The sequence below is a fragment of the Nomascus leucogenys genome, chromosome 16 (genome assembly GCF_006542625.1).
Source record: "Nomascus leucogenys isolate Asia chromosome 16, Asia_NLE_v1, whole genome shotgun sequence".
In the NCBI taxonomy this organism is placed as follows: domain Eukaryota; kingdom Metazoa; phylum Chordata; class Mammalia; order Primates; family Hylobatidae; genus Nomascus; species Nomascus leucogenys.
The window spans coordinates 28,811,574-29,020,366 of record NC_044396.1 but is presented as its reverse complement, the minus strand read 5'-3'; the positions used below and the strand labels follow the sequence as shown (position 1 = coordinate 29,020,366).

At 35.6% G+C, this 208,793-nt stretch overlaps 2 protein-coding genes and 1 pseudogene across 6 annotated transcripts; 1 reads left to right on the top strand and 2 right to left on the bottom strand.

Moving 5' to 3' along the window:
- Positions 1-57,708: 57,708 nt before the first annotated feature.
- ZC2HC1A (zinc finger C2HC-type containing 1A) lies at positions 57,709-111,297 on the top strand. 2 transcript variants are annotated; one of them, XM_030795136.1, is made up of 10 exons: positions 57,709-57,826; positions 67,439-67,515; positions 70,214-70,330; positions 78,276-78,417; positions 80,489-80,637; positions 88,381-88,480; positions 89,391-89,490; positions 102,306-102,422; positions 105,545-105,652; positions 109,961-111,297. In XM_030795136.1, exons 1-10 carry the CDS (start codon positions 57,811-57,813, stop codon positions 110,124-110,126), a joined length of 1,092 nt encoding a protein of 363 aa, XP_030650996.1. In that variant the 5' UTR covers positions 57,709-57,810; the 3' UTR covers positions 110,127-111,297. The 2 variants fall into 2 exon arrangements, with proteins under 2 accessions (XP_030650996.1, XP_030650997.1); XM_030795137.1 differs by lacking the exon at positions 102,306-102,422.
- A 5,535-nt stretch (positions 111,298-116,832) lies between these two features.
- On the bottom strand, positions 116,833-117,172 carry LOC105737657 (annotated as a pseudogene).
- An 8,610-nt stretch (positions 117,173-125,782) lies between these two features.
- On the bottom strand, positions 125,783-190,701 carry IL7 (interleukin 7). 4 transcript variants are annotated; one of them, XM_003269467.4, is made up of 6 exons: positions 190,091-190,701; positions 183,270-183,406; positions 132,739-132,819; positions 131,241-131,372; positions 129,237-129,290; positions 125,783-126,831 (listed from the first exon to the last, which is right to left on the bottom strand). In XM_003269467.4, exons 1-6 carry the CDS (start codon positions 190,098-190,100, stop codon positions 126,712-126,714), a joined length of 534 nt encoding a protein of 177 aa, XP_003269515.1. In that variant the 5' UTR covers positions 190,101-190,701; the 3' UTR covers positions 125,783-126,711. The 4 variants fall into 4 exon arrangements, with proteins under 4 accessions (XP_003269515.1, XP_003269518.1, XP_003269517.1 ...); XM_003269470.4 differs by lacking the exon at positions 129,237-129,290; XM_003269469.4 differs by lacking the exon at positions 131,241-131,372.
- Positions 190,702-208,793: the final 18,092 nt, after the last annotated feature.

The window sequence follows — 208,793 nt, the reverse complement described above, 5'->3', positions numbered from 1 at the left end:
AGAACCATCCCACCTCCTAGATCTTAACCCCCAATACCATGCCTATGGTTCTTACTTGCTCATCTGTAGGGAGATGACTTTCAGTCAGGAGAAAGACAGGTGTTTATCAGAATTCTTGGAAAGTTTTTACAGCACCCACCCTACCCACCCCCCACATAGATACATTCATACACAAGCACTCTTTCTCTTAAAATAACTTTCTACATGACTCTGATACCTTTCTTCCACCCACCTGCACCCCCACCATTTTAGAACCACTGATCTAGAAGTTCAATGCTTCCTGATGCACCCACCCTGCCCACTCCACTGCAAGGCTTTGAAATGAGTCAGGAACAAAATGCAATCCTCACATGGTTTTACTGCATTAAGGGTAATTTTTTAGGGTAAAGAAGCAAAGAGAGCTCTTCTTTTATCCTAGTGTTTCTCTCTTTCCATCATTTTATTTTTATCACACACAGGCAGTAATGACCAAACAGAGACCAAGGTGGAGCTTAGGAGAAAGTAGGCATCAAACAGCACTCAGCCTGAATCCAGGCAAGTTCTTCAGTCCAAAGAGCAAAGGGGATGTAAATACTTAAGTTCATCTTACTCAGATCGCAAGGATAGAACACCACATAGGGACTTGGGACCAACAAAATGCTAGCCAGTGAAATAAGTTGTAGAGCCTCTAGTGTCTCTACTCATTGTATAGTTCTTGTATCTATCTAATTTAGGTGTGGGGATTCGGAATCCTTTTCATCTTTAATACTAAAGTCAAAATTAACAAAATTATATGACTATAACCTATTAGCTTTCTAAATTTGCACCACATCTTCTTTCTGATTGGGTTAATATGGATGCTTCCTCAGCAACCTTCCTGCTAGTCTGGACTCCATTCTTCATCTTTCTCCTAGGTGCTCCTCAGGTTCCACATTTTCTTGCCTTTCTGCCATCTCTGCCCCATCAAAGTCAATTAGGCCATCTCACTTCTCTTTACTTGTCTTCTGGATGACCGTAAAAAGTTTAAAACAATGCTTATTCATTGTCTGCAACCTCAGTCTAGACATAAGTGCTGCACAGCTCTCTCTTTTCATGTCCCTGGGGACAGAGGAATCTTTCCACTTTCAGGCTAAGATTTATTCCTTCATTTGATGTTTTTAAACCATTTTATTCTGACTTTAACAGGATGTGTTAATTATCCTTTTTCTTTACTGACTTTACCCTTTTTCCCAAATGTGCTCAAGTTTTCAATTTCCCATTTGCTTCATTACTTATGTTTCTCAAAATAGTAATGTATACTCCCTATTTTCATGCTTCTTCTCCTCCTTATTTCTTATTCTTTTGCAATTTGGCTTCCAATAAAATTTTTCTCATTATCAATGACATCTTTAGTAGCTCACCGTCTCTGTCATTGTCACTGAATCTCTGACCAATGTGGAAATTAAAAGGTGATGATGATTCAGAGGACTCAGATTAACCTAAAATAAAATTTAACGTTTTTATATTTTTAATTGATACTAATATGACAGGGTATCACTGAATAATAAAGTATTTTTCAACTATATAGAATCGACATATATCAAGAAAACGTCAGCTTTCTCTCTAGGATAGAACTTCCATAATGTATGGATATGTCCTTACTCTATGACCACAATCTCCCCGTAATGTTTGCTTGCTATGTACTCAGATCCTATAGTGCTCATTTTTTTTATAGGAGTGGTTGTCACATATCTGGGCACCAACACGGAGCCTAGACATTCACAGATGGGCAAGATTATCTTGTGATGTTGTAAAGTTCTGTGTTCCATTCTACTCTTGGATAAACGCTCGTGATATCACTTGTTCCTCTCAACAGCAGCCATATATGTGTAAAATCCCAGTCTTGCTCTACTTCTCTGAATTATACCTAAACAAATATATCTACCCGAAATAGAGTGGATCATTTTTGTATATTTTATTAGCTTACTCAATGACATTTAATCTGGTTCACCATGGAATCTTTTTGATATGCTTCATTTGCCTTCCTTTTTCTTCCAGGTGTTTTTATTTAGTGATTTCTTGTTTGTTTCTCTCTGACACCTCCTCACTAATCTAAGACTGGTTCCTCCTTGTCTACCTCTCCACTAAATTTCACGGTTCCCTGGGTTTTCATTCTCATTCCTCTCCTCTAATCTCTCTCTCCAGATGACTTCCTCCACTCCCACATCAGCAACTGTATTCCTATGGTGAATCTCATATCTTGATCTCTAGCCCAGGAGTCACTCCTCATTATCTGACCTATTGGATAGTTGAACATGGATTGCTCAAAGAATCTTAAAATTCAATGTTCTAATACTAAATCCAATGCATAATCCCATTTTCAACGTGCTTTTCCTTACATGCTACAGATTTCAGATCATGGTAGCACTGATTTTGCACTGACCTTAAATCAAAATTCTTGGAGCCCTTTTAGCTGTTACCTCTTCCTCTGATTTGTGTGTTTGTTTGTTTTTTGGTCAATCATTCCAATTCTTCACTATTGAAACTGCCCACTTCTTTTTATCTGCACTCAACCCTTAAATCATTACTTATCTATTATTATGCAATGGCCTGCTCAGCATGACCCGCCTCATCCAGCACTCTTTCTAGTCATCTTGCCACCAGATGTATTGCTCTGATACATGATTTTGATCATGTATCTCTCCTAATTAAAAAAATCCTTAAGTTTAGCCAGACAAACTTTACTGTATAAGTACCACATTGTATTTGTGTATAACTCCTTGCTCTGTGTTAGCTTTTATCCTGTTCCTAAAATGTGCTTCATGCTTGTGGGCAAAGTCTCATTGATCCTTTCAGACTAAGCCTCATTTCATCCTTTTCGGTAGAGTCTTTCAGACTCATCTCCATTCCCGAGCCCTACCCTAGGAAATCAGCTGTTCTATACTCCTTGCTCTCTAACAATTTATCCACAAATGGATCTCTATATCATAGCTATTTATTTGCATGCATATCTCTCCACCTTGATTGTGAGCTTTTTGAGGGCATCAACTCCGTTTTATTCATCTTTGTATACTCATTGTTTATCTATGTAGGTTATTGCTAATCAGTACAAACATCAGTAGATATTTGTAAATAAATAATATCTGCCCTCTTGAAGCTCATAATGAAGTTAAGAGACAGAATCTACACATAGAAAGATTAGGGAAAATGCAATTCAGAGATAAAATTCATGGTTGAAAATAGTGACGTCTCAAGAATATTGCATTGCAGAGGATAAAAACTTAATTCCTATCACCTTTTTTTTTAGTTTATACAAGAGTAACTATTTTAAAATTTGTATCACAAACTGGTGTGCTGCATTTGTGTACACACACACACACACACACGCACAAAGATTTGATAAGACATAGAGAAATGAGATGTCCAATAGGACAACACATAACTAGATGGGCAAATTAAGGTAAGCCATCCAGCTAAATAAGGCTTTGGTAAAGGTATTTCTGGGAATTCTGTAGCAGGAATTATCTTCAGTTTGCTGGAATTAAGATGAGCCAAAAGGGGGTTATATCTTACTCTTTTGGCCTAAGTGATACATTGTTCAGAGAGGAAGATCTCCAGGAAGGATCTTGCAGGCCTTGAACAAAAGTTTACTGGAGTTTCTGAGAATATGCCTTACAGAAATGCACTCAAACAGCCTAAAGAAATGAGAGTTCTAATAACAATAGAATAAACCTCAGTGTCAGGAATTCACAGAAAAAAGGGGGAAAAATAGTAGAAAGGGATTAAGAAACACATTTTTATATACTCAAGAAAGAAAGCTCACTAATATACATGTAAAGAACCTTAAAGACTTTTTCCTGAATAGTGTTATCTTTTAAAAAAACACTGGTAATAAAATTAACTTTGGAGATCTAACAAGACTAAAGAAGTACTGTGAACTTTTGGAGTCTGAAACTAAGAAAAAGACTGACAAAGGTGATGATGTAGGTTACTGCTAATAGAACATGTTTAAATTTTGGCTGCCATGATTCATTTTACACATTGCTTGAGTAGGATGGTGTGACTATTATGACTGTCCTGTTGAATTTCTAAGTTTTCTTTTATCCCACATCCTCTTTGAAATTCACAAGCCAAGATATAATCATGAAGTTTTAAGGGTAAAAAAATAGCTATAGTTAAAGAAAGACAACTTAAACCGATTCTGCCTTCTCAGATAGTCCTAAATACAATTCAACAAATCAAATTTGTCTAGGAAATAAAATTTGAGCATTTATTAAGTTCAAGTCTTTTTTTATTAGGTGTAATAAAAGTGAAATTTTTAAAAGACCACAGAATCCAATAGACCAATAAAAACTGAAATAATAATGGGGACCATAGTTTTTCTATCAGTATTTCCAGTCTTTTCCCATCACCACTCCATCTTCCTTTTAAGAACCTATTATTCAATTCTACCATCTAATGAGAATTTAGTTTTTTCTCAGCTGATTCCTAGGCCTTTAGCAACAGAGAATTGGGAGAACAGATATACAAGTTAGAGAGATAAGAGGAAAAAGAAGATTCTCAGATAAATAATGCTAGAGGTTTCCTTCGTTGAGAATAAACCAGGTAATGATTGAAACAGATTTTTAAAAAGTTGTTTAACATGTTTAAGTCAACATGTGTAATTTAGAATAAAGAATTACGAGGAGGATTTTTAAAGCAGTGATATGGGTTTTTAAAATAAGTTTGAGAAGTTTGACAAGTAAGACATTTAAATGAAAATACAGAATGAAACAAAATTGGGAAGGAGAGAAAAGGGCCTTTTATAGGTTCTGAATTAGATCTTCTTTAATATCCTAAAAGGTATATAAGTAAATATTGGGAATTCTCTTCAATTATTTCTGGTTTTCAGATGAAACTTCTTTGAATTAGGCTCCATACAAAGAGGAGGCCACAGGGGACCTGATGGTTTATTAAAGGATATTCATTTAATAGAAACGGTAACAGAAGCACATACATATCTATGATAAATGTCTGAAACTGCTAAATAGTAGCAAATGAACATGGAACATCCTATACAGATTCTGGGAAAGAAACCTCACTTGACAGGATATATTATGAAAAATGAATCACTGAAATTATTTATTGGAATAAGTATTTCACTGAAGAAAGAAAAATTAGGCATTCTGTGTAGAAAAACTGACATAAACTAAGGTACACAGGTAGGAAAACAAGATCATATAATTTAAAAATAATCCCTGTTAGCCAGAGCACGGTGTGTAGATGCTAAGTCTGAGGAGAGACACTAGGCTAGGTGGAGAAGAAATCTGAGACTCTATGGAGAAGGACCTGGAAGCCCCCAAAGCTGATGAAAGTCAGTGAGGATTTGAGGGTGTGCCTGAAATAGTTCAGAAGTGGCTGGCAGGCCAGCTCCCAGACCAGTCAGAGAGAAAAGTGTAAACATCAAGGCATGTCCCACACACAAGGACCCTGAGCTGCAGATAAGGCTCGTGCTGAGGAGCCTAACACAGAAATGAAAGAATTCTGAAAGTGAGAGTTAAATTTTTGAAAGTTGGCTAATGGCTAGAGATGGAAGTAGACACAGGACTTATTCAAAGGTTAATAATTTAGTAGCTGGAAAAGCCGAAGAGATGTCAGAGGGTAAATGAGAAGCAGCAGAGGTGCATACAATGAGGCACAGATAGGGTTCTTTCTGGTAAAGCAGCTGCTGCTGTCCTTTATCCATATCCTACTCATGCCCTTGCCCTGATTCACTCCTCAGTTTTTAGAGGCACCCTCTGTCTACACTCACAAGATGTGGTTCAAGTATAAGAGAAAGATGTATTTTTATATCACACTGTAGGAAGGGGCTAGAAGACTTTTCTCAGAGTAATAGTAACTATTATGTTCTGAATATGTTTCAGATGCTTGATTATATTACCTTTCTCACAGTTACTCTGAAATATGAATATATTTATTTGCTTATAAATGAGCAATCTTAGACTCAGAGAACTTAAGAGCCTTGTCCTAGGCCATGTAGGTTTTATGTTGCAAAGGCAGGACTGAAAATTAGGTCTATCTTCTCAGGTGACAATTCTCACCCTCTTTCAACTACAAGCGAGCTACCCAACAGAACAATAATATGAGCTGAACACGTAGTTTTACATTTTCCAGTAGCCACATTAAAAAATTAGAAAGAAAGCGGTAAAATAACTCAATATATCCAAAATATGGTTGTTCAATACCTAACCAACATAAAAATTATTGATACATTCTTTATTTCGTACAAATTCTTTAAAGTCCAGTATCTGTTTTGGCTGATCTCAATCCAGACCAGCCAAATTTCAAATGTCTTGCCTACCATATTATACAGCACAGAACTGTACACCGTATTCTGCTTTCTGACAATTAAACAAGGAGAGGATTCACTTTTGCTGGATGGAGGTGTACAGTGTGCATGTATGTGTATAGTTCTTTCTCAGTGTTGCTCAACCTTGGCTTCCTGTCCAAATCAGCTGGAAAACTTTTTAAAGATTAACAACTCAGCCAAATTTCTGTAGATTTTGATTTTATTGTAAGGAGAGGTTCAGGCATAGGTATTTTTTAGCTTTGTATTAAAGTATAATAAATATTTTAAAGTACCCATAAATGTTCAATGTGATGGATTTTTCTAAAATGAACACTCAGGTAACCAACATCCAGATCAAGGATCCAAATATCATAACATACTGGAAGCTCCTGTCATGTTCCTTTCTAGTCATCACTCACTAGAAAGAACTGTATCCTCTGAGACTGGTGAATGCTAAATCCTCATCTGTCCCTCCAGAGTAGGCTCCGAAGTTCGGCCCAGAATGGTCACCTAATGCATTTATGAAGGCTCATTGCAAGTCACCCTTCTGTAGAGTTCTATTGTCATGTTTCTCAGGTCAACCTGAAGCTCCCAAAATCGTAACTCACCTGCAAACCTATTCATATTTTAGAAGTGTTTACCCAAGGAAGTACAGGTCCCTCAAACCACTATATCCCCTTGTCCATGCAGGTCCCATCTCCATTCAGTTCTGAACCATCAAGCTGGCTCCACCTCTGTTCAGCTCTTCTTAGCTGCATGATCCCAGGGATTTGGTCCTGTGCTTGCCTTTCCTGAACTATCCATCTATTTTTTCCCCTGAGTTTCCTCTCCCTCATTATCAAAAGATCAGATGGATGACAATTTTGTGAAGCCAGTATCACAGATTGCAGTTCCCTGCTGAACAGGTTATAAGTCCCAGGCTTACTCCCCTTTCCTTGGTACATAATTTCCCAACATTTTGCTCTAGCCCATCTCATTACTACACAGATCATCTGGTCCCATAAGCTAATTTCTGTAGAAACAGCATTTGTTCTTCCTGTTGGTCATTTACCTCCTTCAGATTTAAGTAATTTAAAATATATTTACTATGAAAACTCAAAATTGTTGCCTTTAATACAACAGCATTCCCTCACTGACATAATCAGAAAGTTATCGTCAATCAAAATATTTCCTAACTCTAGCCAATCTGAAAAGCATAAAAGTGGACTGAATCCTTAGGCTTTATGATTTAATAAGTCCTGAGTAAGCAGCTTCTAGATGTATTAAACACCCAGCAACATTTGGCCTGTCATTTACTGGAATTACAATTGCTTCATAGTGTCGCTTTTTTCTCTGCTCTCAGAACAATGCCTTGTTGTACTTCCAGCCCATACAAGAATATTTTGAATGAGTCTGACTTTGCAAAGACAGCACTTGCAATTGAGAAAGGGAAAACATGACCATCTGTTCTCTCCCTTCATGGATCAATCTGACAATATCCTAATACAGCTGTCTTCCTTCTTGACTCCATCCTACTCAGCCCACCTGCCTGCTTCTGCCAGTTTCCTACTTGAGCTTCCTCACTTACATTGTGTCTCTCCACATTCCTCTCCTCCTACTCACATATCACTATTCTTCATTTTATCTCTTCATGATTTTTATAATTCTCAAGAATGCCTAATCAGTTGCTCTCCATTCTGCATCCTCCCAGCCTCAACTTTCTTCCTCAATCTCTCTACCCGGCACTTCTTGCACACCTCTCAGCCACTACCCACCTTTATGTGGGAGGAAGAGAAAAAAAAGAAATGAGCTCCAGGCTCAAGCTGCTAGATATGATTAAGTCCAAAGTTTGTTGGAAGTATGGAGCCCCTCGGTATTGGCGAGGAACAGGTGGTACAAGGCAAAGTAGGAGAGGAGGGATGCATAAATAACACTGGTGGTAAGAGTAGTCTTCACCTCTATTATTCATCAACTGAATGACACCTCTGAGTCATTCATCAACTAGGAGAGAGGTGGTGGGTGGTACCCAGTTCCACTAACTGCTGCCACCACGAGAATCAGAAATTTTACGAGTTCCCCAAATATCAGAGAAACACCTTGATTTGTCATCTATCTATCCAGTGGAATTCCAAATGACTGACAATTTTAGAAAACACTTGGAAAAAATATATATGAAAAGCTTATTTTAATCGCCATAGCCTCAGAATCTATACTCCTTACTCAAGAAATGTATGATTTGGGACAATTTACTTAGCCAATCCCAGTCTCAGTTTCCTATCTGTAAAAGGAAATAATATAGCATCTCTTAGGAATGTTGACTGATCGCTCCTAAGAAGAATGTTAAAAGGTTGAGATTAATCAATAAATGTAAAGTATTGGGAACAGCGCCTGGCACTTCGTGTAAATAAATATTAGCTTCTAATATGGTTGTTGTTTTGTCATTATATGGGATATGTTGATTATAGTCTTAAATGACTCAGAGAGCAGTCAAATGGCTTTTAGCTCTCATAAATTAGTGCCCTCATCTGCACAGAGATTTTATTCATTAATTTACTGAACAGATATGAAGGAGTTCCCACCTAATATGTGTCAGATATTTTTCAAGATGCTTGCTATCCAATGACTTAACCACAGTCATAAAACTCAGTTTAATTGCATCCCAGCAAACCAAATATTTATATTAGAGGGTTTCCTCTAGTTGAGTGTAGAAAACCCAAATTTGGTGGAGCAAAGTGTTATTAACTATTTGAATCAAGAGTTATGAAATGAAGAGAGAGAAATGCAGAGACAGAGACAAAGAGAAAAACAGGGAGAGAGAGAGAGACTACTTCAGGACTATCTTCAAGTCAACATAAGAAATTCAGTCCTAACTTTTTCTTAACAGCTGTTACCTTTGCAGTTTCACAATGTCATTAGACAGTAGAAGGGGGCATAAATTCTCTTAATTATATAAAATATAAAGCCATCAGAGATTGGCACTGGAAGGACAGTAAGAAGCATCGGACAGACTTAGTCATTTGATGACATTTCCTTTGGCACCTCTGACAGCTGCTTTCTTGATAATTTTCTGATTTAAGTGCAGATAAAATCCCATTCTCTTGGCTTCCTTAGTAAAACTGAGACCAGGCAGAGTCTGGTAAACATTGAGGAAGAACAAAAGAAAGAAAAACAGAAAGTATAGATTGACCAGCTGACTAAAGGAAGATTTCTCTTTTTAATTTTTTTAAATTTTTATAGTCTAGTTAACCTCAGCCCAGGATCTCCAGGCCTTTGTATTGTGCATGGGATCCTCCAAAGAAAACTTAGGTACTGTCTAGAAAATTTCCCCTTTTTAGCTGTAGGCTCTTCCTCCCATTCCAGTTTCCGGCCTAAGAGAGACTCCTCTTCTGCTAGTTAGATATATCATGAAAGCTATCTTTAAATAAATACCTACTTTGACATATAGTATTAATTATGTGATTAACGTAACACTGACATGTTATTCATGACACTGATGAAGTATTTTCTGGCTGATTTAAAAAAAGATAGTCCTGAAACTCACATCTTCTTAACAAGATATATGGGGGCTATGATGATTGTCAATCTATTTACTCAACTAGAAAAGCTAACTTTTAAAATTATTTATACAATAGGAGAATAAAAAGTATTTTCCTCCCAGACCTAAGAAAACTCCACATAACAGACATTCTGGGTAATCAAATATTTACTATAAGTGTCTTTGAATAAATACCTGTGTTTAATAAAGCATATTTCTCAATCAGATAGGAAAGCCAGGTTACTTAATAATTAAACCAGTCTTTCATATATCACAAGTAAAAAATAAAAGTATATCTTTGTATATTTCTGTGTTTTTCTATGTTTCTATATTTCTATTTTATAATCTTTATTTCTATAAATATGACAAATAATAAGTAATAGATATCTGCCTCCTGGTGGCCATATGCAGTTCTAAAAGGGAAAAAAAAGTACCCTGTGTCTCTCAAAGCACAACAAAAAGATTTTGTTTTAGAAAACTGCTTATTCAGAAAAACAATGTAGGTTGGCTTGATACCAATCAGGGAACAAGTCAACAGTGGTAGCCAATATGACTGTCTTCCAAGAACACTGTGGAACACAACAGGTCCCCTTTTCACTCAATCAACTTGTGAGCCATTAATATATGCACATAAGCTTCAAAATATTCTTAGGAAAATCAATTTAAAATGAATTAAAATGTTTGCCTGGCAATTCTAATATATTTATCAAGAATATCTTCCCAACAACTCCGAGATCTTACAGTACAGTTTGCCTTTGTTATCTTTAGCTAACCAGAATATGCTTCATGTAAATTTTCCTGATCTAAAATCTCCTTGGTCAATCAGATATGGCCAGAAAAATACACTCTTTTTTGTTTGCTTGTGTCTTTACTTGGCAACAGAATAAACCTCTTGGGAAGTACCAAACATGCCTTGACAGAAACAGCACTGGAACTACCTGCTAGAAATGAAGGAGGCTTTGCCAAAACAATAATTAACTGAAGCAACTTTTTAAACTATGAATTATCAAAAATCTTAATTTTTGAAGCATTGCCTTAGTAGAAAAAAAGGTGAAATATATTGCATTTCAAGTAAGTAATAAATATTTGACTTAAATACTTGTAAACTTTACTATACAGAATATTTTGAATACAAGAAACACATTTCAACAGACAATAAAAGCAGCTAAATTATCACATAAATTTTAAATGATTAGATAAATTAACCCAAGACTAATTAAGTACTTAAATCACTTTCTTTGGAATATAAAGATGCCATTGGGAAAGTGATAGAGAACATATTTATGTTTTATTCCAAACATGTCAGTGATTAGCGCTGGTCTGCAGATGAGAGAGGATTGAATGGTTATTATTTTAACACAAGTAACAAACATAACAAACAAGTTAACTGAGCCCATGCCACTGAACATACAGGTATACAAGATATTTCTTTAAAGTCTATCAGAAATATTTTTTTCTCCCTTTTTTAAATTATTTTTTGAGAAATACAGCACAGTTATATTATCACAGATGAACGCTTGCTTAAACAACTGAGGAAACAATTCACAAGAAGAAATAATATATTTGATTACTAAGGACAAATGCTCACTCATTATAGCTCTCTAATATGAATTATAATTTTTAAAAATATTGATAGAAAATGTTAAGCATATATCAAGTAAAAAGTAGTTTAATGAACCTCTATGTAGCCATTACCCAGCTCCAACATTCTTGGAAAATCTTTTTTTGTCTATATCCCACAGGAAGTATAACCCACTGGATTACTTTGAGGATGATCCAAACATCCTATCATTTTAGTTTTAAATACTTCGGTTTGCATCTCTGAAATAGTGTTTTGCCCATAATCATAATAGCATTATTATAACTTAAAGAAAGAGTAATGCCTTATTATCAAACAGTCACCCTTCCAGTTTACAATTGTCTCATAAATGACTATATAGTTAGTTGGTTTAAATGTGGGTTCATCATAGATCCATATACTGTAATTATTATTAAGTCCCTGGAAACTCTTTTTATTATTAGGTTGGTGCAAAAGTAATTGCAGCTTTTGGCCTTAAAATTAATGGCAAGAACCACATTACTTTTGCACCAGCCTAATAATAGGTTTTATTATTTAGAACAGTTTTAGATTTGCAGATTGATTGAGCATACATTACAGAAAGTTCCCATATAAACCTTGCACACAATTCCCCCAATTATTAACATCTTACATTAGTATGGTAAATTTATTAGAACTAATGAACCACGCCTGTAATCCCAGCACTTTGAGAGGCTGAGGCGGATGGACCACTTGAGGCCAGGAGTTTGAGACCAGCCTGGCCAACATGGTGAAACCCTGTCTCTACTAAAAATACAAAAATTAGCCAGGTGTGGTTAGGGGCACCTGTAATCCCAGCTACTCAGGAGGCTGAGGCAGGAGAATAACTTGAACCCGGGAGGCAGACGCTGCAGTGAGCTGAGACGGCACCACTGCACTCCAGCCTGGGCCACAGAGCAAGACTCTGTCTCAATAGATAGATAGATAGATAGATAGATAGATAGATAGATAGATAGATAGATAGATAATTATTCACTCAAGTTCGTATGTTATTCAGATTTTCTTGTTTTCACCTAATGTCTTTTCTCTATTCTAGGATCTTACTCAGGTTACCACATTGTGTATACATCTTGTCATAGCTCTTTAGGCTCTTGTTGCCTGTGGCAATTTTTCAGACTTTCCTTCTTTTTAATTACTTGATGGTTTTGATGAGTATTGAGTCAGACGTTTTGTAGGTTGTCCCTCAATTTAAATGTTTGATGTTTTTCTCATGATTAGACTGAGGTTATGGGTTTGGGGGAAGAAGATTGTGAAGGCAAAGGGCCATTTTCATTATGTCATATTAAGGATACGTATTATCACCCTGACTCATCACTGTTGATGTTGACCTTAACTACCTAGTAGAAGGCATTTTTGTCAGGTTTCTCCCTTGTAAAGCAATTCTTTTAATTTCTCTCTTTGCTATACTGTACCTTTGATAAAGAAGACATGATCTGAAGCTCAAACTAAGTTGTGGAGACTCATGCAATTTCATTTGGGGTGGAGTTTCTGCATAATTTCTTTGGGGTTCTTCTGCATGGGAGATTTATCTCTTCTCTCCCATTAACTTATTTATTCCGTTCTTATAGATTCAGATATTTATGTTATGTTTTAGATTATAATACAGTGCTTCTTTATTTATTACTCAAATAGTTTCAGCTTTGGTCATTGGAAACTCTTTCAGTGAGCTCCTGTGCCCCTTTGACATACCCCAATCACAAAGCAGTGTAAGATATTTTGGGGGTTTCGTTTTGGTTTTGGTTTTGGTAATTTAATACTTTCTTACTTTCTGGCATGACAAGATGATCTAGGCTCATCTTAAATATTTCTGCCCAGTTCTAGAATCAGCCATTTTTTCCAAGGAGCCCTGATTCCTTAATTGGAGAACGATATTAGAATTCAAGATCTGGGTACTAGATGCACACATTGCTATTGAGGTCTCATTTCTTTTAGGCTGTCTCATCTGACACAACAAATAAAGGTATGTATGTGTACCAAGCTATGTATATATGCACAGAAGTTGGGCATCCCTTATCTGAAAGTCTTGGGACTGAAAGAGTTTTGAATTTTGGAATTTTGGGGGGATTTTGGAATATTCGTATTTAGAAAAATAGATATCTCTGGGATGTGACCTAATTCCAAACATGAAATTTATGTTTCATGTATACCTTATACACATAGCCTGAAGATAACTTTGTATAATTTTTTTTCTTTTTGAGACGGAGTCTCGCTTTGTTGCCAAGCTGGAGTGCAGTTGCAGGATCTCCACTCACTGCAACCTCCGCCTCCTGAGTTAAAGCGATTCTCTTTCCTCAGCCTGTCTAGTAGCTGGGACTGCAGGCGCGTGCCACCAGGCCCAGCTAATTTTTTGTATTTTTAGCAGAGACAGGGTTTCACCGTATTGGCCAGGATGGTCTCAATCTCCTGACCTCGTGATCCGCCCTCCTCAGCCTCCCAAAGTGCTGGGATTACAGGCATGAGCCACCGTGCCCAGCCTTCATATAATATTTTCAAATATTTTTGTGTATGAGACAAAGTGTTAACTGTGTTTTGACTGTGACCTGTCACATGAGGTCAAGTGGGGAATTTTCTACTTGTGGCATTACGTTGGTGCTCAGAAACTTTTGGTTTTCAGAGCAGCTTGGGTTTTAGATTTTCAGGAGATGGATGCTCAACTTGTACCTATAAATATTTCTAGATGTTATTATCTGTATCTATATTACATTAGACATAAGTTCATACTAATGTGTCCAACTCTAATCCATTATGACTTGAATTGTTTTAGCCTTTTCCCCTTATTTATATGAAAATTCCCATTCCAGCAATGAGAAATTGGCTCCCACTATCCAACATCCATTTATTTATTGCCCCATTCCAATTTACATGTGTAACTATGTCACAGTTGCTAGCCTATACCTACATGGGACACAAATTTATCAACTAGAATACAACACTTATGCATGCTGTTCTTTTTGCCTTTAATCATACAAACTCCATTTATTTCTAAAGTTACTAAAGTAGATACCACTACACTAAGTGAGATTGTCTTGTGCATTTTTAATTCAGTTAGATTGTCTTGCAACAGCCCGCATTCTTTCCTGGGATCCTCTGACTCCCTAAATATATATATATACATATATATGAATATATATGTATATATGTATATGTATATGTATATAAATACATATATACATATGTGTGTGTATATATATACACACACATATATTTATGTGTACATATATATATGTAACATACATTTCATGTATTAAAACTAAATCTTTGGGCTGTAAACTCTTGTGGATTTTAACAAATGCATAATGGCATGTATGTATAATGGCATGTATGTATAATGGCATGTATGCATCATTACGGTATAATAAAGAATTGTTTTACCAGCCTAAACATCATCTATGCATCACCTATTTACAAAGTCCCCCTACGCTAAGCTCCAGGCAACCACTGATATTTTATTGCCTCTATAATTTTCCCTTTTCCAGAATGACATATTTTTAAGCAGACTATGTAGCCTTTTCAAACTGGCTTCTTTCGCTTAGCAATATTCATTTAAGTAATATGCATGTGTCCATGTCTTTTATGATTTGATAACTTTTTATAGCTGAATAATATTTCCTGGTATAGATGTTCAACAGTTTGTTTATACATTCACCTATTGAAGGACATCTTGCTTGCTTCCAGTTTGGGGCAATTAAAAATAAGAGACCAGTAAACATTTGCATGAAGGTTTTTGTGTGGACAAAAGTTTTCAGCTCAATTGGGTAAATACCTAAGGGCATGCTCGCTAGAGTAAGTGATTAAAGTATGTTTACCTTTCAAAACAATCGCCAAACTTTCTCCAAAGTAATTGTACCATTTTGCCTTCCTACCAATAAAGAATGAGAATATCTGATGCTCTGTACCTTCACCAGCATTTGGCATATTTTTTAATTTTAGTCATTATCATAGGTGTGTAGTGATGTCATTATTGTTTTACATTGTGAAGTTTCAATTTTCTCCTCTTTTTTTTTATTTGAGACAGTCTCACTTTGTCCCCCAACTGGAGCACAGTGGTGCAATCATAGATCACTGTAGCATCGAATTCCTGGACTCAAGCGCTCCTCCCACCCTTGGCTGACATTTTTATTTTTTGTAGAGGTGGGATCATGCTTTGTTGCCCAGGCTGATCTTGAACTCCTGGCATCAAGGGATCCTCCTACCTCGGCATCCCAAAATACTAGGATTACAGGCATAAGCTACTGTGCCCAGCTTTAAGTTGTAATTTCTTAATGACAGATGATTTTGTGTATATTTTTATGAGCTAAATTACCGTCTGCATATCCTCCTGGTGAGGAGCCTGTTCAAATCCATTACCCATTTTTTAGTTGGGTTGTTTTCTTACTGAGTTTTGAGAGCTCTTGCTATCATTGTGATACATGTCCTTTATCAGATAGGAGTTTTTTAAAATAAATTTTCCCAGTATATGGCTTCTTTTCCTTCTCTTTACAGTATCTTTTACACAGCAGAAATTATTAATTTTAATAAAGTTCAACTTATCTATAATTGAGTATTTCCAATTCTTCCCTCCCTTCCCTTTAACACTGCTGTCATCCATTTCACTTATCCATGTGCTGTAATAACCCAATGCATTGTTACAATTATTCTTTTGAGCATTTTTCTGTTAAATCAGTTTAGAATAAGGAAAGTAAAAGATTTTATTTTACCTTCATTAATTCCTTCTTTGACCCCCTTTTTTTCTTTATATAGATCCAAGTTTCTGACCTCTATAATTTTTCTTTTATGAATTTTTTTAACATTTCTGGTAGGACAGATTTGCCAGCAATGACATTCCTCAGCTTTCATTTGTCTGAGAAAGCCTTTATTTCTCATTCACTTTTGAAGGACAATCTTACTGGATATAGAATTCTAAGTTGGGTTTTTTTCTTTTAATACTTTAGCTATTTCACAGTACTCTCTTGTTTGCATAGTTTCCTCTATAGCTAAGGTCATAAGGTATTTTGCTGTTTGTTTTTTTCCCTCCTCCTTCTTTCAAAAATTTTCTTCTTGTTTTTGGTTTTCTACAGCTTGAATATGACAGACCTAGGTACAGATTTTTTTGGTATGTATCCTGTCTGGTGTTCTCTGAGATTCCTAGATCTGTGGTTTGATGTCTGGATGTCTGTCATTAATTTTTAAAATTCCCAGCCATTGTTATTTCAAATATTTCTTCTGTTCCTTTCTCTCTTCTTCTAGTCTTCCCACTATGCTTACATTTAATTTTTTCTAAATGTTCTAGTTCCAGGATATTCTGTGCCATTTTTCATACTTTTATCATACTTTTTTGAATTTCATTAGGGAAGTTTCTGCTGTCATATGGAAGCTCATCAACTCTTTCCCCTGCCATGTAGGTATTCCTAATTTCTGTCACAGCGCTTTTGATTTCTAGCATTTCCTTTCGTTCTTCCTTGGAGTTTATATCTCTATATTTACATTATCCATCGAGTTTTGCATATTATCAACAACTTTCGCTATTAGTAACTTTGGCATATTAATCATAGTTGGTTTTTTTTTTGTTTGTTTTTGAGACAGAGTCTTGCTCTGTCGCCCAGGCTGGAGTGCAGTCGCACGATCTCGGCTCACTGCAAGCTCCGTCTCCCAGGTTCTCGCCATTCTCCTGCCTCAGCCTCCCGAGTAGCTGGGACTACAGGCGCCCGCCACCATGCCTGGCTATTTTTTGTATTTTTAGTAGAGACGGAGTTTCACCGTGTTAGCCAGGATGGTCTCGATCTCCTGACCTTGTGATCTGCCTGCCTCCGCCTCCCAAACTGCTGGGATTACAGGCGTTAGCCACCACGCCCGGCCTAATCATAGTTATTTTAAGTTTCCTATATAAGATTTCTGAAATCTTGTCACATATAAGCCTAGTTCTAATGTTTGCTTTGTCTCTTCAAACTTTTTTCTTGCTTTTCAACACGCCTTGTAACTATTTGTTGAAAGGCTGATGTGAAGGGTCAGGTTCTTGAAACTCTTTTGATGCACATGTTTTTTTCTGACTCTGTTTTTCTATCTCTGTTTTTCTCTTTATGACATTTCATATATAATATGTCAAAGAATACAATGTACTATGTTATTTATATATTTAGAATATATTCAGGCATGTATGTATGCACACACACACAAAAAACATACCAACATAATATGTGCAAGTCTTTCTAGCCTCAGAATATAGCCTACTCTGTACCATTAAATTAAGGTCTTACAAAATCACTTGAAATTATTCCTGTGTAGTTATGAATTCACATCCATACAAAATTAGGGTCATATATTTATTTATTATTCATTTATCTATTTTGCTTTAATTTTAATATAGTTGTTTATTGAATTTTGTTAATGTTTCCAAAACAAATTACAGTCCTCCCTGTAATTTGGGGGGAGGATTGTAATGGGGGGATTATTTTGAGTACCACTGTGCATACTAAAATCCACAGACACTCAAGTCTCTTGTAGCATAGTGTGTATATTTAGAGAAATCAAGTTTCTATCTTTGTGCCTGTATACAATTTCCTCTCTTCCTCATAAGTAGCCATTATATTTTTCATATTTTTTTCAATTTTTACTCTAAATAAATGCACATATGCATTGGGATTCTTGGGATGCACATCTTTTTTTCCCACCTGGCTATTTTTGATCTACAATACTTGCTGGAGTTCACTCCATAGCACCACATAGAGATAGCCATCATTTCTTTTTACATCTCAGAGTCTCTCTTGTCTGAATATATCATCACAGTTCACTATTGATGGACACCTGAATTATTTCCTATGTTTTGCTCCTACAGATAATACAGTAACAGATATCATTGGGAATAATTTTGTGTGTGTGTGCATTTAGTAATAGGAGCTATGAATCTGAGTGAAAATGCATATATACTCTTGCTAGATATTGACAAATTCCCCTCAATAGGGATGAAGTATTTCACATTTCAATTGGCAATGTAGAAAAGTTCAATTTCTACAGAGGTCACTAAGAGAGTATTTTAATTTTTATTTTATTTATTTAAATTTTTTAAGAAACAGGATCTCACTCTGTTGCCCAGACTGGAGTGAAGTAGTGCAATTAAGGTTCACTGCAACCTAAAACTCCTGGGCCCAGGAAATTCTCCCCCTCAGTCTTCTGAGTAGCTAGAACCACAGACACATGGCACCATGGTCAGTCCAGCTTTTCTTTTTCTTTTCTTTTCTTTTTTTTTTTTTTTTTGAGACAGGGTCTCGCTATTTGGTCCAGGCTGGTCTTGAAATCCTGGCCTCAAGGGATCCTCCCACCTCTGCCTCACACAGTGCTGAGATTACGGACTGGGCCATAATGCGTGGCCAACCAACACAGTATTTTAAGTCAGAAAAGGTATGACAGTACAGTTAGAATTTGTGTTTAATTAGTTATACCCCATTTGCATTTGCTTTTATTAGAACTGTCCAGATACATTGTCCATTTTTCTACAGTACCATTAGTCTTTTACTTTAGTCTTTTGAGAAGATAGATAGAAAGATGATAGATAGATCGATAGATAGATAGATAGATAGATAGATAGATAATAGATAGATATTTTGTTAGTGATCTAAGTTGCAAATCTTTTTTATTTCCGGGTTATGCTTTAAAAAAATTAATTTTGGCATTTTTGTAAAATGTAAAAATGCTTTTTATGTAGTCAAATGTGTCCATGTTTTTCAGTATTACTTTTGGGTGTTGAGTCATAGGAGAATTTTTCTATTTCCCAATTTATAGAAGAATTCACTAATGTTTCCTCTGGTTCTTTTATAATCTTACTTTTTACATTTAAGTTTCTGATTAATTTGGAACTTGTCATGACAGAACAGATGCAACTTATCTTATTTTATATGGATTTCTAATACTATTTATTAAAATGTCTGTCTTGACTTCATATATTTGAAAAGCCACCACTGTCTTATTTTAAATATTCATATGGAGTTGGGTCTATTTCTGGAGTTTGTTTTCTGTTCTATTTTTGGTGTGCCCAGTCAAGCAAGCACACCATACCCTTTTAATGATAGAGAAAAAATATAAGATGCTTTAATATCTGCTAAGGACAATAGTTGATCACCTACGCTATTGTACCCCTTCCCCAAGGTTTTTCTTAACCATTTGTTGTTTATTTATTCTTTCAAATGAACTTTATAATCAAATTTTCATCTCCAGAAAAAAAATTATAGTTGTATGGTTATTGGAATTATTTAAAATTTTTAAATTAACCTAAAAGGGATTGACATTACTTTGAATCTGTTTTTCTCTTCAGCAATATAAGTTGTTTTCTATTTATTTACTTCAACTTTTGCACCTTACAGGAGTATTTTATAGTTTTTGTCACATAGGTTTGGGACATTTCTTTTTATGCTTATGCCAAGTTTGGAAATTTTTTTGTATTTTTGTTCAGCTGACTATGTTTTGTTTTTTGCTACATAAGTGGGATTTCTTTTTATTCCATTAAATATTCTAACTGGTTTTATTTACCTGTGTGAAGATTATTTATTGTTATATATTGACCAATTATTTGTTGTATTTTTGCATTGACACTTTTTTAGTTTTTCTGATACATGATTGTATAATCTGTAAATAAAAATAGTATTAACTCTTCAAAACTGTTGTCACTAAGTGCTTTTGTTCTCTATTTTATTAGCTACTATTTACAACTTAGTGTGAAATAACAGCGAAGCTAATAGGCATCCCTGTACAGCTCATTTTACTAGAGAGTCTCTGCTACTTTATCATTAAGTAAGATACTTGTTCTTGAGTTACTGTATCTGTAAAGTATGATGTTAAATAGGAGTTCATCAATTTCTATTTATTTGGGTTTTTAAACATGAATTGGCATTTTAGGCCTTTCTATACCTAAGAAGAGGCTAGTATTATTTTTTTACTATACCCTTTTGAATTGATAGGCTTCAATTTACAGTTTTCTAATATTGAATATCCCTTAGATTCCTATAATAAATATCACTTTGTCATGGTTTTTTCTCATTCATTTTTTTACTTTTAATTTTTGTGAATATCTAACACTTAAATATTTGTGGGTACATGTGACATTTTGATGCAAGCATATAATGTGTAATGATCCAATCAAGATAATTCAGATAACTATCACCTCATGCATTTATTATTTCTTTATGTTAGAAATATTCCAATTCCACTCTTCTAGTTATTTTGAAATGTACAATAAATTATTGTTAACTATAGTCCTCGCACTGTACTACTAAATGCTTAAGCTTATTGCTTCTATTTAGAGGTTTTGTGCCCACTAATCATTCCGCCTTTACCCTCCCTCCCCACTACCCTTCCAAGCCTCTGATAACCATTATTCTACTCTCTATCTCCTGAGTTCTAATATTTTAGCTTCCACATATGAAGGAGAACACATATCTCTCTTTATCTACCTGGTTTATTTCACTAAACATAATGTCCTCCAGTTTCATTCATGTTGTTGGAAATGACAGAATTTCACTTTTGTGGCTGAATAATATTCCATTGTGTAAATATACCATATCTTTATCCATTCTTCCACTGAAAGATACTTAGGTTGATTCTGTATCTTGGCTATTGCAAAAAGTGCTGCAATAAACATGGAAGTGGAGCTATATCTTTGATATACTGATTTTCTTTTTGGGGACATATATCCAGCAGTAGGATTGCTGGATTATATGGTAGTTCTGTTTTTAGGATTTTGAGAAACCTTCGTATTGTTCTCCGTAGTTGCTGTACTACTTTACATTCTCACCCACAGTGTACAATGATTCCCCTTTCCCTGCATCCTTGCCAGTGTCAGTTATGGTCTGTCTTCTTAAGAAAAAGCCACTTTAATTGGGATGAAGTGATATCTCATTGTAGTTTTGATATGTATTTCTCTGATGGCTGATAATGTCAAGTATTCTTTTTCATATACATTTTGGCCATTTGTAGGTCTTATTTTGAAAAATGTCTAATCAGATATTTCCCCTATTTTTGCTATTGAGTTGTGCGAGCTCCTTATATATTTTGGATATTAATCTCTTGTCAAATGAGCAATTTACAAGTATTTTCCTCCAATACCTAGAAATAAATTTAATCAAAGAAGTGAAAGATTTCCGCAAGGAATACTATAAAACATTGATAAAATAAATTTAAGAGGACACAATAAAATGAAAAGATATTCCATGTTCATATATTGGAAGAATCAATATTATTAAAAAGTCAATACTATCAAAAGCAATCTATAGATTCATTGCAATACTATCAAAATGCCAATGACATTATTCACAGAAATGGGAAAAAGGCTTAAAATTTGTATAGAACCACAAAAGATCCAGAATAGCTAAAGCAATATTAAGCAAAAAGAACATCACATTACCTGACTTCAAATTATATCACAAAGCTATAGTGGCTACAGTAGCTGAAACAGCATGGTACTGGTATAAAAATAGACACATAAACCAGTGGAACAGGGTAGAGAACTCAGAAATAAGTCCATGCATTTACAGTCAACTCATTTTTGGCAAAGTCATCAAGAATATATATTGGGAAAAGGACAGGCTAATAAATGGTACTGGGAAAATTGGTATTCATATACAGAAGAATGAAGCTAGATCCCTATCTCTTGTCACATGCAAAAATCAACTCAAAATGGATTAAAGACAAATTTAGGACCTGAAACCCTAAAACTTCTAAAAGAAAACATTGGAGAAGCACTCTAGGACATTGGACTGGGCAAAGATTTCCTGAATAAGACCTCAAAAGTCCAGGCAACCAAAACAAAAATAGACAAATGGGATCACATCAAGCTGAAAACCTTCTGCATAGCAAGGGATGCACTCCACAAAATGATGAGACAACCTACAGAATGCTTTATTATTTTTAAATGTGGTGATAGATTTTGTTTGCTAATATTTCACTTATTATTTTTTGAATTAATATATGTGAGATTGGTCTCTTGTAAAATTTTCTTATTTTTCTACCAAGTCTGGCAAGGTTTTTATTAAATTTTAGAAAATCCACATTTCTCCATGTGTTAGCCTACAGAAGTTATCTGAAGAACATTTTTTGCCTCCTTCAGCTGGACCTGGAACATGTCTCAATGGAGAAGTGGCAAACCTCCTACTCTGAGGTGGAGAAAGAAGCCAATGTCCAGTCTCTGCTTCCGGGAGTCCTGGTTTTGGATGACTGTAAGTCCCATTTCAAACTCTAAAGAATATTGGTATTTCACATTTCAGGAAGTATAAATAAGAATACATTGTGATTCAGCGTTTGATAAAGTCTTCCTTGGAAAAATAAGTTGGATGAGAGATGCAGCTTTATGAACTCACTGAAATAGTACCTCCTTGTGATCTAAAATCTTCGGCTCTTGGTGAGATTAAATGCTCAATATGTAATACACTTGAACCACATTATTAAAATCCCCCATTTCAAAAATGCCTTCTCAGTGTTAAGATTGTCTTTCAACTCGGCCAGGAGCGGTGGCTCACGCCTGTAATCCCAGCACTTTGGGAGGCCAAGGCAGGCGGATCACAAGGTCAGGAGATCGAGACCATCTTGGCTAACACAGCGAAACCCCATCTCTACGAAAAATACAAAAAAAAAATTAGCCGGGCGCGGTGGCGGGCACCTGTAGTCCCAGCTACTTAGGAGGCTGAGGCAGGAGAATGGCGTGAACCCGGGAGGCGGAGCTTGCAGTGAGCCGACATCGCGCCAGTGCAGTCCGGCCTGGGCAAAAGAGCGAGACTCCATCTCAAAAAAAAAAAAAAGAAGATTGTCTTTCAACTCTCAGCATTGATGAAAGTATAAAAATCATCCACTATAAAAATGTTTCTGCATTTTTACTGAAAGTCATAGTTGAAAATATTAAGCAATGTCCCTGGCCTATAGAAAAAATGTATCCTAAAGTTAATGTAAGGTCAGAAAGAATGCATCTTTTAAAGACATTAAATATGGCATATGCTTCCTAGAAAATCCAGCCTGAGAGATATGTGAGACATATAAGTTTTGAATAAAACAAAACAAACAAACCAGGGATTCATCCAGAACTAAAGAAAATTATGGAACTCAAGGGACCTCTCTGACAAGCGGCACCTCACTGACTCCAACATTGAAACAACTTCTTTCCCTAATAGGGTTCCACAGCACAATGTTATAATTAGCGACTACCATTAACCTTAACCCTAACCAAACTGAGTTTAAGTTGCTTGGCACATCTTAGGCACTCAGCAAACAGTTATCTTATCTTTACTGCCAATTATACCTCCATATTCCACTTGATTTTTCACTGGGCAACATTTTTGCTCATGCAGACAACATATATATATAGCTCACAGCCACAGCCCTTGAATGACCAAAGTATTTCCACAGTCACAGACTTGGAAAGGTTCACATTTGTGGAGAACTAGTGACCTGTATGAAGAATTTTAATCTAAAATTCATAAGTTATCTACATTCTAGTGTTTTAATAGAAGGGATAGTACTTCTTGATTGTTCTCTTCTACTATTTCTGCTGAGTTTAAGAAAAATAACAGGTAATCATGATTTCTCTTCTCTACATCTACCATACTACAGTTTTGCTCACTTGAAAATGGACACTGCAGTACTACTGAACTAGTTTCCTCTTTACAAGTGCCAGGGTAAACTCTGGCTGATCTGAATTCTCAAGCATTGCACATGTCAGCATTCCAGTGAAAAACAAGCACAGAAGGGAGTTATTTCCATTCACCCAAAACATCCACAGGCTTGAGTTGACTTGTCTTGTATGCCTAAGGAAACCACAAGTGGTGTCATACTGCTGTAAGCTAAAATATTTCCTGCTATTATTAACAGGATATAAATCTGTCTTTTGGCTGCCCTGCAGTTGTCTTTGTCTGTTAAACAAGACACCAAATGGCCCCTTTATGTCCCAGGTTGCCTAATAGGACTGTGTATTTGCTTTTGGGATGGAAAGCAGCTTAATTTAAAGAGAAACATAATTATTATGCTTTCATAACTTTGGTTGAGAATGCCACATTTATTTCATAAAAAAAAACATGTCATTGAGAATAAGTGGAGTTTAGTAAGGAAGATTTTATTATAAATGCCACAGAGAACATTCCCCCATAGGAAATAAACTAGTGTCTACAGTTGCCTTAAAAGATTTACTATTCTGAGGATATGGGAAAAAAATAATACATCTCTGTGGTAATTATTTTGATTTCAATTATGGTTGAATCTACTCCGTCACATTGCTCTGAAATTGTCATAGACTAAATATTTTGCATGTTTTATGGACTACAAAATTTGACTATAAGAAGAGTCATCTACTCGTGTTTCTGGACAAACTATGTTATATATTCTCCTTTTTAGTCCCTAAAATTGTGCAGATAAAATTAGTCTAAAAATAAATATCATGGACAACCTTAAGAGAATAAGTGTGTTACAAATGGATAATTTAGAAAATCAGGAAGCAGGGGAGGGGTCAATATGTGTTAAAAGGTCTTCTTTGCACCTGGTCCTCATAGCAGCCTTGGATGTTGAATGCTTGTATCCCCTTTTATATAAGAGGATATGCAGATGTAAAGAAATTAGTTCATTTTCCCAAAGCTATCAACTATGAATGGCCTATTACATATTCAAATTCGACTATGAATGTCCTATTGCATATGCAAATAGAAAGAATCTTCCATGCTCCAGAGAAATGAATTAAACAGCTACCTTTACTTTTGGTATAATGGTTGTATAAGCATCAGGTTTATATTTAGAAGCTACTGTTACCATCATCTCTCCAACTCAATTCCAACTCCATCCCTCCAAAACAGGCACTGGTCCTGTAACAAAGGACAGAAGAGGACACTTAAATATGCTATAATAAAACAACAATTTTTGCAATCAGATACTATTATGAAATCCAATTTGTAATCTCTCTCTAATTCATAAAGGATTCAGATATTTGTAGTAGACATGTCTTGCTTTAACAATCTAAAGCATATTCAGACCCCTCTACTTCCCACTGTCAGTCTGTGTTTATTGCTTTTTGCACTTGTGTATACATTCATCTTCCAAATTATAAGTTCCTTTGAGGGCAGCTATTGTAATATCAAATTCTATTTTCCTTCTGCTGCAAAAATCATCTCTTAACATACTATTTGACACACATATATATACACACACATACATGATATATTTAACATTAATTGTTCTAATTGTATTAAATAAGACTATAGTAGGAGCCCTCTTGTAAGAAGCTAATAGGATTTAGTTATTTTAATTCCTGTTACTTCAAAAGTTCTAATATTCAGCTTTATATGTGCTTTGTTGGGTATAACATGTGTGCTGAAGTAAGAAGGTTTTTTACTAATTTTGATGTCCTCTCTGGTCTCTGGCCAATTTGTGACACCACGTTTATTTTTAAGATCTGACAGAGGAGGGCTGAACATTTTTGTTTGTGTAAATGAGAATCTAAATACAATCCTTGGCCTGTATTCACCACTAATGAGTGATTAACCCAGAAGGAGGTTGTATTCTAGGGGTGCAGCTATTTCTGCCTAAAGAGTTTGAGAGAGGACATGGCTGGAGAAAATAGAGCATAAATATATACTATAAAACTAAAAACAGTTAATTTAACATGAACAGAAAGTGGATATGGTTAACATTTTCTGCATATTTTGAGTTAGTCTGGAATTTGTAGTATGATCAATGAAGCATAGTGACACACTTTGAGAGAGATATTGGAAGCCAATATTCATTCATGGGTAGAATGATAAATGAGGCAGCATTATGAATAAACACATTACCAGATTTTTTCAATCGTATTTGGAAAGCATAGTGGCAGCAAGATCTTTTTTCAGTTGTTTGAAAATTGAAACAGTTTTCAAAGAGGCATGGCATTGTAGTAACAGCTACCTTTTTATTGTGATGGGAGGTATGACTTTAATCAAGCATGACACATTTGACAATAAAGAACATGAAGACATTGTTCTGTAGCATGAACAGGAAGAGATGGGGGACTGGATACTGCAAAGGATATTCACATGCAATAACTGTACCTTAAACACACAAATGAGGGCACCTTCATTACCTATTATTCTAAATCTAAATAAATAAATCTCTATCACATGGACCCATGAAATTTGTTATATAGTTTTTTAAAATCTGTTGTTAACATAGACCTCATTTTTGACTAGGGTAGAGGAAGCAACAGGAACTAGATTAATCCTCATATTTTGTACATAATGACAAAATATACTAGCTATTTTTATCTAAGAATATTATAGATAGAACAAAATATAAAGATATACACAATTGAATACTATTTGGCATTATCACCCTTATCCCACTCTCCTCTCCTACAAGGCATACTCTGTTCTCTTTTGCTTTCCATGGCAACATAACCCTCATTTTTTGTTTCTTTCTCTTGCTTAGGCTTTTCAGTGTCAAACCTTTCAGACTCACTCAATTCTTCTGATATCTTTCAGAATTAGAGTTCCTGAAAGTATCCGCACAGCTATGCTTATGGCATGTATGATTAAGAGTGGAAAAACTCCAGGAGGTAGGAGAAGCTCTACATCTTTCATGTCATTCTAAAAGATACTGTCTCCTGGTTTTCTTCCATGTGTCAGAAAAAAGAAATTCTGAAAGTATTATTAGGATTGTTATGTTTCAACTTTTAACACAAAACTTTGGCTATCCGTATATCAAGCTATTTTCCTCTCTGAATGCAAATATTACTGCTGGTTACAGTGTTTCCTAAATATTCGGATTAACTTGCTTTTCTTAGAAACCTTTGGATTATTCCAGAAACAATCTTACACATAAGCTCAGCTATCCTTGTTTTCAGAGATAGAAATGGCCTTCTTGTTATACATTTCTATCAAGTAGAACTCTTAAAATATATAATCAAAATGCTTAACAGATTCAAAGTTTGATTTTCAAAATAACTTTACCACAAAGAAAAAAATAAACATAGATGGAAGTTAATTATGCTTTCTAGTTCTGTAGAGTGGTACTAACCATAGGTAGAAACTGGAGAAGCTCAGAAGGGAGATTTTGGGGTGAATTGTGATGCATTTAATTTTAAATATATTTTCTTTAGGATTATGAAAAGGTATTAAAGAGAAAATATCCTCCAGATTATGGGAAATGGGAATGCCAGAGTTCTGTTATCTTGGTAACTATGTTGGCATTATTGCTACTCTTTACCTAATCCCAAGAACTGGGCATATGCCACTGCAGAAGTTTTAAAGATTACACTCCTTAAATGGTTTCTGTACTATGAATAAAGTACAGAAATATACTTCTAAGATTGATCTAGATTCTTTTTAGTCACAGGTTCCTGTTTTCTTGCTCTAAAGTAAACAATAATGAACAAAATAATGTTCTACCTATGGCATCTACATGACTTTCCCACTTTCCTTCTCTTACTAGAACTGTTGGCAAAGGTGACAAACTACAGTATTTCTAATGCCCTCTCCAAACATCTACAATATTTCATCCTTCCTTTAAATACTATTTTTTACCAATTTATATTTTACACAAAATCGTCATATTTTAGAGTAACAGAGTATTTTTACAAACCTTGGAAACTGTAAATCATGGCAGATGGAACACAAGTTGTCCACTTTATACGTATATTTCATAACTCTTTATAAGCATAGGTTAAACAATGCTAATTTAAAAATAAATATAAAAAATTAAATAATTCTAAAGAACAAAACAAATTCCTTTCTTTGAAAATAGAACAAAAACCCTAAACTCATGCTAATGTGAATAGAAATGCATTCAGGAAAAAATCCTAAAATTATCTTTTCTCACTTGGTAAGAGATATGTTATACTATTTGCTTCTCAGAAGATATACATTTCTGTCTTACAGATGAGAATGCAGGTATAGATAAATATATTATTGTTATTTGCTTCAAATCGTAGTAAGTAGCCAAAACAGGATTCAATAACCAGAATTAGAGTTTTTACTTAATTTCCAAATTTTAAGAATTTATTTTAGCCATGCTTTATACCTTGATCAGAATCAAACAAAATTTAGGAAATGTGAAATTTAAATATACATATGTAAAATGGCACTGACAATTATGTATTCATGAAAAACACTATTTTTAAGATCTAGAAAATAACACTATGAACTCTGGTTACATTATTAAAATATAAACACATAATTCCTAAATGTTAATTTTAATAAGAAAAATAAAATAAAATGAACTGAACATTCTCTAATGATCATAAGTATAGAGTAAGATTATCCCTTCTCCACGAGCAGCTGTTAAACATGTTTTCTTTCCTTTATTTAAAAGAAAAAACAAGTTAACTTTTGACAAAACAGTGTAAAGTTATTAACTATTTCTACAGTGGTTTACTTACATCCTAGAAAGTGATGAAGTTTAAATGTAATCAACTAAGCCCCAATAACTATAACTATTTTAATAAAAGAAATTTTGCAGATGTTTTCTTTTTGTGTGATTCTCATACTGCTGCAGTTTCCCCTATTTAATTCCTAATGAAAAGCCACTAGAGGGTGACCAAGCATCATTTCCTTTTCTTCTCTTGCCCTGGTTACTAATATTATTTAGGTTATATTAACATTGTATATATATCTTCATATGAATTATTTCATATGTATTCTTGAAGATTTTTCATTACTAGAATTGTTTCAGTAAAACTAAATTCAATACCAATTAGTCACAAGAAGTTTATTTCTAACACTCTCATTTCACTTGGTCTTAAATAAAAGGTATGACGAAGCATTTGCAATCCTTTTAAAGTTTAAATAAAGGTCAAATGAGAATTATGAAATTTTTACTCCACAAGAAGTGTATTACTCAGAATTCTCCAGAGAAACAGAACCAAAGGATATACATTTTGGAAGAAATTTATTATAAGAAATTGGTTCATGCTAACTCTCATATTAATAGAGGCAATTAGGGAAGTTGAGCACTTCTACAATCCGCCCTCTGGAACCTGGAGATCCAGGAGAGCTGGTGGTATAATTCAGTCCAAGTCCAAAGTCCTGAGAACAAGGAGTGCCAATGCCAAGGCTGGTGAATATAGATGTTCCAGCTCAAACAATCAGGCAGAAGGGAAAAGTGAATTCCTTCTTCTGCTGCTTTTTTTTTTTTTTTTTTTCATTCTTTTCAGGTACTCAGCGAAGTGGAGTATGCCCAGGCACACGGAGGAGTACCATCTACTTTACTTTACTGGGTCCACCTACTCAATACTAATCTTATTTGGAAACATCCTCACAGACAGACCAAAAAAACGTTTAATCTGGGCACCCCTTGGCACAGTCAAATTGAAACATAAAATTAATCACTGCAAGAAGTAAATTTTTATTCCCTCTGGACTATATACATTATATAATTAACCACAATTTTGAAAATAAAATATATAATTCTGAAAACAATGTCTTAGCATTTCTTAGCCTTTGAAAAATTATTGGATAACATAATAATTATAAGCAGCAGGTATATTTTGAGAAAATCAATCAATTTCTTGGCATACGATTAAATTCTTGTTTTATTCTATTTTTTTCCTGAAGTATATCCTGAGAAATCTTACTAAAATATATATTAATAATTACAAATAAAAATAATAGTATAATTTTATAGTATAATTATATAAATATAATTTTAAAAGATTTAAAAAGAAGTCGTTTTAATCCCAAGGGTCTGAAGTGTATTAAGAAACTTGAGAACATACAAATTATGGACTGACATTTCTAGAACAATGATCAACTATACAATAAATAAATATTTTATTTACAAAAATTAAATGAATATTTATTATTTAAATCAATGACAACAGAAAGAGAAGTAGTTAAAAAATAAGTATTTACCTGTCAATTCTCCCGGTCTTTAGACCATGAAGCAGACTATTATTAACACAGAAGTCAATACTTTATTCTTGTTTTTCAGACAGTGTGATCTGGAGTTGAACTACTGAGCTTTGTTTGAATCTGAGCTGTCATTTGCTAATTATGTGACCTTGAGAAAACTAGTTAACCTCTTTAAGCCACAGTTATCTCACCCCTAAAATTGGAAGAATAAATAGTTCCTATCTCAGGGGATTGCTCAGTGGATTCGCTAAGATAATGTTTCTGATGCATGATGCAGCATGTCTGGCACAGAACTCCTACTCAATAAATGTAAATTATATTAATGATGAGCTTTGCATCTTCATGAATAGGTTGGGCAAAAGATATCATCTTTATAGTACTTCTAGCCTTGGTTTGCAGACAGATTAGTTACTGCTATAAACTATTCCTTCCTCTCTTAGCTTTCAAATTCTCCTTCACGGTTCCTCAAATTACCCATTTAAGGATTTTGCATACCTAATTTAATTTAACAAATATTTATGAAATCATATATAATAATTGCAATGCTTATAAACCCTTGCTTAGGGCCTGGCACTATGGTAGATTCAATGAGAGATTGAAACAAAATATAAAACAGTAGTCTATCATAAAAGGTGAGAGGAGAGTGAGCTGGAGTAGTTGAGGGAAGGGGAAGGGAGAGAAATGAAGGGAGGATGAGAGAGATTGAGAGAGGAGTGGAGGGGAGGGGATGGGGGGGCGGGGAACCAAGTTTCCTCACTCAGGCAATGCAAAGAGGCCTTAAGATTATAACCATGTTCAACATATGATAGCACTACCTATCATAGCACTCCATATTATATTTAGTCACCTGCTTAATGGCTATGTTCACTAAGGGACCTGAGGTCTATTAAGGTAAGATCCCTGACTATTCCTTACCTCTGTATCCTTGGTCTTTGCCTGGCTCCTGCCACTTGGAAAGGATACAAAAATATTTATTAAACTAATAAATAAAAACTATCTTATCTCCTGCGGGTGATATTTTTGATAAATTTTATTTTTAGCACAGTTCAAATTTGCAAAACATTTGGGAAGATAGTACAGAATGTTGCCATATACCCCCTAATGTTTCCCCTATTACTAACATCTTTCATTAATATGTTACATTTGTTACAATTAATGAACCAATATTAATACATTATTTTTAACTAAAGACTACTTTTTTCAGATTTATTTAGTTTTTACCTAATGTCCTTTCTCTGTTCCAGAATTTCATCCAGGAAACCATATACCAGTTAGTCACTCTGTCTTTTTTTAGCTCTCTTTCATGTGACACTTTCTCAGATTTTCCTTGTTTTTGACAATCATGAAACTTTTGAGAAATACAGGTCAGGTATTTTATAGAATGTCTCTCAATTGGAATTTCTTTGATGTTTTTCTTGATGAATTTTTTGATGATTGGTCCTGGGCTATGGGTTACGCCTTCGGGGAAAGAATACCACAGAGGTATTCCATTTTCATTACATCATATTAAAGGTATCCACGACTGATCACTGTTGATGTTGACCTTAACACTAATCTTGGCTGAGGTAGTGTTCATCAAGTTTCTTCACTGTAAAATTATTATTTTTCTAGATCTCCTGGGCTCCAGTGATCCTCCTGCCTCAGCCTCCCAAAGTGCTGGGATTACAGGTGTGTGAGACACTGCACCTGGCCAACTTACTCTTTTTTATCAAGTGATTTATGTTCAGATCCAGTTTATGTTGATCTATCATTTCACTACTCAAGAAAAATCTTAGTTCTTTAACTTCTACATTGTCTGGAGCACACTAACATAAACCTCTTCATAGTTGCAGGATGATTAAAATCAATAAAGAGAAATAGTTGGACTAGTGACCAAGGCCTTCACCATCATTTTTTTTAGACTACAGTTGCTTACCTTAGCTTTTGAAAAACTGGTAAATCCTACTCAGTCATTCACTTAAATTTTCTATCAGGCATGATAATTGATGGTGGTAAAGAAAAGAGAGGAAGTTGGAGGAGAACATGAGAAATAAAGGAATAGAGATTAAAGGAAAGACCCTATAGCTGAAAGACTATCAGAAACATGTAATTTTCAGGGTATTGGAGCTGAACTGTGACACTCAAAAATATATGACTATGTACTAAACCTTGGAAGCCTGTGGGTGTTAGTTTACTTGGAAAAATAATCTATACAGATGTAATTATGTTAAGAGTCTTGAAATAAGAAGATCGTCCTGGGTTGTCCACCTGGGCCCTAAATCCAATGTTAAATGTCCTTATAAGAGACAAACAGAGGGGAGACACACAGAGGAGAAAGCCATGGGAAGACAGAGGCAGAGATTTGAGCAATGCAAGAAATGGAATCTCCCTAGTGCACTCCAAGGGAGCATGACCCTGAAGAATTATACACTTTTGTCCTCCAGAACTGTGAGAAAATAAATTTCTGTTGTTTAAGCCACCATGTTTATGGTTATTTTTAATGGCCCCTTAGGAAATTAGTACAGGAGGACTTCTTTACAAATCATCACAGTTATCTATAAAGAATACATAAATGATTATAGCTAAAAACTGGAAGATTTATTTATGAAATGTGTGTGCTGAGCAATGCAAAGTTTTGCAGTGGAATAGGATGGCCTAATTAAAGTATCAGTGACTTTTAGTTTTTCAAAATGCTCCTAGATCTTCTTTGGTTTTATTTTTATATTCATTGTCACGGCCATTATTGGTACTACAGAACAGGTGAAACTGACTTAAGTTTCTCAGTTTAAGGAATTGATTTATTTTCTTTTTTTTTTCTTTCACAGTTTCAGCATATTTCTGACAAATACACTTTTCCTGGCCCCCTTCTCCCACAAATGTAGAGGTGGCAGTATGTGTGGTTTTGGATGAACCTCTGATGTTGTGCTTATCATTACTGTGTATTGAAAATACATACTGTTCAGTGCTCAGTTATTTTATATCAAGAAAAAGCAGAAATTAGAGTTTATAAGACTCTAATAAGAGTAAATTATTATGCATGAAGCAGTCTGTTAAGTATATTCATGTACTGTTTGATCTATTCTTCACAACACCCTTATTAGGGGCTACTGCTGTGTCTTGTAGATGGAGAAATTTAAACCAATGAGCTTGTTAAAAGTCATACAGCTGAGAGGAGATAGGATTACAATTCTGACATGGATTTGTCATTGTCCAGAAATATATCATTTAATCAAAATACCCTTTATAAGCAGATAATCACCCTATTTTAACAGTTTGGCAGAGTCAGTGTTTAATAGTACTTGAAATTAACTTTATATTGCCTAATGGGGCAATAAATAAGGCAATGAAGAGGTAGGCTTTCAAGAACATGTCTTTCTTAGAGGAAAAAACTGCCCAAAGCTATCCCTCCAAAATAAGCTGCAGAATACTACTAGGATCACAAAGTGTGGATGTTTTTAGATAAAATGTGTCCTGGAGTTAGTGTAAAACTCTTGTTTTATGAATGACGAAAATGAAGGCAGAGGTGTTTATTGACTTGCTCAGGGATTACATAGTTAGTGATAGAACTGGGACTAGAAGTACTGGCATTCAGAAGGACTAAGGTTATTAATGTTGCACCTTTTGGCATACATTAAAACAGTCAAGTCCAAACTACTACGGAAGAAACTTTATTTATAAAAAACTTTTTACTAAAAATTTTTGTAATGGAATATTTGAATTACAGTGGAAAAGCATATGCACCAAGAGACTCCAGATGTGACCATTAAAGAGAAGAATTTTATCAAGTAGAAGTAATTTATATGGTTTTGGCTCATTATTAGTTATATTACAACCATTTAAAAATGCACACTTACTTCCAATATTTTGTAAAAGGGTCAACCAAGTAGGTCTGTTATGCTGCCTGAAGAAATAATAAGTTCATCTTTGACCTAGTCTCTGCCTGCTTCTAGTTTTTTCCCTATTCTAATTAATAAAGCAAGTAAGCTAAATTAAGAAATCAGGCCAGTGTGGTGGCTAACGCCTGTAATCCCAGCACTTTGGGAGGCCGAGGAGGGCAGATCACGAGGTCAGGAGATCAAGACTATCCTGGTTAACACAGTGAAACCCCGTCTGTATTAAAAATACAAAATATTAGCCGGGCGTGGTGGCGGGTGCTGAGGCAGGAGAATGGCATGAACCCGGGAGACGGAGCTTGCAGTGAGCTGAGATAGTGCCACTGCACTCCAGCCTGGGTGACAGAGTGAGACTCCGTCTCAAAAAAAAAAAAAGAAAAAAGAAAAAAAGAAATCACAAACTGGTAATTTGTTTTGCCACCATAATTTTTAAAAATTTATATGCAATAAAACGATTTGGTTTTTGGTGTACAGTTTTTTAATTTTCAGTACATGCATAGATTCATGTCATCACCATAATAATCAAGATACAGAACATTTCCATCACCACAAAATATTCCTTGTACCATCCCTTTATAGTCATACTCTTTCTCCTCTGCCACCCTTACTCCCTGGCAACGACTGATCTGTTCCCCGTCTCTGTAGACTTGCGTTTTCTGTCATATAAATGAATTAACAGAGAATGAAACCTTTTGAGACTAGCTTCTTTCCCTCTGCGTAATACCTTTGAGATTTGTTCATGTCGTTGAGGGTATCAATAGTTTTTTTTCTTTTTTTTTTTTTTATTGCTGACTAGTTTTTCACTGTATGGATGTGCCAGAGACGATCTATTCAACTATTGCATGGGATTAGAGTTGGTTCCAGTTTTGGGCAATTATGAATAAAACTACTGTAAACATTCATATACATGGTTTTGTTTAAACCTAAGTTTTCATTTATCTAGGATGAGTACTTAGGACCATCATTGCTAGGTCAAACAGTTAAGTGTATATTCAACATTATAAGAGACCTCTAAACTATTTTCCTGAGTAGATGTCACATTTTGCATTCACAACAGCAAAATATTAGACTTCAAATGGCTCTGTATTTTTACCAATCCTTAGTACTGTCAATATGTTTTTATTTTAGCCATTCTAAGAGGTGTCTAATGGTATGAAGTTATATCTCAGTGTGATTTTAGTTTGCTTTTGCCCGGTGGGCTATTCAGAAACATGTTTGATTTCCAACTATGCCTGGGTATGTACGTGTGTTGGGGGGATTTTCCATACATCTTTTTAAATGATTTATATTTAATCCCACTATGTGTAGATAATGCATGGATTTTTTAAATTATTTTAATTTGTTTTAGCATTATGGCTTATTTTGGTGAATTTTCCATGTGCCCTTGAAAATTATTTGCATTTCTTCTACTGTTGAGTATAGTGTCCATAAATGCCAATTAGTTCCAGTTGATAGATAGTGTTGTTTAATTTTTAAAACATTTTTTATTGTTGCTTTGTCTATTTGTTCTAATTTTCATTTAATTTTTAATTTTTATGGATACATAATAGTTGTATATTTGTTCTATTCATTATCCAGAAAAGATAGTTTAAATCTCCAACTCTAATTTTTAATTTCTCCATTTCTCCTTTCAGTTCTATTGGTATTTCCATCATGCATTTTTGAAGCTCTATTGTTTGGTACATAATCTAATTGATATGACTTCTTGGTAAATTGATGCTTTTAATCATTGTATAAGGTCACTCTTAATCTCTCACAGTTTTCCTTGCTGCAAAGTCTACTTTACTTGTTGTTGATACAGCACTCAAAGTTTCTTAAAATTTGTGTTTCATGGTTTATATTTCTCTACCCTTTTGCTTTTAAACTACAAATCATTATATTTAAAGTGAATTTCTGGCTGGTTGTGGTGGCTCATGCCTGTAATCCCAGCACTTTGGGAGGCTGAGTCAGGTGGATCACTTGAGGTCAGGAGTTTGAGACCAACCTGACCAACATGGTGAAACCCTATCTCTACTAAAAATACAAAATCAGCTGGGTGTGGTGGCACATGCCTGTAATCCCAGCTACTTCGAAGGCTGGGGCAGGAGAATCGCTTGAATCCAAGAGGCAGAGGTTGCAGTGAGCTGAGACCCTGCCACTGCACTCCAGCCTAGGCAACAAGAGCAAAACTCTGTCTCAAAAAGAGAAAAAAAAAGTGAATTTCTTGTAAACAGCATATAGTTGCTTCTTTTTGTTGTAATGATTTTATAGTCTGCCTTTTAAGTGATCTATTGAAACTATTTACATTTAATGTAATTTTTGATAGATTTGGAGACACAACAAACATTTTACTATTTGCTTTATCTTGATATCTTCTGTGTTCTTATTTCTCTGTTTCCTATTTCCTACTTTCTTTTGGATTGCTTGAATATTTTTTAGTAATCCATTTAAATTTATTTACTGAGTTTTAGCTTTAACTATTTCTATAGTTAGTTGTTGTTGTTCTTCTTCGACTTATATTGTGACTATTTTAGGCATTATAGGCCATGCAATGTCTGTTGTAAATACTCAGCTTTGCCGCAGCCATTTATAAATTAATGTGGATGACAGTGTTCCAATAACATTTTACTGGCAGCTGGTCTATGGGCTGTAGTTTGCCAAACCCTGCTCTAGAGACCAAAGGCCTAGCCACCATTCCCTGCTTCTCCATGAGAACCACTTTTTCTCATCCAGCCCTATGAAATTGACCTTGCTTTCCATTGTTATAAGTGACAAGAGTCAGTTATGATTATATTATTATTTTATCAGAAATGCATGTACTTATTAGAATTTAAATATTTATTTAAATTGACAAGTAAAAATTGTATATATTTATAGTATACAATATGATATTTTGAAATATGTATACATTGTAGAATGAGTAAATCAAGCTATTTAACATATACCTTACCTCCCATAATTATCATTTTTTTTTGCAGTGAGAATATTTACAATCTACTGTTTCAGCAATTTTCAAATACACAATATATTATTATAATCTGTAGTCACTATGATATACAACAGCTCTCTTGGACTTATTCATCCTAATTTAAATGTTGTCCTTCGACCAATATCTCCCTATTTCCCCCCTGCCCCTCAGCCTTTGATAACCATGATTTTACTATTTCACTGAGTTCAACATGTTTACACTCCAAATATGTGAAATCATTAGGTATTTGTGTTTCTGTGCCTGGCTTATTTCACTTAACATAATGTCCTCCTGATTCATCCATGCTGTCATAAATGACAAAATTTCCTGTTTTTTAAGGCTTAATCATATTCCTTTGTGTATATATGCGACATTTTAAAAATTCATTCATCTGTTGTTGGAAACAATGTCCATTTCTTGGCTATTTTGAATATTGCTGCAATGAACATGGGGATGCAAATATCTCTTTGACATATCTATTTCATATCCTCTGGATCAGATGGTCGCAGTTGTTCTATTTTTAATTTTTTGAAGAGTCACTATACTATTTTTTATATGGCTGTACTAATTTACATTCCCACCAACAGTATACAAGGACTCCCTTTTCTCTACATCCTCACTTGCTTTCTTTTGTCTTTTTAATAATGCTGTAGAATGGACTTTAAAAAAAAATAGGATCTTGCTCTGTAGCCCAGGCTAGAGTGCAGTGGTGCCATCATGGCTTAATGCAGCCTCAACTTCCTAGGATCAAGTGATCCTCCCACCTCAGCCAACTAGCTGGGACTACAGGTATGTGCCACCATACCCAGTTATTTTTTTTTTCTGTAGAGGCAGGGTCTCACTATGTTGTCCAGGCTAGTCTTGAACTCCTGGGCTCAAGTGATCCTCTTGCCACGGCCTCCCAAAGTTCTGGGACTACAGGTATAAGCCACTGTGTCTGGCTGAGAATGGGCTTTTTAAATTTGAGATTTCTGCCATTGTTTTTGTTTTTGCTGTTTATTTTTATTATATCAATTCCCTTTAATTTACTGAATATCCAGCTAACCACCTTTGTAGTAAAACACAGCCAGCCAGATAATATTTCCAGGAGTGGTTGCTGACTTTATTGCCTTCTGACATTTCAGACAATGCTTATTAATATCAGTACAAAGTTACATTAAAGGCTGATGTTAAGCAAACAGCTAATTCGAATTTTTGCCTTGAGAAATTGAGAAATGGTAAAGAGAATGAGGGATTGAGAAAAGGTAAAGACAAGTCAGATAAGAGAAAATAAAAGTGAATTCAACATTTCTTAAAGAAAGTAACATGAAACATTATTAGCCTCAATCTTTTCATTAGTTTTTCTAAAAATCAACTCAAGATGGATTAAAGATTGTAAAACCCAAAACTATAAAAACCCTAGAAGAAAATCTAGGCAATACCATTCAGGACATAGGCACTGGCAAAGATGTGATGATGAAGATACCAAAAACCATTCTAACAAAAGCAAAAATTGACAAATGGGATCTAATCTGACAAAGGTCTAATACCCAGCTCTATGAGAAAATTAAACAAGTTTACAAGAGAAAAACAAAAAATCTCATTAAAAAGTGGGCAACAGACATGAACAGACACTTCTCAAAAGAAAAGACACTTCTCATACTTTCGGCCAAAAATCACATTAAAAAAGCCCAATGTCACTGATTATTAGAGAAATGCAAATCAAAACCACGATGAGATACCATCTCACACTAATCAGAGTGGCTATTTGTTGAGGGTGTATGACAACACATTCAAGCTTATGTGCAAGGCATTTGAGGTTGAGGCATGGAAAAATGCTGAGGCACTGTGTGCATATTGTTTGTGCATGAGACTGTAACTCCTTGACTCTCAAAACAGGAGAAGGCACAGGATGGGTGATAAGGAGTGCTGAATACAACACCTAAGAATGTGGTTTGAGTGTTTTTTGATGTAATAAACAAGGCCATTTGCGTCTCATGACCCGAGCACAAATAGCCACCTGGTAGATATTTCTTGTTTGCCTGAATTGTAGTTCAACAAACCTTCTCAATAAATACTTGGCAGACAGATCTTTTTAGATCCATCTTTGTAGATGCTTTAGCTCAGGCTCAGGTGGATGGCCGTCTTTTTCCTCAATGCTCGCAGCACTCCCTTGGAGGAGTTGCTCCCTATCCCATTCAGCTGTAATTGTCTGAATACTTATTTCTCGGTGTTCACTGCAGAGCAACCTGCAAGTGGTGACCCTGACATGATTGCCTTGAAGTTACACGTGGAGTAGGAAGACTCACCAGTCTTCGGGGAATACCGGTAAGGGACAGTCCCAACCCGTTTTCAGGACAGGACCAACCCGTATAATACTAGGGGTTGGGTTACCATGGGCTAGGAGTTGACCAAAAAGCAGAAAGTATTTTTTAAAACAGTGCAACAATTACTTAAGGCTATCCAGTTCACGGTAGAGTCTGGAGCTTTGCATAAGCTTATGCTTTTAATTTGGCAGGAATGCCCTTGGTTCCCTGATCAAGGAACATTAGAGTTATGGGAGCAGGTGGGATGCTGCTTGAAAAGAGGATTCGAGCGGGGCAATTTTACCAGACCACCTGGAGTCTGGTACGCTCTGCGTTGTACCCTCTTTATATTCCAGATTGTAGTCAGTCAGATCGCCCATTTTCTTCACCTGAAGGGCATTCAGAAGATTTACAGGGAAAGGAAACACAGGAACCAGAACAACAGGGAGGGGATCCTCCCCCCACTTTATTCCCTTCAGTGCGGCATAAAGAAGAGACTTTTTCTAGCGATGATGAGGACGGACCGGAGCCTTTTCCTCCCCCAATAGAAAAGCCATTGCCTGGCCGGGCACGGTGGCTCTGGCCTGTAATCCCAGCACTTTGGGAGGCCGAGATGGGCGGATCACGAGGTCAGGAGATCGAGACCACCTGGCTAACACGGTGAAACCCTGTCTCTACTAAAAAAAAAAAAAAATACAAAAAAAAAAAATTAGCCGGGTGCAGTGGCGGGCGCCTGTAGTCCCAGCCACTCGGGAGGCTGAGGCAGGAGAATGGCGTGAACCCGGGAGGCAGAGCTTGCAGTGAGCCGAGATCGCGCCACTGCACTCCAGCCTGGGTGAAAGAGCGAGACTCCGTCTCAAAACAAAAAAAAAATGAAAAGCCATTGCCCTCTTTTCCTCCACCCTTAAGAAGACCTTCATCCATTGGCCCCGTTCAGGCAACAGCACCTCCCACCCTCCTTGAGGAGATTGGAGGCCACCCAAGAGACGATTCTTGGATAAGACCTCCAGTCAGCGAACATCTATGACTGGGTGGCCGCATCCCCTCGACAAACTTCCCTACTAGAGGGATGCCTCCAGGAGGGACTTAGGGAGACCCTGAGGCACTTTTTGGTGCGTTACCTGTCATTGTTCAAAATAACAGGAGACATCATGAGAGCTTGCCTGTCGCTGTCTTTAAGGAGTCAAAAAAAGTATCCGCGAAAATGGTGTACATTCATCCTTTACTCGGGATGGTTGAGGCTCTGGGAAGTGGTTATGAGATTATTCTGCATGATTGGAAAACTCTGGTAAAAGTTTTGGTCTCAGCTGCTGAATATACTGTGTGGTGGAGTGAGTATAGTGATCTAGCCATGCAGCAATCTTTGCAAAATTTGGATAATTATATCCCAGTACAGCTTGATATGCTATTGGGAACGGGGCCTTTTGCTTTAGCTCAGGCTCAGGTGCACGGCCGTCTATTTCCTCAATGCTCGCAGCTGATGATACAGGCATGGAAGAGAATACCCATGGGACAATCCCAGGGTTCCTCTGTGATGGTTAGACAGGGTCCCACAAAAACATACATTGAATTTATCATCCGATTGCTGGCTGCAATAGAAAGACGGGTACCCCATCCTGAAGCCACCAAACTTCTTATGCTGCAATTGGCTTTTGAAAATTCAAATAAGGATTGTCAGGCAGCAACAACCCCAGTCCGAGGCACTGCCACTGCCACTGAAATTGGTGTGTTTACTAAACTGTGCCAGGATGTAGGCACTACAACTCATCTGGCTCAGACTTTTCTTGCAATGGTGACCAGGGCCACATGTTATAGCTGTGGTCGAACTAGGCATATGGCCAAAGAATGCCGACAAAAGGGAGTCCTGCAGAAATCAAAGGCCCCTAAAATACCCTCTAAAGAATGCCAGTGATGCAATAAATGTAAACACTGGGCTAACAATCAAAATTTGATAAGGAAGGAAACCCAATATCGGGAAATGGGAAAAAGGGCGAGACCTTCAGCGCCCAGAAAAGTCCATGGAGCAACACCAATCTCCAAACTTGGGGAATGGCTTTCCCTCCCGAGTCAGGACCAGAAATAGCATCCATGACCTCTCTTCCACTACCTCTGGCAGCGCAGGGCTGGACCTCGCAGTCATAATGGACGTGGTGCTTAAAGAGCAAGATGGGGTCCAGCTGATTTCAACTGGGATCTATGGCCCATTACCCAGAGGGACATTTGGATTGATTATTGGAAGGTCTTCTAGTACACTTAAAGGCATTCAAATTTTCCCTGGAGTTACAGATTCAGATTATTTAGGAGAACTAAAACTTATGGCACAGGTGTCAGGGGTCCACACCATCTCTAAAGGAACTCACCTTGCTCAGATTATTCTTATTCCTGATCTTCAAGGTAATGCTCAACAGAGACCATAGGGCTTCAGGATTCGGCCACTCAGGCATGAAAGTTTTTTGGAGTAGTTTAGTGTCATCTTATAGTCCATACTTGAAAGTAACAATTAATGGAGTTATTTTTATGGGAATTATTGACACAGGGCCTATCAAACTATTATAGCTAAAAAACAGTGGCCTTCAGATTGGTCTTCCTCTCCTTCCTTATATTCTGTCATGTGTGTTGGAGGGTATCAACAGCAGTTAAAAAGTAGGCATATCCTTCCACTTTTGGGTCGGGAAGGCAAGGTCGCCCATCTTCAGCCCTTTATCTTAGAAATTCCATTTTCTCTGTGGGGACAAGATGCCCTAGAAAAGGGGGACTTAAACCTCTCTGTCCCACCGCCCTTTTGGTAGGAGCCACTGCTCCTTTGAAAATTATCAAAATCAAGTGGAAAACTACCAGTCCGGTATGGGTGGAGTAGTGGCCCATTAAGAAGGAAAAACTGAAGCATATTCAACGTCTAGTACAAGAACAACTAGATGCTGGCCACATTGGGCCTACTACCAGTCCCTGGAACACTCCTATTTTTACTATTCCAAAAAGGTCTGGAAAATGGAGGTTATTGTATGACCTCCATGCTATTAATGCTGTGATGTTTCCTATGGGACCTTTGCAACCAGGATTGCCTTCTCCGGTTATGATCCCCAAAGACTGGCCTCTTATTGTAATTGATCTAAAGGATTGTCTTTTTTTTTTTTCACCATACCCTTGCATGCTGAGGATTGAGAAAAATTTGCTTTTACCATTCCCACTTATAATAATCAGCAGCCAGTTGAACGCTATCAATGGACAGTTCTACCCCAAGGGATGATGAATAGCCCTACTACATGTCAGCTTTACGTACATGAAGCTTTACTTCCTGTGTGTCAATCCTTCCCCCAGGCAAAAATCTTCCACTATATGGATGATATTTTGATAGCTGCTCAGCAACAGTCATTACTGCATCAACTTTATGCAATGGTAGTACAGCATATGTCACAGTACGGTCTTGTTATTGCACAAGAAAAGATTCAGCTGATGGCTCCGTGGCTCTATTTAGGAAGTCTTATTTTGTCTACTACTCTTAGGTCGCAACTTACAAAAATAATTCTCCCACAGCACTTAAGCCTTAATATGTTACAGCAAGTCCTAGGACAGATTAATTGGATACACCCTTATTCAGGCATTCCCACAAATTCTTTGACTAATCTTTTGACACCTTAAAAGGTGGCCCTGCTTTAAATTCACTGTGAGACCTCTCTCCGCTAGCACAGGCAGAGCTTAACACTGTGGAGCAAGCTTTGGCCCAACAGTGAGTCTCACATTTAGATTCTGACAGACCTATAGATCTTTTTATCTTTAATATCTATCATAGCCCTACGGGGATGGTTGGGCAAGTTGGAACAGATGCCTCTCCTTTGGAATGGCTTTACCTGTCTCATAACCCTTATAAACATATGCAAAAGACTACAGATTTAATAGCTTCTCTTCTCATAAAGGGTCACCGACGTTGCTTCCAATTGTCAGGATATGACTCTGCTACTCTTTTCCTACCTTTAAGCAAGGAACAATTTCATACTCTCTTAGCTTGTGATCTTGATTGCCAAGTCGCAATGGCTGACTTTATTGGTAATATCAGTTTCCATTTACCACCCTCTAAGCTCCTGAACTTTTTACAAACTGTGCCTGTTAAATTGCATCTATTATTGTCTCTGAGCCCTGCTTCATGCTACTACTGTCTTTACAGATGCTTCAGGAAAAACGGGAAAGGCAGCTATAGTGTGGCAAGATGCCATGCAAACTGGCAGAAAAAAAATCCACAAACATTTCACAACTACACAACAGGCAGAGTTAGGTGTCCTAATATTGGCCTTACAAACTTTTCCTCACCAAGACATAAATATAGTGATTCCGAGTATGCGGTGTATAGTATTATTCATTTAGATCTCACACATCTGAAAGGTATTACTAATGAACCCCTACTAACCCTATTTCTCAAAGTGTAGATGCTCCTCTCTGCCCATCATCACCCTCTTTACATCACACATATTCATTCTCATTCTGGGCTACCTAGTCCCTTATCACAAGAGAATGCTTGAGCTGATGCTCTGGTACGACCACAGATGTGGTTTGCAGACTCTCCTGCATTTTTGCGAGCTCAAGCTGATCATTCCTTTTTTTCATCAGAATGTACACAGTCTTAAACAGCAGTTTCTTTGACACTTGCTCAAGCTCGCATGATTATTTAAACTTGTCCTGATTGCCAACAGCATTCTCTCTCCTGTTTTTCATTGGGACTTGGGGCCAACCCACGAGGTTTGGTACCTAATGCTATCTGGCAAACTGATATTACTCAGCATTCACCCTTTGGACGCTTCAAATTTCTCCACGTTACCGTGGACACTTATACGAGCCTGACACATGCTACTCCCTGAACTGGAGAAAAAACTAAAGATGCAATTGCTCATCTTTTTAAACTATTATGACCTTAGGTCTTCCACAAACTATAAAAACTGATAATGGTCCTTGCTATCTTAGCACTCAATTTGGATATGCATCTCAACTTTGGCACAAACAACACAAAACTGGTATTCCTTATAACTCAACTGGTCAGACCACTGTTGAACGAGCTCATCGAACTTTTAAAGAATATCTTATATAAACAAAAAAGGGGAATATGGGGATCTCTCCTCGAGAACAGATAGCAATGGTCTTATTTACTCTCAATATTTTGAATATCGGACAAGATGCCTGGACGGCCATTGATCGCAGGATGAAGCCAGTTGAAGTCACAAAAAGAAAGGTGTTAATTTGAGACATTTGTACAGGGAATTGGGAGAAACCTTATGAGGCATTGCAACGGAGTCAAGGTGCGGTTTGTGTTTCACAAACTACAGGATTAGAGTGAATCCCCATAAAATGGGTGAAGCCATATTATTAGTTGGAGACCACCAAACAACCCCCTCCTGATCATGAAGGAGCTGTCATTGGAGAATAGACCAACAATGATGATGATGCGTCGGAAGGCACCTGACATCACCTGGGGACAGCTAAAGAAATTGGATCAACAGGCAACTATCCAGCTCGCAGCCATGGGAGCCCCTGCAACTGCAGAGAACTGGTTTCTTATGTATCTGGCAGTAATTGGGGAAGCTTCTGAGAAAGTACATGGCTGGTAATTCTTGTTCTTTGCCAGGTGGGCTCAGCTTAAGAATATGTTTATTGGAGTCATGTTCTGAATCCCCCTTTTCAATGTTATTACATGGTGGGATGCTGACCCGCCTTTGTCATCTAATGATACTTCTTGGGCGGGAGGTTGATGGATGCCCCTGTCTTACCCCCTCACTGAAAATTTGGGATGGATCAAACTTAATGACTCCTTGATTTTATTGTCTAGCAATTCTCCTCTCTGTATTTCCACATTGGCCCAAGACAAGTGTATTACTCTCATTCTTCAGGAGTATCTTTACTATCAGCCTAAAAGGGATGCTAAGCTCGCAAACTTGACTTTTATTTCTGCGGTTACTACTAATCTTACTGAGATTTCTAATGAAACGATCTTCCTATATGCTGTCCAAGAAGGGACTGTCGATATGTTTGAGGCCGTCCAGTGGTCCCCATGCAGATAACCTGCACCACATCAAGGACCTCTGCTCGATAATGGCACCTTACTTGATTGAGGTCCTCATGGGTATGTCATGTCTGAAAACCAGACTATTGGATTTGGGAGTCCCTCCAATAGTTCCATTACCCTTCAATAGTTCCATTAGCTGCTCCCCACCCTGTTCAGCTGTAATTGTCTGAATACTTATTTCTTGGTGTTCACTGCAGAGTAACCTGCAGCTATTATTAAAAAGTCAATAAAACAATAAATGCTAGTGAGGTTGTGGAAGAAAAGGAAGACTTTTACACTGCTGATGGGAGTGTAAATAAGTTCAACCATTGTGGAAAGATAGAGTGGCGATTCCTCAAAGACCTAAAGGCAGAAATACCATTCAACCCAGCAATCCCATTACTGGGTATACACCCAAAGGAATATAAATCATTCTATTATAAAGACACATGCACACATATGCTCACTGCAGCACTATTCACAATAGCAAAGACATGGAATCAACCCAAATGCCCATCAATGATAGACTGGATAAAGAAAATGTGGTACATATACACCATGGAATACTATATAGCCATATAAAAGAATGAGGTCATATCCTTTGCAGGGACATGGATGGAACTGGAGGCCAATATTCTTAGCAAACTAATGCAGAAACAGAAAACCAAGTACCACATGTTCTTACTTATAAGTGAGAGGTAACTAAATGATGAGAACACATGGACATGTAGAGGGGAACAAAGCACACTGGGCATGAGACGAGGGAGAGGATCAGGAAAATAACAAATGGATACTAGGCTTAATACCTGGGTGATGAAAAAAAATCTATGCAACAAATCCCCTTGACACACATTTACCTATGTAACAAACCTGCACATCCTGGACTTGTACCTTTGAACTTAAAATAAATGTTAAAATTTTTTTTTCTAAATCCTATTAATTTCAATATGATGTTCATATCTAATCAATTTATAGAATGCCGGTTTTCTAAAATTTACAACATGTATTAAACTTTATCACATTAGTCTGTATTCTGTGTTTTAGTCTATTTTATCCTATGTTTACTCTCTGAGTTAGAAAACATGTAATATTAAGTGTCATTCAATTTTATATATTACATTCCTACAAATCAGGATACGATGGCCTAGATGACTCTCAGCTGTGTAAGAGTGAACTATTGGACTAAGATGTGGAAAGTTCTGTGACTCACTTGAATATTGTAAATGATCTACATGAAAATACATCTAAAGCAACAAAGGAGACATACTTTTTTCATTTTTATCCGTATTTTTAAAAATTCAAAGATGTGATTTAATTTAAAATATAACTTTCTAATGATAACGAATGCTATTGATTTCTGAGTTGGCTTTAGTACATGCTTTTAATTTCACTGTGTAATGAGTTTGTTAAAAAACTTGTTATTTAAAATCAAGACTTAATAGTTGTTTTGTATCAAATTATTAAGGCTTCTACTAGAGTCTTCAACTATGTCTTTAACATTTTAGTTTTGAAGTATCATGATCGGAACTTGCATTTTCAGTATATTATTCTTGAGATGCAGTTTTTACAAATCTACTCTACATACAGATGCTTATGGAAACAGTATTTAGGGAATATAAAAAAAGAGTCTGACTCCCACATTGAAATTACCATGAAGCATGGGGAAGAGACCAAGCATCAGAGGTAAAGTTGATATTTCAGCAGGACTGTGTCTTTGGAGTCAGATATGACAAGTTGAGTCTAAAATCTGTAAACTGCAAAAATATTGTACTTCTCACAGCAGAGTGTTTAATTTAAACAATAACTCTCAAAGAACAGGTTGACCTCAGATGCCTAATAGCCTGGGAAAAAATTCACGACCCTGGTACTACTTATCCTTCTTTTAATTCAGTTCAACAGGGTCCAAGGGAGGCTTATCCAGATTTTATCGCCATTTGCAAGACGCAGCTCAAAAGGCTATTTCGGATTCTCATGCCAGGAAAGTGATCATTCAGCTGCTTGCTTATGAAAATGCTAATACAGAATGTCAGGCAGCAATTAGACCTATTAAGGGAGAGGCAGATCAAAATTACACTTATTGGGCCTGCATTCCATTCCCACCACTGATTAGGCCTGTTACATGGTTAGAACCCCAGGTGGAGGTTAATGTTAATGACAGCATCTGGATGCCTGGACCAACAGATAACCACAGTCCTACTCATCCAGAGGATGAAGGAATGTTAATGAACGTTTCCATTGGTTATCGCTTTCCTCCCATCTGCCTGGGGCTGGCAGCAGGATGTTTAAATTACGATAAACAAAGTTGGATGGTTTATGTCCCTGCACATAATGGATCAAAAGCCTCTATTCATGCAATCAGTGGAAGAATATTTCAATCTTTGGACACTATTAAATACCTCGAGCATGGCTATGTTATGACACATTGCCAGATTAATAAACTTAAACCTAATAAGAAGCTCTGCCCTAGGCAGGCCACTAAATGGTCTGGAAAGCTAGAGGTGCTAACCTGGGAAGATTGTATTGCAAACAGTGCTGCTGTACTGCAAAATAATTCCTATGGAATCATCATTGATTGGACCCCCTAGGGAACACTTTGCAGTAAATTGTACTGGACAGCGTGAAGATTGTAAAGGGACTCCTTTTGCAACTGACTCCCCAGATAATGCACCAAAATTATACAGAAGAATTGAAACAAATTACCCTATTAAGTGGGAGGAGGATGGCATGGTTCCTCCAAGCCCCAAAATGATTGATACAATTATAAGTCCAGAACATCCAGAATTGTGGAAATTAATGATGGCTCAAACCCCAATTCGGATTTGGAAAGGAGAATATAAAACAGAGATCCATAGTAAAAAACTTCCATTTGTTGTAGTCATGACCCCTAATCGGACTGTCCCATTGCAGAGTTGTGTTAAATCTCCTTTTATGTTGGCAGTGGGAAAAATTAATATCCTACCTGACTCTCAAACCATATCATGCCTCAACTGTCATCTTTTTACCTGCATTAATTCTACCTTTAATAAAGATAACAGTATTTTACTGGTTAAGGCCCGAGAAGGAGTTTGGATACCTGTTTCCCTCAATGGACGTTGGGAGGCCTCTCCTTTCATACATATTATCACTGAGGTACTAAAAAGGAATACTTAATAGATCAAAGAAGTGCCAAGATATTCATGTAAGTGATAATAGGAGAGACTTCTTCTTCATCTTTAGTATAAATCCTCTGATGTCATCGTTAACGTTACATAATATTTATTTGTAAACCTTAGTTTCTACAACATAAAAATGGAAAGAATAACACCTACTTCACAAGTAGTTTATCACATGAGTCTATATGGGAAATGGTGTGCATAATAACATATTAACCATAACCATTAGGAGCTAAATAAAACCTCTCTGCTTACCTAAATTAGCTGTTTTGAAGACCATACCCATTCACTCATATTTATCCAGTCATTTAGCAAATATTTATCGAATATCATTGACTGAAGTATTAAACTAAGCTTTTAAAAACAATAATGTTCTATGAAAATGCAGAGAATTATTGTCAAAGGTACTAAATAGATAGTTGATGATCTGTTTATTTACTATGAGCTCTTTGACATCTCCAGGGGTAAAATGCAGTCTGTTTACATATCACCATCAGTATTTTACATTCTTGGTTTCAAGAATGTAATTCAGGAGAGCAGTGAAAGTCAGGGCAAATCTTTTCATCTCAGACCAAAAGTATAGCTGGTCATGGGATCGAGTAACATTTAATAGTAGCAGTAGGCCATTAAATTGGTGCTATTATCACTTTGTAAAGGAGTCTTAGGTCAGTTTTCTCAGAAGCTGAGGGGATTCTTGTGGAAGTTATTTATTTAAAAATAGCCCCCTTTGAGTGAGGACAGCAAGTTAGGGCCTAAGGGCAGGAGAAGAAAGGTAAGCAAGAATGTAGTCTTACGTGAAGACCAACTTCAGGCAAGCCTAAATCAATGGAGTCCGCCTGTTAGTCATTGGCTGTGAGCTTCCCGTCAGAGAGGAGGATCTTAACCTCTCAGATATGGCAGTACCCTTTATGAGAAGGGCAATTCTTTGCAGAAGAAGTAGTTATAGATCATCAGCCAACATTCTCAATAGTAGGGGTGAACATCCCTTCCAGAACAGGAGATTTTGGAAAGGCAACAACAACCTTCACTTCTGAATGGCCATTAATATTCATAATAACAACAGAGGCACTGCAAATGTTTAAGAGCTCTCTTACTTTTAAAGAAATTTCAAAGAAGTTTCAAAGAAAAACTGACTGATAACCACTATAGTCTTTTATAACATTCAAATTGTTTGAAGATTAGTGTTCCTTTAAATTATATTTAAATTCATTTTCTATAAGTTCATATAAACAATTTACATATAATTTAAGGAACACTAATGTTTTTAGATAATATTTTGTACCTAGAATTTATTTTCTTATGAAAGCATAAACTTTATTTTGTTTTGAAAACAGAGCCAGAGGAAATTCTTATTTCTGTTTTGTTGATTATCCATTAGCTGCTAAGAAACATAAACGTACATAGGCTTAAAAAACTCTGCCTCTTAGAAACATCAAGCAGACAATTGTTAGATTCATGTGATAAAATTAGATAGACAATATGCCAGGTGCATACTTTTGATATACATTCTAAGTAAGAAATCAATATATAAATGAATAAAATGGTATATTTTCAATGTAAAAAATGCAAGCAAGCAACTTTTCTAGAATGTTACGTTTGCAAACATGGCATTTGTATAAATAGCTAATAACACATAACTTTAATTACATGTGTATGTACGATAAAAACTAGAGATTTTTCTTAAAGTAAAACCAAGTAACCAATTATATTATTAATTAGCATATGTTTATAGGGTGAATTCTCATATTGCTCTTTCCATTAAAAGGCAGCTGCAGAAACCAAAGAATCTGGTTGTTTTATTAATATGGTTCTTTAAGAAGAACCATAAGGGTTTTGAAACCATGAATAAGTGTCAAAACATTTATTTAGGTGATTGATAATAGGATAATTTTTCTTTGTCTTTAATATAAATACCCTGACATCATCATCAACATTATATAATATTTGTAATATTTTATAGCATTTTAAAGCAAGTTTTCAAGGCCCTAGGAAGCTGCTATGATTAATAATGAAGTAAGAGGGAAAGGACTTTTGATAGTTTTCTCTCGTTGTTGTTTCTTTTCCTCCAAAAGAAAAGGTGCATCCGAAAACACTTGGCTGTCCTGGAGACAACAGGCAAAATTGGACAAAGCTGAAGTGCACAACTTCTCAAAACAGTTCTGGGTATCGATACCTATGCAAATTTTTAGAGTTACCCAGCAACACAAAATAAACTAGGAAAAACAGTTTTTGTTGTCTTCTTACCTCTGTATCTAAATCTCTGTTTTATGAGGATTAAGTTTGGCTATAAATGTAGAACAATCCCCCTTACCTCTTCTTTTCTCTCAAAAAATTGCTTAATATAAAATTATTTCTATCCCTTGTATAAATTTAGAGATTGATGGTCTAGATGCAAGAGATCCATGCTTCCTCAGTCTGTTACCTCTTCTATGAGTGGACTCTATTCCCAAAGTCACCTTATGGTCCAAGATGGCTATTCCAGCCTCAGGTATCATGCCCAAATGCCAGCCAACGGAGGAGAAGAAAAAGAAGGAGAATGGCTCACCCTCTCTTTTTTAAAGATGCTTAAAAATTATGCACATAGAAGTTATGAATTCTTTGTCACCTGGACTACTTAGCTGCAAGAAAGACTGGGGAGTAGAGTTTTTATTCCACAACCATATGCTCAGGTATATATCAGTAATACTCTTCTGAGAACAACAGAACAGCTAGTGGCCTCTGCAAGTCCTCCCATCTCTGTTCTGTGTTCACTACCATTCAGGCCTCCAGTGGATTCATGCTGTGTTCTGGTCTTGTAAATCAGAGCCCTTCTCCCACATCAGTCTATCTGTATCCCTTTCTCCAGGCCTAATGCCAATCTTCTGCTGCAGCGTCAGATGCAGCACAAAGCTAGTTACAAGGTAAATGTGTTTCACATTAAGATATGAATGCCTAAATATGTAGAATCATCCAAGAGGGAATTTTGTCTTTAAAACTAGAAATACATTTTTATCTTTTGCCTATCCATTACCCACCCAAACTGGTTGTTTTTTAGAAGCAGTACAATTAATAAAATAACATTACTACGAATTATCTAGACATCAACCACATTTCCTTGTCAATACCAAAATTCTTTTTTCCACCATCATTAATCATATATATACCTATCTTTGGTGAATTCAGCAATACAAAGAATAACAAAACTTGTCACTGGAATGTATCATAAATATTTCAAATGCAGAATTCATTGCTTGTCAATGGTTCTTATTGATTAAACAGAAAATAGACGAAAAAAGCTAAAATTTTACAGATGTCTTTTCTGATATTAAACTATACTTTCATTCTTGGTATAGACTTTATTTAATAATAATTTGGTTGAATATGGTTTGCTAACATCTTTTTTATGACTTCTGTATATATAATATAGAGACAATCCTATAATTTTTCATATATTGCTTTTATAGTGCTTGGAGTCAGAATTACGCTAATGTTAAAAAATTAATTATAAGCTTTTATAAGCTTTCCCTCTTTTTAAATTTTATTGAAAATGTGGACACAATATAAATTATCTTTGTCTTAAAGTTTGGTAAAACTCACCTGTAAATCTTTCTCCACCTAGGGCATTAAAGTGAAGAGATGTCTTTACCATTTTGATTTATTAACAGTTTTCATTCTACTCAAGTTTCTTGTCACAATTTTTAATTTTATCCAGAATGATATTCATTTCCTCTGAGTTTTTACATTTATAGAAACAAAGCTGTTCATAATATCTTTGTATTTGTAATTCTGTGATGTCTATATTTACTTTTTCTGTTTAGAGATAGTTTTGGAAAAATGGACACATTATATGCAGAATACAGTTGATTCCTAACACATATAATATACAAAAGTGACTCCTGATGGGTTGAAAACCTCATTAAGAAAGATAAAAAGGATAGCATTAATACAAAAACATGTGAGCAAATACCCTCAATAATCTAGAAGTGAAGAAAACTTTAATTAAAAATGCACAATTCATAAAGAAAATATATTGACAGATTTTATAGAATAACTTTATGGGTTTCTGTTCAGTGAAAAGTATCACAGACAAAATTATCAAGTATTTGGCAAACTGGAAAAAGATTTTTTAAATAATTGAAATTAGCAGGGGTCGACATCTAGAATACACAAGGAATTTACATACCATAAGAAAAAGATGAGAATTTCAATATACAAAACCAGGCAATTCATTGAAAGTCAAATCTGAATTAGCAAGTATATGAAGAAAAGACCAACTCTTGATTCAAAAATTAGAGCTAAGTCAGCTATTACTGAGCCATAGAAAGATGGGCCCTCTGCACTGCTGATGGGAATGTACACTGGTACAGCTATTGTAGAGAGAAATCTAGGTGTACTTAGTGGAAGTGAATATGATCCAGTAAACTATTCCAAGGATGCATCCCAGAGAAATTTGAGCCCAGGTTCATAAGGGGACAAGCACAAAGATGTTCATTGTAGCAGCAGTTAGAACCAACTCAGTGCCCATCACTACAGAAATGAGTAAGTAAGATGTGGTGGTGTATGCATACAGTAAAATGCTATTATCCAACATCCAGAAGCAATAAACTTGTATTTCATACAGTGGCATGGATGAATCTCTGAATGAATGACAAAAAACATTAAATTAAAAAATTAAATAATTAAAATTAATTAAAAATTAAAATTACAAACAGAATGAAAGCCATAGAATAATGCCATTTATGTAAATTAAAAACAGATGCATATATAAAACAGCACCATACGGGTTTCAAAGAATCACACCTATCCAAAGACATCTATATGTAATAGAATTGTGCCTATAGTGAGGAAGCTGGTAAATTGCATGAAAATGGGGGATGAATGAAAAATAACAAAAAGAAAATAAAAGAGATACCTTGGTATGGATAGTTGAAGTATGTGCTGTGTGTTAGCGAGTATCATTAACTCAACACCTTGCCCCTAAGATTAAAAAGATATAAATTATATCGCCATAATGCTTGTGCTGTATAATGTAAAGAGGAACAAATGTTACACATGAACCAAAATAGATACAAATATTCTCCTTGCTTCTTTAGATTGTCCCAAAACATGCCAGGCTTGCATCATTTTCTTCAGGAGGATTATGCCATTGTTCTCTCATCCTCAGTGATCTCTACCTATGCTATGACACTCTTCAAGACACAATTTAAGTTCTACTTCTAAAAAACCTTTAAAATTGTTCCATTCTTGTAAATGACTTCCTGTAACCAATTGCTTTTATAAGCTGTACCACAACATCTAAAACTTAATACTATTAACCACTCTTTTGCCCTGTATTATGTCTTGCTCAGGGTTTCCTTTACTAGATGTTAACTTTCTAGAGATCATAGAGATTTCTTTGAAGCTTTCTGTTGTGCCTAGAGCAGTGTTGTACTCAAGGTTGAAAGATCTCAATTTCTTATTGGTCTATGAATGTTATTTTCAGTTAAAAAGATCACATGGCAGGTAAAAAAATATGTATGGACAAATACTTAAAAACGTAAGAGAAGAAGCTGAGCTTCATTCATTTTAGTAACTGGCTAGTGATATAATAGACTTGAAGCACAGAAGGTACTCAACAAATATTTGTTGAAAGAATGCATCAGAAAAATGGGCTAGTCTAGAGAGGACCTCAATAAACATTTTGGTTAATAGATTTTTAGTTAAGATTTGAAATTGTGATGCAAAGGGATGGATAGGCAAGATCATAGCCGAAAGCTGAAAAAAAAAACTGACTTTTTGCAGCTGAAAATTAGTTTGAAAGTAGGGAAGCATAGAGCTAGAATAATTGCTATCACACTATGAATGGAATAGCCCTTCAATCAATGTAGTAGGTAAAGTTTGCTTTAAGTTCCTCACTTTTCTAAAGCCCCTTCTTTCTTTTCTTGATGTTTCTTGACTAGGACATTTTTCCTTCAATAAATCTTCACCTGTGACAGCCTACCTATATGCTTTCTGATTATTCCAGGCCATCAGAAACTATCACTATTTTCCCCCTGAGCACTTAGAAAATTTTATTTTTGGCCGGGTGCGGTGGCTCACGCTTGTAATCCCAGCACTTTGGGAGGCCGAGGCGGGCGGATCACGAGGTCAGGAGATCGAGACCACGGTGAAACCCCGTCTCTACTAAAAATACAAAAAAAATTAGCCGGGCGTGGTGGCGGGCGCTTGTAGTCCCAGCTACTCGGAGAGGCTGAGGCAGGAGAATGGCGTGAACCCGGGAGGCGGAGCTTGCAGTGAGCCGAGATTGCGCCACTGCACTCCAGCCTGGGCGACAGAGCGAGACTCCGTCTCAAAAAAAAAAAAAAGAAAATTTTATTTTTACTTCAAATAAAACTAGCAAGAGCCAACTCAGAAAATGCTTCCTCCCTCTAGAACACTTTTAAGGGAAATATTTTCTTACGTTTTTGATGAAAATTATCATTTTCTTATGATTACCAAATGTACGCATTATTTTTATATGCTAAATTGTGGTAGGTTATTCTTCTGGTCATGGAAGGAAGAAATGTCCTACATAGTGGAGGTGATAAACTGAGTTCTCACCAAGACTCAGAATCTCATTTAGTTGTGCTCTGCAAATGATCTGAATGAGAACCTGGCTTTCTCTAAAAGGGGACTTGAACTTCCTGTGGGATTCAAGAGACTGGAGCTTTGAAACAAGAAGCTATATGCAGCTTGCTCAGCTTTTTGGAATGTGCAGAATAGATGTGGATCTGCTTAAGGGAATGGTGGTTGAAAGCAATATAATGCAAAGTGGAAAGAATCAAGGTATGATGTAATAAAACACAGATAGAATATCTATTTCAATTAAGTACTAGTTTTGTGATCTTGACCAAGTCAGAAACATCTCTGAAAGTTTGTTTTCCTTTTTGTATAATAAGGAGGTCGGAAGATCTCGAATTCTTATTGATCTATAAATGTTATTTTCAGTTAACAAGATCACATGGCAGGTAAAAAAATTATGTACAGGTAAGTGCTTAAAAACATGAGAAGAAGCTGAGTTTCATTCATTTTAATAACTGGCTAGTGATAAAATGGACTTGAAGCATAGAAGGTACTCAATACACTTTTGTTGAATGAATGCATCCCAAAAAATGGACTAGACTGGAGAGGAAGTAATGTCATGATACACAGTGCCAAGACAAGACTCTCAGGCTAGGTATGTAGGCGGCAGAGGAAAGAACTTATTGAAGGCAGATAGGAAGAAGTCCTCTTTACTCAGGGGTCAGAATCAGGGAAAAGCTGCAGGAGCCAGGGTAGCTGTAGCGTAAAAGTTACGAAGAGACCAATACTTGTAGGGAAGACTAGCAATCACGTTTTAGAGAATTAAGATTCACAATAGAAATGCCTACTCAAATATATGTTAAACATGTCTGAACGCTTGGGTTTACACTTGAGGCAGCTATAATAAAAGGCAAGGCAAGGAAGGGGAGTGAGGAACCCAATTAAATCACCATGGGCTTTAGAATTTAACAGACAAGAGTGTAGCCAAGCTCTACCATTCACTAATAATACAAATATTGACAAACTATTAATTGCTCTGAGACATCTAGAAAATGAACATTTTAATTCTGATAAATGAAGATTGTAGTATCTACTTTGTAGATTTCTTTTGAAGATTCGTGAATATATGAAAAGGGCCTAAAACATGCCTCACATGATTTATTCTTTAATGCTATTGTTATTATTTTTAATGTTACTGTAGATTTTATGCCGAATAAGGTATTAGCCAACTCAATATTCGTCTTGCCTTCAGTGAAAGAACTTGTAATTTGTAAAATAATGGCTTCTTTATTTTTGTATTTTCTTCTGTGTGCTTTTTTTTCTCCTTAATGCTCTTTTAAAAGGCCTTCCCTCCCCACCAAAAATTCTACCTTTGCCTTAGCAGCACTAAGGAAGAAAAAGGACCTTTCCACAGCACCCAGTCTAGAGTAGCTATTGCCTGCAAGGCTATGGGTTGGCCAAGTAGGCCCAGGATCTCAGAGGAGCAGAAGAGCCAGGGGAATCGGGGAAGGGCTGACGGAGTCATTGAGGCATGGTTCAAGTGGTCTTTACATGGCTCCACAGAACAGATGGACTCTACCACATTCAAATGCACTTGGAGCACCTTCTCAGTAAGAGATGATGCCCCCTCAAGTGTTTGCTTGTTTAAACAATACTTTAATGTGAGTGGAGAGTAGGATGAATCTTGCTTCCTGAAGGTAACTGATTTCATAGTAGATAAAGTTAGATATGAAGTTAAACTCTTCAATTAAACAGATTAACAAAATTAATCCAAGGTTTGTTAGGGACAACACATTAATACTGGTAACTTGCCAGTAGATACGCCATAGTCAGCAAACAATACAGCTTGTTTACGATTGTTAAATCAAATTTTCAAAGAAATGTAGTTCTGGTAATTGTAAGCAAAACCATTAAAATGGTCTGAGTTAGTTTTGAACTTACTTTCATCTTCAGGAGGTTTTGAACTCTGTTAGAGACGGACGGGCCTCATTCTGTCAGGTTGTAGGTTAATTCCCCAACTCAAACTTCCCCGATCAAACATTGTCAGGCCAGGCGACTGTTTTGGTTTATGGATGATAAAGTACAGGGTCAGGGTAGGCCAAGAGTAGAAGACAGAGGGAGGGCTGGGTTTCACTTCTAATTTTTGGCCCAAGCTTTCACGGTGAGGAAACTGTTTTCAAGGGCTTAGAGCAACCGCAGTTCCACAATCGCTGATAGAAAGTATGATTTCTCTAGAAAAAAAGTGTCTTAACCTATGAAGCTATGTGTGAAGATCAAGTCTAGGGGATACGCTGAGGTCAAGTCATGCGACCAAAGACCGGAAAACGGAGACTGCTGCATGCAAGCGTGCTGGGCGTTTGTTTGGTTTGCTTGCCTGCTTAAAGTATCCACTAGGAGGGATGGCGGCCACAAGTCAGAGGCATTGACTGATTGAGGAATGGTGAAGCGGAGCCCATGAGGTGCTGAGGTACTCCAAATAGGAGGATCAGGTATGAGGGAAAACAAGGCTGGAGTCAAACAAAGGCGCCGTTGCGTCGCAGACTGCAACCTGAAGCGGCTCCCGGCTCCCTGGAGGGTAACCCGGAGAGACGGAGCGGGGTGGCAGCTAGGAGGAGACCGCAGGAACCTCGCCTCCGCCGCGGCCCCGCCCCCACGGATCCCCGCCCCCGCAGCTGCGGAGCCAATTGGAGCCCGGAATGTTAGCGGGTGGGAGGTGCGGCTGGGTTGCTACAGCCAGAGCTGGGCGGTGGCGGGCGCTGCTGGGCGAGTCTTGCTGAGCTCGTGGAGGTGGCGCAATGGAGGGACTGGAAGGTGAGGCGATGAAGGGATGCGGGCAGGACGGCTAGAGCGGGCCCAGAACAGCTGGGGACCCTGGACACCAGTAGCAGGAAGGCGTGGGCTGGTTCGGAGCGGCGGACCTCGCCGCGTCCCCGCCCGCGCCTCCGGAGGCTGGGGCCGAAGGGAGCCGGACAGTCCCCGATGCGGTGGAGCGAACGCTCCCAGGCTGCCACGCCTCAGACGGTCTTCACCTGGGCTTGCCCACCCGGAGCCAGATCCTACCCCTGGCAAGACGCTTGCACGTCTCTTCCTACCATTTTCTGGTCTTGCTTGACTCCTGAGTGCCCTTTTAGTGATTCCAGTCTCTGGCCAGATTTTGTCTTCCTTGTACTGGACTCTCTCCATTATTGTCCACGGCCTTAACACCACCAGGCCAGTTTGTGCTGCAGCCCCGGGGTGTGTCTCCAGCCTCGAGCTCCTTACATTCTTTGGTCGATTTCACTAGGTAACCGGTTTTTTACATTTCGGCAGCATCTTCTGTCGGAGGGATGTCAGAGCATCTCCTAAGGAAGTGTCACTGGCCAGCTTTAGAGCCGGTACAATAGATTACCCGGCGGATTTGATGACTTATTCACGGCGGCTATGTGAGGAAGAGCCTGTATTGGTTCCTTATCTTTGGGTTTATCTTTGTACTGTAACCATGACTCCAGATTTTGCTTTGTTCCCAGTTCTTTCACTTTTTCTCTATTCTGTTTACCCATTTTATCCTGTGTAAGGAAAGCATTCACCTAAAAACAAAGGAAGGAAAAAACCACAATAACTAGCATTGGCAACAGTGCTAGTTTCAAGATTTTTTAATTTGTTATGATAAAGAACAAACCTTCAGAATTGAAAGATCCTCTTGTCTTGATTTAGCTCCTTTTCCCCCGTCTTCTGGTTTACACGGATTCACTTGGAATTAAGAATGAGCAGAAGCTTTGAGTCTTGTGTATTGTTGCATGCCAGGGAGTAAAATATTGTACATTGTGTGATGAAGTGAAAAGTGGTAGCCGGTAACTTTTTCAGTCACCTAAGTTCGCCAAAAAGCAGATGTAATAACATGAGTAGGAGTTTATTTCGTGCTTTTGCTCTGATAAATAATTCTGATAATTTTCCATTTGTGGACAGCTGCAGTATGCTGGCCTAATGAAGGTCTTGTTTTTTGCTTATGTGTTTTTGGAGGATAGTTCAAATTTCCATGAAATAAGGAATTGTAATGATAGTACAGTATATTTTACTTTCAAGATACTTTTGTATCTTGGTGGGATTAAAGCATGGGTTATGGAATTCTCATAAGATTATCATATATAATATGATAAGGTTTTATTACATATTATCTATAAAGTGTTTTTGAACAGTTTGCAGATTTTTATTATTTTATTCAACATTTATTATTAAGACAAAGATCGTCATCTGATTTTTCACTTACGTATCCTAGCCACCTAAAACAATGTCTGACACAAAGTAGGCACTAAATAAATATTTGTTGTTAAATAAATGTCTATTATAGGCATCTTTTTAGGTTCTAGGTTGCAGCAAAGAATAAAAATGATTAAGTAATTACTCTCATTGAACCTACATTTTAGTGGACCTTACATTTTAACAGTGATAAGATACTGCTATTGAAACTTTACTACGAATGTTTTTAAAATATAATGGAAACCTATTATGATACTCAGTTGCATAGGTAGACAAATAGGTAGGATTCTGTATTTATAGGCATGTTTTATGGGCCCAGCTTATGATGTTAATAGTGCTTGCGCTTTACTTTCAGATTTTTTTTTTTTTTTTTTTTTTTAACAGAATTAGGTGCCATCATTAACTATAATGTGTTTAATTGTGGTAAACTGGGTCTAAATATGTGAAGTTGCCTTAAATTATGTAGGGCAAAACAGTTGAATTCTGGTAATTTCTAGCAATCCAATCTAATAAAAGCTCTGAGAATTTTCTGTTGAAGTTAGGATGGTGCCTTTCTCCCCTTTCTCCTTCTCCCCTCTCCCTCCCCTAAGAGATCACACTTTGCAAATATCAAACTCTGAGTCTTAAGCTTACCGTTCATTAATTCATCCATTCTTTCATTCTAGAAACATTGATACAGTGATAGATTAGTTTCTTACCTCCATTGGAAGTTAAAGTCTAGTACTTTGAAGGTGTCTAATAAATATTATATTGCAGTATCCAGTAAGAAATATTCAAAAGTTTGCTTAATGTGTCAGAGTAATTGAGTAAATATTGTACTCTGGCATTAGACATATGTTTCTAGTTGAAACCAGTTACCAGACATTAATCTTGGCTATAAAACCAGAAAATATATGGACTCTTGAAAATTTCTATTAAAGATAATCTTACTCTTTCTTATAACTTACGTTATTTGCATGTAATCGTATACCATTTGTTTTACTTTTGGTCTTCTGGGTCTTTATGCTTCTTGAATAGTCAGTAGATGAGGTATTAGCCTCAAACATTATACTTTGAAACCAAATATAAGTTATCTATGTTTTTGTAGAATCAATATCTGAGCACTTCTACATTCTGTGGATAATTATAGCAAAACCTTTTAATTCCTTTCCATCTAATAAAATTTGTGCCCTACAAAATCTATCTAAGGATAATAGAAGTAGTTCTAGACTTGGGAGAGTTCCAATCTCTTATAAGCTTTTTTGTTTGTAAAATGAAGAGATGGTAAAATCTAAGCAGATTTTATCCTTATATAGAGTATTGTCATTCCCTTCATATCCCTGATAAATGGTTATAAAAATTGTGGCAGTGATCAGACTGTCCGTTCCTCTTGTGGATTGTTGAAATTATTAGATCTTAGTACTGCCCTCTAAAACTTGATTAGAAGACTGATTGCTCTTCAGTGTAGCCCTTGGTTTAAAGACAGTCATGTCTCATCAAAATTTCTGTTTTGTTTTATTTTTTCGTAGTATAAATGTGTACTAGTTTACTGAATAATTCTTTATCTTTATTAATTTATCTAGCATTTATTGCTTTTTGGTACTGAGTTGGATGCCAGATATTTTAATAGACAGTGTATTGGAGAGGACTGTGTTTGAATCCTTGCTTTGTTTCTTTTTAGCTCTATGATTTGGGCAATTTATTTAATCTGAACCCTTATTTTCTCTGCTATGAAAAAAATGGAGCTATTAAATATGTAACTACCTAAATTATATTAAGTATTAAATAATGTAATATATGTAAAACATTTAGCTAAGTGCCTAGTGCATAGGAGGCCCTCTCAGTGTGTGTTTGTTAGATGGTGAAAATCACAAAAAGCATGTTAGCAGGTCCAGTATAGGTAAAACATAGCATGCTTGGGAGGAGAGAAGGAAATATTGAAGCCAAGAGAGAAAGGACTTTAAAGGTGAAAGGGATTTGTCAGCAGTGGCTCAGACTGTAGAAAGGCCCAGTAGGATGGGGATTCAAAAGAGGGCTTCAGATTTGACAATTAGTAAATTAATAGTAATCCATTACCTTCCTTTTTAATGTCATTATTGTCTCCTTATTAAACAAACTTTCCCTGATTATCCATACTTCTCCAAGACAGCATTATGACCATCTCTTCTCCCCTTACTTTGTTCTACGTTCATTGTGGTTATCACCATGTAGCATTTTATATATTAGTTTTCATTTATTTTTTCCCTGTTAGATCAGTGAAAGCTCTATAAGATCAGAGTCTTTGTTTTTTATCATCCTTATACTCCTACCTCCTAGAACAGTTTCTGCCTCATGCTAGGTGCTCAACAAATACTTATTGAATCAAGGAATGGATGTGTTTCTTTCTTTCTTTCATCCTTTTTCTTTTTCTTTTTTTTTTTGAGACAGAGTTTCGCTTTTGTTGCCCAGGCTGGAGTGCAATGGCGTGATCTCGGCTCACCACAACCTCTGCCTCCCGGGTTCAAGCGATTCTCCTGCCTCAGCCTCTGGAGTAGCTGGGATTACAGGCATGTGCCACCACGCCCAGTTAATTTTGTATTTTTAGTAGAGATGGGGTTTCTGCATGTTGGTCAGGCTGATCTTGAACTCCCGACCTCAGGTGGTCCGCCTGCCTCAACCTCCCAAAGTGCTGGGATTACAGGTGTGAGCCAACGCGCCCGGCAGAATGGATGTATTTCAATACAGTGCTTGGCCTGATAATGTCTCCCTGCAATTCAGACAGTGAGTGAATGAGAGGCAGAGAAGGACTAAGCAGAAAATGTAAGTTAGTGTTTCAAAAAACGTGCTCCTCAGGACATTGGCGGAAAACATTAGTCTTGGGAGTACAAAGGATTTCTGATAAAATAAATGTGGGCAAATAACAACATACTAAGCCTCTTTTTTTAAGACTAAGGGAGTTCTGCTCTAAGAGAACCCATTTAACTTAGGTTAATGTACCATTTTCCAAACTTTTGGCCATGAAGCAAGGGATTCGTGGATAATTCCTAGTATAAATGATGGGTCATGTTCAGACTGGGTAGGAAGGGACGTGCAGCCAGGCATGAGCTTATTAAGAAAAGCAAGTCACTCTGAGATCAAGATAGTAACTTAGAGAAAGGTAAGAGGTAGAATTCTGTGGTTAAAGAGGAAACTTGAGTGTTTTAAAGTCGAGAATTGTTTGTTTTGGCAGTAGTTTTGCTGAACTAGTGTATGTGACTAAAATGCTGTGAAAGATGAAGGTTGTGTGTTGAGTCGGGTAGGCATTGACTAGGTTAAGACAAAAACTCTTCTAGGATGAGCTGAAAAGGGTAAATCTTCTGAGACACTGGATAATATTGATCTGAAAGAAATTCAATTTTGGAAAGGATTGGGAAGAAAGTGGTATAACATATTTTGTGCTTCAAAAGAAAGGTTTGTTGAGCATTAAAGGAGTCAAATGAACGGTGATAGAATATAAGACTTACCAGCAGTGAGGAGATGGACATGCCACAGGGGAGGCCAGAACTGTTCTTAATTTCCAAGATTTCTTTGAAAATGTTCTCTCATAGTTCTTAAATGTATGCATTTTAAAATGTCACAACTATTTGAAATGAAATCATTATTTCTCATCACTTACAGTGTTAGATAAAGATACCATTTCAAGTCTTATCATCATGCAGGTTTTGAAGTTGCAAAACATAAGCAACTTATAACAGAATCAACAGTGTGTGCCAGATAAATTTTGTAAGGAGAGATTGGCTGCTTAAAAGTTCTAGAATATTAAAGTACTTTATTGACTTGGTTCTATCCATCACCTTGAGTACTTATTTCAACAGTATTTGCTCTCTGGTATAATATTCACCCCTCTGAATATCATCTTTCTCTTGTATTTTTATAAGCTGCAAAATTTGCTAGTTTTTGTCACTTAAGAAAGGTTAGTGGAGTTTGCCTGCATGCCTTGGAAAGTAATATTTTTTATTTCTGTAGGTTATGAAACATTTTTATATGTAATAATTGATCCTCTGAAATTTTAAAGTAAATTGAGCAGATATTAGCCTCATTTAACGGATGTTAAACTGAGTCTGCCTATATGATTAGTCATATATTTCTTTTCTAATTCATGTCTTAAAGGCTTTTCTAACAAGGAGTTCTTTGCTGTAGGTCCTTTCAGGTTCTCAGTTCTCTGTGTAGATAAGTGGAAGTTATTTCCTCAATGTGGTGTACACTACCTGAAGCATTCATTCTACCATCTGCAATTGGTTTAATCATTCTTATATATAAACTTTATTTAAAAAATCAGTAAGAAAGATGTCTTCCATGTACTTTTCTTGCTAATGTGGTCTTAAGGTAGATTTTGTTAAATACAGTATGTTCCAGATAAAAAGGGACCATATGTCATTTAACTTAACTTCCTTGTTTTATATCAGAAAATCTAAACCTTAGAGAGCTTAAATATCTTCCCTGGGGACTTGTAGTTCTCAGTGACAGAGCTGGGGACTTGAAGTTAGATAATACAAGACAAATTCCAGTGCTTTTTCAACTGTAATGTCATGTCTTTTAATGAATTTAATTAGAGCAAAATGTGGCTTTCGACTCTGAGGCCTAAGGTATTTATCATGATCTGGGTAGAAGGTTCCATTAATATATTTTTTAAAAATTATTTTAGTAATAAAATTTATATCCAGGCACATGATGATTATTTTAATTGAGCAAAAGATACAGCCACTTTATTATTTAATTAGTTGTGTGTGTGAGGTCAGAATATTTTAACCCCTTGGTCCAATTAATCTTAATATAAGTATTATATGTATAAAATAACAATTCAAATAATACATGCAGTTTGCATAACTAGGTGATCTTAACCTTATAGCAGTATACTTTCTATTATCTTGTGATAAAGAGAAAACGATTTTTTTTTACCCTAGACTCTTCAGATCAACTCAGTATGTCACTTAACTGATCACCAGCAGTATTTCTTCATGCCTTGGAGATTAATAAGATAAATTTTGTTTTTAAGGTTTAGTAATTTACTGTAGAGATAACCTTTAAGATAAAAGAACATGACAAATTGATTTGCTTAAAATAATTACAAGAAAACTACATATTTCCAACTAATCAGCTTGGTTATCCTTAAATTATGACTTTTCTGTGTTTATTCTGGTCTTTTTGCCCACTGGTAACTCTTAAGCCCATTTTAATTGATAATTTTTCTTACTTCAAATTACAGTAAGAAGTTTTTTTTACAGGAACTGACAACTTACCAATGAAACTAAAGAAAACATTACAATGTGAAGTTTCACAATTTAAACTACATAAATTATTTTTAATTGTTTTTTGAATTTTACTTTAAGTTCTGGGATACATGTGCAGAACGTGTGGGTTTGTTACATAGGTATACATGTGCCATGGTGGTTTGCTGCACCCATCAACCTGTCATCTAAGTTTTAAGCCCCACATGCATTGGGCATTTGTCCTAATGCTCTCCCTCCTCTTGCCTCCCACCCCGACAGGCCCTGGTGTGTGATTTTCCCCTCCCTGTGTCCATGTGTTCTCATTCTTCAGCTCCCACTTATGAATAAGAACATGCGGTGTTTCATTTTCTCTTCCTGTGTTAGTTTGCTGAGAGTGATGGTTTCCAACTTCATCCATGCCCCTGCAAAGGACATGAACTCATTCTTTTTTATGGCTGCATACTATTCCATGGTAGACATGTGCCACATTTTGTTTATCCAGTCTATCATTGATGGGCATTTGGGTTGGTTCTAAATCTTTGCTATTGTAAACAGTGCTGCAGTAAGCATACGTGTGCATGTGTCTTTATAGTAGAATGATTTGTGATACTTTGGGTACATACCCAGTAATGGGATTGCTGGGTCAAATGGTATTTTTGGTTCTAGATCTTTGAGGAATCGCCACACTGACTTCCGCAATGGTTGAATTAATTTACACTCCCATCAACAGCGTAAAAGTGTTCCTATTTCTCCACATCCTCTCCAATATCTGTTGTTTCCTGACTTTTTAATGATCGCCATTCTAACTGGCGTGAGATGGTATTCTGTTTTAGAGAATGAACGCGTTGTCCAAATTGGAGAATTGTTACCTTGCTACCGGGTAGAAGTTCCCTCCGTAGGTCTTGACATAACACACATGCATATGCCGTATTTTGTCAATTATAGTGCTATGCTCTATGACCAGCTAATATTAGAGGACATTATAAATTTATATATATGTTTTATATATATCTTTATTTTGGGTGAATGACATTCTTCTCTAAAAAAGATTTCTTTGGGGGATAATTGCTTTTAAATTATCCCCAAATAGCATTATTTTAAAATGGTATTGTATCTGTTTATGCCTTATAGTGATAATAATTTTCTTTTTTTAAAAAAACATTTTAAACATGTTTGATAACATGTGGAAATTAATGTCAAGAACTGGATTTTATTATATGGTAATATTCTGGTTGCTGTTATGTTTTAATTTTTTGTATAAAAAATAGGAGTTGATTTGGTTCTTAGATCTATTTAATAAGTAAATAATATAGATTGTTAGCTTTATGAGAGCAATAATTGTGTTATTCTGTCCTTGTGTTAATATTACTTAGTGCATGCTTGGTACGTAGTTTTTCTATGTGCTGATTTCATTTTTCTCAATCGTTAATTTTTATAAGATTTTGCTTTGTCATCTATTTAAGAAGTAGATAAGCAAATACACTTTTAAGCAAGTATAATATGTGGTGCTTTTTAATATTTTTTATTGATGAATTTTAAAATCATTGCTTAGTATTTAAAGGAATACATGAAAACTATAAGCAAGCTTAATAGATTAGTTGGCATGTGATGTTACTGAGACCATCATTTTGAAGACTGTCTTATCTAAATGAACCTAATGGTTTCCATTTAGTAACTCTGGATTGTTAGTGGACTTAAGTGATCCAGATAAATGAGATTGCCCTCCCTAAATAACTTAGCTCCTGCTATTGGAGAAGGACAAGTCAGGCAAATCTTAGCTTTGCTTTTGTAGTGTTGACTGCTTAACTGCCACTACACAACATTGCCTCCATCTGAGATGACAAGTAATCACTATCCACCAGTTAAATAGGGCAGTGGAGTTATAGGAAAATGAGAAAACAAAACGGTTCTTCTGTTACTGTATTTGAATGCATTCTTACCAAAATCTATTTTGGTTTGCCTGTTTAGTTCTCTGTGAACTCACTAAATGTCTTGGACCAGGTTATATGGAGTTATATAATTGTACTTTTAAAAATTAGTTTGTTACTTCTAAAGAAAAATGTTTTTCTATTTGTCTTTCATATGATAAAAGAATTTTAGCGTCTCTAAAATATTCAGCAGAAACTATGGGGAAAATGTTACAAGTTTAAGTATCATTTTTAGGAAATTATAAGTATGAAAACAAGTTTATGTTTGATATTTGGAAATAAAATGACAAAACGAATTATGCAGAATCACAAAGAATGTAGTTTCTTTTTTTGTAGTTTCCTTTTTTCTCTTTTTAGTAATAACATTTGTTGTATTCAGTTACATGATAGTTATATTAATTTTATTAATAATTGAGTGAAAGTTGTAGCTACCTCTTTATTTAATTTTGTTTGTAAGGTCAGAATATCTCCATTTACTAGTCCACTGACTCTTAATATAAGTATTATATGTATAAAATAATTATTTTACATAATACGTGTAATTTGCATAACTAGGTGATCTTAATCTTATAGCATTGTACTTTCTGTTGTTTGGTGATAAACAGAATAAGATTCGTTTTATTCTAGATTCTTCAAATCATCTCAGGAAGTCACTGAACTGATCACTAATGGTATTTCTTCATGCCTTGGAAATTAATAAGATAAATTTTGTTCTTAAAATGTAGTAATTTACCATAGAGATACCCTGTAAGTTAAGAGAATATGACAAATTGATTTGCTTAAAATAATTACAAGAAAACTAGATATTTCCAACGGTAACAGTTTGGATATCTTTAAATCATGACTCTTTCATATTTATCCTGACCTTTTTCACCAGTGATAACAAAGTATTATGCTCCTTTTCATAGATAATTTTGCTTATTTCAAAATGCAGTAAAACATTTTTCACAAAAACTGATAACTTACCTATAAAACTAAGAGAAAACATTAAAATGTGAAGTTTCACAATTTTAAGTTATAGAAATTATTTATTAAATTCCTTCCTGTTTTAGAGAATGGAGGTGTTGTCCAAGTTGGAGAATTGTTACCTTGCAAGATTTGTGGAAGAACATTCTTTCCAGTAGCATTAGTGAGTAGACTGATTTTGTACCTTTATGGTTTTACAGATCTGTAATTGTTCAATAATTCTGGTCAATTCTCATGGGAAGAACTTACGTGGAATAGTTTTTGAAGAGTTAATGGGTAATATTCTTTGTTCAAGGGTCTTGATTTCAGCTATGCCATTCTTCCAGAATGCTTTCTTTCCTTCAGAGTTTGGTCTTCAGAACTCTTCTATTAAAGGTTAAAGTTATTCCTCGTTTTATGAGACTCTTACCAAAAACAAACAAAATAAAAAAAAAAAACCAGATACCTTAGAAATAAGTAATTATTTACAGATACAAAATAATATAATGTCTGGAATTTGCTTTATAGTACTTCAGGAAAAAATCAGGGATAGATGAAACAAAATGGCTAAAATGTTGGTAGTTGTTGAAGCTGGGTGATGAGTAGTAAATGGGAGTTAATTGTCCTTTTCTGTCAGCTCTTATTTATGTTTGAAATGTTTCAAAGAAAAAGATTTTTTCAATGTAAAAGTACACCTAAAATTTATTATGCATTCTTAAGATATGTTAGCTACTTAGTAAGTACAAATAAAAATGCTTTTAACTAATCTTAATAAAATTAGCTAACTAAATAGGGAATAATAAAAATTATGCCTATGTACCTTACATATTTTAACTTCAAACACAAATACACATTTATTAATCCTTTGATGTAAGACAGAATTTTTCTGTGAATGTAGATCTACTGATTAAAGTTCTGCCACAATCCACTGTGCATCCTCTTACTATTTCTAGTTTGTTTCTTTAAAGCAAAGTGAGGAATTAATGATCCAAAGTGTCCTTCTGACTGTAGGCACCTTTTAAATAATGATGGCTTTTTTGTAATCTTTTAAAAACATCTTGCTCACACATTCAATGATTTTTTTTCTTATCAATTTATTATTTTTCAGAGTGTCCAGCTAAATTACACAGCAAAAAAAAAATGCCTTTTTTGGCTCTCATTTATGTGGTATTTAACTTAATGATGTTATTATAACACCTGAAACTTGAGTTATGTTGGGAAACAAGCACCACATACACTTGACATGTATAACTTAATAAGGAACATATGTACATGGGTCCACTAGATAGTCATCTGCTATCCTCATTTTTTTAAAATACTTAAGAGCTGTAATTACAGTGCTTGTTTGTTGAAATGAAAACTGAAAATAAGTATGTAAAACAGTTGATTGCTAATTGTGTACTGAAAGCCTAAGAGGCTGCAATACACCAAATAATCCAGTTTTGAGGTTTTGTTTTTTCCCAAAGTTTGACAGTTCTTCCTCCTTCAGTGTTTATCAAAATACAAGAGAGAAAAGAGTATTTAGTATACCGATGTCATCAATCATCATGCTTAATATAGTGGAGGGAGAATGTTTATCCAGTTGATTTATTGGAGGTCATTTAAGACAGCTTCCATCCTAATGTCCCTAAACTGAATAACTGAATAAATGAATGAAAGGACAACTCCCAAAAAAAAAAAAAAACAAAAAAAAAAACTGTAGGAGTAGTAGAACACTAGATAAGCTCAAGAAAAATCCTAGGCGAAGAAAACTGCAAAATTTGAGTTCTAGAAGGGAGGCAAAGAATTAGTGTGGGAGAAGGACACAAATCAGACCACCTGTCCTATTATTTTGTGTTAACTTTATATTAGCATACTATTATGTTAACTATAGTAATCCAAACTACTACTCTTACATTAACTTTTGTAATCGTAAAACTAATGTATTCTTTGTATTTTCTTTTTCTAGTATCTATGTTCAGGTATTTAGTGGAGACTTCTTTTTTTTTCCAGTGTAGTAACTTTGACTTTGTTACTTTTTCTTATTCTTAATGTTACAGGACAGATAAATATTTTACAAGAAAAGGGTCACAATCCAGACCCTAAGAGAGAGTTTTTGGATTTTGCACAGGAAACAATTTAGGGCAAGTTCACAGTGCAAAGTAAAAGCAAGTTTATTAAGAAAGTAAAGGAATGAAAGAACGGGTACTCCATAGACAGCAGCCCTGAAGGCTGCTGGTTGCCCATTTTTAGGGTTATTTCTTGATGATATGCTAAACAAGGGGTGGATTATTCATGCCTCATCTTTTTAAACCATATAGGGTAACTTCCTGATGTTGCCATGGCATTTGTAAACTACCATGGCGCTGGTGGGAGTGTAGCAGTGAGAATGACCAGAGGTCACTCTCGTCACCATTTTTGTTTTGGTGGGTTTTGTCCAGCTTCTCTAGTGCAACCTGTTTTATTAGAAAGGTCTTTATGATCTGTATTTTGTGCTGATCTCCTATCTTATCCTGTGACTTAGAATGCCTTAACTATCTGAGAATGCAGCCCAGTAGGTTTCAGCCTCATTTTACTCAGCTCCTGTTTAAGATAGAGTTGCTCTGGTTCACACACTTCTGACATTAGTAATGTACAAACTAGGAGAAGAGAAATAACTTAATGACATGTTAGAAAAGTGTTTATAATTTTTTTTTAGTGAGAAAGATAACTTAGAGCATGCATTACATATACATTTTACAACTTAACTTTTGGTTAAGGCAAGGTGTATCTTATTTATTATTTTGTATTCAGGTTTTTCATTTGGTCTCAGATTTTTAAACTGGTCTCAGTGTAAATAAAGTTCTGTAGTCTTACCTTCTCTAGAAAAGAAAATGATAGGCTGCATTTCTTTATCTTAACAGAAAAAACATGGACCCATTTGCCAGAAAACTGCAACTAAAAAACGGAAGACTTTTGATTCAAGCAGACAGAGAGCTGAAGGAACTGATATTCCAACAGTAAAACCTCTCAAACCGAGGGTAACTATATAACCTTTTGAACAGTATGAACCTTTGTGTTATGTATGTTGAAAAATATTATATTGTCTGTTACATTAAGGTTAAGAATAAACACAATTATCTGCTACATTAAGATTAAAGAATAAATACAATTCTGTGTTATATGTGCAGTTTAGAAATCATCCGAAGCTTATAAAACAAATTTTCTTTTACAAAATAAGCTTTTAAACTTCAAAGAAGAGACCAAGGTGCTGTTTCAAACTCCATCAATTACAGTGAGATTTTTATAGCATTGGAGAGCCAATTGCTGTCCCACATTCTTTTCAAGTCATTATTAAAAACTTCCGATATAACTTAAGTTTTGATTTATTACATCTTCTACCATTGTGATAATCTCTACATCCAAAAAGTTAAGCAATTATTTACAGACATTTTAGCATAATAGATACTGCTTATTTTGACATGTTGACTGCCAGGATTTGCAATCTATATTATGTTTCTAAGGAAAAGTTTTATCAGTTGTTCAGTGTCCAGATATAGTTGTTGTCAGCTTATTTTCTTTCTTGAAACCAAAGCAATGAACCTATTGTGATAATCTCTCCTTAATATCTGTTATATATTATCGTAATCCGTTGGTATCTGTGGGAGATTGGTTCCAGGGACCCACCTCTGATATCAGTATCTGTGGATACTCAAACTCCTTATGGCATAGTATTTGCATATAGCTTATGCACATCTCCCATGTACTTTATGTCTAGATTACTTATAATTTAATGCTATGTAAATAGTTGTTGAATTGTGTCTTTAATTTATGTTACTTTTTATTGTTATGTGGTTACTTATTTTTTTCCTGAATGTTTCTGATTCATGGTTTGTTGAATCCATGGATGCGCAAGCCACAAATATGGAACCCATGGGTAGTAAGGGCCGACTGTGTATTGCTAAGAATAAATTACTTAAGTACTTATTCAGCATAGTTGTAAAGCATCATTTCAGTGAAGTGGTCTAAGCTAAGCACCTGACTGAATAGTTTTTTTAAACAAAATCCTACTGTTAATGGTAATAACTTCTTCCAGTGGTATAAGAACATTTTTCTAGGGGGAAATTAATCTTACTAATAAAAAATCATTTGATGATAGAAAAATTAGGTGTACATTTTTGTGTTTTACTGTGAGCATTTAAAGTAAGGATGGTGAGGTTTGAATAAGCTATATAAATCAATATATGACGTTTTTCTTAGTTACCTGCTGCCTATATTAGCTTTAATTTGCTTTGGTAGATAAAATTGCCAAATCTTTGGAAGCAGTATAATATAGTGGGTGTTAAAATTGGCTCAAGAGTCAGACTGTCTGAATTTAACTTTCACTTTGCTACATACTGTATTATTCTGGGCAAGTTATTTAATGTAATTATGCTTCTGTTCACTGTAAAATGGTGATAGTAGTAGTATTTATCTTGTGTGGTTATTGTAGGGATTACATAAGATTATCCATGGTGATTTCAATGAATATTAGTCATCCTGTTTCTTTTATAAGGAATTGGGGTTGTGAACTTAAAAATTGAATTTTAGAAAAAAGCAAAGTAAAAACCATTGCTTTGTATTAAGTGGTTTATTGCCTTGTTACCTAAAACTGTGGCCCACAGAGCAGTGATAGTGGCAGTATTTGGAAACTTGTTAGACATACAGAATCTCAGCCTTCTCCCAAACATACTGAATTAGAATCATTTTAAGAACATCCTTGGGTGAGTCATATGCACATTAAAGTTTGAGAAGCAGTGTCTTAGAAGATTTGAATGTTGTAAGTGTAGTTCTTAATATATTTACCTGTATCAAGAAAATCCTACAAAATCGTAAGCAGAGTGGGGCAAAGCAACTACAAACTTCATTTTTGGAAAAACAAAAGGTAGGCATAATTCATAGATTATCAAATATACGTAAGGACTGCCCCAAAGCAGTTGAAATCCAGGAGAAATTACCCATAAGAGGAGGTATAGGAAATTGCTTGGGGGTCTGTGGCTGGATTCTGGAAATCTGCTACCTTAAAGTTGAGGGGTTTCCTCATCTTAAAAATGATTCCTTAAAGGTGAGAGATCTTATCAGATAGTATCTTCATCTCTTGTTTAGTATAGCCAAGGCAGAAACTGGGAGGAGCTGTAGGAATTTGGATAGCTACCAGCTGGAATGAGCAGGGCTGAAATTGTATAAAAGCCAGGAGGGAGAGAATGGTGGGAGTAGGAACAGAGAGTTGAGGAGGCCTAGTGGCAGAGGCCTTTAGAGAACATTAGTGAAAATGCCTTTCCTGAAGATGAGGGGCCTAACCTAAAAGACTGTGACCTTTTTTTTTTTGAAGTGGTTCTCATAGGATCTGAGGGAAGCAGGGTGTAATTACACAGAGAGGCCTTATTTGTAGCAACTAGTCTGAATCTGTTGCAACAGAGAGGAGAGCTGCTGGTTTGTATAGCTACCGTGGGCCTCTCCTCCCTAAAACTTCTTGCAAATAGCTGTACCAGGAATTTTATGCTGAATAGTAGAAATGAATAAAAGTGATGAATAATAGAAAATATATTAGCTCAGCATTGATAAAAGATACTATGAGAAAAAAGGTAGAAAAGAACAGCAAAACTTATCAGTAGATGAATAATAATCATAGAGCAGATGAATGTTGTGATCAGATATTTTGCTATAAAATAAGAAACTTTAAAGAGTCAGTAATCTCAAACATCTAAATTTGCTGACATTTAAGATTTTTGCATTTATATTAATCAGAGAAGTAGGTATGTAATTCTTTTTGTCAAGAGTTTTGCTGCTCTCAGAACACTGTTTGGAAAATTGTTTCATTGTTTTCTATTCTCTGAAAGAGTTTGTGTAATATTGATGCTAGATTTTTCTTATATGTCTACAAAAATTAAAAATTAAAGTTAGCTGAGCCAGGAGGTTTCTTTGTGGGAAGGAAAATATTTTCTAAAATAAGTGACATTTTGATTTTATATTTGTTCTGGTATCTGTTTTGTTGTGTTTTCCAAGGACATTGCCCATTTTGTCATAATTATTAAATTTATTGGCATACAGTTTCTTTATAATATCTTCTTGTCTTTCTCATATTTGTGTATTATTTTTCATTCCTTCATAATTTGAGTTCTCTTTTTTCCTTTTTGTTTCTTTTTCTTTTTCTTTTTTTTTTTTTTTTCAAGGATCTTACTATGTTGACCAGGCTGGTCTTGAACTCCTGGCCTCAGGTGATTTCTCCCACTTTCACCTCCCAAAATGTTGAGATTACAGGCATGAGCCATCATACCCAGCCATCTTTTAAGGTTCCATCTTTTGACTTTGTGGATTCAACACCTAATTCTTGATTTTAAAAATATAGACATAATAGGAATAGTTGGGTATCTCAATAATATTACAAAATAAATCTCTGTAGCATGTGAGCCAGCATCATGTTTAGTGGAGGACACTAGAGGCAGTTCCAATTAAAATCAAAGAGAAGGTTAAACTGTAACAATACCATAAGTGCCAGCCAATACAGTTAGATAAGAAGAAGGAATTAGATGCATAGATGTATTAGTCCATTTTCCTACTGCTATTAAGAAATACTGGAGACTGGGTAATTTACAAAGAAAAAGAAGTTTAATGGACTCACAGTTCCATGTGGCTGGGGAGGCCTCACATCATGGTGGAAGGTGAAGAAGGAACAAAGTCACATCTCACATGGCAGCAGACAAGAGCAGGGGAACTTCCCTTTTTAATGAAACCATCAGATCTTGCAAGACTTATTCACTAGCACGAGAACAACACAGGAAAAACCTGCCCTCGTGATTCAATTACCTCCCAATGGGTTCCTCCCACAACCTGTGGGGATTATGAGAACTACAATTCAAGATGAGATTTGTATGGGGACACAGCCAAACCGTATCATTCCATCACTGGCCACTCCCAAATTTCATGTCCTCACATTTCAAAACCAATCATGCCTTCCCAACAGTCCCCCAAAGTCTTAACTCATTTCAGCATTAACTCTAAAGTCCACAGTTCAAAGTCTCATCTGAGACAAGGCAAGTTTCTTCTGCCTGTGAGTCTCTAAAATCAAAAACAAGTTAGTTACTTCCTAGGTACAATAGGGATACAGGCATTGGGTAAATACACCCATTCTAAGTTGGAGAAATTGGCCAAAACAAAGGGGCCACAGGTTCCATGCAAGCCTGAAATCCATGAGGGCAGTCATTAAACCTTAAAGCTCTGAAACGATTTCCTTTGACTCCATGTCTCACATCCAGGTCATGCTGGTTCAAAAAGTGGGCTCCCATGGCCTTGGGCAGATCTGCCCCTTTGTCTTTGCAAGGTACAGCCCCCGCCCCCCCTCCTGGCTGCTTTCTTGGGCTGGCAGGTTTCTGGTGGAAGAAATTTCTGGGGAGCAAAGCATTCAAGAGGAAGCAGAACATATAAGTTTGGAAAATTTGCAGCCTAACGATGTAACAGAAAAGAAAAATCCATTTTCTGGGGAGAAATTCATGGCTGCTGCAAAAATTTGCATAAGTAACAAGTAATGGAATGGTAATCACCAAGACAAAAGGAAAAATGCCTCCAGGGCATTTTTAGATACCCAACTATTCCTATTATAGTGTCTGCAACTTTTCCAGGCACACAGTGCAAGCTGTTGGTGGATCTACCATTCTGGGGTCTGGAGGATGGTGGCCCTCTTCTCACAGCAACACTAGGCATGCCCCAGTGGGGCCTCTGTGTGGGGACTCCAATCTCTTATTTCCCTTCTGCAGTGCCCTAACAGAGGTTCTCCATGAGGGCCCCACCCCTGGAGCAAACTTATTCGTGGACATCCAGGTGTTTCCATACATTCTCTGAAATCTAGACAGAGGCTCCCAAAACTCAACTCTTGATTTCTATGCACCTGCAGGCTCAACACCATGTGGAAGCTGCCATGGCCTGGGGCTTGCACCTCTGAAGCCATGGCTCAACTTGTACCTTGGCCCATTTTAGCCATGCCTGGAGCAGCTGGGACGCAGGGCACCAAGTTGCTAGGCTGCACACCGTAGGGGGGCCCTGGACCTGGCCTAGGAAACCATTTTTCCCTTCTAGGCCTCTGAACCTGTGATGGGAGGGGCTGCCATGAAGGTCTCTGATGTGCCCTGGAGGCATTTTTCCTTTTGTCTTGGTGATTACCATTCCATTACTTGTTACTTATGCAAATTTTTGCAGCAGCCATGAATTTCTCCCCAGAAAATGGATTTTTCTTTTCTGTTACATCGTTAGGCTGCAAATTTTCCAAACTTATATGTTCTGCTTCCTCTTGAATGCTTTGCTCCCCAGAAATTTCTTCCACCAGAAACCTTAAATCATCTTTCCCAAGTTTAAAGCCACAGATCTCTATGGCAAGAGCAAAATGCTGCCAGTCTCTTTGCTAAAGCATAACAAGAATCACCTTTGCTCCATTTCCCAACAAGTTCTTCATCTCCATCTGAGACCACCTTAGCCTGGACTTTGTTGTCCATATCGCTATTAACATTTTGGTCAAAGCCATTCAACAAGTTTCTAGGAAGTTCCAAACTTTCCCACATTTTTCTGTCTTCTGAGCCCTCCAAACTGTTTCAGCCTCTGCTTGTTACCCAGTTCCAAAGTTGCTTACACATTTTGGGGTATCTTAATAGCAGTACCCCACTCCACCAGTACCAACTTACTGTATTAGTCTATTTTCATACTGCTATGAAGAAATACCTGAGACTGGGCAATTTATAAAGAAAAAGAGGTTTAACAGACTCAGTTTCACATGTCTGGGGAGGCCTCACAATCATGGTGAAGGTGAGGGAGAATCAAAGGCACATCTTACATGATGGCAGGCAAGAGCGTGTGTGCAAGGGAACTGCCCTTTGTAAAACCATCAGATCTCATGAGACTTATTCACTGTCATGAGAACGGCATGGGAGAAACCTGTCCCCATGATTCAATTACCTCCCACCGAGTATCCCCCATAACAGGGGTAGATTATGGGAGCTACAATTCAAGATGAGATTTGGTTGGGAACACAGCCAAACTATGTCAATAGATATTTGAAAAGACTGGGTAAAGTCATCTTTTTTTAGAAGATATGATATACCTGGAAAACCCAAGAGAATTAAGTAGGAAATTACTACAAACAATAGGAGTAAAGGGAAGTAATGTGGTAGGTTACTATGCAAAAATAACTAAGCTTCATATACTCAGCAAACAGGCTCTTGAGACATAACAATGAGGAAAGGACCCTCTGCAAAAGAACAACACAAAGTGTGAAATATTTAGGAATAAACTTTATAATAAGGATACAAGACTTCCACAAAGAAAAAAAAATACTACTGAAAGATAAAAATGAACTGTTTTTCAAATGGAAATATATCCCATATTCTTGTATAGGTAGACTCAACCTAATAAAGATTTTAAGTTTCTCAACTTGTTTATAAATGTGATTCTTAATTTTTAAAAATTAGGCAAGTTGATTCAAAAGTTTGCATTGAAAAATTTATATACATGAACAACTAGGAAAAGATTTAAAAAGCTTAATAAAATATTACCCTATCAGATATTAAAATATAACGTCTCAATATTGAAAATACTGGTGCTAACACAGGATAGTCAGAACCGTGGAATGGAAGAGAAGTTCAGAAATAGGCCCAAATTCAGAAAGGAATTTAGTGTATTATACAGGTGTTACTTCAATTCTGTTGGGGGAGGGGCAGGGAAGGGAGAGTCACTAAAGGATAGGACAACTGCATAGCCATGTTAAAAAAAAAAAGCAAAATTTGATTCAATTTGTCACTCCACACAGCAGGATAAATTCCACATGAATAAAATACTTAAGAAATTTTAATTGAAACTGGAAGTTGTAGAAGTAAACATGGGAAAATTTTATTTTTCCTTGGTATGAGGTTGAACCTGGCTAATGCAGATCCAGAGGCCATAAAAGATCAGTAAATTAAACTGTAATTAAAAAATAATTATGCATAGTAAAAGACGACCCATAGACAAAGTCAAAAGACAGATTATTGGTGGGAGGGAGGGAATAGTTTCCTATAAAAAATTACTAGAAATACTACATTAAAGGCCAATAACTCAACAAATAAGCTGACCAGGAGTATAAATAGTCTACAGTAAAGGCAATACATTAAATGATTCTTAATAATTTAAAAAGGTGCCCAGTCTCAATCATTATAAGAGAAAATCCAATTAAATCCACAAAGTGAGGACTATTTTTCATATTTCTAATCGGTTCAAAACCCAAATGATAGATAATATACTCTGTTAGAGGATCTGTGGGAAAACAGGGAAATACACTGTCTTAGTCTCTTTTCTGCTGCTATAATAGAATACCACAAACTGGGTAATTTATAAAGAAATGTATCTTTCAACAGTTCTGGGGGTTGGGAAGTCCAGGAGCATAGTGCTAGCATCTGGCGAGGGCCTTCTTGCTGCATAATCCCATGACGGAAGGGCAGGTGTGCATGTGAAACAGAAAAAGTGGGGTCCAAACTTACTCTTTTATCAGGAACCCACTCCCTCAATAACTAATCTGCTACTGGGATAATGGCATTAATCCATCATGAGGGTGGAACTGTAATGGACTTAATAACCTTTCAGATGTCCCCACTTGGTAATACTGTTATAATAGCAATTACATTTTAACATGAGTTTTGGAGGGAACATTCAACCACAGCAACAGTCTTAGTGGGAGGATAAATAGATGTAACACCCACAGAAGGCAGTTTACTAGTGTCTTTCGCAGTGAGACTTGCATTAAGAAATTGAATATAAAATTGCAATGTAGCTGCATAGAGTTTCTCTTTAAAATTATAAATTTGAGAAGGATATCATTTAAGGACTTCTGATAAGAGAACATTTAAAATGATACGGAATTATCTGATGTTTTATTTCAATATACTAAAAAGATACTGTTTGTTTATTTGTTTGTTTATTTTTTTGTAGCCAGAACCACCAAAGAAACCATCTAATTGGAGAAGGAAACATGAAGAATTCATTGCTACCATAAGAGCAGCTAAAGGCCTTGATCAGGCTCTCAAAGAGGGTGGCAAACTTCCTCCTCCTCCTCCACCTTCTTATGATCCTGGTATTTGGAATATTGTTGACAGAAATGTTCATGTGAAAAGAAAATAATGATAGAGTTTTTATAAATTTTAACTTGTTAAGCTTAACTTATAATCATGGAGTCTTATGAGGCATAACCTTTAAATGCTTTGGTGTAAAATGGTGGTGGTAATCTAGTCATGTAGGCTTATAAAGACATTAATTTGGAACATAGAAGTGTGAAGTGTATTATGTTTTTATTTTAATACTTTTATTTAAACATAAGGCATCATAATATCATTTAAAAATTATTATAGTAACTATTAAATGTGAGTATTCCAGGAAATATTTTAACCATGCTCACTGCGGATTGAAATGTAGTCATTCAGTAGGAGTCGTATAATTATGTTGCCTGGTTCCTTGGTGTCTTCTCATCTGAGATTGATAAAAAAAAATCATAATTTTCCTAAAATGTATAATTCATGTGGCTCGACTACATTTATGCCTTAAATTTGTATATTGTTAAATTTTTTTTCATTGAGCAGATAAAAGTTGCTTGATTCATTGTTATTAAAAGCAAAGCAAGATTTTTGCAACCCTGTATGAGTTACTGAGATACTGAAAGACTTAAAGTGACAAAGTTGACATTTTGACATTCCTTATTAGAGCAGCCTAAAGAGGTTGTTAATGTAACAGGGTAGCCACATTAATACTATGTTAGTACTCTAGATTGGGATTTATTTTCTAACAAAGAGAAAGTTCTTTAGCAAATCTAGATATGATCGTTTTTGACATTTTATTGTAGAGGAGAGATATAGTATATCTATAGATATAGTAAATATCTTAGATTTTATATGCCACAAGGTTTCTGTTGCAACAAATAAGCTGTAGACAATATGTAAATGAATGAGCATGGCTGTGTTTCCTTAACACTTCATTTACAAAGACAGGCAACAGGCAGGCTGGATTTGGCCCATGGGCCATACTTTGGGAAACCCTGTTCTAGAGTATTAATAATTAACTTACATGAATGAATGTTTCTGGTATGCTTCAACTGATCCTGGGTCTCTTTTAATACTACCTTTATTTTCTTCATGAACTTGAGTTTTCTCTCTGCTTTGAAGATATTTAGATATTGTGTCTTAACTCTACATAGCTACATTTCTCATGTCTAATATAAGAGAGTGAGAGGGTACCAGTTCTTCAGGATCATTTGGGCTTTAGAAGTTTTTTTAATCTTTTGGGGCTGACAAAAACAGCTTATTTCTTTGTTATGAGAGGTTTAAGACCTACTCCAGTAGTAAGCAGGACAAATTTTTGAGCTGCAGATGAATATAAATTGAAAAGGGCAAACTCTCTATCAAAAAGTAAACCTGTTAAAGTAAATTGTAAACCTGTTAAATTAAGATTCTTTTTTGACACTACTAAATTTTTACATTTATTCCCAGTGTCTCATTTAGTTATTTTACAATGCTACAAAATATGGTTCTGGAATAATTTCAAAAGAAGTTTAATTTACAGTATGCTTTGCATTTTGGGGAGATATTTTATCTTGGAAACATTTGATGTTTCTTAAATTTGAATTATGTCAGTGAGATATATTTTAATCACTTCTTCCATCTGTTGGGACTTTTAAGAGAAAATAGCACTTTAAAGATAAGTAAACTATTTCTTGACAGTTTTCCATTTGATAAAATAAAAAATTTTAATAGATGAGCCTGTATTTTAAAATATATTTTAATGTCACATATTATTACTTCCTAACTAGTCTGCTATATAAAGTATGTATCCATTATAAATGAAAACATAAAGGCAAAAAAGAAATAATGTCTCTCCTCTGCTTACTCTTTTGTACTAAGGATTTATCTTTTGTTCTTTTTCCTTCACACATTTGATTCAAAGCTAGGAGAAAATTGGAATTCATGTACCAGCAGACTTTTTTTTTTAAGTCTTTACTAAGTTTAGACAAGTCAAACTGGGTAGTTATAAGGATATGGGAGTTTTTGCTTATCAGATGTTATTACTTACATTTTTTGATTGACTCTGCATAAGATTTTTTAATGTCTGTTTCAAGTACTATGCTATTAATCTGTATCTGTTTTTATCTGTTATAGATTATATTCAATGTCCATATTGTCAGAGGAGATTCAATGAAAATGCAGCTGATAGACATATAAATTTCTGTAAAGAACAGGCAGCACGCATTAGTAATAAAGGGAAATTTTCTACAGATACCAAAGGAAAACCAGCTTCTCGGACACAGGTGATAATTTCAGTTTTAATAATTGCTATTAATGAGAAAATGGCTCATGGACATTCATAGTTTATTGTTTATGCTTTTCATGACATTAGACTATATTTTTCTCACCTGCATATATATATATATATAGTTTTATATATATCGTTTTATATATCTATAAAAGTTGTATGCTTTTAGCTCTTATATCTGTAAATCATTTCAAGCTAATTGTGTATAGTGTGAAGTAAGGGGCAATTGTTCCTTTTTTTCTATGTGGATATCCTATTGTCTTAGCATGTTTTATGTATATAAAATATATAAAAAACACTATATATATGTGTACATGTTTTTAGATTATCGAGTGAAAGACCTTGTTATATATTCTTGGTCTTTTCTCAGATATATATTAAGAATATTTTCTCCCATCATGTGACTGGGCTTTTCATTTTCTTAAGGATGTCTTTTGAAGAGCAAAAATTTTAAAATGTGATTAAGTCCAATTTATTAATTCTTTATGATTTATGCTCCTTATGTTGTATCAAAGAAATCTTTGCCTATACTAAGATTGCAAAGATTTTTCTCCCATGTCTTCTATAAGTTTTATGCTTTTAGTAAATCATTTCAGGCTAGTATTTGTGTATAGTGTGAAGTAAGGGGCAGTTTTTCCTTTTGTTTTCTATGTGGACATTCTATTGTTTTAGCATGATTTGCTTAAAGGGCTTTTCTTTCCCTGATGAATTGCTGAGGCACCTTGGTTGGAAATCAGTTGAATATAAATGTATGGGTTTATTTCAGGACATGCTGTTCTGTTCCACTGATTTATATCCCTGTCCTTTAGTCAATACTGCATTATCACTATACTGAATAGTGAACCTTAATAAGTCTTAAAATCAAGTAGTCTAAATTTTCCTACTTGAATTCCCTTTAGAATTTTCTTTGGCAGCCGAGTGCGGTGGTTCACACCTGTAATCCCAGCACTTTGGGAGGCCGAGGTGGGCAGATCACGATGTCAGGAGATCAAGACCATCCTGGCTAACACAGTGAAACCCCATCTCTAATAAAAATACAAAAAATTAGTCAGACATGGTGGCAGGCGCCTGTAGTCCCAGCTACTTGGGAGGCTGAGGCAGGAGAATGGCATGAACCCGGGAGGAGGAGCTTGCAGTGAGCCTAGATCACGCCACTGCACTCCAGCCTGGGTGACAGAGTGAGAGACTGTCTCAAAAAAAAACAAAAAAACAAACAAAAAAAAAACTTTGGCTATTCTTTATTTACATTTGTATATACATTTTATAATTGACTTGTCAACATCTACAAAAAATGACTTCTAGCATTTGACTGAGATTATATTAAATTCATAAATCAATTTGAGGAGAATTGACATTTTAACAATATTGAATTGTTCAGTTCATGAACCTGTTATATTTTCTGATCATTTAGGTTTTATTTTAGCAGTGTTTTGTAGTTTATATTGTATAGGTCATACACATATTTTGTTAGATTTTTCCAAGTATATCATGTATTTGGATGATCTTATAAATGGAATTTTATTTTATTTCATTTTTAGTTGTTTTTTGCTCATTTAGAAAAACTGAATTTTTGTATATTAATCTTATGCCCTGCTATTTTCCGAAATTCATTTACTAATAATAGTCTTCTTGTAGATTTCTTAGGACTTTTCTATGTATACAGTCATGTCACCTGTAAATAAGGACAGTTTTATTTTCTTCCCTCCAACCTTTTGGCTTTTATTTCTTTTTTTGTGATTTACTACATGGGCTAGACTAATGTTGAGTAGAGGTGATGAGAGTGGACCTCCTTGCCTTGTTTTTCTGTTCTTAGGTGAAAAGCATTGTTTTTCACCATTGTGTATGATGTTCCATCAGTTACTGAGGGAAATATGTTAAAATTATGACTTTTCTTACATTTCTTTTTAGTTTTGCCAGCTTTCGATTCAAAATTTTGAATTTCTCTTATTGTTAGCATATGCATTTATAAATTGTTACGTCTTCCCCATTTATGGACGCTTTTATCGTTATAAAGTGTTCCTTTTTGTCTGTGGCAATATTCGTTGTGTTGCAGTATGTTTCATATGATAAGAATATAGCCATTTTAACATAATTATGCTCACTTCTTTTCTCTCTATTCCTTAACTTATATATGTGTTTTGTCATTGCTATAATTGGTTTTTGTATTTCTTTTTTTAAAATCAAATCTAGTAACTACATATTGTTGGTCAAATTGCCTGTCATTTACATTTGATGCAGTTATTGATTTGGTTATGTTTAGGTCTGCCATCTGTTTTCTCCTTTTGCAATTTTTTTAAAATTTATCATTTCTTTTCCCTTTTGTCTTCATAAGATTTCATTTTCTTTTTTGGCTTTCCAGCTGTAACTCTTTGCATTTTTTAAAAGTGATTGCTCTAGGAATAAAAAATGCATCTTTAACTTACCCATATCTATGGATATTTTCATTTACCTCTGACGGGTTTGTGCTATTGTTTCATTATGTAACTCTAGACATTATAAGCCTATCAGTACTCTTGATGTGTATTGTTATACTTACTGCCTTATTTATATATTTATTGAAATTGTAAATGTGCAGATTATAGTTGTATATATTTATGGGGTACAAAGTGATATTATGATTCATGGATATAATGTGGAATGATTAAATCAAGCTAATTAACATACTTACCATTTTTTGTGGTAAGAGCATTTGAAAATTTTTTCTCTTTGCAATTTTGAAAGGTATAATATATTATCATTTACTTTATTTACCATGCTGTGCAGTATATCTCAAAATAAAAACCACAACAAAAACTTACCCCTTTGACCATCATCATCTCCTTGTTCTTTCCCCCCTTTCCCCCTCCCTTTAGCCTCTGGTAACTACCATTCAGTTCTCTGCTGCTTAGAGTTCCATTGTTTTAGATTCTACATGTAAGTGAGTACATGTGGTATTCATATGCCTGTGCCTGGCTTAATTTCTCCAATTCCAATCCCTATAGTTCAGTCTTATTTATTATTACTATTTTTTAATCCTTAACTATTAAATCTTCCACCTGTGTTCATTTGCAGTTAGTTTCTGTTGACTTGACATTTTTGCTAAATATGGATCATGTTTTCTCTTTCTTTGCTAGTAATGTTTGGTTGAAAACTAGACATGACATGGTAGGTAATATATATCAATTTCTGTTTTATTCTTTTGCAAAGTGTTTTTATTTTCTTTCCTTTTTTGGGCGGGGAGCAGTAAGGACGTCTAAGTGTAGGTGGTTAAATCCAGGGTGTACAGTGTAGGTTTTCCAGTAGTTTCCGGTAGTCTCTTTCGTTGTAATTGCTGCTGCCTGTAGAATGGTTATATACCCACTTCACTCCAACATTGAGCTTGTAATTCTTTTTTTTTATTATACTTTAAGTTTTAGGGTACATGTGTACAATGTGCAGATTTGTTACACATGTATACATAAGCCATGTTGGTGTGCTGTACCCATTAACTCGTCATTTACATTAGGTATATCTCCTAATGCTATCCCTTCCCCCTCCCCCCACCCCACAACAGGCCCCGGTGTGTGATGTTCCCCTTCCTGTGTCCAAGTTTTCTCATTGTTCAATTCCCACCTATGAGTGAGAACATGCAGTGTTTGGTTTTTTGTCTTTGCGATAGTTTGCTGAGAATGAAGGTTTCCAGCTTCATCCATGTCCCTACAAAGGACATGAACTCATCATTTTTTATGGCTGCGTAGTATTCCATGGTGTATATGTGCCACATTTTCTTAATCCAGTCTATCATTGTTGGGCATTTGGGTTGGTTCCAAGTCTTTGCTATTGTGATTAGTGCTGCAATAAACATACATGTGCATGTGTCTTTATAGCAGAATGATTTATGCTCCTTTGGGTATATACCCAGTAATGGGATGGCTGGGTCAAATGGTATTTCTAGTTCTAGATCACTGAGGAATCACCACACTGACTTCCACAATGGTTGAACTAGTTTACAGTCCCACCAACACTGTAAAAGTGTTCCTATTTCTCCACATCCTCTCCAGTACCTGTTGTTTCCTGGCTTTTTAGTGATCGCCATTCGAACTGGTGTGAGATGGTATCTCATTGTGGTTTTGATTTGCATTTCTCTCATGGCCAGTAATGAGCATGTTTTCGTGTGTCTTTTGGCTGCATTAATGTCTTCTTTTGAGAAGTGTCTGTTCATATCCTTCACCCACTTTGTGATGGGGTTGTTTGTTTTTTTCTTGTAAATTTGTTTGAGTTCTTTATAGATTCTGGATATTAGCCCTTTGTCAGATGAGTAGATTGCAAAAATTTTCTCTCATTCTGTAGGTTGCCTGTTCACTCTGATGGTAGTTTCTTTTGCTGTGCAGAAGCTCTTTAGTTTAATTAGATCCCATTTGTCAATTTTGGCTTTTGTTGCCATTGCTTTTGGTGTTTTAGACATGAAATCCTTGCCCATGCCTATGTCCTGAATGTTATTGCCTAGGTTTTCTTCTAGGGTTTTTATGGTTTTGGGTCTAACATGTAAGTCTTTAATCCATCTTGAATTAATTTTTGTATAAGGCGTAAGGAAGGGGTCCAGTTTCAGCTTTCTACATATGGCTAGCCAGTTTTCCCAGCACCATTTATTAAATAGGGAATCCTTTCCCCATTTCTTGTTTTTGTCAGGTTTGTCAAAGATCAGATAGTTGTAGATATGTGGCATTATTTCTGAGGGCTCTGTTCTGTTCCATTGGTCTATATCTCTGTTTTGTGTTTTTAATTTCTTGCAGTTGGCTGGCTATTTTTCTAATTTACTATTTTTTATAGTTTGTAATTTTCCATTAATATTTTCATAGTTGTCTCCTATTTCTTTAAATGTAGTACTCATAATTGTTTGTAATGTGTGTCTGATAATTATAGCAGTATCAGGTGACTTGTATGGATACGTTCCTTGTTTTTTTTCTCATTCAGTTTCCTTATATCCTTATTTCCCTGACTATTACTGACCTTTGCTGCTTGTTACAAGTAAAAAGATATTCATGATTATCATTCATGCCTTCTTCCAGAGAAGATGTGTGCTTATTCCTTTTAGGTATCTATGAGTTGTATCAGTCTGGAAACATCTGAAATTAAATTATTGGCTTAGTTTGCTTGACCAGCCTAATAAAGCAAATTAATACAGCAAATCCATGTGATGTTCAGGTCATTACAATCTCATATGGTTTGGCCTGGAAATTTCTTCTTTTCCTCTCATTTGACATTCAGTGCTATTACAATGATTTTTTATTCTTTCCTGAGCATTTTTAGTTGTTAATTGAAAGGTTGGTCTAAATAGTAAATTCTACCATTTTGTCAGAAATGGATGTCCTACAAGTTCTTTAGACTTTTTCCAATTTCATTAGTCATTAGTCTTTGTATAAATATTTTTGTAAGGAAATGTATGAGATTTGTGAGCAGCATAAAAACACAAAATAATAATTACTAAATAATAATGAATGAAAGAAATATGTTGAATGTAATTGTATAAAATCATTTCATTCTCCTGGTCATTAAAATGGGTTTATACAAAATTATTGGTTGATAGAGTCATTCTGAAAGTCTTCATAATAGCACACAAAACTGTTGATTGATAGAGTCATTCTGAAAGTCTTTATATACCAGTAGACTTTCAGCTTAATGTTGTAGAATAGATAGAATATAGCTCAGAAAGGAAGGAGTCAGATTATCTAGGTCAGGGAAACAGCAAGATACTGAGGGGGAGGTGAATGATGTTTTAAACAAGCAGTATTCAGAAAGGAAACTAACCTGACTGGTTCTTGTTGAAAGTAATGGGAAATATTATAGGATATAGATAAGGTTGTTCTAGGTTCTGAATTTTCTCAGAAAACTTAACAATAAAATTTAGTAAAATAGTGGGAAGTCTTATATAGAGAGAGAAAAAGCAAAACATTTTTTGGAGACATGTTCTGCCTAAGTATTTGTAAGCCATTAAGTTGTTAATAATTTCCATTATATACATAAAAATCTTTAGTCTCCATTATGTAATGCTACCAGGGAGCTTTCTGCCTGTGTCCTGCCTAAAGACTTGACCTCTCAATATGTAATAGGCCACATTGGCGCACTTGGTTTATGCTAATCATTTTGCTCTTTTTTGATTGTGTGCACAATTTGAGTGGGTCAACAGTCTTGTTTCCTAATCTGATTTTATTAACTCTGTTTTTATAAACATACCTTTCATAGTTTAACAAATCTTTGTTAGAACTTGTTTTCCCTATTGCTAAAATTTTAAGTCTTTTCTAATGTCTGTCTTTCTCTGTCTGTATGTATATAGTGGCCCAGATGCCCTTTTAAACCAGAAGCACCTCTAAGGTTTTAAAAAATCAGTATCATTATATGGTTCATCTCCCAAAGTCTCATAGACATTTGTTAATTTGAAAGACATTTACTGAAGGTTTTGATTTTCTATTTTTCAGGTGCTGGCATAATACTGCAAAATGTGAATGTTACTTTTTTTGTGGGACCCTTTATCAAGATTTAACTTTTTAAAAATTCACATTTACAGAGTTAGAAGGATATAATGTTTGACTTCAAAATTTGTGTTAGCTAGCTATTTTTGGTAGTAGTGCATATTAAATTTTATATTGATTATTGGTTATAAAATATTTGATTTTTGAAAATGATATTTAAAACCAATTTTTCACATGAAATCTTGATACTGTATTGGGCTACATTCCAAGCACATATGCAAGTATGATTTTCACCTTATGGTTGAAGCATTGGGCTAGAACCAGCATGAGTGTAAATTCCGGCTCTTTTGTGAAGTTGGGGCATAACCGTGGGCAAGTTCATTTCTTGCTATTCAAGCGGGTGATCAGTAAGATACTTTTATATTCAGGTAACTGAGCAAAATTTGGCTCAAAAAGAGAAAGTAAAATAAAATTAATAAAGATGTCTCTTTAGAGGAGTAGAGAAGTATTAAAATCCAAGATAAGCTGAAATATCTTAGGTCGATGCATACTCCATTAATTTAAGATGGTCTGGTGAGAATAGTGAAACAGAATTAGCTCTTTCTCTTCATATCGGGGAAATCCATAAGGCAGCTGTTGTAAAACTTGTTCAGGTAATAGGTCATCTTATGGTTTTTATCAGTAGGAAATATGGCTGAATTATATATATGGAATATAAAACCACATCCAGGAACATATAAAAATCTTGACCTTTAAAGCTGCACCACCAAGTGAGCATCACTAGCTGTTTCTAAGTTTTTCTACTAACGTTACTAATGTTTGTTTGGTGTTTAAAATCTTAACTTTGAGGAAGTATTTTCCATTAGACCTTTTTTCTTTTTCCTGTGAACTGGAAAAGTTGCTGTTAGTTTGTTTTAGCAGTGGAACATCTGAGAGGGAGTCTGTTTTGGAAAACCTTTGAGGTGACATATTTTAATTTATACTTCCTCAATTTGTATAATTCAGTAGCTAATAAAAAGACTGTTCATTTAAGGGAATGTGAGCTGTTTCTTTCCAATTTTTTTTTACTGTAGTGTAATACACGTAGCATAAACTTTACCATCTTAATCGTTTTTAAGAATACAATTCAGTGTATACTTACAAGTGTGTTAATACATTAATGATGTGCAACCATCATCACCATTCATCTCCATAACTCTTTTCATCTTGTAAGACTGAAATCCTAAACCCAAAGAATGTTAAGTTTTGAACCACTGGTTTACAATCCATAATCAAAAAGTGATGTTAATAATTTTTTTTCATTATTTTAGTATAAGCCACCTGTACTTAAAAAGTCAAATTCTCCTGGAACTGCATCATCAGGATCTTCACGATTACCGCAGCCAAGTGGCACTGGCAAAACTGTTGTAGGTAATGATAGCCATAAAGCAACTTGATTTGTTTTTAAAATCATGTTGGCAGAGCAGGAAATAAAGATAGTGGTCTATTCTGGAATATTAAGATAGATTTATAATTAAGAAGAGATGTAGAGGATAAGTAATTGTTTCTGAAAATAAAATAACTTTGAGTAGTTTCTACTTTCAACTTTTTTTTTTTTTTTTTGAGACGTAGTCTTGCTCTGTCACCCAGGTTTGAGTGCAGTGGTGGAATCTCGGCTCACTGCAGCCTCTGCCTCCCGGGTTCAAGTGATTCTCCTGCCTTAGCCTCCCGAGTACCTGGGACTATAGGCGGGTGCCACGATGCCCACCTAATTTTTTGTGTTAATAGAGATGGGGTTTCACCAAGTTAGCCAGGATAGTCTCTATCTCCTGAATATCTCCTGATCCCCCAGCCTGAGCCTCCTAAAGTGCTGAGATTACTGGCGTGAGCCACCGTGGTGCCCAGCCACTTTTTTGTTGTTTTTTTCAGCTTAAATTTTGGCCCCAGATGTTGTTTTTGATGTGTCATCTGTTCAGAATAGTCAGCCCAGTACTTTCTTGATTCTTTGATCCAGCATTTTCCTCTCATTTTACGCTAGCTCTTCATCGCTTTCTGAACTGGGCAATTGTTCATAGTAGACAAATACTTAATAGTTAGAAGAAGATATTGACCACTGACATGTACCTTTATTTATATATAAATTATAAGAAGGAAATTTAGAAATTAGAAATGAAGGATGCTATATGTCATCCTCTGGAAATGCCGTTTAAAAATGTCTTCAGTGAAAACTTGATTTATAGTTAGAAAGATTATTACTAAAGCATTGTTTTCTTTGTTAGATGCTCTGTTTTATGTAACCTTTTTTAGAGTATTGTTAAAAATAATGCTTTTTTATTATAAGGTGTTCCTTCAGGTAAAGTGTCTTCAAGTAGCAGCTCTTTGGGAAACAAACTTCAGACCTTATCTCCCTCTCATAAAGGGATAGCAGCCCCTCATGCAGGGTAAGTCTACATTGGATATAATTATTGGTGGTATATAATTAAATGATATTAAGGTTTTATTATGTTTTGATAATTGCTTTTTCATTAATCTTCATTTCCTAAGTTCATTTGTCCTTTAACATTTTGCTGGTCAGGAGCACACTCACTGCTGTTGAGTATCTAAATTTGTATAACCATTTTAGAAAATAATCTGGTATTAAAAGCCTTAGAAATCGTAGCTTAAATTGAATAATTAAACTTCTGGGAATTTAGTCTAAGGAGATAATTTGAAATGTCGAAGATTTTTATACCAACTATAATTTCCTAAGCACTATGTATCAGGCACTGTGCTAGACATTTTGCATATATTTTTGTTAAAACCACTTCATAATCAAGAGAAAAGAAGATCAGAGAAGCTCAGTTTGCTCAAAGCCACATAGCTGTTAAAGTTAGAAGCAATATATAAATTGGGATCTCTTTGACTGTAAACATTGGACTCTTTTCACGTTTTTATTATAATGTTAGAAATAAATAAAATCACCAAAATGTCTAGCTTTGTTTGAATAGTAAAATATGAAAATCTATAAAGGAATATTTTGCAACTATACTATGTATATAAATTTGAATAAGGTGATTCTGTTAAGAGGAAAACGTTAGCTACTGAACTTCATGTATAGTATGATAGAAACAGTGGGGTGATTCTCTTAATTTAATACTTTTTTATATTTTTCTACAGTTATATTTACATGGCTTTTAGTGAAGTATATAATTAAACTTTCAATAGTTACAGGAAAAATTGTAACAGTGGAGATATTAATATAAAGCCATATATTTTTAGAAATTTACTTATTTTGTATTTTGATAAATCAGAAAATTAAGGGATTGCCACAGGACCATTAGAATGAAGGTGTATGTCTTTACATATACTGGTACAGTTGATTAATGAAATACAGCACACATTATTTTCTTTTTTTAATTTTAACTTTTAAGTTCAGGGATACAAGTGCAGGTTTGTTACATAGGTAAACTTGTGTCATTGGGAGTTTGTTGTATGGATTATTTCATCATCCATGTATTAAGCCTAGTACCCATCAGTTATTTTTTGAAAGGTGTCTGTTCATGTCTGTTGTCCACTTTTTAATGAGATATTTGTTTTTTTCTCATTAAGTTTCTTTTTTTCTTGTATGTTTGTTTTTTCCTTGTAAGTTTGTTTGTTAAATTACAGATCCTGGATATTAGACCTTTGTTGGAGGCATAATTTGCAAATATTTTCTCCCATTCTGTAGGTTGTCTGTTTACTCTGTTGATAGTTTCTTTTGCTGTGCGGAAACTCTTTAGTTTAATTTGAGCCCATTTGTCGATTTGTGTTTTTGTTGCAATTGCTTTTGGCATCTTCATTATAAAATCTTTGCTGCTGCCTATGCCCTGAATGGTATTGGCTGGGTTGTCTTCCAGGGTTTTTATAGTTTTGGGTTTTACATTAGTCTTTAATCCATCTTGTGTTAATTTTTGCATATGGTGGAAGGAAGGGATCCAGTTTCAGTCTTCTGCATATTGCTAGCCAATTATCCCAGCACCTTTTATTAAATAGGGAATCCTTTTTCCATTGCTTATTTTTGTCAGGTTTGTCAAATATTGGATAGTAGTAGGTGTGTGGTCTTACTTCTGGGCTCGCTATTCTGTTCCACTGGTCTGTGTTCCAGCACCATGCTGTTTCGGTTACTGTAGCCCTGTAGTATAGCTTGAAGTCAAGCAGCATGATGCCTCCAGCATTGTTCTTTTTGCTTAGAATTGCCTTGGCTAGTTTGACTCATTTTTTATTCTGTATTAATGTTGAAAGAGTTTTCTCTGGTTCTGTGAAGAATGTCACTGATAGTTTAATGGGAATAGCATTGAATCTATAAATTGCTTTAGGCAGTATTGCCATTTTAACAATATTGATTCTCCCTATCCATGAGCATGGAATATTTTTTCATTTATTTGTATCATCTTTAATTTCTTTGAGCATTGGCTTGTAGTCTTCCTTGTATAGATCTTTCACCTCCCCAGTTACCTGTATTTTTAGGTATTTTATTCTTTTTGTGGCAGTTGTGAATGGGAGTTTGTTCCTGATTTGGCTCTCTGCTTAACTGTTATTAGTGTAGAGGAAGGCTAGTGATTTTTGCACATTGATTTTAGAATCCTGAGACTTTGCTAAAGTTGCTTATCAGGTTAAGAAGTTTTTGGGCTGATAGAGTGGGGTTTTCTAGATACAGGATCATGTCATCTGCCAGCAGGGATAGTTTGACTTCCTCTCTTCCTATTTGGATGCCCCTTTATTTCTTTCTCTTGCCTGATTGCACTGGCCAGAACTTCTAAAACTATGCTGAATAGGAGTGGTGAGAGAGGGCATCTTTGTCTTGTGCCAGTTTTCAAGGGGAATGCTTCCAGCTTTTGCCCATTCAGTATGATGTTGGCTGTGGGTTCGTCATAAATGGCTCTTATTATTTTGAGGTATGTTCCTGCAATATGTAGTTTATTGAGAGTTTTTAATGTGAAGGGATGTTGAATTTTATTGAAAACCTTTTCTTCATCTATTAAGATAATCATGTGGTTTTTGTCTTTAGTTCTGTTGTGATGAATAGCATTTATTGATTTGCATATGCAGAGTCAACCTTGCATCCCAAGGATAAAGCCTGCTTGATCCTGGTGGATAAGCTTTTTGATGTGCTGCTGGATTTGATTTGCTAGTATTTTGTTGAGGATTTTTGCATTGATGTTTATCAAGGTTATTGGCCTGAAGTTTCCTTTTTTGTTGTGTCTCTGCCAGGTTTTGGTATCAGGGTGATGCTGGCCTCATAGAATGAGCTAGAGTTGAGTCCCTCCTCAATTTTTTGGAATAGTATCAGTAGGAATTGTACCAGTTCTTTGTACATCTAGTAGAATTCAGCTGTGAATCCATCTGATCCTGGGCTTTTTTTGGTTGGTAGGCTATTTATTACTGCCTCGGTTTTAGAAGAAATATCCATTTCTTCTAGATTTTCTAGTTTATGTGTATTGAGGTATTCATAATATTCTCTGATGACTTGTATTTCTATGGGGTCAAGTGATAATATCCCTCTTGTCATTTCTGATTGTGTTTATTTGAATGATTTTGTCATTTCTGATTGTGTGTTATTTGTTTATTTACACTAAAAAGAATAAAATAGAGATTTTAGTAGCTAGCAGCCTATATATTTTATCAAATTTTTAAAAAACAGCTCCTAGATTCGTTGATCTTTTGAATGGTTTTTCATGTATCTTCTTCAGTTTAGCTCTGATTTTGACTATTTCTTGTCTTCTGCTAGCTTTGGGATTTGTTCTTGGTTTTCTAGTTCTGTTAGTTGTGATCTTTGGTTGTTAACTTGAGATCTTTCTAACTTTTGATGTGGACATTTAGTCCTATAAATTTCCCTTTCACACTGCCTTAGCTGTGTTCTAGAGATTCTGGTATGTTGTTTCTTTGTACTCTGTAGTTTCAAAGAACTTCCCGATTTCTGCCTTAATTTCATTATTTATCCAAAAATCATTCAGGAGAAGGTTATTCAATATCTATGTAGTTGTAGGGTTTTGAGTTAATTTCTTAATCTTGATTTGTAATATAATTGTTCTGTGGTTTGAGAGAATATTTGTTATGATTTCAGTTCTTTTGCTTTTACTGAGATGTTTTACATTCAATTATGTGATCTATTTTATTTTATTTTATTTTATTATTTTATTTTATTTTAATTTTTATTTTATATTTTATTTTATTTTATTTTATTTTATTTTATTTTATTTTACTTATTTTTGAGATGGAGTTTCACTCTGTTGCCCAGGCTGTAGTGCCGTGGCATGATCTTGGCTCACTGCAACCTCTGCCTCCTGGGTTCAAGCGATTCTCCTGCCTCAGCCTCTCAAGCAGCTGGGATTACAGGGATGTGCCACTACACCTGGCTAATTTTTGTATTTTTGGTAGAGATGGGGTTTCCCCATGTTGGCCAGGCCAGGCTTGAACCCCCAACCTCAGGTCATCTGCCTGTCTCATCCTCCCAAAGTGTTAGGATTACTGGTGTGAGCCACCGCACCCAGCCCATGTGATCAATACAGAACAACTGTATTCTGTTTTTTTAGGGTGGAGAATTCTGTAAATATCTATCAGGTCCATTTGATCCAGTGCTGAGTTCAGGTCCTAAATATATATTTGTTAATTTTCTGTCTTGATAATCTGTCTAATATTGTCAGTGAGGTGTTAAAGTCTCCCACTATTATTGTGTAAGAGTCTAAGTCTCATTGATGGTCACTAAGAACTTGGTTTATGAATCCAAGTGCTCCTGTGTTGGGTACATTTGTATTTAGGATAATTAACTTTTCTTGTTAAATTGAACCCTTTACCATTATGTAATACCTTTTGGTTTTTTTTTTTTTTTAAATCTTTGTTGGTTTAAAGTCTGTTTTGTCAGAAATTAGGATTACAACCCCTGCTTTTTTCTGTTTTCCATTTGCTTGGTAAATTTTTCTCCATCCCTTTATTTTGATCCCATATGTGTCATTGCATGAGATGGGTCTCTTGAAGACAGCATACCAATGGGTCGTGGTTCTTTATCAAAATACTTGCCACTCTGTGTCTTTTAATTGGGTCATTTAGCCCATTTACATTTAAGACTAGTACTGATGTGTGTGGATTTGATCCTGTCATAATGATGCTACCTGGTTGTTTTGCAGACTTGTCTATGTAACTAACTGTTTTATAGTATTACTGGTCTGTGTACTTCATTGTGTTTTTGTAGTGGCTCATAATTGTCTTTTCTTTCCATATTTAGTGCTTCCTTCAGAGCTATTGTAAGGCAGGTCTGGTGGTAACAAATTCCCATAGCAATTGCTGGTCTGAAAAAGGTTTTATTTCTCCTTCACTTATGAAGCTTAGTTTGGCCTGATATGAAATTTTGAGTTGGAATTTCTTTTCTTTAAGAATATTAGCCAGGTATGGTGGCTCACGCCTGTAATCCCAGCGCTTTGGGAGACCGAGGTGAGTGGATCACCTGAGGTCAGGAGTTTGAGACCAGCCTGACCAATGTGGTGAAACCGTGTCTCTATTTAAAAAAAAAATACAAAAATTAGCCAGGTGTGGTTGTGTGCACCTGTAGTCCCAGCTACTTGGGAGGCTGAGGCAGGAGAATTGCTCGAACCCAGGAGGCAGAGGTTGCAGTGAGCCAAGATCACACCATTGTACTCCAGCCTGGGTGACAGAGTGAGATTCCATCTCAAAAAAAAAAAAAAAAAAAAAAGAATGTGAAATATTGGTCCCCAATATCTTCTGGCTTGTAGGGTTTCCACTGAGAGGTCTGCTGTTAGTCTGATGGGCTTTCCTTTGTAGGTGACTTGGCCTTTCTCTCTAGCTGCCTTTAACATTTCTTCTTTCATTTCAGTCTTGGAGAATCTGATGATTATGTGTCTTGTGGATGATCATCTCACGAGTGTCTTACTGGGGTTCTCTACATTTCCTGAATTTGAATGTTGGCCTATCTAGCTAGGTTAGGAAAGTTCTCATGGATGACATCCTGAAATATGTTTTTCAAATTGGTGCCATTCTCCTCATCTCTTTCAGATATACCAGTCAGTCATAGATTTGGTCTCTTTATATAATGTCACACTTCTTGGAGCTTTTGTTCATTCCTTTTCATTCTTTTTTTCTCTATTCTTGTCAGCGTGTCTTATTTCAGAAAGCCAGTCTTCAAGCTCTGAGATTCCTTCTTCGCTTGGCCTCTTCTATTAATACTTGTGATTCCATTATGAAATTCTTGTAGTGTGTTTTTCAGCTTTATCAGGTTAGTTATGTTCTTTTCTATACTGGCTATTTCATCTGTCCACCCCTGCAGTGTTTTATCATGATTTTTAGCTTCCTTTCATTGGATTACAATGTATTGCTTTAGCTCAGTGAACTTCGTTCCTGTCCGTATCCTGAATTCTGCTTCTTTCATTTCAGCTGTCTCAGCCTCAGCCTGATTCTGAGGAGATTCTCAGCCTGATTCCTGTTGGAGAGGTGATACGGTCACTTGGAGGAAAAGAGGGCACTCTGGCTTTTTAAGTTTTCAGCATTCTTATGCTGATTCTTTCTCATCTTTGTGAGCTTACCTAACTTCAGTCTTTGAGGCTGCTTACCTTTGCATGGGTTTGTTTTTTGAACAACTCTGGCCACTTTTCCATAGGGCTGCTTGTGTATGCTGGGTGTCCACTCCAGTCACTAGTCACCTTGGATTTTTCAGTAGCTGGAGGTGTCACCAGTGAAGGTACAAATTAGCAGTGGTAGCAGCCTGCCTCTCCTCCTGGGAGCTTCATTTTAGGGAGGCCTCAAACCTTTGTCAGCCGAAGAACACCTGTGGGTGTGGCTGGAGACTCCAGTTGGGAGGCTCCACCTGGTGATGAGGAGTGGGATTGGGAACCTGCTTAATAAAGCAGTCTGGCCACATTTTCACGGACCACTGTGGTGTGCTGTTGTACCACTTCCACCCCTGGGTCAGCATGGGCTCTCCAAACCCCAGAGACTGAAACTGCTAAGTTGTCCAAACAGCAAAGATAATGGCCTGCACACTCTGTGGGAGTTCTATCCCAGGGACTTTGCAAATCTCTGTAGGCCAGAGAACACCCGCAGGGCTGGCTGGAGGTCCCAGTTGGGAGGTTCTTTCCAGAGAAGAGGGGCAGTATTGGGGATCTACTTAAAGAAGTAGTATGGCCACACTTTCCTAGAGCAGCTGTGCTGTGCTGGGTTACCACTTTTGTCCCATTTGGCTTTCGCTGTCTGTGGGCCAGAGAATACCAGCAGGGATGGTTGGAGGTCCCAGTTGTGAGGTCCTGCTCAGTGATGAGGGAGGGATTGGGAACCTGCTTAACCAGCAGTCTGACCACATTTTGGTAAAGCAGTTGTGCTGTGCTGAGGGATCCTCTCTGCCTCTGGTTGGTTTGTACTCTCCAAAGCCTGCAGAACAGCTGAGTCACCCAAACAGCAAAGATGGCAGGCTGTCCCTTCCCAGGTAGGCTCAAAACTGCTACTGGTGGCTGGCTGGAATTCCAAGCCAGTGGGTCTTATCCTGTGAGGTGTTATGAAAGTGAGACCTGCAGACCATCCCTACTTGGTCCCCTTGATTCAGCCTTTTTCCTAAGGGTATGTATGGGGGTCTAACATCCTGCTTTGCTGGAGTTGCAGTTACTTTTGCTGGGAAGTTTGGAGTTCCTGGGTCTTTGCCTGTGCCCGAGCAGCTGCTTTGCCAAGACTCCCCATATCTGTATGTCAGACTGAAGGCCCTAGTGGAGTGGCTTCACAAGGGCATCTCTTGACCTAAGGGTTGCAAAGATCCATTGGAGAAGCGTGGTTTCCCAGGGTCACATGTTCACTCACCGCGTCCCTGGGCCAGGGAGGTTCCCCTTGCTCTGTGTCACTCCAAGGTGGGCTGTCATCCTGCCTCTCTTTTCTTTGTTCTCCGTGGGTCGAGTTGTTTCCTTGATTAGTCCCAATGCAAGTACATGGATGTTTCAGGTGAAGGTGCTGTATTTACTCGCCCCTTTTCATGTTATTTTCAAGTATAAGTTATATGTGGCTCACATTCATTTTGGTTTTTATGTGGGAAATATATACAAAAATATCTGTCAAATGACAGTAACTACATTTTGCTTCTCAATTCAGACTACACTGAAAATGGAAGACCTAAAGGAATATAATGTAATTATCATTATAGAAAAGGAAAAAAATCAACCAACAATATCTTATGAGTTAAGTGATTTTCCTTATTGTTGTGCTTCCAAAAACAAGAGACAGGCTATCCATAAGAAAGAGACAGATTATCAGTAGATCAGGTAGTTGAAAAGTAAAAAAAAATTATCTTTTAGTGGTAAGAAACTGATCTGATTTATTTTCTTCTCCAATGAGTTGACTCATTGGATGATTAAGTGAAGTATAGACATAGCAATATGTGCTTTAATTTTACAAAGTCATTTTACTGTATCACAGAGAATTGGCCTCCGTGTTAGGTAACAATGTTTGTTCATAGTGTTGTTTATAGTTTCACTTACAGTTGATCATAGATTAAAAGGTGATGTTTTTCAGTATTACTATAGTACTGGCAATTTTATCGGTTAGCAATATTAAATTGTACTGACACAGTATTCCTAGATAGGGTGTGTAAAGTTGGCTGGTATAATGAAGAGAGCTGCTGACCTTGGAGTTAGAAGACTAGGTTTCTGCATCATACTCTGCCGCTAAATAGCTTTGGGCATGTATCTCTTTGTCATGCTGTGACATGTTGTCTGACTGTGACAACATCTGTGACTCTGTTTAGACCTTGACAACTGATCCAAGAAAATCTGACCAACATACCTGATTACTAATGGAAAATACGCTTTTGCTAACAAGCAGAGATTTTGAGTACAATAATTTTGTCAGTTGTGCATTGCTTATAATGCCATGAAGAATACTTATTTTTTGGCTATCCCACATCATATATAACTGTCAATCATATCTGTTCAAATTCTGATTGTCCATTCTGTATAAGATCCTTACAGATTAAAGCAAGGTTTCCAACTACTAGAAAGAGAGCGGTGGAGCTCATTTCTACCAATATATTACTATATTAACTGGAACATTATGTTACTGTATTAAATTAGAACCATTCATAGCTGTCTGTTTAGTGACAGAGTTCCTTCCTTTTTTTTCTTTTTTTTTTTTTTTAAGAATTAGTGAAGTAATGATTTGTTTCTCTTGCTAGATTGTAAGCTCCATGATGACAAAGACTATGTCTGCCTTGCTTCCATTTGTAACTAAAATCTAGCAGAATGCCTAGGCTAACAAAAAAATTTTTGGTTAAGTAAAAAAAGATAATAAATTAATTCCCTCATCTGTTATCTGTTGGCATGTCATAGAATTATCATCTGGTACAAGTGAAAGAATTACTTGAAATTTGTATGACAACTGTTATTTTGATTTTTACAGATGATTCAGGATTGGGTAAAGGTTGAATTAAGACATTTGGTCAGGTGTAATGCTCAGTAAATTGAACATTCGCTGAGATTAGTAAATGCTGTTATTTCAGTGGATTGCAATTGTTTAAAGTCTGGTGTGTGTAATCTTTATTGTGGTCCACTGTAATCAGGCATACCAGTGATCTGTAATAGAATCATGCCACAAAGAAATTTATTTTTGCACTCAGAAAAATTCTCATATGTTTGGTTGTTTGCTTCTAGACAATTTGTGGATTAGGCCAGGTGCAGTGGCTTACACCTGTAATCCCAACACTTTGGGAGAGTGAGGTGGGAGAGTCGCTTGAACCTAGGAGTTTGAGACTTGCCTGGGCAACATAGCAAGACCTCATCTCCATTAAAAAAACAAAAACAAAAACAAAAAACCTTTTTTTAAATATTAAAAAAAAGCAAATCAATTTTTAGGTCAATTTTAACAGATTTGTTTAAAAAACAACAAAACACACCCAAGTGGAAAGTTTTTCCCTTCCTCTAAAAGATAATTGTCTTTTTTTTTTTTTTGAGATGGAGTTTCGCTCTTATTGCCCAGGCTGGAGTGCAATGGTGCGATATTGGCTCACTGTAACCTCTTCCTCCTGGGTTCAAGTGATTCTCCTGCCTCAGCCTCCCCATTAGCTGGGACAAGTGTGTGCCACCATGTCTGGCTAATTTTGTATTTTTACAACAGATGGGTTTTCACCATGTTAGGCTGGTCTCAAACTTCCGACCTCAAGTGATCCACCCACCTCGGTTTCCCAAATTGTTGGGATTACAGGCATGAGCCACCACGCCCGGCCAAAAGATGATTATCTTTAATCCCAGGAAATTTTAGAAGTATAATGAAACACAGATCTTTTAAATAAATATTTCCCCATTTGAATTGTTTCCTAGAGTTTACACAATTGTACCTTATTACCAGTTTGAATGGATAGCTCAGCTAATAATTTTCAGTAGTGAAACTATCAAATATCAGAGATTTACTTCCTTTTAGTTACTATGAAAAACACGTTTACTTTGGAGATCAACTGTAATATGCATAAAATTAGAGCAATCAAAGGCATGTATGGAGCATTTTTTAATTTAAAAAATTGCATTTTTTTTCTCATACCTTATTGAAAACATTAAGAAGTAAATGTCTTTAGTTTTTGAGTACATTTTTATATGAATAGGAAACATACTGTTTTCATAATCCAGTCTTTTGATGTATGTGAATTGAATTTGTGTGGAGTGTTATGTAAATTTTTATGAACTTATCTTTTATTGCTGATCTAGAAATGCTTGTGATAACCTAGAATTCCAGAGCTTGGCTTCTTATGTAGATAACAATGATTGAAGATTTTGGATAGGGAGCTAACTTTGCCATGGAATTGAGATACTAATTATTTGTGTAGGATTGATGAATTTAGGATGAAAAGTAGAGGTATGACACATTTCAAAACTGCCTTAGAGCAGGGGGTTGTTCAATCTTTTGGCTTCCCTGGGCCACACTGAAAGAAGAATTGTCTTGGACCACATATAAAATACACGAGCGCTAATAATAGCTGATGAACTAAAAAAAAAAAGCAAAAATTTCATAATGTTTTAAGAAAGTTTACGAATTTGTATGGGCCCCATTCAAAGCCATTTTGGGTGGCATGTGGCCTGTGAGCTGCTGGTTGGACAAGATTGCCTTATAGCATCATAACAACAGAGGTGTACAAAGATACAAAATACCATTCAGTAAATTATTTTCCCAATATTATTTCAGAAATCATCTTTTTGTTATATCTCAATCTACAGTACTTGCTACACTCCTACAAGGTACCTAGTAAGCCACACTAAAATTACTTATTTCCTAAGTGAATTCACTGTCCTGGTATCAACAGTAAATGACTTTTCCTATGTTAAAGTTTATTTCAAATCAGGGATAGGTTGATATCGTCACCATACTCATTCAGCTATGAGTATTTTGAAGGCCTGCAAAAGTATTATATGTATAAAATCTTGATTGTTATTGAGATTTATAGATTTTGTTTTTGATAGCCTAATGGCAACTTAGAATATAAGTTATTAAGTGATTTTAGCCTAAAAATAGCATTCATTAACTTTTAGGCTAAGTAAATTTGAGTTGTGAATGTACGTGTGTATATATATATATGCACACATATAAATCGAGTTGAATGTTATAATACAAGTATGGTTCAAATCATTATTGGAACCTGTCCTTCAATTAGGTTTTCAAAATCTGAAAATATTGGCAATCTTTTTATATATGTAATATTTCCATTAGATAATTACCTTTAGGTTTTTGTTATATTTTACACATCTTTCTTGAACTGAACTTTGTTGTATCACATGTAGGATCTGACCATTTCTTATCATATAAGAGGAATATGTTTTTAAAATATAGTTAAAAATTTTCTAAATTTTAAATTCAGTAACTTTTTTCTGAGAAAGAAAAATTTTAATCCTTATTTCCAGAATTATGTAAGATAACCACTGTTGGGACAAAAATGTTTTGATAATTAAGGATTTAGAATAAAATCTGAATGTTTAATTAAAATTCCAATAGATGGCTTTCTTTGTACTTTAACAAATTAAAAACAAATTTTAATTTAAAATATTTTAGAAATTTTACTTAATACATTTATTTAATGAAGGCTGCTTTTAAGAACTTTAAATCCTCACATAAACACCACCACCTGCAAAGTATTAATATCAACTTTTTCAGCAAAATGCCTGCTATGTATAAGCTACTGAAAGAAGACAAAAATTAATAAAATGTGTCCCTCCTATTAGATATCTATAATCTAGGAAAATGAACACATTCTTTTCAGACACTAAACTCCATAAGAACAAGTATCAGATCTATCTTATTTACCACCACATCCTCAGAATGTAGCACAGTGCCTGACACATAATAGATGCTCAGTGTTTATAGTCAGTGAATAAGTGAAGAAATGAGTGAGCAAATATCTCTTAAAAAGAATAAACTTTTAAAGTTAACAAGCAGTGATGTGTTATTCAGTAGGCAAATAAGATTGTTTCCTGATTTCGTAATTCAATTTTCCCTGCTTCCTACTATGACTAGATGTTGGTTGGTGATAGTTTATATGATTCAGTTATTTGGCTGGTTGATTTAAAACAGTGAAATATCCTACAAACCTGCAGTTTTTCCTGTATCCTCTAGATGGAGATCCTTTATAATTTTGGTCAAAATGTGTGTATGTGTATATATATTTGGATGGAATGGCCCCTTACCATTATTACATGTGATTTTTAGAATTGTCATCCATGTTTTTTTTTCCATGCCGAGTCCTGTTTTGCTTTGGATACATTTCAGAAATAAAGTCACTTTTTTGTTAGAAGTCAGTGGAGTTAGAAAGTCAGATGGGGTACATGTTATTTATTCAATTCCTCATTTTTGGAATTTTGAAAAGCATGGAAATAAATAATATGAAGAGTAGAGAAAGTTTCTATGAATTCAGGGAGGAAGAAAAATTATTTGTGAATAACAGCATTCAGTTCACTTATAGCTTCATGATTTTTTTTTTGAAATAGTTGTCCTTCCTAAGTTTCTTCATTGATTCCATTGCCCTGCTGTGTATAATTTGACATTTGTTTGGATGTATAGGGTAGCCTGTGTAGTCAGAATTTTCGGACCTAATAATGGACATTGTATGAACTCTCTGAGGATTCTTTTGGACATTAGTTCTTACCTTGACAGTCAGATAAAATTAAGGACTTGGGGAGTAAATATCTGATGAACCAGAATAATGTCTTAAAAAAAAACTTTATATAAAGAAGCAGTAGCAATCTCCTTATGGGTACACCTTTATATATTTTAATAGTAATATGGACAAGTTAGGCCCTCCACTTCGAACGGGAAGACTTGTGCAAAGGTTGTATGACAGTGATACAAAATCAGACAGTGCCATCAAAAGACATGAGTTATTACCTATTTACAAGTAAGTATTTGTAACTCAGTTTGGTTAATATTTTTCAGATATTTCCTTAAAAGCTTTATATAATGGAATAATATAACTTTTACTGTCCTATACTTAAAAAAATCTGTTGAATAATTTCTAAGCCAAAATGTGTCGAATAATCTAGGATTTAAAACATTTTGATTTTTAGTAAGCATTTCTGTTGTAGTAAATAAAACTTTTTAGGTTATACATTTTATACCATTAAATATTAATTTTTGGAGGTTTCAAATTGCAGTCACATTTAATAATTTTTTATGAAGTTTTTTAGTAGTAATTAGGATTTTTTTTGTAATAGCAGTTTTAAAAAGTAGAGTTTGAGAAAAATGTCTCGTACAGTATATTATATTGTTAGATTATCTCTTAGATAAGCAGATGGTGAACTATTATAAAAAGCCCGGAAAAAGAAAAGATTTTAGGAAACTTTGAATCCAAGAGTCCTTAGTCTTTTTGTTAGATGGTTGTAAATTCTGCCTACAACCGGGAAAGAGTATGACACTGCCGAAGAGTCAAGCTCGGGAAAGAGTTATGACACAGCCAGTTCTGACCTGGCTGGCTGAAAAGAGTGTGTGGCAATGGCAGTTACTTTGAAACTCTACAGCATGAGTCTTCAAGGTCTACTAATTCGGGTCTCAATTCTAGCCCGCATTTTAAATATGAAATTAGGACCTAAAAATTAATTTATCAATTAATGGTGGAAAATATTAAGCAGAGAGTAACTTAGTTAACTTTTAAACCAACACCTACTACAACAGTCTGCTCAGTATGTATGTATGAAAAGTAATAATAAATTTAACTAGATAAACAAAGGTAGGAGAAGTCTTTAAGATACTAGCAGCAGCCATTTGCTATTTTTAAGTAGTTAGTGATAAATCCTAGCAAGAAGAGTTTGTGCCGTGAGCCATTTTTCATTTTGCTGATTCTACTGTCAGAACCCTCTGATGCAGATCTCACTGTAACAGTGACTAGCAGTAAAATGGATTAAGTACAATTCCAAAATTAAACCTTCTTTAATTATTCATGTGAGCTGTAACAGGTAGATTCTAGATACAGAGTAAGAGTAATGCTTTGCAGATTCTGAACAGAAAGAAAAATTTGTGGACTGCGTAAGACTGGGGCAAGATGTTTTAAGTGATCAAGGCCATTCTAGTTGTTACTAAAAATAAACGACAGGTATTTAATATTGGTAGCTATTAATGATGATAATCTCTTATATTTTCCTCTAAATATAAACATTTTGAACAACCTCAAGTTACCGATATGGTGACATTATGTGTATATATATTCATGGGTGTGTTTGTATTGTTTGTATATCTCATGCACTTAAGACGATTCTATAGCCAAAAAAAAAAAGTGTTCTTCCTATTTAAATACCATTCTTTGACAATGATTCCCTAGAGATTGAATTTCTAGAAAAAGACTCTAGTAGTTCTACAACATCCCCAAAGAGGCTATACACAAGGGTAGAGTAAACCTCACGAATGGACTTGGAGTGAGCATTTGAAGAGGTGCAGGGCATTCCATTCATGCACCAAAGTGATTCTTTGCTTGTTGAAGTTTAGAAGTAATTTAAAGAAGTAATTATGCAAAGTAACCACTTTGAATGACAGTATTGTATATTGAATATGAGTTCTGTAATACAGCCCACTTAAGTTCAAGTACTACTCTGGCCACATAGTAGCCTCACAATTTATATAATCTGTTTGAACATGCTTCCACTTTAAAAATGCTCACTTTTAAAAAATTCTGAGATTTGGGGGACATTAAATAAGGCATGTGTAGTACCTGGCTTCATAATTGTCATGCAGTAGCTGTTTGAAAAATAGTGGATGTTGTTATTACCTGCATATACTTTGGAAGCAGCTATTTACAATTTTAGGGTACTCTCTCCTACTTTGCCGTATAAGTAGAGTAAGAAGAATTTCAACTAAAGTTTAAGAACCTCTAATCTGGAGGTATTTTTTAAAGTATTCTGCTGTTCATATAACACTGCTCACCTGTGAAATTTAAGATTTGATTAAAGCTCTATAGAGAGGGAGGGAACTATGCTTTAATGAACATCTAAATCCTAGCTTTGGGACATAGTAGCAGCGTCACCTTGGGTAAGTTACTTAGGGGCTCTTTACCTCATTTGTCTTATCTGTAAATGGGGTTATGAACACTACCTATTTCATAGGATTATTAGGATAAATAAATTTCTATGGGCAAAATAATTAGAATTGTACTTGACATGGAGTAAGCACTATTATATAAATGTTAACTTATAGTGGCAACAACAGTAGTAATAATATTAGCATCAGCTATCTAAATGTTTATATGAATTGTACTTTTTATCTCATAACCTTTCTATAAGTGATCATTTTATAAATGATGAGACTCAGACTTGCTGTCACAAAGCTGTCAGTAGCGTTGACATTTGAATCTAAATTCATTTGAATTCCCAAGCCTCTGCTTTTAGTGTTATATCATCATCATTTAGCTTTCTAACCCTTCTTTGATTCTTAAAGTTTCAAAATGGAGACTCATGGATGATCCAACCAGAAGTCCCTCTGATTTGGGATAGCCCAGGCTATGCAGTTGGTAAAATTAAATCTTTAAAGGGAATATTATATTAACTCATTTATTTTAGTTGCTGCTTTTTAGAACTTTCATAAGTTGAATATTATTCTTTAATGTAACTAGCAAAAAAATTATTTTTTTAACTACATCGTATATGCTTAGAATAGTAATAAAACTTGTGTGTTTATTTAACTGTTATCCATAAGCATTTATCAGAATATATGTTTTGAGGGAAATATAAATTTAAACTGTTTTTAAAAATGTATCTTTCAGAATGATTACCTTATAAATTTCATGTAAAGCATATATACATATTTTAGTTGATTTTATTTACAATCAGAATAGTGTTAGTAAATGCAAAATTCTTTGGTTTGTCTTTAATATTAACTACTATTTGCTTTCAGACTTAAAATAATTATTGGGACTTTAATCTTTTGAACTTCTCTGAAGCTTCTAAGTATTCTTTCTAATCATGTGAATAGGTAATTTGAGAAATACATGCTCACTGTTCAATACTTTTCCATTATTTTTTCTTTTTTTCATAGGGCTAATGTCAAACCTCGAAATTCCACACCACCTAGTTTGGCAAGAAATCCTGCCCCAGGTGTGCTTACAAACAAAAGAAAAACATATGCTGAGAGCTACATAGCCAGGTATGTTTAGCTCTGCTATCCCAATAACTAAAATAAAAATGAGTATATGATAGTTTTCCAAGGACCATATACAAAAGTAAGTAACAAGCTATTTATAGAAAACCTGATTTTTTTCTTTTAATCTGGCTTTTAAGTTGTACACCTCTAACGGATTTGGGCAAAGTAAACTGAAAACCTTCTGTAAAGGATTAACCCTTCTACATGCCACTAAGAACATATGTGATTTATGGGAGGAGGTCAGAATATCCAAATTAATAAGAGTTTGGAAGAAGTTATTCCAGACTTCATGGATGACTTTGAGGGACTTAAGACTTCAGTGGAGGAGGTAACTGCAGATGTGCTGGCAAAATAGCAAGAGAACTAGAATCAGAAGGGAAGCCTGCAGATGTCATTGAACTACTGCAGTCTCACAATAAAACTGGAATGGATGAGGAGTTGTGGTGGCTCACGCCTGTAATCTCAGCACTTTGAGAGGCTGAGGCAGGTGGATCACCTGAGGTCAGGAGTTTGAGACTAGCCTGGCCAACATGGTGAAACCCTGTCTCTACTAAAAGTAGAAGAATTAGCCAGGTGTGGTGGTTCACATTTGTAATCCCAGCTACTCAGGAGGCCGAGGCAGGAGAATTGCTTGAACCTGGGAGGCAGAGGTTGGAGTGAGCTGAGATGGGGCCACTGTACTCCAGCCTCGGTGAAAGAGCGAGACTCCATCTCAAAAAAAAAAAAAAAAAAAAAAGCGGTTTCTTGACATGGAATCTACTTCTGGTGAAGATGCTGTGAACATCGTTGAAATGACAAGGATTTAGAATATTTCATAAACTTAGTTGATAAAGCAACAGCAAGGTTTGAGACAATTGACTCCAATTTCAAAAGAAATTCTACTGTGGGTAAAATGTTATCAAATAGCATCACATGCTACAGAGAAATGATTCATGAAAGGAAGTCAATTGATGTGGCACACTTCATTGTTTTATTTTAAGAAATTGCCACAGCCACCCTAACCTTCAGCAGGCACCATCCTTGATCAGTCAGCAGGAATCAACGTTGAGGCAAGACCCTCTACTTGCAGAAAGTTTACAACTCCCTGAAAACTCAGATGATTGTTAGAATTTTTTAGCAATAAAGTATTTTTAAATTGTATATGTGTATGCATTGTTGTTTTAGACATAATACTATTGCACACTTAAATAGACTACAGTATAATAAAAAATTTTATAGGTACTGAGAAACCAAACAAATTCGTGTAATTTGCTTTATTGCAATATTTGCATTTTAGCAATGGTCTGGAACCAAACCTGCAGTGTCTCTAAGGTATGCCTCTACATACCTTCTTTATAACATAAAAACTTTAATATCACGCAGCTGTCTTGTACAGCTATGTATTCTCCTCAAAATTAATGTATAAATTCAGTGAAATTTTCAAATGAAATTCATGCATCTTGACAAATTGTTTTCAAAACGTATATGAAGCACAAAAGCCTAATATTAGCCAGGACAAGTTAAAGACAAAAATGTGTGAATGATGTATGAAGCTGTCGTAATTAAGAGATGTGATACTGATTCAAGAATAGACAAACAGAACTCTATCAGAATGGAGTGGTAAGCAAGAGACTCCAGCCTCATCAGTAACTGGAAATTTGCCACATTTCAGAACTAGCAATACAGATTTGGGAAGTGGGAGTGCTGGGACTATTGGACATCCATATGTGGAGAAAAACTTTCTACCTCACATCAGGTATAAAAAAAATCAGTTACATGTGAACTACATTAGGCTGAATGTGGAAAGGAAGGCTATACAGATTTTAGAATAAAATAGAAGAAAGTCTCATTTTCATCTAAGTTAGGAAAGCATTTCTTGAATAATTTAGTGAATGCAAATTGTATGGCAAAAGATTGATATATTTGATCCTATTTAAAGGAAAACTAGTGCTATAAAAAGCTCCATGGATAAAATGAAATAGCATGATAGCTTGAGAGAGAATACTTACTATATACATAAACCAACAAATTATTGTCTAGGAATTGTGGGGAATTTCTATAAATAAAGTTTTAAAAAACCCATACAGTAGAAAATGGCTTTGGGTTTTGGTGGGAGTAGGGGATAGGGAATAGTCAATTCACAGTAGGAATAATCCGAAGGGCAAAAATAACACAAACATATGAAAAGATATTCAGCCTTACAAGCAATCAGGAAATGTACATTAAATCAGTGGTAGGCTACCATCCATTTCACTCTCATCAGGTTAGCAAAACCAAAAAACTCTTGACAGTATAAATTGTGTTAGATAATGTAAGATATCAAGAAACCTCATATGCTACCATTGAGACTATAGATTTGCCAGCCACTGTGTAAAGAAATTAGGCAATAACTAGTTAGATTGAAGTTTTGATATTTGTTAATGTTGGTATGTGTGTTGAGTTCCTTGAGTGTGTATACTCTAGCATTGAAATGACCTTTTATTTTTTGAAATAGTTCTTACATATATCATTGACAATAAAGCTGACTTATTTTCCCTTGGTACTCTTTCTTGATTGGGGTTATGTCTTCTAATTCATTAGTGTCTTCTTTGTGGTTTAAATAAATTATGCTTATGCTGTAAATTTGCTCTCAGTGTCTAAGAGAGTATATTTCTTGTTGCAAGACATTTAGCCTTATTTTTGTCTCTTTTAGATCCCTAGTGCCTTTCATTAGAAAGTTCAGTGTTCATTTGTTTGTTTGTTTTTATCACTCCTAAATTGCTTGTATGAAAGATGCACTCAAAGCGGGGAGCACCTAGAATTTTTCAATAACTACCTCTGTGGAAAAAAAAAAATTATTTTTTCCAGTAGTGTCATGCTTATAATCGTCCTAGCAATGAAGAGTTCCTTTTCTGAGGGCTTTAAATTAAGTATCATGTTCTCAGAAGAACACATGCCATGAGGGAACGTAAACATGTTTCTATAGGAATCAAAAAGCTGTTCCTCCAATTAATTATTTCATCAGTAGAATCTGGATTTCTTTAATGTCTGACATTTGTGATAAAACCTTTATAATCTCAAGCTTTTTACTCTAAAATGTTGTTATAGTGTATAGTTCATCTAGCATCTATTTTATCTTTATTACTATGGGTTTTTTTTTGTTTGTTTGTTTTTGTTTTTTGAGATGGAGTCTCTCTCTGTCGCCCAGGCTGGAGTGTAGTTGGCTCACTGCAAGCTCCACCTCCTGGGTTCACGCCATTCTCCTGCCTCAGCCTCCGGGTAGCTGGGACTACAGGTGCCTGCCACCACGCCCTGCTAATTTTTTTGTATTTTTATTAGAGACAGGGTTTCACCGTGTTAGCCAGGATGGTCTTGATCTCCTGACCTCATGATCCACCCACCTCGGCCTCCCAAAGTGTTGGGATTACAGGCGTGAGCCACCGCGCCTGGCCAACTAGGTTTTGTTAATAGATAATAGAGACCTCCCTGTGAGGGCATGCATGAGAGTTTGTTATTTATTGCATCACAATAATTTAACATCATTAAATAATAAAATTAAAATAAATACTAGAAGTATCACCTCACAGTCCTAGGAGAGAGACTTGAAACCTAAGGATCTCTATTTTTCTTCATGGCTGGGTTCCAGTTTTCTCTTCAGAGATAGGTTTGCAGAAAGGACATCATAAATGTTCATTCTGCTCCCAGTGTAGTAAATTCCTAGCACAAAGAACAGATGGAAAGCGACGTGGTTTGGATTTGTGTCCTGCCCAAATCTCATGTCAAATTGTAACCCTCAACGTTAGAGGAGGTGCCTGGTGATAGGCGATTGGATCATGGGGGTGGACTTCCCCATTGCTGTTCTTGTGGTAGTGAGTTCTCACCATATCTGATTGTTTAAAACTGTGTAGTACCTGCCCCTCCTCTTTTTTCCTCTTGCTCCCACCATGTAAGACATGCTTGCTTCCCCTTTGCCTTCTGCTATGATAAGTTTCCTGAGGCCTCCCCAGCCAAGCTTTCTGTACAGCCTGCAGAACTGAGTCAGTTAAATCTCTTTTCTTTATAAATTACCCAGTCTCAGGTAGTTCTTTATAGCAATGTGAGAACAGACTGATACAGAAAGCATGGCTGCATTTAGTCATGATAAATTCTCCTAACACAGATAAATATAATGTTAAAGAAAAAATGTTAGAATTATAGTATTTACTAACAAGGATTTTTTTAAATTTGAACTAGAGGAATACTAGAAATGAGATTAAGCAGGCTAATTGTTATATTTGTCCTGTTTCTCCAGGGTTATGGGTTGAAAACTACTGATACGAACTTTATCTTTACACTGTTTCTTTACTTTTTTAGGCCAGATGGAGACTGTGCATCTTCCCTTAATGGTGGAAATATTAAAGGCATTGAAGGAAATTCACCTGGAAACTTACCAAAATTCTGCCATGAGTGTGGGACTAAATACCCTGTAGAATGGGCCAAGTTTTGCTGTGAATGTGGCATTCGAAGAATGATTCTATGAATAGAATCTCAAAAAAAAAAAAAAGCCAAGTTCAGAGTTTATGATTATTGCTGCTTGGACAGCTAGAGCACATCCTCTAGTTAGTTTGTGCTGAAAATACTCAAAATACCATTTCCAGTAATTTTGGAGCATTATCTTTTGACTATATAATGTGTGTGTGTTTATGTGTGTACATATACTGTATATAATAAATATCTGATACCCCAGACTGTGTCATTCAAGGAAATATTCACTTATCTGTCAGAAAATAATTTCAAATGGAACAATTAATTTAGGTGTTACTTTTCTGTTGTTGTTAAATCACATTAAGTACATTTCCACAAACTCTCATACTCTAGTGCTTAGCCCTTCAAGCTTTAGGATAAGTATAACTTTGAGCAAAAAATCTGAATAAACATTTGTATTATTGGTGCCTATCTTCAGATAGTATCATAGTAGGATAGATGCTGGGAATTTTGTAATTAGAGAGAAACGGTTTTAATTACCATTAGGTATGTAAGGTCACTCCTGTAGAGCATGTCAACCAATTATTTTATAAATCCGAAAAACTAAGAGAAAAAAAACCCTCTATTAGTTATGTAATTTAAACATCTTACTCGTTTTGTAAAAATGTAATTATGCAATTTCCTTTTCAAAAACACAAGACTAAAAATACAAATCTATCTTATTCTATTTATAACTGATTTTTTTTACCTCTGTATGTATTCGTTGAACATATTTTTTTTACTTCCAATTGCGTTTCCAGATTTCACTTTTTCTTCCTTTTCCAGAACCCATGAAGATAGTTTTAATTTGTTAGTTCAATTTTTGCTGTTTTTGAAAATGTAATTATTTAATATAGAAGGCACGGAATTCCCTGCACAATCTTACATGTTTAAAAACATAATTTTTTGTATCTGAATTTAGAATAAATTATTTGAATGCATCTTAAATCACCTCACCTAATCATAATAGTTGTGGTAACTAATCATTAGTGCAGAGCATGCAGATACAAACTATTTGAATATTTTTTTCTTGGAAGTACATGTAGTTATGAGTAGGTTAAGAGAATATCTAATTTTCCTACTCATATTTTCATCTTTAGCATTTAATGTTGAAACACCATTCACGTCACAATAAGGACCCACTGAAAATGTATTGTTTTAATGCATAATTGACTTATCTAATTAAACATACACACAAATGTAATTATTTTTTCTCTTTAACCTGATCACGACACGGCTCTTAATCATTGTCACTTTCAGTATAGCATAGTAGTTAGTAGTAGATTGCCTTGATGGCAGTAATTCTGTAGTAATTTCTGTTCGATGAAACCTAAGAGAGCTTTTTTTTTTTTTTTTTTTTTCCCCTGAGGCAGTCTTGCTCCGTCGCCCAGGCTGGAGTGCAGTGGCGCCATCTTGGCTCGTTGCAAGCTCCGCCTCCCGGGTTCACGCCATTCTCCTGCCTCAGCCTCCCTAGTAGCTGGGGGTATAGGCGCCTGCCACCACGCCCGGCTAATTTTTTACAGTTTTAGTAGAGACGGAGTTTCACCGTGTTAGCCAGGATGGTCTCGATTTTCTGACCTCGTGATCCGCCCGCCTTGGCCTCCCAAAATGCTGGGATTACAGGCGTGAGCCACCGTGCCCGGCTGATCTTACTGTAAAGGTACAAGCAAATCTTTTATATAATTCCTAGCTTTTTTTTTTGTTTATGATTCTGGTCAACTATGAGACACAATGTAAAGAATTGTGGCTTATAATTTCTCTAAAATTTATTAGTTTAGTTTGGGCAGGAGTTACGAACTTAATAGGAATTCTCATTTTACTTACAGTTTCCTGATTAGTTATTTTTTCCCCTCAGTTATCTTTATTCAGTCGTATTGGTCAAAACAAACAAACAAATAGTCCATCAACTAAAATAAGCTGTAATGAATTTAGAAGACGAATGCACATATCAGATTTCCATTTGAATCACTTCTGTTATAAATCATATGAAGAAATTTAAACTTGTTTTATCTAAGACTGAGCACTGTTTTTTTTTTCAAGTATTTTTTTAAGACCACATAATTCTTTTTGTCTGCTCAAGGAAAGGATAAATAATTGGCACACATTTTTTTCTCACTGAATTTTACAGTAGTAAATAAATGTTATAATGTACCACATGGAGATGAGTTGGTAAGAAATCATCTAGTTCCAGAGTCCAGAGATTATAAACAGTAGGTGAAATAGATTTATGACTTATGAAATACGTTGTGACAATATATTTAAATGCATTTTTATATTACTTGCATATTCTCACATTGATTTGTGCAATAGTTGTTTTTTAAAAAAAGTCTTTCTATGCATCATGTATTTTATTTTTATTTTCACAAGTATTTGACAGTATGGTAGAATAAAAGATGATTGTAAGATTAAATTAAAAATGTAAAAATTGCTTATGTATTATTCTGAATTGTGTTAGGTTGAAAAAGTAAGATGATTGTGGTGACTATTATTTCTTGTCCACTATATGTTTGTTTTTTGTTTTTTCACCAATAATGTCTTCATATTTGAACCTATACAATAAAGACATGAAGGATAAAAATGCTAGTTCGTATTCACTGATGTCTTTTAGCCATACATAGAAAGATAGGAATCTAATGAAATATAAATAAAATATTTGAAGTCAAAAATACAGATTTTTACAAATAAAAAGTAGCTTTTCATTGGCTGTATTCTTATGTCATCAGCTTTTTAAAGTGTATTACCATTATATTGAAGTGTTTTCTGACATCAAAGTATTAGAAATGTTCTTGTTACAAGTTTTTTAAGGCATTATCTTCATAGACAATATATTTAGCAATCACAAACATTTGTGATGTCAACGTTAATAGGAAACATGGATGTTTCTAGTTAAGAACTATACAGTTTAATGGCAAAGTTATTTGTGATGAATAATATTTTAGAACACATTTAAAATTAAAAAGGAATTTAGTGAAAATTTCAGATTGGACATGTTTAATTTTTTTCCTTAGGTTAGAGGTGAACACTTAACCATGAATAGAAGCTCTGGAGATGAAAAACTGTTAGAAAACACAGATAACAAAGAATCATCAGAACGCTTGGGTATTTATTTTCATTGAATGTGTATGTATTTTACATGGTAAGTATTTTTTAGTATTGAGATACGTTGATTTTTTTCAAATGACTATATTATTAAATAGAGCTGTGCAGAAATTAAAGCCACAATAATTTTTATTTTCATTTAGAAAAATTTCAGTTAAATGTTACTCAATGCTCCTTATTTTAAACACAGTTTTGCTTATCTTGTATGTGAATTGCTTTTTAGCCACTAGAGGGTGCATTTGGATAATTATTTCATGATATTACTGGCCTATTCTTTTTAAAGGCCTCTCAGCAATATACATATGATTTTTTGACAACACGAAATTACAGGGATTTATAAGGGTAGTTTTCTTTGTTTTGTTGTGGTTTTAATAATGTGTTTATATTTTAGAAATTTTGCCCAGCTCAACTGAGGCACCAGGATTGCAGTAATTGATAGAGATATTTAATACTTACACTTCATGATACTTTGTTAGCAAAATTATGCATCTCAAGCATATCACTTATGGACATTACATGGATTAGTAAATAATCCTTGAAATATTACTTTAATATTTCATCTTAGTTCTACCACAGTTTAGTAGGTTATAGTCTCATTTAAGATAAGGATCTTTTTTTCCCCAATCCTCTAGTCTAATTTAACATTATCTAACACAAAAGAGTGTCATCTATTTAAATAGGAGCTAATAAGTTGTTAGATCAATTACTGTAAGGTGCGCAAAGCTAAAGCTTTGTATTTACCATTGAAAAATGCTTTGTGTTCTTTCTGGTTATGCAATGATGGGGATCAAGAGAATAAGATGTGATTAAGTGTCTGCCCTCAAGTTGATACAATTTATTTGGAGAAACTGGTACCTAAACAGACAATTACAACGTGGGACAAAAATAAGTGATTTATTTTAATGGAACTTTTGTTTATCATGAAGGTACCAAAAAGTGCGGCAGAAATATTAAAGAGGGAGCTTCTTATAACCATAAATTATACAGCTGAGCATTTCCCATTTTTTCTTTTCTTCCTTGTGCCAATGCTTGGGAGGAAATCAGAGTATGAACAAGAACTCTTTTACCTGCTAGTGGAGAAGGGACAATTTGCAGTGGAAGGAATGTGTGTGTGGTCCATTTGATCTGTAAAATGTGAACTGCTTCTGTAGTCCTGAGGACTGAGGAAAAGAGATGTTGAGTAAAAGTTACTGATAATTCCAGCTGTTCAATCGTATCTCACTTTTTCCTCTCTTTTTTCTCTGCCCAAATACCTCTACTTCTGTGCCTACTTTGAATTTGCAACAGTGAGGCTGGGGATAGGAGACAGCCAGTAGTGCTGAGTAGTGTCAAGTACAGTTAACAGTGAAATGCGGATTTTCACTCATCAGATCAGCAATCTTAAATTATTATAAAACTGAAAACCTGTCATGGGGCGTTGAGATGAATGCCCTTATGTACTGATGGTGGAAATATAAATTGATCATACTTTTTGAAAAGGTCGACTGAATTTACGTTAAAAGCCTTTAAAACATTTGTGCTTTATAACCTAGTAATTTTATTTCTAAGACACAATTAGGGAAATAATCTGAAGTATAGGAAAATATTTATGCAAAACATGATTAATAGTACTATATAGTGATAAAATTGAAGAAATTGGCCATTAAAGCAATTTTAAATAATTTTAATGGCATAACAAGGTTGTTTTATTGCTAAGATAAAAATTTTCAAATAATGCTTGTATATAAAATATTCCAATTACATAAAAAAGTGCACAGACAAAAGACTAGAAATATATTTCTCAATATATTGTGTTTATTTCTACCAAAGGATATTTGGTAAGTTATCTTTTATATTTTGTATATTGTCAATTTTTAAAATAAATGCACATTACCATTATAATTCTTAAAAAGCAAATAGGTTTCTGTTTTTCAAAGTTACTCATGTTCATCTGCCAATATTTAATCTGAAACTGCCACGTTTTACATTGTGTTCTGATGTCCACAAATGTCATGTGATCTAGTTAAGCTAGTTTGTTTTTATAATAGCTGTATTGCTGAAAGTGGCCTGTCAACTATAGGTATAATTTTAACGAAATTATTTTTCCTAAATTTCATTCAAGACGACATTCTATTTTTTTAATTTTTAAATTTTTATTTTTTGCTTTCGATAAGATTTTGCACATTTTAAAAATCGCAATTTTCAGGATGTGTAAGAAAACTATTTTTCTAATACTGAAATAAACATGTCTTTGGTATAGAAATCACACTCTATGTGTGATCTTTAACTAAGAAAACTAATCAAGAACTATGATCTAATATGATAAACAAAACTCTTCTTTGCCCATCCATCTGTCCCCTTTCTTAGCCCCATTGTGGGGCTTTAGAATATAGTTCTATACATATCTCCATATCTACAAAGAATTAAGGTGCCATATCAAAGATGTTCAGAAGTTATATATGGTAGAGAATTAATTGGCTTATCCTTGACACATAATACAAAACACCAAAAGCAATATATATACAGGACAAGCAAAATAGAACATTGTCACTAAGGGCAAATATAGAAAAAAAATCGCATCATTTAAGTTTGATGCACTGGAAACAAAGTAACTTCTTTATAATTATTACGTAAACAGTTTGCAAAGCTCAAAAGGTAACAGGACAGAGCCATAAATTTGATAAGGCACTTTAAAGATAGCAATCAAACCTAAAAATGTCAACTACAAAAAAAAAGAACTGTAAAAGTAATAACCATAAAAAATGGGGAATATATGCATTCTTTCTAGATAGTCTTTCATTTTCCGAAGGAAAGCCTTCTATAAAAATATAGAAGTACAAATATATATATTTAATTTATATATTTTATATATTTATAAAACATATTTTATAAATATATAAAATATATAAATTATATATATAATTTAATAAAATATATATTTATAATATATATTTATATTATATATATTTAAAAGCTGTCATCAAAGTTCAAATCTCTGTAAAGAGAGTGTTTTTCCTCAGGTTAGTAAAGGATGGATTCATACATTTTCTAGAGAAGCAATTACAATCTTCATGCTATATATAGGAAGAAAAATAGCTTTTAATTATGTTTGTCGACTCTTTTATTCAATAAACATTTAGTGACTATTGTGTGACACTGTTTTAGGTGCTAGGGATATAGAAATAAATCAGAAACAATCATTAGCTCTAGAGAACTAAACCTAATGTAACTGGATCTTTCACTGGCAACCTTGAAATTACCTCCCTTTGTACTTAAGCTGAAGCTCAACTTCAAACTCTGACATGCTTGGCATCTTGTTGAAAACAAATAACGATCTACCTAGTTTGCCACTGGTAGCACTTTGGCACTATTAATATTAACTATATACTGATGAAATTAACTTTCATAAAGGATTATACAAAAGTTTAGAGGGCAGAAAATATTAATGGATAAACAAGTACTAGCAATAAAAATAGCATCAGCCTTCTGCTTTCACAAAAGCCAAGAAAACCCAGAAAAATTTCGTTCTGAGTATATACAGAACTGCTGGAAAGAGATCATTCTATACATGTAGTACATATGCAAATATCATATGTGAGGAAGTATGAGTTATTACACAATCATTAATAACTAAGCATACCAAATCAGTCATCAGGTTTCAAAGAATCATAGCCTTCTTTCAAGAGATCCCGCCAGGTTTTAAGGAAACATGCATTTTCTGTACATTTGAAGACAAGCTGTTCTACTTGAGCTGATACTGCAGATGTGACCTTAAGAAATTTGGTTAATGAAAATGCTGCATGTCTGATCTGCATCTCCACTTTCTCCAGCAGGTCTACCATTTGGCCGTTGTTCCTGCTCAGAACTGGCCAGCCCGAACTCACTGGTTGCGTGGGGAAGATGCCAAAAGCTGTCTGAAGATGAGGGAGAAAAGGGGGGTTCTGGGGCTGGTGAAGAAACCCACAACTCCTCAAGGTCAGCCATGGGGAAGAGCTAGGAGCTCAGAATCCGACCAGCAAGAGGACATTTTAAAACAGGTTCTTTTTTCTTTCTCTTTTTATCACCTATGATTTCAAGAGTCCAGGTAATAGAAGCAAAGTTTTACTCCATAGAGCACAAAATTAAAAACAGTTGATCTAAATATTTAAGAGGTATTTTGCCATGCTATTGTTGAGCTGGGGTGAATATATATTCACATTTCTGTATATCTACATATGTATGAAATATTTAGATCTGTTTTCATATATTTGCCTATTTAAAGCTTAATTTTTTAAAAAAAGTTTTATTATTTTTCTTCTAATTATTGTTAAGGGGAACATTTTAAGAACTAGAAAGTTTTAAAAATATATATTTTTACTTATCTTCTCAAACTTATATTTCTTATAGGGAAAACTAATATAAACTCTTCAAGAAACATCAGGAACTTAAAATTTTATTTTAAACATTAATTCCTTAACTGTGATTCACTTTGGAAACATGCTATTCATGGAAACATGCTATTTTGAATTTGAAAATTCAAAAATAGGTTTTTCCATATGTCTTACCATCAATGAAATCAAAACGCCATTTGAATAAGCAACTTGTATACTGGAGTAGCTTTATACCCTCTCTGAGGCAGTCTATTCTCATGCCGTTCCCTTTTAGTAAACACTGTCATGTTTCTCCCTCTCATATCAGTAGAAAGATTGTTTCTCACCGATGTCATTACCAGAAAGCTATTTTCGAGGAGGAAGAGGTCTTATCATTTATTGGCTCAGATACCATAATTTAAGTAGAAAACAATGGACAATATAAAACACTGCCCAACTCATGTCTACTAGTGAAAAATTATTTTGATTTGTGATGTATTTCAAATCTAAATTGTGTTATTATCTGTAGTGGGCATTTGTCATCATTATGGCTAGCACCTTTCGAAAATCCTACGTTTGGCAAATTTTCCATGGTGAAAATCTCACTGCATCAAAATTGTAGCCAGAATGTATAGTTTTCTATACTTTCTTACAGCGAGGGAGTATTCATGTGACTTGGGAACTACTGAACAGACTTGGATTCTGAAACAAGTAATATGAAATGGACACTGCAGCCTCCATTTCCTATTGAGGATGATGGAGTTTAGTGGAGAGACACTGAGCTTCTAAGGTAGCTGTGGCAGAGCATCAAGAAGTGACACTCTTATTGCAACATGTGGCCTGTTCCCCATGGTAGCACCTTAACTGACTGTCCTCCCCTCCAAGTTTGGAGGCTGTTCAGCCAGAAAGAGTGCCAAGTTGGTGATTATAACTTGGGCATTGTTTCTGGCTGAACAACCTCCAAAGTTGACTATCTGGCTCTTCCAGAGATTCTATGCATTTCCCAATAGCTTTTAGTTATTACTATTATTATTTGCTTAAACTGATTAGACTCGGATCTGCTGTTTGCACTCAAAAACTCTTCAACAACCAAATTTGGTATAACTTGTGCTTTCCTTTTACAGTGGCTGTAGTAATGGGGGATGTGTTAAAATCATATTTTACAGGAAAGAATATTCAATATACTGAAACAAGACGTCTTCCTTAACCCAATCATAGTGTTAGATAACCACAAACTGAATTTAAGAAGTATGCTTTAAGTATAATTATATGTATCTTGTAGGATGAATTTGAGGATTATCAGTAACATGTATAAAATCTTTGCCACAATCTGTGACATTTAATAGGCCTCAGTAAATGTTATGAATTATTTATTACATAATGTTAGATATATGTGCATGTTAGATGTTGATCAAATATTTATTTTATTTAATTCCCACCAGGCACTATTTTAAGTGCAGTGAACAAAGCAGTCAAAAATCTGTTTTTTTTTTTAAGTTCACATTCTAATAGATGAAGATTGAAAATAAATATGTCGAGCAAGTAAATATGCTTCATATTAAATTCTGACAATGCTATGGAGAAAAAGCATGGGGGTGGTTAGAAGGGAAATGTGAGGAAGGGTGGAAGAGGGTAACAATTTTAGATAGGGTGTTCAGGGATGATTTCATTGAAAAAGTGATATTTGAGCACAGACCTGAAAGAGGGGTGAGCCATTATTGTATATCTTTTTTGTTTACTATACTTGTTTCTTGGATTATTTTCCTTTAACATTTAGTGCTTTCTGTTAGAGTATTCAATATGATTGATATGTGCAAATGTACAGGAGAGGAAAGAGTATTTCATGAAAAGGGTTAAATAAGCACACAGGCTCTGTGGTGAGAACCCAGTGCCTCTAGAATGGTGTGTGCGTGGAAAAGAGTAGAAAATTAGTCATGTAACCAGCCAGCCAGATTATGTATGCTTTAGAGGCCATTCATATGACTTTGGCTGACTCAGAGTAAGATGGGAATAGGAGAGTGACCTGATCTGGCTTAAACATATAACCTGAATATACTTTTTAGCCCCTAAATTAGTGAGACATAAAAGCAAGAGAAAATCATTGTCTCCCATTCCTCCCTAAAGTGGTCACAGGTATTGATCAAATTAAGTATTCTTAGCACTCAGTTTTAAAGTATTACATGGTATAATGTAGAGTAGAAGCAAACTGAGACTTTCCTCCCCCACCTGAGTGTAAAACAAAATGATCAATTTCCTTAATAGTGCACTCCATTCCCCTAATCTCTCATCCTTAGTCCCACTCATTAGAAATAAAGCCGTGTTTGTTATCGACTCAACTACTTTGTCTTGCTTAGGATGCAAAGATTAGTCATTAATTCTGGTTTCTTAATATAGTACCCTAATGTTCATAAATTTGCTTTTCATTCTCATTCCCTCCTTCGATGTAAAATAATCTCAATAGAACTTTCATATATAAGGGACAGAGATCCTTTTAGTTACCTTAAGAAAAAGGGTTTGACAGAAGGTGCCTGTGGATTAGAACTGGTCCTGAGACCATTAGGTCCTGAGAAAACTCTAAGGACTGGTACATCTGTGGGCCTCTATGCCTCTCTTAGTTCATCTGTCCATTCTCCGTTGTCTTCTTCACTGTGGTGTATATTTTTTGCTTCCCTTTTCTTTCAGCTTGCCAGTGCCCAACTTAATTAAACCTTGCAACTTCCTCTCCTTTTCATTGTGATTTGGAGCAAATTAATGTGAGATTGTGGTTGTAATTCCTGGCGTAGAGCACCTAAATCACCACATCTTTTCAAGCTGCATGACATATATAATAGATCATTAGCCAGCCTGTTAATTAGTTGCACTTAGGGGAGTTGTCCTATTCTCTCTACCCTTTAGTTGGGACAGAGGAATGAGTTCACATGATTAAAGAACATGGCCACTTAGAAGAATTAATAGTGCAGAATCCTTTTCAGGTCATGTTGATATTCCAAGGAATGATTGACATATTTCAATAACAAGTATTTGTTTACATTTTAAGAGTCAAACTAGAAAATTTGAAATTTGCTTGAAGTGGAAATGTAGAAATGTATCATAACTCTTTATGACTATTAATTTAGTGCTGAGTTTCTTAATAGCAGTAGAGTGACAAACTCCTGAGAAATACGTATCCAAACCTTCTGATGAGGGGGCAATGGGTAATTTTAAAATGCAAATTCAATATATCTATTATTTTTATAATACAAACATCAGAAAGTAAGTTGACAAAATCTTGGCTGGGGGAGGGGCTATGCAGAAGATAAATTAAGAATTTTAAAAGTGAGATTTTAAAAGGTTCTGTGTTCACAGAAGGCATGATTTCTATTTTGCAGATGTCATTACTGTCTTTGTAGAAAATCTCACTCCATAAACAGCTAGAACTAATAAGTGAGTTTGATAATCCTATGTCCATAGGATATAAGAACAATATACAAAAGTGAGTCATTCTTATATATCAGCTATGAATTCTGAATTTGAATATTACAATACCATTTGTAAAAGCACACATGTGCGTACAAACCCAAATAAAGAGTCATGCATATATCTAACTAAATAGTTGTAGAATATGTATGCTGAAAACTATAAAACACTAAGGGAAGAATTCAAAGAAAAACTAAATAGAGAAATATACCATGTTCCTTAATCCCAAGGAAGAACAGAGTACAGATGCCATTTCTCCCCCAATTTAATCTATAGTCTCCATGCAATCTCTGTTGATATTCCAACAAGCTTTTTTTACTGATTTGATAGACTGATTCTAAAATGTACATAGAAAGGCAAAGCAACTAGAATAGCCAAAACAACTTTGAAAAATAAAAACTGGAGGACTCAAATGACCCAATTTCTAGAAATGTTATAAAGCCATAGTAATTAAAACTGTGGTATTGGAGAAAGGATACATAGATTATCAGAACAGAGCAGAGCAGAGCATCCATAAATATGCACACATAAATATAGTCTACCAAAATTTACAATGGTGCAAATTCATTTGAGAAAGTACAGTCTTTTCAACAAATGGTGATGAAACAATTGGATGTCCATATGCATAAAATGAAACTTGATACACATTTTATGTCTCGTACACAAATAAGTCATGGACCTAAATGTAAAACATAAAACTATACAACTTCTAGAGCAATGGTTTCAAGTGGGAGTAACTTTTGTCTCCCAGAAACAAAGTATAGAGGCATTTTTGACTGTCAGTATTTGGGGGGAAGAGATCACTGGCATCTAGTGGGTGCAGACCAGGGATGCCACTAAATATCTCACAATGCACAGCACAGTCACCGTCACACACACAAAAATGCCATTTTCTAGTCTGGATAAATATACCATGGTTATGTAAGTATCTCTTCTTAGAGGAACAGAAACTTGGTAAAGAGTGTATGGGAATGCTTTTTACTCCCTTTGCAACTCTTCAGGGCAATAGACTATACTTCAATGTCTAACATTTAATAATTAACTAATCTATTTCTGTGAAGACATCATGTACTGTAGCAGATGTATTCTGCTTTGATGCCTTGCAAAATCACTTTGATTCTTCAATTAAATTTATTAAATGTGTAAATATTGCCAGTCATGTATTATATGTTAAAAATTTGAGACCAATAAAATATTTTCAAATGTCTCCTCTTTGAAGGAGCTTTCCTGTTTCATCTTACCTAAAATACCACCTTTCTCCACCAATCTTTGTGATGTTCTCCCCATGGAACTTTTTTCTGACTGTTTTCCCTTTTCTAGGGTATATGCTCCATGAAGGCAGGGACTTTGTTGTACCTCCAGGGCCAGAACTGGCATACTAGAGATGGATGCTTAATAAATATTTGTTGAGGGAATTAATTATATGTATTTGTGTTGCGTCTTCCCAATAAGTGGTCTTTATTCAAACGTTGGAGCTTCAGTAAATCCCAATGGCTGTGAACAGATTAGTCTCAATCCTAGTATTTAATTTACCCCGAGTGAAAGTAACACCTTTCTCTTAAGCAGCAAGATACAATAGTCTTTACATTAAGATTTTTCATGGCAAAAAACAAATCCATTTTTTTCTTCCCTTTCTTCAGCTCTGGGGATGCCAGGCAAGAAGGAGATGGCGGGGTAGATAATGGTTACTTTGTAATTTTCTGGAAGATCATGCTGGTTCTGCTAGAAGACTTTTACCTCACGTGATTGGATACTCTTCAAGCTGAACTTCTTCCATTTGTGATAGTATTTGGACCATTTCTAGAATATGTTATAAGGTTTTCTTTCCAATTAAATTTTTAGGTTAAAGTTCTCATTTGAATCAGATTATTTCAAATATAAGAAAATTTGTGATAAGCATTGAAGATAGAAATTGGCAAACATATGTCCCCCTCCCAGAGGTAACAGGTGGTAGGTTATTAAGAGTTACTTGCTGAGCTGAGCAGTGGAGGCATACATGAAGGAATGATCAGTTCCACCTGGGAAAGCATGGGAAAGCTTCAGAAAGAATGAAACACTTAGATTGAAGAAAAAGAATAAATCACTAATCAACAATAATTTAAACAACTAAATTTTAATGTTACCACTTGCCTTAACTTTCTTCATGTAAAATATGAATATGAAATTAGTTCACTTTTAGAACAGTATCTTAAGTAACAATGACCTCTCCCCCATTTAGAAAATTGTTGCCTTATCTAGAAAAATGTACTTCATTCTTACCACTTTTTATGTGAAGGATGCAAATCAAACCCCAGATTATTCCCAAGACAAAACGATGATTTAGCACCTTTCTCAAATATTAACTTTATGGGTCTATGACTGCATGTATTTTTATATTTAGACATTAAAAACTGTTAGAATTTGTAATTATCAATACACCTACTTATTTCATTGTCTTGTCCTACGATATTTCCATAGATTCTATTATTTGGTCAGAATCAAAGCCAAAAGATGTTTCACAACAAATGATATTTAGAAATCAAAGAAAATTCTGCCATATCATCCTGAATGCACCCAGAATGCATGGTGATTTTGAGTACACAAAGTTGGGCCATATTGTCCTAAATTAGTTATGTTTTCTGGTGCTATCATACCCATCTTTAAGTAAATTATTGTAGAAATGTGTTTTCTAGATGATTTAAATGGATATTAATAACAGAATGGCACAATGCAGTTCCTGTAGACTTGCTAACTACCATGTCTAGCTTTTCCCCTTAGAAGCTGAAGGGAAGACAAAGATCATAATTCTTTTAGGGTAGATAAAACATTTCAAATGAACAGATTATTTAAATTGTATTTAAGATAAAGTACTAAGATGAATCTGGTCAAATAATAATGAATGATGCAGGCTTAAGTGCTATGAACAACTAAGGGAACATATATTAATATTATCTAGAATTATCATGGAAGTCATAGCAATTGAGGAAAAGGAATTGAGATGCCCCTTGAACCTTAAGCAGGATTGGCATAGAATTTGCAACAACATTCTATGCAGTAAGAACGTGATGAATGAAGATTGCCCGTACAGAACACCATAAAGATTATCTGACCTACAGTACAAGATACGTGTTTCTGGAGAAATATTTATATGGCGTGGTAGGGTTGACAAAATGTCATTCTTAAGTTGGCTGTCAATGAAAGTGTGGCCTAAAGCAAAGAAACTTTTCTAGTTCAGGTTTCTCATGGATCAATTTTAAGAAAATTATCTTATTCCTGAAAAGAGTATTTCCTTCAGCATATTCCCTGAAAACCTGTTTTAAAATACTTTTAACCAAAACCCTCTGTATAAAGCAGGATTCTCCTTGCTGTTATATTAGTTTTAATTCTATGAATTATATTAACCTTGTGTTAAGTTAGGGTTTATTAATGTAAAAATATGTTATATAATCAAATAAGTTTTAGAAATGATATATTACTATTCAATTTTTTTCACAGCTACATGAATGAGTTTTCAGAGACTTTAATATACTTATATGAATCGTGAACCTCCAAGAGAATATTTAACTCACATCAAAAATAAGTATCTTCCCTCATTTTTTTTTCTTTTTGTAGCATTGGCAAAGATTAGCATTTCTTGGGACAAACTTTAGAAAATGCTGACTTAAAGCATCTACATATATATTTAAAAGAAAATGTTTATTGAGATAAGTCTCTAATTGTGGAGTAGATATACTCTCCCAAATCATTATTAGCCAACCTATCTTGCTAGTGGCTAGGAAACAAAGAAGGGAAATGCAACCATAAGTGTGTGGGTAATTTTTCCAAACGTTTGCCACACAGTACAAGCTGAATACACTGTTTGAGTCCAATTTTCTCAAAAATTCTAATCTACTATAACAAATGACAGAAACCAAGGAAGAAAATTTTAATAGTGTTTTTAAACAAGCATTTAAAAAATATTGACCCTTATTTTACCACAACCCCAGAGAGAATATATTTTTTTAACACTGTTAGGGAACATTATAGATAGCCTTGAAGGAAACATTTTCAAGGACAGTTTCAAGAGTTTACCTTTAGAAATGTAAATTTCCTCATTTCTCTAACTAATGGTTTACCAATATCTCCAGTAATCAGGGTAGAGGTGTACCACATGGTTGACCATGTTTTATGATGGAGGGAGCATAGCCTACTTAGAAAAGTCCATCTGAAGAAAGCAAGCTTGGTGAAGGGTCATTTGCTTCTAAAAAATGTTAGTCAGCTCATCTTTCTGGAGTTAACAGTGATAATCAACTACTCAAAGTCTTGTTAATGGGGCAGTTCAGTAAATTGTATGGAAGTGTATACAATTCTATACAGCTATCGCACCAGTGAAGGTGAAATGTCATATGGGTCAGGGAAAGTGAGAGAAGGCAGGAAGGTGCTACCAACACACACTGAGGGTGTCACCAGAGCATCTTCTGTAGATCAAGTAAAGCCCATCAGCACGTAACTAGATGGTGATGAGGCTGAGAAAGAGCATGAAGGATGTGAGTTCAGTGTAATGCAAACTGACAGCTATTTGTAGATTCTGGCCTGCTTAGAATAGTGTTTCCATTTCCCTTTATCAGTGAATGAAGACTGCAGACATTTCTAAACAAGTTTCTTTTAAAAGACTAAAATTTAACATAGAAGGTAATGTCTCATGTTGATTGTTGGTAATAGGCTATTAAAGGTCATATATTCAATGAAAGTAGAAAATTAAAGAGCAGTGAAGTATTAAAAATCTCATGTTAAAAATTCTGTTGAGATTTATTAACTGAATCTGGCAGTGTTAATACATAGCTCATTTATTTTATCAAAGGAGAAATGTTATCCAAAGTAAGCAATTTGTAATGCTGTATGAAAATATTTTATATACAGATATAGTGTCAAAATTAAATACAAATATTTCATTAATTAAAAGGTAAACATATATTATTATCTTAAAAATATACCTCCCAAATTGCAAACTTAGACAAGTTATAATCTATATAAATGACAAAGTAACTCAGTACTAACGTTTAGCATCCTTAGACTACATGAATTTATTTTTATTTTATTTTTTTGAAATTGTCCTTTTTCATGTCAAAACATTTGCTATACCATTTATTGAAGGCACTGTGTTACACATTCATGATTAATTAAATCTCTTGAAATCTCTTTTAGGTATCTTGGACCTTACTATGCTGTTGCTTACTTAAGGTTTATGACTCTTACTCTCATGGGCATTATCCATATATCATTGTTAACCCTAAAACATCTCCAGCACAGAAGAAGACAATTTTCACTCTTAATACAGTATAATAGATTCATAGTGAACCATAAAATTATTTTGACAGTAAAGCAATGTCAATTTTGAATCTTTGAAACCATTATATACTTCGTAGATTTAATGTCTTCAAATATTTAAACAGGTTTGAAAAGTATTATTGCAACTGATACCTTACATGGATTGTCTTACAAAAATCAGTACAGAATTATACTGATTGATAAATGTTCACATATATAAGAAACAGTTTGTTGACTGGAGCATTCAGTTTCCATTGTTTGTATTCATCTTCTAGTAATACAATATGCATTTCTCAATTGCTCTAATCCGTTTTGACCATGGTGCATTCAGTAACTTCTAGGAAGCATTCCACTCTGAAAAACTGCATAAGCAGATAGATTCTTGGAGGATGCAATTAAAGTTCGTGTTTCTATATTGCCACTCCATATTTTTCAGTGTTCTTTAGTGCCCATCAAAATTTTATTCCAACAAGTTTTTATCTCTTGTAGTAGTCTCTTTAGGAAACACAAATCATTCAGTTTTTTCTGTTCCTTTAAAGATTTATTTTCTTCCTAGAGAATAGAGTTTTAAAAGTTTAAACTTCACATTTTTACAAAAATATATATTTTTAAATACTCAATTTTTCATCATATTACTTTATACTGAAAAACTGGTGCAATGAAAAGGTAGAATCTTGTGTGACATTTTAAAGACGATGATTTCTAACTATCCTTGCCATAACTGACATGTAGAAAATTCAAGGTTGGTTTGATTAAAGATTTAGGATTCTCCAAAGAGCTATATCAGCTGACCGCCATTTTCACAGTTTAACAGTGGACATAATAACACTGTTTGGAATTTCATGAGAAAGGTAATTGTAGATTACTCAGTTGAGTTTCTTTAATGTAGAAAAATTTATTTTTAGTGGGAAGAATAATCAACATTGAAAATACTCAGATTATTTTGCCAAAGATAATTAATAAGGATATAGCTGATGGAGCTTGTACCCTAAGGTCTGCTCCAACAATTAACCTTCACCAGAGTATGTCAGATGCCTGCCTCATAAGCTAGGTTTTAGCACCTGACAAGAATCTTAAAAAGGGCTACCTGTACAACCTATAGGAAGAAAGAGATACTTCGCATGAACAGACATATAAAGGAGTAACTCTATATAGACTCAGTTATATTTCTCTGAGTCCTCTGACCTGTGAGAATGGGAATAGCGCAGGGTAGAGTAATTCTTCACTTAGATAACAACTAGTTAATCACAAATATAAAGCATATCAGTGACTTTTACCCCTTCCTAGACCAGGAGATGATATCAGTTGTTTGTTTTACACTCTTTACAGTTGAGCCCAGACTTCAGGGTTAAAATCAACATAGTGTTTTCAACAATCACTACCAAGTAAATGGATGTGCAAGCAATATAAAAACTATTATAACTAGTTATTGGGTAACTAGATAATTTAGATAACAAGTTATTGGGTATTCTCTTAGTCATATATTATGCTCAGTGTTTTACATAATTTACTTCATTTTATTTGCTTAATCATCGTATGAACTTGATGATTTGAACTCATTTCACAGATGAAGAAACTGATCTGCAAAGAAGATAAATAAGCTGCTAAGGTCAAGTAAATATATGTCAAGTAAATACAATGACTGAATCTTGAGCTCCTCTGTCCTATTTTTAATTTGACCACAAATTCAGATCTCTTTTTGTCATGTATTTAGTAACACTAGCACATACTTTTTAAATAATACATTTCAAAGATTAAACAACAGGTCTCAAAGGGAAATATAAAGGCAAACTTTTCATATTGTTTTCAATAAGGGGTCCTGGACAATTTTTTTAAGTACAAGTTGAAGTTGATTTGCCTAAGCAGATTTGAGATATATAGATGTGAAAATTTCATAGTTTTCCTTGGACACCGAGAATAAGCATTCACTAAAAAGTAAAAAACAAGGAATCTTGGTTTTACTCCTGCATCCTGGGAAAATAGTTGTTATCTTTTCTTTTCTTTTTGTTTGTTTTTTTTTTTTTTTTTGCTTTGTTTTTTGTTTTAAGACGGAGTCCCACTCTGTTGCCCAGGCTAGAGTGCAGTGGCGCGATCTCCGCTCACTGCAACCTCCACCTCCTGGGTTCAAGTGATTCTCCTGCCTCAGCCTCCTGACAGAGCTGGGACTACAGGCGCACACCACGCCCAGCTAATTTTTGTATTTTTAGTAGAGACGGGGTTTCACCATGTTGGCCAGGATGGTCTTGATCACCTTGTGATCCGCCTACCTCGGACTCCCAAAGTGCTGGGATTATAGGCGTGCGCCACCGCACCCAAACTTTCTTTTCCAAACTTTCTTTCCAAATTATCTTAGTGAAAAGCCTTCAGGGTGATTATATTGCTTTTAGCTCCTGTATTCACTTCAGATGTTCCACTTTGCATGGAATCCCTAGAGTTTCCTAAATTTCAGAGTGTACAGGCTCACTTTGCTTTTCTGAAAAGAGTAAGGAATTTCCATGTTGCCATGTAGCTATTGGTCAAATAATGGAAATGTAAAAGAAGAATCCACCACTTTTATGAACCAGGTGTGTTCATTTTTCCATGCCTCAACCTAATTAGTACCTAACAGGGATGGCTTTTTTCTTCATGTATTTGTCATCTAGTTTATTTTCTCCTATATAAATTATTTGTTCATTTCTTTTACCTACTAGCTGCAATATTTTAATGCTACTTATTCTAAAAAAAAAAATCATGCTTTGGTATTTGCCCTAACAGCTTCTATTTTAAAATAGTGGGTTTAAAAATGCAATTTAAAGGAATCAAATTTTTGAGGGGCACCTCACTTCTCCTTTTATCAATGTTATAATAAATTATTTCAAAACCAGCTATAAGAAGGAAATAATTCAAAATGAAAAATTAGGAATTAAGTTGAGTAAAATGCTGATGAACCATAAGGAAAATTATACAATTATTCTCACCAAACTCTTTGTTGGTTGGGCTTCACCCAGGGCAGCTGGTTTTCTTCCTTTAACCTTAAAAACAAAGTCACATTTGTAATATTGAATATTTCTTCATTGCTCCTCCAATTGTAATTGCTAATTTTCATATTGCCTTCAGCTCATCTAATCTATTTGAGACTCTACTTTAAATTTCTTATTGTTAAGAAAGTAAAATATTAATATGATTTAGAAATGGAATATCAGGGTAAAGGAAGAAGCAAGATAGTTCAGTCTTCTGAATACCCAGAATCCATAATTTTGTAGGTATGCCTGTGAGGTATGAAAAATTAACACAGTAGGGTATACTAGCAGAGATAAAACTTGAATTTTAATCAATATAAAAATAAAGTTAACAAGAAATTGTTAAATCCTGGCCATGCATTTTATTAAGCTTCACTTATCAGAAACAAAATGAAATAAAACAATAGTAAAAAGCTTGTAGCATGCCTGTCTCATGAAGAAAATTCAGTGTAGCTGACTGCTTTAACATCTTGCCTTGTTATTTCAAGAAAAAGGTAACTTGTATCAAGTTAATCAATGTTGTAATATAATTTAATTTCAAAGATTTAAATTATTTGCATATTTTCTTTCTCTACAGTTAGTTAATTTTGGAACATGATGATCCATACAAAGCTCAATACATAAGAGAATCACAGATATATAACATACCTAAGACCTTTACCTCTTCCTAGACCAAGAGGTGATATCAGTTTTCTGTTTTACACTCTTTTCAGTTGAACCAAGAGTGGAGGCTTATAATCAACACAGTATTTTCAACAGTCACAACTAATTAATTGGATGTGCAAGCAACATAAAACCTATCTGCATTAGACAGTACTTTGAAATCACTATTAAGTAGGAATGAAGAAATGGTAGACTAGAGTAGGAAGTCTTCATGAATCTTGAACTGAGCCTTGAAGGCATAGAACAAAATAGATCCAATTTATAGAAAAAAAAAGTAGAAATGCTCTCTAGGGACAAACGTAAGGACGCAAGTTTGGAAATAAGCTTGGCAAATCCAGCACACTAAGAGGAGACTGGCTTCCATCAAGTACATAAAGCAATGATAAATGAGGCTATCCAAGTTATATAATAGATAATCTACATTTTTATCACTGTCAATAGGGTTCAAATATAATCTTACCATTTTACCTTCTATGGGAAACTACTAGTGCTCAAACAAAACAAAATTCTTTTTTAAGTCATAAAAATGTTATTTAAGAAAACATTTAAAACCATAAAATAACCTTTTGATTTTGTGTGGCAGCTGGTAAAATCCAAAAAGAGGTAAATAATACAAATAAAGCATTGTATTAAATATTGAAAACTTTTTAGTACTAAGCACTTTACATTGTTATGCCATTTAATCCTTTCAAATCCTACAATGTAGATATTATGTTTTTTTGCATTTCATAGATAAGGAAACTGCTGTCTAGGCTCTAGATGTCTTCCATATTTGGTTTTGTTGTTTTAGTTCATAACCACTAGTAGAAAAGTAGGAAAATATTAGCCCTATTTGTATCAAAGTTATTTAAAGAAGGGAAAATTGTTGGACATGTATATGTCTAGTTTAAGCCTATAAAGATATTTGTTAAATACATTTGATTTCCTGTTTTATTGACTAGGAGTTCTTGTAAATGTGTACATATATGGATTAAAGCTATTAATAAGTTTTAGATACAGAAATTTACCATTCCCCACCCAATATATCACCCTAGTATCCTTGGAAGTTATTATGGCAATGCAGCATTTATTTATTTATTTTTTACTCCCCTTTCACAAACAATTCACTCTAGCCAAGAGACGAATAGGTATTTCCAAATTGAGCCTTTCCTCTTCTAGGATTGAGTAAATATACTTCAACTTTAGATGATAATAAACACTTAGGATTCTATGATAATGGATATGATCATCAGAGAATAGTGGTATCTTGGCACAAGAGTAGTTAATATTTTTATTCAAAGTAAATAGTCCTTAGCTTACCTGGCCAGTGCAGTTCAACAGTATTGTTGTGCCTTCTGAAACTTTTAATAAGTGGAGATCAAAATCACCAGTGCTATTCATTTTAAGAAATTGCCTCAACTTGCGAGCAGCACGGAATAAAAACATACCTTCCTATTATAGGAAAAAGTCAGAAGGGCTATGGTTCAAATAAAATATTAAGAAATTATAAGCTTTCTTAAGGAGCCTAGAGCTTGAGCTATATTGCTAGGTAATGGCCCACCTCCACCCCAGCTTTCTATTCCAGTTAATCATGTGACTGACAAGTAACAAAACTAAAACTGTTTGGCTCCTAGGTGACAGCATGAAATTCCTAGAACTTGGTTTAATAATTATCTTGACTTTTAAAGTTTGTTTTCTCTATTATGCTTATGGGATCTTATCGCTTATGTGTGAACATATTACAAGATTATTCAATTTTAAACATGATAACCGAAGGAGAAGCCTTCTGGAAGCAACAATGTATTATAAGAGGTATGTGTGGTTTTTTCTTAGTATTTCTTGCATCTTTTGAGCTATGGAAGAATAGCTGATAATAAGAAAATAAAGGACTGTAGTCACCTAAAACATAAGTTTTGCAGATATTTAAATTAAGAAATTTTTAAAAAAGAATTTATGGTTGTGAGATGCCATGAAGCTAACTTAGCTACTGTGAGTTTTTAAAAGACTATGAAATAGCACACCCGTTTCTGTAGGGAGAAATGACGTAAACTTTCTAGGTTTTGTAAAGTGTAATATTATACCAACTAGATGTGGTAATCATTTAGAGATAAGCAAATATTGAAAGAAAAATTTTCAAGATGCTTCCAACTAAATTATACCAATGACTTATATTTGTATGTGTGCAAGCATTCACATTAACAAGTATTTTTCTGTATAAGAAATTTAGAGGCCAGGCACAGTGGCTCACGCCTGTAATCCCAGCACTTTGGGAGGCGGAGGCAGGCAGATCATGAGGTCAGGAGATCGAGATCATCCTGGCCAGCATGGTGAAACCTCGTCTCCACTAAAAATACAAAAATTATCTGGGTGTGGTGGTGCATGCCTCTAGACCCAGTTACTTGGGAGACTGAGGCAGGAGAATCGCTTGAACCCAGGAGGCAGAGGTTGCAGTGAGCTGAGATTGCGCCACTACACTCCAGCCTGGCGACAGAGCAAGACTCCGCCTCCAAAAAAAAAAAAAAACAAAAAGAAAATTAGAAATAAGAGATAGGTGTGTGTCTTTGAATTCAACAATTCTAGTATTTTCAAGGTAAAAAATGGAATGGTGAAACAGAAAAAAACTTGTTATTTAATAAGTACAGGACTATTTGTAAAACAAAAATATAAAATTGGGCCATAGTATGATTTAATCAATGGGAATTATGTGGTCAGGCTGCAAATATTAATAGTATTCATATAATTGTCTAACAGAGGCACAAAAAATAGAAGCTTCTATAAGATCAAGCTTGAATGACAAACTCCAAATAATTATCATTACCTTATTAGCATCACAGATATGTCTTTTAAAAAAGTTAAATTCATTATTCAGGCAATTGCTACCAATTTCTTTCATGCTGTCCTGTAATAAATAACATAAAATAATATGGTTAAAACTGAGTACTTTTCTAATATCTTGTAATTATAAAAGTAATAATCTTAAAATATCTTGTATTTATATGTGCATTTTAAGGAAAATAAGTTTTGCCTGGCTCAGCTGACTAAGCATGAGGAATAGTTTTCTACAGTTGAAGGATAAATAAGTGTATACACAAATCCTCCCATATTTAGAGCCCCTCCCAGATCCCATAATTGAATCCCAGAATTCTCTAAGAGAATCTGGCTCATCTAGGGAAATAAAAGTACCTATTTTAGAAGTTATGCTATATAGACAAAGTATTATAAAATGTGAAGTCATTAAGTTGAGATGAATTTAAGAGGTTATTCAGTCAAATTTCCTGCCATCAACAAATAACAAGAAAAGGAATTTATATTAGAATGAAGGGATCCATACAAAGCTCAACACATAAGAGAAAGAATCACAAATATATAACATACCTAAGCCCTTTACCCCTTCATATCAGTTGTCTGTTTTATACTCTTTTCAGTTGAGCTGAGACTACAGGCTTATAATCAACATAGTATTTTCAACAGTCACAACTAATTAATTGGATGTGCAAGGAATATAAAACCATCTGCATTAGACAGTACTTTGAAATTGACAGTGAGAATTAAGGTTGAAATTTATTCACAACATTTTTAGCAATCCAATTTTCTGGGATGGTTGAGGTAGAATTTTCCTGAGACACAGTGTAATTGTATATGTGTGTATTATAAACGTAGGAGTGGGAAAGCAGACTGGTATGTGCTCTATTTTTTTTTCATTTATAAGGAATGTAGTAGAAGAAGGTAGAGATTATCTAAATCAATCATTTAGTTGATATTAGGAAAAACCTCCTAAGGTTTCAGATTTTCTTATGCACTGGGTTGGACTAGCTCTGTCCAGCAAACTAGCAACTCCATGCTATGAGAGCTTCTAGGACTAAAAGCAGTCTTAGCCTACGTAATGTCTCCAGAGAAACAGGATAAGAAATGGAGCAATGGCAGGATTTAGTCATGGGCTTTGAATCCTCATCTGCCTCTCAGAAAAGTATTCATTACTCTTATCACCTGTGAAAAGCATGATGATGTCTGGGTTTACCCTGATTTTAAAATGTATATACTATCAGTTTTATCTGCAAGGAGTGTCTGAATACATACATCTCAAGTGTAAAAGATACATTTTCAATAACTATCTTCACATTGCCTTTGTACATATTCCTGAAAATTTAGTGGATAATTAATATTTGCCTATTAAGTCATTTTCATGTTGACTTCCCCTTACCCCAAGGACAATAACTCATACATAATTTTTTCTTTGATAAAACACAGAGTATTTAATTTTTACCATGTCATCCTTCAAAGAAGAAGGTGAAAAATGTGCAGCTACTCTATATGTTATCTTCCAATTCACCAAAAATTTCGTATGAGACAATATGTCACATAATGAATGCCAATTTCTTGCAACATGTTAGCAAATTGCATGACACATGAGTATTTAAAAAGCCATATTGGTTAGGTGGCTGTTCTAGGTTATTAATAACACTTATTTTTTGCAGATCCACAGAAAGATAATGTTATACCAGTTGATTTTTTTTTTTTTTTTTACCTAATGCTTCATACAGAATGTAAATGTGTTACTATACCCTTAAAAGGTTGACTCCTATAGAGGTCACAGTTATTAATTCATTGACCTTAGTACATTTTATTAATGCATCTAGTATAGATCTATATGACTGCCAATTACTGTTGCTTTCTAAAATTCTTTTCATTCATGCCCTATCAGAAGAATGGCTCAGAGTAAGAATTATAGATACATAGTGTTGGAAAGAAACTTAGATGGCCATCTTTTGATTTAACAAAGAATAGAATTACTTGACCAAAGTCACAATAATTGTTTCTTATTCACATGTCACATATGTCCAGATGCAAATAAGAAACAAATCACAGCTAGGCACGGTGCCTTACACCTGTAATCCCAGCCCTTTGGGAGGCCAAGGTGGGTAGATCGCGAGGTCAGTAGTTCAAGACCAGCCTGGCCAATATGGTGAAACCCCATCTCTACTAAAAATACACACACACAAAAAATTAGCCAGGTGCGGTGGCACATGCCTGTAATCTCAGTTACTTGGGAGGCTGACCCAGGAGAATCGCTTGAACCTGGAGGCGGAGCTTGCAGTGAGCCGAGATCATGCCACTGCACTCCAGCCTGGGCAACAGAGCAAGACTCTGTCTCAGAAAAAAACAAACAAACAAATCATATATCACATATGTCAAGATGTACATAAGAAACAAATTTCTTCAAATATTTTATGAATATGGAAAATCAAAAGAGAAAAGCCAGGATTATAAGACTGAACTGCAGTATTTTCTAGTATAAAACATGACATTGGCTAAGTTCTTTTTTTTTAGGTGAAGTTATTTTTTAATAGTTTTGTCTTTTAGCTCTTATACTAGAGGAAAAGTAATTTATAAACTATAATTACAGTATACACTATAATTACATACAAATTCATTACAGCCCTCTGAATTTGACTATGTTTTATCTTTACAGTGAATTTTATGCTTTATCTTTACAGTGAGTTTTATGCTTTCATATCTTTTCATGTTTTTAGTGTCTTTTTCTTTCTCTATTTTTTAGACATTTATTTTAAGTCCAGGGGTACAAGTGCAGGTTTGTTACATAGGTAAACTTGTGTCATGGGGTTTTTTTGTATAGATTATTTCATCACCCAGGTATTAAGCCTAGTATCCATTAATTGTTTTTTGATCCTCTCCCTCTTCCTACCCTCCATCCTCCAAAAAGCCCCGGTGTGTATTGTTCCTCTGTATGTGTCCATGTGTTCTCATCATTTAGCTGCCACTTATAAGTGAGAACATGTGGTATTTGGTTTTCTGTTCCTGTATTACTTTGCTAAGGATAATGGCCTCCAGCTCCATCCATGTCCCTGCAAAGGACATGATCTCATTGATCTCATTCTTTTTTGTGGCTGCAAAGTGTTCCATGGTGTATATGTACCACATCTTCTTTATCCAGTCTATTATTGATGATCATTTAGGTTGATTCTATGTCTTTGCCATTGTGAATAGTGCTGCAGTGAACATACATGTGCATGTGTCTTTATAATAGGATGATTTATATTCCCTTGGGTATATGCCCAGTAATGGGACTGCTGGGTCGAATAGTATATCTCTCTTTAGGTCTTTGAGAAATTGCCATACCATCTTCCACAATGGCTGAACTGATTTACATTCCCACCAACAGTGTATAAGCATTCCTTTTTCTTCACAACCTTGCCAGCATGTTATTTTTTGACTTTTTAATTATAGCCATTCTGACTGGTGTGACATGGTATTCCATATTTCTTGGAGGTTTTGTTCATTCCTTTTCATTCTTTTTTCTCTACGCTTGTCTGCCTGCCATATTTCATAAAGCTCTGAAATTCTTTCTTCTGTTTGGTCTATTCTACTATTAATACTTGTGATTGCATTACGGAATTCTTGTAGTGTGTTTTTCAGCCCTATCAGGATGATTAAGTTCTTCTCTATACTGGCTATTTTGAACCCTTGCTGGAGAGGTAATGAGGTCAGTTGGAGAAAAGAGGGCACTCAGGCTTTTAGAGGTTTCAGCATTCTTGCTCTGATTCTTTCTCATTTCTGTGAGCTTATCTAATCTACCTTCAATGTTCGATGTTGCCTACCTTTTTTTGTTTGTTTGTTTTTTCCCCGGCACAATTTGGCCACTTTTCCATAGGGCTGCTGTGGTTTGCTGGGGGTCTACTCCAGTCCCTAGTTGCCTTGGATTTTCTGGTAGCTGAAGGTATCACCAGTCAAGGCTGCAAAACAGCAAAGATGGCAGCCTGCCACTTCTTCTAGGAGCTCTGGCCCAGGGAGCTTTGAACCTGTTGCCAGGTGGAACGCACCTGCAGGAGGTGGCTGGAGATCCTGGTTGGGAGGTCTTGCCCAGTCAGGAGGAAGAGGATCAGGGACCCACTTATAGAAGCAGTCTGGCCATGCTTTTGTAGAGCAGCTGCGCAGTGCTGGGGTAACGCTTCACCGCCTGTTGGCTTGGGCTTTCCAAAGCCCACAGGCTGGACAGGCTCAGTACCCAAATAGCAGAGATGGCAGCCCACCCCTCCCTCTGGGACTTCTGTTCCAGGGAGTTTTCAAATCTCTGTAGGCCAGAGAACACCAGTGGGGATGGCTGGAGGTCCTGGTTGGGAGGTCTTGCCCAATAAGGAGGGATGGCTCAGGGACCTGCTTAAAGAAGCAGTCTGACCACGTGTTGGTAGAGCAATTGTGCCGTGTTGGGGGATCCCTTCTGCCCCTGATTGGTTTGGACTCTTCAAAGCCTGCAGGCTGAAAAAGGTGACTCTCCCAAATAGTGAAGATAGTGGCCTTCCCCTCTCCCTGAGAACTCTGTCCCAGGTAGGCACCACACTGCTGCTGGTGGCTAGCTGGAATTCCAAGCCAATGTGTCTTATCCTTTGAGGCACCATGGAAGTAGGGCCCACAGACCATCGCTGCTTGGCCCCCTGGATTCAGCCTCTTTCCTAAGGGTATGCACAAGAATCTAATCTGCTTTTCTGGAGTTGCAGTTACTTTTGCCAGGAAGCCTGAAGCTGGAATATCTACAGTTCTTGGTTCACCAACATGTGCCTGAGCAGCTGTTCTGCCAAGACTCCCATATCTCTGTGTGTTAGACTGAAAGCCCTGGTGGAGTGGGTTCAAGAGGGGATCTCCCAACTCGAGGTTGCAAAGATTCGTGGGAAGAGTGTGGTTTCCGGGGTCACACATTCACTCACTGCTTCTCTGGGCAGGGGAGGTTCACCTGGCTGGGTGTTGCGCCCAGGTGGGCTGTCGTCCTGCCTTTGTTTTCTATGTTCTCATGGGTCAAGTTGTTTCCTTGATTAGTCCCAATGTGAGTACTTGGATGTTTCAGCTGATGGTGCTGTATTTACTCACGCTTTTGTTCCTCTTTGTGAGAGCCACTCACATTAGCTGCTTCTAGTTGGCCATCTTGGCCACTTCCCCACTCCTTTTCTTTCAAGTTCTTAAAATACATGATGTTCTTTACATTTGTAGAATTCTATCTTCTTTAATTTCAGCATGGTTTTCTTCTATCTTTGAATTTTTAAATTACATTTTAAGTCTCTTCTTTAGAAACACTAATTACATAAAAAATGAATCATCTATTAAACTTTTCTTTTCGTGTATGTGTGTACACACATATATATACACAAACACACAATTTCGTTTTGTATGGTTTTTACCCATCCTGTCTTTCATATGCCTGTTTTAATGGCATACTCATTTCCGGTTTTTATTTTAGTCTCTGTATTTCCCCTAAATCCAAAGAACATTTGTTTCTTTCTGGTTTCTTTCATACTATATTGTTTTTAGCTTTTTTTACATTGGTTTCTTAGAGACTTCACATTTTCCATTGCTTTCATGGATAATTAAACTTTGGTCTAGATACTTCATTTTCCTTTTGCCTATTTTGTGTTAATTCATTTGTTCATTTATTTTGCTAGTATCAGTGCATAATTTTCCTTTTAAATTTTCTGATTATTTCTGAAGGGATGCTAAAGTAGAGTAGATTATTGTTCAGCCAATATTTAACATCTAAACTCACCAAATGAGAGGATGTTTTCATTCCATATGGCTGATGTAACAAATTACCAAAAATTTGGAGGCTCAAAACAATAAAAACTTATTAGCTCACATTTCTAGAGGTTCTGGGAGAGCATGCATTGTTTGCCTCTTCTATCTTCTGGTGTCTGCCAGCATTCCTTAGTGTTCCTTGGCTTGTGGCATTGTGGCTTCAGTCTCTGCCTCCATCTTCACATCACCTTCTTTGTGTGGGTGTCAAGTCTTCTGCTTTTCTCTTAGAAGGAACTTGTGATAGCATTTAGGGCCCACCAAGATAATCCAAAATAAACTTATCACACCAACATTCTTAATTCAATCACATCTGTAGATTTCTTTACCTTATACATTTTCAGAGATTAGAATTTTTTATCTGGGTGGCCATTATTTAGCCTACTATAGAGAACTATGCTCCTCTGTCCACTAATGTTGAGTTTGTCCAAAAGACATGTGGTAAGAAATTGATGCTTTCTGTATAGTTTCTGTGGGTCAAGAATTTGGAAGCTGCCTAACCGGGAGCTTCTGGTTCATCTTTCATGAAGAGGCAGTCAAGATGTTGGTCATGTCTGTAGTCACCTGGACTTCATCAGGACTAGAGGATCTATTCCCAAGATGACCTATTCATGCAGGTATTGGGAGAATGCCTCAATTTCTCACCACATGAGCTTCTCCACAGGCTTTCTTCAATATCCTTCCAAGATAGTTGCTGACTTTCCCCCAAGTATCCATGTAAGAGAAAGCAAGGAGGAAGCCATGTCTTTTATTACATGGAAGTCACACACTGCCATTTCCACATTATTCAGTTGCCTTGCAGTGAGTCACTAATTCTTATCCACACTCAAGATGAGGGAATTTAAGCTGTACCTCCTGTAAGGTGGAGTATCTTTGTGGGCATATGTTAAAACTCCCACACAGCTGCTCCTTCCATCTTATGACTTAGAATGAAACACATGGAGGTAATCGAACTCAGCCAAACTGCATACCTGTGAACCTAAGGTAAGTGCATATTACTGTATGCCTCTTTCTCTTTCTGTGTGTGTATGTGTTTGTAGCAAAAACTGACTGATAGAGAACTATTGCTTTTTAGATCAACTAATTGTCCAAAAATAATGGTGGAAAAGGGCAAAGGTAATGAAATGAAACAGCTGTTCATTCTTACCCAATTTCTGTATTCTTTGTCATAGGACAGTTTTCTTCTGAATTTTTTTCATATTTTTCTTTTCAGGAGAGAAAGTCAATATGGTTCACAGTTACTCTTCATGGTCACATGTGCTAGAGCTAGCAAACAAATGTCTAATTATTGCTCATAGCTGATTGCTGCTTCCTTTCTGTTCTTTTTTCTTTCTTTTTTGTAGGGCTGGTTCTAAGGATTGGAAAGTTTTGGCATAGAATATATTCAGTCTAATGTCTCTTGCTATAAGTAAAGTTGGTTCCTACAGAAATATACTTCATTACTTCATTGCTTTTTTTTTTTTTTTTTTTTGAGATGGGGTCTGTTGCCCAGGCTGGAGTGCAGTGGCATGGTCTCAGCTCACTGCAACCTCTGCCTCCCAGGTTCAAGTGATTCTCCTGCCTCAGCTTCCTAAATAACTGGATTCCAGGCATGCACCACCAAAGCCAGCTAATGCTTGTATTTTTAGTAGACACTGGGTTTAACCATGTTGGCCAGGCTGTCCTCAAACTCCTGACCTTAAGTAAAGTAGAAATATTTTTCATTTCTGATCATCACTATGACAACCTATTGATGGCCTTGTGCCATCTGAAGCCTTATTTAGGGGGCCTTTTAAAATGCACTGCTTATTTTTTAGAAAATCTACTCTATGAAATTTGAAAAAGGCGTATATTGTTCCTGGAATTCTATCTCAATTGCTACAATTTTTACCATTTGTCAAATAGCTTAGCAGATTATAGTATGACTTAATAGTTAATTCTTAGTTTAAATTAAAGTCATTTATTCTTTGATCAAATATTTGAGCATTTACCATGTGCCATTTAGTATTAAGAAGACAACAGGGATCAAAATCATACATGGCTCCTTCCCTCAAGAAGTTTATTATTTGGTGGCAAAAACATTAATCCAATAACAGCAATCAATTCCCCACTTGATAACTGTTATGAATACAAGATATATGCTGCCATGAAGCCTATACAAGAAGATTTTACTTAAAAACCTCAATGAATACTTCCCGGAGAAGGATACTTCACAAGAGATCTCAATCATAAGTTGAGGAATCCCCTAGGAAAAAGGGGGATTCAGTAGCAAACAGTATAGGTGACTACTTTGAAGAGAGAGGGAACATGGCCTGTATGTGGCTAGAAAGAAGAGAGCAAGGGAAAGTAGGAATATGGCTGAGAGAGGAAGAGACAGAATTGGTTTGACATAAAGCCAGGGCTGGAAGAGACCAAATTATGTGTGGCCTTAAGGATATTTTAAGAAGTTTTGTATCAATCCTAAAAGCAATAATTAATGTATTTCTACTTACAAACATGGGAATAGTTTTTCTAGTTTACTTTTTTCAACGATCATATTAACAGCCACATGCCGGATGGTTTGGAGAGATTCAAGAAAGTATATAGGTGAATCTTTATGAGGCTATTACATAGTCAGTGCTTAAGATAATTGTTTATTGCACTTGATGGTAAGAGAGAATCTAGAAATACATGAATAGATTTGAGAAATAGGAAGCAAATTTAATGTGATTTGAAAATAAAAATTAAGCAAGATGGACATATCAAGGATCATTCTTGAGTTGTCTGGTGAGTACAACAAAAGAGTCAGATGCTCCTTGACTTACAATGGGTTTACATTCCAATAAGCCCATTGTAAATTCAAAAATGATAAGCCTAACTATGGTAAGCTGGTTACCATCAGTATTTTGTTGCCATTGAGATAGGAAATAGAAGAAGAGGTGGAGTGTATAAATTATGTGTTAGGTTTTAAACAGATGATGTTTGAGCTGACTTTCAAAGATTCAGGAACAGATGTCAAATAGACAAATAATAAAGCCAGAGAGTTAGAAGGAAAGCCAAGAGAATGGATCATTTTGAGGAAGTGGTAGTCCATAGTAAATGCCAATTAAAAGGTCAAGTAACTTGAGTCTTGTTCAAAATTTATCTACATAAAGAAAACAGCTAAAATAGAAAGGAAAGCTAATAATGGAATGGTAAAATAAATGATGGAAAATAAAATAAAGTATTAAGCAGATATATTTGTTTTCAGGTAATGTTTATAAACAAGTGGTAAATCTATAATAAAACATTAAGAGAAAAAGGTACTATGTAGAAGCCTATATTTAAATGTGAATGCATATGTAGACACTTGAACACACTTATCTACCAGAAGCTTTTTAACTATCATTTAACTGACTTTCTGGATGATCAACAGTTTCTATTCCTTCTGTCAAAACATATTCACTAATGCCCAGAGAACAGTGAAGACTCCAAACTAGTAGTTTAGTTTCTTATGTGCTCGTGTATATTTTCTCCCACCACTTCAGTTGCTCATTGACTAAGTCAATTCCTTAACACTAAGTTGTGCTTAGCATTTATTTATAATACTTAATACTATATAAATCAATAAAATATAAGTATAAAAATAGTTGTTTTGAGAACTTCTGCTCTCCCGTTTGGCATATAAGAAGCTTAGAAGTTGCCAATCCATACTTAAAAGTAAAAAGCTAAACCCATTAAAAAAAATCGACAACTCTTCTTAGATCAGAGAAGTGAGGTCGCAGGGCAAACCACTGCCCTAAAGTTGGAGAGACAGAGAGGATCCCCAAATTAGAGAAACAGATAGAACCACAACTTACTGAAGCAGAGATCCATGATCAGAAACCTCCATAGCAACCATTGTGGGGGTAGAAAAAATTAAACTGTAATTGGCAAATTGCTGAAGGCTCAGTGTGAAACAACTTTGAGAATTAAAAACTCCAAGGGTACCCAGTCATAGTGGGGGGGGGGCTACATACTTTTATGAGTTTGACCTTTAGGAGCTCTATCTACTAGGTCCTCATGGTAAATATCAGATGAGAAAGTCCTCTTGTGTTTCTGGTAGGAGGAGGGGAAAAACTATTATAAAATAAGCCAGAGGTGGGAGGATCACTTGAGCCCAGAAGTTTGAGACCAGCCTGGGTAACATAGTGAGATTCTATCTTTACAAATAATTACAAAAAAATTAGCCACGCATTGTGGCACATGCTGGTGGTCCCAGCTACTCGGGTTGAAATAGGAGCATCACTTGAACCCAGGAGGTCAAGGCTGCAGTGAGCCATGATTTATATCACTGCACTCTAGCCTGGGTGACAGTAACACCCTGTCTCAAAAAATAATAATAATTTCTAAAAAGCCAAATAGTCTGTTCTCCTTTAAAGGGCCTAACATCAAGGGAGACTATTTTACCAGAGCGTAACCTTCTGAGGTTTTATCAAAGTCTGATCTGTCTGGGGAAAAAAATACCCAACTCCAGGGTCCTCTAGTTTTTCACATGTTGGAAGGCTGCCCTGTACCACCTAAGGAGGAGAAAAAAAAGAGCAGCACTGGTAAAGTTCACAGTCCAGGTCACAGGCTCACCAAAAGACTAAGACCTAATCACAGGCTTATAGAACACATCCCCTTTTTCCACACCGTATTATGACATCACTAAAGGCCTATTTATCACAGTTTCTTTTACTCAGAACATTATAATCAGCTATGAAAAAAAAATTACAGGGCATACTAGAAGGCAAAAAACACAGTTTGAAGAGCCAGAGCAAGCATAAGGACCAGACTTATATGTGGCCATGAGGTTGGAATTATCAGAACAGAAATCTTTTTAAAAGTCTATGATTGAGGCCAGGCGCGGTGGCTCATGCCTGTAATCCCAGCACTTTGAGAGGCTAAGGCAGGCAGATCACGAGGTCAGGAGATCGAGACCATCCTGGTTAACATGGTGAAACCCCTTCTCTACTAAAAATACAAAAAAATTAGCTGGACATGGTGGTGGGTGCCTGTAGTCCCAGCTACTCAGGAGGCTGAGGCAGGAGAATGGCGTGAACCTGAGAGGTGGAGGTTTCAGTGAGCCGAGATCATGCCACTGCATTCCAGCCTGGGCAACAGAGCGAGACTCCATCTCAAAAAATAAATAAATAAAGTCTATGATTAATATGCTCAGAGCTGTCAGAGCTGTAATGAAAAAATTAGACAACAGACAAGAACAGATAAAAAATGTAAGCAGGGAGATTAAAATTCTAGGAAATAATTTTAAAATGATAAAGATCAAAAACAGAAAATATGCCTTTGATGGGCTCATTAGTAGACTTCACATAGCTGAGGAAAGAATCTCGGAGTCTAATGATAGGACAACAGAAACTTCCAAAACTGAGAAGCAAAAATTTAAAAAAAAACTGATAAAAAAGAACAGAATATCTAAGAACTGTGGGACAATTACAAAAGGAGTAGCATACATGTAATGGGAATATAAAAAAGGAGAAGAGACAGAAAAAGAAAAATCAAGGGATGAAGAAAATATCTAGAAAAGAATGCAAAGTGGAGAAAAGAAACAACTTATCTATAGAAGAGCAAAGACAAGAATTACATCCAAATTCACCACAGAAATCATGCAAGCAAAAAGAGAGAGGAATTAAATATTCAAAATGTTAAGAGTAAAAAACCACTGTTTAAATTATGTACTCTGTGAATTTAGCCTTCAAAAGTGAAAGAGGAATAAAGCCTTTCTCAGACAAACAAAAATTGAGAGAATTTCTTACAAGTAAACCTGCCTTGCAAGAAATCTTAGCAGAAGCTATTCAGGAAGAAGGAAAATTACGTAAGTTAGAAACATGGATCTAAATAAAGGAAGGAACAGCATCAGAGAATAAGTGAAGGTAAAATAAATACTTTCCCTTATTTTTACTTTTTTCCTTTTATTTTTAGTTGACACAATAATCGTACATATTTATGGATGACACAGTGATATTTCCATATGTGATATACAATGTGTAATGATCAAATCAGGGAAATTAGCATATCCATCCCCTCAAACATTCATCATTTCTTTCTGTTTTGAACATCCAAAATCCTCTATTCTAGCTTTCTGAGCATATACAATAAATTATGGTAAACTATGTTCACCCTACAGTGCTGCAGAATGCCAGGGCTCATTCCTCCTATATAGTTATAATTTTACATCTGTTAACCAACCTCTCCTTATTGTCCCCTCCCTCCCACACTTCTGTGCCTTTAATACCCATGATTTTATTCTCTACTTCCATGAACTCAATTATGTTTTAGCTCCCACATATAAATGACAGCATGTGGTGTTTATTTTTCTGTGACTGACTGATTTGGCTTAATATAATGTCCTCCAGGCTCATCTGTGTTGCTGTGAGTGACAGGATTTCATACTTTTTTTATACCTGAAGGTTATTTCATTGAGTATATATACTACATTTTCTTCATCCATTTGTTTGTTGATGGACACTTAATTCCATGTCTTAGCCATTGTGAATACTGCTGCAATAAACATTAAGGTACAGGTATCCCTTTAATAGACTGATTTCCTTTCCTTTGGATAACTGCTTGGTAGTGAGATTGCAGGAGCACATGCTAGTTCCATTTTTTAATTTTGTGAAGAAACTTCATACGGTTTTCAATAATGGCTGTACGGAATTCACATTCCCACCAACAGTTCTAATGGTTTCCTTTTCTCCATATCCTCATCAACACTTATCTTTTGTCTTTTTGATAATAGCCATTCTGACAGGTGTGATAGCTCATTGTGGTATTGATTTGCATTTTTTTCCGGTGATTAGTGATCTTGAGCATTTTTTCACATACTTATTGGCCATTTGTATGTTTTAGCTTCATAAATGTCTACTCACATCCTTTGCTCACTTTTTTTTTATTATTATACTTGAAGTTCTGGGATACAGAACGTGCAGGCTTGCAACATAGGTATAGATGTGCCATGGTGGTTTGTTGCACCCATCAACCCATCATCTACATTAGGTATCTCTCTTAATGCTATCTCTCCCCTTGTCCCCCACCCTGCGACAGGCCCCAATGTGTGATGTTCCCCTCCCTGTGCCCATATGTTCTCATTGTTCAACTCTCACTTAGGAGTGAGAACATGTGGTCTTTGGTTTTCTGTTCCTGTGTTAGTTTGCTGAGAATGATGGTTTCCAGCTTCATCTATGTCCTTGCAAAAGACATGAACTCATTCTTTTTTATGAGTGCATAGTATTCCATGGTGTATATGTGCCACGTTGTCTTTATCCAGTCTAACATTGATGGGCATTTGGGTTGGTTCCAAGTCTTTGCTATTGTGAAAAGTGTTGCAATAAACATATATGTGAATGTGTCTTTATAGTAGAATGATTTAAAATCCTCTGGGTATATGGGATTGGTGGGTCAAATGGTATTTATAGTTCTAGATCCTTGAGGAATCACCACACTGTCTTCCACAATGGTTGAACTAATTTACACTCCTACAAACATTGCAAAAACATTCCTATTTCTCCACATCCTCTCCAGCATCTGTTGTTTCCTGACTTTTTAATGATTGCCATTCTAACTGGTATGAGATTATATCTCTTTGTGGTTTTGATTTGCATTTCTCTAATGACCAGTGATGATGAACTTTTTTTGATATGTTTGTTGGCTGCATAAATGTCTTCTTTTAAAGAGTGCTGTTCATATCCTTTGCCCACTTTTTGATGGGGTTGTTTGTTTTTTTCTTCTAAATTTGTTGGAGTTCTTTGTAGATTCTGGATATTAGGTCGTTGTCAGGTGGATAAATTGTAAACATTTTCTCCCATTCTGTAGGTAGCCTGTTCACTCTGATTATAGTTTCTTTTGCTTTGCAGAAGCTCTTTAGTTTAAATAGATACCATTTGTCAGTTTGGGCCTTTGTTACCATTGCTTTTGGTGTTTTAGTCATGAAGTCTTTGCCCATGCCTATGTCCTGAATGGTATTGCCTAGGTTTTCTTCTAGGGATTTTATGGTTTTAGGTCTTATGTTTAAGTCTTTAATCCATCTTGAGTTAATTTTTGTATAAGGTTTAAGGAAGGGGTCCACTTTCAGTTTTCTGCATATGGCTAGCCAGTTTTCCAGCACCATTTATTAAATAGGGAAACCTTTCCCCATTTCCTGTTTTTGTCAGGTTTGTCAAAGATGGTTGTAGATGTGTAATGTTATTTCTGAGGCCTCGGTTCTGTTCAATTGGTCTATATATTTATTTTGTTTCCATTACCATGCTGTTCAGTTACATTTCCTTTGAAAACCGGTACAAAACAAGGATGCCCTCTCTCACCACTCCTATTCAACATAGTGTTGGAAGTTCTGGCCAGGGCAATCAGGCAAGAGAAAGAAATAAAGGATATTCAAATAGGAAGAGAAGATGTGAAATTATCTCTGTTTGCAGATGACGTGATTGTATATTTAGAAAACCTCATCGTCTCAGCCCCAAAACTCCTTAAGCTAATAAGCAACTTCAGCAAAGTCTCAGGATACAAAATCAATGTGCAAAAATCACAAGCATTCCTATACACCAATAGAGAGCCAAATCATGAGAAAACTCCAATCCACAATTTCTACAAAGAGAATAAAATAACTAGGAATACAACTTACAAGGGATGTGAAGGACCTCTTGAAGGATAACTACAAACCACTGCTCAAGGAAATAAGAGAGGACACAAGCAAATGGAAAAACATTCCATGCTCATGGAAAGGAAGAATCAACGTCGTGAAAATGGCCATACTGCCCAAAGTAATTTATAGATTCAATGCTATTCCCATCAAGCTATGATTGAAATTCTTCACAGAGTTAGAAAAAGCTACTTTAAATTTCACATGGAACCAAAAAGGAGCCCGTATAGCCAAGACAATCCTAAGCAAACAGAACAAAGCTGGAAGCGTCACGCTACCTGACTTCAAACTGTGCTACAAGGCTTTGCTCACTTTTTAGTCAGGTTTTTGTTGTTGTTTTGTTTTGCTGTTGAGCTGTATGAACTCCTTATGTATTCTGAAAATTAATCCCTTGTTGGATGAATAATTTGCACATATTTTGTCCCATTCTACAGGTTGTCTCTCCACTCTGTTAATTATTTCCATTGCTGTGTAGAAGTTTTTAGTTTAATACAGTCACATTTGTTTCTTTTTGTTTTTGCTACTTGTGCTTTTGAAATCTCAGCCACAATATCTTTCCCTAAAAATGTTCTGAAGCATTTCTCCTATATTCTCTTCTAGTGGTTTTATATTTCTGGGTTTTATGTTTAAGTCTTTTATCCATTTCAAGTTGATTCTTATATATGGTGAGAGATAGGGGTCTAGTTTCATTCTTCTGCCTGTGAACATCCAGTTTTCCTAGCACTATTTATTAAAGAGACCACCATTTTCCCATGTATGTTCTTGCATATTTGCCAAAAATAAGTTGGCTGTAAATACATTGATTTATTTCTGGCTTCTCTATTCCGTTCCCTTGGTCTATGTGTTTGTTTTTATATCAGTGCTATGTTGTTTTGGTTATAGCTTTGTAGTATATTTTGAAATTCTGTAGTATGAGACCTCCAGCTTTGTTCTTTTTGCTCAGTATTGCTTTTGCTATTCAAGTCTTTTGTATTTCCATACAAATTTTAGGACTGTTTTTTCTCTTTCTGTGAAAAATGTCATTGGTATTATGATAGGGATTGCATTAAATTTGTAGATTGCTTTGTGTAGTATGGTCATTTTAACAATATTAATTTTTCCAATCCATAGGCATATTATGTCTTTACAGTTGTTTGTATTCTCTTCAGTCTTTCATTGGTGTTTTGTAGATTTCATTGTAGAGGTATTCACCTCCTTGGTTAAATTTATTTCTAGGTTTTTATTTTTATTTTATTTTCCTGGTAAAAATTGTAAATCAGATTGCTTTCTTGATTTCTCTTTCAGCTAGTTCATTATGATATAAAGAAATACTACTGATTCTCGTATATTAATTTTGTATCTGGCAACTTTACTGAATTCATTTATCAGTTCTAAGAGTTTTCTGGTGGAGTATTTAGATTTTTCTATGTATAATCATGTCATCTGCAAAGAGGGACATTGTCTTCTTCTTTTCCAACTTGGATGCCTTTTATTTCTTTCTCTTGCCTAATTGCTCTGGCTAGGGCTTCCAGTGAGATGTTGAATAGGAGTGGTAAAAGTGGGCATCCTTGTCTTATTCCAGTTCTTATAAGAAAGACTTTCAGTTTTTCCTCATTCTGTAAGATGACAGCTGTGGGTTAATCATATATGGCCTTTATTGAGTTGAAATACTTTGTTTCTATGCCAATTTGTTAAGAGTTTTCATCATAAAGAATTCTTGAATTATATCAAATGCTTTTTTTCTGTGACAGTTGGGATAATCATATGGTTTTTGTTCTTCACTCTTTTGAAGTGATGTATCACATTTATTGATTTGTGTATGTTGAACCTTCTTTGCATCCTTGGGATAAATCCCACTTTATTATGTTCTATTATTTTTTAGATGTGTTGTTAGATTCAGTTTGTTAGTATTTTGTTGAGAAACTTTGCATATTGGCTTGTAGTTTTCTTTTTGGTTGTCTCTTTGTCTGGTATTGCTATCAGGGTAATGCCGGCTTTGTAGAATGAATTAAGAATTCTCTCCTTTTCATTTTTTTTTTAAGAATAGCTTGAGAAGAATTGGCATTTGTCTTGCTTTAAAAGTTTGGTAGAACTCAGAAATAAAGCCATCTGGTCCTGGGCTTTTCTTTTTTGGGAGAATTTTATTATTGATTCAATCTTGTTACTCGTTATTGGTCTGTTCATGTTTCCTATTTATTCCTGGATCTGTCTTGACAGGGTAGATGTATTTAGGAATTGATTCATTTCCTCTAGGTTTTCCAATTTTTTAGTGTATAGTTGCTCAAAATAATCTCTGATAATCCTTTATATTTCTGTGGTATCAGTTGTAATGTGTGCTTTATTCGTTTCTGATTTACTTATTTGGGTCTTCTCTCTTTTTTTATTAGTTAGTCCAGCTAGCGGCTTATTTTTTATCTTTTCACCTCCTTGGTTAAATTTATTTCTAGGACTTTATTTTTATTTTATTTTCCAAGTGGTTTATGTTTATCTTTTCAAAAAATAAAATTTTGTTTTGTTAATCGTTTTATTATTTAGTTTAGTTTAGCTTTTAGTTTCTATTTCCTTTTTTTCTGCTCTTTATTTTTTTCTTCTTTGTATTAATTTTGGGCTTGGATCCCTCTTGCTTTTCTAGTTCCCTGTGGTGCACTGTTAGGATGTTTATTTGAAATCTTTCCACTTTTTTGATGTAGATGGCTATTGCTATAAAATTCCCTCTTAGCACTACTTTTACTATATTCCATAGGTTTGGGTATGTTGTGTTTACATTTTCATTTGTTTCAGATTTTTTTTCATTTTGATCTTCATTTTTTCATTAAGCTAATGATCACTTTGAAGCTTGTTGCTTTATTTCAATGTATTTGTACAGTTTCCAAAATTTCTCTTATTATTGATCTATAGTTTCATTCATTGTACTCTGGGAAGGTACTCAATATGATTTTGATTTTTAAAAATTTTTTGAGACTTGTTTTGTGGACTAGCATATGGTTTATCCTGAAGAATGTTCCATGTGCTGATGAAAAGAATGTGTATTCTGTAGCTGTTGGATAAAATATTACGTAAATACCTGCTAGGTCCACTTGGTCTATAGCACAGATTAAGTCCAATATTTCTTTGTTGATTTTCTCTCTAGATGATCTACCCAATGCTGAAAGTGGGGTGGTGAAATTTCCAACTCTTACTGTATTAGAGTCTATCTCTCTCTTTAGCTCTAATAATACTTGCTTTACATATCTTAGTGCTCCAGTGTTGAGTCCATATATATTTACAATTGTTATATCCTGTTAATGAATTGATCCCTTCATCATTACATACTAGCCCTCTTTATCTCTTATTATGTTCTTTGACTTAAAGTCTACTTTGTCCGATATAAGTGTAGCTACTCCTGCAAAGTTTTGGCTTTCATATGCATGGGATATTGTTTCCGTCACTTCACTTTCAGTCTGTTTGTGTCTGATGTGGTTTGGCTGTGTCCTCACCCAAATCTCATCTTGAATTGTAGCTCACATAATTCCCATGTGTTGTGGGAGGGACCCAGTAGGAGGTAATTGACTCATGATTGTGGGTCTTTCCCATGCTATTCTTGTGACAGTGAATAAGTCTTATGAGATCTCATGGTTTTATAAATGAGAATTTCCTTATACAAGCTCTATTGCCAGCCCTCATGTAAGATATCCCTTTGTTCTTCCTTCGTTTTCCACCATGACTGCGAGACCTTCCCAGACATGTGGAACTGTGAGTCCATTTAACCTCTTTCCTTTATAAATTACCCAGTCTCAAGTATGTCTTTATTAGCAGCATGAGGACAGACTAATACAGTGTCTTTCACATGATGTGAATTTCTTGTTGGCAGCATATAATTGGGTCTTTTGTGTTTTCTTTTCTACCAATTCAGCCAGTCTATAACTTATAATTGTAGAATTTAAGCCATTTACATTCAATGTTGTTAATAGTAGGTGAGAACTTATTACTGTCATTTTGATAGCTGTTTTCTGAATGTTCTGTATATCCTTTGTTTCTCTTTCCTCTTTTAATATTTATCGTTACAGTTTGTTCATTTTCTGTAGTGACAAGCTTTGATTTCTTTCTTGCTTTCATTAATGTATCTGCTCTACCCATGAGTTTAATTATTTCTTGTGCTTTCTAAATAGTAGACATCATCCTTTTACTTATAGATGTTGTATTCCCTGAAGCATTTATTATATGGTTGATCTAGTAGTGATGAACTTCCTTCAGTTTTTACTTGTCTGAAAAAGATGTTATTTCTCCATCCTTTTTAAAGGATAGGTTTCCTGGGCGTAGTATTCTTCACTGGCATTTTTCTTTCAGCACTTTGAATATAGTATCTCATGCTCTCCTGGCCTGCAAGATTTTTACTGAGTAATAGGCTGCTAGTCTGATGGGATTTTCCCCCACATGTGACTTGATGTTTTTCTCTTGCTATATTTAAAATTCTCCCTCTGTCTTCAACCTTTGACAGTGTAACTTTAATGTGCCTTGGAGAACATTTATATTTTTATGGAATCTACTAGTAGATATTTTAGCTTTCCATATCTAGACGTCTATATCTTTCACAAGAAGGAAGAAGTTTTCAGATATTATTTCAATAAATGGGTTGTCTATGGCATTTCCATTTTCTTATTCTTATGGAACTTATAAAATTCAAATATTTGTTTGCTTTATGGTGTCCTATATGTCATTAGGCTTTCTTCATTCTCTTTTATTCTTTTATTCCCCCCCACCTTTTTTTTTAAATCTGGCTTTGTTATTTTAGAAAACCAAGTTCAAAAATTCTGCTTGATTTAGTCTATTGTTGAACTGTTGATTGTATATATATATTTTAATTTCATTCATTGAATTATTTATTTCCAGGATTTCTGTTGGGTTCTTTTTTTACATCTGTCTCTCTTTCTTGAAATTCTCATTGAAGACGTGAATTGCCTTCCCAATGGCTTTTTTTTATTGTGCCCTCTTGTATTTGTATCTGTGTCCTCTTGTATCTCACTGCATTTTCTTGAGAACATTATCTTGAATTCTTTTTCAGGCTTTTTAACATATTTACATTTCTTTGGGATATTTTACTGAAGAAGTATTGTTTTCCTTCACAGGTGTCATTTTTTTCTTGAATTTTCATATTTCTCATGTCCTTACCTTATCTGTGCATCTATTTTAACAGTTTCTCTTTTAATTTCATGGATTGGCTTCTTTCATAGAGAAAGACTTCCTGTAGCTGTAATTATAGTATTGTTTGGGGAGGATGTTTTGGCTTTTATTCTGGGCTAGCACAGTAGTGTCGTCTCTGTATGTTCTATTTGGATGCGATCAGTGTCAGCATTGTCTGAGAGTTCTTCATTGGCTTAGGCTCTGGTTGTTAGTGAAAATTATGGTGAGGTGCACCTGTCCTCATGCCACCAGATGCTGCACACAAGCACTGTCATTGGTGAGTAGAATTGGCCAATATGTAGCCCCCTGGACAGCATTTGTTGGTGCTAGTGATAGCACATGGGGTGGGCTAATACTCACGCCCCCAGCCTATTTTTCTTATTCTTAATTGATATAAAAGTGAATACCTTCAAATAATAATAGCAACCATGTATTCTTGATGAACTTGGGCATTGAGATGACATTTTAAATAAAATACCAAAGGCATGATCCATGAAAAAGGTGATTGATAAGCTGAGCTCCATTAAAATTCAGAACTTCTGCTTTGCAAAAAGCAGCATCAGGAGAATAAGAAGACAAGCCACAGACTGGAAAAAATATTTACAAAAGACATATCTGGTAAAATAATATTATCCAAAATATTATACAGAACTCTTAAAAATCTAAAATAAGAAAATTTACAACCCAATAAAAAATTGGCAAAAAACCTGAATAAGCACCTCAGCAAAGAAAATACACAGATAGGAAATAAGCATATTAAACATTATTCAACAGCATATGCCATCAGGGAAATGCAAATTAAAACAACAATGAGATACCATGACACCCTATTAGAATGGTCAAAACCCAAAACAGTGACCACACTAAATGCTGGCAAGGATGTAAAGTAAAAAGAATTCTCATTCATTGCTAATGGGAAGGTAAAATGGTACAGCCACTTTGAAAGACAGTTTGGTGGTCTTCTACAAAACTAAACAATCTCTTACCACATAATGCAGCAATCCTTGCTATATACCCAAAGGATTTGAAAATTTGTGGCCACACAAAACCCCCATGTGAATAATTATAGCAGCTTTATTCATAATGACCAAAACTTGGAAGGAATTAATATGTCCTTCAGTAGGTGAATGAATAAGTAAACTGTGGTGCTTCCAGACAATGGAATATTTTTTCAGTTCTAAAATGAAATGAGCTATCAAACAACAAGAAAACATGGAAGGATCTTAAATGCATATTGCTAAGTGAAAGAAGCCAAACTGAAAAAGGCTATATACAGTTTGAATGCAACTATGTAACATTCTGGAAAAGGTAAAACTAGGGACAGTAAAAAGATTCGTGGTTTGTCAAGATTTAAGAGGGAGCAAGTGGATGAATAGGAGAGGCACAAAGAATGAACAGTGAACTTGTTAGGGGAGTGAAACTATTCTGTAATATAATTTGGATTGAAGACATTTGACAAAACCCATAGAATGTACAACACCAAGAGTGAATCTTAATCTAAACTATGGACTTTGGGTGACAATGATGTGTAGAGTCATTGATCATAATAAATGTACCACTGTGATAGCAGCTGTTGATAGTGGGGAAATTTGTCTGTGGGGACAAAGAGTATATGAGACCTCTATACTTTCAGCTTAGCATCCTATGCCTATGCGTGTTAGGTCTGCAGGCATAGAAAATACACACATATACATGCATATATAGGGTTTTATGAGGGTATTTTCCTTTTTCATTTTGTTAAAAAATAGGATCACAGTGTATACATTACACTTTGATTTTTGTATCATTCTCACTTTATATCATGACTATCATTCTAGGTTAAACATACTAGAACAATTGTTTTATAACTGCATAATATTCCACATTAAGTGTGTTCCACAAATTATTCAATACTTCTCTTATTGGTGAATAGTCAAATATTTGCTCCTACCAACAATTCTGTAACAGACATCTTTGTATGTATATCTGTATGTGTTTGTTATCTCATTTTATATTAATCCTTGCATTTCTGTAGACTTAGTTCCCAAAAGTGAGATTTGCTGAATAAAATGGTATATGTATTTTTAAAATAATTTGTGTTCTACATAAAAAGGAGGCCATTCTGTTACATTCTTATTTGGATCAGTTGTCATCAGTCTTTACCATTTTTACCAATCCTGAGAAGTGAAAAATTATGCCTCATTATAGCTTAGATTTGCATTTTTGTAACTACTTGAAAATGAACATCATTTCATGTTAATTAACAATTTGCATCTTCTTTTCTATGAATAGTCTGTTCTTATCCACTTTCTTATAAGTTTTTTGTCTTTTAATGATCAGTTGATAATTTTATATAAGGAATTAAAAATATTTTTGATATTTTACTTTAAGTTTATCTCTTATATAGTGCATACAGTGTGAGTGAGTGTATGTGTGTGTGTCTGTGTTTATCTCTTATATAGTGCATATGGTGTGAACAAGTGAGTGTGTGTGAGTGTGAATAATCAGGTTAATTTTGGAGTTTAAGATAATTTATATTTATTGTCAGATAGTCATTCTATTTCTTTTTGTTCCTTTTCCTTTATTTTATAATTTTGGTATAATTTTGGTATTTAAGTGACTACATTGTATTTTCCTTTTTCTTTGTAATTTGAAAGACTATAATTCTTTTGAGTGTTTTCCAATAATTATTAAAATTATATTCTCTACCAATCTAATTAGTATACATATCCACTAATCATTCTAGTATAAGGGAGGGATTTATCATCTTTTTAGCTTTCTCAGTCCTCCTATAACCACACACTTTTTACATTCTTAGGGCTTAGGTGAAACATGTTATTTTTGTGTTTCAATCTTTACAATAGCTATCTAGAAATCACCAAATACTGCAGCATTTAATAGTGATTGTTTTATATCACCATTTCTCTATTATTGATATTTATTAATATCTTGTTCAAATGGAGTAATCTTAAAGTCAGGTTTTTATTGAATAAAGAAGCAGTACCCTTGCTGGCCTATCTGTGTCTTTATTATTCTTGATACATTCAATAAAATTTGCCTGGGTCTAAGACTGTGAACCCACAGTCACAAAACTTAGTAGTTATCACAAAATTCAGTAGAGCTTGGTCAATTGGAGCTAAACATTGGTAAAAAATTAGAGGTTAACCTAATTGTATCCTTTTGTCAACATGTTTCCCCTCTCTTGCAGGAAAGATGCTTCCTTGAAAAAATTCACCTTGATATATCCTAGTGTTTGTCTCTTACCATTGAGTCATAATCAACAAGTTTAAGATTTTAATACAGAAATATATCTCTCTTTTATTCTGAACTTTTGCTTCTATTTTGATGGGCTATTTTCTCTTCAGAAACACTTATTATTTATAGATTAGCTCTCTGCTCTGTCTATGGTATCAATCATCTTCTCTTAATTATATATACATATGCATACACAGACCAATATGCAAAGACACACACACACACACACACACACACAAGTGAGATAGGTAGGAAGATAGTATGTAGACAGATACACAAATTATTTCCTTTTGCTTTATAGGAGATATTTACACTTTTGTCTATCCAGTGATTATATAATAAAATCACTCTTCTTTTTTTATACACACATTATTATAATTTAAGCCTTTAACTTCCTATCTGATGGAGATAAACTCCTCTGAAAGCACCATGTAATTTCTGAAAATTCCCATAATGTTATCTAATGTGTGTTCTGTAATAAACTCTTCAGGTTCTTCTCCTTGGTCTCCACAACTTGCTGTCATAGAAATGATGAACTTCATGAAATCACCACTTTCCTAGGTAAAGCTACTTCTCTAGTGGGAATCACTAATGTTCCCACTCCAGTTGTGGAGAGGGGACAGATCTTATTATGTCAGAAAGTGTTTTCCTAGCTGTTTCCTGGCTGTTGGAGCTCCAAAACCTCCCAATGCAATAGACATTGTGGTTTTCATTCCATATCTTTCCTGTTTCTCTCTCTCCATTATTTAGCAGTCATTTTTTTTAATGAAAGTTAATACTTCCAGCTCTGGCTTGAGCTTTGATTGGTCTAAGACTTAGATACTAAGTTAATAAAGGTTATCCCATCTCTCTGACCAAAGCAACTTGCTCAATTAAACAAGGTCTAAGGCAGTTAAGACCTCAGTCTTCCGCTGACACAAGGATTTTTTTCATAGATAATGAAAAAAATCTCCTGGATATGAAAGAAGAAAGAAAACCTGGTGGCTACTGGTAAGACACAACATAAAGATAAATGCCACATGGAGAAATGCAGAGTCAAAAAATTGCAAAGAAATAAAGTTGAAATTCTAAGCCACAGTTGAAAGCATTCAACTGGGGTCTTTTCAGTTATACAGGCCATTAAATAACGCTTTAATGTTTAAGTCCATTTATGTTCAGTTTTCTATGAATTATACATGAAAGCATACTGACACAAATACTTACACATGCTGAGGAAGCACACCTTCTTCAGCCTGGAGGATTCAAAAACTAATACCCTGTGCCAGGCTGCTCTAAAAACTGCCCCCCTTTCTATTGCAGCCACTGCTACAAATGAAAGGCTTGCTCCTGCTGTACCTTCACATAGTTAGGGGAATACAATCACAGCATTGGAACAGCTATAGTCCTCTCTTAACTGAGATTTTTAAAGTAAGTCATTTCCAGCCCCAAAGAGGGGAGGAAGTTCCTTCTTCTCCTGTGGGAAAACAATCAGTCATATTTCCTATCCCAGGAACCCTTCTTCCTAGAATAATGGACAGTGCAAGCAATATCCAACAACTATCACTACCATTACACTCCACAATCCCAGGGAAACCAGATTCACAAAAACACTAAGTGGAAAAACTAATGATTGGCAGGGCTAGCATGCAAATACTGGTTTGCCTGGTTACCAAGCCCATGCTTTTTCTATTACCCGAATTTGTCATATAAGCAATGTGAGCTTGATTCAAAATTTTCAATCAACAGAATTCAATAGAAGAGTTGACAATATAAGTGCTAGCAAAATTCAAGACAACATATTATTTTCTGAATCCTAAGCCCTGACCACATGACATAGCCTGTAATACGTTTTGTTTGCTTAGTCATTTACGTGTCTACTTTAAAAAAATTATTGAATGTGTATGCATATTCAGATTTTATGCATAAAATATAGAATGATACCTTCCTTAATAGTGTTCAAGATAAAGTGCAACATTAAGACTACTTTTGACTTGCTTTATGAATAAACTAGAACCTGAACTTGATCTTAAATGGCACAGTAAGTCCTCATCTAACATCATGGATAGGTTCTTGGAAACTGCGACTTTAAGAAAACTGTTGTACAAAGAAACCAATTTTACCATAGGTTAATTGATATAAAAAAGAGTTAAGATCCTGTGGCATATTTCTGGTCACAAAAACATCACCAAGCTTCTAAATGAAGACCCCAAAATTTCTAATATTAAACACTGAATTAAATATGAGCTACACATACATTTAAGAGAGATGAACAAAAACAAGATAATTACCTATGTTTTTGTAAATCAGTGAGTGTCGATGGTCATAGTGGTGGTGGATTAAGTCAAGAAATAAGTGTTTGCAAAGCTAAACTGTCAGGAGCACTTCCTTCCACCACACAGTTAAAAAAAAATCACAAACAAATAAGGCTGGCTCACAGCTGGATGAGCACCTTCGTCTTGCATCATTTATTGTTGTGTATTTGTATAATGACCCTCTACTTAACAAAGTTTTATTTGACAATAATTTACATTGATTGATTTGTTCATTTTCCAAACTGCTTATTCTAGTTCAGGGTCACAGGTGGCTGGAGCCTATCTCAGCAGCTCAGATTACAAAGCATGGAGCAGCCCTGGATAGGACACCCTCCATCACAGGGTGCATTCATGCACACCTACACTCAGACTAGGACCATGTAGACATACCCATTCACCCAATGGGCACGTCTTTGGGATGTGGGAGGAAACCGAAGTACCCAGAGAAAACCCACACAGACATGGGGAGAATGTGCTAACTCTACACAGACAGTGGTCCAGGGCCAGAAATGGACTTTTTTCTCATCAATGTCATAACGAATGGTATTGAACAAAGGACGTTATTCAATTCCTGCTGTCTTTAAATTTGGGTGTGGGAAGATTTGTGGAGCAAGACAGGGGAAGTAGAAAATTCCACAATGAGAAAACAGAAAGCAAAGGCACTGAGGTACAAAAATGTGGAGCATATTTTGGAAACAGTAAGTAATCCAATTTGGTTGTGGTGTTGGGCGTGTAAGGGGCAATACAGAGTGGCAAGCAGGCTAGAAATGTAAAGAACAGATTTCCCTTCTCCAGTGCCCACATAAGGAATTAGTCCTGCAATAGCCAGTGAGTGGTAATCTAAGGAAAGTTGTTGAGCAGCGATATGGCATGATCTGAGCCTTGGTTTGTGACGATTAGTACATGTTTGGGAAGTTCTCATAATGTATTTCTGACTGAGATGCTTATCCACTTTGACTGGAGAAGCCAATTAGGTGGAGGGTAGATGTGAATTACGGGAGAAACACAGTGTGAGGAGGAACAAAGGCAGAAGAATCAGAAGGAAGGCTGTCTGTAGGAATTCTGCCTCACTGGAGATATGCAACTGGGGTAAATCCAGCTGAATGAAAGTGCTGGCTCCAATTTGGCTATATTAGGTAAACAAGCATTCTTTAGTTTGGAATGCCACTGTGAAAAAAATTATAAAGTAAAAAACTCCAACTTTATTAATCATGTTCTACATTTTCTACCAAAAGAGCAGACAAAAGAAAAAAAAATATATTTGTGAGTTCAACTGTGTTTACCCTGTCTAACATTTTGGATTTCATTAGTTATAATAATTTTCAATGCATAAATTTTGAGAAGGCAAGAGATACCAAGCATTTGCAAAGACTAAGACTGCAGATCCTTATCTAACCCTGTAGCCTTGCCTCTTCTTCATCTACTGCCCAACATTGCTAGGTTAACAAGAAGGAAAAAAAGTACCTGGAATTTTTTGACTTTAGCATTGATTCTCTGTTATGACAATAAATATATATTAATTATATTCTAACATGCATGAAATAGGACATATTTAATACAACAATTTAATATCCCAAAAGTGTTTTGTACTAAATTTTATGTTAATAACAAAGGTGAACATATACTAATTAACAGCTGTGTTAATTAATAAAAGCTCTGCATCTATAAAAATGTGACTAAATTTCCCAGTCCTTCCTATGACCAAGAATAGCCCAAGTAAAGCAATTCTCATGCAATTTATTGGCACTGTGCTTCTCATTTAACTTACATCCATAACATAGCGTGTTTTCTAATGCATATCTCTGTAGTACATAAAACAATGACAGAAATAGAAAGTTAATATTTTAACAATTAATATTGATGGAATCCACTGTAGAGAACATTAGGACATAAAGAACAAAGAATAAAAATGACTATATTCTTAAATATGGTGTTTCAGAATAATATCATCATGAAAGTGTCCTGTAAATGCTTTTTTATGCAGAAGAGTTAGAAAACTTGTGATTGTGAGTTTTCATTTGTGAAAATACCTCTACAGAATTTCTTTGATGAAGCACAACTTAAAAAAATCAGTTGGTGAAATTCACTAGAAAATCTAATAGTGTAATGAGTACAGAATGAAAGAGTGTCTCATGAAAGGGTAATGAACAAATCTTAGTTGTGAAACCCCTTGTTTAACTTGTGTAAAGTTGTGTATGCATTACATTTCTTTTTCTGGAGGAAATATATATTTTTTATTCATGAGTTGCCTTTTCCAGCTTTACCAAGTAGGCTTAGGTACACAACGTGGTATTTTATTAATTTATTTTAATCCAGGTGTGGTTATATAAGTTTGGGGATAAGAAATGGTGTTCCAGGAACTATATGATTCAACAGTTGGCAGATTTGCCTAGCTATCAGTGTTCATGTTAAATACAGACACTGCATAACTATTGAAAACCTGATGGCATATTCACCTGTACTTGGTACAGTGCCATACATCACAAAATTATACATATCCTACTCTGGATGTGCAGAAAGGTTATTATGTAATTCACCCAGGGCATTCATTCTCTGGGTCTCCTAAGTAGTCAATACTTCTACATCAGTGCAATGAAAAGAACACCAAACTAGAGTTTGTGGATAACTGTGTGCGTTTCTGACATTAAATAGTTTTACAGCAGGAATGGATCTCTGAGATTATGCAAATCAAAATTCTAATTGGAAAAATCAGGCTTTCAAGCAGTTAACTGACTTGTCCAATATCTCATAGCCAAAGGCGCAAAGTGGGGACTCTGACCAAAGCATTTCATTTCCAGTCCTTGTTCTTCCTGTAGCATTTTACTGACTTACTGTAACCTCTCCTTGAATTTTCTCGTAAGCAAAATGAGTACATTGGACTAGAGCAGTGGTTTTCATAGATCATATTCCATGTAGTCCTGGGATTTCATAAGGTAACTGGGGGGCACTTAGAAGTAAGCGTAAGGATGATACAGGATAGTCAGGGCTTGGGGCTTCACTGGAGCTCTGTGTAAGAATTTACTTCAAAAACTTTCATGCTAAATAAAAACTTGAAAATCAGAGTTATTAAAGAGCCACTTCTACATTCTATACAGTAGTACCCCTTATCGTTGGAGGATACTTTCCAAGGCCACCAGTGGATGCCTGAGACCACAGATGGTACCAGACCCTATATATGCGGTACTTTTCTTCCTATGCATACATACCAATGGTAAAAGTTTAATTTATGAATTAGGCACAGTAAGAGATTAACAATAACTAATAATGAAATAGAGCAATTATGACAATATTCTAGCATCACTTCTCTTGTTTTTGGGGGCCATTATAAAGTAAAGTAAGAATGACTTGAACATGAGCACTGAGATACCTCTGCAGCCAATCTGATAATCTAAAAGTCTACTATGAGACTAATGGGCAGGTAGCATCCACAGCCTGGTTCTGCCGGACAAAGGGATGATTCACCCCTTGGATGGGATAGAGTGAGACAGTGCAAGATTTCATCATGCTACTCAGAACGGCACACAATTTAAAATTTATGAATTATTTTTGGAAGTTTCCATAGAATATTTTTGAACCTTCATTGATTTTGGGAAACTGAAACCACAGAAACTGAAATGTTGGATAAGAGGGAACTAAAGTGAATGCAAAATCATATTGTGTATGTTTGAATTTTGATAGAATTTTGGTCTCATAAATCACACAATTTCTAGCCATTTTCAAATATTACAGGTTTTTATTTGCATCTGTTCTTAAGGATGTGAGATAGGAAATTTAGAGAGCATTGTTGCAGACATTATTTCTAACATGAATAATATTACAAGAACTATCACTTGTTGAATGCTTAAGTTCCAGGCACAGTTCCATGAGCTTTACATATGTTAGCCCATTTAATTTATTTAAAATAACCCCATGAAGTATGGGTCCTAATTTTATCCCCACTTTAGAAGTAAGGAAACTAAGGCACAGAAGGATTAAGTAATTTATCCAATGTCACATAGCTAGCAAGTGACATATTCAGATTTAATATTGACACAGGGTCCAGGGGTCATAACGTAAGTAGATGCAGTATAAATTACTCCCTGGCAGATGAAAACATCTGTGATCTTCATGGTGAATAGAAACTTTTCATGTCTATAAATGACATTCCTACCCTCACATTCCTCAACACCAATGATGGTCTTTGAATTAATAACCTGCATAATAAGCACCATTAAGGGACAAACAACTGAAGCACAAATATTATCATTATGTGATCGACAATGTCTTGATTGGTTGTCTAGTTGAGATTCACCTCTATCTGCACATGGTAAAGAAGCTAGATAATAAAGTTTATAATATCTAATGCAGGCATAGATGCAGGTTCAAAACAAATAAAAAAATACCAATATAGTAATTTTCACAAAATAGCTATTCAGGCCTGGGAGTATTAGACACATCGTTGTCCTCAAAGTTGAATGCACAGACTTAATAGAAGTCTGGCCAGGTATGAGAATAGGTCTTGACAACAACAGGCACCTATAAAAAAGGGAATTCTGAAAGTGCCTTCCTTCTTCACTAAGATGGACTTTGTAATTATGTTGTGGCATTAGCATTCATCTCATTGCTCCAACTTGCAGTTTCTCCTTTTTCTCTCCAGGTGCTGGGGGCCATTCAGTTTTACTCTTCCTTTTGGGAAACTACCTTTAAGGACTCTATGCATTCACTACTGCCTTTATTTGCTTATTCCTAATGCAAGAACTATATTTTATCAATCTTTGAGTTTTCCATTGTATTCTCATGTAATAAAAATTACTGATTGAATGACAATATCATCAATCACACACTCCCAAACTTTCAGAGGACATCAGCTGCCATCTGTAAATTTTACTATGGTTTTTAAAAAGAAACATGTCATACTCGACAGTGCCAACTACGAATGCCGAAATAACCTATCTTTCTGAATGCTTTTCATCTCCAATTTATTTTATATGGCCCATATGAATTATCTTTCTAAATCCCAGATTTAATTCTACCATGCTGCAGTTTAAAAGCCTGATGGCTCCTTATTATATAGCCTAAGGATCAAGTTCACATTCTTCAGCCTGGTATGTAAGGTCTTGCAAAATCTAACCATACCCTACCTTCTGACTTTTCTACATCCAAATCTCCACTAGAGCTACATGGGGCCATTGACTTAAATCTAATTACCAAGCGCCGAGGTCAAATTAGTTGGTATCCCTAAACATTTTCAACTGTAATTATCAGCATTATCCCATTGCATTGCAATTCTTTATTTAAGAGTCTAGCTCTCTTTCAAAACTAAACTTCACAGTCTGGTAAACTGGTCTTTTTTATATCTGTGCTAATTATTTAACAGCTTGCACACAATCTTTAACAGGCATTTCATAAATGCATGCAAAATTGCATGGAAAGGCAGGATTCCAAGCTTTGACTCAAATAGTCCTCTCTGATGAAATGGCATTCCCTTTCATTTTTGCCTCCTTAAGAACTATACATTCTTCAAAGTCCCATTAAAATTGTTATTCCACTCTGAGTCACTAGAGTTCTTGAAGAGGGGAATACATCATTCAGATTTGAGTTGACAGATTACAATTAGCAGATGCTTAATAAATGTTTAAAATAATGGAATATTAAGGAAACATTTATTAAATAGGGAATCCTTTCCCCATTGCTTGTTTTTGTCAGGTTTGTCAAAGATCAGATGTGTGGTCTTCTTTGTGAGGTCTCTATTCTGTTCCTTTGGTCTACGTGTCTGTTTTTGTATGAGTACCATGCTATTTTGGTTGCTGTAGCCTTGTAGAATATAGTTTGAAGTTGGGTAGCATGGTGCCTCCAGCTTTGTTCTTTTTGCTTAGGATTGTCTTGACAATACTGACTCTTTTTTGGGTCCATATGAATTTTATGGTAGTTTTTTCTAATTCTGTGAAGAATGTTAATGGTAATTTAATGGGAGTAGCATTGGATCTATAAATTACTCTGGGCAGTCTGGCCATTTTCACAATGTTGATTCTTCCTATCCATGAGCATGAAATGTTTTTCATTTGTTTGTGTCCTCTCTGATATACTTGAGCAGTGGTTTGTAGTTCTCCTTGAAGAGGTCTTCACTTCCCCTTGTTAGCTGTATTCCTAAGTATTTTATCCTCTTTGTAGTAATTGTGAATGGGAGTTCAGTCATGACTTGGCTTTCTCCTTGTGTATTGTTGGTGTATAGGAATGCTTGTGATTTTTGCACATTGATTTTGTATTCTGAGATTTTGCTGAAGTTGCTTATCAGCTTAAGAAGCTTTTGGGCTGAGACAGTGGGGTTTTCCAAATATAAAATCATGTCATCGGCAAACAGTTTGACTTCCTGTCTTCCTATTTTCATACCTTTATTTCTTTCTTTTTCCTGATTGCCCTGGCCAGAACTTCTAATACTATGTTGAATAGGAGTGGTGAGAGAGGGCATCCTTGTCTTGTGCTAGTTTTCAAGAGGAATGCTTCCAGCTTTTGTCCATTCAGTATGATATTGGCTGTGGGTTTGTCATAAATGGCTCTTGTTATTTTGAGGTATGTTCCATCAATATCTAGTTTATTGAGAGTTTTAACGTGGGGGGATGTTGAATTTTATCAAAGGCCTTTTCTACATCTATTGAGATAATCAAGTGGTTTTTGTCTTTAGTTCAGTTTATGTGATGAATTACATTTATTGATTTTTGTATGTTGCACCAGCCTTACATCCCAGAGATGAAGCCAACTTGATCATGGTGGATAAGCTTTTCGATGTGCTCCTGGATTTGGTTTGGCAGTATTTTACCGAGGATTTTTGTATTGACGTTCATCAGAGATGAAGTTTTCTTTTTTTGTAGTATCTCTGCCAGGTTTTGGTGTGAGGATGATGCTGGCTTCATAAAGTGAGTTAGGGAGGAGTCCCTCCTTTTCAATTGTTTGGAATAGTTTCAGAAGAAATGGTACCATCTCCTCTTTGTACCTCTGGTAGAATTCAGCTCTAAATCTGGTCTCGGGTTTTCTTGGTTGGTAGGCTATTTATTACTGCCTCAATTTCAGAACTTGTTATTGGCCTATTCAAGGATTCAACTTCTTCCTGGTTCAGTCTTGGGAGTGTATATGTGTCCAGGAATTTATCTATTTCTTCTAGATTTTCTAGTTTATTTGCATAGAGGTGTTTATGGTATTCTCTGATGGTTGTTTGTATTTCTGTGGGGTCAGTGATGATATTTATCTTATCATTTTATTGTGTATGTTTGATTCTTCTCCCTTTTCTTCTTTATTAGTCTAACTAGCAGTCTATTTTATTGTTTTTTTTCAAAAACCAGCTCCTGGATTCATTAATATTTTGAAGGGTTTTTTTTATGTCTACATCTGCTTCAATTCTTCTCTGATCTTGGTTATTTCTTGTCTTCTGCTAGCTTTGGGGTTTGTTTGCCCTTGGTTCTCTAGTTCTTTTCGTTGTGATGTTAGGATGTCGATTAGAGATCTTTCTAGCTTTTTAATGTGGACGTTTAGTTTTATAAATTTCCCGCTTAACACTTCTGTAGCTGCATTCCAGAGATTCTGGCACACTGCCTCTTTGTTTTCATTGATTTCAAAGAACTTCCTGATTTGTGCCTTAAGTTCATTATTTACCGAGGAGTCATTCAGTAGCGGGTTGTTCAATTTCCAAGTAATTGTATGGTTTTGAGTGAGTTCCTTAAAATTGAGTTCTAATTTGATTGCGCTGTGGTCTAAGAGACTGTTGTGATTTCAGTTCTTTGGCATTTGCTGAGGAGTGTTTTACTTCCAATTATGTGATTGATTTTACAGTAAGTGCCATGTGGTACCAAGAAGAATGTACATTCTGTTATTTTGGGGTGGAGAGTTCTGTAGGTATCTGTCAGGTCCACTTGATCCAGAGCTGAGTTCAAGTCCTGAATATCCTTGTTAGTTTTCTGCCTCAATGATCTGTCTAATATTGACAGTGCAGTGTTAAATTCTCTCACTATTATTCCGTGGGAGTCTAAGTCTTTTTGTATGTCTCTAAGACTATGTTTTATGAATCTGGGTGCTCCTGTATTTATTGATTTAAAGTCTGTTTTGTCAGAAACTAGGATTGCAACCCCTGATTTTTTCTGTTTTCCATTTGCTTGGTAGATTTTACTATTTTGAGCCTATGTGTGTCTTTGTACACGAGATGTGTCTCTTTTTTTTTTTTTTTGAGACAGAATCTCGCTCTTTTGCCCAGGCCAGAGTGCAGTGGCACTATCTCGGCTCACTGCAAGCTCTGCCTCCCAGGTTCACGCCATTTTCCTGCCTCAGCCTCCCGAGTAGCTGGGACTACAGGTGCCCGCCACCGCACCCAGCTAATTTTTTGTATTTTTTTAGTAGAGACAGGGTTTCACTGTGTTAGCCAGGATGGTCTTGATCTCCTGACCTCGTGATCCACCCACCTCGGCCTCCCAAAGTGCTGGGATTACAGGCATGAGCCACCGCACCTGGCCGAGATGTGTCTCTTAAATACAGCACACTAGTGGACCTTGGCTCTTTATCCAGCTTGCCACTCTGTGCCTTTTAATTGGGGCATTTAGACCATTTACATTTAACGTTAATATTCCTATGTGTGAAGTTGATCTTGTCACCATGATGCTAGCTGGTTATTTTACAGACTTGTTGATATAGTTGCTTCACAGTATCATTGGTCTGTGTACTTCAGTGTGTTTTTGTAGTGGCTGGTAATGATTTTTCCTTTCCATATTTAGTGCTTCCTTCAGGAACTCTTGCATAGCAGGCCTGTTGGTGACAAATTTCCTCAGCATTTGCCTGTCTGGAAAGGATTTTATTTCTCCTTTGCTTACGAAGCTTAGTTTCACTGGATATGAAATTCTGGTTAGAAACATTTTTCTTTTAAGAGTGTTGAATATTGGCCCCCAATCTCTTCTGGCTTGTAGGGTTTCTGCTGAGAGGTTTGCTGTTATTCTGATGGGCTTTCCTTTGTAGGTGACCTGGCCTTTCTCTCTGGCTGCCCTTAACATTTTTTTCCTCCATTTCAACCTTGGAGAATCTGAGGATCATGTGTCTTGGAGTGGTTCTTCTCATGGCGTATCTTACTGGGGCTCTCTGTACTTCCTGAGCTTGACTATTGGCCTGTCTTGCTAGGTTGAGGAAGTTCTCCTGGATGATATCCTAAAGCATGTTTTCCAACTTAGTTCAATTCTCCCCATCTCTTTCACGTACCCCAATCAGGCGTAGGTTCTGTGTGTTTACATAATCCCATAGTTCTCACAGGTTCTGTTCATTTCTTTTCATGCCTTTTTTCTCTAATTTTGTGTCTTATTTCAGCAAGATAGGCCTCAAGTTCTGAAATGCTTTCCTCCACTTGATCTATTCAGCTATTGATACCTGTGGTTGCATTGGGAAGTTCTTGTGTTGTATTTTTCAGCTCCATCAGGTCATTTATGTTTCTCTCTAAACATTATTCTGGTTAACAGCTTCTATAATGTTTTATCATGGTTCTTAACTTCTTTGCATTGGGTTAGAACATGCTCCTTTGGCTTAGTGAAGTTCATTATTACCCACCTTCTGAAGCTGCCAGTTTATCCATCTCAGCCTCAGCCCAGTTCTGTGCCCTTGTTGGAAAGGTGTTGCGATCATTTCGAGAAGAGGTACTCTGGCTTTTGAGTTGTCAGTGTTTTTTCATTGATTCTTTCTCATCTTGCTGAAGTTATCTACCTTTGATGTTTGAGGCTGCTGACCTTTGGATGGGGTTTTTGTGGGTACCTTTTTGTTGATGCTCTTGTTGTTGCTTTCTGTTTGCTTTTCTTTTAACAGTCAGGCCCCTCTTCCATAAGGCTGCTGTCATTTGCTGGGGGTTCACTCCAGACCCTATTTTCCTGGGTCTCTGCCACCCCTGGGGGTGTCACCAGTGGAGGCTGCAGAACAGCAAAGATGGCTGACTGCTCCTTCCTCTGGGAGATCCATCCAAGAGGGTTATTGACTTCATGTTAGTGGGAATGTTTCTATATAAGGTATCTGGTGACCCCTGTTGGGGGTGGTCTCACCCAGTCAGGAGAACAGGATCAAGGACCCACTTAATGAAGCACTCTGGCTGGAATCCCACTTGTCTGAACTGCCTGGATTCCTCAGAGCCAGCAGGGGAAAAAACTAAGTCTGCTGATACATGGAGACAACAGCCGCTTCTCCCCCCAGAACCTCCATCCCAGGGGTATCAGAGCTTTGTCTGTAAACCCCTGACTGGAGATGATGAAATTCCCAGAGGGAGGCCACATGCAGTGAAGATGGATGGGGTCCAGGTGCAGTCTAAAGAGGCAGTCTTGTGATTATCTGCCACAGCTGCTATGTTGCACTGTGGAGAATTCCTCCTGGATCTGAACCACCCAATATCTCTGGCACCAGCAGGGGAAAAGGCAGACTGGAGCTGCAGTGATGGTTGCTGCCCCTCTTCTAGGTTCAGTCATCTTAGGCAGCAGGTAGCCATAGCGATGGTGGCTGCCCTTCCCTCTAGGAACTCTGTAGTCTTAGGCAGACCCCAACCCAGTGGCCACTGAGAGAATATGCATCGCTCTGTGCTTGGAACCCAAGGCCCTTTTGGCGTGGGCTTATGATGGGAATCCCCTGATTTGCAAGTTGCACCCATCCATGGAAAAAGTGGGGTTTCCTGGGCAGGATAGCACAATCACTCACTGCCTCCCTTGGCTGGGGATGGGAGTCCCACTTACCCCCTGCAGCTCCCAGGTGGGCCATTACTCCACTCTGATTTCTTTGCTTTCTGATTTCTTTGCACCAACCACCTAGTCAGTCCAAATGAGAGAACCTGGATACCTTAGTTGCCAGTGCAGGATTCACTTGCTGTTTTTGTTATTCTCAGTGGGAGCCTCCAACTGCAACTGTGTCTAGTCAGCCATCATGGCCCAGCTCTCACTCATTAGTCTTAAGGTTAATATGCAGTAATGGTTATATACCATCCTAAAAGCAGCAATCTAATTACCAATTAACATATGTGGCAACTGTAAATTTATAATCACAAGTGCTTATATGCTGTACTTTATAACTGTCTTACTATTTACTTGAACTTTAAATATCAATTTCAACTATATAACCTATAATTAATGAAACAATTTGAGAGACGAAGTATGAGATGGATACATTCGAAGATTCTGGTGAGCTGAAGTGGGGTGGTAACAGGCAGATCAAAGATAAAGATTTACTAAAGAAATATGTAAAACAAAGCAGCCAAGTATGATAAACCAAACTGTCAGAAGAGAGTGTTCTGTTTTGAGAGCATAACTCTAAACACCACCTGGTTAAGCAAAAATAAGCAAGCCATTAGGTAAACTGCAAGTAAATATATAAGTAGCACATAAACCAATAGTGAGAAGTCACTGATAGAGCCAATATGGTGAAGACTATAAGTCATATAATGATTTTACAATGTCACTGTTATGAACTGAATATTTGTGTCTCCTCGAAATTCATATGTTGAAATCCTATCCCCCAATGTGTTGGCGTTAGAAAGTGAGGCCTTTGGGAGGTAATTAAGTCATGAAGGTGAACCTCTAATGAATGGTAGTAGTGTCTTATAAAGAAACACCAGAGAGCCCTCTAGCCATTTGAAAATTTCACATTCTGCCACATGAAGATATGAGAAGCTGGCAGTCCACAACCTGGAAGAGGTCCTTCACCAGAACCCAACCATACTGCCACCCCAATCCTGGACTTCCAGCCTCCAGAACTGTGAGGAATAAATTTCTGTTGTTTATAAGCCACCAAAGTACCAAAGTCCATGGTTCTTTGATATGGCAGCCAGAAGTGTCTAACACAGTCACTTATGTATATCAACATCTTTACAACATAATTTTGGATTATACTATATACACGATATAACATATAATTTTATGCTACACTGTAATTTTATAACTTTAAAATAACATTTAAGTTTTTTTAATGTAAACTATGTTCATTCATTCTGTCAGTCAATAAATATTTATGAAGGGTCTTGTCTGTACCAGGTAACATTCTAGGTGCTGGGGATACAAGGATTATCAAGACAGAGAGTCTCTGTCCTAAAAATATGATAATTTCAGACAGTAGCAAGAACCATGAGGAAAATAAAAGAATATAATATATTTTGAAGAGGCTACTCTAATTCTACAAGGAAGTGAATTTTGTGCTATCAATTGACCTTTTACTACAGTGTCTTCACTTTTCTCTTGGTTGGTTGGATTTTATATCCAGTAGCTCCCCTCCCGCTCCACCTTCTCCTTGAAAAGGCTCATGAGTGTTCTATTGCCTAAATTCTGACATACATAAATTTCTGCCTGTGCATTTTATATTTTAATAATAACTTGTCTAGGTATCAAATTGAGTCACATTTTTATCTCTCAGAATTTTGTAGACATTATTCCATTATCTTTTGCATTTAGATGTGAAAAATCTGAAGCCATTCTGATTCTCCTCCAAATGACTTGCCATTTCCACCTTTAGAATTATTCTTCCTTGCTCTTGAAATTCAGTCACTTTTCCAACTTAGTAACAATCATGTTGAATCAATTTTTATAGTACATGATATACTACCTAGCACTGTTCATTCCATTTTGCCTTAACTTGTGGAAAAATTTTCCTCTATCATAGGTTGTTTTATTCTTCCATTAGACGAATTTTCTTTGGTAGGAAAAATTATTCATAAAATGGCTCACTATCATCTCTTCTTATCTTTTATTGTTTCAGCAACTGTTTAGTATTTGTATTTTTACTTTGCATTTATGGTGATTATAACAAATCTATTTCATATTTTTTGTTCATTCTTCTTGTTATTGCTAACACTTTTGTCACATCTAAAATGGAGGGAGTGCATAATTTTGGATTTCAATGTATTTCCTTGGTTGTATAATATTCTTTTTCATCTCATTCTATTCTTTTATCAACTACTCTTTGATATTCTGTTGTAAAATTCACGTGTACTTTAAAACTATGGCGTGAAGTACAAATGAAAGTTTTTATTCTGTTTCTTGGTGTCTGCCCCCTTCCAGAATGGACTCTTATATTCTAGGTTTCTTTTAGTCTTTTTATTTTGCTGTGGCATTTCTGTATGGTTGTCATGTTATTTTCATCTTAAATTTAAAGTGGACCACTCTGTGCTGATATTTATTTGACTCCATATCTCATGATCCTCTTCTCACTTATCACAGTCACTTCTCTGTTGAATTTCTAAGTGAAGCCACAGTATTATCTGCTCTGTGTGCTCTTAGAAAGCCTGGGAACACAGCTATATGGGAAGGGGTATGTGGCAATGGTAGTGCACTGAGAAGTGGGAAAACCTGTGGTCAATTTTGTTGGTGGACAGGGACTGTCCTCTTTCTCTCTTTTTATTAAAGACTATTTTATAGAGCAGTTTTAGGTCCACAAAAAATGAGAAGAAGGTATAGAGATTCCTTATATACATTGTGATACTGTGAAATACAGTTATCTGTCACTTAATGATGGGGGATATATTATGAGAAATGTGTCATTAACTAATGGTGCCATTAGATGATTTCATCATCGCACAAACATCATAGAACCCAAACCTAAATGGTATAGCCTACTACATACCTAGGCTATAAGGTATAGTCTATTGCTCTCAGGCTACAAACCTGTATAGCATGCACTAAATAGACAATAATAACACAATGGTAAGTATTTGTGTGTCTAAACATATCTAAATATAGAACAGGTACAGTAAAAATATGGTATAAAATATTAAAAACAGTACACTTGTATAGGGCACCTTCCATGAATGGAGCTTGCAGAACTGCAAGTTGCTCTGGATGAGTCAGTGAGTGAGTCATGAGTGAATGTGAAGGCCTAGGACATTACTGTACACTACTGTGCTATACCTTTAGATGACTGGCAGTGCAATGGGTTTGTTTACATCAGTATCATCACAAACATGTGAGTAATGATTCTAAGACATTACCACAGCTATGATGTCACTAGGCAATATGAATATTGCAACTCCATTATAATCTTATGGGGCCATCATGGTATATGCAGTCCCTCATTGACTGAAACATTATGTCATATGACTGTATGTTTGGTCTTTGTCCCAGATTCCTGACACACAACCCATAAAATCCTTGAAACCTCCAAAGGAATGTCTTTTTCTGTGCTAATGAGATGACTGGTGTCTGGCAGCCCCTAGGCAGCCCCCAGCTCCAGCCCCAGTCCCAGCCCCTAGGATAACAAGGTATAAATAGAGGGTTGGGACTTTCAGCCCCATCCTCCAACTTCTGGGGAGAGGAGAGGGGCTGAAGGTTATGTTGATCACCAATGGCCAATGATTTAATCAGTCATGCCTAACTCTCCAGAGAGCTTGCAAATAGCTGAACGTGTGGAGGTATTTGGAGGGTGGCATGCCCACAGAGGGCAAGAAAGCTTCAGACCTCTTCTCCCATATCTTGCCCATGAATGTCTTCATCTGTACCTTTGTAATATCCTTTATAAGAAACAATAAATATTAGTATTTCCCCAAGTTCTGAGAGCTGCTCTAGCAAATTAGTTAAACCCAAGGAGCAGGTTGTGGGATCCCCATTGTACAGCCAGTAGGTCAGAAGCACAGGTTAGACAACCTAGGGTTTGTGATTGGCATCTGAAATGGGGGTGGAGGGGGAAGGAGTCATGAAGACAGCCTCAACCTGTGCTATATGATGCTGTCTCCAGATAGATAGTGTCATAATTGAATTGACAGCCAGCTTGTGTCTTTTGCAGAATTGATTCTTTGCTTAGAATATGGGAGAAAAACTCCCACACATTTGGTCACAGAAGTCTCCTGTGTTGATTGTTGTTGAGGAAGAGAATAAGAAAACTGGTTTTTTTCCACAGATACTCTCTGTCCCCACACATGCATAGCCTTCCATGTTATCAGCACTGTGCTCTCTTTTTAACAATTTACCTTTTGTTAAAGTGCATCATGGTGTATGGTGAGCTGGCCTGCGTGAGGAAAGAGTGCTCATTTGGTCTTCAAGTTTCCTCCCAACTGAGAAAGAGGTGTTTTGCTTTTCATAGAGACTACCATATTTAGGGGTCATTTCACCAATTCACTTGCTTTTCCCCAGTAGACATTTCCACAGCCTCTCTTCAAAGTAGTGTTAGTGGATTTTTTTTCAGGATGTTGTCCACTTTTGTCACCATTTATTTGAGTTTCCTAGGGCTTCTATAACAAATGTCCATGAACAGTGTGGCTTAAAATAACAGAAATTTACTCTCTCACAGTTCTGGAAGCCATAAGTCTGACATCAAAGTGTTGGCAGGGTTGGTTCCTTTTGGAGGCTCTGTGGTGAAACCACTTCATGACTTTCTCCTAGATTTTGGTGGCTGCTGGCAATCCTTGGTGTTCGTTGGCCAAGCTAAGTTAATGTATAAAATTAACGATCAAAATACTATTACCTCATTATCTTTTTAATATCCATGGAATCAGTAGTGATGGTTCTCTTTTCACTTCTGATAGTAGTAATTTGCGTCTTGTTTCTTATTTTCATGGTCAGCCTGGCTGGAGGCTTATTAATTTTATTGATCTTTTCAAAGAACCAGTTTTGGTTTCATTGATTTTCCTCTACTAATTTCTTGTTCTCAATTTCATCTCTAATTTCATTATTTATTTTCTTCTGATTAATTTAGTTTTAATTTTCTCTCTCATTTCTGTTTTCCTAAGGTGGAAGATTAGACTATTGATTTTATATCTTTTGCTTTTCTTTCTATGCATTTAATACCCTAAGCACTGCTCTCACTGTATCACACAAATATCTATTTTCTTTTCATTTAATTCAAAATATTTTAAAATTTCTTTTGAGACATTTTGTTGGACCCATATGTTATCAAAAATTGTGTTTTTAATTTCCAAATATTTGGGAATTTTCCATCTATTTTTCTTATTTTATTGATATCTACTTCAATTACATTTTGGTTGAGAGCATGCTGTGCATGACTTGTACTTTATAAAAATTTGTTAAAGTGTGTTTTATGGCTCAGTACATGTTCAATTTTGGGGAATATTCCATGTGAGCTTGAGAAAAATGTGTATTATGCTGTTGTTTGATGAAGTATTTTATAACTGTCAATTAGATCCAGTTGATTTATGGTGCTTTCAAATTCATCTGTAACCTGATTTCCTCCCTGCTGAATCTGTCAATTACTGACAGAAGGCTGTGAAGTTTCCAACTATAATAATAGATATATGTATTTCTTGCAGTTTGTCAGTTTTTGCTTCACAGAGTTTGATGCTGTTGTTAGGTATGTACAGAGCCAGGATTCTTATGTCTTCTTGGATAATTGGCCCTTTATTATTATGTAATGCGCCCTCTCTATGTCCATGATAGTCCGCCTTGCTCTGAAGTTGACTTTGACTGAAATGAACATAGCTACTCCTATTTTGATTAGTGTTAACATTGTGTATCATTCCCCATCCTTTTACTTTCAATCTATGTGTATCTTTAAAGTAGGTTTCTTTCAGGCAACATAAAGTAGGGTTTTAAAAATCTACTCAGGCAGTCTCTATCTTTTAATTAGTCTATTTTTCTTTAATTTTTATAGCTAGAAAAAAGTTATTCATAGAACAAAAAGCCTTGCCTCTTAAAAAGCAATGTCTCTTGTTAAATTGCAACTGATTAGTCATGCTACTTAGTCATATAAACAGGAAATTTATATTTTACTCTAGCATAACTTGATATTAAAAAACTAATTTTTATTGTAATCGGTCTTTATTTGTTAACTACAATTATTTAAACATTGTCCATTTATTTACACATATTTTTGAAGCAATATTTGACTAGAATTTGATCCTTCTTTGGCTACTTCTGTTAGCAAACCAATAAAATGCAAGACCAAATCCTGACAGGTGCTGGGGGAGAGATACTTTATTAAAGAGTTTTTAAAAAGAAGAAAAATGGTAACAGATTTGAATTGGGACAGATAACTCAAGCATCATTAAAAAGGCCAGGTGCACAGGGGAGGCAGGAAGGTTAGTCAGGGCCCACTGACGGCTGCAGAAGTGGTCACGGTGAGATCTACAACTACTTGAACTAAGGCTAGTAGTAGAAGTCTATAGAATAAATGGAGAATACAGGTATTAAGATGATATACTAAACTATAGAATTTGGTGATGGATGAGATGAAGGCCATCAAAGATGATTCTAGGCTTTCAGAATTGAAAGACTAGGAAAATGCTAAAATTACCTAAGATAGAGAATACAGAAGCAGCAACAGGCTAAATGTGATGGCAATTAGTTGACTATTATGCATGAGGTGCCATAGTACATCTGGGTAGAGATATCTACTTGATATTTGAATTAAATGGTCCTAGAGTTCATGGGAGAAATGTAGACCTCAGGCTATATGAGGGCTGTCAGTGCAAAGACAGAAGTTGAATCTGTGAAAGCCTCTGGAATAGAGTCACAGTTAAAGATATTGGAAGTTGTGAAAGTATGTTATAACCGATTAGTCATTAGATTTATAAGTTTATAACTTAAAATAAAAGGATAGCCCTGTATTTGCCTACAATTAGACTGAGTTATTCCTAGAAAGCGTTTGGCCATTTCTAGCAGCCTTTATATTTTGAAACAGTCTTTGCTCTGGTGACTAAGAGTTATGTAGTTCAACCATGTGAGTTATATTTAGGTAAAATAATTTTTTATGGATAAAAATATTGTATAACATCCAAAACTAGTTCATATTGATATCAAAAAGTACCTGATATTTAATTCATAACAAATTTCCAAAGAAACATATGTTTAAAAAAACAGGCTTCCTAGATTATTCAAAATTAGCTCTGGGTTTTCATTTTTATGGTGTTGATTAACAATCCATAAATTATTTATTAAACATTTGCAAAACTACTACGTGTAAGATGCTGGGCTAATAGTCTGTGAGATACAAAGATGACTCAAACATAAAATCTGTCCTTAATATACATATGGGCTAGTATGGGGAAATAAGACACATAGTTAGGTAAGTATGCAAGGAGTGGAGAGTTAGAAATCTTAGATAATTTTAAAATAAAATAAAGAAAAAATTCCATTTGCAATAGCATTAAAGAGACATAAGATACTTAGGAATAAATTTAACAAAAGAAGGGTAAAACCTATATTCTGAAAACTATAAAATATTGTTACAAGAAAATTTAAAAGATACAAATAAATGGAACAAAAATCCCATGTTCATGGACTACAAGCATTTTTAAACATTATTACGAAGATGATGGTCCCAAATTAATTTATGCATGAAACAAAATCCCCATCAGAATCCCAGCTGACGTCTTTGTAGAAATCTGACAAGCTGATTCTAAAATTCACGTTGAATTCCAAGGGACATGAAATAACCAAAACAATCTCAAAAAAAAAAAGTAAAATGATTCATATTTCCCGATATCAAAGCTTATCCAAAGAAAGAGTAATAAAGACAGTTTGGTACTGACCCAGGACAGATCTATAGACAAACAAAATGGAATTGGAGAGTCCAGAAATAAACCCATACATCTCTGGTGAAAGTGATGTTTGATGAGGATGCCAAGATTATTCAAGGGGGAAAGACAAGTTCTTTCTTCTCCAAGTATCACTTATTTGTGGCTTTATAGGAAAACTATTTCTGTATCAATTTCACACCAGCCCCTGATCCCTCCCACCTTGGTGCCCAAATTGAACCCTCTGAAATTTTATTATATAGATGTCACTACATAAAAATAAAATTATATATCAAAAGTAAAAAAATAAGGGATTATGAATGGAAAGATGTTTTAAACAGACAGGACAATTTATAGAGTTATACTTAGGCCGAGCACAGTGACTCATGCCTGTAATCCCAGCACTTCGAAAGGCTGAAGCAGGCAGATCACTTGAGGTTAGGAGTTTGAGAACAGCCTGGCCAACATGGCAAAAACCCATCTCTACTAAAAATACAAAAATTAGCTGGGTGTGGTGGCACATGCCTGTAATCCTAGCTACTTGGTAGGCAGAAGCACAAGAATTGCTTGACCCTGGGAGGTGGAGATTGCAATGAGCTGAGAACACACCATTGCACTCCAGCCTGGGTGATGGAGTGAGACTCTGTCTCTAAATGAATAAATAAAATTATACTTAATATATTATAATGTGCTCTTACCAAATGATGAGAATATCATCAAAATCTAATGGGAGAATGAAAACGGATCTTGAGAGCTGTAAGGAAGAGAATACTCTTAAGCTCCCCACCACTTCTCTACAGTCTGTCATTGCTTCTGTCCATGCCACTCACTGGACCATACTTACTAGTATATGGAGTCACAGGGTTTAGTAATTGCTCAGAGATATGACATCACCAGAGAGATTTAGATTGCATTTAAATTATAAAGCTATTTAATATACTAATCCCTAAAAAAAGGTAGTCAATCCATAAAATAAATATCAGCAATTTCATCAGTATAAAAGATTTTAAGAAAATAAAAACATAATTGAAAGACAAAACTGATTTCAAAACTAAACACCAAGCTACAGTAATTGAGACTGTCTGATCCTGGCATAGGGATTATATATCAATGGATTAACATGGAGAGGTCAGAAATAAACCCATACATTTGAGTTCAATTTATTTTCAACAAGGGTGTCCAGACATTCAATGAGGGAAAATATAATTTTCAATATCAGATGCAGGAACAACTGGATAGCCACATGAAAAAGAATGAAGTTGGACCCCTACCTCACACCAGGTACCTAAATTAACTCAATATGAATCAAAGGCCAACATGTGAGACTGAAACTATAAAGATATTAGAATAAAACATAGATGTAAATCTCTGTTTTCTTGGATTAAGCAATAGTTTCTTTGATATGAAAACAAAATCATGAGCAACAAGAGTAAATGAATTGGACTTCATAAAAATTAAAAATGTCCTTCAAAGGACACTATCAAGAAAATAAAATTAATACAAATGATGGGAGGAGAAAATATAATATCTGATAAAGGTCTAGGATCCAGAGCATATAAAGAACTCTTACAACTATAAAAAGGAAAAGACAAATAATCCAGTTTAAAAGTGGGTGAAAGATTTGAATAAACAATTCTCCAAAAGAAGATATACAAAATGGCTGATAATAACAGCCAATAATGAAAAGACACTTGACATCATTAGTCATCAGGAAATGCAAATCAGTATCACTATGAGATACTACTTCACATCCACAGAGATAGCTAGAATAAAAAGTTAGATGATAACAAGCTTTGGTGAGAAAGTACAGAAATCAGAGCCTTAACTGCTGATAGAAACGCAAATGGTGCAGCCTCTTTAGAAACAGTTTGCAGTTCCTCAAAAAGTTTAACAGAGTGACCATATAATCCAACAATTTGACTACTAGGAACATATCAAGAGAATTGTATAAAAATTTGCATAGCCAAACAATGGAAAACCCAAATGTCCGGAAATTGATGAATGGATAAACAAAATGTGGCATATCCACACAACAGAATTTTATTGAGCCATGAAGAGAAATGAAATACTAACTCCTGTTATCATATGGATTAATCTTAAAAACATTATACTAAGGCAAACAAGATCAATACAAAAAGCTGCATATCATCCATATGAATTAATATATAAGACATATATGAAATGTCCAGAATAGGCAAATTCCTAGAGACAGAAAGCAGAATGCAGAATGGTGGCTGCCAGAGGCTGGTGATGGGGAATAAAGTGTTACTGCTAATGGGTAGAATATTTATTTTGGCAATGATGAAAATATTCTAGAATTAGATAGTGATAATGATTGCATAATTTATTGCAGGCATACCTCAGAGATACTGTGGGTTTGGTTCCACTGCAGTAAAGCAAATATCACAATAAAGTGAGTCATACAATGTTGTTTGGTTTCCCAGCATATAAAAGTTATGTTTACACTATACCGTAGTCTATTATGTGTACAATAGTCTTATGTCTAAAATAACAGTGTATACATTTTAATTCAAAAAGCATTTTTTTGCTGAAAAATGCTAACAATCATCTGAGCCTTCAGGGTGTTATAAACTTTTTTGCTGGTGGAGGGTCTTGCTTCAACGTTAGTGGATGCTGACTGATCGGAGTGGTGGTTGCTGAAGGTTGGGTGGCTGTAGTAATTTTTAAAATAAGGCAACAATGAAGTCTGCCACATAGATTAACTCTTTCTTTCACAAAAGATTCCTCTGTAGCATGTGATACTGTTTGAAAGCATTTTATCCACAGTAGAACTTCTTTTAAAATTAGAGGCAATCCTCTCAAATCCTTCCATTGCTTTAACAACTACTTTTGTGTAATATCCTAAATTTTTTCTTGTCATTTCAGCATGTTCACAGCATATTTACTCAAAGTAAAATATTTCAAGAAACCACTTTCTTTGCTCATGCCTGAGAAGCAACTCCTCATCCATTCCAGTTTTATCCTGAGATTTCAGCATTTCAGTCACATCTTCAGGCTCCACTTCTAATTCTCTTGCTATGTCCACCATATCTGCATTTACTTTCTCTATTGAAGTCTTGAACCCCTCAAAGTCATCTATGACAGTTGAATCAACTTCTTCCAAACTCCTGTTACTGTGGATATTTTAACCTCCTCCCATGAATCACAAGTGTTTTTAAGGGCATCTATTACAGAACAATGAATCCTGTTCACAAGGTTTCAATTCTTTGCCCAGATCCATTAGGTGAGTCATTATCTCTGGCAGCCATAGCCTTAAAAATATATATCTTAAAAAATAAAACTTGAAGGTTGAAATTACTCTTTGATTCACAGGCTGAAAAACAGATGTTATATTAGCAATTATGAAAACATTAATATCCATCAGCACTCTTCGGTGACTAGTTTTGCATTGTCAATGAGCAGTAATATTTTGCTAAAACTTAAAGTCACCAGCTGCATTTGTCTCTAACAAGAGTCAGTTTATCCTCTTAAGCTTTGAAGCCAGGCATTGACTTCTCTTCTTTGGCTATGAAAGTTCTAGATGTCGCCTGTTTTCAGTAGAAGGATGTTTCATCTACATTGAAATCTGTTTTTTAGTGTAGGCACTTTTACCAATTATCTTCGCTAGACCTTCTGGATAACTTGCTGAAACTTCTACACAGGCCCAAATTGCTTCTTTACTACTTCCAGAACACCATTTACATCTTTTTGTTTCTGAGCTTGGTTTACAACCAGTCTATTTGTTAATGATAAGCAGACGTCTAACAAACAGGAAGTCACTCTTCCTACTTTTAAAACTGTAACTTGCATTATTCACCACCAACCTTTAACCCTCACCAAAATGTAAGCTTCTTAAAAGAAGGATCTGTACTTGGTCCATCATTGTATCCACACCCAAACCCAACATCACCCACACAAATGGGTTTTTCATAGTAACTTATACATATCAGGCCCTAAATAAATGTTTGCTGATTGAATAAACTATCACAGAGATTGTTCTTGGGAGGTAGGAGAGTGGGGCGGAGAGCATAGACAAAGATTCTGGCTCGGTCACTTATAAACTGGCTAACCCTGGGCCTCAGATTCTTCTGTTGTGAAACGGAGGTAGTAAGAGTGTCTTTCTCAAGGGGTTTTGTAAGGATTAAATTAGTTAACATAGTGAAAGCACTAAGAACATAACGAGCACCTCGTAACTATTAGTATTATGGTCTCCCCAAGACTTAAACACAGTAATGTCTGCAAAGCATCTAGTCCACACTGAGTGAATGAGTAACTAAATCTGCTCTACCAGTCATGTTGATATTAATAATTCATTGAGACTTTCTTTCTCCTTCCCTCAAATTCATCACTTTCTATGTATAGAAAACATTCTCAAAGTTACTATAGAACTACTCAGTTGGACTGATTAGCTGTGTTCTCTTCCATGTCTTGTGTATTAGCCTCCTTAAGAAGAGTAGCCATGTTTTGTTTTTTGAAAATAGTATCATTATTGCTGCTGATGTACTTGTTCTTGTTTTGTGTGTTAATGAGATAAGCTCCTCTATATTCTCTCACCAAAAAACTGTGTCGTGAGTCTGTTGGATGAAATTCTCCTTTTATTGAATTTTAATAGCATATTATTTTGCGGTTTTATACACATATAGTTATTTATAAATGTTGAACTAGCACTAGTTTGTTCTCTGCCCAGATAATAAAATTAAATGAGAAATATTATCTTGACTCAAAAGATTAATTTAGTAGCATCATCAAATGCAATGTCCAAATTAGCAAGAAATCTAAATGGAGCAATTACCATTTACTGTGCACTATTTTTTTTTTCTTGTCAATGGGCAATATCAGGGACCTCTGGATTACAATGTACAGTGTAGCACAGTATCTCTTTTTAGTTTCCATATTTCTACAAGAGGTATAACACTAAATTCCTCAAGGCATCATGCCACTTCAGTAAGAGTATATGGAAGAGACAATGGAGTAAAAGGGCGGGACAGATTAGACAATTTCTCCCATCTTATAAACATTTGAGAGAGTTTTCCTTTGCTATTCAGAGTTTCAATCCGGTTGAAAAGAGACTAATTATCTGTTAAAACAATAAATCGATCACATTGTATTGATACAGCTCTGAAACCTCGGAAAAAATTAACTCTTGCAGATGACATGGTTGTCTATGTAGAAAATTCCTAATAATCAACAACAGACTTCTAGAACAAACAAGTGATTATAGTAAGGCTGCAGGACATAGGTTAATATACAAAAATCAGTTGCTTTCCTATGTACCAGCAACAAACAACTAAAATTTGAAATTAGAAACACACCATTTACAATAGCACTAAGATATGAAATATTTAGGTATAAGTCTAATAAAATGTTTACAGAATTTATATGCTGAAAAGAACAAAGCTCTGATGAAAGTTTGCATTTTCAATTGCATCTTCTTTTGCAGCGTTTTACACACATATAATTATTTACAAATGTTGCCACACTAATACTCATTTGTTCTCTGTCCAGATAATACAATTAAATGATGAAAAAAATTAAAAAAGAGATAGTGCATGATAATGGCTAGGAAGACTCAATATTGTTAAGATTTCAGTAAAGACATGAGTTCAGACACCTCAGCAAAGCAGATATACAAATGGCAAAAAGTATCTGAAAAGATGGTCAACATTGTATGTCATTATGGAATGGAAAATTGAAACAACACTGAGATACTATGACAAGCCTATTAAAAGGGTTAAAATCTGAAACACTGACAATACCAAAGGCTGGCGAAGATGGAAGGCATTAGGATCTCATTCATTGCTGGTAAGAATGCAAAATGGTACAGCCACTTTGGAAGAAAGTTTGGCAGTTTTGTACAGAGCTAAAGACAGTCTTACCATATGATCCAGCAGTCATGCTTGTAGGTATTTACCTGAGTTGAAAACTTATGTCCACACAAAACCCTGCATGTATATGTTTATAGAAGTGTTATTCATAATTTCCAAATATTGGAAGCAACTGTGACATGTTTTTCAATCAGTGAAAAAATAAACAAGCTATGGTATATCCATTCAATAGACTGTTATCCAGCAATAAGAAAAAATGAAATATCAAACCACAAAAAATCATAGGGGATGCTTTGATTCACATTGCTAAGTGAAAGAATCCAGTCTAAAGAGGCCACATACAGACCGCATGATTCTAACTATATGACATTCTAAAGAAGGCAAAACTACAGAGACATAAACAAATCAGTGGTTACTAGGAGTTCAGGGGAAGAAAGAGAAGGATGAGTCGGTGGATAGGAGATTTTTACCATATGATTTGTATGATATGTAATCATGGATACGTGATGTTATACATTTATCAAAACCCATAAAACTATAAAACATAAAGAAAGAACCCTAATGTTAACTATGCACTTATGTAATGTATCAATGCTGGCTCATCAGTTGTAGTAAATGTGCCATACTGATGTAAGATGATAAGGGAAACAGTGCAGAGGGAGAGAGAACATATGGGAATTTTCTACTTCCTGCTCAAATTTTCTAGAAACCTAAGCTGGCTCTAAGGTATAAAATCTATTAATTAGAAAAGCTTTACCTATCAAAAATAGAAAATTTAACTTACAACAAATTATTGATTACACATAGATATAAAATACACATATATAAATAACTATGTATCTATCTACACACAGCCAAATAAAATACACATCTATTCACCATAAGTCTTAACTATTTACTCTGTTATTTTCCCTCTCTTAATGTAATGCTTCTACAGGGACTAACATGGTAAATGGGAGGTGAGGAAATTTAGGCAGTGATACTGAATTATGCTTACAAGAAATTTACTAAAAGGGAAATAGGACTGAAATGAATAGTTGTGAGAATCTTAGAGTCAAGGAAATAATTATTTTTAAGCTACATAATTATGTCAGCTATAAAAATACACAGTAGCTCATTAAATTTTATTCTATAGTTATTTCACTTTCTTGTGAAGAAAGATGAATACTTGATTATAAAACTGCATACCAAAAAAGTTTGAATTTTTCCAATGCATGAAAATGTGAGTAAAACAAAATAATCACATACCAATAATTGATCGATGCTGACCATTAGAACACTCTCATATTGTTTGCCATCTTTACCTTCAATATCACAATCAGATGATGCTACTGGCAACAGAACAAGGATCAGGGGAGGAAGTCCAAAGATATACCTAAAAGAAACTAAATTCGACAGTAAATAAGAATAAGCTAAATGTTATATCATATTGCATTTGATTGTGGGGTTTCAATGGACTGGACCACTTATTTCTAATAATTTTAAAAATACATCTTGGTTTGGAGATACTACAGGAAGAACCTCAAAAGTTGAACTTATGTAACAACCAAAGTGGAACAGCATTTTGGAGTGTAGCGTCCTTTCACTTTTTTATTTTGCAATTACTCTTTAGGAAAGTGTAAAAGAAGGGTGATGAAATCAGAGACTCCTTCTGAAAAACACTCCAGGGTGTTATTCAATTTGAATTTATGTTGAACATCCCCATAAGAAAAGGCATCTATAGATAAAGAGGTGCACTACAGTTCAAAGAGTTACATATTGTTGGAATTTTATGATGTACTGCACGTAATTGTATATTTTTGTAAACCTTGATGGTAGTCTATATGTCTGTTTACTTTTTGGAGGCAACACTGTGGGAGGTTAATATCCCTGGGATTGCACTGTAACTACTGTAAGTGCACTCTTTCTTTTTAATAATGAACCCTGAAGGGTTTACATTCCCAAAAGTCTTACAAAGTTTGTATTTTGGGACTCCTCTCCTATCCTTTCCCTATCTTCTGTCTCTGAGTCGCCAGAGACCCAGATTCTTTTCAAACACAGCGCTGTCCAGCTTCTTGTCATGTTAGAAAAACTCCGTAAATAAATTCACATCCTCAGATAGAAACCAATGATTTCTATCTGTTTTTGATAACTCTTCCCAATTAGGAGAAATTGTCTAATCAAAAGGACTGAAATAATGGTATTATTTCAGGCAGAAAGATGGAAAGCCAGTGGTTCCCACAAACATTAAAATCTGATCATACAGGGACCTATTTCTTCATAAACCTGCCATAGTGTCTTATTTGTATCTTTTTGTAAACTCTGAGGCATGTTGACAATGTATTTCCTGTGAATTTCCCAAATGAACTTTAATTGTACTTGAATGCAAGATATTTCACTTGTGTGCCCTCTCTGATTAAGAGTACAAGCAACACTCCTTCAAACCCAAGGAACTAATACTGTGACAGCCTGAAGACTGTTAGGGATATCATAAAGTTTCCAGTAACATTGTCATCTATTATATCATGATCTGTCATATAAAACAATCAATAATACCTCCCAATAAATCAAGTGACCCATGTTGTTACAAATAGAGAAATTTGTCTGGGCAGTAGTTATGAAAACAAACATAAATCTAACTTCTCATCTGCATATGTGACTACATAGTAAGAGAAACAAAAATTGATAATTTTATTTATACAAATATATTCATAACTCTGCCACTAAGTGCCTATATGCATGATGAGCATGAATTAGGAGACAGATAATAATGATGATGCTAGTTACCTTTAATTGAGTACCTACCATGTGTCAGGAACTTTATATATAAAATCTCATATATATATATATATATATATATATATATATCTATGATTTATAAATATCCAAAAAGTTCTGCAAGTTAGTCTTTCTGTAACACATATATAGTAGGTGCCAGGTTTGGATGCTAACCTGAATTTGTTGCTTTACCAGGATTTGATTAGAAATGGCCATAATCTATTGATAACATGTAATCACATTTGTCTTCTGAGTGAAGTTTTGCCTCTCTCTTCTACTCCTGTTCCTTCATCCTAAAGATCCTCAGTGATCAATTGTTAATTAAAAAAAATATTTTGGCAATTAAAAAATGTACACTCATAGATTTAAGGGGGACCAGAGCAGATTGCTTACTAATACATATTTAATATACTGTACAGTGGTGAAGTCTGGGCTTTAGTGTATCTATCACCTGAATAGTGAACATGGTACCCAATAGGTAATTTTTCAATCCTTATCCCCCTCCTACTCTCCCACCTTTCGGAGTCTCCAATGCCTATTATTCCACTCTGTATGTCCATCTGTACCACGTTTAGCTCCCAGTTATACGTAAGAACATGCAGTATTTGACTTTGAGTCATTTCACTTAGATAATGGCCTCAAGTTTCATCCATTTTGCTGCAAAAGACATGATTTAACTCTTTCTTGTGGCTGAGTAGTATTCTGTGGTATACATATACCACATTTTCTTTTTTTCCCCCCTCTCTTTTTGAGGCAGGGTTTCACTCTGCTGCCCAGGCTGGAGTGCTGTGGCATGATCATAGCTCACTGAAGCCTCAAATTCCTAGGTTCAGGCGATCCTCCTACCTCAGCGTTCTGAGTAGCTAGGACTACAGGGTGCCCCACCATGCCCAGCTAATTTTTTAAAATTTGTTTTTAGCAGACGGCTCTTACTCTTTTGCACAGGCTGGTCTTGAACTCCTGGGCTCAAGCAATCTTCCTGCCTTGGCCTCATTAAGTGTCAGAATTACAAGCTGTAATTACAAGCCCGGCCATACCACATTTTCTTTATCCAAACCTCTGTTGATGGACATTTGGATGATTGATAGTTATTCACTGGATTCTGACTTTGTAATCAGATTTGTATAGATTATATGAAATCATACTTTTTATTTTCTCTGTCATCTTACAGGTGTCCAAAAGGTATACTTCGGGAGGAGTAGATGATAGAGGAAAAATTATATAACATATAACTTGAAATGAGCTTAAAGGAGAATATAATAAAATAATTAAATGCTAGAGTGAAAGGGATACTTTTACCATTATCATAAATATTATTCCAAAGGTCCACCTTTTGTTTTAATACTTAAGGTTGTTTTACTTTCTATGAGCACTAGCTGTCTTCTTCACCTCAATTTTTAGTAGTTAAGTGCTCCCCAAATTTAAATCAACCTATTTATTCACTGGATGGCATTTTGTGCATTCTTTCCAATGAGGGTTGCTGTAAAATTCAGTCTTTTTGTATATTACATGTACTTTCTCAATTTTAAAACATAATTTGCCTTGCCTGTTAAGAGTGTTTTCTGTTGCCATTGTTGTCATTGAATAATTAGCCCCAGATAGACAATGGCAATGTAAAGCACAGAGGTTTTGGAATTAGAATTCTAATAATAATGATTATAATGCATGGCTTCCTGCAGTTTGTTTCAAAAGATTTCACTAGAAACTTGTTCCATCAAGAGTGCACATAATGTTACTCTTTACCCTTTGTCTCTGCCATTTCTTTTGAGAGTTGAAGTACTTGAGGATCTACTATGTGGTCTCCAACTGTCTTATCTGTTTTGGGTAATTTCATCATATTTGAGGACCAAAAAGTTGAATAGCAATAAAAACAGACTCTACTTGGGAGGCTGAGGCAGGAGGATTGCTTGATCCTGGAAGTCAAGGCTGCCGTGAGCCATGATCTTACCACTGTACTACAGCCTAGGCTGAGTAGTCAAGTCGAAACTTGAGACTTTTGACTTGCCAAAACAATGGTTTGTGTGACTGTGTAAATGACACAGCATCTCATAAGGTCACTTACCTGATTTCTAAGATGAAAACTTTAGACTAAATGATCTTTTTCATCTTGCAGACACCTTATTCTAAGAATCTACCTGGCCCTCCAAATGCAGAAACTCTTTAGATCTGAAATTGCCTCACGGACAGTGCTGCAAACATACATAGGGCCTTGGACCCACATCTCATAGATTCCCAGCTCTCCCATTAATGATGTAGCTTGGTAGTTTGGTCCATAATTGAAGACCTTTCTCCTACATCACATAGAGAGTAACATATTAAGATTGGCTGGTTTGAGAGTGCTTTTGACATTGTTGTCACACCCACTCCCCACCATCCTGAACTTTTCATTAGGTTACCGAAAAGATAAACCATAGGAATAATGCAAGGCAAGCGTAGGCTTGTGAGATTGCCCTTACTTCCCCTGAAGAGGCTGAAATTGGAGAATTTGTTTTCAGTAGGGAATTTGGTTAAACCAGAAGGAAGTCTGTCTAAAAATTCTTGTTGGTTTTTAATGTAAGCCAAATAATACATTCAGTCCTCAGCCGCTTAAGTTATGGGGGTCAAAGTTAACACAAATAGTTTTCTACAATCCATCAACTCCAGTCTTCATCAGACTTTAAAACCAGTGTTTACTGAATGTCCATTGCATAGACCTATTTTCACTGATAATTTAATTCCATAACCACTTCATGAAGAAGTAGGTAAGTACTACAAGTTATTCACATTTATAGATGGAGAATCTGGGGCACAAAGATAGTTATGTAGGAAAATTCCTTTTGTATTTTTCTTTCTTTTTTTTTTTTTTTTTTGAGATGGAGTCTCATTCTATTACCTAGGCTGGAGTGCAATGGTGCGATTGCGGCTCACTGCAACCTCAGCCTCCCAGGTTCAAGTGATTCTCCTGCCTCAGCCTCCTGAGTAGCTGGGATTATAGGTGCCCGCCACAATGCCTGGCTAATTTTTTTGTATTTTTAGTAAAGACGAGGTTTCGCCATGTTGGCCAGGCTGGTCTCGAACTCCTGACCTAAGGTGATCTGCCCACCTTAGCCTCCCCAAGTGTTGGGATTACAGGCTTGAGCCACCATGCCTAGCCAGAAAATTCCTGTACATAATATAGATATGGAATTCAAATCCAAGTCTGTCATGTTGAAGAGTCTAGAACCTCAGCTTTTAGGCACTGAACTACATTGCTTCCTTTAAAAATAACCATATATGTGTAGTCAAGGGGATTGCACAAAAACCCATCTTCCTGTGCATGAACCTCACTAAGGTACTTCCTGGCCAAACTGTGAAACTGCATCACATGCTGTTATTTCAGAAAAAGAGACTAAATATTTGTTCTTATTACAGTAGGTTATGTGTCAGGGTTAAAAGCAGAAAAAAAAGTCACATACATGAGTGTGAATATGACATGTAAGTTCGTTCTATGAAATGGCCTTTTCCATTTTTTTAAAAAATATTCAAACACTAACGTGATGCAGTTTGTAATTCTCCTTTATACTTGTTCAGGGTTTCTAATATTAGTTATGTATTATTATTTTTTGAGACAGGGCATCACTCTGTTGCCTAGGCTGGAGTACAGTGGTAAGATCATGGCTCACAGCAGCCTTGACTTCCAGGCTCAAGCAATCCTCCTGCCTCAGCCTCACGAGTAGAGTCTGTTTTTATTGCTATTCAACTTTTTGGTCCTCAAATATGATGAAATTACCCAAAACAGATAAGACAGTTGGAGACCACATAGTAGATCCTCAACTACTTCAACTCTCAAAAGAAATGGCAAAGACAAAGGGTAAAGGGTAACATTATGTGCACTCTTGATGGAACAAGCTTCTAGTGAAATCTTTTGAAACAAACTGCAGGAAGCTATGCATTATAATCATTATTAGAATTTTAATATCTTGTCTGCTAATGAAAACTTATAGCCCATGATTCATATAGCTGTACTTCAGGAAGTAAAGGCTCTTTCTGAAAAATGCACACGCTAGCTTCCTTTTCTCGGTTTACCTTTCTACTTTAGAGCAGAGGTGTTGCAAGGATTAGAACCAAGGGTGATCCAGAAGAAGAAACTGCAAGAGAACTATGGGCATTCCAAGAAAAATAGGGTTGTGCTCAATTTTTAGTTTTGTATTAAGCTCCGGGAGGATATTCCTTAGAAGTCCTCCATAATTACTTTGGCTATTCTTTTCGGTCTCTCCATCTTTGTTTTGTTACTGAGCTGGTACTCCTTGGTTGTGCCAATTCTTGATTCTTTACCCATGAGAGTGGAAAGAAGTCTTGATCTGACGGAGTAGCCATCAAAAGAAAGAGCAGTCAGTTTCCTATTCCCGCACCCTCCCCCCAGCTGTCTTCTTGCTTGAGGAAGTACTTACTGTAAAGCATTCCATTTTTCCTAAGCAGATCTTTTCCCCTCACAATCCTTTTTCCTCTTTTTTAATTCCAGTAAGTTTGTTGGCTCTTTCATTGGTCATACATGACTGCCATCCGAATCCAACCCTCCTGAATTCTGTCCCTGTCCATTCTAAATGCGTATTCTGAACAAATAAGACATATTAGGTCTCAACACTGGTCTAGAAGTTAGAGTCACGCCTATTTCATTCTGCCTCCATCAAGAAGCGCCCGTAGGAAAAAATAACAACAACAACAACAACAGCAAAAACAAACAAACAAAACAGAAGCTGGCCTTTCTCAGCGCCAGCCCCAGGACTGGTTTCCCAGCAATAGGCGCAAGGTACAGCCCTTGTCGGAAACTCCCAGCATTACTCGGGGAAAAATGGGGTTTTCCGGAGACCTGTTCCCCTAGGGTTTAAAAGCGCGTCCCGTGGGAGCTTCGCTTTCACTTCTCTAGGGAGTTCTGAGCTGCAAGAGCCCAGCTACTCGCCGAACCCGGGCCCTCTGGGTGAGTAACTTGGGGCGGCCAGGAGCACGGGAAGGACGCCAAACAGCCTTTCGCTGCTTCTGAGACCGGCTGTGGGCTGCCACCGCTGAGCGGCGCGGAGGCTGCAGCGTTCCGTCTCCGGACAGAAAGCAGGCGTTGGAGACTGCTACTCGCAGCCTGCCAGCGGCAGCAGCCGCCCCAGGTTCAAGTGGTTATGTGCCAGGATACTCAGGCGCGGCTGGCGGCTGCCCGTGGGAGAGCCAGTGCTCTCCGCAGGTCCAAAGTGCAAGGCCGGGCTATTCCCGGACTTGCCTAGGCGCAGGGGCCCCCAGCGCGTCCCGGATTGCCCCGGCGCGTCTGGCGCGCGAACTTGTGCGCAAGTGAGAAGAGCGCTTACCATGGAACATGGTCTGCGGGAGGCGGGCGTAGTCATGATGACCGCAACTGGAGCAGGAGCAAGCTCTCACCGCCCATAGTCACTCCCAGGACCCTGGTCTTCCGCGGAGTTGCCGAGTCTGTGTTGGGCAGGATGATATCTGCAGCTGGTTCCTCTTACCCACGCCGCGACTGCAGTTTCATCCATCCCAGGGGGGGCGGCACACACCACGGCGTGGCTCTGCGCTTTGCCTTTTCCATAACTTCCGTAGGATCCGCCAGCAGTGTACTTTCAGTTTCTACTTTGCGCTTGGTCTGCAGGTTCAATCTTTGGGATCATCAGCATGGAATCTTCATTATCCCCTCTCTCCTGGGCACCTGCTTCCCGCGCACCTGGACGAGGACCAGAGGAGGGCGCGAATTTCCAAATCACCGCAGGAAAAACCAGCTGGTCTGAATCAAAGCGATTCTGGGTAAAAGACTTTCCAGATGAGCTCTCAACGCCTTGGCAACGCTTGGCGACTGGGAGCTAGAACCATGAGTTGTTAATATGTGCACGGAAGCCACAAGTGTGCAGGACGCAAGCTGGGTTATTGGAAGCGGACGACACCAAGGAGGCGTTGCCGCGGATGTGGTGGACGATGCCAAGTCGTCTTGTAAAAAAAGGAAGTGAAGAATGATTAAGAGGGTCACGCCCTCTACCACTCCAACCTCTCTAATCAGTCTTTTTCTGCTCCGTCTACTGTACATGCACCTGCTCAGGTGAGACCTCAAGGAAAAATAATACTGTGGGTCCACCTAATCTGGTAAGTGTTATATTTGGAAAATCAAACCCCAAATTAAACGGAGGACGTGGAAACTGACGATGATATTTAACTATGACTTCCACGTGCACATTTATCTGAATTGGCTAATAAACTATCCATCTTGAATGCATGCCACTGAAATGTTAACTTTTTCCTGGGCTTGAATTATGTAGCTTATTTGCTACCTTAGTTTGGTTTCTGCTATTCTGTAGAAACCCTGCTTAGATGAAGGTGGATAATGTAAACCAGTAACAACAGCGATAATAATAACGACTATCATTTATCTAGCATTTGCTTTCTGCCAGTTTTGTGCTAAGCATTTTATGTATATCATCTCATACAAAACTTTGTGTGAGGTAGACCATTTTCTTATCTGCACTTTACAGATGTGGGGACTGAGGCTTCCTTAAGTAACTTTCCAGAGTTCACTTAGCTAACTGAGCTTAGACACAGACTTGCTGCATTTGGGCTGTAGAAACTCCTGCTTGGAACGCCTGTGAATAAAGTAATAATGTGCACACTGATGCCGGGAGGGAGACGACAGCACGTGTGTGGCTTTGCCCCAGTGTGGGAACTTCAGGAAAGGTTATTGGAGTCTGTGACTTCTAAATTGACACTTGAAGAGGAATGAACTTGGGGCTGGTGAGGAGTATGTCACATTCTGCTATAGCGTGAACAAGGAAGAGGAGGGAAGGAGAAAGGAAAAAAAAGGATGGCAATGAACTAGTGAGAACAGAGTTGCTCAAGCCTGAAATTTGGTTCTCAACTGATTCCTCTTTTCGTCTCACTTCCCACATCAAATCCATAGACAAGTCCTGTCTGCTCCACCTCCAAAATTAACCCTAAGGTGACTATAGAGACTGTCTAAGGGATTTTCCAGCTTTCACTTTTGCCCACAACCCCTTCATTCTTCTCAGAGCAGCAGGATATCTGATTCTACTTTGTGCCCCACCCTCTGGTCACTTCCCACTGGGTACCAGGCCCTCAGTGCCCTGGTGATCTGGGCCCTGCTGCCCTCTCTGACGTTTCGTGGCACCACGTCACTATCCTCCAGCCACACTGGCCTTTCTCTTCCTGCCCAGCGTCCACTTAGTGTGGTCTCTAGCCCATGGCTGGCGTTCAGTAAGTACTGTGGGGTGACAGAGTAAGAGAGAACAGGTGAGTGGGAATGCATGAGTGAATATGTGTGAAAGAGAAAGTACATGAAAGCAGAAGGAAATAGAATGAAAGAGGAAGCGAAGGGGGTAAGCAAATGGAAAAGAGAGACAGAATGGAGTGAGAAAAGCCACATATTTCCATTTGACTGGAACCAAGAGTGGGAGGTGGGGAGGAGGACAGACATGACACTGGAGTGAGTTTTAAAAATGATTTCTATAATGAAACACGCCTAGCTTGGGGATTTATTTATTTGTTTGTTTGTTGATTTATTTTTTTTAAATCCCTGACAGCAGCATTGAAGTATGTAACTGTTCATAGCCTGCACATTTTTTTTTTTTTTAACTTTCCAGGAACAAAGTAAAAGAGCATCCATCAATAATTTGCACAAAAGGAAATCCGTCTTCCTTTTTATCACAATCACCATAAATCCAGGCAGAATAAGGGTTGTACATACCTGAACTTTTGGGAAGCATGAAAGGAAGTTATTCAGAGCTGCAGGAGAGGCAATGTAAATGTTACACTGGATTCTGCCCTCAACTATAAAGAATCTTTCTGAAGAGAATATTCATAAAGCTTTGGGAATTGTTACGGTTATATGAAATGGACACATTCTAACAACATCAAGTAATGATTTTTTTTTGAGATAATATCATTTAGAAAAAATCCAAAATGAAGTCTTAAATTAGCTTTTGATATTTTAATAAACTGAATATTATTTTTTATAAGTAGATGGACAAGGATAAAATGTTTTATACATTTTTAAAATGCTAATGTTTTATGATTAAAGAAATGGAATGGTTACTATTACATTTGCTCATAGACTCACTTAACTGGACAGAAAAGCCTTTAAGGGGACAAAATAGTCAATACATTTTATGAATTATGGTAAATAAATGTTAAAAGAGAAGACAATATTCTCAGAAGGATCAATATAATGTAATAGAAGAAGTTCAAATAAAATTATATGATGTCAATTTAAAGAGAAAATTATTGAACATTAACCAATATCTTTTAATGTTCTACAGTCTTCAGTCAGAATAGTCAATTATTGTAAACCAGAAAATATTTTTTAATTAATATCTGAACTATTTTTACTCAACTTAATATGACTAATTTTTGTAGTCTGTGATCTGAATTCTATCTATCATTCTATCTATGGGTAGTATGAAGTTCTTTTTATTTAACTTTCCAGTGATAATATTCAACATATTTAAAACACACACACACAGCCACACAGCCAACATTATGGATATATGATCTGTGTAATTGCACAGGGCCTTGTACTTCATTTGATGCTCTGCTGTCAATGTATTGAAATTCCTCATTTTTAGATAAAGAGACTCTTATTTTCATTTTGCACTGGGTTTCAAAATTCTGTAACGGTCATGCACACTCACACATGTTAAGTTACACATTGTGGATAGCAGTGTATGTCTTTGAGGTGATTTCAGTTTGGTGGGAAAAACAGATGTTAAATATCTAATTTCAAAGATGAAAAATATTATTAAAAGAGAAACATGATATATTATTTGAATCAGAAGTTTAAAGTAGTATAGGCCCATTTTTATAGTTAAATGAGGATCAATAAAGGTTAATTTACCTGTCCAATAAACAAGCAGCTATGAGAGGATGACCTGTAATTTGATAAAATTTAAATTTTACCAAATGACTAATGAGCGTCTATTTACATGGTCATGGTTTTTTTTGCTGAATTCCTAAATAAACCATAAATTTAACATAATGCAATGTTCAAACTGGTAATATTTAACCTAGAATTCTACAGTTATAGTCATGATTGGGTTATGTTTAGTTTTCATTTTATATTCAACTGATATTGGGCTAGTTTTGTCCGGTTATGCTAGTTTCATAAAATAAATTGGGAATTCTATTGTTTTCTAAAACTGTCAACTATTTAAACATGTGAACTATTTGTTTCTGGCAGACTTACTAGAGTTCAACAATAAAACTTACTTGATTCCATGGATGAAGGCCAGGGATAGGACGAGACTGTCAGTTTTGAACATTACAAGTGAGAAAACGAAAAAGGGTTTATTTTGAAGGCTGAATCAAATTGGCCATGTCAGACTGTCAGAACTTTGCTGGAGATGGGTATGTTAGCATATCAGTGATGGCCAGAGCCATGGAAATGAATGCAATTACTCAACCTGCATGTTAGAAGACAGAAGAGAGAAGTAATGCTAGCAGGAAACTTGAGGCATGAGCAACCCTAAAAAGTAGCTGGAGAAAGGAGTGCCCATCAACAAAACAGACAAATACATAGTAGGCAGGAAAGTGGTAAAGTCAGAAGTCAGTGTCTCAGAAGGCAATGGAAAATAGAATTTCAAGATAGAGTAAGTAGCCAGTATTTCCAAATGTCACAAAGAAGTTGAGTAAGATAGAGACTGAAAAGTGGGTCTATTAAATTTGGCAGAGCAGAGATTGTCCATGATCCTCACGGTAAGAGTTTGAGAAGGGCAGGGTAGATGCAAACAATATACTAGCTTGCAGGGGTTGAGAGAAGAAAGAAATAAAGTAAGAGGGTACAACTTTTACAAAATGGTAATAATAAAAGGGATAAGGTAATGATTTGAAAGGCATGGAAGTTTTTATTTTCAATTATTAGAAACACTTGAGCATATTTATATATTAATTGATAAAATTAGGTTCTGCAGAACAGGGAAAGAATGGAACCAAGAAAACCAAGATACTCTGTTGATTTTTTTTTCTTATTTTCTCTCCGTTTCTCCCTCCTCTTTAATTTCAGTCCCAAAATTCTATAATTCTAAACAATCAGAATCTACTCTCTATCTGGGGTCTAAATTTATGTTCCTTACTGAAATGTTCCCATCGGCACTCATCTAATTCTGGATTGAGTATTGGCTTGTCTAAGAAAGAAGTCTAATATTTCCCAAATCACCTTTCAGAGAGGGCAGCTGTAGCTTTTACATAGATTGCATTATCCAATCCCTTTATATGCTAATGTTGCATTGTTGGCAATCAGGGCTTTCTTTTATATACAGTCTTGCATCATTTAACAATATATTCTGAGAAATGATAAATTAACCTTTGCTTACTGTAACTTTTTTACTTTATAAACTTTTAATTTTTTTCAACGTTTTGACTCTTGTCATAACATTTAGCTTAAAACACAAACACATTGTACAGCTGTTCAAATATTTTCTTTCTTTATATCCTTATTCTATATGCTTTTTTCTTACTTTTTAAACTTTTTTGTTAGAAACTAAGACACAAACACACATATTAGCTTACGCCTGCACGGGGTCAAGATCATCATCACTGTCTTCCATCTCCACATCTTATCCCACTGGAAGGTCTTCAGGGACAATAACATGCATGGAGCTGTCATTTCCTATGATAACAATGCCTTCTCCTGGAATACCTCTTGAAGGAGCTGCCCCAGGCTGTTTTACAATTAACTTTTTTTTTTTTAAATAAGCAGAAGGAGTACAATCTAAAATAATGATAAAAGTATAGTAAAAACATAAACCAATAACATAATTGTTTATTATCAGGTATTGGGTGCTGTACAGTATGGCATGTGGTATACTTTTACAGGACTGGCAGTGCAGTAGATTTGTTTATGCCAGCATCACCACAAACACATGAGTAGTTGGTTGTGCTAAGTTGTTACAATGGCTACAATGTCACTAGGTGACAGGCATTTTTCAGCTCCATTGTAATCTTAGACCACTGTCCTGTAGGCAGTTCTTTGTTATACAGTGCATGATTGTACTAGATTTTGGAGGGACTATGCTTTTAACCACTGCCTTTATAGAAGATTAATTAGAAAAGAATACACCTACAACAAATTTCTTCATGCAAACTGAAAAAAATGTAAACATATTTTGTTTAAATCACTGGATAGATTCCCTTTATATGATCCAGTTACTATATGAAGATGTCAAATTGTTCTTATGAGCTCTTGGAGAGCAGTTACTATCTTTTTCAACCCGGAATTCTCTGTAGTCAACAGAATACCTTTCAGTTTACAAATTCTACCCACGTATGACTTGTGGAAAAGGGAGACATCAGACTGCACAAGTCTTGACTCGCTGTTATTACACAGAACCATATCTGAGTGAACTTGTGTTCACATCCAAGAATGTTACAAAACCAACTACTGATTGATACTGATATATCTAAAGTTCTGATAAGCTTGTTAAAATTCTAATATTTAATATAGATTTAGACTTCCTTTCCTAATATGGAAGGCTAATATGGAAGCCTTCTAAAATTTAATATAGATTTTAGACTTCTTTTCCTAATATGGAAGCCTTCCTAATATGGAAGGCTGTCTTGTTGAAATCCTTTTTATTGTTAGATTAGAAATTAATCCAATCTTCAGGCAAGCCAGGTTTGGTACAAGCCAGGTTTGTCTTTGCCTTAGACTATTATTGGACTCTTAGTACATCCATTAACTCATATACGATGTAAAATGATTAGGTTTATTGCAACAGTAATGACATCATAATCTAGAAATATAGTGTATGTCCCCGAGTTTCTGGGGTGTCAGTCATTTTTCTATGCCAATAACGTGTCAATTAACTGGCATCCTACAAGCCTGGAACTACCATTAATGTTTTCTACAAATAATTTAATATGTTACCTGGCAATGACATATATATTTCAATGAGAAAAGCACAAAAATTGACATTTTTAAGAGACAAAAACACTAAGCCATGGAGTTTCATGTGCCAATGATTTCTTCTTCAAACCATGGAGCAGTGTGTCATCTATTTCTTGAGTAACGTTTTATTAAATGTCGGCTGTATGCTTTCATTTCCTTGTTTCTTTTTCTAACAATTCTCCACTCTGTTTTACTAAAATGTTTTGCAATTATGTCTTTCTCATTTAATTGCTTTTTAATTTAATTTTTACATTGACCGATAAAATTGTCTGTTTTCAAGTATATATAAATTGTGGAATGAATAATCTAGTTACCATATGCATTACCTCACATAGCTATCGTTTTTGTGATAAGAACACTTACCTTCACTCTCGGCATTTTTCAAGAATATAATATATTGTTATTAACTGTATCACCATATTGTACAGTAGATCTCTTGAACTTATTTATTCTGTCTAACTGAAATTCTATATCCTTTGACCAATATCTCCTCAACTTCCCCTACAACCACTCCAGCCCCTGGTAACCATGATTCTTCTCTTTATTTCTAAGAGATCAGCTTTTTTAGATTCTATGTACGAATGAATAAGGTCAGGCAGTATTTGTCCTTCTATGCCTGGCTTATGTCACTTAACGTAATGTCCTCCAGGATCATCAATTTTATTGCAAACCACATAATTGCATTCTTTTTGTGGCTGGATAGTATTCCACTGTATATATACAACATATTTTCTTTATTCATTCATCCACTGATGGACATTTTGATTCTACATATTGGCCATTGTGAATAATGATGCTATAAACACAAGAGTGCAGATATCTATCTGAAATACTGATTTCATTTCCTTTGGATTTATACCAAGTAGTGGGATTACTGGGTCATATGGTAGTTCTATTTTTATTTTGTTGAGAAACTTTCACACCGTTTTCCATAATGGCTGTATTAATTTACATTCCTACCAACAGTGTTCAAATGTTGCCTTTAATTCACATCCTAGCTAAAGTTATTATTGTATGACTTTTTCATAATGACCATTCTAACAGGAGTTAGGTGATGCCTCATTGTGGTTTTAGTTTGAATTGCCCCAATGATTAGTGATGTTGAACGTTCTTTTCATATATCTGTTGATCATTTGTATGTCTTCTTTGAGGAATGTCTGTTCAGATCCTATGCCCATTTTTAAATCAAGTTATTCTTTTACTTGCTATTGCGTTGTTTGCGTTCCTTATATATTTTGGATATTAACCTCTTAACAGATCTATCATTTACAAATATTTTCTTCCATTCTGTAGGTGTCTCCTCTCTCTTTTGATTGTTTTGTTGTCTGTGCAGAAGGTTTTTAGTTTGATGTAGTCCTATTTTTCAATTTTTGCTTTTGTAGCCTATGTTTTTGGAGTCATATCCAAAATGTCATTGACCAGGTCCATGTCATCGAGTTTTTCTCCTATGTTTTATTCTAGTAGTTTCATAGTTTCTGGTCTTACATTTAAATCTTTAATCCATTTTGAGTTAATTTTGGTATATGATCTGAGATAAGAATCTAATTTCAATCTTCTGCATTTGGATATATAATTTTCCAGAAATCATTTATTGAAGAGATCGTCTTTTCCCTGTTGTGTGTTCTTGGCTCCTTTGTCAAAAATTAGTTGGTTATAAATATGTGGATTTTTGCCTGGGGTTTCTATTTTGTTCCATTGGTATACGTTCTGTTTTTATGCCAATACCATGATAGGTTTTGGTTACTATAGCTTTGTAGCATATTTTGAAGTCAGAGAGTGTGATGCCTCTTGCTTTGCTCTCTTTGCTCTAGATGGCTTTTGCTCTTTGGGGTCCTTTGCAGTTTCATACAAATTTTAGGATTTCTTTTTGTATTTCTGTAAAGAGTGTCATTAGTGACTTGACAGAGATTGTGTTGTATGTGTAGATTGTTTTTAGTAGTGTTGATATTTTAACAATGTTAATTCTTCCAACCCGTAAGCATTCAATATATTCCCACTTATTTGTGTCTTCCTCAATTTATTTCATCAATGTTTTATAGTTTTCAGTGTAACTATCTTTCATCCCCTTGATTAAATTTAATCCTGAGTATTTAATTCCTTTTGTAGCTATTGTAAATGGGATTCTTTTCTTGATTTTTTTAGATTGTTTGCTGTTAGTGTATAAAAATAATAATGATTTTTGTTTGTTGATTTCATATCCTGCAACTTTGCTGAATTTCTTTATTAGTTCTAATATATTATATGTGTATAGTTTCTGTATATAAGACCATGTCATTTGCAAATGGAAAATTTGACTCCTTTCTTTCCAGTTTGGATTCTTTCATTTCTTTCTTTTGCCTAATTGTTCCGGCTAGGACCTCCAGTCCTACACTAAATGGACGTGACAAGAATAAGCTTCCTTGTTATGTTCTAGATTTAGAGAAAAACCTTTCAAGTTTTCCCCATTGAGTATAATGCTAGCTGTGGTTTTGCCATATATGGCTTTAATGTACTGAGGTACATTCATTTTATACCTATGTTTTTAATGGATGTTGCATTTTGTCACTTTTTCTGCATCTATTGAAATGATCATATGGTTCTTGCCTTTAATTCTATTAATGTGATGTACCACAATTATTGATTTATGAATGTTGTACCATCCTTGCATCCCTGGGCTGAATCCTACGAGATCTTGGTGAATGACTTTTTTAAATGTACTATTGAATTTGGTTTGCTAGTATTTTGTTGAGGATTTTTTGCATCTATGTTCATCAGGGATATTTGCCTGTAGTTTTCTCTTTTTGTAGTGTCTTCGTCTGGTTTTGGTATCAGTGTAATGCTAGCCTCATAAAATGAATTTGGAAGTATTCCATCCTCCTCGTTTTCTGGAACAGTTTGAAAAGAATTGGTATTAGTTCTTCTTTGAATGTTTGATAGAATTCAGCACAGATGCCACCCAGTCCTGGGTTTTTATTTGATGGGAGGCTTCTTTATTGCCGATTCAATCTCCTTACCTGTTTTTGATCTGTTAAGATTTTCTACTTCTTGATAATCGATAATCTTGGAAGGAGGTATGCATCAAGGAATTTATCCATTTCTTCTAGGTTATCCAATTTGTTAATGTATAATTATTTGTAATAGCCTTGTATGATCCTTTGTATTCTTGTTTTATTCGTTGCAATGTCTCTTCTTTTTTATTTTGCATTTTGAGTCTTCTTTTTTTTTCTTACTCTCTTAAAGGTATCAATTTTGTTTGCCTATTCAAAAAAAGCCTCTTTATTTTTTCTAGTCTATATTTCATTTACTTTTGTTCTAGTCTTTTTTATTATTATTATACTTTAAGTTTTAGGGTACATGTGCACAATGTGCAGGTTTGTTACATATGTATCCATGTGCCATGTTGATGTGCTGCACCCATTAACTCGTCATTTAGCATTAGGTATATCTCCTAATGCTGTCCCTCCCCCCTCCCCCCACCCCACAACAGTCCCCTGAGTGTGGTGTTCGCCTTCCTGTGTCCATGTGTTCTCATTGTTCAATTCCCACCTATGAGTGAGAACATGCGGTGTTTGGTTTTTTGTCCTTGTGATAGTTTACTGAGAATGATGCTTTACAGTTTCATCCACATCCCTACAAAGGACATGAACTCATCATTTTTTATGGCTGCATAGTATTCCATGGTGTATATGTGCCACATTTTCTTAATCCAGTCTATCGTTGTTGGACATTTGGCTTGGTTCCAAGTCTTTGCTATTGTGAATAGTGCCGCAATAAACATACATGTGCATGTGTGTTTATAACAGCATGATTTATAGTCCTTTGGGTATATACCCAGTAATGGGATGGCTGGGTCAAATGGTATTGCTAGTTCTAGATCCCTGAGGAATCGCCACACTGACTACCACAATGGTTGAACTAGTTTACAGTCCCACCAACAGTGTAAAAGTGTTCCTATTTCTCCACATCCTCTCCAGCACCTGTTGTTTCCTGACTTTTTAATGATCGCCATTCTAACTGGTGTGAGATGGTATCTCATTGTGGTTTTGATTTGCATTTCTCTGATGGCCAGTGATGATGAGCATTTCTTCATGTGTTTTTTGGCTGCATAAATGTCTTCTTTTGAGAAGTGTCTGTTCATGTCCTTTGTCCACTTTTTGATGGGGTTGTTTTTTTCTTGTAAATTTGTTTGAGTTCATTGTAGATTCTGGATATTAGCCCTTTGTCAGATGAGTAGGTTGCGAAAATTTTCTCCCATTTTGTAGGTTGCCCGTTCACTCTGATGGTAGTTTCTTTTGCTGTGCAGAAGCTCTTTAGTTTAATTAGATCCCATTTGTCAATTTTGGCTTTTGTTGCCATTGCTTTTGGTGTTTTAGACATGAGGTCCTAGCCCATGCCTATGTCTTGAATGGTATTGCCTAGGTTTTCTTCTAGGGTTTTTATGGTTTTAGGTCTAACATGTAAGTCTTTAATCCATTTTGGATTAATTTTTGTACAAGATGTAAGGAAGGGATCCAGTTTCAGCTTTCTACAAATAGCTAGCCAGTTTTCCCAGCACTATTTATTAAATAAGGAATCCTTTCCCCATTGCTTGTTTTTGTCAGGTTTGTCAAAGATCAGATAGTTGTAGATACGCGACATTATTTCTGAGGGCTCTGTTCTGTTCCATTGATCTATGTCTTTGTTGTGGTACCAGTACCATGCTGTTTTGGTTACTGTAGCCTTGTAGTATAGTTTGAAGTCAGGTAGCGTGATGCCTCCAGCTTTGTTCTTTTGGCTTAGGATTGACTTGGCAATGCGGGTTCTTTTTTGGTTCCATATGAACTTTAAAGTAGTTTTTTCCAATTCTGTGAAGAAAGTCATTGGTAGCTTGATGGGGATGGCATTGAATCTACAAATTACCTTGGGCAGTATGGCCATTTTCACAATATTGATTCTTCCAACCCATGAGCATGGAATGTTCTTCCATTTGTTTGTATCCTCTTTTATTTCATTGAGCAGTGGTTTGTAGTTCTCCTTGAAGAGGTCCTTCGCATCCTTTGTAAGTTGGATTCCTGGGTATTTTATTCTCTTTGAAGCAATTGTGAATGGGAGTTCATTCATGATTTGGCTCTCTGTTTGTCTGTGATTGGTGTACATGAATGCTTGTGATTTTTGTACATTGATTTTGTATCCTGAGACTTTGCTTAAGTTGCCTATCAGCTTAAGGAGATTTTGGGCTGAGACAATGGGGTTTTCTAGATATACAATCATGTCATCTGCAAACAGGGACAATTTGACTTCCTCTTTTCCAAATTGAATACCCTTTATTTCCTTCTCCTGCCTGATTGCCCTGGCCAGAACTTCCAACACTGTGTTGAATAGGAGTGGTGAGAGAGGGCATCCCTGTCTTGTGCCAGTTTTCAAAGGGAATGCTTCCAGTTTTTGCCCATTCAGTATGATATTGGCTGTGGGTTTATCATAGATAGCTCTTATTATTTTGAGATACATCCCATCAATACCTAATTTATTGAGAGTTTTTAGCATGAAGCGTTGTTGAATTTTGTCAAAGGCCTTTTCTGCATCTATTGAGATAATCATGTGGTTTTTGTCTTTGGTTCTGTTTATATGCTGGATTACATTTATTGATTTGCATATGTTGAACCAGGCTTGCATACCAGGGATGAAGCCCACTTGATCATGGTGGATAAGCTTTTTGATGTGCTGCTGGATTCGATTTGCCAGTATTTTATTGAGGATTTTTGCATCAATGTTCATCAAAGATATTGGTCTATAATTCTCTTTTTTGGTTGTGTCTCTGCCAGGCTTTGGTATCAGGATGATGCGGATCTCATAAAATGTGTTAGGGAGGATTCCCTCTTTCTCTATTGATTGGAATAGTTTCAGAAGGAATAGTACCAGTTCCTCCTTGTACCTCTGGTAGAATTCGGCTGTGAATCCATCAGGTCCTGGACTCTTTTTGTTTGGTAAGCTATTGATTATTGCCTTAATTTCAGAGCCTGTTATTGCTTTATTGAGAGATTCAACTTCTTCTTGGTTTAGTCTTGGGAGGGTGTATGTGTCGAGGAATTTATCCATTTCTTCTAGATTTTCTAGTTTATTTGCATAGAGGTGTTTGTAGTATTCTCTGATGGTAGATTGTATTTCTGTGGGATCGGTGGTGATATCCCCTTCATCATTTTTTATTGCGTCTATTTGATTCTTCTCTCTTTTCTTCTTTATTAGTCTTGCTAGCGGTCTATCAATTTTGTTGATCTTTTCAAAAAACCAGCTCCTGGATTCATTAATTTTTTGAAGGGTTTTTTGTGTCTCTATTTCCTTCAGTTCTGCTCTAATTTTAGTTATTTCTTGCCTTCTGCTAGCTTTTGAATGTGTTTGCTCTTGCTTTTCTAGCTCTTTTAATTGTGATGTTAGAGTGTCAATTTTGGATCTTTCCTGCTTTCTCTTGTGGGCATTTAGTGCTATAAATTTCCCTCTACACACTGCTTTGAATGTGTCCCAGAGATTCTGGTATGTTGTGTCTTTGTTCTCATTGGTTTCAAAGAACATCTTTATTTCTGCCTTCATTTTCTTATGTACCCAGTAGTCATTCAGGAGCAGGTTGTTCAGTTTCCATGTAGTTGAGTGGTTTTGAATGAGTTTCTTAATCCTGAGTACTAGTTTGATTGCACTGTGGTCTGAGAGACAGTTTGTTATAATTTCTGTTCCTTTACATTTGCTGAGGAGAGCTTTACTTCCAACTATGTGGTCAATTTTGGAATAGGTGTGGTGTGGTGCTGAAAAAAATGTATATTCTGTTGATTTGGGGTGGAGAGTTCTGTAGTTGTCTATTAAGTCTGCTTTGTGCAGAACTGAGTTCAATTCCTGGGTATCCTTGTTAACTTTCTGTCTTGTTGATCTGTCTAATGTTGACAATGGGGTGTTAAAATCTCCCATTATTATTGTGTGGGAGTCTAAGTCTCTTTGTAGGTCACTCAGGACTTGCTTTATGAATCTGAGTGCTCCTGTATTGGGTGCATTTATATTTAGGATAGTTAGCTCTTCTTGTTGAATTGATCCCTTTACCATTATGTAATGGCCTTCTTTGTCTCTTTTGATCTTTGTTGGTTTAAAGTCTATTTTATCAGAGACTAGGATTGCAACCCCTGCCTTTTTTTGTTTTCCATTTGCTTGGTAGATCTTCCTCCATCCCTTTGAGTCTATGTGTGTCTCTGCACGTGAGATGGGTTTCCTGAATACAGCACACTGATGGGTCTTGACTTCTTATCCAATTTGCCAGTCTGTGTCTTTTAATTGGAGCATTTAGCCCATTTACATTTAAAGTTAATATTGTTATGTGTGAATTTGATCCTGTCATTATGATGTTAGCTGGTTATTTTGCTCATTAGTTGATGCAGTTTCTTCCTAGCCTCAATGGTCTTTACAATTTGGCATTTTTTTGCAGTGGCTTGTACCAGTTGTTCCTTTCCATGTTTAGAGCTTCCTTCAGGAGCTCTTTTAGGGCAGGCCTGGTGGTGACAAAATCTCTCAGCATTTGCTTGTCTGTAAAGTATTTTATTTCTCCTTCACTTATGAAGCTTAGTTTGGCTGGATATGAAATTCTGGGTTGAAAATTCTTTTCTTTAAGAATGTTGAATATTGGCCCCCACTCTCTTCTGGCTTGTAGAGTTTCTGCTGAGAGATCAGCTGTTAGTCTGATGGGCTTCCCTTTGTGGGTAACCCGACCTCTCTCTCTGGCTGCCCTTAACATTTTTTCCTTCATTTCAACTTTGTTGAATCTGACAATTATGTGTCTTGGAGTTGCTCTTCTCGAGGAGTATCTCTGTGGCATTCTCTGTATTTCCTGAATCTGAATGTTGGCCTGCCTTGCTAAATTGGGGAAGTTCTCCTGGATAATATCTTGCAGAGTGTTTTCCAACTTGGTTCCTTTCTCCCCATCTCTTTCACTCCCCGTCACTGTTCTAGTCTTTGTTGTTTTCTTCCTTCTCCTAACTTTGGGCTTAGTTTGTTCTTCCTTTCTATTTCCTTGAGAGACAATATTAGGGTATGTATTGGAGATCTTAGGTTTTATTGCTACAAACTTCTCTCTTAAAACTACTTTTGCTTTATTCCATAGGTTTTGGTATGTTGTGTTTTCATTTACATTTGTGTCAAGACATTTTTAATATCTCTTTTAATTTTTTCATTGACCCATTGGTTGTCCAGGAGCATGTTGTTTAATTTCCGTGTATTTGTGAATTTTCCAAAGCTCCTTTTGTTACTGATTTCCAGTTTTATGCCATTGTAGTGAGAAAATAAAGTTGATACAATTTTAATGTTTTAAAATGTGTTAAGACTTGTTTTCTGGCCTAACACATCATATATCCTGAAGAATATTCTATGTGTAGTTGAGAAGAATGTGTATTTTGCAGCTGTTGGATGGAATGTTATGTATATGTTTGATAGGTCCATTTGATCTACAGTATAGTAGGTTAAGCCTGATTATTCCTAATTAATTTTCTATATGGATGATCTCTCTGTTGTTGAAAATGGGATGTCCATATTATTATTGTATTGCAGTCTATATCTACCTTAAGATCTACTAATATTTGCTTTATATATTTAGGTGCTCTGATATTGGGTGCATACGTATTTACAGTTGTTATATCTTCTTACTGAAAATGCCGTTATATAATGATGCTTTTTTGTCTCTTTTTACTAAAGAAGTCATTTGTATAATGACCTCTGTAAAGAAGAGTCATTAATATAATGACCTTCTTTGTCTCTTTTTTACAGTATTTTACTTAGGTTTATTTTTATTTGATAGAGGTATAGCTACTCCTGCTCTCTTTTGGCTTCCATTTCTATGCAATATCTTTTCACATCTGTTTGCTTTTAGGTGAAGTGATCTTCTTGTAGACACAAAATACTTGAGTCCTTTTTAATGCATTCAGTCACTCCGTATCTTTTTATTGTATAATTTAATCCACACAATTATTAATAGGTAAAGACATTGCCATTTTCTAGTTGTTTTGTAGATCTTTTGTTCTTTCTTCTTTCCTTGCTGTCTTCTTTTGTGGCTAAGTGATTTTCTCTAGCAACATGTTTTGACCCCTTGCTTGTGTGTGTGTGTGTTTGTGTGTGTGTGTGTGTGTGTGTGTGTGTGTTTGTGTGTGTGTGTGTGTGTGTCTGTTGCTACTTACAGGTTTTTGCTTTGTGATTGCCATGAGAGTTACAAAAAACTTCTTGTATTTATAACAGGTTATTTTAAACTGATTAAAATAAAAAAAGACCAAGAAAACCAAAAGACCTCTATGATTTTGCTCCATTTCTCCCTCCACATTTTAACTTTCTGTGTTGCAATTTACATCTTTTCATATTGCATATCCCTTAACAAATTATTTTAGCTATTATTTTTAATAGTGTTATCTTTTAACCTTTATCCTAAAGATATAAATAATTTCCACACCATTTTTACAATATTAAATTATTCTCAATTTATGTACTTTTTCTCATGAGTTTTATAGTTTCAGATGTTTTTGTGTTACATATCAGCATTCTTTTCTTTCAGACTGAAAAACTCTCTTTAGCATTTCTTATAAGAGAGTTCTGGTGGTGATGAGCACCTTCAGCTTTTGATCTTCTGGGAAGGTCTTTATAACGCCTATATTTCTGAACAACTTTGCTAGGTGCAGTATTTTTGGTTGGCAAGTGTGTAGCAGGCTTTTTTTTTTCCTTTGTGTAACTCATCCCACTCTCTACTGGCTTTTGTAAAGTTTTAGCTGAGAAGTCTGCTGTTAGATCTATTGAAACTTCTTATATATTATTTGTTTATTTTCTTTTGCTGCTTCCCAAATCCTCTCTTTGTCACTGATTTTTCATAGTTTTGCCATATATGTTGGGGTAGTCTTCTTCGCATTTAATATGATTGGAGACCTTTGATCTTGCCATGTCTAGATATTTACAACTATGTTCAGGTTTGGAAAATGTCCTGCTACTATTTCTTTAAGTAAGATTTCTGCCTCTTTATTTTTCTCTTTTCCTTCTTGAAGTCTAATGCCTTGAACAATTAATGTTCTTTTGAGACTATTCCATAAATGTTGTAAGCTTTATTTATTTACTTATTTATTTATTTGTTCTCTGATGGTATATTTTCAAATAACCTAATTTTGAGTTCAAAGATTCTTTTCTCTACCCAATCATTCTGCTGTTCATGCTCTCAAGTGCATTTTTTTATTTCTTTCATTGTATTTTCAGCTCCAGAATTTCTGTTTGGCTTTTTTATTACTTCCATTTTTCTACCAAATTTTTCATTTTGGTCACATTGTTTTCCTCATTTCATTGAATTGTGTTTCTGAATTTTCCTAAAGTACTCCAAGCTTCCTTAAAATAGTTATTTTGAATTATTTTTCAGGTAGTTAATACGTGTCCATTTATTTAGCATCTATTACTGGTACCTTATTTTGTTTCTTTAGTGATATATTTCATTGATTGTTTGTGATCTTTGTGGTTGTGTATTGAAGTCTGTGTATTTAAAGTAGGTACTCATCTTATTCTTTATAGACTTTTTTTTTCTTGGAAAGCCCTGTGATAAGCATAGCACTGATATATGCCAGAAGCTGGGGAAATTGCAACTAGGTTGCTGTTTCCAGAAGTTTGGGGTCCACTGTAGTTGGTGCAGCACTGGGGTGGGCTAGAAGCCTGGGGCAGATGAGGCCACTGCAGTGCTGGAGTAGACCAGAATTCCAATGCAGCTGTGGCTGACATGGCACTGCCAGAAAACTGGAGCCTGCTATGACAGGCACAATGCTGGAATGAGCTGGAAGTCTAGGGCCATTGAGGGCTGCCTGTTACAGAGGGCTGTCTGGATCCTGGGTCTCCTGACATCAGCTCAGTGGTGTGGGATAGAGATTGAATTTGCCACGTAAGACTGAAGCCTTAGCCTGTGTGGTCCCACTGGTTATGAGGGAAGGCAGGCCTACAAGTTAATTTCAGGGGTACAAGTCTGGAATATGGGACCATGGGGCTCTCCCAAGTCCTGGATTTACTGTGGTGGGCCCAGTGTTGGGGTTGAAGGCAGAGTCCTGTGCTCACTTCCCTCTGTTTCCTCCAAGTGTACAATATCTCCCTACATGCTGTGCTGCCTGGGTTTGGGGGAGAGGTGATGCAAACAATCCAAAACTGTTCTTCTTACCCTCTTCAATGCATCTTTTCTTATTATTGTTCCACAATCAGGAACTATGATCCCTCACCTTGCTTCCCTGGCTCTTATGAAAGTATGTTCCTATGTGAAGAGTTATTCAAATTGATGTTTCTGCAGAGGGATTATCACTGGAGAGTTCTATTCTGCCATTTTGTTCCCTATCTGGATACATTATGAATAATTATAAAGCCATCCTTTAAATGGAAAATCAGCAGAAGAATGCGATTGTGGAAGCTTAAGAAGTTCCACAATGGACCATCTGTTTGCAAGCTGGAGAACCAGGAAAGCCAGTAGTATGGCTTAGTCCAAGTCTGAAAGCCTCACAACCAGGAAAACTAATGGTGTGTACCTATCAGTACAAGGCCAAAAGCTTCAGAACCTTGGGGCCACTGGTACTGGACTCTCAGTCTCGGAGTGCAAAGTCTGATGAACCTAGGGTTCTCCTTTCCAAGGGCAAGAAAATAAGTCTGTCCCAGTTACAGAAGAGAGAAAGAGATAATTTGTCTTCCCTCTATTTTTTGTAACCAAATAGATTTTTTTTCATGATCTTCCTTGGTAATACATTGCTTTAATTAGCATAATGTAAAATTTTATACTTTGTTATTTTCCTCATTTCAAAATGGTATTCTGAATTATTTTCATTCTCTGAGACCTTTAAATTTTTATCTAAATTAGAAAAATGAGATCACTTTGATTCTATCTCTAAACTAATAGAAACTTTTATAACTTTCCTATTCTAAAATAAATTTCGTGAAACTAGGGCTTTTTTTTTTTCTTTTTGGCGGAGTTTTACTCTTGTTGGCCAGGCTGGAGTATGGTGGCGCGATCTAGGCTCACTGCAGCCTCCGCCTCCTGGGTTCAAGTGATTCTCCTGCCTCAGCCTCCCTAGTAGCTGGGATTACAGGCATCTGCCACGACGCCGGGCGTTTTTTTTTTGTTGTTGTTTTGTTTTGTT

What these genes read in the sequence shown, in the direction of transcription:
- ZC2HC1A (XM_030795136.1), top strand. An exon ending in CATTCTTTCCAGTAGCATTA is followed by an intron (nt 67,516 to 70,213) that starts GTGAGTAGACTG and finishes TTATCTTAACAG; the next exon opens with AAAAAACATGGACCCATTTG. An exon ending in CACTGGCAAAACTGTTGTAG is followed by an intron (nt 88,481 to 89,390) that starts GTAATGATAGCC and finishes TTTTATTATAAG; the next exon opens with GTGTTCCTTCAGGTAAAGTG.
- IL7 (XM_003269467.4), bottom strand. An exon ending in ATATCTGTGATGCTAATAAG is followed by an intron (nt 131,373 to 132,738) that starts GTAATGATAATT and finishes TTCCTATAATAG; the next exon opens with GAAGGTATGTTTTTATTCCG. An exon ending in CCCAACCAACAAAGAGTTTG is followed by an intron (nt 126,832 to 129,236) that starts GTGAGAATAATT and finishes TCTATTCTCTAG; the next exon opens with GAAGAAAATAAATCTTTAAA.